This window comes from Python bivittatus, unplaced genomic scaffold, assembly GCF_059951505.1.
Source record: "Python bivittatus isolate LINGU-HERP-01145 unplaced genomic scaffold, Pbiv_v1 ctg000580_np1212, whole genome shotgun sequence".
Taxonomy (NCBI): Eukaryota; Metazoa; Chordata; class Lepidosauria; order Squamata; family Pythonidae; genus Python; species Python bivittatus.
The window spans coordinates 31,930,492-32,202,500 of NW_028277087.1; the positions used below are offsets into that span (position 1 = coordinate 31,930,492).

General features: G+C 38.3%; 2 protein-coding genes and 1 long non-coding RNA gene across 8 annotated transcripts; 2 read left to right on the forward strand and 1 right to left on the reverse strand.

Moving 5' to 3' along the window:
* The first annotated feature begins 30,482 nt into the window (after nucleotides 1-30,482).
* On the forward strand, nucleotides 30,483-109,615 carry CLMN (calmin). Its single transcript, XM_007422402.3, has 13 exons — nucleotides 30,483-32,162; nucleotides 74,314-74,375; nucleotides 75,414-75,509; nucleotides 77,971-78,054; nucleotides 88,717-88,809; nucleotides 93,710-93,900; nucleotides 95,871-96,064; nucleotides 96,589-96,671; nucleotides 97,644-98,909; nucleotides 102,165-102,352; nucleotides 104,214-104,274; nucleotides 106,304-106,368; nucleotides 109,262-109,615. Exons 1-13 carry the CDS (start codon nucleotides 32,081-32,083, stop codon nucleotides 109,422-109,424), a joined length of 2,628 nt encoding a protein of 875 aa, XP_007422464.1. The 5' UTR covers nucleotides 30,483-32,080; the 3' UTR covers nucleotides 109,425-109,615.
* LOC148214709 (uncharacterized) lies at nucleotides 77,972-122,125 on the reverse strand. 2 transcript variants are annotated; one of them, XR_015797696.1, is made up of 9 exons: nucleotides 122,010-122,125; nucleotides 109,164-109,509; nucleotides 104,854-104,919; nucleotides 96,371-96,424; nucleotides 90,848-90,920; nucleotides 89,002-89,141; nucleotides 86,170-86,267; nucleotides 81,990-82,171; nucleotides 77,972-78,976 (listed from the first exon to the last, which is right to left on the reverse strand). It is a non-coding gene; the product is annotated as an uncharacterized LOC148214709 (long non-coding RNA). The 2 variants fall into 2 exon arrangements; XR_015797697.1 differs by lacking the exons at nucleotides 86,170-86,267; nucleotides 89,002-89,141.
* A 102-nt stretch (nucleotides 122,126-122,227) lies between these two features.
* DICER1 (dicer 1, ribonuclease III) lies at nucleotides 122,228-177,020 on the forward strand. 5 transcript variants are annotated; one of them, XM_088149881.1, is made up of 29 exons: nucleotides 122,321-122,621; nucleotides 122,768-123,005; nucleotides 133,692-133,787; nucleotides 137,860-138,049; nucleotides 140,366-140,528; nucleotides 140,840-140,970; nucleotides 142,201-142,335; nucleotides 143,653-143,813; nucleotides 144,095-144,263; nucleotides 145,106-145,578; nucleotides 147,166-147,298; nucleotides 150,203-150,445; nucleotides 151,635-151,789; nucleotides 152,918-153,050; nucleotides 154,016-154,091; nucleotides 155,639-155,778; nucleotides 158,313-158,492; nucleotides 159,857-160,070; nucleotides 160,553-160,706; nucleotides 161,755-161,937; nucleotides 162,737-162,842; nucleotides 162,943-163,118; nucleotides 163,722-164,499; nucleotides 166,191-166,346; nucleotides 170,630-171,512; nucleotides 171,644-171,912; nucleotides 172,524-172,686; nucleotides 172,774-172,849; nucleotides 174,723-177,020. In XM_088149881.1, the coding sequence occupies exons 4-29, from the start codon at nucleotides 137,936-137,938 to the stop codon at nucleotides 174,886-174,888; spliced, it is 5,730 nt and encodes a 1,909-aa protein (XP_088006007.1). In that variant the 5' UTR covers nucleotides 122,321-122,621; nucleotides 122,768-123,005; nucleotides 133,692-133,787; nucleotides 137,860-137,935; the 3' UTR covers nucleotides 174,889-177,020. The 5 variants fall into 5 exon arrangements, with proteins under 5 accessions (XP_025033437.1, XP_088006007.1, XP_007422466.2 ...); XM_025177669.2 differs by lacking the exons at nucleotides 122,321-122,621; nucleotides 122,768-123,005 and adding an exon at nucleotides 122,228-122,296; XM_007422404.4 differs by lacking the exon at nucleotides 122,768-123,005.
* The last annotated feature ends 94,989 nt before the right edge of the window (nucleotides 177,021-272,009 follow it).

The following is a 272,009-nucleotide window of genomic DNA, read 5'->3' on the forward strand; positions in this document are numbered from 1 at the left end:
AATACACCAAACAGATGGTATCAGCTGGACTGCGCTCTCTCGGCTACAGACCTCTTCATACAGCTCCCTGAGTGGAAGCTTTGCTCATAAATTGTTCTAATGGGCTGCTTAATTTTTTTTTCCCAAGTGTGTGCATGTACTTCATCAGAACAATGTGGGAGAGATGTGGTTAACAGTGTCTATAAATACGTATTATTCCCATCTGCTGTGCATTACAACTGCAACTAAGCATTTCATGCCTCATTTTTTTTTCCTTTACTGTACAAGCAAATAAAAGAAATAAAAGGAGAACTAATCTTTTAGCTGAATGTTTCCTGATTGGCAGTTTTAATGCATAAATAATACAAGAGTACGGCTGCATATTTTTTTTGTTTTTCAGCAGATCCCCTAAAGGCTCTTAGTTGAACCAAAGAAAGTCTCCGTGAACTTTTAAAGTTATTTTCTCCCCTTCCTTCCCTTCAACTATTGATGATATATTTGAAAAATAGAAAACAGAAGATGATGGATGATCTGTTCAACCTGTGGGGACTTCCTGGCTTCCTAAGAGATAACACAGTGAAGTGAAAATGGAGACAGGCAGCAGATCCTGGCTGGGGAGCATTTGCCATCTGGGGAACATTTGGAATACCTGGGAGCTACCTAATGGCGTGACACCTTCTCCTCAGCAATTTTATTACTGTTGACTTCGAGATACTTTATCAGGATGGAAGAGCTTAAGTACTGCAAACACAGATTGTGACAAGCAGTTCTTATTTTCCAGATTTCAGAGGTTCTTAACATCCATAGTTAAGTATAGCCATTGTAAATCACATAAAAGATGCATTCTTTAGAGCCTGTAACCTGAACACCTAGTTAATTTGGTGACCTACACAATACATTTTGGGATGTCAAAAAACTAAGCCATTGATCATTTGCAAATGTCAAAAGTCATGTATCTTCTGGCTACTTCTCAAGATACAACTAAAATAATTGGTGAAATTATAACTGGCATCAGTATGGAAGCTCCCTGTAACTAGGCATATATTTAAGCTACAATTCCATGGGAGAACAAAACACCTGTAGGACATGTACATAGCATAAATTTTACTATTTTTTTCATCTCCTTTTACCTTGTTTCTTGTCTCTATTGAAAAACAGGCTTTTTAAGTCTGTGGCCAGTTGTTGAAAGCTCATAAACCAAAAAATAAGCTGAATATGTATGTCGATAGCCAGTGGCTCTTCAAACCTCCTTGCCCTTTTCCAGGGGTGTCTGCAGGATTTGATAAAAAATAGTCAAGATGGCAGCAACAGTGATGCGACCAAAACTCCACCCATTTTAAATGCATGTTGCCTTTTCCTGTGATTAAATTTTACAAAACAGTTTAACATATGGATTAATTTATAAAAATAATCAGTCCTGCAAATTATGCCTCAGTGTGGCATAATTTCTGAATACAGGCAGATACCAAAGGGGGAAAAGACATTTGTCTCTACCTCCATTTTCCAGTTTTACAAGATTCTGCAGGACTAAGAGCAAAATGGTTGCAATGCAAAACCTAAAAGATGCAGACAAAAATGAGACAGGAGAAAACAAAGTTCCAAAGCTAGGAAGATGGTCCATGTGACCTGAAAACTGAAGAAAACTGAATCCACAGTCAAGTGAAGTCTATTTTTTTAAAAAAACAAAAAACAAAAACAAATCCCTCAAACCTCTCTCACAAATTCAAAGGGGGAAATCTAGAAAAATCTGCCATGACCCTTCAGCAACACCACTGAAATTTCAAATAATTGCCCACTTCAGATGCAGGCAGATGGACAGACTATTGCTAAGCTTGAATTCAAAATGTATTTTCACTTCGTTGATTCATCATTATAGCATTAGATTGCCTGATAACAAAAATTGTCTGGGTGGATTGCAAGATTAAAAAATAAATGCATGAGGTTCAGCCATAATAGTAATACCCACGTGATTGCAATTGTGCGTCATGGGTGGTTTAGTCTTACTTTCCAAGGGGATGGCTGCTGGTGACCTACATCAAAGCTCTAGTACAAGACGGGTTGCTTGATAGGAACACTTTGCCCTCTCTTTTTTGAAAGGCATTGTTGGGCATATTGTCAACCACTGATTGTTCATTAGGGGTAAACATCAGCATTCTTCACATCTGTGTCATAAAACATCCAGACTGATGAATGTGTAATGTGTGAACAAAATCAAATTACATGTGCTTTCAGACTTCTCTTGTCTAAATCTGAGCTTCCCAAACTATTCTCACAGAAACCTCCTTTGATGTCTGCCAGACTTTTTGCCCCATCTGATTTTTTATGGTTTTTAAAAATTATTTTAGTTTTAAAAAGTGCTGGCCTCCAATTGACTTTATTTCCAAAACTCCTTCTTCTAGGGGTCCATAAACTTTCTTAGAATTTTTTTACAAAGTGGTTGCAGTCCAGTAATTTGTTAGAAATGAGTCTACCTGCCTAGAAACAAGATGCAGATAGATAGCACAAGTTGGAGCAAGTATTTTGGAGGAAGAGGAGAGGCTAAAGGTGGGGAGGCACATAGCATTCTGATCCATGTCTGTTTTGTTACTAGTTATGTCACCCATAGCAGCTATTTTAGGCTGAGCAAGACACCATAGCATCTATTATGTTACCGCATCCCAGTACGTCCACCAGTCCCTAAAAATGGAAAACTTCTGAAGAAACCCAGGCACTCAGGCTTCAGATACTACCTGAACCTAGCTTCATGGCCAATCATATGTATCTTTACTGAGTGTAAGCAGGTCCCATGAAAATGAAACCACACCCGATCAGGCATGGATCAGTCTGCTGGGAGAATTTATAGTTGCTATAGGCATTTTGTAAGGAAAAGGACAGTTATTTTCCTCATTCATTTATTTATTCATTCATTCATTTATTCAGCCAAATTCTAGGTTGTCTCAATCACTTATAATTCATTCTTCATAGGTCAACTTCAGAGAAGAAAAATCTTGTTGTGCTAGTACCTATCCTCAAATCAAGAGTCTCCACAATTACAGTGGTACCTCGGGTTACGAACGCCTCTGTTAACGAACTTTTCGGGTTACAACCAGCTCCGGCCGCAAAAATTTACCTCAGTTTGCGAACTCCGCCTAGGGGTACGAACCGGATCCGCAGCCATTTTCCCTCCCGTGACACGGTCTGCGGCCATTTTTCCACCCCTGACACGTGGTCCGCAGCCATTTTCCGCCCCTGACACGTGGTCCGTGGCCATTTTTCTGTCCCTGACACATGGTCCATGGCCATTTTTCCACCCCTGACACGTGGTCCGCGGGCATTTTTCCTCCCCTGACACGTGCTCGTAGGGAGGGGGACTCTCCCTCCAAGCAATAGCCGCCTCCCTGTCTTCCACGCTAGAACGGATTAACGGTAATTACATTGAACCTTATGGGGAAATTTCCTTCAGGTTGTGACCAATTCGGGATGCGACCAGAGTCACGGAATGAATTAAGTTCGTAAACCGAGGCTCCACTGTATCTTGGATTGCCAGGAATGCAAATTAGGGTTGACTAAACCAAATATTGCTTCAGTGCACAAGTACTCATGAGTATGGAAATATGTGTTCCCTATTCAATTTAAATATAATCTTGTTTAACTTTCATCCTGCTCCTGCTCTCTTCCCCACTCTCCCACTTCTTGCTTGTGGCCCTACTTTTCCAATATTACCTTTAGCACATCACTCAAAAGTCAAATATAGCCCCAGTATGAACAAGTCGGATACCCCTAAGATAGGGTTGGCACCTTTTAAATAGTTCTGCTCCTGCACTTAAACCACAGATTAAGACCCCCCAAATCCCCTGTTATAATGACAACATATTTCAGGAACCTTGGGGTTCCTCACTGAAGTTAAATACTTATCCATTAAACAGTCACAAGGAAGAGTTGATACCTGGAGAATGAAAAGTTCAGGGCAGGAAATATATCGGTGTCATGGGGCTTCACGTGCTACTTTTTCAAATTCAGAAATATTAAATGATGAGTCATATACTAGTTTAGGAGAACTATCATGCAGCGTGCAAGTGAACCTGGCAGTGCCTGATCTGCTGTCACTGATAATACCCACATGAGATTAGAGTTATGGGTTCTCCCCCCCCCCTTTTATATTATTGTACAAATGAAGTGCAGCATGTATGGAATCTCTCTAGGCCATCTGTGGCAGTAATTCATTTAGCTGCAGCTTACAGAACAGATATTTCCCAACACAATTAGAATTGAAGGGGAACAGAGAAAGGGGGGAGCAGAATATAATGTGGAGAGAAGATCTGTGACCCATGTACTATTTATACACACATACACACGAGTGTGTGTGCATCTGACTTGATCCATCAGAACTGACTACTGACTGTGTGTGTGTCTGTTGTCATTTTTGATGGATCAAGTGCCTGACATGCAAGAGGGAAAAGCATAGCAACTAGATAAATATATTTTATAAACATTTAACTTTGATACATTGGAGCAAGCTGTAACAGGAGAAATGGGGGGGAAGTGGGGTCTGGCCAAGATTGAAATGAAACAGGCGTTCCGGCTCCTCTGAAATTGTTTAACTTGGAGGAAATGTTCCTGGAGATAACTTGGAAGCACAAGAGGAAGTTTCTCTTCATACCCAACAAAGCACTTCTGATGATGCTCACAATTCCCTTTCTTCATCATCTGTTCCCCTCTAAGTGCCAGATCAAGTTAAGAGCTGATTTGCATTAGATCAGACAAGCCTTCCAGCCAAGTCAACAGCAGACACTTGGCTTTAGGCTTTCAAATGAAATAAACACACCCGAGTTTACGACCTTAAAAGAAGCATGTTCAAATGTGGGCTTTGGATGTTTTGTTTTATTCTTTAAAACAAACACTCTTCGTCTTGCTTCAGATCATGCACAGTCAATATTTATGCAACATTTGGCCATGATGGGAGGACTGGTTACTAGTCAGATAGTTAAACTAGAATGCAAAGAGAATAGATGAATATTACAGCAGCTGGCTAAACTCCACAGCTACCTGCTCGTGGGCCTATAGAGTGACATCTGAAAAGAGGTTTTATGGTAGTTTGCAGTAAACATTTTCATTAGAACAATCAACATTACAGAGATTTATAGATTCCCTGTCAGCCATCCTTCTAGAGCCTTTCAGAAAATGTAAGATCAGAGTAATTTAAACCCATGGCACCAAATAAAAGCACTTCAAACTTCAAACTGGAAGAATACTGTGATCTTGCTTGAAAAATTACGAGTTGGGTACAAGATAAGCTTCCCTACCTGGAGAATTTCACAAAGCACCAGCACTGAGAAAATGCTTCCCTTGGTCTCCATCTGCCATGATGGACACATTCAGAAGAGTACAGTGGTACCTCTAGTTACAAACTTAATCCGTTCCGTGACTCTGGTTGCAACTCGAGTTGGTCTCAAGTCGAGGTAAAGTTTCCCATAAATGTAAATACGGTTCAATGTAAATACGGTTAATCTGTTCCGCCCTCCGAATTTGGTCGCACCCCGAGGTAAATTTCCCCCATAACGTTCAATGTAAATACAGCTAAACAGTTCTGAAACATATGCATTTTATTTTTAAACCTCAAAAACATGAAAAAAAGTACAGTACAGCACAGTATGAAGAGGGAGAATGGGGTGGGGAGGCAGTTATTGTTTGGAGGGAGAGTCCCCCTCCAAAGGGACATCGGGGAGATCTCCTTCAGGGGTTTCCTCTCTTCTTTGCCTCTTAGCTGCAGGCTCAGTTCTGGGGAAAAACCTGTCTAAAGTCACTTGCCAGCCTGCTCTGCATTTTCTTTGGAGCCATGCTGACAAGCACACCAAAAACCTTCCAAACGCCACAAAACACACCACAAGCCTCACCGAACGTCTCCTTGCTACCGCGATCTCGCCCACAGGAAGCCGCGACCGCGTGGCAGCAGGGCAAATGGCCGCGGATCCAGTTCGTAACTCGAGGCGGAGTTCACAAGTAGAGGTAAATTTTTGGGGCCGGAGCTGGTCGTATCTCGAAAAATTCGTAAGGAGGGGCGTTCGTAACTAGAGGTACCACTGTACCTCCAAAGAGGACATAATGTTGGATCACCCTTAAAGAATGCAAAGGGAACAATAAATAAAATATGTAAAAAGCAGGGACCACTCATAATGCAACCCTAATTTAGCAATTCGATAGTCATTCTCTGTGTAACAACCAAGGGAAGCCAAGTAAGTTTGTTTGTTTGTTTGAATAGGCTTTCTTGCTATAAAAAGTCTGCTCTGTATAATGTACATAGAAGCCTCTTCTGATCGGGTCTGTTTAAAACATTTGTCTTGCTGCTTTAGATTTTGTCACCCTCCTTTACTTCTGAACCCGGTGAAGTTTGTTAAATTATTGAGTCATTGGATTCAGGCTGCCTATCCAAATAAGCTCTGTTTATACAGGGCATGGGCAGGATGATTTATACGTAGGCCTTTTTTTCTTTTTCTTTTTGCACAAGTTAACCAATACAGGTAAAAAACGAATGCCACAGACACAAGCTGTGACTCCATAGGCTTGGCCTATCTACCGCTCAGCCTTAAGGGGAAACTTTTGGCATGGACTGGGACACCTAGTGCTTTGGTTCTCTGGGTACGTTTGCCCAGGGAAGAGAAACTTTGGGAGGTATCCTGAAGAGGACTTGAAAGGACTCAAATTGGGGTCACTGCTGGCTGGATGATTCATTTGGTTCCAGAAGATGGAATCTTATGGGACCATCCTCTGAAATGAAGCTGGAAACCAGCCCACTGGCTCCCAGACTTGCACCCTGGGACTGGCACCTGGGCCTTCTAGCCAGTTCATCTTACACAAGGGCTGGGGTTGACAGTGTGCGTGTGAGGGAGTTATTACAAGACTTCCTCCCATGGGCTCCCAAGTGCTTAGGACAGCTGCAGCCCAAATTAAGGTTGGTGGGCTGCTGCGAGGGCCTGGAGTGAGTACAACTGTTGTGTGTTTAGTTGCAGGTTTATGGTGAGTTTGGTGGATGGTTGGGTTTTGTGTGTTTGATTGGGAGAGTCAGATGGATGCCTTGGCCTGAGAGGGGACTTTGAGGGGTGTGAGGGACAAGGGATGATGTAGGGTGGCAGGCTCTGCCCTGCAGATAATCGGGTGTGAGGCTCTCTGGTTTAAGTTGCATTCTAGGGAATAGATGGAACTGTTGCTGTTCTACTGCCCTCCCTGCTGCACAGCATCTTTCCAGCCTGAGCTGTTGGACTCTGTTGCTAGGCTGATAGTTGAGACCCTGAGGCTTCTTGGGGATTTCAATCTATTGCCCAGCAATGTTGAGTCCGTGATGGCTCAGGAGTTTATGGCCTCTGTAACAACCATGAACCTGTCCCAAGTCATTGTGAGTCGACCCAAACAAGGGAGTCACACATTAGACCTGGTTTTTTGTTTTTTGGTCTCAGGGCAGTTATATTGTTCTAGAGGGCATTGCCATAAGTCGGTTGCCATGGTCGCATTACTGTACTTTCTGATTGCTTTTCAGCTTGTTGGTGTCACTCCCCCTCCGCAGGGGATAGACTCTGTTAGATCAGCCCACCCTAAGTGACTGATGGATCTATCTGGCTTCCAGAGGGAGCTTGCAGTCTTCTCCAAGAGTCTGGTGGGAAGTTTGGCCGAGGTCCTAACCACAGCCTGAAATGGGCATGTGGTAGGGGCCTTAGATTGGATTGCTCCTATGAGGTACCACTCCCTGCACCAATCCTGGGGCGTACCTTGGCTTTCTGAGGAGCTCCAGGAAATGAAGCACAGGAAGAGACACCTGGAGTGCTGTTGGAGGAAGATGAAAAGTGAATCTCACTCATATTAGGGATTACATTGTGGTAATTAGGGTAGCGAAACATTTTCATTTCTCCACCGTTATTGGGTTTACTGATAGCCACTCAGTGGTCCTGTTTAAGGCAACCCAGTTCCTGCTGGGGAATGATGGACTCATCTCTAGGGCCACTGTGAGGAATGTTCTTCCTATCTGGCACATAAAGTCTACTCAGAGTTGGATTTTGAGTGGACAGGTCCAGCTGAGGTGCCTGAGAGGGTTATCTGGAATGAATTTAATTCTGTGACTTCTGAAGAAGTGGACAAGGTTCTCCAGTCCACAAGCTTGGCCACCTGCTTTTTAGATCCAGGTCCCTCCTAAAGCCACCCACATGACCTATAGTTGTATCCAAGTGGTCATGTTGGTTTCTTTGAGTGAGGAAGTGGTTTCCTCAGCCTCAGGGTCTGTGGTGTGCTGTCTCCTCAAGAAGTTATCACTAGATCCAGCAGTCCTTGACAATTACCATCCCATCTCCAACCTTTCCTTTTTAGTGAAGGTGATAGGGTGGTTGGGCTTCAGCTCCACGGGAAGCAAATAATTTAGGCCTATTTCAACAGGTATAGAGAGTAAGGAAGTTGATCTTGATGGAGATAGGCAAGCTCCATTACCAAATCAATGAGGGGAGAAACATATATTAAGTCCACAACAGACAGAAAATATGTGGAAGAGGCTCAGATAGACACCTCCCTAATTCACAGGAGTATAAGAAGGGGAGGAGGTAGAGCATAGTCAGACTTGCAAGATTTTGTTATTATAGCCACTCTCATTAAAAGTAATTTTAGCCTTCCTGTGAAGTCTGATTTACCCAGTGGGGCTGACGTTGAGTTTCAGGCTGCAATTTGGTATGGAGATGGAATTGGTCATACTTGTTGAAGATCAGTGGCAGAACCAGGATGGGGTAGTGAGGCCATCCTAGTGCTCCTTGATCTTTCAATATCTTTCAATACTGTTGACCTTGGTATAGGTGTATGTCTGGATGAGGGGCTCTGGTCACTTAACATTAGACTACTGTAATGCACTGCATATGTGGCTGCCTTTAAAGACCATCCTGTCAGGCCTAGCCCAAGGAACTCCAAGAGACAGTGCAAATTCAGTCCAGTTATGTTTATTAGCTACAACCTCTACCAAGAATCTTCCCAAACTGAAACCCCAGATCCCAAAGCCAGCCAGCCACAACAGTGTGAATTCCTCAGGGAGGTGCCAGTCTCATCCTCTTGATCCTCCCACGCGGTTCTGGCGAGCTAAGAAAATGTTTGTCTCCCTGAGCTTGGCCTTCATAATTCCATTCCATCACACATCCAGAAGCTATAGCTTGTCCAGAAAGCAGCAGCATGAGCAGTGATGGGGGTGCCACATTACACACACATGACCCCACTGCTTGGTGAGATGCAGTGGTTGGCTTCCAGGTGCGACTCAACATGCTGGTTATCACCTTTGAAGCCTTCATGACTTCTGGCCTGGCAATCTGAGAGACTGCCCATCTCCAGCTGTTTCTGTTTACCAGAGGAGCTCCCTTCTATTATGGGTAATTTATAATTGGTGTTCTGCCCCTCCAGTTGGTTGTATATTTTCTTATATGTCTTTGTATTATTACTATCTGTAAGCTGCCCAGGGTCATCAAGTAGTTGGGCAGCCTCGAAATTTGATGAAATGGGAATTATTTATTGTGCAATAAGTACATTCACTCTGTGGAAGTAACAGCCAAAGGGACTTTGCAATCTGTGTATGGGGATGAAGAATGGAATAGGGTTTCAGCTCCTGTTTTTCTAGGTTTATGGCCTTAGGTTCTTCAGGATCTATATCTGTTCCCAAATGAAATCCTCAGCAATAGTATTCAGTATCTGTTGGCTGGGGTTCGGCTCCGTTGATGGTAGATGGTAGGAATGTTATCATCTAGATTCTACTAGCAAAGTTTTCTCCTCAAAGCAGAACAACACCTTCCGCGTAAAAAGGAGCAATGCTGGCAGACTTGAGGAAAACAGTGTTTTTCAGAAATACCAAAAAAAAAAAAGTTTATGGAAAAAATGAGAGGGCATAAACCCCTCAAAATCCTTTCTTGTTGCTGACACCTGAATTTGGCCAGGGGCACAAGAGGAAGAAGAAATTGTAACCATCACCTCTGCCTCCTAAACTGTTTTCCTGTAATGTTATAAAAGCACTCCACTACAAAAAGGTGGTGGAGAAAATGCAACGTGCCTTGTGCCCAAATATACAAAGGAAAAATATTAATATGGTAATGAGAAAGCTTAATCCAGAGCAGATGCACATCAACTTTTGCTGCACATAAGACATCAGGAAGAGCAAGAACTTCACCAAGTGAGAAAATTTCAACATAAGAGCTAAATTGTTAAGGTTAAAACATCACTCGCATATGGTTAATCCAAAGGGCTGTGTGTGAAAAATGAAATGACAGCTTTCTAGCAAAACGAAAGAAACAGAAGTAAAAGCAGATGGAAACTCTACAGCAGAACAAAAGTGGAACAAACAAAGAATAATCCAGGAAGTGGTGGGAGTCAAACCAGACAGAAGGGCTTAACAATTATCAAAGCAAGGCAACGGTGCAGGGGGAGAGCGATGCAAAGGTAATGGAATAAGCTAAGGGTGAGTCTAAGGCTAGGGCTGAATTTCAGGGCCATTAGAAAGTGTCAATTTGAGAAACATTTGTGCTTATGCACGTAATAAGTGCTAGAGCATGGAGTATTTCTGTTCTGGCTCTTAACTATTCCAGTCCGGTCTGCATGCTCAATGGCCTCCTTTTTCTCCTTTCCAACCCCCAGCGATGTACTAAGTATCTTCAGACCGGACGGGCCCTTCCAGCTTTTTGCTCTGCTTGTTTTTGTTCTGGCTCCGTGTTTCGGGGGAGGAGGTTAAAAGGTGCATGTTTGTGACAGTCCCTACTAAATTTGGTTATTTGGTTTCTCTGTTAATGTTTATGGGAAGATTTTTCTTCCAACCTTGGGGTTATTTTTAAAATAGCTTGTCAATATAAAACAGCTATCTAAACAGTAAGTATATTATTTCAGAACTCTCTGAATATCTATTCACTTCTCCTTTTACCATCTCTATTAAACCTCAGCTCTTCCACTTGCCGACTGGCCTGTTCTTATCACTTGCCATTGTTGTTATGAGACCTCGAGGAATATTTTCTTTTCTTACTTTTCTTAAATACCTTTTTTTTAAAAAAAAGAATAAATAGATAAACCTTGTCTGTAATCCTTGGAGTAACCCTGCCCCTGATGATATCTGTCCTGTAATTGATTTACTTATTAGATTTACTGTATATCCCAACTGTCTTTCAACAGCTCAAGGCAGCATACGTAGCATTCCCTATTTTTTCTCACCATGACAACCCAGTGAGGTAGATTTGGCTGACATAGAATACCGGGCCCAAGCTACTCAGTGAACTTCTATAGCGGAGGGTGGTTTTGAACCTATGTCTCTCTAGCACCAGTCCAGCATCTTGACCACTACACCACAGTTGCTCTCCAAATTCTCCTCTCAGTTGAGATCAGCTGCTGAGGACTTTATGTCCAAGTCTATGAGCTTTCTTGGGAACACTACAGAGGTAGCTCGTTACAACTTTTTTCCAAGATGTTTCTTGACTTCAAAGTCTAGCTCAAGGATTTCCAAGTGTCCCAGCCAAGTACTAACCAGATTTGATTAACTTTACCAGTTTGGCTCCAGCCTTACAAAAAGAGGAACATTCAGATCAGCATTAGAAGAAATGTTCTACTTCCCAGGGAGCAGTTATTTAATGAGCGCACCTGATACCTTACCTTATTTCCCCTGAATCCAAACAGTGAGAAATCACATAAAAGCAAATTTTACAAGTGTTTTACTTTTCTGAGCAATGCTGTTTAAAATGTTAGGGTTTAAAATTTAGTTCTTCCCAGGTAAACTTAATCCCACACAGCAAGGGATATGTGTTTGTGTGGCATTATTTTCTAAAAGGGCCATAGCCCAGAATTACACATCCTTGACAGAAAATAAAATGCTGCATTGCGGTAGCAGTGGAGGAATCCAGAAAGGTAATAATTAGTAAAACCCATACAAGTTCAAATGAGCATCCTAAACTGACTGCCTCCTTGACTCTTCTCCCTCAAAATCCTAAAATGAAAGTCCTTCTTCAAACAACAAGCACAGGTAGTTGTGGCTCCCCAGGATGAGACAGCCATGGCTGCATCAAGGATGGAGGAAGAACTCTGTCACTGGCTGCAGGGAAACCAGGTTCAAGAGTAACCAATACCAAGTCCTTGAATGACATGCAACCCTAAGAATTCCAGATGGAAGAATTCATGGGATATCAGGTACCTTCTGGAGAAAATGGGTTGGGTTCCAGTATCTCCAAAATGGTTACCCACTTAGTGTGATGCTGTGCTGCCAGAACCATCAGTAAGAAAATTTGACTGAGGTAACTGTACTGTGATATACAGTATTTCTCACTCCTAAAAGAGAAATAAGCAGTATGGTTGCTGTCGTAATGCTGGAATATTAGTTTGAAAAGAAAAGTTTACCCTTCCATAGTCAGGAATGCTTTCTTCCGAAAGAAGTTGGAATAATCTGCTATTGATTAGCTTGTGGGGTTGTGAGGAAGGAAGTAGGCAAGAAGGGGAGCGTATCCCTGATAGCACTACCAAAAAATCTCTTCATTTCCATCCTCAGTGCTGATAACAGCTGGTAAATATTTTTCAAGGATTTCTTAATCAATCTAGTTCAATTTTCTGGTTTTAAATCCAGTGAAATATAGTCGCTGTGAATTGGAGATCTCTGGTGTAGTTCTAGGCTAGAAAGATCTGTGTGTACATATTTGCTGTGCGAATGTAGTTGTATGATCTGTTGGGTAAATATTAATTTTGTATTAGTATGGAAATACAGCAGGGCTTGTTGCAAGGTGCTCAAACAGGGACAGACAACCAGCACCCCGGAGCCACATATGGCTCCCCCAGTTAAAGGCCCAGGAGCCTCCACTGAAAAATGTGTTGGCAACCCTGATCCTCTCTGGCTTTTCAACACACGTCATGTGAGGCAGGTCCCTATACTGAGCGCCTTCTGGGAAATTATATAACACATCTTTTTGACAGGATTCAGAGTGGGAAAAGCAAATGGAGAGGTGATCCATGCTTCTATGTCTTTCCTTGCATACAGTTCTTAGAACCAGCAAGGCACTTCCTGTACAACGTCTTTGCTCCATCGCCCACTGATGTCTATTCCAGGCACCTACTTAAGTTGCCAATGTGAGTTGAGCTGTCAAGTAAATGATTCATTTGGACTGTGAGAGTTTGCTACTGTGCCAACAAGGAACAAGGAAAAACAAGAACTCATATGAAAGTATATTAAAAAGTTCATTTTCCCATGGGGACCCTGACAATACCATTTTTAATAGAATGTTCCTCTGGGAGGGAGTAATATTTAGAACACTGAGTCCCTGCCAGCTGTTCTGAACAGCCATTCTGCTGCCAATTTCCTTGTGTGACATGTCCTCCTTGCTCCTGCTGCTAGAAAAGCTCCAGAAGAAGCCATCCCAAGAGGTGGGATAAAAAAGAAAGGAATCTGCAAGTATAGTTCATGTCATTGCCCCAATAGGATGCACGTCCCTTAGTATCTCTTGCCAACAGGAAAGGATCATTGGGAGATTGCTGAAGTCAGTCTACACTAGGCAGCAAGGAAGCCAAGGGGGTGGGGGAGCAGCTTGTAACCTGTTGCCATTTAACCACTTAAGAAAGCAATTTTTCCTGATCAGCCCAGCCAGCAGAAGGCAGAACTCCAGAGAGACAATGGAGGAACACTGTGAGCTGTAAAAAAACCCAAAAAACTATTATTATGTTTTATTTTAAAGTCAAATTACAATTTTGTGTACCAACATTCCTTAGCACTTGGAAGAGGGCCCATGCAAAGCCTACTAGTATTGCTGTATAGGGAACTTTCTCTCAGAAGCAGTTTGTTGGAGGCTGCAGACCAGCATTAGGTCACAGCCTATAGGTAAGTGGCAATCCCTTCTTGTGTAAGTGTTTATGCTAAGTCATGGTTTGCTAAATAATGATTGAAAGCACAGAATATGGTAAACTAAAACCTGACAAACAACATCATAGCCAAGCACACTGTGTAAACCCAGCCCCTGTGTCTCCAATCTCTTTCTCCTTCTTTTCCTTTGTCTTCTCCTTGCTCAGAGGACTGGTCAGGGCTGCAAAAAATTAGGCCAAGGATTGAATGCACCCTTAGGGATTTGAATTGCCCACAACTGATTTAATCTGGAATTCTATTATATTAGCAACTTTTCTTGGTAAGGTTTTCTGTGTACACTCATGGAGGGGAATCAGGGCTGGCCCTGGTGCAAAATGAGGTAATTATGAAGTTGGATAAATGGCAGTTTCAGGGTGCTGCTCCACATTGGAGAAGGGCATTTGAACTCCACGTCAGGCAGCAAACATGTCCTGAGATAGCTCTAAATTAGTTTTCAATTCTGCTGTTGGTTTTATAAATATGTGAGCTATTTCTATGATTGCAATAATTTATCCCATGTCCACTCATTTAGTGTCTTGTACATTTTGTAAAGTCAAAACCTAAATGTGCAGAGATTTAATTGAAATAAACAAGAGTTACAAAAAAAGGGGTTCATTTCATTCAACTCAGTAGAGATAGTACAAAATAACTTTTTGTTAGATTGGGTCTCTTGTGTTAACTCTGTTTGAATCTGCTCTGGGTCTTTAAGGATCCCTTCCTCAGATAGCTGCCTCATCTTGCCTCAGATGACAGCCATTTGTGTAGATACAGAAAAGTGTATCTGTCTTTTTCAGAGGGATTTTCATCCACAGAGAACCAGGCCAGCATTCATAAAATTCAAGGACGTGCTGATTAAATGGGACCCAATGGATAGCTTTAGATGCATGGCCAAACAATCTAAACTGAGGAGAACTTCTCTTTCCTGATTTTCACCACTAGCCATCATCCTTATTGCAGCTTCTCTATATATAGCCTAATACAGTGGGTGGCAGCACGTAGCTGACCTTGGCTAAACTTAAAAAAAAAAAGCTAAGAAGGGTTAGACTTGATCACGTCTTAGGTGGAAGACTTCCAGGAAATCTTGGGTGGGAGACCTTTATATATTCTAAGATCTAGTTCTGTCACTTTGCTATGGCTTTGCCTCTCATATTCCTTCCTATGTTCTTTACTATGACATTTCCCACATATTGTTATTTGAAGTCACATACAGGGGAAGCAAATTGGTGCTCCCCATAGATTTTGGATTACAGTTCTCATAAGATCCATTCAGTGTAGTCAGTGATCCAAGTTTATGGACTTGTACTCCAAGACATCTGGAGGGCACAAAGCTATTTCTGCTATAGCTCATTATGTGAAAGCAAACATAGCAACACAGTATTGTATAATGTTCATAAACAAATAGCACAATACAAGCTATAATGGATTAGCAGGCCCAGTTGGCCCAATTCAATGTCTTTGTTTCCTGCATGTTCAGTTCCAAAAAATGGGACTCAATAATTAGGGGAGGTAAGCTTCCACGAACACATTATTGCCTTTTTTTCTTGTCCACAACTTTGAGATTTGTCCTTCTCTGACTCTCTTTTGAAACGAGAAGAAAAGAAAAGCATAACTCTGTTTTTAAGTTTTATAAGACATAGGTTTGTTTGTGCTACAAGATGAAATGGAAAGACTCAGGGAAAAACAGTTCAGTTCAATAGAAGATGGATTTTTTAAAAAAAATCAAGAGGTACCTCAGACAACAAAACCACATTGGAAACCTTTGCTGGTGCTCAGAAAGAAAACCAGACTGCTATTGAAAGAGGTGCTTAACATTTCAGCAGATGCACAGATTCAATAAACACAAGTAAAGAAAATAACTAATGATAGGCCTAATATACGTTTTAGAACAAATAGCCAGAAGGGCCTGTAGATGTGACCTCTCCTGTAATAAAAGTGCAAGTCATAAGGGAAATGCTAAGGGGAAAAATAAGTCTGTACCCTGCAAAATCAAACAAAAGTTCCATCTCATAATCCCTGGAGACACAACTGTGGATGCTATAAAACTACTACATTTGGTGAGAACAAGTATGAAAAACAAGTAACAAAAGTGCATACAAAGAAATCCCAGATCCATATAAATGAAAGTAGGACTTCTGCACAAACTGTTGTAAAAAACAGGTGAAAAAAGAGAATAACAATTGCTCGGAGTTCACCAGAAATGCATGTGTAAATGGTCTATGGGAAACCATATTAGCTCAGTGAACTCTGACTATACTTGAGACACAAAAGATAACCAAGCTAAAGTTGCACATAACCCAAAGAAATTTAGCTAGCTACTTATGTTCTTTTCATTTCAAAAATATTTTGGCACAATTAATTGGGAGTACCTCTGTTTGCACTAGTTCTCTCTTACATTCCAAACTCAATTTACAATACTAGGACTGACTTACAGGGACTTTTATTTAAAACTTACAAAGAGGAACACATTATAATAATTCGTATCAGAGATTGCCAGAACATGAATTATGGTGTCTGGCTATTACTGTCCAGGAAAAGTCATGGTTACTGCACTACAGGTAGGCCACAATTAGTGCAAGTTTGAATAATGCGGTATTCAATATAGTATGAATTATAAATTGATACCAGGTCGCGTTTAGTGCAACTTGAAATTCAGTTATTGTGAGGTGCGCAGTTGCGGTTGAGGTTTTAGACACTGCTAATCTTTTGTGTGCAAAATGGAGAAAAGGAAAATTCTATCAGAGGAAAACAGTACAAGTTTTAAAAAGAAGAGGTTCATTATTACATTAGAGCAAAAATGTGATGTATTTGAATGACATGAAGGTGGTCATAGCAACACGAAAATAGGAAGAGAGGCTGGAATGCCTGAATCTATGGCAGAATGTTTTTGTTTTTATGTTGCTTTCTGTAACTACTCTGTGACTTTGCTAACCATAAATTAAAATGATAAAAATATTCTTTTTATCCTTTATTGTAATATTTCATTAGTATACATAGAAAAATTCAGGTTTAAAAATATTGATTGCCTATTTCCATTGAGCCAAATAACATATTTTTCATGGAAATATCGCTTTGGATAGCGTGAATTTGAATAATGCAACCATTTTGTGGGATTCATTAATTGCACTAATCCAGACCTCCCTGCAGTTAAAGCTGGAAAAGGATGCTCCATTCCACTAGACACTCGAGCATCCATTGATAAAACTGGGTCAAGAAATGCTCCAAGATTATGGACTCACAACAACAGACTGTCTGGAACAGCTTAGCTAGAATTTTTGACTAAATTCCCAGAGCCAAGAACCACCAGGCAAAGGGCTACTTCTACACTTATTTGTTCTTATCCAATCTAATATTGCTTCTAAGCTTTGACTGAGTAATGCAAAGTCTCATTTGATTCAGAGGATGATGAAAAATCGATGTTATCAGCACACTAGTGGCACATGCCCCAGATTCTGTACTGATCTTTTCCAGGAGTTCATATAGATTTTAAAACATATGAGAGGCCTGATGGAACCCTATGAAATCCATAGCACAGTATCTTATTATAGAAATGATCCAGAAATTAGGACTGAAAACTTGGATTCCCTATATACCCAGTTTCCATCTTGTAGAGTTGACCCATTAAGACACCATATTCAGTCATGAAGTCCAGAACCAATGGAACCCATTCATTCTATTCTCTCCTAGCAAAGATAGTCCACCAAAATGGTTAAAACTTTTCAAAATCTGAGTCGGTAGCCAAACTAAAATGGGTAGCACTATTCAACTTCTTCCAAGTGTTCTTGAAGATACTTAGCACTTTGGTTCATAGTTTCAGATATTTGCTTTGTCAGTTTCCAAATTGTATTAGGGTTTTACTTGTGTCCAAATAAACTGATGGGGCAGGGCATGCAGGGTTGTTGAGAACAAGCCCACATCCTGGATCAATGCCCCTCACACATTTGTATTTCATTTAATTGAACTGATCATATGGGCAAAAGCATAACCATTTTTCTTTTCCAAAACGTAGTGCCTAAATCACAAAAGAACAGTTTTATCAAATGTTTCTTGCAGGCACCAGTATCTATTCCATTATGATTATACAGTAGGCCTTTAAACACTTGGAAGAAGCCTGGTGTTTATTTTAACCTCCTTTTGAACATTATTTTAAAACATATTTTTGATTAATAAATTCAGTGATAACAAACCATGTCTGAAATAGTATGACTGAACATGAAAGAAAGGAAAAATGATTTCCAGGTACCCATCACTTGTTTAGTTAGATTAAGACTTTTTTCAATTCTCAATTTTACCACGCATATCTATATATAAAGACCTTCCAAAATAAATATTGTTACTGTAGTGGAGCATGGCAATCTTTTTTTGTAGCCACAAGAATGAATAAACATGTCATTTTAGTTTAATGTGATCATTATTCAGATTATATGGGTTAACCTTCTGTGACTAGTCCGAAGTACTCATCTTCTTGGAACCTACTAATCTTTCTTTTTCTATAAGTACAATGCCATGCTATACTTAGCACCTCATGGTTAGGCTGATGCTAATGATACCAATAAGGCTGTAGAATTGCCAATGGCTATAAATGGGTCAGACTACTTAATGAATAACATAAGTATATTACGTGATTGTTAAGTGTTGTATTTAAACATATTTATATAATGAACTATAAAAGCATGTTTAATTTATCTAGCCATTTATTTAATATAGTTGTATACCACTTCCTATGCATAATACCAGTTCATGTGAACCCAGGTTATCATTCCTTCCCTTCGGAGGGTGATGGGCCCCTCCATTCTCCACCTGCAGGTGACATTCTTTGTATATGTCCAATCCCAAGGAGATCCTGACTTTCCACCCTGAGCTTCAGGCAGACTGGGCGTTCTTGTGGAGTGTTAGGTAAAAACGTTAGCTGCATGTGACAGTGTTTCACTAAAAATGAAATGAGCATTTATCTATTGTTTCTTTCAGCCTAGGAGAGAGTAGTGGGACTCATAATGGTCTCTTGAAAGGTATGGGAGCATGTATCCGACCTCTAGATATGCTCAGCTACGATTCCCACCATAATAAGTCAAAGCTGCTTCACCTCTATTGCTTGCTTTTTTCTAGCGCAAAAAAGAGAAAGAGGTTCTAGGAAACAAACGATGGAGAGATAGGCCACATGAAGGGGAAAGTTGAAGATTTCTTGTTGATGGGTGCCTTTTGTTCTCAAATTTTGACCTCCATTTCTTTTCCTATCAGGATTGATTCAGTTTAAACAACTGGTCTTGCCCTCCTGATATGCAATTTTGTCACCCTGGAGTAGGAATAGCCTGCCAAGTTCTCAGAGATCTTCCATATCACCTGCTTTCTGATCCTTGCTGATGGCAATAGCAAACAAACACCAGCTCAGAACCAAAAGTGGCAGTGGCAGGGAGAGACTTCTTTTGGCTGGGGGGGGGAGGGGAGCAAGTGAGTAAGTGGTTGATTGGGATGGTCCTTGCTGATTTTCTCATTTCAGATGATCTTATTCATACGCAAATGCATCCAAACCTCAGCAGCAGTACTTTGCATATATGCTTGGGGTAAGTGCCATGCACACAGTGAGTCAACATTTCACCAGGCTCCTCCTTCCATGAAGTGGCACATGCCAGGAGGCATTTCTTCCAGCTGCAGGACAGGGAAAGGGAGGCAGCAGCAGAGATACAAGGGGTGCTTCCAGGCAACACTTTTATTGTGTCGTTATTGTCCGCAAACTGAAAAAAAATGTATGGTTGGTGAGTTCACCAACACCGTATTTCCTTTGCATCTTTCCCGTGGTTTCTCGTTATTGCTTCTATCTCTTTCTTTACAAGAGAAAATCAGAAAAGGAAGTAAGAAGACTGTAAAATATTTTTGATTGTTAGAATGTGGAGTTGTCACCGTTGTGAGGAAGCCAGAATTTTTGGTTTCTCCTGCCCTTGAATGCTCCCTTTCTATTCCAGTTTGTCATGATAAAGGTATGATACCCAAATTCACATTCATACTTTTCCTCTTCCTTCTTCATTCCTGTTCCTTTTGGGTTACTTTTTTTAGATTGTAAGCCAGAGAGCAAGATTGTCTCATTTTTATTCCTTCTGTGTTGCTCTGGAAAACATTTTTGGTCAATGACTGGGATAAAAATGTTATAAATAAATAAATAGCTTATCAAATGCTGCAGCAGGTAGACTACAGCCAGGTCCTGACACTGAATACCAGACATCCAATGGAGTTTTTCCTTAATGTTTGGAAGAAGATTGGAAATCAGAAATAAATTATGAATTAAGTGAAACAGTTTTTAGAATGAAGTAAATGATTCTTGGTGTGTTTAATTATATTGATCATAGAGGCTTGGTTTCAAATATTTATGTAGGCTGCCAGGCAACAAAGTACATCTTGATCTTAAAACACACACACACACACATACAATGGCTTCTCACAGAAATTACTTTTTATTTTAACTGGCTGTTGGTGGCCACAATCAGTATTCAATGGTGGTTTTGTATGTAGAAATGCACGCTGAAAAAATGTGCTTCATAGCATGCATAGTTAGCAGCTCTCCAACCTCTCTTGAGTGAGGGGGCGAGGAGTGGGAAGACAATCAAGTGCTAGAGAGTGAATATCAGATTTTGAATAAAGCTGCAGTTAATACTGCAAGAACTGATGGAGTTTAATCAGGTTTTGAATTATATGATAAATATTTTCTCCCATAACTGATGCATGCTAAATAGAAGCCGTTTAACATGATAACCTTATCTATTTTTTATTTAATCTTGTTGAGGTGGTGAAGAAGAGATTTAAGATGCCCATAATGCATTAGTTCAGCTGTAAAGCACCCAACGGTTCTCTTCTCCCTATTCTTTATTCTCACTGTTATTCCATCCTCTACGATTGTTTCTACATTTCTGGTAGAGTTTGCAATCTAGCCAACAAACCCTGGGCTTTCTAGTAATCTCCTGCCCAATCACTAAACCAAGTCCAACCCTACTTAGCTTTTTGAGGTTAGCTAAGGAGGGGTAGGTGCCTTCACGTAGCTGGAGTTCTCAGTCACAAATAAGGTGAAGACATCTACAAGCCAGGCTGAATTCCTGGTGTCTATATGAACCAACCATCCACCTTCCTTCCCAACAGCATGAAAGAGTTTTGTCATTGTCTTCTTTTGGGATGTTTTGCAACTTCTCAATCTAGCCTATTGTCATGGTAACCTCACATCAAAGTATTAACCAAGCCTAAACCTGATCAGCCAGGTGCTGCCACTGCTGAGGCCCCTAAATCCTACCTTCCTCATAATGACAGAGGTGGACGTACCACACCAGTAGAAACTTTAAAAGAAGATGGAAGGATGAGGCAGAGAGCAAGATCAGCTGCAATGCGTCATGCCTATGCCAACCCGGGGGCTGATGCTGGGCCTGATGACTGTTGTATTTAGGAGATTATTTGGGTCTCCCAGCCCCACTGGCAATGAAAACAGTAAGCAGAGCATCAGACAAGGCTCTCTGATTTCAATAAGATGTACTCTCCTATTATGTATTCCCAGGATTGCAGTTTAAAACAATTGCACAGAAATTGGCTCCTTCTGCAAAATAACTTCCCATAACTTTAAGGCTGAAGGAATACACTGGTGAAAATTCTTGAGTAGCTCCCCCGGATATAGTTTTTTTAAATGGCAAACGCCACCATGCCAGAGAAGGATGTGTAGGTTGGTAGCTGAGTCAGACTGGGACAATGGGAAAGAAAGATTTAAACCTTCCCATTATGCTATTTTTCTGAGTGAATATTGCTCTGCTGAAGCAATATTTATTCTACCAGGCAAAATATTCTAGAACCCAGGAGAAAAACTCTGGGAGAAAAGAAAGATCTTTTAAAGCCAATTTTCAAAGGATTTAAGTGTAGCTATCTGCCAGGCTTCCTTATATAGAGAATTCCATAAATATGAGGCAAATACAGAAAAAGCTCATCTAGTCATCAGTCTCCCCTCTGAAGGCTATGGCATCAAAAGATAAAGTATTATTTTATGGAACTTGGTTGATATACTAAATTGCATAAAATGTAAATACACTTGGGTGTAGTGCATAATTTTGCTGTTTGTCACACCCAAAGAAGAAAGATGAAAGGTTCACGAATCAAATAATATTTTATGTACACTGGAAGATTGATAAGAAACATGACATTGTTTTGCCACATAGGAAATCTAACAAGGAAAAGGTAAAAAAAAAGCTTCTGATTGAGCAGTCAGCTATCAGAACGAGTAATTTTACAGCAAAGTGTTGACCTCAGTAGCTGCCTGCATAGTCTTAAGGTCTGTTCTGAATTGCAGCCACAGAACACTTGGAAGAAGAGATCATTTTAATATGAAGGAATAATAAATATGTTCTCTTGAGATTGCTGGGTGGCTGGCAGAGTACAGAAAATAGGATAAATTCCAGAACATCTTCCTGTTTGTTTTGTCTCTTAATATCTTAACGTTCTTGAATAGTACAATAAAAAATTGGGGCAAAACTGTGTACTGGACCCTGGTGGAAGTATGCTTGATTTCCTGTTCAATTACACCAGGAAATCACATCATGAAATATACCAGACCTCTCTCTTCCTTCCATAATGCCTCATGTTCAAGGACATCTTTAGACATTAAAAAAAAAAAACTTAGCGTAACGAAATCTGAACTCCTTGCCTTCCTTCCAATACTTTCCTGAACCAGTGTACACACTGCAATATTATCTTGTAGGTAAATGTGACTCTTTATGTTGTAGGTTGGGAAACATGTGACATTCCAGCTGTTGCTGAACTACAACTCCCATCATCCTTTCCCACTGACTATAATTGTTTGGAGCTGCTGGGAGTTGTTGTTCAATAACATCTGAGGGCTATAGGGTTCCCTGAGAAGAAAACAAGTATCTTAACCTGGAGACACTGGAAGCAGATATTGATGTATTCTATTTCTCATGTGATAGCAAGTTACACAAACAGTCACACTTTTAACAATCCCACACAGTCTAGTTAAAGTAAAGTAAAGTAAAGTAAAGTAAAGGGTCAGGATTTGCTTTTGCAACACTGGCTCAATTTGGACAAAATATATTTCCCTCTTATAAATGAAATTTGCATGAGCCTTAAATCTATGCACTCATCCTTGTCCATTTTTGGTCTTTCACAATGGAAAACATGCTGAGATAAGTAACCAGATTTTCCTGTTACGTATTGTAAACAGGAAAATAGTATTGTAAATAAGAAACCATAGTTTTTAGACTTTGACAAACCAGAAACTAAAATGTACTTCAAACCATGGTTTGCTTTTAACTTGTTAACCATTATTTCACCTAGTTCAGATATAACACAGTGAAAGTTTCAAATCATAGCACTTCAGGTTGGGAACATGAAAAGACATGTTAACAATATATCACATTAAACTATGTCCCAAGGCATTTTTCCATGCAAGAATGAATAGCATTTCATTATTTTACATATGGGATGTTAAGGGATACATTTAGGACATATCTGGTGATCCTATTACCTCTGTTCTTCTTTTCCTGCCCCACTACTCAGTTCTATTTCATGACCATGATGGAGTTTGACAGAAGATGAGGAAATACACCTAATGTTCAAATACTAGTCACTGTGCATGTTTATGGCCCAAATACAGACAATTACAATAACATCTGTTTAAATGTGGTCACTGAATGTTGCATACTGGCTTAATTATTACTCTCTTCACGTCAGGAAACTCAACATTCAGGTCATATGGCTGACTCATATTGTGGTTAACCATCATTACAACTATCACAAACTAATGACAATTTGGTGTAATTGACTAAACTTGTCATAGTCTGGTGACAGCTTCCTCATAAGCTTTCAAGAAGACTGCCATAAACAACAAATGCTGTCAAGTCAAGTACATTAGACCCTTGAGGCAATTTAATGGCTAACATTAGGTTTCTCAGATGGAAGGAGCAACTACAGAACCTAATCTTTGCTATACTGAAATATAAATTTGCTAACTACAGAAGGGAGGGCCAGTTTGGTGTTGTGGTTAAGGTACCCCGCTAGAAACCAGGAGACTGTGAGAGTTCTAGTCCTGCTTTAGGCACAGAGCCAGCTGGGCCAGTCACTATCTCTCAGCCCTAGGAAGGAGGCAAAGGCAAACCACTTCTGAAATCTTGCCAAGAAATCTGTAGGGACCTGTCCAGGCAGTCTCCAGGAGTCAAAACTGACTCAAAGGCACCACCACCACCACCACCAACAGCAACGACCAAAAAATAGATCCTGTCAAGAAAATGACCCCTGAATACTGGCAATGGGAATTTTGAAGAGGGGGAGAATGGTAAAGCTTTTAAATATTATAGGACTTCACAATGATTGTTCATTCTCCCTCATCCAGCCTTCTCACTGTAAAAGCATGTCAAACATCCTTACCTCCAGCATAAAACAATTGCAAAGTATGACTCAGATATGCCAGACCAATCTCCCGTATTAAACAGGCCTTGCTTGGACACAAGTGAGCCTTCTAGACATCAAAATATTGGCAAGACACATCCAATGCATGTAATTTTACAACTGCGTGAAGGGCATTCCAGTCCATTTTTAAAGGGCATATGGTTGTTTAGGTATGTCATTAGCCTTATCTATTTATTTTGACATGGCTTTAATACAGTAAATTGCTTATTTCATGTCAATGCCTTAAACTTTCAGTTTCAGAATTTCTTTGCCTCGGAGTCATTGCTCCACATCCAGACATTGTTAGAAATCTAAACAGTTGCTTTGTTCTGAATCAGACACCAGAATCATCTATCCATTATTATTGCTACTGACAGCAGCTGTCCAGGATTTCCGGATTACAGCTTTAGCTGGAAATCACACAAAATCTTTGGTATGCAACATGGGTGTTCCATCACTGATAATCTTCTACATGTCAAAGAGATGACATCAATAAGAGCTGAAAGAAAGTACTCAGTTTGGAAAGGGCACCAGTCTACATTATTGTAGTTGCATCTGCACTTTACAAAGAAGGAGTTCTGTTAGGAGGTGTCTGTTTGAAGGTCTGTGCAGTCCAATGTTAGTTTAAAGTCTCTCTTTGGAAGAGAGACTCACTGTTATCTAGTCTATCAGCAGTTTGCATCTGACTGTCACATTCTCTAGCCTTAATTTATCCTCCAGTTAAGAGGGTGATTCAGATGATGAGAAGATATCATCTTTGAAATCACTGCTCCTTATTCCAGGATCTTATGAATAAAGAACAGTCTATACATTGCCAATGCCATGGAAGCCAGCAACTGCAGAATTGGCTCAGAGAAGCCAGTTTAAAAGCAAGCCCCTAATGGCTCATAAAACAGGATTACCCAACCTTTTTAAGATGATGGACACATCTGGAATGTTGAGAGAATATTGTGGGAGCTTATATAAAATTATTGCCCTAGATCAGTGTTGTCCAAACTTGGCCACTTTAAGATGAGTGGACTTCAACTCCCAGAATTCCCCAGCCAGCATGGGAATTCTGGGAGTTGAAGTCCACTCATCTTAAAGTGGCCAAGTTTGGACAACACTGCCCTAGATGGTCTGGGCCAGTCACAAATGATTTTCAGTCAGAAGCCCATCTACCAGAAAATAAATTTGTAAGTATGCTGCCGTCACCCTATCTTAGTCTCCAAAGATGCTTCCTAATTCTATCCCCATTTTGCCCTTTTCTGGGCAGATGAGAGCATTTTTAAATTGAATACCAAAATGCAGGGATTTGCCATTTCTCTAAAAATGCATATACATTCCAAATGGAACCCAGATGCTTTCTTGCTTTGCTATATGCTAGCTTTCCATTTATATTTTAATTAAAATATGTCTTGTAAAAAGTTACATGGGGCACAGAGCCTAGGGGTACCATAGTGCTTACAGGCATAGTGGTGCTCATGGGCACCATGTTGGGGACTGCAGTAATAAAAATGTCAGGCTTTGTCTGCATGTTGCCAAGACGTGTATATTATATTCTGACAATATATAAGGATAGCTTTGGCAATTTGTTTGTTTGGCTTACATGCTGCTCCAATCTCTGATGACTGTGAGCAATGGATGCATCCAAGAACTATACATTTATTTATTTATTACCCTGCCACAATTCAAAGTTTCTCAGAGACTTACATAAGTCAATCAGGTTAAAAAAATAACAAAATGAAAATCAAAGTACATCTGCATTATATAAATAAGGGAATATCAGTTAAATTAGACAAATATTTCAAAACCAGAAGAAACAGCATCCAAACATCTCAGCACCAAAACCTGCTGGAACGAGTTTAAATGGTCTTCTTAAAAACCAGAAGCCATTTGGATTTTGAGGAATGCTGTTCTGTATTGAGAAGCAATCCAGAACTTTTGCTTCTTTGATGACATTCCTTGAGAGAAGCATATGGAGAGAGCCCATGGTACCAGATCTTATTGGACAGGCAAATACATTTGTGCTCTTAAGATACTGCAGTTTGGGGAAACATTTTTATTTCACTCATCTCATCCTTTTATTCATAATGAACTACTTCTAATTTTAACTAGGCACTCTCCAAATGCCAAGATCATGCTGGCTGAGAATTTTGTGATGTGCAGTCTCAAGATATTGGGATTGGTGCAAGTTAGGGAAGGCTGATTTATACTATAGCATTTTGATCCAAAGGCAGTTTCATATATACAGTACCATAGCAAATACCATTCATCTTGAGTTCACTACTTCAACAACATTAATGAAAGAAAGAGAATGAAGGAATATTATTCTAAAAAAGAACAATGATCCAAGGAATCATTTCCCCATTGATTTCTCTGCTGAGGAACCCTTTGCTCACCATCACAGAACCCCAGCTTTTTGCAAAGAGTTTGAAGGTATATTGGTTGTTATGTCATTTTAATGTTATCTTTGTAATAGCTTTGGTTAATTTTATTCTGAGGTGCCTAGATTCTTAGGACAAGGAAGTATATACATTTATGTAATAAATAACTATTGTTGGGTACCTTTCAGTTTTTGTGGGATGTCTTAGGTACAACAAGTGCTATACAACCAAGAAAGTATGGGTATTTCCAAAGGAAAATTTGGGGAATTTTTTACCTACACCATTCGGTAAGAGGAGTGAGCCACAGCCCCTTATTGTAACGGCATAGCCAAAGCAGTGTTATTTTAGCCTGTATAATTTTCTTATTTTTTCAAGGCACTGCTTTTGCTCAGAGTATTGTCACATGTGCCTGAAAAAGTAGATTAATCATCAGTGGCTGATAATAGCTATGGAGAGTGCAGTGCAACATGCAGTCTGAGTTTCACTGAAGCTACTGAGATAAGGAATAAAAAGTGAGAGGTTGATGACCAAACCAGTTCAAAACCTTCTGGAATCTAAAGGGATGGCTAAGATGGCAGCCTCCATGCCCATGTTCTACGCTGCTGTAGGTGATAGCAGAAGTTGATGCAACCGACCAGTGATTCTTATGGACCAGGTTTTTTCACCATGTATGAGGGTAGCAGACTACCCTAGAGCATAGCTCAGGCTATTCTGTACTGATTCTGCTCCCATCCAAGAAGGGTTGGCCAGGAGATGCCACTTTACCCAAATCTGCCCACCTGGTACAGTCATCCTGAAAGGTCCTGCTTAGTATTCCCTCTCTATACAAGGTTCGTGGAACCTGGACTTGGAGGCAGGCCTTCTTTGTAATGGATTCCATACTTGGGATGTGCTTCCCTCAGATATGTAGCCTCCATCTTCCATGCATGCTGTAAAACAGCCAAAACATTCCATTGGGTCTTTACGCTTTGTGACTATAGGTGCTCCTCTTTATATAAATCACACGATATATAATCTCTGCTCTGCTTTATGCATTGATTTCAGTTATCCTTGTCTTTATACCTTGTTATACACTGCTCAGATGACTGGGGCAGTTTGCCAAGAATGAGAAAGAAAAGAGAAGAGAAGAGGGGAGAGGAAAAGGAAAAGGAAAAGGAAAAGGAAAAGGAAAAGGAAAAGGAAAAGGAAAAGGAAAAGGAAAAGGAAAAGGAAAAGGAAAGAAGGGTGACCCACCATTGTACCACCATACCCTCCCAGCACCAAGGAAACTTTCCTCACTCAAATGCTAGCAACTGCATCAAGCTTCATGACATGTCTTAACATGGTTTAAGGCTCTCTTAAGAGGTGAAGATTGGCTATCCAATTCACAGAGTGGGTGTGAAAGGAAATGTTATTTTATTTTTATCTAGTTCATTATTTTTATGGATTTTTAATCTGCCTTTCAGGATAATTTATCCTTTCAATACAGTTCACAAGTCATCAGATTAAACTGCTTTGTGCCCTTGTTACTCAGAGGAACAACTGAACAAACATCAACAGTTATGAGCTGGAAATCTGTAGGCTGGCTCCTAACTTGTCAAGTTGACTTACATTCTCTTTTTCCAAGTCCTGAAAGAAAACTTGGAAATAAGTTCCCACTAATTTCTATAAATTCTTGTTCAACTTTAGGGGATGTACTAGGATTACATCAAAACATCTAATTGTTTATTTACACAAAGAAAAAAAATGAAAGCTTGAGGTGTAATACATATGTTATAAGACTTTCAGAGGGACTTCAGTGTATATAGGATTTGGCCCCAGTCTTTTAAGGTCCAGGAAGATTTTTGCTGTTCTTGTCAGATACATCTTCTCTCTTGGAATGCAGTCCAGATCTTTTACAGATTCCTGCAGAATCCCTCTTTAAATAGTTCTGCATTTTTTTTCCTAATGCCTAGGATAATTTCTAGGTTACTCAAATAAACTACATACAATCAAGTACACAAAGTACACATTATGTCAAATGAGATGTAAATTCATCATATTTGTCAGAATGGACAAGTTATCTCTGTGTTTGAGCATGTCATGAGCATTTTAATCATTTACTCATCAATTCATTCTAAGGGTGTTTATGACACATTTCACGATTTCCCCTCAAAAATCATGTTGGCTGCGAACTCGAGAAATTTTAGTGTCAACATATTGGATATATCTGTTTGGGAAAAGCTGCTGTTCAGATCTTGGTAGCTGGTCCTGACAATCCATTGTATGAGCAACAACTATCCATTTCTTGTGCCAGACAAACTATATTATGGCTTAGTGTGATACAGGAAGAGGTCAATATTTCTCATTCCTAATACTCTTATCTGATTACTCCTTTGGGGCTGCATTTATATGGTAGTAGTGAATAACTCCTACCTAGAATAATATGGCTGCTCTATTATGCACACTAAACATAGGCCACATTCATCTTGGAAGATTTTAGGTCACAGATTTTTACTGCATTGGACCATGCATTAAGTACACTCACAAGACAGAAGAGTTACAAACTGCGCAATTAAATATTTATTTCAATCATTAATGTGCATTATTTATTGAATAGTGTTCAGGAAAATCTTTTTTTGTTCCTTACATCATATCCTCCTCCACATTTGCTAAACAAGTATTTTGGCTGAAAATAGCTGGGGAATAATGTTCCTTCCTCTACCTCATGATTAAAAAGGCTTTTATATACTCAGCACTTGACTTTTCCCTCTGTTTCAACCATTATGTTGGGTTGATTGTATTTATGACAAATAAATAAATCAGAACATACTGTTATAAGGATCTTTGCCATCTTCTTCTGCTGCATGAAACTGGAGAGAAATGTTAAAGGAGTAAATGAATTGGAACCTTTGTAGAAAGATTAGCAGGTTGCCTGAATGATCAGACACTTGGATCCAAACTTAATACACTAAATATAGGAAACAATTTATTCAATCAAAATATCTGTATAGCCTATTCCCTGTTAATTTCAGCAGAAAATAACATTCTACATATATGAGATAAGCAGAAGAGGAACTTGATGGTTGAATGCTCACAATGCAGGAAACCATCATGTTTTTGTTTCTTGTTTAATTTTGGCTTAATGGGTGGAATGAATCCAGCCTTTGTCATTTGTGAACCATGGTTTATTTATTATCTATGGCTTAGTGAAACTTGTGTTTATTCACTAAGCCATAGTCAAATGAACCATATACTGAAACCGACCATTGGACCTTCTAACTCAGTATCATCTGCACTGATTGGCACCTGAAGATGCTGAGGACTGAATTCTGGAGCTACTGTCCCCATTATCTTCTCCTTTCCTGTGCACCTGTATGCATACTTTAATCAAAGATATATGTTTTAAGCTTCCACTTTCCACTAATTTTGCTCCTTCCCAAGGAAGGAAGAGTAAATGTAATAATTTCAGGTCAAATACAGAATTTACTTCCTCTAACCAACCTAAGAGGAATGTCTCACTGTGTCCAGTGATTTACACATACTTTTGGGTCAGTGCCCATGATGAATTCAGGTTATTTTGCTTTGTAATACAAATAGCAATGGTAATGTTAAGTTTGGAACATTTGCATACTAACAAAATGTTACTTTTTGGATTCTAGGAAATAGGTATTATTTCTACTTTTGTTATCTGAAGCAAAAGAATGTGAATGCCCTGTAATCAATGCACTGAATTATAAAGAAGCTGCATAGACCACAGAGTTAAAATCTCTGCTCACTGCATAAATGAAATACACTACTTCCATAAGAGATAGAGGACAGGTTATGGACTTCTTGAAGTAATATAGAATGGCGCATTATTTATTTATTTATTTATTTATTTATTTTGATAACAAAACTATGATCTGGAAAGGTCTCCAAATTAAGGTAGGGCTACCAATCTGAGCTACAGCAATCTGAACGATTAGACAAAGAGTTTTTGCTGCCATCTAAAGGTCATCCAGATTTCTGTACTCCAGATCTGGTAGCCCTTGGAGGGGAATTCTTTGAGCCCTAAAGCACCTGACGTCCAAAAAGCATTTGGCTCAAACCTTGCCAAGAATATGGATTATGTTAGGCAGCAAAGATCCAGGCTGTGTTTGTAGGGCATACTTAACCCTTCACTAGTTAGCCATGTTTTAGTCTGTCATCTTGTGCAAACCCATCCATTTGGTAAACTTACACTCAGTGTTTCATATTAATCCAGAAAATTGTATTAATTTAGTAAACCATGATGTTGTTATCCATAAATGTGTCCTGTGATCATCACTCACAACTGTCTCCAGAGCCAATCAAGTGATAAATTAAAATGGCATAAAATGTGAAAATGGTTGGGACAAAATAAGACCCAGTGTGTGTGAGTGAGAGAGAGAGAGAAAGAGAGAGAGAGAAATATTATTTTCCACTGTTGCGTGTTAAACCCGGGGGTAGGATCAGAAAAAAATCCCATTTTTATCCGCTTCCGGGCATAATGCTTCTGCCCAAGTCCTGGATGCTTGCAGAATCTGCCGTTTAGAGATGTATAAATGTTTTTCCTCCGCCTCCACACTTTTTCTTCCGCCTCCCTCTTTCGCAGCTTGGGTGGTTTTAATCTCCTGCTAGCGCTGCTTTTCCTTTTCTCCGCCACCACACACGGCTTGAAGCCCCCAAGCCAGAAAGCAAAGCTGCATTTTATTTTTCCTTCTTTGAATGGACGTCGCGGCCGCCGCTGCTCCCCACAGAACGAGGCTCCTGCCGGGCACCGGAATCTCCGTTTGCCTTTCCAGAGTTTTGAACCTCTTCTCCCCTCCTCCTTTGCATCGTCCCACCCACTCACCAATTGGCGATTGAAAAATGATTAATCAGGTTCATTTTTTTCGGCCTGCGGAAAAGGGGCGGGAACGCGGCGAGGCGAGGCGCGGCTTGGACTGGAGCGAGGCGCGTGAATGGGCGCCTGGAGTGAGCTTTACGCGTCCTGCTTTCCAGTAAACATTAACCTGAAGCTGCGGGCGTGCTCCTCAGCCCTACTCTAGCCAAACTTGCGGCTGCGTCACGTCAGTGAGAAACATCCCAGGATGCAGCTTAGAAACCTCAGGAGTTGCCATCGCCGCCCTTTAAAAACTTGAGTCCACCGGGGGGTGAGGGGCCTCTGGATCTGCTTTCAGCGCTTACCTTTCACCTGCGCACTCCGCTCTCCCTCCCCCCTTTCGTGTTCGCGTCTGTGAAGTCTGGGACCGGGGGCGCTCTGACCCACCTCCCGGGCGACCGGTGGCTCTGCTCGGCCCCCCCGTCTCCGTCCAGCTCTTCTCCCTTCCCCGCTTCCCTTCTTGGTAAGCAGTTCCTCCCCTTCCCCGCTGGCTCTTTCCTTCTTTTTCTTTCTCATTTTCTCCTCCTCTCTCCTTTCGAGTGTCAGTTTTTGTCTGGGGGGAGGGAAGCGCATTGGAAGGTTCCCCCTTTTTGGAGCCGCGGTGATACCATCCCCACGTCTGCCTGCTCCTTCATGGCTGGGAGCGAATGGGACTGGTTTCAGCGGGAGGAGCTGATCGGACAGATTAGCGACATCAGAGTCCAAAATCTGCAAGGTAAAAATATTTTCCCCTTTCCTCCCCGTGTATGTATGTATGTGTGCGCGCGCATACGTCTGTACCCTGGAGTTGGCTTCCAGATGGATTCGATTTGGAGACTTTAAAAACTAGGAGCCCTTCCTTTCCCTGCCCCCACCCCCGCCCCCCGTCTTGTTCTTCATTCCGTCTGGGCATTTGAGCGCTGTTTCCTATTCACGTGCTACTTTGATCTGCTCTGCTTGGAAGTCCAAAAAAAAAAAAAAAAGAAAAGAAAAAGTCATGGTACAGCATTTGTGTAGTGACTTCAGGATAAAATAGCTTTTGCTGGAGCTGCAGGGGAAATCGGGGTGTGTGGAGGCCAAAGGTTTATTTGGGGGGACTTAATTTTTGTGGTATCTGAGCTGTCTTTTTTTTTTTTAAGTTAGAAAACTTAGGTTAATCAGTAATGCAGCCGGTGAAATTTCTGTGAAATGCATCATGGCAGCTGAAGTTCAAAATATCTGTTGAGTTTAATAGAAAATAAATCATAGTTCACTAGTGCAATTAACCATTGGCCAATTCTGGGTGGTCATCTAAAGATAGCTGATTGGTGGGATTCCTGCCAAGCAACCTGGATTGGATAAACTTTGTAAGATGCAACACTATTATGTAATGAGGATTTATATGGTGCACATTCTTTTCTCCAGTTTTCTTTTATCTCTGTCCCTTCCTAAAATATCACAAACGTGCTATTATTTTCATTGGATTCAAAAAATGGAAAAAGAATATGCCAGGCAGATATGGCAATGGAAAATGTAGGTAAAGTTGTAATACATTGTTGCAAACATATGTAGCTTTTTCCTCCATATCATGCTGCTGAAAAAGTAATTTCACTTTCTTCTCTTGGGACAAGTGGAAAAGTCTACTAGAAGTGTATCTGCTAGCATCTAAAGCCAGTAAAAGTTTCTGTACTGCCTATCTCTACAAAGAATTCCTAGATAAAAGCGTAGCTTTTCAAGGGATAACATCAGGTGAAATAACAGGTAATGTTATGTGGGCTTTTCAGAGAAGCTTTTGGGGGATGATTAACTAAGAAAGGGGAACTATTAGAAACAACCTTACAGTTTGCCCTGTAGAAATGTAGTTTCTGAGAGCTAAGGATTACTGGAGCTATTTTATAGTATAAAGACACAAATATTCATGCCTATGCTGTTTTCTGGAATATTTTTACACCTATATTGTGAGTCAGTAATGTTTTTATTTTTAAAAATAGGGAGGGAGGTTGAATATATATTGAACACAGTATGTTCAGTGATGCCTAACTCTTCTTTGTTGACCTTGACTCCCCTAGCCATATTTTATTAAGGGGATGTGTTAGGGATGGAAATGTCCCAAGTCCTATATTAATGATTCAACATCTGTAGTGAAACATAAAATAAGGTTTGTTCATATAATCCAAGGTTCAGATCTCTCTGTAGGAAGAATGTTCTGCATTATGTGAGATGAAGAATAGACATGAGAGCCTTTCTTAACCTTCTGCAATCTAGAATATATTGAATTCTGCAATTCCCACAATTCCAGGCCACCATCTAGGCCTTGTAAGTCATGTAAATCTGCATCATTGTGTTATGATTTGCTTTGTAGAATATCTTTCATTTTTCAGTCCTCAGAACATTTGTACCTGAATAAGTCTGATAGGACTCATTAGGATCTAACTGCTTAGGATGAGATCATAAAGCAACACTTTATATGCTTTCTGGATGCAAATGGGAAGAACCATTCTTCAAGAAACAGTTCATGTTCTACCTATAGAAGGTTATGTTCAGCCCTTAGCATCTCCAGACAGGGCTACAGATGTGAATGATGAACAGAAGACTCCTCTCTCAAACTATGGAACCAGTGGCAACTGCAGCAAAACACAGTGATGTCAAAATGACAACAAATGCATGATGCATCTGTGGTCAGGATAATCACTCCTAACAAGCGATGCAAGGATGTAAGTAATGACATTTGTGGGATAGGTCATCACATATGTTTTGCCATCTCCCACCTTCCTTGCCTCCTCCCACTTGCCCATGTCTATAACTGTTGCCAGCCATTAAAGACAATATTGGGCTAAGTGACCAGTGGTCTGATAAAATAAAACAATAGGCCCCTTTTCTTGTCCTATGTCCATGGAAACTAGAAAGACCTGGCTGCTAATAGGAGATACTTACATATGATCTCAAGGGAATTTCAGAGGCTGCTGCTTGACCTAGATGTCCTACGTGGGTTAATCTGACCTAAATGCTTCTCCTAAAAAAACCTTCCTCTGTTCTAATTGTCTGGAAGTGCTATATGAGTAAGGGATTTTAAGAAGTTTTCCTACCTGTTTTCTAACCATCTGTCTCCTTCATGTCAATCCCCCCCATTTTTAAAAAAAAATTTTTCCCAGTGAATATTTGATATTGGACAGATCAATAAAGAAAGAAATAATATATACAGGGTAGTGCTTAGATTGTTTTTGGTGGTATTTTTTTTTTCACATTGGCACATATTCTGAAGCAAAAGTGAAGCAAGCTGAGAGCCAGTGATCTCTGCAGAATTTCTTGACTCCATTTGAAAGTATAAACAAAATGAAGTTTAGCTGAATAAATAATCACTCCAAGATTAAAGTGGACCCCAAATGTATTTTATTGCAGTCATAAGGAAGCTATAATTTCTTGATCTGATGTCTCCTTTATTCCATGGATCTATCCTAGAAGGTCAGAATTAGCATAAATGTTTTTAGATTCACTGTTCCTTGTGAATTTAGCAAGCTGTGTGTTCCAACTTCAGATTTTACTTTCTCACTCCCTTACTGTATTCCTCAAAGCACAGGTTTACATAAATGTATATTTACAGTCAATGAGTATAATACACATGTCAGACTGATGTTGTGGTTATTAGCATTATACTAGAACTGGTGAAAACCAGCTACAAAGCTCTCAAGGTGACTTTAGGAAACCTCTTTCTCTTCTGCTAACGTACTTCACAGGGTGGTTATGAAGATCAAATGTGAAGGAAGAACTTTATATACCATGTTAAACTGTGGAAGAAAAGTATGTGATATAAATGTAATAAATATGTTGATGAATTTACGGCACACATTTCAGCCTGAAATGTAAACACTTGAACATACACTCTACTGGATTTAGTGGGACTTTTTTTCCCCCAGTGACCATCCATGGGGTTTTAAGGCAGGATAAGGCTTTTCTTTAATAGTACTCAATTGGCTTTTTATCCATTTACTCCATTGTATTTGGATTTGTGTATCAAATGGTCTGCTAGCATTGGCTGAAAGATAAGATAAAAAGGAGAGCCAGAGCTTGTACCTGATGGCATCTCTAGACTCTACCAGAGCAAAAGAAGGTTGCATGTTTTCTGCACTATTATTTTTCCTTTATCTCACTTTTCTCCTTTGCAGGAAAGCACTCAAAACATTTGCAAGATCTAGCAGAATTAAAATAATAATAATCTGCATCATTAAAATCATAAAATAGGTAAGATAACAAGAATAAAAACAACATAAAAATACAACTCACAAAGCTAGCCTATAAATAATTCATAAGAATTTAAACAGCAACAGAGTTTAAAGCTTGCTGAAAAAGAAAAGTCCTTTGGTGTTGGCAGAATATCAGTAAAGATGAGGGTAATCTGATTCTTGCATAAGGGTTGATGGTTTAGGATAACTGCAAAAAAACATTAGGTATGAACTGGGGTGCATCTCATAGACTGCATTTAACAATAAAACCTCCTCTGAAGTTCCCTCCAACATTGCAAACAAAATTAAGTGGTGCCAAAAATCAGTGGTAGACTTTCCTGCTGTTCTGAAGTGTGAAATGCTTAAAAACTAGAGCTGTGCAGTGTTTTGGATTTGAACTTGATGCCTATCTGCTGCTCTTTAAAGTAGACACACCCTTTTCGGGCATTGTGTGGCTATTCTGCAACTGCCATGCAGTTTGGGAAATACACGACTGCTTTGAAGCATTGCAAGCAGGTGCTATGTCCCATAGCTCTGCACAATCTTAATCAAAGGTGCTGTGTAGTCTCTAGAAGCCAAGACTGACTTGATGACACAGAACAAGAAAAAGAAAAACAAAAATCCTGATTCTACTCATCTGTGTGATGTGGCCCAGCGTGCCTCCCCTTATTACCCCACTGATGGGGCTCTTGCATTAAGTAAGCCCTTACCTAAAAAGGGCTTACTTAAAGTAAAGTAAAGTATGAACTGGGGTGCATCTCATAGACTGCATTTAACAATACTTACTTAAAAAGATTTTCAAAGCTCATATTAATTCAGAGAATCCAGATTTTGCTCAGAGCTGCTACTGCTTGGAATATAATACCTGGAAACATGAAACTGCAGCACATAAATGGTAAGAACCAACCAGTGACATAGGAATCACTTGGACAGCTTGCTCCCTTACTTGTTTAGAAATATGTCCCGCAGATTTTATAGGACTTATAAAAGTATGCATAGAATTACACTTAAAAGATAAGTTGTTAGACTTTGGCCCCCTTTCTAACAGGACAGCCCATTTTGGGAGAGGTTGCAGTCCTAAAGAGGGTTGAAACACATTCCCAAAGTGAAAATCTAGGTTTCAGCAGTTTATCCAAGCAGAATTTGGCCGATAGTCTGATGGGACAGGTGCCCTACCTGCTGTTCCTGTGAGGTCATTAGAATGGGCAAGGTCAGAACCAGACATGTTTGTTGCAATAACAAAGCACCGATGTCAGCTGCCCCATAGAAAAATAATTGGCTTATCGAAGCTCTTCTCAAAAAGGCATTAAAGAAGCGTTTCAGTGAATACTTAACCAAATTTAATCAGCATCTCAGTTAAGCATAATGTGGTTTGTTTAGATCCAGCTTAGCAAGTGTTCAAATCTTGCCTTTGAGAGTTATAAACCATAGTATACGGCTAAGTACAATATGTCAGTTCTGCCACTGAGGCTTACTAAAAATGGCAGTTAAAGCAAACAATGGCTTAATGTGATGTGTAACACAACCCCAGTGAGATATAGTCAACAGAGCATTAGATTAGAACCGTGGAGTGTCTTTGGGTCAGTCATGATCAATGATCACAATTGCATTAATCCATAATGTGGCCGTTTGTGGGTATCTTAGCTTGTTGCCTGAACTGCCAGTAGGGGTTTATATAGTAAATAAGCAAATCTTAAGCAAAGTGTGGCACAGAGCAATGTGTGACGATGGCTGTTATCTCTCAGGTTGTGTTCACAAAATGTAATGTGTATCTATTTCACTTTTAGCATTAGCTAAAATCCTTTTAGCTGACCTGAAGGGCACCAGGCTAATTTTGAAACAAACTTTCTATCATTATGATTATGATTATTTTTCTGTTTCTGTTAAATAGTTCTCATTACAATTTACTAACATTTCTTCAGCTTTCCATAAGATATCTTAGCATTTTTACTGGCCTGATGAATTGTAATATTAGCTAGTTTGCATATTATCCTTTATATGTTTATCTTCCTTTGTATGCATTTTTTTTGTCTTCATCATTTGGCAGTTTCTAATTTGCTCCACTAGTATTAATGCTCTGTTACTGAGCATCTTTTATTCCAGAAATAACCTTTAAAACATTATTTCACTGAAGATTACACTGTCTCCAAAGGTTACAAATTAAACATCCTTAACATGGCATTACCAGCATTTTCCTGTACTGGATTATAACATTTAATAACATGTACTGAACATAATATGCTTTCTATTGCACTGAAACATTTATAAAGTTCACTTTAGTTATCATTATAATAGAATCATTATTTCATACACGCTGATGGACTTCTACAGTGTAGTCGGAAAAGTTTCTTTATAGCTCTTTGCTATCACCAGGCGGATCCTGTATAGGATATTTGTTACTATGTTTAATACAAAGGTTTGCTTATTACTTTAAAGGGCATTTTTTCAAAGATCTCTGGTAGAATGCAGAATATTGCTTATCTTTGTGTGCATGGGAACCACACAAGGTGATGAATGCGCAGAAATTTGCAGAAATTGCCATGCCCCCAAAGGATCCAATGAATTGGCTCCCATTTCCAAAAGTGACAGATAACACTGTGCCAGCTGCGGAGGTACATATGATAAGTAAATTCCAGTATGGGGTATAAAAACAGGGCATAAAAATAGTGTGTCCAGCTTCTGGGAAAATATATCCATATGAGTATGTGTTGCAATTTTTAAAGCAAACAGAATTATATATATCATCATGTAAATAAATTCTTATGCAATATCTGTCCAACATATCATGAAATATTAATTTATGTAAATGTATGATGTAAGACTTGCTACGTCTGTTGTCTTTGTGAAGCGCTCTCCACTTTAAACTGGTTTGTCAGCTTTTTAGAACTGACCAATTCATATTTTGAATGCATTTGTACAATATATAATCCTTTTTTAAATGGAAACATAGTTTATTAAACCTGATTGCCAGGGTTCTCAAAACTAAGCCATAGGTTTGCACAACACACATTGAGCCACAAATTAGATAAACACATTTTAACTTAGCATGTTGTGCAAATTCAGCCAATTCATTTGTGGTTGGTTTCTATCCCCAAAGAAAAAAACAAGAGGATTTCTGTCTGTTCGACATGGCCAATGTGAACTTTGAACTGTATCCCACAGTATCCCACTGTACTAGCGAGCAGTGAAGTTTCTGATAGGGATTGATTGTGAAACTCCAGTGTCATGACTGACATCTGACCATCTTAATATGTAGCTTGTTTGGTTTTGGCTTAGCAGGTTGTACAAATCCAGTCTTTTATGATTTGTTCAGTAATCTTGGTAAAAAAAATCAGGTCATAGAATATTGAGGAAATTAGAAATACAATATGCCGTGCCAAAATTGTGATGTAACATATATGCTACAGCAGTCCTCCAGTTAAGGGTCCACTTTCTTCATGCATCCAATACAATGGGCATTCTCAATGCAACAGAAGATTGCATGGAGTGCTTTGGCTTGAAATATGGAGAGACTTTTCCTATCTCTCTGTCTATCTAGCTATCTATCATTGAATGATAGGGTAGGGTAGGGGTTGAAAACTCCATTTATTGTGGTGCCAAAGGCAACTTCACCTTCCAAAGGCTGTTCCAGACCACAGCTGTTAAGGTATAAAATCTAGGAATGGTAACACATGTCTCTTAAAAAGAAAATCTTGCAAGAGGATATCTCAAACCTAGGAATTATTTTTCCCCAAGATAAAAAAAGAAAAAAGAAAGAAATAGTGATATGTCTTGATCCTTCCCAAATATAATATAAGAAAAGTTTATTTGGTTGGAGTAGAATTTGGATCTAAATTAATGGTTGAGATCCATGCGTGCTTATAATTGTTGGATCACCACAATTCTATTTTGAAAGCTATCTACTTTAAGAAGCTATAAAATTCATATTCTGCAGTATATCAAATTTTCCATAGTTTGAGATTTGTAGAAACTGCATCTGAGTGAAAGAGCAGGAGAAATCTGCATGCTCTGCATAGAGCCTGATGGGGATCAGAATTCTGTCTGGGGACTGTTTGAAATGTGGAGTCCTTGGGGTTCTCTGAGCTTGGTTCTTTTCTTGCAAACGTTTCATTACCTGGCTAGGTAACATCTTCAGTGCTAGAATGGGATGGGGTTTGCTCTCTGTTTATATACAGAACCATATGAACACTGTTTGAAATCTTTAGTCAGAGATGCCAAGACATTGTAGATAGCAACACTGTAGACAGAAAGTTAAACTCTACTGACTTGACAGTACAAAGATAATGCTCTGAATAGCTCTAAATTCCTCTCTGTGCCTGGAAATTTGCATCCATTTATAAAAAATACTGGATGAATTGGCATCTGTTCATGTGGCAAGTGCAATAAATGTGAAATCTACGCCTGGTGCAAATCATGACATCCTTCCTAATGGTGGGCTTGGCTCTTTTTTGGATTGATTTGATACAGTATTTTACAGCATCTGTGTGGTTGCTAAGAGTTGACACCAACTTGATGGCACATAATCAATCAAACTTACCGCAATGTAGTTGACCTTTAGAATAAAAAAATTGATTATCAGTTTTTGACACGAGCTCTCTATCACTAATTTCACATGGGTTTCTCTTGCATAATAGGGACTTTAGAGACATGCGAAAGAAAAGGTGCCTAATGTGTAAGGAATATTTGACTCATGATGAGATAAAGTATTATGGGATTTGCAGATTACTACAATGTGGTTTTGTTTGGTTTTGACAGTGCAGTGTGTGGTTTCACCCATTCTGGCCTCTTCAGCACCATGATTTAAAGGTTTTTAAGACAGTCCATAGCTTTCTTTGTCTCTTATGCCAAAGAATTTCATAAATTAATTCTGAACTACATGAACACATCTTGTTGATTTCTCAAGGTGAGACTTAGGCAGACAGTTCCTTATTCCCAGGTAGATGTGTTTTGTTGAAATTGGGTCTCTTCTACATTAGCATACTCTGATTAAGTAGCATCTTTAGTTAAAGTCACTTGCCTTAATGAAACACCTGCTAGCCTAGTGACTGAAATGGGTGTGTGTGTGTTATAATGTAATGGTGTATTCCTTAGTACACAACTGAATTGCATCTCCTAGCTAGAATTTGCAATTTTAAAACTACTGTCTCCACTTTTAATTAAGCATCTTTTTGCAAATCAACCGACTGTCTGCTGAACAAGCACTCAAAAAAATATACCTCTACAAACAGGATTTGCTGCTCAAAGGCTGAAAAAAATGCACTTTTCCAAAACCTCCTTAAACATTTTTCATTCTTGGCATCATCACAGTTGCCATGGTGCTAGGAAAGACACAGTTAAAAATACCACATCCCAAATAATTAGGTAGCAATACCATTCTAATTTTACTGCTGCAGAGATTTCCCATTGAATTCGCCATTCCCAATCTGGCACCCTCCAGATACATTAAACTACAACATCCATCTTCCTTAGCTGAAGCAGCCAATGGTCTGTGGCATAGAGAGGATGAGCGCTGCCCTGTATTGATGAAGGCAGCAAACTGGTGGGGGTCAATATATAAAAAGATTCCTCTTCTGTTATCTACTTGGTGTGTAAGAAGTCCAGAGTCTTTTGGAATGGGCAGCCATAATAAATTTAAAGAATAATAATAATAACATACTAAAGGTTCTTGAAAAATTTGTCTCTTGAAAAATTGGAGTACTTTATATATGTTAAGTTTTAGCACATTTAACATCTTTGTAGCAATCTTGATTTGAATAATAATAATAATAATAATAATAATTTTATCCCAGCTTTTTTTATTTTTATACATATATGTGGGTGTGGGTGTGTGTGAGAAAGAAAGAAAAAAGAGAAAAGAAAAGAAAATAAAAGAAAAAAGAAAAGAAATTAGGAAAGGGAAGGAAGGAAGGGAAGGGAAGGAAGGGAAGGGAAGGAAGGAAGGAAGGAAGGAAGGAAGGAAGGAAGGAAGGAAGGAAGGAAGGAAGGAAGGAAGGAAGGAAGGAAGGAAGGAAGGAAGGAAGGAAGTCAAGGTGGCAAACATACCTAATACTCCTGCCTCCTATTTTCAATATTCAGTATTCAAGTATTTGGATCATGGCTATCATGTTTTAAGTTCTTAGCTTAGTAGCTGTCATTTTTATAAACACTATCATTTGGCAGTTTATACTGGTGGGAACATTTTTTAAAAAATGTCCTTATATAATAGGCAGTTAAGGGCACCTCCCAGTTTGCCGAGTTAACTCCATGACTGTGAGAACTGCACTGGTTCCCAGTTGGCTTCCAGGTGCAATTCAATGTGCTGATTAGCATCTTTAAAGACTTATATGGCTCAGGATCTGAATTTCTGTAGAACTGTCTGTTCCAAGCAATTTAGGCCCATCCAATTAAATCTAGCATGGAATTTGAGGCACAAAGGACCAGGTTCAAATTATGCTACTTTGGACATGTTATGGGAAGACCCAGCTCTCTGGAGAAGTCTCTGATGCTGGGAAAGGTGGAAGGAAAGAGAAGAAAAAGAAGATGACCAGCAGCAAGGTGGATGGACTCAGTTACAGTTGTGATGAGTGCACCATTGGGAGCCCTGAAAGAACAGGTTAGGGATAGATTATCATGGATCTATATGGTTGCTAGGAGTTGAAAACAACTTGATGGCACATAATCAATCAGTTAAACAAAATGAATCTATTTGGTTTGAACTGCTGATACTACTAAGCATGTGATGTACAGTGTATGGCATTTATTAGTAAACCAGTGACTGTTGATAAATTATTATATGTAATAATGCTTTTTTAAAATTTGTTTTGCTTGATTTTTTTAATCCTCCCCCCCCCCCCCCAATCTTTGGAGTCCTTGGTGTTCTCTGAGCTTGGTTGTTTGCTTGCAGACGTTTCATTACCCAACTAGGTAACATCATCAGTGCTAGTGAGTGTGGGGTTTGCTCCCTGTTTATATGCAGTAGCTTGCCCTGCCAGTGTTGGTGGGGGTGTGGTTTTCTCCTGGGTAGTTCCTTGATTAGAGTATTGTTTTCTGTTTGATCTTTTCATCTTTATTATTTTTCCTTTAAATTTACAGATTGATTCATTTAAGAGTGTGCGTTTTTAGTATTCAGGTGTTTGGTCTTTTTTTTTTTTTTTTGGTAATTTGTATTCTGAAAAGTTTTAAAAAAATGGTATGTGATGTATCAAGTCTGCTTGCACCAAGAATCCAATAGGCTTTCCCAGATTTTCTGTAATACAGCTTTGTCCAATCTGCTCTCTTCCAAATACGCTGGATGATGATTCTCATCATTTCCAGCAATTGTGACCATTATGCTGGGTGGCGATGGGAGTTGTTCTAGTACATCTGAGGATGGGCAGTCTGGGCAAGGCTGCATGCTGCTTGCATGCTGTGAGTCAAAAGCTAACAAGGGTGCTAAGCTGTATTGATTGTACAGTGCAATGAACCCTAAAGTTGGAAAATCATTACAACTAATATCCTGTCCAAAATAAGAGGACTTTTTTCACCATGCAATCAAATATCAATGGAAGGGGTTTGTTGGCAGCAGGAGAATAGAGAAGTGGCACTTGAAAAAAAGATAAATACAGGCAGTGATAATTACTTTACTAACAATAGCAGTCACAACATAATTTTTTCACTAATAATGCACATATTCTTGTATTAGTGAGCAGGGTAATACATGTAATTGGGTAAAAGAAAAAGAATGTTTCTGCTGATGCTACAGAAGGTTCAATGAATTGTAGCTCAGCTGTTTTGTCTGTTGAATCATACAAGTTCCTTTGCTCCAGGCTAGCTATTTTATTATATGCAGTGACATCGTCCTAAGCAGTGTTTCTCAACCTTGGCAGCTTGAAGATGTGTGGACTTCAACTCCTGGAATTCCCCAGCCAGCATGTTCCAGTTGCCAAGGTTGAGAAACACTGTCCTAGAGAATAAATTATTCCTTAAATAGTTTTTACTATTGCATTGCCATTCCTTTTGGGGTCTATTTATTTTTACATAAACAGTATCTTATTTGTCTTGTGCCGAACACAGAAAGATATTATCAACAATCACATTGGGTACATCATGCTAATCTATGGTTGGCCTTAACAGTGGTTTACTGAACAAGCTGGAAACAAATGAGTCTTGCAGGCAAGCAGAATAATCAGAGCACGTGTGGTCAGTTCCTGTATGATGTAACTTCCCTTTTAGCTCTCTAAGTTTGCGTTAGGTATAAAACCAAACACAGAATAAGGGAGGAAACCACAAAGAAACTAAGCATCCTGTCTGCATACCACATGAAGCCACAGATAATAGTAGTTTCTTATTGTGGTTTGCAGTCCTAAAACAAACTGTGATTTTTAACTGGCTCCATCTGCATATCATATTAAGCCCCTAACTAACTACATGTGCCTTATGCCTTATTGTGATTTGCGACCCAATCCACTTGAAGATGAACAGGTGTAGGGACCATTTATGCTGTTGATGGATGACATTATTAAATCCTGTAGTAGTACAGTCAGAATAGACAGAAGGAGCAAAATAGAATCTCTGTTTTGTTCTTGTTTTGGGAGCATGTGGCTTATTATCTGCTCTGATCATTTTATTGTCAACTAAGGAGCTATAAAAATTTTCTCAGCTGCTCTTATCAAAATATTCTGATGTATTTATATGAACTCTCTTGTAAGGATGGAGAATTTAGCTGAAATAAAATGCTGGCTGGGCATTCTGGGAGCTATGGTCCAGACATATCTGGAGTGTAGAGGTTTGGAGTAGACTCCTTTAGACAGACCCAAAGACATAAAAAGTGACTCCCTGTGGGATGCATCGTAACCAGATCCTGTACGGCAGTGGCCAGTATCCTGTAAGCCAGCCACTCAGATAGAAATGGGGGCCACTAAAGTATACATAAGGGTCCCTGCAGGCCACATATTGACTTAGAAAACCACACATTTGTATATTTTTTATTAATACATCAGCACATTAAAATCAGATAGGAACTAGATATAACTAATATATAAAAAAGAAACATATATGATTATGATTATGATTATGAATTTGACTGTATTTGTTTTCAACATTTATATGTGTGCGCGTATATATATATTTCCCCACCACCCCACTCTGAGCTTCCTCCCAGCCTACTGCTAAATTATCGCATAAACCACCGCCTACTCCCACTTATCACTTCCCTGAAATGTTGCTTCTAGTTTCTGATGTCCCATGTGTGGGAAAAAATGTATTCTGCAGCTTTTCCCAAACCAAGTACAAATTTGTGTGCCACAGTACGAGAATATGAGTAAATTGCAAATACATGTAATAGTGACATGTAAAATATTTACATATTTCTTAGTTAAGGTATAGAAACTAGAAAGTATAATAGTATGTCACAAGCACGTTTAAAAGTTGTGCCTTCAAGTCATTTTGGACTCCTGGCAACTGCCCCCTGTGCTTTTCTTGGCAGCACGTTTCAGAAGCGACCTGGCAGTTCTTTCTTCCTAGAGACCTGGCCCAAGGTCACCCAGGTGCCTTCGTGCCCAATGGAGGACTGGCACTCACTGTCTCCTGGTTTTTGGTCTGACACCTTAAACACTATGCCAAACTGGCTCCCCACATATATACTTACAGATTATAATATAAACTCAATTGTCACTAATAATAGTTGATGTGGGTCTTCCGGGCTGTGTGGCCGTTTTCTGGAGGTTTTGTTCCCTAACGTTTCGCCAGCATCTGTGACCGGCATCTTCAGAGGTCAGGAGCACAGACAGGAGCGGTCCTCTCTGTGCCCAGAACTGCTCCTGTCTGTGCTCCTGTCCTCTGAAGACGCTGGTCACAGATGCTGGTGAAACGTTAGGAACCAAAACTTCCAGAACACGGCCACACAGCCCGGAAGACCCACATCAGCCATCGTATTCCGGCCGTGAAAGCCTTCGACAATACAATACTAATAACTTCAATCAATATTTTAGAAGCATTTAAATTCTTTCTTCCCTCCCTCCTCCTCTCTCTCTCTCTCCCCCCCCCCTTGGAATTTGATGTCGTAATGAAAGAAAAAAATTAGAAAAAAGAAAGAAAAGCATTACAGTATTTAAAATTTAATTATTATTCATTTAAAAATGGAAATGTTTATGATCTTAACAATGATTATGGACCTTGTGCAGCCTGAAATTAAACAGGTATTAATTAAACCTGTTTTGGAGAGAGGAGGGAAATTAAACCTGTTTTGGAGGGAGGAGTGAAATGAATTCAGCCTGTTTTGAAGACAGGATAGAAATTAATTCATCCATTTTGAAGGGAGGAGGGAAATAAATTCAACCTGTTTTGAAGGAAGGAGAGAAGTTAAAACTCTCTTGGAGGAAGGAGGTAAATTCCAATTTTGGGAGGGGGGAAGAGAAATTAATTCAAATTAACTCCCTTTTTTGGAGGGAGGTGCTGCTTCAGGCACTGGAGGCTTTGGGGTCCAGAGCAGGTAAGCTCTCAGTGCAAGGCAGCCTACCTGCTGTCCCAGGGAAAGGCACAAACTCTCTGCCCCAGCTTAATTGTAGCAGCGAAGTTGCTTGGCCCTGCTGCAGCACAGACTGAGAGGTAAGTCCAGTCACGTGGTGCTCCTGCTCAGTCCACCCTGCTGCAGTAAAGTCAAGATGGCGAGCTGGTGCAAGACTTCTCACAAATCATAGTCCTGGAGTTTTATGGTGGTTGGTGACTAAATTTATTACTATTTAGTTTTAAAATGGAATATTTTCTATGTTTTATTGTACTGTGGAGTCCTTGCTGTCCTCTGAGCTTTGAATACCAAGCTTCCAGGAATTCCCTCACAGTTTTGGATTTCTCTTGGTCTAAGATGCTGACAGTTTCCCAGCTGAAACTATGGTTGAGTCTGTCCATGTGTTGTGAGATTAAGGAGTTTTCATCATGTCTTCAGACTGCTAGTTGGTGCTCGTGGATATGCTCTGCTAGTCTTCTGCCTGTGTGTCCTACATAGTGGTTGTTACAGTCCTTACACTGTATGTGGTAGATGACTCCTGTTTTTTCTTCTTGGGCTACTGGGTCTTTTGGTTTACGTAAGATATTTTGGAGGGCATTAGTTGGTTTGTGTGCTATGGAGATGCCTTGTGGTTGTAATAGTCTCTTGGTTGTTTCTGAGATGTTTCTGATGTATGGCAGTGTTATCCTTTTCATAGCTTGTGTTGGTTGTGCTGTAGTGGGTTGAGTGGTCAGGTGCTTTTTGATAAAGTTGTGTGGCTCTCCATTTTGTTGGAAGATGTTGTATAGGTGGTCTGTTTCCTTTTTCTGGTGTTCTGGGTTGCTGCAGTGCATTTGTGTTTGTCTGAATAATGTTCTTACACAGCTCCTCTTGTGGGGGGTTGGGTTGTTACTTTGGTAACAGAACACTTGGTTAGTGTGGGTTGTTTTTCGATAGAGTTGTGTTTCTAATTTGCTGTCATTTCCTCTGCTTATGTGGATATCCAGGAAGGGTAGTGTGTTGTTGTCTATCAAACGCACTACGTCTACAAGAAAACAACCAAGCTCAGAGGACACCAAGGACTCCACAATTCAACCCTGAGCCACATATACTCTTTTCTATTTTATTGTATTTTTATTTCATTTTGTTAAATATTTCCCAGTTGCATTCTAAACTAGTTCGGGTTGCGCTCAGGAGTGTTGTGGGCCGCATGTGGCCTGCAGGCCATGTGTTTGACACCTCAGCTGTAAACAATGGAAGAATTATGAGGGAGTTTCCTTTTTTAGTTCTTTTAAGTAATCCAGCTAATTATGGTTATTAGTCATGACAGTAATTAAACTACCATGACACCAATTAACATTATTGAGAACCTAATATTTTTAGATTTCATTTCTGAACTATTTCAAGAATTTAGGGCAAATGGCAATTTGTTAATTCCAGCTAAGTTGTGGGAGTTCCAGAGAGGAGGCATATCTTGCTATTGTCAGAACTGTGAACTCTGACTGAAACTATGGAGAAAGTATACCACCATCTGGGGAGAAAACAGGGCTGTCCAAGAACATTGACAATGTTAAAGTGCCTTCTCCATCTGGTACCCTCCAGGTATCTTGTATTACCACTTCCGTTATGCTCAACTATGGTCAGGATAATGGGAAGTGGCAATCCAGCATACTTGAACACATACATTTCAGGAAGGCTGGATTAAATTGTTAAAGTAGCCACATAACGATATGCTTGTTTTTACATAATTTCAATCTTTGCTCCATGTTGTACTACTCCTCTTATGTTTGTGTCCCTGTTTCATGGTACACAAACAGCTTATGAACAGATATTACTGCGGCTTTTCTCTGCCCGTGGAAGACTGGCAAAAGTCCAAATGGAATACTTTAGGATTTCTTAGCCACTCATTTATGCATTTTGTTTACCATCCTGAATTGCCTTTGCAAGAAGAATGTACAGAGGTGTGACAGATGCATTTGCATACCTAGGCATAGCTTTCCAAAATAGTAGGCTGTGTGGTTTGTCTGGCAATCAGTAATACCTGAAGTCCAGCATTCACCTTTGTGGAACATCTTCAGGGTCTCTAGCAGACATACAGAACAATTGCTGCTTTTTCCCTTTATAATTATTAAAGAGCCTTTGTGTTGTTCTGAGAGTTGTGTGTACTATTAGAAATATGAGCTGTAGCGAATATGAAGTGTTTTTTAAGTAATGGTGCATGCAAGATATGCACCGTGATGGACTTTGCTGTCTTATTAAGGTTATAGATGCATGCCACACTTTAGGTCTTGATTGCTAAACCTGGAAGCATGTTACACATATGAACATATATGCTCACTGCTTAAGTGTAATTTAATTAAGTGGTTAATACACAAATAAGATCTCAAGGTTAATCAGAACAGTTTGGATTGTAACTACTAGCTAGTGAGCCTGAAAGATTTGTAGTGATAGTAAGGTAGCCACCTGGAAGACTTTCCCCCTACTTCTGGTTCACCTGCAGAAAATCTTGGTCCTCCAGATGTTGCTGAGTTACAGTTCCTAGGGTCCCTCACTATTGGCCATAGTGACTGGGGTGGTGAGAGTTTTGTTTAGCAAAATGGTAATTTTTCAGTCGAGAGCTCAGTCAGCAATACTGCACATGTTTTTCAGGCAGGTGGTCCAATTTTTGCCCTCTCCAAGGATGGAGATTATGTGCCAAGGTTAGGGAAGATCCCTGTTTGAGATTCTAGAGAGCTGCAGCCAATCTGATTTTATAGCATTATCTATTATGTAGTACAGCCTGAATCAGCAGGCTATTTGATTCAGTGCAAGTCAGCCTCATGTATATAGTTTATAAAGAGAAACTATCTTTTAATAGAACTGAATGCTTCTGTTAAGCAGAATCTGGAACTTCAGCTTGCATTCATTCCCCAAGAGAAATTATAATAGATGTGTAATAATTTATTTAACTTTTGTGGGATAGCGTGCACGCATTGTTATAAAAGTGTGTCTTTTTAGAGGTAGGATTAGGAAGACTTGTGTCTACTAGGAGTGGGGCCAGGAACAAGTAGCACATGAATAGTTTGGAGCGCAGATCTGCCTCTGGCTCCTGCTCTGGACAGAAGACTCTTGTGTGTTGCTCCAATAACAGCCTGAGGCAATAGGAGAGAAATTATGTTTCAGCTGTAAATCAAAATAGGCCAGATGGAGACTGCCAAGAAGAATCCAATGTTTAGTCATTCTGGTTTCTATAAGAAATAAATTTTCTCCAACAACATAATAATTCTTTACTACTTGGAGTTCATCTGACACATCTGGAATCTGTTGGTCTGGAATGGGTTTCAAAGGTTATCTAGCATAGGGGAAGAAAATTGATGGGCCTATGATATTAGCCCATGTAAAGAAAACAATATAAATAGAATATTACTGTACATTTAAATGAGAGCCAATTTGTTCTAGTAGTTAAGGATCCAAGCCAGAAACTAGGAGACTGTGAGTTCTAGGCCCCCCATTTGGCATGAAAGCTGGTTGGGTGACGTTGGGCCAGTTAATCTCTCTTAGCCCACAACATTAGGCTTGGGTGATAAGCTGGTTGCAACCAACATTTGGTTGATCCAAAAAAAAAAAAAAGCAGACCCTGCACCTGTGGGAAAAAAGCTAGGAAGAAAAAAAAATTACAGTGCATTTAAAAATAAAAGCAGACCATCAGGGAGTATGAATGGAAAGCTGTGAAAATCTAGTGTGAAGAAATTGTTGTGTTACTGTTCAACAAACTTGAAGTTACAGTAAGAGAGTTAGATTCAGACTGAATACATTTTTACTGAAATAAATGGGATTAAGTCCAGATAACTCCTGGCCCAGCATTTTGGTTTAGGTATCTGGTTAACTTAAAAGAGCCCCTTTATTTGTTGTAACTTGCTTGCAGGTGTTTATTTCTTGTTATCTTTTACTCTCACTTCTATTTCTCTTTCTTCCTTGCTTGAAACCACACACATACACTCATGAATGTATGAATGACTGAATCAAGGTTTCTTTCCTTGATTCTTATACTTGGAAAACTTGCAACTCTTATGGAAGCAGATTGCTGAATCATTGGGTGTTTCTTTCCCCTTCTAAAATGTTAATTTCTGTCAGTCTGGACCTTTCCACTTTTTAACAACTTTATTAATAATACATAGTTATGAGTATTTTTCCATCTGACATGAACCTCAAACATTCATAATGAAAAACAAATTGCTAGACTGAGACCTCACAGTAAAAATAGAACTTTGGTAGAGATCATGTGAGAACAGGGGTGGATTTAAAAAAGGGATAGGAAGAAGGTTGCAGTTTGAAGTAGTGGGTTTTTGCCCATGTACAGTACTTTCCTCCATGTACAAGGACACTCACATTTGTTCTTTTCCAGTTGTTTACCACATTCTTCTGCTTTTCTTCCACTGGAGTTCCAAGCAGAAAAAAGAAAAAGAAAAGCACGTAGTATGGAAATGCAGAGGAAATGAAATTGCCACACATAACTTTTGGCCTTTCACAAGGGCATTCTCTTCCTCCTTCTCTACTTTCTGATTCTCATAGACTCAAATATTGCTGATTGAGAGGCTGAACCAAACTGAGAGAACACTAAGGCTCTTGACTGATTGAAGATTCTGTTGGGAGGGGTATTAGGTTATCTTAACATAAATTCTGAACTATTTATATGATAAGGTTGGTATGCCTTACTATTCTTCCTCCAGTTCTAAATTGAATTTTATAAATGGATACTTATGTCTTTTGTACAATCAAATTATGCTTGTGGTCATGGTTGGTTGTTGGATTCTAAATTCCTCATTGCAATCACTGTTCAAAGTCATCTCATAGAAGAAAAATGTGGGTTCTATTTGCAAGACACAAGTACAGGGATGTGGTACTAAATAAAACATAATAGAAGCTAACTTTAATTTGGATTGTTATTAGTGCACTTCTTCTGAATCATTACATTTTTAGTTCGGTTGAGATAATTAGCATATGAAGATGGTAGGTTTGGATCCTGATTTGACTTCAGTGAGTTTACTATAAGTTTGATTAACTCAAGATCCAAACCTGCATTCTCTCATTTAATTTTATTTTTCTTGCTGTCTGTGCTTTCATCACTAAGATGGGTAGTCAAGAGTTTTCTTCAGAAAAACTTTTAATGTGGGTAAATGATTTAAAAGCAGTCTCTTTCTAATATGCTCCAAATATCCAATCCACAATGTCCATTGCCCAGCCAGCACTAAGGTGGGAAAAGATTATCCAAAGGGAAACATCCTAGATTAAATTGCTTACCAACTAGGAACTATATGGTCTTTGAAACCTCACTTAAAATAAAGGATGCCCAAGTATTAGTGGGCCAAGGTAGAGGCAAATGGGGTTTGTCAAAAGGACATTGTACATGGCCAAGTAAAGCTATATGAATAACTTAGCATGTTTTTTAACAAAATGAGAAAACAAACAACATGCAAAACTATGCAGTTAGACTCAGAATCTGTTTGACCTCACCCACCCATAGAAAGGTTATTATATCAAATTACAAAAAAGAAGAAACATTTTTTAAAAAATCTGATTCATTACAAAACTAATGTAAACTAGTAAGAGGTCCATGGTCCTGAATCCTTTTATTTCTGATTGGTAACCATTTATTGATTTAACTTTCACCGTTACCTCTTATTCATTCTTATGTTAGCTTATTCTTTAAATTCATGATACTTCAAACAGGGAAAGGAGAATCCTAGAGGAGAAAACATGAGAATAGGGAGGATGGAATTCGGGAAATGTTAATTCTTTGTTTTGAATTGGAAAAATAATAAAAATCATCATATTGCAAGCCTAAAGTTATATTTGTTGTCTCTTACTTAACCTATTTAAAGTCAGTGTTTAAATCTCAATCAAAAACAATGCACTGGAGGATTTGGGGGAGGCTGTTGAAACCAAACTGTACGCTTGGCATGCACTTAGCAGCAAGCCACCCTGAGTGCCTGCTTGTGTGTGTTTTTTCTCCCGTGCTGCTAGTATTCTTAAGAATTACAACTACACGAGGTGTGCCATTGTGTAAATCATTTCTGTAAGTTCTACTTCATGCAAATGAGTCCTTGAGTTTATAAGCCTGCATTCTCCTGAGGTACATGAATTAGGGCCAGGGCTGAATGTGACCTCCTTGCAGAAAAAGAATGAGTCATCCTAAATCTTTGATGTCACCTCAGTAGACAGCAAACACACACAAAATCTAATTCCATGTGGTTAGACTACAACTGGATGTAATCCAGCTCCCCTTGATACCCCAAAGGAAACTCAAGCCTGCCAAACATGGGTTCAGATTCTGTCCTCCTGGACAGAATCTTTTTATTCTTCTAGGCACTCTGCAAACACAGATGATTTCTGATATAAACTAGCTTGCAATATAGCAGTGGCATATTCAACAACTTAATTTTTTTCTGTGTTTAATTCATACCGTCTGCTCCAAATGAAAAGTCTCAACAAAGAAGGACTCACGATAGGTCAGGCTATCAGTTTGCTAGCAGTCACTTGCTCAACTTGGGGTCTGCTGTGGGTAGGATGTCTCTGCACGTACCAACTTTTTCATATGGAACTCAGAAGGAACAAAAGCCAGGACCAGATTGATCTGGGCAGGTCTACTTTCAAGTTGAGAAAGGTTGTCAGGCTAGATTACAGGGACGCTCAGGAAGTATTCCAGTACAGTAATCAGAGTTGCATTTGGGGACTGGCTGTGTTTAGTTAATCTGCTCAGAACAGTGAAAAATGTGAAAAATGCATGGCTTTTAGCAAACAGTTAATTTCACTTGTTTAGAACTTAACTTGATTGATGCATTCAGTCTCACTAAACCATAGTTGTGAATAATGATGAAGCTCTATTCCAAGAGCTATTTTTCACAAACTTTTAGTTTTCTTAGAATTTCAGGTGAATCCAGCCATTGGGATTTGTTAACTATAATTTGCGTTAGGTAATGTGTAAATCCAAATGATTGCGATGTATTCAGTGATGCATGGTCTAAGAAACCATGCCTTAGCATGACATGTGAACCATGAGATGTGACTTTGATGCTGGAATGGCCACACACAAGTGTCTGGAATTAACGGTGATGATGAAGAAATTGCGATTTCTGCGGTGACATCATGACACAAACCTCACCTTTGGGTAGTGCTTCTCAATGTCAGACACAAGTATGTAAACCACTGCTTTGCATTGCAATGACCCAACACACATTTTGTCACCTGTTCCTCCCCCGCCCCCCAGATGTGTAAGTGGCCAAGCCTTTTTTCTTTTTTACTTATTTAACACCAAGATTGTGTTTGATTGTTTTATGGGTCATGGCACAGCCCTGCTCCAATAAGTATTTTGTGACTGTTATGGATTCTTAGGACCATTTCACCCATTATACAGATGCAAGCTTAGGTTCTTCATCCATTGCACATTCAGCAGTTAGCTAGTTATGGCTTTCAGAGTATGCCAAAAAGACATGAAGCTTTACCTCAGGCATATTTTACATTTCTGTTTGTACATTTCAAAAATCTCTTTATATATGTGATGGAATGGAATTATGAAGGCCAAGCTCAGGCAGATAAACATTTTCTTAGCTCTCCAGAACTGTGTGAGAGGAACAAGAGGATGAGACTGGCACCTCCCTGAGGAATTCACACTGTTCTGGCTGGAGGACTTTGGGAACTGGGGTTTTAGTCTGGGAAGATTGATGTCAGGCCTAGCCCAAGGAACTCCAAGAGACAATGCCAATTCAATCCAGCTATGTTTATTAGCTACAACCTCTAGCAAGAATCTTCCCAGACTAAAACCCCAGTTCCCAAAGTCCTCCAGCCACAACAGTGTGAATTCCTCAGGGAGGTGCCAGTGTCATCCTCTTGTTCCTCCCACGTGGTTCTGGCGAGCTAAGAAAATGTTTATCTGCCTGAGCTTGGCCTTCATAATTCCATTCCATCACAATATATATGTGTATGTGTGTATATATATGTACATACATACACATACAGTACTGTGCAAAAGTTTTAGGGAGGTGTGAAAAAATGCTGTAAAGTAAGAATGCTTTCAAAAATTTATATTGTAATTGTTTATGTTTATCAATCTACAATATGCAAAGTGAGTGAACAAAAGAAAAACCCAAATCAAATCAATATTTGGTGTGACCACCTTTTGCCTTCAAAACAGCATCAATTCTTCTAGGTAAACTTCCACACAGTTTTTGAAGGAACTTGGCAAGTAGGTTGTTCCAAACGTCTTGGAGAACTAATCACAGATCTCCTGTGGATGTAGGCTGCCTCAAATCCTTCTCTCTTCATGTAATCCAGACAGACTCGATGATGTTGCGATCAGGGCTCTGTGGGGGCCAAACCATCACTTCCAGGACTCCTAGTTCTTCTTTACACTGAAGATAGTTCTTAATGACATTGGCTGTATGTTTGGGGTTGTCCTGCTGCAGAATAAATTTGGAGCCAATCACACGTCTCCCTGATGGTATGGCATGATGGATAAGTATCTGCCTGTATTTCTCAGCATTGAGGACACCATTGATCCTGACCAAATCTCCAACTCCATTTGCAGAAATGCAGCCCCAAACTTGAAAGGAACCTCCACCATGCTTCACTGTTGCCTGCAGACCCTCATTATTGTACTGCTCTCCAGCCCTTCGGCGAACAAACCACCTCCTGCTACAGGCAAATTTCAAATTTTGACTCATCAGTCCAGAGCACCTGCTGCCATTTTTCTGCACTCCAGTTCCTATGTTTTCATGCATTGTTGAGTCGCTTAGCCTTGTTTCCACATTGGAGGTATGGCGTTTTGGCTGCAATTCTTCCATGAAGACCACTTCTGGCCAGCCTTCTCCAGACAGTAGATGGGTGTACCTGGGTCCCACTGGTTTCTGCCAGTTCTGTGCTGATGGCACTGCTGGACATCTTCCAATGTCAAAGGGAAGTAAGCATGATGTGTCTTCCATCTGCTGCATTAAATTTCCTTAGCCGACCACTGCGTCTACGGTCCTCAACGTTGCCCGTTTCTTTGTGCTTCTTTAAAAGAGCTTGAACAGCACATCTTGAAACCCCAGTCTGCTTTGAAATTTTTGCTTGGGAGAGACCTTGCTGATGCAGTATAACTGCCTTGTGTCTTGTTGCTGTGCTCAGTCTTGCCATGTTGTACGACCTGTCACATGAAACTGTCTTTCACAACCTCACCTTAGTAGCAGAGTTTGGCTGTTCCTCACCCAGTTTTAAGCCTCCTACACAGTTGTTTCTGTTTCATATATACATATGAAATTGATGATCATTAGCACCTGCTTGGTATAATTGGTTAATCATATACCCAACTCTAATCCTACAAGATCCCTGACTTTGTGCAAGTGTACAAAGTGTGCAAGTGTAAGAATTGATGCTGGTTTGAAGGCAAAGGGTAGTCACACCAAATATTGATTTGATTTAGATTTTTCCTCTGTTCGCTCACTTTGCATTTTGTTAATTGATAAACATAAACAATTACAATATATATTTTTGAAAGCATTCTTACTTTACAGCATTTTTTCACACCTGCCTAAAACTTTTGCACAGTACTGTATATCCTATATGCAACTGTCTTGACAGTTCTGCACCTTGCAAAGTGTACATTTAAGAAATCCAGGATCTGCAGAAAAAAATAGAGAATACTTTTTAATCCTGAAGTGCTAACATAAACTTAAAAGGTATTTGTCTAGGCCCACGCATTATATCTCTATCTCCAGTCATCGGATGATGCCATATGACCAAGGTAATTGTACATATTCCAAATGTTCCTATAATCATTTGTATGGATGGTTTTTTGGATATTCATCAAAAGTGCTTCTCAAACTTTAAGATTCTTAATTGCCATTTGGGTCTGTTAGGGCTGTGTGATGGTGATTCAGAAGTGCTTTGAACCTTATATTAAGTGGGGGCATAGTACTTCTGTGCTATTTATTAAAGTATTCCAATGTTTTCAGTCTTCTACAGAAGCCAGAAAAAGAATGTGATTGCTTCAAGGAATCTACTCATTAAAAATAATGTTTAAAGCAGTGGCACTTTTCTTCAGATCTCCATACTGCTATGTGTTGAGAATTTTGAGGTATCTTTCCTGTCTTCTGCCTTCTCCATTATATGTAGTCATGTTCCTAATGCCCTACACTTCTCTATCTGAATCAATACTTTCATCTTCCTCTCCATTCTGATTTATTCATAGCACTCTTGATAAAATTTGCAAGGTTCTTGCCAAACATTTTTTCCTGCCCATGTGAAATTCAGGTCATGCCTGCATAAGAATCCTTTATTTTGGTCTAGGAATTTCTTGACAGGAACATCTTCTTAGTCATTTCTTCATTTCCAGGATACTGCTTTACCTTCTTGTCACTTACCCATCAATGAGGAAGGTACATAAAGACACTACTGATGCTTTCAGCCATTTCACCTCCCTACCCAGGACTTTTTTTAGTTGTGTGTAATCCCCTGAAGAATTGGTCCTTTTGTGGCAATTTCATTTGTCCCTGTATGTATGTATGTATGAATATGTAGAGATCATTCTGCTTGATCAACCTTGGTCTCTCTACCACATCCTGGATTCATGTCCCAGGAAGGTGGCACACTTCTTAAGATAGCTTGTCTAGTGCACACAGATGCAACTCTCCCTCACAATCATGAGCCTCTCCATCGCTCTTTGCTTTTCTACTCAGTGGATAGCTTTGATTTCCTTGATCTCTGTGGAGTTAAGGATCCTTTCCTTAGTTCTGGAGATGTTGGGATGACAAAACTATCTCAAGTGATTGGAAGTCATTTTTCATCTCCAGAATATCAAATCCATTGATGAGCTCCAATGGCATGGACCTTCTCTTGGTTGTTCACCCTTTCTTGCCATATGCCTCAAGAAAGAGTGATTAAATCAAGATGTAGTCCATGACACTGGAGTTGACCAATTGATCTAAAGTTGCCTAGTGCTCACTACATCCACTGGGGTGCTTTCTTCCTCTTTGGGGCCTTTCTCCTCTCTCCTCTATTTCTGGACAATTTTGAATGCCTTGCTTTCCTTGGATATCTCATTTTGTGGTCTTTCATAGAGAGCTCACTGTGCTATATTTCTCTGGTGAGTCTTGAAGAAGGGCTGTCCTCCAGTCCTTTCCTCTCAGGAAGGAGAGAAGCTTGCACTTGCAACAGATGTAATTAATATACTCTTTTGATTACAAGACAAACATAGCACACATTTAGCAAGTCATAATTGCTGCTCTCTCGGTGTCTGGTCTTTCAGCAGAACCAGTGCACGTCATTGTTCCTTTCCTGCCAAAGTCCATTACAAAACTCTTCTGTTCCTGTGTACTGTCCTGGGTTGCTCATTGCGGCTGTGAGCAACCAAATGCTTCTCCTGTTTTTGAAGTATGCTGTCTGAGATTCATTTGTGACATATATACTTGGATATTTACTAACAGCCCCAGCAATAGCTGATACATTTTACCATCAGGTAATCAATGCTTGTGATTATGAGCCAATCTGTTATCCTAGAAAGTCTTAGAAACCTGAAGGACAGGTTGTATGTGGCCTCTTAACATTTGCTCTCTTCACATTGACCCTTGGGAGCATGAATATTTTTAGAAGGAGCCTCTCATTTACTGTGTAAAATGTATTGTATTAAACTGACTTCATTGAATCTTGAAACTAAACAATACAAACTGTTTGTGCTGTTGCATAGGACCTATTTGATCAGAACCCCCTTTCATACATCATTTTTAATGAGTGTATGTTCAGGGATCCAAATCTCATTATTAGCAATTTAGTGCACATGTTGATCAACTGCTGCCTGGCAACATGATTGCTGAGCACGTCATGGGAATTTTATGTTCCAATTACTATTGCAGATGGAAGAGTTTGGACATTTCATAATGGCTGCTCTGATGCACCAGATAGGCACTGGAAATAGGCAACTACAATCTTTTGTGAAAGTGTTCTAGTTTTCTGAGGAAGATAATATTTTTTAATGCTTTCCATGGGGCGGGGGGGAGTTAAAAGAAAGGGGAATGTGGTAAAATTAAGAGTGTGGATGAGATAATGGAGACGGTGAAACACTGAAAACCAGGTCCTATAAGCAATGAATTTTTAAAAATGTGCATATTTAGCATGTAGGGAAGAATGTTAAGGGGAGAAACAATAGTGGTCACCAAATATCTCCAAAATAAAGGGCAGGTAAAAAAGATTTTTACTGAACATTAGGAGGAGTAGCCACTTAATAGTGAGAAGTATTTAAACCTACACCGGCTGGTCCTTTATCATATTGCTGCATAGAACAGAGGTTGGACTAGGTGATCTTCATGGTCTGACTTTATGATTCTGTAATTATTACTGTTACATGGTTTTGTTTACATGGAATATTTTGTAGAGGCCAGATGCACATGAAATCGTTCTACTTTGTGTTTAAGTTCAGCTCATAGTTGTTTGTCATTTCCTACGGAAAGTCTTCATCTGGGTAAATAAATTAGAAAGATGGGTCAGGAGCTGAGATGCAGCCTGTTTTGGGTGGGTCTCCACTTCTTCTAACGAATAAAATATGCATCACAAGGGTGATTTTGAATCCAGCACTGTGGTCAGGTAGTGACTGTCAAAAGCACCATGGTACAGTTTCAGCTGATGTGATAACTATTTCCCTTTTTAGGGGATGTAAGGTCCGCTAGCCTGGATTCCATAATTTCCAGTGAGACTCCAGACAGAGGTTTTTCCAAAGAAAGTTCAGGTTTTATTGTTGGCCAAGAGAAAAGCAGGGTGGACCACTCTCTGGCTGGCTGGCAGAGAAAAGACAGAGAACGGCCACACCTAGAACAGTTTACAACAGCTTTTATACCTTTATGTCATCAGGAAGCATCTAGGAGGAGGGACACACACACACACACACACACACCCGTGTGCCCGCCTTCCAAGATTGTCAAAACATTAGCTTAAGCAGCATAAACCAATAGTTAAGTTTCTAGTTCTCATTTGCAGGGGTAAAGCATCTCTAAAGTGTTGGCTAAGAAAACTAACTTATTGCAGAGGATGTGGCTACATAATGTAGTTAGAAACAAGAGTAGGTGCAAAGGTTCATGCATGCTCAGGAAATGCATCCAGGAGTTCTGAAGCGAGACATTAGCTTAACCACATCTTTCCATTTCCTTTCGTACCTCTGCAAACTTGTTAAAAATGTCCCTTCACAATCAGCAGAAGCTTGAGTTACAGAAGCAAAATAGGCAGTTAGTCTAACCATTCCTTACAGGGACAAGGACCGGTTTCCAGTCATCCATATCTGAAACATCTATACAGTATAGATGAATATGTGAATTGTATAAGAGAGCATCTCTTGAAGGCTTTCTGGAAACTACAGGTAATGCAAAATATGCCATTAACATTATTTTGTGCTATACACTTCACGGACCATGTAATGCTAGCCATGATACAGTTTTACTGACTTCTTATGTGTTTCTTTTTTTATAGAAAATGATGTATAATTTTTATTGAGAGTTTTAACAATAATAAGAACTAAAGTAGAATGAGAAAGGAAAAAGAGTAAGGGAGAAACAAAAGAAAAAGCTAAAACTGCAAAAAAGAAAAAGAGGAAGGTAAAGAAGAAAAAGGATAGGAGAAAAGTAGAAAAAAGAGGATATAAAAAAAGGTATAAAGAAGTGGCTTCCAATCTTCTTCACAGTAGTTATAAGTACAGTTATGTTTTAACCTCTCTCTCTAAGGTCATATCATGACTCTCCTCTTTCTATAGTCTATCCTGTCTAATCATCAAAACCATAGATCACAAGTTCATTTTTTTTCTTTTTTATGCAAAAAGTCCCTAAGGGGTTTCCAATCACTGATAAGTGTAGATATTGTCTTTTCTATAATCAAACAAGTCAATTTAGCCATTTCAGCAAGTTCTGTCACTTTCGCCAACCAAGCCTCCATTGTAGGTACTGCCAAATCTTTCCATCATTGTGCATACAAAAATCTCTCTGCAGTTATCATATATGAAAACAGTGTTCCGTGGTTCATTTCTAACTGTTTATCCATCAATCTCAGGAGGAAAAGTTCTGGTTTCAACTGAACATTAATTTTTAAAATTAACTGTATGCCATCCAGAGTCACTTTGTGTGAGATGGGTGGCTATATAAATGTGACATATAAATAAATACTCTGAATCACTGTATGTATTTGAGCCCAACATTTTCTAGGTTTTTTATACATCCACCAAGCATGATAAAAGGATTCTTCTTGTTGTTCACATTTACAACATAAATTTGAAGTACTTTTATACATTCTAGACAATTTTTCTGGTGTCATATACCAATGGTACATCATTTTATAAAAATCTGCTTTAAGATTATAACATAATGTAAATTTCAGTCCTTTCAACCACATATTTTCCCATTGTTCCATCTATATATCATAACCAATGTTTTTAGCCCACTTTATCGTGCATTCTTTGGCCTGTTCTTCTTCTGTTTCAAATTTCAATAAAATTTATACATTTTAGCAATTACATATTCATCATTTGTACACAATTCCATTTCAAATTCTGTCTTACATTGTTTAATATCATGACTTCTTTTATCTAGCTTAAATCTTTCTGATAATTGTAAGACAATCATTGACAATTATGTCTGTCTACCATGCTTCCTATTTGTTTCTGAAAACAATTCAAAACAATTTCTGAGCAAGAAAATCCAGATGGCTCTGAGGCATTTGAAAGGTCGACTTATGTCATAAGAAATTGTCAGAAGTCTGTGTTTATCGTGTGTGTGGAGTTACCACAGTCCTGTAATTTCCTTTCTTAACATTTTCTGACAGGGTCATACTGGAAATCAGTCAAGATATTTAGCCCTGTTACATAATTCAGAATTTGGTCTTATTCTATAAAGATCCCACCTTTGGACCAGGGTGCTGAAATGACTGTCTTCTGCTATTTATGAACCTCTTTTGTTAACATCATCAGAATCTTGCTCAGTTGTCAGGGTTCCTTTGCCTTCAGAGGTTAGTTGTCTATTTACCTACAATTTGCCTGCATCTGGTGCTGTGATGATTAGAATTCTCTGCCAAGGGGGACAAAATCAGTGTCACATTGACATTACTAATGTTATCTTTTTTTGATTAAAATTATAACTTGTTTTATTCTCCCAGGATTTTTGTGGCTGCTTGTTTTTTGTTGTTGTTGTTGTTCTTTACTATTTAAAACATGAATTCCAATTTTAGTTTTATTGTTGCTATAGTTGCTGTCAGCTACCTTGAATACTTGGAAGTATTTTCAGGTGGAAGTTGTAGGTATTTAAAATTTAAGACAGTGAAAGCAAAATAAATTTTGATCCAGAAATCTTGACATCTGGTTACCTGCAGGAAATGAGAAGTGCTTTCAACAAGTAGTCAGAGCGCCTTTATAAAAGTTAAACCATTGTTCTTTAGTTTCCAGGTAAGTAGGGGAAATATGTAGGAATGTGATGTAGCAAAACTTTTTATGGGCTAATAATTTCTTTTGAAAGGATGTTTTGATCTTTCCTTCCCCATTCTCTGCACCCCTTTGTGGGCCAGTAGCAAAACTATAAAAACGTTCAGCTGCTGTTAGTAGTAAGATATATGCTTAAAAAAGGAGTCTTTATCTTGAAGTCCTTAGCTTGCATCTGGTAATGACCAACAGTATAATGAGTATGCAGTTGTAGCTACTATGGGTCTGCTGATGTCATGTAGCAGGTTTCTCTGTTATTGCTTGTTGTGGACCAGTGGTTTTGCTTCTATCAAGTTGAGTCTAAGTTTTGCTAGATCTTCTTCCACATGCTTCAGCCAAGTTTTCTTTGCAGTTGATCACTGTACTTTCCAACATGGGGCACAATTCCCAGAGCAGTTAATAAGGAAGTCAGCATGGGACCAAGTGGCAGATGTGTCCAAACCATCACATTCTACAGTTCTTAATTTCATCAGCTTCTAGAGGTTGCAGCATCATTCTTTAATTGTTTCATTTTGTATACTATCATAGATTGAAATTCCTAGTATTTTGCACAGGCAGATTCTGTATCACATAGCAGCATTGGTAGCATTCATGATTGATAAATATGCTTACTTATAAATAAACATATTTATACATTTTGGTAGCAATGCTTATGCTGCTTTTCTGCCAGAGTCTCCTTGTCAGTGCTCTGAAGGCTGAGGTAGCTGGTCAGTTTGATTGTTTTATATCAGCTGTGGCAGCTATTTTCAGTTTTTGGCTAGTTGAGCTGAAGTATTTAAATTGTTCAAGTTGCTCAAGCTGAGCTCTGTCAAGGTGGATAGTGTCCAGGAGCCGTCAGTTTTGAATACTGTGGTCTTGTCAGTATTGATGGTTAAATCGTATAGATAAGCAGTAGTTATTAGGTCAAGTAAGATGTCATAGGCTTCTCTTTCACTGTCTGCAAAAATCATGGTATCATCAGCAAACATTAGATCTGTGATGAATTCATCTTGTCCAGCTTTGACACCATGCTGATCAGCAAAGACTTTCCACATGACTGCATTGATCACAGTATTGGACAGCAAGAGAGATGCAATGCAGCCTTACCTCACATCAGTACATATGCCTCACTGGAGGTTTTCAAGAAAAGTTTGGACAGCCATCCAGAATAGTTTGAGGATTCCTTCCCTGGGCAGGGGGTTGGACTAGAAGACCTCCAAGGTCCCTTCCAACCCTATGATGCTATGATGTAGGGAAGTCTTTGGATATTTTGGCATTAACACAAAGACAGCTTTGTGATCCCTCATATACCTGCTGCAGGTGGTTATTATTTTAGCTGACATGCCTTCTGCAGTGAATGGCTTCCATAGCATCGGCCAATGGATATTGTCAGATGCTGCTATAAATTAACAGCCTATTGCCACACCTGATGCATTCCTTGAGGAATTATTGTAGTCACATATTTTGTCACAGTATTCTGTTCTAGGAAAAAAACTGCCTGTTCCTTTTGGACTAGTTGTTCCTGTCTGTTATGACTCTTTTGTTGGATTTTTTTTTCTTTGATCCCTTTGAGTCAGTGTTGACTTCTGGCAACTGCCTGGAGTAGTGTCTGCAGTTTACCTTGCCTGCAGCAGTTTGCCCTTGCCTCCTTCCTAGGGCTGAGAGAGAGTGACTGTCCCAAGGTCACCCAGCTGCCTTTGTGCCTAAGTGGGACTAGAACTCGCAGTCTCCTGGTTTCTAGCTTGGTGCCTTAACCACTACATCAAACTGGCTCTCTTTGTTTGATTACTTTCATAAATCTCTTGCCTACAATTGACAACAAACTAATTCTACAGTAATTCTTGCATTCTTGATTGTCTTATTTTTGAAAATTCAAACTATTATTGCCTGTTTCCACAAATTTGGTATTTCTTCAGACTGCTAGATCATTTGAAGGAGTGAGTGATGCAAACAAATTCACATATCACCATCAGCCTTTAGTGCTTCTGCAGTAATTTCATCAGCTCCAGCAGCTTTCCCGCTTTTTAATTGGTAGATAGCTTTAATTTCAGTGATTCTGGGCTCACATTTTTCAGTGGTTCCATGTGGCCCATCAAGTGTTGGTTCTACTGCAGTGTTTTTCTGGAACAGAGTGGTTGTAAAGGAGTTTGAAATACCGAAGCCAATAACTCAGTCATTTAATTCCAGAGCACACACAAGTTCCCTCTGCTTTTCTGGTATTGTCATTTATGCATTGAAATTTACTTCTGAGACAGCATAATGCGATGTAGAGGCTGCAGTCTTCTTGGCAATGTGCAGCTTCTTCAGGCTCTTTGTCAATGTTATTCCAAAAGCCATTCTGTTCTGCTTTGAGATGGATATGGACCTACTTATCAAGCTGTTTCACATCTTTGAATTTGTGTGGTTTTCATTTGCCTACCAGTACTCAGCTTTCATCCAAAAACCATGGTTGTGTTTGCTGTCTTTCTACAGGACAGATTTCTTTGACATATTCATTAATTATTTCAGAGAAATAACCTTAATTTAAAAATAGCTGATTTTTACGCACCTACCCAATTACTTTAACCTGTCTCTCTGTTGTGAAGTCCAAGGTGTTTGCAAGCAATTAAGAATAAATAGTACAGTGTTATAAAAATATGTTAAAGGAGCACTGTTGAAAATTGTCAGCGTGTTTCATATTATGTACCAGAGTATTGAAAACTGAGGAAGATAAGGGATATGAATGGTTCATTTATTCTATAGGTGGGGGATTTATTTTGAGGAAATTGCCATTCAAACACTACTTTAGAGTTTAGACATTGTTGATGGTAAATATTCGAAATATACATTTATTTTGTGAACTTAAAACATGTTGATCATATGGAAGAATTCTCATTAACTCTGCATGCTCAGCTGCCAGCAGAATGAAATAATTGGTACAGTTGTGCCCATACCAACATGGAAACCATGAATCCTCAACTTTTGGGGACCAGATGGCCCATTTGGAATTTTTAAAGCATATTGTGGGCACTCTCAATCAAATAGATGCTGGGGGGATGGGAGGTAGGAACATTTACAAAACAGCAGCTACATAGGACATGGCTAGATACTCAACACCAGTTTATAGAAAATTATTTTCTCTATGTCCTCAGCAGGTGATAGCAGCTAGCCTATCTTAGCTGACCTCAGTCCTGTTTAGTATTTGAATGGGGCATCACTAGGGACTTCCAGTACTATTAGCTACGTTGGAAGGTCAAAAAACATTCCAGAAGTTAGTGACAATCCATTTCCATAATTCTGCCAAGAAAACATCATGGATGCAGTTGCCAGAGAAGTTTGACTGGAGGTGCTTTACTTATTATACGGGTATGCTATCTGCTATTCTCTGTACTGCGGTGACAGAAAGTTTGTAAACTGTTTAAAATTATCCTATAATTCTTCAGTGCCAAGACTTACAATGTGATCAGAGCAATTAAAAAGTTAGGTAGGACAAGAAGCATGGTGGGCTCCAAGCAGAAGTGCCTGCGTACCATATTGGGGACCCCTAGTATATTCAATGAACATATGATGTGGTAGTGGGGATTATGTGTATGCTATACTTTAGGAACATTTATTAATTAGTTTATTCAGCTAAAGCCTAACCCATATAGTATAAACAGCTGCCCATATTACTGTATGATTTATCCATGTTCTCCATTCAAATTGAATATAGTGTAATATAATACAGTACAATGTAATATCAGCATAATATAAGTTTTATCTTTGCTATTATATTGTCATAATTGTAATATTATTTATGCTTGCTTTGGAGGAAGCTCCACTGAAAACAGGTGGCCACTTAATTATCATCAAAAAGAATGGGTATAAATCACTTGCCTAGTTTTACTTATAATGATCCTTGTTTGTTGAACTCAGGAGTCAGATAACTCTCTGATTACTGGGCAGGTGCTCTTCGTGATCATTTTGGCTTGGCTGAAGGAGAGACCAGACATCTCTTTCACAGAGACATCTGCCTGATCAGTGTGTTGCAAGTGCTTCTCATGTTTTACATGGGTTCCTTTTCTAAAATGAGTTTAGAACTGAAAGATTGCTAGACCTGTTGTTTAAACATGGGTTTCGTACTCTTTGAGAAAGTGGTACATGTAAAAAATAGGACTAGCTCTCTCTTGAGCTGTAATCCTGTCTTCTATAGAAGTTTGATTTAAGTCAGGAAAGACAGCCAGGTTCTGCCAGCTCTGTATTGCTGGTTCTGCCACCAGTGAATTCATTAGAGGTGTTTTGCTATATCTGCCAAGGAGACATTTTTCATGGCTGTATTTTTCACTCTTTTTATTAAAGGCAGTCCTCGGTTAATGACCATTTGTTCAGTGACCATTCAAAGTTACGACAGCACTGAACTAGGAAACTTACAGACATTCCTTGAAGTTGTGGCTGTTGCAGCATCCCCATGGTCATATGATCTTGATTCAGGTGCTTGGCAACCGGCTCGCAATTACGATGGTAGCAGTGTCCCGTGGTCACGTGGTTACCATTTGCCACCTTCACTACCGGCTTCTGACAAGCAGGGTCAATGGGGAAGTTGGCAGGAGGTCACAAATGGCAATCACATGACACTGTGCTTAACGACTATGTGGGATTCGCTTAACAACCGCAACTGGAACTGCCAGAACTGCTGTTGCAAGTCGACATGGTCATGTGACATCACACTTTATGACCGCCTTGCTTAGCAATGGAGTTCCTGGTCCCAATTACTGTTATTAACCAAGGATTACCTGTATTTTAGTGGGCAGGCAATGCCATTTTGCCTGTTCCACAGAGTACTTTCAATACTGCCTGCAATTCTTTTGCAAGTGAGAATGGAAATCAGTAATTATTGATTGTTCTTCCTGTGTCATCCTGTTCCCCCAACTCCTATTTGGTCATAGACACCAACTGGCTCTATGACCCACTTGACAGGTCACAGCCATGGAGTAGAGGCATGAGATAAAGTGGGAGCGCCCCCAATGTTACTCCTGTGACCTGTCAATGGGACTGTTTCTGAACATGGGTCTTGCACTCTTTTGAAAGAGTACTAAACCCCATCCAAAATAGTTTGGCTGACAGGTCACATGTGGAGGAGAAGCAGGGGGTGAAATAGCAGGGGGTGACTGGTGGTTAATTTTCCAAGCAGCAAGTGATACTTGGTGGGACTAGAAATGAAACCAGGGTGATTTCCCAACTTTACCCATATTAAAACTATAGAAACAATGCCACTCCCTCCCTGTTACTGAGGGAGAATAGGCTCAGCCATTAGAGCAGCAAATTTTATGTTGACATACTTTTCTGCTGTATGAAGAACTAGTGGATTGCATTTTAATGTGGCAATCTGGCCAAAATGAAACACACAGTTCCATTTTGTTTAAAAAGTACAGTCTCCTAAAAATTTTACAGTGATATGATTGTAATGGTGTCATCAAAAAAAACTTCATAAGGCACAGAGGATATGGGAGGTTTGACCTTCTCTGCAGATCCAGGACAGATGGCATTTCTAATCAAAAAGTAATAGCAACTCAATCTAGAAATTTATTTTATGAACAAAGATTGCTTTCCCTGGCAGGCAATCAGGGACGTGGCCTTTTGCATGACTCTTGGGACAAATGTAAATTTGCCTTGCCTTAATTGACAGAACATCTTGCTCCAGTTTTGGAATTTCTATAAATGTTGAAGCAAATTAAGATATTGAGAGTTAAAAAGTAACAAACCAGATTTCTGAGTTTTCATGTCATTGTTCTAAGGTGCAAAGTCAACCTACTTTACTAAAGTAGTGGATATATGCTCACAAGCAGATTCAACAGTTTGGCCATTCTCTGATTGCAGGCACCTTTCTCCTTTTCTTCCAGCAAGCCCCTTCTTCCAACCCTCATTACACATTATCCACTTTGCTGATGCCTGCCTAGCCCTAAATGTCTTCAGAGGATGGGAGACACGCCATCAGAGGATATACTGAAAGGTCCCATTCTCTCTCCCACAACCTTGACTGTCAGGTCAGTCTTTCCAAAATGGCTGATCAAAGGGGAAACCATCTCATACTCTATTCAAGGGAAACAAGGCCTTTAATGAGAGAGAAAAGCAACCCCTCTACAACAACCCTCATGGGGTGTATAAGGCAAGCACAAAGTGGCGCAGAGGGAGGGTCAAGAGGAAACACACCATAAATCAGGACTGGCAGATCTCCCCCGAAAAAGATTGCAGCAGACACCAGGGACCTCACCATTATTTATGCCAAGCATGCCAATAGCATTATTCGGAACATTGTTGTTGGGAATGGATGTGAAGATTTTTCCTTATCTGAGTCAGGGCTGGTGGTAAGTGCTTCCTGGAGGAAGGTCTACAGGGGTAGTAGTAGTTTGGTTAACCCCTGCATCCAATCAATTGTAGCAAATTGTATTCAACAGCTTCTAGGACTCTGGCAGTGCATTGTATAATGGAAAACCTGGTTCTTCCAACTGCTGTCTGGTCCCAACTTTTTTCTTAAAAAACTGAGCAGGCAGGGTGGTCAATGTCCCACTTTTGGCTGGGTTAGACTGCTCACATGAAATGGCTGTTTCATCACTCTAACCCAAAACAGTCCACTGACAGGGACATCTTGGGAACTTGGGGGGGGGGGGTGTAAAAAAATGTCAAGATAGTGGCTACAGCAACACAATCAAAGCCCCATCCTTTTTTACATGTGCAGTGTACATAAAAAAGGGGCAGGGCTTTGATTGCATGGTCATGGCCACCATCTTGAATTTTTTTTAACCCTCTCCCCACAGAGACCCCTACTCACTGGACTTAAGTGTTTTTGTGACATGCTAGTCCTGCCTACACCTCAGTTAAGTACATCCAGGGAACATAGCCAACCCTCTCTGTACTTCAATACATATTCATGATCAATGTGCAAATGTTGGCTAAGACATTTGGGGGACATGAAAAGTGTGTCAGAGCTCTGCCTTTGACGGCAGTTCCCCCCCTCATATTTTAGCCAACATTTGCATATTGAACATGAGCATCTCTGGAGGAGTACTTATAAATGTTCCCATAGCACACAAGTCTGGTAAAGAACTCCTGACAATGGGGAAACTTAAAAGCTGTTCAGAAAATTGTATATACAACAAGCCTTAGTGCTCAGCTAGTGAAAATCTACAGAATCCCCATAAACATTTTGTGGATTAGGCCTTTGTATCTACTCTCACCTTGAGTAGTAAGATCTAGAAGAACACTCTTAACTTTTGTAATACAGGTTGTGATAATTATCAGTTGTGTGGTATATTTCAGGATTCTGGGATGCGTTTAACTATAATTAACAAGAAAAAAGCCAATCTTGTTAAGAATTTTTATGTAACTCTTAACAGAGAAAATTATAGCAAACTGTGTAGGTTTCTTAAAGATAGGAAGAGATTTTTAAATATGTAGTATGCTGACAATTGCCAAAAATAAATCTGGAATGGAATGACATCTAGATTTTTAGAGTAAGTGGAAGCAAACAGGAGTGGTAGTCCCGGTTTGCTTGAAGAAAAAGTTATACATAGATCTTTCAGAGGAAGCATACAAATAAAGCAGTCTTTGGCAGTCTTACACATTCTAAATGCAGCAGATCAAAAAAAAATTATCATTCCTCGCTACCATAGACATGTTTCTTGGGGGGTAACAGGAACTGAAGTAATTACAGCTGAAGGATATCCCTTTTGGGAAAGTTGCTTTATGTGAAGGATGATAACCTCCTTGCTGGATCCTGCTCATAATCTCAGTCAATGGTCTGTGCGTTCTGGCCCCGTCTTCTAGTGGCTGCCGTTTATATTTCTGAAAAGTCTCTTGATGAACAGGGATTCTTTGAAAGGGATCCTGCTGTTGGAAGGAAAAACAGACAAGTCTTACATGCATAAAACCCCAACCTGCTCCTGAATTTTGTAGTGGTCTCACTGTAGTGGTTGGGACTACACCAAAAACAATCAATATGAAAAGTCAGAATTCCTTGCAAAAAGAGTCTGAAATGGACAGGCCATACTGTTTTTTAAATGGTAATTGCTACACTATTGCACAACTTCCTTAAGGGAAAAAAAAACAAAGAAAATTTATGGTGTTAGGTCTCTGTAGGTTGTATGCATGAGCAAATTAGAGCTTTTGTTTGTGGAGGAGGTGTGGATGTGTAGATTTGTCCACTCGCAGCCAGCAGATGATTCATACTAATGTACTGGCAGCATTCCTTTGTTTGTAGTAGAACAAGATTGTATAAGGTGTTTGTGTGAGCTGGATTTCCGCTATTGGCTTAGGCATGGCATGGCTTGATTTGTTCATTTTCTTCCCTGCTGTCTATTCCAACTCAGAATATAAGACCCCTTTTAGATGAGATGAATGCTTCTGGCACTAGAGTCTCTAATACAGTGTTTCTCAACCTTGGCAACTTGAAGATGTGTGGACTTCAAGTCCCAGAATTCCCCAGCCAGCTATGCTATGCTGGCTGGGGAATTCTGGGAGTTGAAGTCCACACATCTTCAAGTTGCCAAGGTTGAGAAACACTGTTCTAATATGATGCTTGCAGACATCCCCATTAGTGCCTTCCAGGTATTTTGCCCAACTTTACTCTTCTATTTTTAAAAAAAAAAATTCTTTTAAGTAAAAAATATAAAGCTGGTGTACTGCAAAGCAAAATACCAACTGCTAGCATTACTTTATTTCCAAAAATAACTCTAGACCCCAAATGACCTCATAACTTAAGGTCTTTTATCTAAGTGTCACCTTCCAGAAAGGGGCAAAGGTAAGTAGGGACAGCTGAGAGAGGATAACAGGTAGCGTTCTGGTCAATTGGGTGCTTTGTAACTGTTTACATACTTTGTTGCAGCTATGTTTTTATTTTATTCATTTATAAATCAAATTTATATGCCGCCCATCTCCCTATTGGTCACTCGAGGTGGCTCACAAGTAAAAAACATAAGAACTTTTAAAAACGACAAAGCACATTAAAAGACTACAGACAAAGTTAAAAGATGGAGAGAGCATCCTCAAGGCCCCAGCCACCCCCAATGTAGGGAGCCCCCACTGGATCCCCATTGTGAATAATAGGCTGCCCAGCAGCCATTTTGCAAGCCACCACGTGTTCTCAAATCTCCCAGGTGTCGACTTAACCAAAAAGGTTGGAGACCCTTGTTCTAAGTCAGTACTATCTAGCCCACCCAGCGAACTGTTTTCTACTTCTCTCCAAAATGTTCATATAGAATGCCAAAACTGAGGGCTGCTGGGAAGAATAGCGGTATGTTTGTGCTTTGTATGCTGTTAAAATAATAGGTAAGCAGCCCCATATCTTGTGCAGTGCAACCTTAACAGCTACTGAGAATAAGAATGAAGTTATTTTTCAATTAAATTAGGCTTTACTGTTCTAATCTCATTGGAATGAGAGAGGTTATTTTTAGTAAATAATATCATCTTATTAAGTGGCAACCAAAGGCAGTGCAAATCCAAAGGAGTGAAGAGGTTAATCTTCTTTATCAGCTCAGCTTGGATTGCCATGGAGAGGCAGACTCTAGAATGTCCATGAGCATTGTTGCTTGGTTGCACTCACTGGTCAAGGAATTCTGGAGCCCAAGGTGATCAAAAGACCCGGCACTGACTGGCCTCGATGACCTGCTTTAAATCTATTAGTAAGAATTAAAACTAGTTTTAAATAAGACTCAAAGGTAGGATGAATCAGCCATAATTAATATACTTGTTGTTAAGCTAGTAATCTTGAGTGGGTGACAAACCTGGTTATGTCCACCAGTCATACAGTGGCAGTGTTTGTACAACTTGCTTATTTGTGGGTAGCAACTAGAGTTTACTCAACCCAGTTTACTTAGTATGCACAGCATACTGCCCTATACAGCCAGTATGGTGTAGTGGTGAAAATGTTGGACTAGGAGAGGAGAGACCCAGGTTCTGGTCCACTTTTAACCATGGAAGCTCATGCAGGAGCTCTGGACCAATTTCATTCATTCATTCATTCATTCATTCATTCATTCACTCACTCACTCACTCACTCACTCACTAGTTCAGTGCTTCTCCACCTCAGCAACTTTAAAATATATGGATGTCAACTCCCAGAATTCCCTGGCATATAACAACAAAAAATGAACAATAAACCAAAAAACACATCATATTAAAACATATACAAAATATAAATACAAAATCTAAAAATGTTCTCTCAGCCCTGCCTACTCCACAGGCATCTTGTTTGTTTAAGGGAACAATAAGAAGGAGTGATAGCTGGGCTGCCTTGATATCCCTGAACTCATGAATGAAATTGGGCTTTCTTGAACTTCTGAATTAAATGCAGGATGTAATTCTAATAAAATATAAATATGAAGTAACTCCCCTGACTTGGTTCATACAATAGACTAAAGTGTGGTTGACTGTTTCGTGATTCATTGTATTGTATGAACACAGCCACCAAATTAAAATGTCTTGACAAATCTAGGACTTGCTTTGTAGTAGCTTTTGTTCTCTGGTAGCCTATGCACTTCAGAACAGATCCGAAAGACCCTGACATGGTCTCAGCAATACAAATAGGAGAATTCACTGTACTAGTCCCAGCCTGAATGAGAGCTTTTAAAAAGGTCTCTTAATCAATTTTTAACTTTAAAAACTCCTCTTGATCAATACAAACTGGAATCTGCATCTGCCCCTCATTGCCCAGTTAGGAACCAGCTACATGTTCTGTTTGCCATGTGAAAGGCAGATGTTTTCTTAGTTGAAATTTGACACTCCAAAAAAGCATGAAATTAGAAATTCCTCCATTCCTAAAAGCTCTGAATTCTGCTATTATTGTATTAATGCTGATTCTCATGAGAGCAGACTGTTTTATTTTAATGTATTTTTATGCTCTCTTTCATTTCACAGTTACTAGGAATTATTTTATTCTGTATAAATCTATCACCATTAGGAAGGTGACATATAAACAACCAATACAGTATACCACATTTTGAAACTCTAGCATTCTTTGAATTAGAGATGGGGATCCCCCCCCCCCCCAAATCCACATTCTCTTGTTGATAGCAACTCACACTGATGGAGTTAAAGCCCCAAAACCTGCTTCCTGCTTCTTGAATCATGGAGGCTGGTTAGTGCAATGCACATCCAGAAGCAGCAGACTCCAGCCCCTTGGGGAGAAGGGAAGGGCTTCCAAAGATTGTCCTTCCTCTTCTCATTCAGCTCTAAACTGATCACTTGCAGGGGACAACTTAAGTGAAGTGAGGGAATTATGCAATGAGACTGATAAATCGCTCATCCCTGCCTTAACCCATGCTGAACCCTACAACACCTTTTCGCTTGCATGCCTTAATTGCAAAAGAATGAAGTCTGGTGGAGGTTTCTTAACTTGAGTTCCATATATTTTTATGAAGCCCGAAACTCTTTAAAATTTAAATCCAAACCAGGCTATTTTCCTTTTCCTGCTTGTGTTATCGAATTCTAACAACTGTTACTTTTTTCTGGCATAGTGCCTAAAAGAACAGGCTTGGCTGTATGTTGTATGTAATTAAAATATTTATAATCTTGTTCCTGTTCTCTCAATGCCCTCAGATCCCTCAAGAGAGGCTGTAAACTATATACATGTGAGCAGCAATCTAAAAACTGGACTCATCTAATTTAATTTTAATTTTGGTTTCTTGCTGCACCTTTTCACAAGGGTAAATGCAAAGAAACACATTCTGTAGGATGTGTTGAAACCATGCAACATTTGTGGAGTGTGTACACGGTTTGCCAATTCAAGCAATTCATAGTGAGAGTTCCATAAAAGAGGGGGGACTGGCACAGAGAAAACAGTGATGGATGAAAACCATGATGGTATATTGAACTAGAACTGGCGAGACCCAGTTTCAAATCATTGCTCAGCTACCAAGGTCACTGGGCAACCTCCAAACATCTCTCAACTGAATCTATTTCAGATTTGTTTCAGGAATAAAATGGGATGAGGAGTCGCATGAGCCACCATAACCTTCTTGAAGGGTTTCCTTGAATCTAATCCTGTTTTAAGAACCTGGTTGTGACTGTTTTCATAAGTGTATTTTGCCAGTGCAGTTTTAAGGCTTGATTCAGCTTCTGTGTTTCAGAACTGTTACCATATCTTTTTAAAAAATGGTTTGGAAGCTGCCTTCTCTTGTCTAACTGAAAAAGTGGGTAGAAACATTTTAAAGAATGTGATAAAGAAATCTTAATCCCTCCTCTTTCTTTCAGTACCAGTCTTTATCCCTTCGCCACCTCTGCAAGCCTAAAGACCTTTTTAAACAAGAAAATATGTCCATGCATTTCTAGCATGATCAAGTTGATTCAAAGATGCTGATGTTTGGGATGTAATTGGATAGTTGTGATTTTACTTGTCTTATTATAGTTTGGTAGATTTTATAAATCAGATAGATAAGCTGTGACTCGTAGGCTGCATTGCGCCCTCCAACACTTTTTCTGCAGGCCCCAAAGCCCCTAAGATTGTCCCTATGAAATATAGTAGACAGAGTTCTTTTGTTCTAGAAAATAGTAAAATAGGTGTATTAAGTCTCCAGTAGATTTAACATACCCATTAAATGGGTATGTTAAAGGTATCTCCCCTGATGCCTCTCCAAAAAGGGTTCAAAAAGTATGGCCCTGTTTCCCCTGTGATGTTATTGCCATTCCCCCATGGTCCTCAGAGTCTGTTTTAAAAATGTGCCCCCAACCCCCAAAAACGTTGTCCATTTGTGGTATGAATGCATATTTTAATGAATATTTTAAATATGGAATTGTGCCTTTTTAATATAGGCAAATTATAGACACTTCCCCTTCATTAACTGATTTCTTTTCTCTCAAGTGGAGAGGGAAAATGTGCAGAAAAGGACTTTCACCCGGTGGATTAATTTACACTTGGAAAAGGTAAGCGTGCTAAACACATTCGTACTCTGTTATCTTCCCTGAAAAGTGAGGTTGACAGGCAGGAGAGTGTGTGAATCCGTAGGTTATTGATTTAGTATCCTAGCCACCCTTGGCCAATCTAGGAAGTCAAGCAGGGTCAGACCTGGCTAGTGCTTGAATGGGGAACCATTGGCTAGATTCAGAAGTCAAAATATATCCAGAAGAAGACAGTGGTAAATCACTGCCATACTGTTGCCAAGAAAACTCATGAATACTGTCCCAAAGAATCAAGTTTAGTTTGCTTGTGTTCTTAAATAATGATGAAGATGTTTTTAAATGCAGTGAAGACACAATAATGATGGCAAATATCAGCCTTTCCAAAGCTGAGGGCCTTCCAGCAAATCTGAGACATTTACTCTAGAGTAGGGTTTTTCAAAAACTAACTAGGAAATTCTGGGAGTTGACTTCCACACATCTTAAAGTTGCCAAGTTTGAGAAACACCACTCTAGCGCTTATTTATATAGGCAAAAGAATGGGTTCTATTTGGGCTGCAGAGATCCAAATGGTCACTAGATGGCAGCAAAGAAATATATATTAAAAAAAACTATTTGCTGCCCTAAATTGGTTGGTTGTATTTTTGCACCCCAAATATAGTATCCCTAAAAATAAACATAGAAATCCTTCACATCAGTAATTGCTGATGATTCAGTTATGTTAGAATTGCTGAGTAACTTAATATCTATAGAAAGTTAGCAAACAATTGTTTTTGTTCAAACTTAATTAACAGGATATAATTTCTTGCTAAGCTTCTATATGAAGTTCTTTTTGTTCAAAGATGCCTCCCCACCCCCGTGAGCAACTGCAAAATGCCCTAATAAACTGAAATATTACACCATTGTTTTCTGAACATCGGCAATACTATATCGGAGGTTTTCTTTGACTCGGTTTTTTCTTCAGGATGGGGGCTGACTGATTTGATTGATGTAGAAGGCATTGGAAGCAGCTGAGGATGCACACCCCAAAGCTATTATTAAATGATTTTCCTTTTTCCCCCACAGTGTAGCCCTCCTCTGGAAGTTAAAGATTTGCTGGTTGATATTAAAGATGGCAAAATTCTGATGGCATTATTGGAAGTGCTATCTGGACAGAATCTGGTATGTATGACATGTAAAAAGAAATTACTGAGGTGGTAATGTAGTCCCAAATTTATGATAAAATGAGACTTGATAGATTCCTCTTTCCAAAAGGATCTGAAATGTTTCCCAAGCCAGACGGGTACAATCAAGATGGCTCCTGGATTTCATGCAGTGAATGAAACTGCACAAACACAGCAAGTGCTGGGAACCACAATACAGCACCAACCTTATCTTACCTATGTATTGTTCCAAGTGGGTATGCTAGGATCAAATATGGTAGAATCTCACCTAACCAAAAGGATTAATTAAAGCATTTAAATCCATAACAAAATATTTTAATTGTAATAATTCATTCAAATGTTTAATTCTTAACTTGGGAGTTCAGTTCTGGAGGGTATAAGCCCGGGGAAGTTTCCTTTTCATTAGAGCTAGCAACCTTTTGGTCATCAGGGATCTCCACTTTGCTCCTGTTGCTTTTGGTGGGAAAGGCAATAGGGATGCTATGCTTGTTTCATTGCCTGAAACACTGGGATGCTACCATTCAAAACCATGCTTCTCAGGGTAGGCCTCCATGACATCACTGAGGTGAGTGGGGGGAGTCTTTGGGCCTTTTCTTCGGAGCATCTGTGGGGGAAGGGTGACAAAAGCAGTGTTGTGCTGATATTATGCACTTCATCCCTTTTTGCATGTGTGTCATGACACTGCACGCACATACAACGTGAGTACTGTTTGTGGCATGATGGCACAATACTGTTTTCATCATCCTGACGAAAGCTCTAGGTCAGGGGTCCTCAAACTTTTTAAACAAGGGGCCAGTTCACGGTCCCTCAGAATGTTGGGGGGCCGGACTATAGTTTGAGGAGAGGAGGAGAGCTGCCGGACCCGGCATACCTGTCATGTAGAATAGTCCGGCTCTGCGATCTCCCTCCTCGTGCATCGCCTGCAGCTCCCGACACAGCCCCGACACTTCCGCTTCTGACAGACAGCAGCGGCGGCCAATCAGGCGGGCGGGCCAAATAAATGACCCTGGTGGGCCGTATCCGGCTCGCGGGCCGTAGTTTGAGAACCCCTGCTCTAGGTGCTGCGGGTGCCTTTGCTTTTCACATGGGGGGACAAGGGTTGAACTTTTGAAAATGCCTAATGGCCTAAACATTCAGCCTATTGGAGAGCTTGGTGGCACATGCAATTTGCCTCTTTGATAAGTAAAAACATTTGATTATTTTATGCCCATTGACTATATAAATTCCACATAACTGTTATGGAACTGTGACCAGACCTTGTATAAATTGTTTATTTATTCTGCATTTAAATAAACTCCTCTGTAAATTGCACATAAGTTTTGAACTCAAGATTCTTTTTTGTGGTCTTTGTGTTATTGTATATGTGCACGTGTTACTCTGAAGCAGTGGTTCAATTTCTCCTGCCTTAAGAGCTACAATAGAGTTTTTGTGCTGTGTTGAGGCCATAATCCAAAAGTAGGCTGAACCAAAATCCTAAATTTGGGATGCGTGTATGTAAGTATGTATAGACAGATAGACAGACACACACACACGGATATAACTATACTGATATTGATATTGATATCAATATAGATATGAAAGAAACTATAAATAAGAGAGAAAGATATAAAAATATATAAGAAAACAAAAGATAAAAGACAGATAGTTATCCTTACTGAATTTTAAACTGAACATAGTTCATTAACACAGTACAAATCACTAACAGAACTATAAACAGTAAACAATAAATCAATACTGAAAACTATAGATCAGATATAAATAGGATTCTATGGAAAAGTAAACCCAGATTTTGGGTGTACACAAGCTGTATATACCATTATTATCCAAGAATGTTTTCCAATTAGAATTAAATTCTGCGTTAGATTTCTTTTTTATTTAGGAAGTTATTCTTGGCATCAAAGCAACTCCCACAATATCATTAGCCATTCTTCCAAGGAAGGAATTACAGACCTTTTCCAATATAAGTATATAATATCCTTGCAGCATTATCATATACAGTGCTGATTCAGTCAATTTGGAAAGAAAATATTGTTTGGTGATATTTAATACAAATATCTCAGGCTGAGATATGGAATGACAATCTTCAAAATCTGTTCCATTCTACTATGAATAATTTCCCAGTATTCTGAGGCTTTACGACATTGCTACCACATGTGAAAAAAAGAATCCAACCTGTTCATTACATTTCGAGCATTTTTTAGAGAAAGAATTATTCATTTTGGCAATCAAGGCTCGAGTAATATATCAATATTAAAATAAAATGGTGCTTTAACACTCTGTAAGGCATTCAGTACCCCAAACCCTTTGCCAAATTAAAAAAAGGGGCTGATTATGGCTCTCCCCACAGGTCAAATGATTTAGAAGTTTCTAAAATTTTAAAAGGCAGGAATTGATGTGAGTATATATCTGCATGAAGAACTACCATTCTTCCTTTTCAATCCATTCTGATTTTCTTTTAGCTGCACGAGTACAAGCCCTCGACCCATCGTATTTTTCGACTGAACAATATTGCAAAAGCCCTTAAGTTTTTGGAGGACAGCAATGTAAGTAATTTGTGAGATGGTGATTCATTCTTTTAGCAAAAATTATGCTAAATAAGGAACATACATGCTGCAAAAATATGTCTTAATGCCAGGTCTGCATATAATAGACATTAAAATCCACTTTAGATCATTTCTAAAATGATGTAAAGGTTTCAGTTGGATTAAATGATTAGAAGAAAGCAAAAAATGCTTTTAATTGGCAGGCTCTGAACAACTGAAATTGCTCTGATTTGAATTGCTTGATTTTTAAAAGTCTTTTCAGTTATGTTAAGTATTATACTTTTCTATTAAATAATACAGTTTTAAAATAATCCTGAAAATCTGGAACAGCTTTCTTCCAGATGTATTGGATTTCTATTCCCATAATCCCCAGCCAATGTGTGGTCTTTGTTGCTTGAGTACTATGGAAGTTGAAGTCCAAAGTTATTGGAGAATGTTAAGTTGGAGAAGACTTTCAGAATGTTATGACTTCTTGATTTCCACAATTGAATTCTAGAAATGTAGCTTGGGAACTAGGGAGTCACCACTTTGAGAAAAGCTGTTCTGTAGGAAATAATGTGTACACTGTGTACATGCAATATAAAATAACAGTAATCTTCATAAAACAAATACTTCAGAGAATAAAGATAGCACTCTTTCTTAAGTTTTGTGTAAGTATGCATTATTTAAAGAGTTCACATCTACCTATTTTGACTCAGCAGAATCATAGTCTGGACACTGGTTAACTATTGATAAAAATAAATAAAGAAAGAACAGGGTGCTTGTTGCTTTTCTGTATAGATTTTCCCAGAAAGCAGCAAGGAATGGGAAAAATAGTAGATTGGTATTCTGGTACAAGTCAGTTTTTCTTCCTAGAAAATTCCTCTGCATGCTCCCATGGAAATTAAGATTTACTTTTTTAAAATGGTCATCTCCCAGAGGTCTGCAAGAAATTAGAATTATAATGTGAGTTGATGCTTTAAATGTCACTCTCTTTTCTACTAACAGGTTTACTATATCTGAACTACAAAACCCTCTATACCCACTAGATAGCAGCAAAGATATGTGGCCCTCTAGTGATCACTTGGATTTTTGCAGCCCAGATATGGTAATATAGTAGCCCCAAACAACAGTGTTATTAAAATAAAGCTTTATTAACCAGGGTCATACACAACACTAAAGCAAAATGTTGTTAGTTGGTTGGTTTGTGACACAGATAGTGGGTGAACTGATTAACTGTAGTTTGTAAATCATGGTTTCTTTCCTGGGCAGCGTTTGTACATCATGTTGTATAAAAAACAAACATATTACATTACAGTATCTATCATTTAGCTCTCCTCTCAAAAGTGATACTACTGCTGTTCTTTCTCCTACTTAACTATTGCTTTATTCACTCAGCTATTTGCAGAGCTGATAACAACCTTTTTGTACACACAAATGTCAAGTTCCTACCTCTTTCATGCAAAAGTAAGCTGTATGTCCTTTAAAAGCATCTGGAAGGTACAACTGGTCCAGAACACAGCAGCTCATGCGGAACTGGGCACCCATTGGTTTGCCATGTTACATCATTGCTATGTGACCTGCACTGGCTCCCAGTTTCTTTCCATGTGCAATTCAAGGTGCTGGTTATCACCTAAACCCCTGGATGGCACAAGGCCAGATTATTTGTGGGTCCACCTCTCCCTGAGGGTATTTGTCCATTCCACCAGATTGGATAGAGTAGGCACAGTCCAGGTCCCTCCCCTTAAATGTTGGATCTAAGGAAGCATGCCTTTTCCTTAGCAGCCCCTGCCTTGTGGAACACTCACCCCCCTGAGATCCAAAAGACTCCTACCCTCTTAACCTTCTGGTAAGCTGTAAAGAGCTGGCTTTTCCCCTAGGTGTTGGGATGGTAAGGTTGGAACCCAGAGATTTTATAGATGAATAGACACAGATGTTGGATTAATTGTCTGGTTTTTCTTAGTTTTTGTTTTATTGTTTATGATTTTATTATTGTCATTAGCCACTAAGAGTTGTATTCCACAAGATGGGTGGCCATATAAACCTTTTAAGTAAATAAATCCTTCAAGGTGTGACCTTGACCCACAGTAGACATAGATCCTTACTATTAAACTGATCATCTGAACTGGCTGTCCCTGACCAATATTACTAGAGAATCTAAATTCCTTATATTCTGGATCTGGAAAGAGGCCATTGCTAGCCTTGGACAAATGAACATCTCAAATGGAAAAAGTCTGGCGAAGGTGTTGACTCAAAGAGTTTCAAAATGAAGCTTCAGCTGTGTGGACCCTGGGGGTTATTGATTTCCTGAATTATTTTTCTTATATCATTGAATTCTGCATGTGCTGTTACATCACACTTCACTTACACATACTTATCCGGTTGCTAAGGGGGTTAGTATGTCATAGTAAGGTGCTTCATCTTCAACATATAAGGTGAAGCTGCTCTTAGGCATATTGAACTTTTTAAAGGACAGATGGAGTGATTTGATCTGTGTGTCCAGCCCTTCCTGAGGGTGTCCCTAATACTTGTAAGTGACTGATATTGGGAGGATTTTGAAGAGTAAAAGTTATGATAGAGTAATCAGAGTATGTCCTAATCTAAGTGGAGCTCTTGAATCTTCAAGAGCTGTGAAGCTGTACACAGGAAACATCTCCCAGCATAACTCTCCATTCCCTAATGTTGTTTTGAAATCTCCTTCAGGTTATCCTCAACTCCTCATGACTTCATGGATATAGCTTAGCTGCATATAGCTCCATATAGCTTAGGCAACTTTTAATTCCATCATTTTTTTCATATTGTTTTAACATGGGCATAATAGTGATCCACTTCTGGTTGCAATGAAAGCCAATAAAACACTAAGGACTATGCAACTTTCAAATTCTAATAGATATTCTTCACTATGGATCTGTACCTAGCCTCAGTTTGACTCAGATTTTTGTGAATGAATTCTACATAGGTTCCCCAATCCTTCAGCTATGAAAGATGCAAAAGCTTCAAAAATAGCAAGTTTTTAAAGTACTATAATCAATATTATATGCAGTGGAGCTAATGGAAACATCAGAGTCTGCTTTATTTCTTAATGTATTAGTTGTCTGCAGGATTTTCCTAGAGTAACCGCTTTGCTTGTGAGAATATGTCAGTCAATAAGTCCAACTCTCTTAGTGACAGAGCTGAATGTTGTCATTGATTGCATTCTTCTATTTCTGGAAATTATATGTGGATTGTTGGATTTTGCATTTTGTGTGAACCTAGCCATGGTGGTTGATAAATTAATGCTTGATTTCTCAGTTTGATCCCCATGGATCCCAGTATGCTTGCCAATACCTCCCTTAGTGCCCGATAAATTCCCTGCTTCATGTTCTATTTTTTGTTAAGGTTAAACAAAAAAATTAAATGGGAACCTTGTATGCTATGAAGCAAAGCTTCAGCATCAGACATCACTTTTATTCTTAGAATGTGTTTGGACTCTCAGAGACCAAGGCAAAAGCGAGAATGATAGGAAAATACAGACCAGTGCATTCTTTTAGAAATTCGCCTGGTGGGGGAGGGAGGAGACAATGGTAAACTGAAGTGGTAGAGAGGGTGGTGGGGAGCAACCTAACCAGTTTGCCTTCTGGTAAATTGGTGGGTGTTGTAAGTGATGATACTCACTGTGGCAGCCACTTGGTGACAATGCCCATGCCATGCTCTTGAAGTTACAAATTTGCCCACTAGCCCAAAAACGTGAACTCATCTAATTGTGCTTCTTTACTAACAATGGTTACGCAACCCACAACTCAGTGCAATGGATGAAGTCAACCAGTGTCAAGCAAGGAGTGTTTCAAATGTTGGTTCGCACGGCATCATTCCTTGTGAATATCTGGGCCCAAGCCCCCCTCCTCTGGGGTCATTTTAAACAACAATGTTGCCAACTTAAACATTTAACATGTAATCAATCACGTGTCTGATCTCACCCCAGGGCAGCCTTCTGCAGCTTCGTGTACTCCAAATAAGTTGGCTTGCAGTTCCCACAATCATCATGTTGGCTGGAGCTGATGTGGTCCAGGTTGAATTAGGAAGGGTAGAAGAGTAGCGATGTCTTCTTAAGATTGTACATTCTTCTTGTAAGCCTCGGGAGACAGTTTAATTGAACTCCCTAAGGGAAAGGCAGATAGGAAAACATTTTCAAATTTCCTTGGCAATAAGGAAAGTTGCTAGTTTAAATATTAAACCACAAGAGAAAGAAGTGGAAAGGAACTTGCATGGTGTGCAATTATGCAGGATCTGAAAGGGTCATGGGAGAGTTCCAGTATTCTTACTATTCTTTAAGAAATACCGGAGGCATCATACTGGAATTTAACCCTGTCACTGGGAGCAGCAGAAATTCCCTTGTTTCCGTTTTTGCCCGCAGTGAGCGAGTATTATTTGAATGAGTAATGCATGCTGTTGTTTATCCTGTGAAATAAGCTTCAGTATGGGAACCCTGAATCCCGATATTGAAATCCTAACCTTGAGAAAATTGATCACACCCTAAAAAGCAGTGACTGTTTTAAAAGCCATGAAGTAAAAATGAATGGAGAAAGCAGATGCCTCCAAGATAACGGAGAGGTGTTTGAAGCCCCCATCTGCATTAGAGGCATGCTGTGTTCACATTTCCAAACACCCACAAGCTCATATGGCTGCTCAAATTAATAATGATTCCTGTTCTATTTATGCAGTTTGCTGGAAAGCATTTATCAAAAGTAACCTGATAAATATAACTTGAATAGAACAATGGATTTTGTAGCCTTATAAAATGGCCAGATTATGGAGTTACAAAACATAAATACTTAATTGCTTTAGCATAAAAAATTCAGGTAGCTAACTGAGGATCAAAGTAGTAATGGTGGTAATGCACAACAAAGACATATTTTAATCCTTCCTTTGAATCCACTAGTTGATGTATCTTGATATCATGTTGTTCTCTCTCTCTTTTTTATTTTCTGCATCATTGGCTGCTCTTGGCAATGGTGAGTTGGGAGGTAGGAGCAAGACAAAAGTCTGTGCCCTGACATCAATTCAGTCTGACCAGAATGGAGCAGGCTTCTGTCCAAATCCAACATCAGAAGATGTTTACCATGTTTGTACTTGAAATAATGAAAGTTGCTTTATATATTTTAATAACAGAATTTGTGTCAAAAGGGGCAGGGAGTGATGTTGTAAACCCCACGCTGTATGCTGCTTTCATGAACTAAGATTGAAATGTGGGTGTGGGTGTGGGTGTGTACACACACATACATACATTCAGAAAAAAAATGAGAACATTGAAGCAGGAGAAATCTAATGAAACCAATGAATTTGGCATGCCTCTAACCAGTAGAAATATAAATTGTCCAATTAACTGGCAAGTGGGCCATTGTTTTGTTTAATAAGGATTATAATCACAACAGTAAAGTTAATACAAACTAGAAAAAGAAGAGTAAAAAAAGAATAGAAGGTGCAGAAAAGAAAGAAAAAAGGAAAAAGAGAAATAGAAATAGAAATAGAAAAGAAAGAAAAAATAAGAATATTGCTAAGAAAAAGAAGAGAATTATATAAAGAAGTGACTTCCCACCTTCATCACGACAAATATAAACAATTTTAGGAACTTATCACCTTTTCTTAAAATATAGCAAATGATCTCTTCTTCCTATATCCCATCTATAGACAAATCCATAAAGCATTGTCATTTCCCAGTGTCAGCAAAAGTCCATTAAGGCTTACCAGAGATAACAACATATCTATTTTAACCTTCATCAAATAAACCAATCTTATACTCCTTCCTTTTACTTTTAATACTCTTAATATTTAGTCCATTCAAATAATACTGTAGAACTTGATTTCTTTTCATTTATTCTTTGTCCAGTCTCACAAGATTCTTCAAAACTTTAACAAGCCTCTTTTGTGAATCCAATATAGGAAAATTATCCAGGTCACTCTCTTGGTTTATAGTTTGTATATCCCTTTTAATTATTAAGACTGGTTTCTTTTGTATGTCCAGCTGGTTTCTTTTGTATGCCCAGTGTAGCATCTTTTTCGATGTCATTCTTGTAGCCTGTCATTTGTAAATCCACTTTCAGTTCAGACTCGATCTTGTCAGTTGGAATTTGTTCCTCTTCCATAACGTCTCTTAGACACACTCTCTCCATAGAGGCAGATGTCTCCACTGACACTAACTTCTAAGTCCATTGTTCAAAAATATCCTCCAATATTCCAGTGTTATATTTTGGTTCATTCTGTAACTGTAAGTTGAGTTTATGTGTTCTCCTTTAACTGTAATCTTTAGTTCCCTCTAGTTCCCTCTAGTGTACAATTTTTAAAATCTTATTATGTTTTGTTTTTTTTAATTAAAAACAAAAGCATTTTCCCATGGGAAGAATTCTTTATAATTAATTTCAAAATCTTATTTTAAATTTATCTGAACCCTTAGTCCATTTGTAACTTTCTAAAATCAAAGGTTTAATCACCCTTTTACTGTTTATTAAAAAAAAAATCAAATTGCTTAAACTTGTAGTTAAAACTTCTTTTGTTAAGGTTTATTTATTTATTTATTTATTTATTTATTTATATTTATAAATCAAATTTATATCACCGCCCAACTCCCCCACAAGAAGGGACTCTGGGCGGTTCACAACCAAACAGTTTAAAACCAATAAAAACATAAATAATACAGTATAAAATACAATTATTAAATATAATAAAATCCAAGCGATGGTATTATTTCAGCCTGTGACCAGATAATATTGGTCAAAGGTAAGACTAGGGAACCAGCCATCCCCAAAACTGACTATTCCCATCCCCACCCCATGCATAATGACAAAACCAGGTCTTCAGTTTTTTTTGTGAAGTCTAAAAGGGAGGGGGCCAATCTCACTTCTGGGGGAAGGATGTTCCAAAGGGCAGGGGTAGCTGCAGAGAAGGCTCGCCTCCTGGACCCTGTCAGATGAAATTCTCTTGCAGACGGGGTCCATACTATGCCCTCTTTGCATGACCGGGTGGGATGGGTTGATATAATGGGGATGAGATGGTCCTTTGGGTACCCTGGACCCATGCCATGTAGGGCTTTAAAGGTGATAACCAACACCTTGAATTGGACCCAGAAGCATATTGGCATCCAATGCAGCTCACGGAGCAAAGGTGTTACATGTGCTGATCTTGATGCACCTAAAATCGTCTGTGCAGCTGCATTCTGGACCAGTTGAAGCTTCTGGATACTCTTCAAGGGTAGCCCCATGTAGAGCACATTACAACAGTCTATATGGGAGATGTTTGAAGGTTTGAAGGAAACTCACCCAATGTGGTAAAATTTGTCGATCCAAAGGTTCCTAATAGCTGAAAAGCAGTTAACAAGCAATTTCTGAAAGTGATTAGAAAGGAAGTATGTGAACCCAGTGTGCTTTCAAAGGCATCAACCGTAGTTTGAGTAAGATAGCTATTCCTAGAGGTCTAAGCCCACTAGAGACCACTATCTTGAGTTCGCTTCACAAGGAGCAGCTGTCTGGAGCACTTGTGGGAGATCTCAAGTCCTCTCCGGGTCTGGAGAGGAATTATTGAAGAGCTGGTCTACTCGCCAGCTCTTCATTCCACTGTGGTTGTTAGCTCCACTTTTCCAAGCCATCTTCAGTCAGCCATTTCTTCCTCCAGAAGTCTGCAAGCAGGCTATTGTTAATTCCCTTCCCAAACTCTCCTTGATTGAATTTTGACAACTCTTCCTTGAATAGCCTTAATTATGAGTGAGTTATAGAGGAATGAAGAAAAAAAAACAAGTCGTGTCATGTTCTGGTGGCAGATATGCATTTGATGTAGTATTGCTTTTGTCTTACAATGTATTTGTTAATAAGGATGCTGAATCTAAGATATCTTGATTTTGATACTTGTTGGTAGTAAACTGCATAATCTGTGATCATGTAGTGGCATTTCATAAGTGAATTAGTAGTAGATTTTAGATAGGAGAATGTTGGAAAAATATTTAGAGGGCATATTTAGTTCTTTGGTGCAGTATAGTCATTTTTGGAGAACAGCTATGTTCATCTGTATCTGCAATCATCTTTTGACAGAGTAAAGGTAAATAAAAATAGTACAAAAAACATTTCACAGAGCAAGCCTGCATCATCACATAATGCTGTCATGGATTACCTTTATTGGGACTTGGATGGAGAAAGTGCATCCATCCTGGTCCTTTTGGATCTCTCAGCATCCTTAGTACCATCAATCATGATATCCTTCTGGACTGTCTGCAGCAAATGGGAAATGAGGACACTATATTGTGGTGGTTATGCTCCTTCCTTGATGGATGCTTCCACTTGTGGGGGGAGGGGCAGGAGAGATTGGCCGGAGACTGTAGGGTGATGCAAGGATTGGTTCTCTTACCCCTCCTATTTAACACTTACATGAAGTTGCTAGGAAAGACCATCCAAAGGTTTAGGGTTTGGTATTATCAATATGCTACCCCAAGCTAGACTGGACATCTCACTGAAGTCCTATTCCAGTGTCTAGAGGCTGTGTGGGTCTGTGTAGAAGGTAAGGAAAATGACTCTGATGGAGACATGCAGGCTCCATTTCCAAGATAATAAGGGCTAAAGCATTTCTTAAGCCCAGAATGTCCAGATAATGTTTGGAAATGGCTCAGACAACCACCTCCCTAATTCACTGAATTATAAAGAGGAAGTGGTACAGCAAAATCAGACTTGCAAGATTCTATTATTATAGCCAGTCTCAGTAAAAGTAGTTGTAGATATCCTGTGGAGTCAGTTTTATGGTCTGGTCTACCTAGTGGGCTGACAGTCTGGATGGGAGAGAATAGGCTTAAACTGAATCCTACTAACACAGAATTATTGTTTGTCCATTGGGGTTCTTTGTTTGTCCCAACAGTATCTCTTGCAGAGCGGCATTTTATCTGAAGGATCAGGCTTGTGACTTGAGGGTTCTTCTGGACTCATGGCTCCTGCTAGAAAAGCAGGTGGAGACTGTGGCCAAAGGGGGCTTTTCCTGGCTTTAGCTGGTACACCTGTTGCAACCCTACCTGGAGTGGATCTTGTCAGTGACTCATACCTTCATCAAAACTGCAAATGCTCTACATGAGGCTGCATTTGAAGATCACTCAGAGGCTTCAATTGGTTCAAAAAGTAGCAGCCCATGTGCTGACCAGTGTTCATCAGTAGGAACATATTACACCAATGGTATGGGCACTGCATTGGTTGCCAACAGGCTTCTGGGTACAATTTAAAGTGGTTGTACTAACCTATGAAGCCCTACATGATTTGGTGTCTAGTTATCTGCAGGACTGCATGCTCTGAAAGGAATTGGCTTGGCCAGTTTACCCAGAAAAACGATTAGTATTGTCTAACTTTAGGAACGTGAGGGAGGACGAAGCTCAATGACGCTGCTTTTCGGTGACTGGGCCAATTCTTTGGAAGGGCCTCCCAGTGGGCCTTTGGTTGGCTCCCTCCTTGCAGACTTTTGGAAGCTGCTCAAAACAGAGCTCTTCTGGAGGGCATTTGGATCTTGACACCATTATATATTGTTTCTGTGATGGAATGGAATTATGAAGGCCAGACTCAGGGAGAAAAACATTTTCTTTCATCTCCTGAGGCAAGAAGGAGAGATAAGAGGATGAGACTGGCACCTCCCTGAGGAATTCACAATGTTGTGGCTGGCATTACTTGGGAACTGGGGTTTCAGTCTGGGAAGATTCTTGCTAGAGGTTGTAGCTAATAAACATTGCTGGACTGAATTTACATGGTCTCTTGGAGTTCCTTGGGCTAGGCCTGACATTTCTTAGATATCTCATCTGTACAGCACTGAGAGTCCTTAGGGATTTAGCAATCTATAATAATACATCTATAGTTATGGCAGCAAGTATGGTAGTGGTGGATTGTGGAGGTCAGAAGAAAATAAAATGCAGAAGGTACTGGCAGTGATGTTTAGCCTGTAAACAGTGACTGACTCACAAAGCAGTTGTTAAGTGCAATATCAATAATACTGGCCTGGGTAAAACATCTTCCTGTCTCTCCCCTCTGGGGTCCAGGGATACTTGGGGATCTAAAGGTCAGCCACATGTGCAGCTTCATTCATTCAATATGGCCAAACTTTTCTTCTCATTGAAATAAAAATAGAGAGTGTCACTTGTTATCTTTGCTGCTGGCTGGTGTAGAGGAATAAGGAGAGGAAGGAATGCAAGAATCATTAAGTAAAGATCAACTTATCCCTGGAAGGAAGAAGAGGTGAGAGAGTAACTCAAGATAACCCTGACTTGATTCTGTTTGGTATAAGAGGGGCAGAGGGAAACTTTGACAAGTTTTCAAAATTCTGTGGTTATACCCTGTAATAGTAGAATTCCAATAGCCTGTTTCCTGGCCTGGCCTACCTCAAAGGGCTGACACCTGATAAAAGGAGGCAGCAAGAAGGGAAATTGCATGTCCTACAGGGGAGAAGACATATGGGTCTACATTACTGCATATTGGAAACTAGCACAGCTTATACAGAAGTGTGAATAGAAACTAGCCAATGGCTATTGCACAGTAAAAAAGCACAATGTGACCAAAAATTGCCTAGTCTTACTGAAAAATGTAGATGGTACATACATTCCATAGTTCCATAACTGAAAATCAATTATCTGATGAATTTATTGATTGATTTGAAAACATTATTTAAAAAAAAAACATGCAAACTGCTTTTCTTTAGGTAAAGCTGGTTAGCATTGATGCATCTGAAATAGCAGATGGGAACTCCTCCATGGTACTGGGCCTGATATGGAACATAATCCTGTTTTTTCAGGTAAAAAAAAAACTGATGCTGTAATTCACATGTTTTTCGCTTTCAACAGAAAACATATTGGTATGCATAAAAGGATACAAATTAAATAGATGCTTGCTGTCATCTGTATCTTTTTGTCTAACTCTTTGATTTGTGGGCATTAAAAACATTGCAAAGTTTGGGTCAGCGGCAGTGATCCCAACACCTTATTACCTCTTTCTTTCCTCCATTCCCCTTCCTCCTCTGGTCCTTTCCTTTGCCCTCACAAACGGTTTGCTTCATCAAATTACTTGAGTCTGGCCAAAATGCTTCTGGTTCTGATCCAAATCTTAGATCAGTCTCCCATTTTTGTGCTGAAAATGAATGATCATTGCATTCTTTATTTTAATAGTGTGCATCTTGCCAATTATGCTTTAAAACAGAGATGCAGAACTTGGGGCCCCAGTTAGGTTGCAATCAAACCCTCAATTCTCAGATGTAGGTCCCAGAAACCCTTAAAAAGTTGCCAACAAATTGTCATTTTTCTTTTGGTAGAAGGGGAAAAAATTAATACATGGGGATTATGTAGTACTATACATACATATCAATGTAATGCATTTTTACTTACATTTACATTAACGTTAAATCAAATTTAGGTGTTACTCTTGGCCCAATCCACATTATGCCCTGTCCTCATCTAATATTTGGAATGTGATTCCCCAACATGACACACAAAAGCCAAGTGCAAGACTCGGTCAAAAAATAAAAGTTGCGCACTCCTTTTTTAAACAGTTTTAGAAGTGTTTTGTTTCACTATATTAAGATTGAAATTAAACCTTGAAATGCCACACATTGATTTACCCATGTAGGTGACATGCTTCCAACTATTTAAAAACACCAGTCCAGTGGAGATCTGACTCATCTCATCTTAACCATATTTTATGCATTGGAAACCAGGTTTTGGGCCACAATACTCACCCATTCCTACCCTCTTCAAATGTTGCTGTTCCTCCCCCTCTCAAATAACTTTTAATGTGATTGAAAGTTCTATTTATGCCACTTCAATAGATTGAAAATGCTACCCAGATTAGCCAAATGTGGAAATCAGGACTTGAAAACCTTTCTAGGAAGGAGAACAGCAGGTACTTCAAACCTAATCAGTACACTGCGGGATCCACCTAAGCAGCTCATATGGCTCTTGAGAAAATTTGAGCCTTTTCCAGGAGGAGAGAATTGTCAGTTTTGTAGAAAATATTTAATCATAATAGCCTATTCAATCTATTGTCTTAGCCAGAAGCTGTAGCAATCAGCATTGAACAGCTCACATATACCAATAGCACAAATATCTGAAGTAGAATACTAACATAAAACCTTAATTAAAATTTTAAAATCCAATTTGTCTTGGACAAATCTTGCATGCATCTTAAAATTCTTCCTTTTTACAGACATTGTAAAAAAAATATTTATATCCTGCATAACTATGTCAAGCTTAATTCTAGATGTATTAAAATATATCTTTAGAAAACTGGTTGATGTTAGAGGTTGTATCCACTGATGGCTTTGAATTAAGTGGGAATTGTTTCTGTTCATTCTAATTTGGGCACCTGTGTTTTGCTGACACTCACAAGCCCCTCCAGCCAGTGAAAAGGTTTTGGTATATTCTCTAGATTTTACTTGTTTATTTTAATTTATTCAATTTATATAGCTGTCCATCTCACATACATGACTCTGGGCAGATCACACAGTTAAAAAACAAAACAAAAACAAAAACAAACAAAAAAATCCCCTGAAACAAAACAGATATAAATGAATAATCAAAGAATAAATAACAGTTACAAATAAATAACTAAACAATAACAACAAAAACACATTAAAACGATTAGATAAAACATTGTGGATTTAATGTAAGGAAGATTGGGGAAATTTAGAAGCGCTGATCTTCAGAAGAGTCATCTTTATGTATAGCCTTGTAGTTCTCTTAAAGGAAAATGTTCTTGCTATTGGTTATACTTGTTAAAATATTGTATGTATTTGAACTGGGGCTTTGCACTGCCTGAATTTGAAAGCACAAACATAGTACCTTTTTGAAACTTCTTAAATCAGCCACACCTTTACAGAATCAGGCAGCTGTCCTTTATAGCTGATAGGTGAGCCTACAAAAAGACATGTGTAGATTTAGGATGTGATGACATTGGTGCTCCTGCATGCTCCAAAGCACCTTTTTACCCTCAAATTCAAAGCACTGCACAGCCCTAACTATATATACACCATAATTACCCTGAAAGTAATGCATTATTAAGTGAGCTTATCTTTTAGAACAGCCACAAATGGTCATAGTTCTTTAATCTAGCCTTCTCTAACCTGGTGTCTTCCAAGTATAGCAGGGACTATTATGAAAGTGTAATCTCAGCATAACTGGAGGGTATCAAATTAGGGAAGTACTCCTCTGGAACTGAACCCCAGTTTGCTAGATCATCTTTTCTCTAATTTTAAGGAAGGCAGTGAAATCTGTAGGACATTTTAGGATTAAGTCTACATGAGAACTTGATAGCCAGCAGGAGAGCACATGAAAATGTGCCCTCTTGTACCTAACATAAATAATTTACATTTCTTTTTAAAAAATATCTATTGAAACCATATTTCTGCTCAATGGTCAATGATCAACCACGTTACTTAAAGTGAACATATTACTTTGCAGTGTTTGGAAGGAAAAAATACCTGTTGGTGACAAAGGGAGTCTGTTAAAATCACGAGTGTTGTTATTCTCATGAATGTGCTTCAAAAAGTATGAAGTGCAGCATTCAGCCTTGCAGATTTAGACTGAATATTTGCCTGGGCAGGATTGGTCAAATTATGATGGTGATGATGATGATGTGTTTTTATAGTGTTGTTAAAACCATTATAGCTACTAAATAAACATATTCAGTCAGCTAAAAAAAATCTAACTATTGTACAATGCTTAACATCTTTATTATTTTTCCTCAAAAAGGCCAAATCAAAATAAATATCCTTTGCTAGGGGAAGGGAAAAAACTGACAACATAATTTCCAACCAAGCACTTTCTGAGTATATATTCAGAATGGGCCAAACTTGATAGGATAATCATACAGTAGCTCTGTGAATCTGGTAAGGAGGAAAAAAGGTTACCAATTCCTTTCAACTATTTTACCATTTACAAGTTTCCTTCAGGCTGCCTCCATTCAGCTACTATTTCCTAAACATGATTCTTCCTTTAAAGGTGAGCCAAATTTTCAAATGGCAAAATGGAAACTAACAAGCCAGGAAACGAGAGGACATTCCCCCCTCCCTCGCCCCCATCTGTTAAAAAGTAAATATGTAAGGCCTTTGAAAGGCAAAGACAATTTTCCGTGCCTGGTGCTGCCTATTGCTATTGCTCATCAGAAAATCAGGTTGTTTAGCCTGCTCTGCTACAAAGTGACACTGGCATTGATCTTAACATTGTCTCATTGATATTATGTCATCCTGAAAATAAATTCTTCATAAAGTTTAACTAACATTGGACTCCAAACTGCGCCTGCTCCTTGCCACTTATTATCTGTTCCAAACTCTGGAGTAATTTTTTCTTTCATTCTACCATTTGGTAATTTTCCACTAAAAAAAGCAGTTTGCTGCATTCTAATGAATCATGTTATTGCAGTATATGAGGTAATCTATATTTAGTAGAAATCTTATTTTTCTTAACATGTTGGGGTCCGTCCCCCCCCCGAATGCTTATGGGGGAAAATGTGCTGCTCTGTTCTAGCACAAACAAGGGTTTGGAGCAGAGTTCATGGGAACTCTGCTATAGGAAGGCAGAGAGGTAGTTTATATTAATTCCCCTGAAAATCTTATGTTCGAGGATATAGGCCTTTCAGATAGCATGGCAGATACAGGGAGTCCCTGGGTTAAGAACACCTGGTTTAAGGATGACCCATAGTTAAGAATGGAGCCTATTGTAGCAAAATTTGAATTAAATACACAATGATTCAAGTTAAATACACAATGGTTTGAGTTAATTACCCAATGCTACTTATACAGTATTATAAAATAATATTGTTCCGGCTTACATACAAATTTGACTTAAGGACAGACCTTGGGAACGGAACCCGTTCTTAAACTGGGGACTACCTGTACATGAAGGCCTACAGAACTAAGGGAGATTTAGCAGAATCACTTCCCTCTCTTTAAGCAGGATTTTCTGCTGTAACACAATCCCTTTCATGAACAGAAAGAGTTCTGTTTATGGAAAGGTGACTCTGTCCAGTAGATAGAAAGATGGATAGATTTATTATTGAATAATAATAATAATAATAATAATAATAATAATAATAATAGGAAAAAGAAAAATACAAAAGCTTGCCTCTTTGATGTAGTGAGCAAAAGCAGTCCACATATATATTCCTGTCTTTGCTGTGGAATTAAATTATTAATGGCTAAGGCACTTTACTTAACAATAGCTGGATATATATACTCATTTGCCCCCATTGTAATATATGCAATCTACTTATTTCTGTAGCCTCTTAAAGCTGAACAAATATAGTAGAATATTGTCCACAGAATAAATGTGTTACTCTTTAAGTGAGCATGTTTGTGGACTGTGGACTTACAGTGACCATACTTTGCCTCAGAACTGGACCACGTTATTGCAAAAGATTGGATGTTGAAAGGTGTTGTGCATTTTTATTATAAATATTGGAGGGCCAGTTGCCAATGCTGAGTGGTGTAGGGCCTGGACAACTATTTTCAGATGCATCAAACTGGCCTCAACTGAACTCTGGGTCTTAGCACTGAACAAGCGAGGGTGAGCTGCCTTTTAGAGGTGCCTGCAAACAGTCACTTGCCTGAAGCAATGAAAAGGGCTGTTTGTCCGGAAGGCAGCATGATCAGATGATAGATGTTTGTTTTGTATTTCTGACCCTAACAATTGCCTTTTTCATGACAGATTAAGGAACTTACAGGCAACCTCAATAGGAATTCCTCCTCATCTAGCCTGTCATCAGGGCCCAGTGGCCCTGATTCGGACACGTCTCATCCCAGCACACCTAATGTTGAGAGAAACATGTCTGTTTCAGTGAAGGATCAGCGAAAAGCAATCAAGGCTCTTTTAACTTGGGTTCAAAGGAAAACTAGAAAGTAAGTTGATTCCCCTCCTCTCTTTTTAAAACATAAGTCAATTTCATTGCCGGTTAGCTGGAAGAAAACATTCCTTTGTTGATCTGTATAAAGCAATGTAAAGGGGAGCTAGTGCAAGAACAGAATGTAATTGAGCCTGTTATCAAGCAGGAGATCAGCTTTCATGACCCTTCCTGTTCTGTGATCTTTTGTGTTGATAATACTGTTCTGATTTTCCCTGCGATTAATGACGCTGTGCAAATCCACATTACCATACAAAGATTATGTGAAACCAGAGTAAATGTACCAGTTCTCTCAGCAGGTGTTCTTGGAGAAAGTGGGGAGAATCCTAATTTATCTATCAGGAAATTGAACTGGAATTCAGCTTTGTGATTCCATTCTCCTGCTTCTATCTATTAGTCCTGAAGAAGAAAAGGGGTATAGTAATCTGTTTATCTGGAGGGAAGCTCCATTCCTCCCCAGATTAATTTTCATCTCTGTTTATACAGCTCAGAGGCCAGTCTTTTGTGCCTGAGAATGGACAGTAGCTTCATTGCCAGTTAAGATGCTGTTCTAAAATGCTAGCAGCTTCCATCCACATTCCAAGTAATGCCTGCTTGCCTTTCCATGTCTTCTTTGTGTTATGACTTCTTATAGGACAGTTGTGATGTGGGTCAGTAGAATGACACTATTGTGCACATCATATTTCTGTACAAATGTATTCTAAGTGAGAACTGTCTACCCAGGTTTTTTTCCCCTTGGAAGAATATTACAGAAAGTTTATGGCAACATTTTCAAAAATCTTGTGCAGAGATAGATATTCACAGATTAAATCACTTGAACAAATTGTGCTTCCTTGCCCATTAGATTTCAGGAAATAGTTTATAATTCCTCCAAATTATTACAGAGAGCAACTCCTCCCAAACCCTTTCTGTGTTTCTGTCTCTATTTAAATCTTAGTCTGTCTGCCTTAAAAGTTACAAGCACCATTATCCATCCCACAGATGCACATTCCTGGATGTGGAGAATGATCCTGTTCTCATTTTCCTGGTCATGAAGGCCCATTAGCCTATTTTTAAATCTCAATGGATTGCCTAGGCCAAAGGCTACCGAGCAGGTTTTAGGCAGGCCTTTCTCTTATGACATTATCAGACATGTCTCAAGGCACAGGAAGCAAACTGAGTTAATCACTGATCAGTGGACGGTATCACTGGGAACTTTCTGTAACACCCAACCCCAGCTTGCTTTTGGTGCTGTGGATAGCATCCAGCAGGGCTGTCAACTGATCATAGGGTGGACTCAATTCACTTCCTAGGTGGATTCCAAGCTGAATTTTGTAATGCCCATAGAATGAAATACTACTCACTTGAAAGGGACCTCTAGGGATCAATCATTTCAACCCCTAATTTCATGATAGTATTTAAATACTTCATGTCTCACAGGTAACATTCTGTACTATGATACCACCAAAGGTGTTTGAGCATCATCAGCCTATTACATTCTCTGTTATATTTTTTTATGTTGATGGCATTTCCATGCATGTTAATTTATGATCATTGCCTATCTGGAGGAGAGGCATCTGTTAAGTAAAGGAAGTTTCTGGATGATGTATATTTTTATATACACATGAAAAGCTAATAAAGATATATATTTTAAAAAGCCCTAAGTTCAGTAAAAATAGGAAGCGTATTTAAGCTTTAAAGTGCATCAGAGTTAACCAGCATCATGTCACATATATGGATATGTTCTTATATTTTTCTTAAACATAAATATTGGCATGGAATAAATTTTGATGAAAAGCAATATTAAAACATACCAAAGAAATAAATATATGAAAAGACATCTGGAGATTTAATTGTGGGCTCATGATTATGAGGTATGATTCCTAAAGCTGATTAGTTATTTTATTGCAACTATTTTTCATGTTCCAAACGTTGTTAAGCTTTGTGTGTTTTGCATATGAATTTTCACAATACCTCTCTCTCTTTTAGATATGGTGTTGCAATTCAGGACTTTACCAGCAGTTGGAGAAGTGGCCTCGCCTTCTTAGCTGTAATCAAAGCAATAGATTCTAGCTTGGTAGATATGAAGCAAGCTTTGGAGAAATCTCCCAGGGAAAACTTAGAGGATGCATTCTGTACTGCACAAGACCATCTGGGTATTCCAAGGCTCCTGGAACCAGAAGGTAGCCTACTCATATTTGAAGGCTATCAGCATGCATATAAGATTCAACAGAAACAGATAAAGCATGCAGGGCAGATAAATCACAACATGCATTCCACCCTTAAGAGAGATGGTTCAAAACAAGATTTAGGACACTCATGGCATTTAATACAAAACAGAAATCATGGAACTATTCAGTCTGACAGACAACACTGTTTTGAATCTTCCTAGAACAAAAATCACTCTTACTGATATGAAGGTTGTGGAAAAAAGGATAAAACAATCAACAATATTTTTAATTTAGCAAACTCTTTATCAGGGAAGATACCAGCATTGGATGGATCTAGAATCATCTTCCAGGCCATGCTTGTTCTTTTTGTACCTGGAGAAAAATATTAAGGTACAAAGATATTAATTAAGAATAAAGTAAAGGTGCATTTTGAAAAAAGACAGCATATTGGAATGGTAATTTATCGTGCATTTTCATTCATAGATGCTTTTATAAAGGTTAATATTGAAATGATGTTTCCTGTGATTTCTTCCCAGACATTATGGTTGATTCACCTGATGAGCAGTCCATCATGACTTATGTGGCACAGTTTTTGGAGCATTTCCCAGAACTGGAAGGGGTATGTATTTTCCTTCCCTTCACTGTTTAACATTTCTTCTTTTTAAGATACTTACATCATCTCTCTCTTTGTGATTTTCTGATATATTGTCATGTTGAATAGATTAAATAAAGAATGCTTACTGATTTTCAGACTTTTACCCTTGCATCATTGTTGCCCACTTATGTCAGCTTTTGTCAGCTATTGGTATTAATGTTCCAGCATTATGATCATAGGCTGATTCAGCTATTATTTTAAATTTAAGTGTAATCCAATCTCATCTCCTACAATTATGTACCATATTGAGTTGGGCAAATATTGAGGACTTTGTTGCTCTGGAAAGGTAGCTTTGTAATGAGTTGCCCAAATTGAGTTGATGACTGACTGATAGGGCTATTTGAACCCTTTGGAACCTGATTCAGATTATAAAGGTCATCCAAATGGGTTGATATGTGGTGCAGAATATCAAGCTTCAGAGACTGGCTTGTTGAAGGCACTGGACCTTGGACACAGACCTTCCTACATGCAAATATACAGTATTCGGAATCTGGTTTTTAAAATACAGGAATCAGCATACTCTCTAATTCATGCATATAGTCATATGCCCCCACCCTCACTTTTCAGCATATAAGAATCAGACATATACTGTCCACTTTCATCCAGGACTCTGTCCATGCCCTCTCTTCAACTTTTAGTGGTAGAAGTTGTGTCCTATAGAGCTATCTGAGGTAGGAAATAAACAATATAGACTAAAAAAAGTAACTTTGACATCTATGCTGTAAGAGTTTAAAAAGCAGAGGTGTGGAATTCCCAGATTTCATTCCATTATTATCAGTTGTAATAGAGTTTGCATGGTGAGAACATTTTATTTATGTTGAAATAGAATAATTATTTTCCCAGTATTTTGGAAAATATAACAATTCAACTTTTTTCTGATTCTGTGGTTCTATGATTATGTATTAATTGTCATTATTTATATTTAATATCACATAGGAAGATTTTTCAGATCTGGACAAGGAATTTCCAATTGAATCTGCTTATGTCCATATCAAAGAGATACCAGGGGAGGAAAAACAAGAAAAAGTGTTACTCCTGAATGAAAATGGGGAACACATTTCTCACATAGTAGGAAGCCAATCACCATCCCCCCCAATCGATGCTCTTGCTTTGCCTCTTCATGAGGAGAATCAAAATTTCCATACAACAAGTGAAGAACCTAATGACAGCCTAGATGATCATATGGATTCTTCTACAGAACAACCTCAGAGGCCTAGCTCATTGCCAGTAACAGGTTTTCAGATGAGTCCGATTGCTAATAATCTTGCCAATAATGTAACCCAATCTGAAGGAAATCAACTGAATGTGTCTGATTCAGTAAAGAGCGATGACCTCCCATCAACTGTTCTTACTTACCGCAACGATTCTGTTGAGCCAGTTGACTCTGATGAATTTCACTCAGATATGCAGAAACCATCCAGTGAAACAAAAGAATCATCTGAGAGTAAGATTTGCTCCTTGCCTTGGACTCCCCATTCATCTAAAAATGTACCGGAAGATCTGACAAATGAACCTGAGTATGAAATTCCAGGTTTTGTAGAACAAGAGACTGCACAGAAATACATATTACAGATGTTGAACCAGGAAATATCTAAGCTTCCAGAAAACGATGAATCTGCAGAACAAGCATCTAACATCAAGGAAATCCCAGCTACTAATCAGGAAATTGATGAACATGACTTTAAAGATAATTCAGAGGGATCTTGTACATCTGAATATTTTTCTCAACCAATTAGTAATACTTCCAGAAACCTTAATATTGCTAGTGAAGAAGAACCAATGATGACACCAAATTCTTCTAAAATTTCCATAATTCCTCATGACCTTTTCTATTTTCCACATTATGATGTCCCCATATCAGCAGTGCTGGATGCCTTTGCTACCTCCACCTCCGATACAGATCTTTCCCTTTTAGAAAACAACAAAATCTGCTCAGAAATTCTAGTGAATTGTTTGACTGAAAATGAGTCCCTTAGCCTAAGCACTGAAGGGGATATTCCCAAGCTAGATCTACAGAGCAGTATGAAGGATGTGCCAAAAAAGATGGATGATAAAAGCCCGAGAAAGCAGAAAAGAAATTCCCATAGTCATACCAAATGTTCCTTTAACAAGGCTGCTGTGGTGGGGAAAAATACATCGCCCCAAAAGAGCAGCAATATGGCTACTACTCAGAATGATTCCGCACACCCAGATGTTCCTGTGGTAAAGTTTGTTTTTGCCATTATTTGTTTAGTTCAGCAAAATAGTTCTTATTTTAATTTGCACTATATGGTGTACACCTGGATTTAGGGAGTTATATACTGCTATTTGGTTTTGTTTTGTTTTTGTTCATACATGCTACTTTCAAATAACTTTAAAGAATGGCTATTTTAGTTTAGTTTTTTTTTAAATTTAATGCAGGATTAGGTGCTCTCCTGATGTTTTTTTACTGGCTCATAAGAAGACATCAGAACACTTATCCCTGTTTTAATAGTGAGTTTGGATTTAAATATTGGGACCAGGAACACCTCAGACAAAGATTGATTTCAGAACCATTGATACAAAGCATCCAACAATCATTGCCATATATATCAGGAGTGGATGATGGATGTCATGTGGCCACTAGCCTTTCATTTATGGCTCCTAGAGTACACCGAGATGATATTGCTAAAGTTGGGGGGCAAAATGACTAAATTTCAATGGTGTCGTTTTAGATTTTAAAATATTTTAAATTATTAAAATAAGGGTGGGAATGGGAACATGTTTACAGGTGTGAACAATTCCATTTCCATCTTTACAATAGAACAGAAAATATTTTTGGTTCTGTTCCCTCTAGTGAGGTTCATACGTCATTGGAAACTCTTCTGCAACCTGCCACCTGGTTAGTTATCTGCCTCTCAGCTCTATTCTCTTTTGGATTTTGACTTTCTACTAATCACTCTCAAAACTGTTGATAGGAGTTCCATTTGTTGGCTAGCCTTGAAACAGTGTCCTCAGCTGGCCTTCTGTAGTAGGCTTTCTTAATCTGTTGTCTCCCATTTTGGCCAGTAACAATACTGGGTAGGGTTGATAGAAGTTAAAGCACATGGAGAACTGGGTGGGGAAGACTGCTATGTATGTCAGAGTGTTTTCAATTTGGCAAGTGCTGACATTTTATTATGAGGTTTGTGAACATCCAAACCCTTGAAAATATCAATAAGTTAGGGACGCTTACAGTGAAAGTCAGCATTAACTGGTGTATGTCATCTAGGTGATGCTTATTTTCAATATCATTCACAAAATTTGAGATTTTCACCATTTATATATAAATACCAATTGTCATATTTCAGGCTTTCATTGAATTATTAATATAAATAATTCTTTGCTATGTAATATTTTTGTTGGAAGGTCACTTTCATGATGATGAGTTTTAGAAGAGGTAGATAATTGTAGTTTATTCAATCTTTGCATAATGGGAATCTCATAGTAATGGTGCAATATATGAGGAATAGCAATTCAGCTGGCATCTCTGTAGCCAAAATTAGTCACAGCCAGGTATATTCATTGTGATTCTCACATGTAACTATTGTTTGCTCTCATTGCATTTTACATAGTATGTATGGTTTAAAATTAGGGAATACAAAAGGTTCCATCAAGATGTTCCAACCTAAAACAAGCTATTCCAAAGCTGGGTCTAACCTAAGGTCAAGCTACTTCTGAAACATTCAGATAAGCCTGCTTAGAGTCAGAACAATCCATTCCAGGATCTAAGCATTCCATGACAGAATGTTTTGCATACCCTTATGTGAATTCTCTTTTGTGATTATTTTCTGTTTTGGGGTGGGCTTTGATCATTCTGAAATAGTGTCCATACCGGTTTTGTGACTCCTTAATCCTCCTTTGATGATTTAATGTTTAAATAGGGACTTTGGTATTTCCTCTATAGAGAAGTACATAAACTAGATGAAAATGTGGAACTGGTGGAATGATATAAATTTTTCTTTGAGTATGCTATAGGTTCAGAGCATCAAAAGTTGATATATGCTCTTATTGGGCACTTGATTCCAATAGAAAAAATGAAGGTTATAGCATGAAAAAAAGAATTTGGGGATCATACCTGTGACACTGCTCTAGCAGTGCACAGTTATTCCTACCATCCAGCATAAAAGAGATTCAACAGCCCCAAACTGATACTTAGTTTGAACATTATAATGCAAATAAATATGTCTAGCTGTGATTAGTTTAGGCAGTAGAGAAATGTCAGTCCAACTTCTATGAATGAAAATATTCAAATCCTCACAATCTGTATCTTTACAAAAGAGATTCCATTATGTAAGCATTTTTATTATATGAAATAATGCTCTTCCTCAGTGTATGTTATTGCAGAGCCAACCTCATAGCAATGAACAGGGCATGCAAGGTTACGGGATCTAAGGAGGCCTTTGTACATAGAGGACTGTATATGTAGGCTTCCCCATTTGAGAAATCTACAGTAAGTAACATGATTGCAGGGGCAGAGCTGGGAAAAGCCACTTTAATATGGGGACAAACGTCCTTCCTATGTGCCTTGTCCTCTTTGGGCAAGTAACACATATAGGAGGCAATAGTTTTTTGAAAGTGTATTGCATATTTTCCTCTATAGCTGGTGGATAATTACATTTTTGAGAGATTTGGTCAGAACCTTGTTTCCATTGTGGAACCACTTAAAGGAAACTTTAAACTCTTCAGGAACGACCCCATTATAAACATTTGCTGACATTTTAAGAATATTTAGCTGCAACTAGAGATAGAGGGCTTGTATGCTACAGAGGAAGTGAGTGAAAGCTAAAAATAGAAGAGAAGAAATGCCCAGGAACATGTGAAGATCTGTGGGACAGAAGTGAACTAGGAAGCCAGAGGCAGGGACTGATTTGGCCAAATGTGTTGGAAGAATGATTGAGAATAGTGAAATGAAATTTTAATTAAGTATTCACTTAGCACATGCTAAGCAGAATAGACAGTTGCTCCTCCTATAGCTGCTTTCACAGTAAGATAATTTCTCAGGTCTTATTCTTATGATTTCTGTTAGAAATGGAAGTTCTCCTGGAACAGAGTGCCAGGGAGTGTAGATTGCTGAAGGTTACACTGGAATCTTTTTGAATGGTGTAGTGCATTCACATGTTGAATGCTAGGCTTCCCCATCACATTCTCTTCAGATGTAGTTGCACTATTGCTGCCATTTATATTTTAGTATATTTTTTAAAAACATGTTATTGGTAAATGGTTTGGGCAGCACCCTTCTGCAAGGAAATATAGTAAGACTGACAAAAATATATGTAGTTGCTAAGAGTTGATGCTAACTTGATGACACAGAATCAGTTAAACCAACTGTGCAAGGAAGAAAATAGGACTGTGCAAGGATTAGAAAATAGAATAAACAATTACATGTAGTTTATCATTAAAGAAGATAATTTCATGGTGGAAGAATGTACCTCTTTGTGTTTAACACTGTTTTTATAGATCATGGCAAACCAATCTGATACTGCAGCTGAAGAAAGGAAACTGCCAGAAGAAAGAAGTAAAAGGAAAGAAAAAAGGAAGAACAAAGCAATCTTCCAAGGAGAAAGTACCCAGAGTTCAAAACCTGGCTTTACCCGGTTATTAGATAAGCTGGAAGAAGAATCTATAGACCATCAGGGTCTGTCAAGGTGCTTTCTGTTTGTTTTGTCTAGTCCCCACCCACAAAACCTGTCTGGCCACTTTCCTTGCCCATTTTCCAGATAAAGTGCAGTCACCTGCCACATCTCACATTTTACTGACCTTCCTGATAGGCCAGTCCTAAAAGCTGTAGCATGGAAAGTGAGTAGGGGATAGTAGGGGATAGATATACATCTAGATGCATTTTGGAAGGACATGATATGGCCAATGTTCAAGCACATCAGGGAAGATATCATTGAGTGCATGGTTTTCCAAGGAAATTAATGGTGTTTAAAAGTAACCATCTTTTTTTTCTTGCATTAAAAAACAAAGATGAACTTGAGACAATATCGTCTTTTTAAAATTTTTGTTTAGTCATTATATAATAAAAGCAAAATACTTTTCTTCCAACAACATCTGAGTAGTTCTTTCCCTTCTCCTTCTCAAATATTTCTTGGGAAGATATTTTTTAGACTGTCAATTGCATCTGTTTTTCACTGAATCATGTTAGTGGTGCTGTCGTTTTGGTTGTTCTTGTAGAATTTAATTTTTTTTAATTGCTTATGTTTTATGGCAGCTGATCACCTAGAAGAATAGGTAGGTCACTTTCCATTAGAAAGGGATCCATTCAACCATAGGATCAGCTGTACCCAAAATGGATATATTTGGAGCCTGATGGATATATTTTCACTGCTGCTTCATTATAGCTGCCTTGGATTGAGGTACTTGTTCTCTAACTGGAAGATCAATAATGCAACGTAAGCAGCAGACCAGAATCCCTTGTGATCTGCTAAGCTAAATGCAGGATTTTGTTATGAGAGCTACTCAGTAATCAGAGTTTTATTATTTTATTTATCCTGTCAGAATAACATCCATGACCAAGAGGCAGAGCAGGCTAGATCTATAAAGTGAATTCATTCTAATTTACAGTTTCAATTTGGGAAATCTACTTCAATAGCCTTTAGTGGTATATATTTTTTTAATGCTGTCAAGATGAGCTGAGGAGATCAAAAGAAGGAGGAGGAAGGAAAGGAGACTTTACCAAGCCTCTTGGGGGACTCACAACTGAGTTTTCTGATAGTGTTATCCTTAGTCCCTTATTCAGTGCACTGAACCAAACTGGCTAAATCTCGTTAGTACAATGGCTAGTAAACAAACATTATGCTTTCCAGTCTTGTAGTATCTAATCCCCTGCCATTGATTAACCCTTCCCCCAACTGCATTCTCACTCAGCAGTTTCCCTGGCTTTCAGTAGTCAGCCACCTCTTCATTTTCTCTCTTTCCTATTTTGTTGTGGGACTTGTGTTAAACCCTCCTCGCATCAGTTTATGGCTTTCCTTAAGTATACATTTCTCCTTAAGAACTACTTATGCTGCCATGTCAAGATAAGTAGAGAATGTAATGGAAAGTATCTACTGCACTTTTAGTGGATGGGCAAACTTGGGAGTTGGCTCACTTTCTTGCCAAGAGCAGTAACTGTTCCGGAACATCACTTATTAAGGTAGACTGAAACTATTAATAGATTGTAGTAAGTGGAAATGTTGCAGAGAGAGAACATGGACTACACTAGAGATACATTTATCTGAATAATTTGAGGATCTGAATAGCTGAAACTTGAGTTCGGAAATGTGCTGTGTCACTGGAGATCTCTTTCTTTTAGAGTAGTCTTCTGCAGCAATGCCTTCCAGATGAGCTGGACTGTAATTCCCTCACCCATATTATGGTCATTGTATTTTGCATTGGCCATATTGGATGGAAATAATGAAAGTTTTACTTCTATACCTGAAACCTTTCAGGCTGGGGAAGACTGCAACTGTATCTGGGCGTTCAAATCATGGCTCACTTATATATGGATTCATTTATACATTTCAGGATCAGCCACAGTGATCCCAATGTTGTTTTCCAAATAAATACTACTGATTCAGCAAGTAAGGTAAGCAGGTGGGCTTTTACTTCTATAATTAGCATATACCCCTAATATATATCCGTATGAAACTGTAATGGTATGTGAGAAAGACCTTGAGACATGGGATAAAGACCTGCTGCCTAGGGAATGGTCAGATAAGAGAAGGCATAGCCTATAGCTGCGCAGTGGGTGGAGTAAGGGGCTCAGAAGGGACCCTCCCTAGCTTCTTGGGCTGTAAAGGAGATGGCAGGAGATTTGTACAGGTAGTCCCCAGTTTAAGAATGAGTTCCATTCCCAAGGTCTGTCCTTAAGTCAAATTTGTACGTAAGCCAGAACAGTATTATTATATAATACTATATAAGTAGTGTTGTGTAAACTTGAACTATTGTGTATTTAACTCGAATTTTCCTACAATAGGCTCCATTCTTAACTACGTGTTGTCCTTAAACCAGGCATTCTTAACCTAGGGACTACCTGTACTTTCAGACTTGCAAGATTCTGTTAATGTAGCCTGACAATAAAGTAGAATTAGCTCATCTGGCTGTGTTTCCTGTCTGATCTACCTGGGAAGGCTGACAGAAATTGAAATAGCATAGTTTTAAGTACCTCTGGTAGAGTAAGCAATCCTATGTATCAACATCCTCCAAACTGATTTGAAATCCCTGGCTTATTCTAAAGATACCAGAAAAGAAACACAATTAGATGTATTATAATAATATTAGCTGTATTTAATTAATTGACTCTCATGTTAATTTAACATTCATATTGTCCAAACATATCTCTGGCCTTGAAAAAATTGTGTACCCTGTTTTAAATTCATCCTGTAACTATAGTATACCTCCTAAATCTGGTGTCCTTCAAAGGAGTTGAACTACAATTTACATCATATCTACCCACCATATCAACAGTCTGTTGTCTGAGGATGATGGGAGATACTGTTCAACAAATCTGAAGCATAGTAAGTTCAGGAAAGCTGATTCAATAGATAGCAAGAAAAATCAAAACATTTCCAGCAATTCGGGAATATAAGTTTTGCTGCTATAAAGGAATGTTTTACAGATAGTTCTTGTTTAGTGACTGTCTCATTTAGTGATCATTCATGGTTATGATGGTGAAAAAGTAACTTTACAAACAATCCTCGCATTTACAACTTAAAGCAAAAGAAAGCTGAAGTAAGATCATAAGCACAGTTGCTGTTTCACTTAGTGACTGCTTCACTTAACAACCAAGTTGCCAGTCCCAGTTGTGGTCGCTAAACAAGGACTACCTGTATTAAGAGTTGACTTCCAAGACAGTTGGCTTCTTAAGACCCATTTTGAAATCCATGCTATAAACAGACTGCAATGAAATTTATAAATATACTTATACAGTGGTACCTCGGGATACGAACTTAATGCATTCCGTGACTCTGGGTATATCCCGAGTTGGTCGTAACCCGACGCAAATTTCCCCATAGGGTTCAATGTAAATCCGGTTAATCCGTTCCGCCCTCCGAATTTGGTTGCACCCCGAAGCAAATTTTCCCATAAGGTTCAATGTAATTACCATTAATCCGTTCTGGCATCCGCGGACCACGCGTCAGGGGTGGGAGAACGGCCGGGGACCGTGCGGCACGGCGGGAAAAAGGCCGGGCGCTGTGCGGCAGGAGAACGGCCAGGCACGGCGTGGCGGGAGAACAGCTGGGCGTGGCACGGCGGAAAAACGGCCGGGTGCCGTGCGGCGCGGTGAGAAAACAGCTGCGGACCATGTGTCGGGCGGAAAAAAGGCCGCGGACCACGTGTCAGGGCGGAAAAATGACCGTACCCCGAGGCGGAGTTCGCACATCGAGGTAAATTTTTGCGGCCGGAGCTGGTTATAACCCGAAAAGTTCGTTAGTAGAGGCGTTCGTATCCCGAGGTACCACTGTATTAGCAAATACCCATGCTGTTCTGAGATTAGAGAGTAAATGATATAATTTGATGCACAAAAAAAAAAATCCGATTGCTATTATCACCTATGTTAAAGCTTAGCCTACATAGTTATAATATGGCTATACTTCTGAATTAATTATTTCTAGGAAAGTGGCAGCACTGATGTACAAAAGAGCACAATCATAAGTGAATACACAAGTCCTGCTATCAGGTGGGTACATTCTTTCATTTTTGTACATTGAGCCTTAAGGTAAAAACAAATATAACATCTGGCTGCCTGAAAAGTACCTTTAGCCATATAGGTGTTCCTCTCTAGAACAAAGCCCCTAACCAAAATTATAATACTATATAATATGATTATGATATAATTATATCACAGTAGACAACCCGTGACCCTTTGGGTCATCCTTTCAGAGATATTTCCTTACCTAAACAGAGAAACAGAATGACCACAGGCAGGCAAAAAAGCAGTGGGAGCAGGAGCAACTTCCAACTTCCTGCCAGCTTCTCCATTGACTTTGCTTGTGGGAAGCTGTCAGGGAGTGCCAGAAATCACTCCTCCTCCTCCTCCTTGGCTAACCTGCGGAACTGCCTGCCACTTTGCTGGGGGGATGGTGAACAAAGGGAAATGTGGGCCATGAGGAAAACTGCACCCCTGCTCCCCATCCTGGCGTGTCCCCATAGGCCCCCTCGTTCCAGGGAGGAAGAGGGCTCAGCCATAAACTGCCGGCATCCCCCAGCCAACCCTACCTTACCAGGAGGCATCTGAGTTGTTCCCTCATTCTTCCCTTGCCACCCCCCGCTATTAAGAGATTTCAAATTTCAGCCTCAGTTCCAAAGCAGCCAATCATTGCTTGTCCGTTGTGCCTTGCCGCCAGCTGACTGGGTGTAGCGGTGGGAGCAGGAGTGACTTCCAACTTCCTGCCAACTTCCCCATTGACTTTGCTTGTGAGAAGCTGGCGAGGAGTGTAGGAAATCACTCCTCCTCCTTGGCTGACCCACGGAACTGCCTGCCACTTTGCTGGGGGGAGGGAGCCATGGACCACAAGGAAAACTGCACCCCTGATCCCCATCCTGGCATGTCCCCAAGGGCCCCCTCCCTCCAGGGAGGAAAAGGGCTCACCCATCAACTGCTGATGCCCCCCAGCCAGCCATATCTCACCAGCAGGCATCCCAGTCAGTCCCTCATCCTTCCCTCACCACCAACTACTGTTAAGAGATTTCAGATTTCAGCCTTGGTTCCAAAGCAGCCAATTGCTGCTAGCTGATTGGGTGCAGGAGCCAGAAGGGGGTGGGGAAAGGGTGGGGATATGCCCCTCCCATCTTCCCTTGTGCCATGCAACCTACAGGTTTCTGGGAAGTGTAGCTGAAAGGTGCAGTGGCGCTGAAGTGGCCACAACTTTGCCAAATTTCAATCCACAGGAGTAATGAGTCCCGGATTTTGGATGCATTCTGTAAGTTAGCCCATTTGAGGTACCTTAGTTCAAAAATTGTTGCTCTATGATGCATCGATTTACCCAGTTGAAGGTTACAGACACAAGAGTTTTAGTAATATATAGCTAAAATATAATAAAACTGAGTACTTAGCCATTGTGACATTGACAACAAATCCTTGTTTTTGTTAAATGTGAACTTATCAATAGAAAAACTTAATTGTGGTGCTCTTCAAATAATAACGCTGAGAGACAGATTTGAAGGATGAGAGTAGTGAGGCTGATGGATGGCAGGCTCAGAAGTTTAACATGTTAAAATGTATATCTGGTAAGAGCATGAGCTGAAAGTCAGGCTCACATTGTGGGTGAAGAATCTATTGCAATGTTGCTTTAAATATTAGAGTTTTGTCACTAATCTGTTTTCCATTTTTGCACAGTTAGAAGCTTAATACTGAGGGAAATAAGTGATGCAGCAAACTGTAACCATAAGATTGTTTTTGTGTTTCCTGGTTCACTACTGCTGGACTTTCAATTTTTCAATTCTATTGGCAGTTGGTAGGTCCAGAAATGTGTGGCAGCATCCTTCCCCAGACTTGGTGCCCACAAATGTGTAGACTTCAGCTCCCTGAATTTTTACCATCAGCCATGCTGACTGCAAAATTCCAGGAGCTGAGGAGCACATCTCTGAAGGGCATCTAGGACTGTAAGAATAATGTACATTCTCTATCTCTACACATATTCACAGACTATGCTAAGTCATTGTTTGCTTAACCATGATTTAGTGAATAAAACACAATTCCTAAATAAGTTTTTTTAAGAACCTAGTTATATTTGCCTCCATAATCTGAACACTGGGTATAAATCTTAAAATATAAAGTTATTGTGTCAACATAGTTACTATCTCAATAATTACGATGCAGTTACAGTACTGTAATTAGGAAGTCATTATAATTTGCAGCTGTTTATGAAGTATATCTGCAGCCCCCTCTTTGGTTATTTTGTGATGTGTGGAATTCTCATCATTGTTGAAAAGCCCTTGAACAGAATTTCTTCAGGTCCCTGACAGGCCACAGCAATCTTTACCAATTTCCTCCTCCCTCTGCAGTCTCTAGAATTGTCAGTCTGAACTCAACCTGGGTGAAAGGATGGCTTGTAGTCTTTCCTTCCTTTCCTCTTTCCCCCTGCCCACTCATCAGCCTGCCTCAGTAGTAACATGCTCTATCCAGAAAGCACAACTGCATTTGTTCACACAATCTAAAGCGTAATACAGAAGCAGAGAATAAGTGGATGCGTAGGTAAACAGACGAAGAAATAAGCTGTAGAAATGAGAAGTTGTGCCTTGGATGTTATATAATTATTCTTGCCTCTCTTAACTACTTTAGTGTACCTGTGTATTAGAGAAGCAAATCAAGTGGCATGATAAATTAAATTAGACCACTAGAATTAACAATCAAAAGACCAAATTTGGAGTATAAAGTTCTTTCCTTAGAATTTAATGGATAATAGTTGAAGTGCCTGGCAGATATTTGGGGTGGGGAGGTGGGGATTCAAAGCCCTTATCTTAAATACTCACCCATCTAACATCTGTAGACAAGGACGCTTGGAAAAGGGCTACCACTGATCATCTCAGCTCACGTGTATTCATAATTTATTCTTCTGTGCTCTTTCTAGGAAGAGGAAAGACCTTGAAGAGGAAGACGTTCCAGAGAAGGAGGCTCTATATAACAGCTCTTCACGGACGGACCAACCTGAGCTGTTTTACTTCATTATTTTCCTCTGGGTACTGGTTTATTGCTTATTACTCCTTCCACAGCTTGTTAGCAGCCCCCTCTGATCTCTGTGAATGCATCAGAGTAATAAAAGCAGCTCAAAGTTTATGTTTATGTGCCCATAATCCTTTCTTCAGGATGTAGTAATGCCTGCCAAAATAACAGACCATGATAAGAAAGAAAGAAAGAAAGAAAGAAAGAAAGAAAGAAAGAAAGAAAGAAAGAAAGAAAGAAAGAAAGAAAGAAAGAAAGAAAGCCCATCTGTGCAGCATTCTGTTCCTGCAAAGGCCAACCAGAAGCCCATTAGCAGAATAATAAGGCAATAGCATCCTCTTGCTCATATTGTCCTAGCAACGGATACTCACATACATATTCCCTGTGATCATTTATACCCATTTTGACTAGTAGACACTGATAGACTTAGCCTCCATGAATTGATCTAATCCTCCTTTAACATTGCCCAAGTTGGGGACATTACTACATATTGTGGGAGCAAATTTCATAGAATTGCTGAAGGAAATATGTTTGTTTAATCTGTCCTGATCATCTATCATTCACCTGCATTGGAACCATAGTTCTAGTATAATGAAAGAAAAGATACTCTGTCCATTTTGTCATGTTGCGTAACTTTACATTGGCCTGTCCTTATTCACCTTTTTCTAAGTCAATAAGCTCCAGATCTTGTAATATTTTCTTATTGGGCTCAGAGCTGGTTCCATGGGTATTCTTAACTGTTTTACTGTTGCATTATAAGACTTTTGTGTACATAATATATATTTGTATAGAGAGATCTACACAGAATGAAGGCATTGGGTTAATGGATTAATTCAGGATTTTTGTACATCTATGCCTTGCTTTATAGGATGCAAAATAAAATGAATAATCTTGTAGGGATATCTGTATTTAGAGCGTTCTGGTCTTCAAAACGTATTCCTATATTTATAGTTCATTTGCACAGCCATGAAATCTAATACATACATGCACACAAAGAACCAGTGTGGGATAGTGGTTGAGATGATGGACTAGGATTGGGGAGACCCAGGTTCTAATCCTCCCTTGGGCACAGAAGTCATCTGGGTAACTTTGGGCCAGTCATTCTCTCTCAGTCCTATACTGAGAATTTGAAAAACAATTATCTACCAACCCACACTGGACAAATGTGGTAGATTATGGCCCATAACCTTCAATACAGAGGCCTTGATACTGCAGTGGATTGATTTGGGCTGATAATATATGTACACACATATACACACATTTTGAACTGGCTCCAAGATTTGTTTCAGAAACATATGATATTGTTTAGGATTGACCCATCTGTGTATTAAAGTATATATGAAAAATCAGTGCAGGTGATGCTTTAGATATAAAGGAAGGAATCCCATTCTCTTTCAATGGAAATAAGGGGTTGGGGATACATGAATTCCAGCAAATTAATAATTTACCTTCTGAAACCAATGTATTCCTAAAGTACATTAAAGACTTACTTTTAATCGGACTTGGGTCATTTCACCAATAACAAAGGAACTTGTTGGTTGTTGACATAACAGTCTCCTAATCTTTTATCAGTCTGACTGACAGCCATTACATCAAATAAGAACAACATTCACCAACCTTATTAAGTGGCAGAATAGGAATGGGGATGCCAGCATATTTTCCTGCCATCTCAAGGAGGCAGATAGCACTTTCACTCAGCTGTGAGGAAGAGCTCTGTGGCTTCCATATTTTATTTTTATTTTATTTTTATTTATTTAATTTGTCCCCGCCCGTCTCCCCACAATGGGGGACTCTGGGCGGCTTACAACATACTAAAAAACATGAATACAGTTAAAAGTTATAAAACCAAACATTAAAAAGATAAAAAGCTAAGAAATCCAAGAGGCCGCTGGGGCCACAGCATACCACTAAGGGGCCAGCCAACCCCAATTCTGATTTCTTCCCTCCCTGCCCCAGGCCAGATAGCAGAGCCATGTCTTTAAGTCCCTCCGAAAGGCCTGGAGTGAGGGGGCCTGTCTCACCCCCGGGGGCAAGATGTTCCAAAGGGCGGGGGCCACAGCAGAGAAGGCCCACCTTCTGGACCCCGCTAATCGGAGTTCTTTTACCACGGGGATCCGAAGCATGCCCTCTCTGTGAGATCGGGTGGGACGGGTAGAGATCGTGGGGGCGAGGCGGTCCTTCAGGTAGCCTGGCCCCATGCCATGTAGGGCTTTAAAGGTGATAACCAACACCTTGAATTGGACCCGGAAGCAAACTGGTACCCAATGCAGCTCACGGAGCAGAGGTGTTATATGGGTCCTTCTTCGGGCCCCAAAAATCGCCCGCGCGGCCGCATTCTGGACCAGCTGCAGCTTCCGGATATTCTTCAAGGGTAGCCCCATGTAGAGTGCATTGCAGTAGTCTATCTGGGAGATAACAAGGGCATGAGTGACCGTTCGCAAGGCATCCCGATCCAGGAAAGGGTGTAACTGGTGCACAACCCGAAGCTGTGCAAAAGCCCTCCTGGCCACGGCTGCCACCTGCTCTTTGAGCAGGAGTCGTGAGTCCAGGAGGACCCCCAAGTTACACACTGGGTCTGTCTGGGGCAGTGCTACCCCATCCAGAACCAATGATGACAACGTCCCAGATACAGAAGAGCCATTAACCCACAGCCACTCTGTCTTGCCAGGGTTCAGCTGGAGCCTGTTGTTCCCCATCCAGACCCTCACAGCCTTCAGGCACCGCGAGAGGGCGGAAACAGCATCACTTACCTCACCAGGGATGGAGATGTATAGTTGAGTATCATCAACATACTGATGATACCTCATCCCATGATGACGGATGATCTCACCCAGCGGCTTCATATAGATGTTGAAAAGGAGCGGAGAGAGAACGAACCCTGAGGCACCCCACAAAGGAGGGGCCGAGGATGGGACCTCTCGCTCCCTATCACCACCGACTGGGATCGGCCCCGGAGAAAGGAGGTGAACCAGCACAGAACTGTGCCACCCACCCCCATATCCCTGAGCCGTCCCAATAGGATACTGTGGTCGACGGTATCGAATGCCGCTGAGAGATCAAGGAGAGCAAGGATGGTCGCACTACCACCATACCGCTCCCGCCAGAGATCATAAGTGTGACCAATGCCGTTTCCGTTCCATAGCCGGGCCTGAAACCTGACTGATAAGGGTCCAGATAATCCGTTTCCTCCAGGACCCTTTGGAGCTGCGAAGCCACCACTTTCTCAACCACCTTCCCCAAGAATGGGAGGTGGGAGACTGTACGAAAATTGTCCAGTATAGTAGGAACCAGGGAAGGCTTCTTGAGGAGGGGGTGCACCAATGCCTCTTTAAAGGGTGCCGGAAACACTCCCTCCTGCAAGGATGCCTTAACCATCGCCTGGATCCAACTACATGTCCCCTCCCGAGCTTTCACCAGCCAGGAGGGGCATGGGTCCAGATGACAAGTAGTGGCCCTCACAGACCGAAGGATCCTGTCCACTTCCTCAGGAGCAACAGGATCAAACTGTTCCCAGTTAACTGGGCAAGAACGATCCCCTGGTATCTCCCCAGACCCTGCACCACACTCGGAGTCCAACTTGGAATGAATCTGAGCGATTTTATCCTGCAGGTGCTCTGCAAATTCCTACGTGAGGCCCTGCAAATGCACCACCACATCCCCCTTGCCCAGGAGGGACTTGGTGATGCCAAACAGGACCTCCAGGCGGCACTCTGCAGACGCAATAAGGGCGGAGAAGTATTGGCGCTTCGCTGCCCTTATCGCCACAATGTAGGCCTTAATAGCGGCTCTAACATGTGTTCGGTCAGATTCAGTCCGTGTCTTCCTCCAGCGGCGCTCTAGACGTCTCTTAACCCTCTTCAGCACCCTCAACTCCTCTGTAAACCACGAGGAGTGTCGGGGCCGGCGTGGCAAGAGAGGTCGCAAAGGCGTGATCCTGTCCAAGGCCCCGGCCGCTTCTCTATTCCAGGCAGCAGCCAGGGCCTCCGCTGGACCGTGCAGCAGGTCCACGGGAATATCCCCCAGCTCCCTCTGAAAAATATTAGAAAAAGTGGGGAAACAATCAGTCTGTGGTACTTTCAAGATAACTCGTGCATTATCCCTGCTCAAGCATGAAACTGTTTCTTGGGTCACTTCATGTAAAGGAACTGACTAGACAGAGGATTACAGATTGTTTATCATATGTGCCACTTAATACTCATTACATAAGTTACATTACATTGCACAAGTGTTTCTTGTATTGTAATTTCAGTAAACATTGGATAGATTTATACAATAGAGAAAATGCGTGGACAGAGGGAATGTAACTTAAGGATATAACTTTCATACTCTAGCAGTATTCTTGATGCTGGTGCTTGCATGAAAGAAAATAAAGATAAGCTTAATTCAGGAAATAACATACAGGTAGTGCTTGCTTACTGATCACTCACTCAGCAACTGTTTTAAGTTATGACGGCACTGAAAAAGGAGACTTATGTCCAGTCCTCAAAGTTGTGGCCATCGCAGCATCCCCACAATCACAATTTGGGTGCTGGCAACCAGCACACAGTTACAACAGTTGCAGCATCTCTGCAGTCACATAATCACCATTTGTGACCTTCACAGCCAGTTTCTGACAAGCAAAGTCAATGGTGAAGCCGACAGGAAGTTGCAAGTTGTGGTCATATGATGTCATGCTTAATGACCACAGGCAGAAGATCCCAGGGAAGGGACGGTGCATGAGAAGGGAAGAAAAGTAAACACGGACATTAGTTCTAGTATAAAATGTTTGTTTAATGACTGGCTGGTATGGAAGTAGCTCAAACAATCTAGGTGTTGCTGGGGGAAGGTACCACAAGAGCCATCTGCAGTTGGTATTTCAGCAGAATTGAAAAATAATCCCATCCCTCTTCTGTCCTTCTCCAAAGTCTCTACAAGTAGAAGATAAGAGCAAATTGCCAAGTAGGTACTCTCTCTCTCTGTTATTTTGTTTTTTAATTGCAGATTGTTTTTATGGTGGTGTGGGGGGGCAGCAGGAAAAAAGGTGCTACCCACTCAGAGTTTGAAATGGAATAACTGTGACTTTGCCATCTCATTCTTTCATCTGAATACTTTTCAGCCTCGGAGAAGCAATGGGAAAAATTCTGAAGTCAACTACCAAACCTACTATAGCGGCTATTATAGTGACTACATTCACTCATGTAGTCCAAATTTTAAATGATTCAAACACTGATTTTTATGTGTATGTCCATGAAGGAATTTGTAATATATCAGGGGTTAACTTACACTTTACTCAGTTGATAAGAAATTCCATTAAAAATCATACATTTGCCCACACCAAGACCTCCAGAAGTCAATTTTCTAATTTTCTTTCAGCACCATATTAACCCTGCAAGATGAGGTCCTTTTGCTATGATGCATTACTAGTTGGCAAGCATCCCAATCACCAAGAAATCCTTTGAATGCAATCCTCAACATTTTTGCCTAACGCTGGCTATGTAAACATGGTGTATGTTGAACAATTGAAGTCCTCCATAAAGAGCAGCACAAACCCTCAAAAACTGTATTTCTTTCTGGTGTTGACTGCCTTCCAGAACAACGCTTCTGCCAGAAGAAACAAGGATGACTGTATATTCCTTCCTCCCATTCTACCCCTGTGCTATCAAATAGCCATTAAAACACCAGAGTGCTTAGATTAAATGCAGCTGCAGCAGCAACATCTACAGCTACTGTCCCAAACATCAGAATTCTGATCAGATCAATCTTGCAAGTAAAAACTCAGGGTTTAGTCAGTCTTCTTTCTAGTCTGAATTAAGAATCAGAAATGGAAGAATAGTCTAATATGAGTGGCAACACATGGCATTAATCTTTGTCGCTCTCTGCCTCTCTCCTTTCCTTTAGTATGAACTGGGAAAAATTAATCAACACCAAGAAAGTACTTTTCTTCCCAGCAAATTCAGTACATTTGTAGCTTTGCCCTCCTGAACACTCTTATCAATGTGCAATCCTAACCATCAAGTTCCATTGTATTCTGTGAGGCTTACTCTCTGGTAACAGCATAGAACTGAAAGTAAGGCTGCATTTACAACTCCATGGAAAAAAGCTAGATTAGAAGAGCAATATCACATATATCCAAAGTATTTGACAAATGCCTCCCAAATGTTGTTATGCTGTGGAAGGGAAGGGGGCAAGGGTAGCACCTCTTCAACAATTTGTTTCTGAATTGCTTTTAAGATAAAATACTGTCGCAAAATATTTTCTTACAATTGTTTAGCTAACTACTTTAAAGCTTTACATTCTGTAGCAGCACAAATTGAACAAGCAGAAGCTTCTAGTGGAAAGTCCTGAAACACCATTAATTAAACACATTCTGTTACTGTACTTAGGATCGGTAAGAAAAAATTGAGAAGGTTCTTTTAAAAATCAGAGGACACCTATAGTTTTCTATCAGTCCTTACTTTTCTGCTCTGTCCTGTTATCATCTCTGCTACTGAACTGAGGAAAGCTATTGTCATGCATAGGTGTAATACTTTTTATCAGGACCAGGGAAATTGATATAACTGCTTTAGATCAGCAGGTGAAGGAGATATAAGTTCAAATTTCCACTTAGCAATAAACCTCAGTGAGTAATCTTTCAGCCTAATTTACCTCACAGGATTGTTATGATGATGATGGGAGGGGGCGCTTAATAATCAATATTGCTTTCCTTCCTTCCAAATTTTTTTGGCTGCCCAACTCCAGTGGACTCTGGGCAGCGTACAAAACTATTAGAAAATAACAGATTAAAATGTACTAGACAAACAGAAGAAAACTTTTTTTATATATTCAGTTGCACCTTAACCAATTCACTCACCAAGTTGTACAGTACAATACATTTATTTAGGCTCCAGTGCTATACATACTTCCATTGGGAATAAACTCTATTTGCCTCAAAAACTGCAGATATGATAGCATTTTTCCTGTGCAATGACAATCCGAAATAAGGTTTTAGCAAAGAATGTATTTTTAAAAAATAGAAATGTGAGCACCTTCTATACATTGCTTATTTTTTCTTGCTTCAACATATGAATGTTTGCAATTTTAAAGAGTAATTTTAAAAACTATTTCAGAGTAAATAAATATTGTATGCACAGCTGGAACAGCAAATGAGATGTCTGTTTGTTTGCAAAACAACTGATCTGTAGTCAACTTTTAAAAAAAGGATGCAATAATGAACAGCTTAAAACATTTTTATGCCCCAAATCTTCAAATAAAAAAGATGGATTTTCTATGCTAAATTGTTTTTATCTTCTCATTTTCTTCTGAGAGAAGCAGTATAATATTAAACATTTAAGTAGGTTGAACAGCCTTTTAAAGTTATATTCATGATAAACTGAATGTTTAGCTTTATATTAAGGAAGAGAAAAATCACATGAAACAGACTAGGAACAGAAGTAAAGAAGTAAAGAAAGAAGTAAATTTGAAGTACAGGAATATATCATGAAAGCCTCCACTCAATAATTACACTCCTTAAATCAAAACATATATATAATCTATTCTTCTCTTCCAGCATTTATACTCAAAGGTGCTGCTAGGACTTTGGTAAAACTCTCTGAAACATGCAAACAGAAAACAACTATGACATTTCACAATTAATTTCAGGGGATATGCCTGCAATCCTATTCATAGTTACTTGGAAGTCAGTTCCACAATACAAGATATTCATTTCTGATTGCATACCATTAATAAAGCCCACCAAGCACAAAAGAGCTTCAGCCAACTGAAATGCAACCTTTAGCTTTTAATCAGAAATGCTAATTTTCTGCAATGAAATGGCCTTTAAACCACTAGCAAAAGTATGTGGGCCATCAAAAAGAGAAGAAATATCTGGCTTCTTATTATTTTTTCATTCTCTGACTTATCCACCATCAACTGTAACAGATGTTGAAAGCCTCTTTATTACCCCATTCTCTTGCCAAGCTCTGAGGATCTGGCAATCCAATTGTTCCTGCTCTGAAGGAAGTCCTAGGGGCATGCTTTTCTTCCTTTTCAACCTCACTGGCTATTGAGCATGGCCCAATTATGTTTAAGTAACATATTTATCCCTATCTATCAGTGCCCACAGGTTTTTCCTCTTCCATTTTCTGTTGTCTCCAACTATTGAATTTTTCAGATTGAAAGTTCTTCTGGGCAATAACTGACCGTTTTCACTATGTAATGCACTGTGTGTATTGGTTATGCTCTATGATGACTGTAAGAGTAACTATATTGTTTGATTGACATAATTCAGTAGCTCTAGTTAGTAGCTTCATGTTTTCTATGAACTCATTATTTCAAATGTTAAAGTATTTAAAATCACAACAGCATGGCCTTTTAATTCAAGTTTTCACATAAAAGTTTGCATCCTTGAATGAATGGTTATATGGAATGCTCCTAATTGTTTCCTCCACATAGCAGAAAAATGGAACCCTGCAGAGACTATGAGCTCTGCCCTTACTTTTCATTTCTAGTCTGATGAATAGGTCTAAAATGACCTGCAGGCCAAATCTGGCTCAAATCAGCTACTACAGTAATTTTTACCCTGCTATTTAATATAGTAAAGATGTATTTAGAGGTCTGCCACCAAAAATCAGTCCAGCTATTTCAATTTTGTATGATGCAGATGCCTTCCCTCCCTACCTCAGTGCATCCTTTCTCACCAAAAATGCATCTCCTCTCTACTCATTTCTCATACAGCAACTGTGCTGTACTTGACATTCTATATCTTATTTTCCCCCGACCAGTAAACGTTATCTTTCTGTGACATCTCAGTAGCTCAGAAATGCCAGGTAGTTGCTCAGAATATCTTTGATTTTGAACCATCATCTATGTCTCCTACCTCAAAAGAAAAAAAAAAATCACACTGCACTGTCCATTCTGATCCAGTCCTGAGTCCAAGAAAACAAAATCTTTACTTCTTCTCCATCATCTGTAAGCACACTGAGCATGTAGGCTGACATGGATTTAAAAGAATGCAAGACAAATTCAGGCTGGATTGGGTTATGCCCAGCTGCTAGTCTTGATGACTGTATGAATACATAGGATCACAGCTTTATGGCACAATCATAATTTCTGGAAATCTATTGGGAGGGTCAGACAGAGACACACCATCACTGGATAAAAGATTTCTCAAGAGATACATGTTTTCTCTGCCTGCCCTGGTGTTGTAGACACAGATAGCTACAGTATGTGGAGATAAAGCTACTAGTGGCAGTTTTCAGATTGACAGTAGCAGTGTAAGGCCTGAAAAATGGGGTGTTGGGGATCTGCTGGATCCAAAGGCCCTTAAATTCCCTGATGAGCTCCAAGACTCTACCCTTGAGTCATATCAACTTACATATGATTTAGTGAAAGTGCGCTGATTTTCTCCTATACTCTGGTTTCCTTTTCTACGTTTTAGGGCACAGAAAAAGATTAGGATATTGTTCTTTCCTGATAAGAAAAAAGGGAAATTCATTTTACACATGTTAGTCATTTTTCAGCTAAGCAAGCTCTCAAAGCAACTTAAAGATGATGATGATCTTATTTCTCTTACTATTAACTAACATTAGTTGACATAATTATATTCAGTGGCCTCACTGCAGATGGTTGGGGGGAGGTCAGGAAGGCCATACCATCCTTTTCCTGCTGAACTTCAGATAGTGAAACAGACGGTGAATTGATCTTTCACCATTCCACTTTTCTCTGTGAATGTAAAATCTTACTGGCTTGCAGCATTAAAGATAAAAAGGAAGAAATGTTTTACAAGATATCTACATAAAGATGTATCTTGTAAAGCATTTCTTCCTTTTTGTCTTTACTTTCCTAAAAAGGATTTGGGGATTTGTCAGGAAATGCTTAGAAGATTTTATTAAGTCCCTCAAATGCTGCAGATCTACTTTACCACAGTTTGAACTAATTAACATTACTATTTAATAAGAGCAATGCAATAGGAATAGGCAGCATAATTTATACCTGCCTCTTCAGAATAAAGTCTGAGAATGTACTGTCAAATAGAAGTACATAATTACAGACTTAGTCTGAATATTTCCTTCATTCTAAGCCTTTTTGCTTAACATCTAGCCTGAAACATTCTGAGGAATAAAAAAGCTTGTTTATTGTCATGTTTTTGTTGTTTGTACTATTAATTTGGAATGGAAAGTGGATTTAAGAAAAGGGATCTGCAAGCTGCTTAGAAAAGAGTGAAATGAATTGTGTTACAGAATGCCACAAAAGTGTGTGGTATTACACTAATCCAAGGAAAGCTTTCTGGAATGATGGAGTGAACGTAGATGAGGGAAAAAAATCATATGATAACAAGTGTTGCAAAATGTATACAGAGAAAATAAATGTTGCAAATATGTAGTCAAAAAGAACAAGGAATAGTTAAAATTAAAAGAAGGAAAAGTGCAGGGCAATTTTGATAGAAATTAAAATTGTTTTGTTGGAGGAGGGCAGACTGAATGAAAAGGAATTTTTAAAGAAGTGATCAATTGATTTGGGATGAAACTAAAGTTAGAGAATGTAAGAAATAATATTTTTAGATATTTATTGGAATGACTATATCATAGGGCAGAATAGAAATAAATTCTATAAATGTTAGTGTTCAAGAATAAATTGCTTAAGAATAAGTTATAAAGTTCAAGTATTTATAAGATATCAATCAGAAACCATAAACAACTTACAACTTATAGCAAATTGAAAAAGTTAAGTGACACATGTAAAATACATGTTAAAATACACAAGTGGTTTGCTTATGGAGTAGCTCTGCAATCTGTTTAATGTGTTTGTGAAGATTGCATTTGTGCTTGATGATTGGATGAACGAATGCAAAAACTATAAAGATGGTCCTTGGGTTCTGACGGAAATTGGGACTGGAATCTCTGTCACTAAGTGATGTGGTTGTAAAGTGTGACATCACATGACCGCATCGTTTAGTGATGGCAATCCATTGTAACCCCAAGACCATGTTCATTAAGCAGGAAGAGGCAGAGGAACCAGGCAAGGAGCATGGGGGGGGGGGTGCAAGGGCGCTGTGGGAGTGGGGTAGGGGGTTCCACAGTCATGTGCCATGGAATGCAGGTGGGTTGGCAAGGGCTGTGGATGGGCCGGCAGGGGCTGCAGGTGGGCACTACAGAGCATAGACGGGCCAGTGGAAGCTGCGGGTGCACACAGTGGAGCCCGGGTGGGTAAGTGCTGTACGCAAGCGCATGCTACAGAGTGCAAGCAGACAAGGGGATCTTGTAGTCCATAGTAGGGCTCCTTGGGAGAAAAAGCGGCAGGAGCAACTTACAAGAGCGACTTGCAACCTTCCCTGCCAGATTCCCCATTGACTTTACTTGTGGGAAGCCGGCAGGGAAGGTTGCAAATGGTGATCACATGACCAGAGGATGCTGCAACCATCATGTGAGCCAGTTGCAAGCAGCCGAATTGCAATCATGTGACCATGGGACACCAGTCGTTAAGTATCACTCATTCGGTGCCATCATAACTTTAAATGGTCACTTAACGAATAGTCGTAATTCAAGGACTATCTGTAGATGGATCAGTTTGTTAAAATGTGCCTGAGAAGGCATTTGGCAGATTTTTGACTGAACAGGCACAAGAGGAAAGAATGAACAAAACCGGGGAGTATTTTATATCAGAGTGTGCAGAACAGAATTTTGCTCTTTACCAATTTAGAATGTTATGAACCTGAGAAAGTTTACTGTATGGTTTTTTATTTTGAACATGAAGAAGCAAAGATGCTTGAATTTTGGAATGCTTCATGTGAATATGGAATTGAGGGTTAGTTGCTGAATGCAGTAAGAGCAGTTTATGATAGAAGAAAGTTGTATGAAAATTAACTGCTTAGCAAATGGTTCAGCACTGAACATGGAGTAAGACATGGGTATGTGATCTCTCCTTGGTTATTTAAGTTATTTCTAGATAAACATATAAGGAATGCTTGTGGTGATGGTAGATGTGTGTTGGTTGGGAGCATGAACATGTGTGCAGATGATGCTATGTTGTTGGCTGAGAACCTGAATTATTTGCAGGTTACATAAATTGTCTGAAATAATAAGGCATATAGATCATAAAATGAATATATAGAAAAGCAGGGCTGTTGTATTTTATGGAAAATTAATGATTGCAAGTTTGCAAGTAAATGTAAAAGTTTGCAAGTAAACAATGAAAAACTAGAGCATGCACATGAATATGATAACATGTTTACTAAAGAAGTAAAACAGATGCAGAAATTTTAAGACATGCAAATACTAGTAGGATAGCAAATTGCAAAAAAGGAATGGTAACAGAGAAACTTATGGATGGATGTAGTTGATTAGATTCTAAAGAATAGAGATGATTTAAAGAAGCATGAAATACAGAGATGGTGGAAAGGATTGTCAAGATAGTAATGTATGAATAGGTACGATGACAGTGTAAACTAGATTCAAGTATTTTTCTTATCTCTTTAATTTCCTTGGGTTATTTATACTTCTTTTTCCGTGCTCTTTATAATGTTGCATATCCTGAAAGTATGAGTCCATACATACACTCTTAATTTTGTTAACGTCCAACAAATCCAACACGTCTACCTAAATTTTGCCGTCTACTCAGTCCTCTAAATGCACTAGCTTTTTTATAACTCTTTGTGATCACGCAGTGCTAGCTAAAAATATAAGAAGATTGCAGTTTCATACATTTGAAGAGCACCAGGCTGGAGAAGAGCAAGAAAGCACTTCAGGAACTAAGATTCAGCCATACACGCACGTGAATTTCTTCTCCAAACTCCTCCTTCCTCTCCCAGCAGCTTTCCAAAGTCTTGGCCGTCTCCGGCAATCCGATTGGCCGATCTCTCCACCTTTAACCTCTAACCCAGCTTTTCTCTCCAATCGCGCCCGTTCTTTTATTTATTGAGTAAACGGTGAGGAGGCGGACGGGGAGAAAGGGGCACGCGGTGAGAGGAAGAGATACGACGTGCTGTTAGGTGAGTGCGTCGCGCGCGCCGCAAGCTGGGACACGCTGGTGGAGAAGTAGGAGAGTTTGAATTCTCAGACTGTGTTTGCGCCAACGGCGTGGAGTTAGGCCTTCTCGACTAAAGCGAGGGTGGAGCTCTTTTTGCGTAGGCAGGGGCGGGGAGGAAGCTTGTCGTAGCTGGACCCAGGTAAATGGACGAACCTGACAGTTGAGAGGAGGCGGAGGAAGAGGAGGAGGAGGCGGAGACCAAGGTGAAATGGCGGCGGCAGTACCAATGGCGGCACAATGAGGCGACGCCTGTAACCGGGTAAACTCCGGACTGTCCCACCTGGCAGGTAGGAGGCGCCGTTGGCCCTTTTCTGTTGCTCCCCGCGTCTGTTTCGCTTTCTTGGGTCGAGCTGGAGCTTTCCAGGTTTTGCTCCCCAGCCTGAGGGCCGGGGGCCCAGCACCTGATGCTGGGCTCGCCTTTCTTTCCTTTCAGAGCAGCTGGGCGCCGCTTGGGAACACCGAGTCGAAGAACGTGGGGAAAAGGAAGCCTTTGTCTTTTCGCCCAAGCGGTGCGGTCGAGGCCTCCCTTTAAGTTACCCGCCGCCCTGCCTTCTTCCGGAGGTGGCGCGGTTTGGAAAGAGCTTCCGTGGTTTTCTTCTCTTCTCCCGACGGCCCCCCCTGTTTTTTACTCTTCCCCCCCAAATTTAAGAAATTAAAATCGGTTACTCCAGGTACATATGTCTTTGTGTGTAAGTAATAATTTGGCATTGGGTATTCTTTAAGGAAATAAGGGATAGGAGCTGATGAATTTTTCCAATAACATCTGCCAGTTGTACTTGTCTGTCACATCGATCTCACACAACTATAGCCACATTGCTGGGTGCGGTGAAATGGGGGTTGATACCGCAACAATACCGCCGTTTTATTTTAAGCTCGAGGCAGGCCTCTAGCCTTGTTATACTTGCACTTAGCCCTGAGTTCTGAAAAGCTGCATAAGGATCTTTTTGCAGTGCTAAGCTGTCCTTTTACTGTGGAGGGAGAAGAGGAATATTCGACATAGTATTTAGAGATATTCTTTCATACAAAAAGAGTGCTTAGCTGCCGTTTTTCAGATTACCTTCCTGCGGTGTCTGGGCCAGAGCATAGGAAAATTTTACCTTATCCTTGCTTTTTCTCTTTTCGGTTTCCTCTCCCTGTATTGTCCTTTGATGGTATTAAAGTGCAGTTTCCAAGAAATAGGAATGCCTCTGTATAATATGGGATTACAGGGATTTTATTAAAGTAATGCCCATCTATCTGTATCTAGATGGTTGAAATATGCATGACTATTAACCTCATTTAGTCCTATGCACATCACCCCACATTTTTTGTTGTTTAAAAAAAATCTGTCTAGGGCATTGTTATAAGAGTTGTTTCTTTCCCACTGCATTTCTTAAACTACCTTTCTTCTCTCAGAAGATATGGATCCATTCCTCTTTATCTTCTTTATCCTTCTCAGCTTGCCACTGAACTGTGGAACTGTTTGTTTCTGATTTCTAGTTGCCCTTCTGTGTGTTTGGCAGGTTGGAAACAAGACCATTAACAAAAAGGAAATAACAGTAATGCATTTTCTGTTGTAGGCTTTTAAAAAAGTATTTTGCTTTATCTCTTGAAATAATGTACTTAAATATATATTGAATTAATGCTTCAGATTCATTGTGTTTTAAAAATTTAAGCTGTTGTGGGAAGCCCTAAGAGATTGGATTTGATTATGAGGTTTTTAATGCATAAATCAAGCTTCAGGTAACGCTAACTCATATATTCTGAGTTTGGTTTGTAAAGAAAGTTCCTTAAGTGCTTTGTGGTGGTTTTATTTTGTTACAGATGAGGAATATTTTTATAGTTAAATTCAGTTGATGTTTAAGTAGTGTAGGAAGAATACTTTCTTAGGGAGGCTGCATTGATACAAAGGCAACAATTTATATGTTGTCTTAACTGCAGTTACTTTGGGCCTCAGTAGTGAGAAAAACCTAGCTTTCCCATTATATTAGGCTACAGGTTTGATAGACTTGGCATTGTTGTGACATGTTGTTCTAAACTATACACCATGGGATACAGACCAGGATGACCAGATCACACATTGTCCTAAGCCAGGAACTAATATTATAACTGAATGTGATACTCTGAATCCAGACATAGGCTACAGTAAAACTGATCATGCATTGGAGATGGACAAATTTCAGATACGAGGAATTGCTTTATTTTTTTCATTAGAACTTGAAAGCAAAGAAATTAAGTAATTGAAACTAGTGGCTTAGGAAAGCAGATACAGAATTGCAGAACAAGATGCTGTAGAGTATATGCTTAGCACAGGCATTTGTTTTCAGTATAAGAACTGGACCTGCTACACAGATTTGCAGAGAAATGGGTGTAAATGCTAGTCCTATTAAAGATGGAGATGGACAAAATATTAGGACTGGCTAATATCTAATAATATGAATGTATTCCCGTAAGATTAGATCCTTCTCAAACTGAAGCAGGTGTTTAATATATAGTGAAAATGTTCCACAGAATGGAAAAGAGTCTTAAGTAAGTCAAAAGGATATAATCAGTGCTAGGCAAGTGTGTGTCTGTTCATGCAACAAACTTCCCTCTTCATTCCATATCTGTATCCTCTGGAATGAGTTTCAGGGAGAAGGAGAAGTAAATCTACACCTTTTAATAAAACCTAAATTCTAAAAACATCACTTACCAGATATAATACTGCTTCAGTGTTGAATAAATAATTGCTGATGTAGCATCACAATCAGATACAGCCCTTTTGATCATCACTTAATTAGAAAATTAGGATGGCATTTATTTTTAAATTCTATATTCCATTGTCTAGGAGAAAGTGGAGGTAATGTGCAGCATAATGACAACTGCTGCTAAAATATAAAATATAAAAAATACAGCACAAGATTATTCAAAAAGGATATAGTACATTGTACTATCATTATATTCTGCTTTAGTGAAAAGACTAATTCTCATTCTTGATTAGTCCTATAGATTTTCCTCTGGTTCATCTTGAAATATTTTGGTTTTTTGAACAGAGAGACTAAAACTACTAAAAGACGGCTAAAGACTTGTCCCTGCTTTTTAATATCAAAGAGAATTCAAACACACTTTTCTGCATTTGATTTCTCTACCCTACTAGTTCTGATAGCTAAAGAGTAAAGATTGATATTACTTTACAGTATAATCTTAATTTTTTTCTACTCTTAATAAGGAGTAAATTTTAAACGCTTGCCTGAGCCATGAAAATGTTAGACTGATAATTGGAAATGCTATAACAAATTCTTGGTTTTACAATGAAATTTCATGTCAACTTCTAAGAGTAGAGATTAAAATTCTAGACAAGGTGAATAAAATGAGCAAGCTGACTATATCAGGATTCTGTCAATCCACTCTTTATTCAAAAGGTCCTGTTGTAATGTTGCCATTACCCTTAACAGCTGAAGGATATGTCCACAGGGTATACCAAAAGTTAATTTTCCACATGCATATGTTCCTGCTCAATTTATACAATGCCTTGAAAAATATGCAAAGCCTCTATGGGGCAAAAACATAACAGAAAGAATTTATCACAAGGAAATTAATCAATTATTAGTGATCCTAATTGGAATGCAGATTATCTCTTGTATATTCAAAAACAGTTTTATCCCTTTTAGAACAGCCATTTTTTAATGCAAGAAGTGTATTCAAAGAGTATGTTGCAGCCTTTTCAGGACTGCATTTTTATTTTATTTATTTTTTGTTTAGATTTTTTATTTCATCTTTATTATTGTTATAAATAACTCAAGGTGGCAAACATACCTAATACTTCTTCCTCCTCCTATTTTCCCCACAACAACCCTGTGAGGTGATTTGGGCTGAGAGACAGTGACTGACCCAAAGTCACCCAGCTGGCTTTCATGCCTAAGGTGGGACTAGAATTCAGAGTCTCCTGGTTTTTAGCCTGATGCCTTAACCACTAGACCAAAGATTAGCAAGCTATCTTAATAGCAGTGCAGCCTTCCAGTATTATTCACATAATATAACTGCTTTTAATTATTTAAATTATATTATACTCAGCAGTTCAAATCATTGCACCAGTAATGTTTCAGAGACTTTGTTTAGCAGGAGAACAGAACTGGAGTATTGATATACATTTTTGAGCACTGTTTTGCATGGTGGCAAAATTGTAGAAAATGTATAGCAGATACAATTTGGAAAACTGTTGAGGGCTCCGAGTCATTAATATATTTATCATTTCTAATTTTTATATTATTTGCTTTGAATAAAGTATTGGGAATCTAAATTGATCTCATTTGGATTTGCATAATATAATATCTCTATTCATAGCTTAGTGCAGGGATGGGAAACTGTTTTACCCCTAGATTTGCATAAAGTAGTCCAGCACCATGTCTATCTCTCTTTCTCCCTCTGTATATATACATACATAAACAGACATGCTTTGTTTCCAGGTCTTGAACACAATTGCAGGGAAGAAGCCTTGTCCTTCTTTGTAATACTTCTGTGGGTTATTTTTGGAACAGTGATCTGCAGAAGATCAGCTGGGAGATGGGGAATGAAATGTGCAATTACAGATGTCTGCCAAGTATGTTGTTGGAATATGTTGTTTTCCAGCACTGTTGAGTGCTTTTTCACAGTATCTTTGCCCATTCAGCAGACTGGAAGAATGTGGTAGCTCACCCTTACAACCCACCAAATAAAACTACAAAGGACTTTTGAGGGTTGTAGTACATGTTGCAAGATGTACACTGGCTGTATATTGTTAACATCTACCTTGATGGATGACAGAACGAGATTTCACTGTTGCCCTGTTTCTGCTTGTAATAATTGGTTAAGATGTGATTAAAATATTCTTCTTAACATAAGATGGTTGACTTTAAAGAAGTGAAGAAAAAGGAGTTGGGACACATTCTTCATCTAGAATGGACTTATCCAATACAAATATTGCAAGAAAACTTGATTTTAATCCCCAATTATTGGGATATGAGGGGAAAGGGTGGGAGCCAGAAGGAGATGCTTGTTTGTGATGGCCCCACATTATAGAACAGCTTCCCCAAGGAAATTGGACTAGCTACAACTTGTTAGCACTCTGGAAACAGGTTAAAACAGAACTATTGTGGAGGCCTTTTTAATTAGTTGGATAACTTCATTGGTATTTTATATAATTATGTATTGCTCAACTTTCATTTATTTCAGCTGAATTGTTTTAACTTGATATGTACTTATTACTGTTTTATGTGTACACTGCTGAGTGTTACAGCTGTGGCAATATACAAATCTAATAAATATTTCTTATCAGGATTTAGCAGTGGAGTGTTTTTCATAATGATCTGCATATACAATTGTCTCTGCTCTTTATTTCCCACCACCATCATTATGGTCCAATTATTAAAATATTAAGAATTGCTCAGATCAACTGGTTGAGATTATTAAACAAATTCTTCAAAATGCAAGCTTCTACACCCCCCCCTCTCCCTCTCTCTCTCCCCCCTCTCTCCCTCTCCCCCCCCCCCCACACATACGATTAAGCTGTCTTGGTATTTGCAGATTGTTTTGATGCTGGAAAAGTTTCAGTGAGAGTTGGAGGGGGAGTAATTTATTTCTGTAGGAAAAAAAAATACAAGTGCCAAAGGATTTAGCATGTTTAAAATAAATATCAGTGTTAATAATGGATTGATCATCCTCTAATTTGAAAGAGTATACTTAAAATAGATTTGTGATGATAGGTGTGTCATTATTCTTGTTTGCAAAAGGAGTTTCAAAGCAAAAGAAGAGAAAAATTTGTAGTTCCTTTAAATGGATTGGCATTTTGCCATCTTCATCTGAGCAGAGTCAAAAGGAGAAGTATATGATTTACATTTATGCAAATTCTTGCCTGAAATTCCCACATGAACCTATGCCAGCAGCTGTTGCTGCTGTTAACATTCCATGAAATCAAAACTCTAGGAGCTCTGAAAAGCTTTGTCTTCAACTTTCTTGAAGAAAGAAACATTTGCAAGACTTTTCAAGTAATTGGCTATGCAAGTCTTATTGCAAGAGTAAATTTCAATTTTAGTTATTTATTGTTTGGGTAAACTTAATACTAGGGATAATTATTGAAGTATATTTGTAGATAGTTTATCTGTAAGAGCAGCTCAGGCAGATTTTGTGTTTTAAAATTCTTCCATGATATGTGAATACAAATATTTCACAATATGTTGTATGTATGTGGCACTTCATTGTTTTGAATGTTAAAATTATAATTTGCTTATATTTAATTGTGTCAATAGAAGTAGTCATATTTAGGCAGCAGTTGAATTTATGAATGCTCATATTTTAATGAATCCATGCTATTTGGAAGAAGTTACATTTTTAGCATCTGCAGTATTCTTGAAGCTTAGGATTTATTATTGAATAGCAAGTTAATAATACTCTAACAACTACAAAATTTAAGATCTATTTAAATGGAATGCATTTTTTAACATGATTATAAGGTCTTTTCCCTTGGATTGTGCAAATTATGGAGTATTGCAAATAGACATATTTCATATTTTATAGATATTCTCCCATACGAAATTTAAAAGTGGACATGTTTCTGTAGTAAGACAAAGAATAGATTGCTTTTGCTATGAGGTTGTATTTGCTTGTAAATTGTGTCATTGGTCTGAGTGTTACCGCAGGCCTTTTATCCATAGGAAAATACCAAGACTATTGAGATGCTAATGCGATGTACATTAGGTCTGGACTAGAACTTGACTCATGTTTTGGTATCAGGACTATCTAATAGTACTTTAATTTAGAAACTGAGACATTGTATGTTTGAATTTTCTATTTTTACTTGAGAAAAGGCATAATTGTCAAAATAAAATGATTTTGCAATGGATTTATTTACTTTACTATTGTTTTGAAATAACAGATGTCATGCTAAGATAGGCAAAAAAAGAAGCATCAATGAGACTTCTGTTTTCAGAAACCAATAAAAGACAGTATTATACTTGTTGGTCTTTTATGATCGCTGCTAGCTGTTCCCCCAGCCTCCCCCATTAAGGGAAATTTTTATTAGACAAAAAATAGTAACCGTGTGTCCAAAAAGCAAGGAAGCACTTTATACAAATGTGTGCACAATAAACTTACCGTAACTTATTTGTGTAGCAGATGGAATTCATATTTGGGGAAGAATAGCATGTTTTACCATTTTTTCCTTACTTCATATGACACAGTGAATTATAAAGCAGATACTTGTTATAGTATCTGTGATATGATATGATATTACAGATACAAAAGAAGAATTTTATGTTTTCTGACTTTACCCTATTTATTATAGAAGTACTGGTATACTGATTTGGCTTTGCCGTGTTATAGATGACATCTGCTCCCTTCTTTTTTGTGATGGCACATTTTTCAAGATTTTCTGTCTGCTGATAATTTGGTAAAATTAATTCAAAATCAGCTTGCCTACCCTATGGTAGAAGGAGAATTGCAGTCTGTATTATCTCATGATATAATTGGGCTGTTCATGTCAACATTCGATGTAGCTTTATCCATTTTAGCAGAATAACCTTTTTTCTTATGTGGCCTCTGTTCTAGAACTGAACTGGAATACCATTGATATACTAGAATGAACAGGAGTGCCTAAATCCTATTTTGGGTATTCTCTCCTAGTCATACTCTGGAACATCCATATGTCATACCAGATTTTGACAAATTTTAGTTAGTAGGTTTTTTAACTCTTCTGGATGAAGTTTAGCTTGTTAACCAATAAACTGGTTTTGAGTAATACTTTTAATAGTATGGCTACAAAATGTATGGCCACAAAACTTTCAGCTGCGTTGAAAGTTTAAAAAATGAACTGAAAAACTTATTACATTCTATCTTAATAATTGTTCACTGGTTTGAAATGAGAATAGATTGAGTTATAGTACCATCTTATGCATAAAAATAGTAATGGCTGTCCCTGTTTGTTTCAGTAATTGCAATAATCCAAAGTACTTGCTTTGAAATTACTATAGAAAGGATACATTTCACTGTCTTGGATGTCAGTGAATATAAAGCTTCTTTATGATTTTATTTTTCATAATGAAAGAAAAAAGTGGAATCAACTATACATTTAAATGTTAATAACAATTACTTTAGTAGGTTAAAAAAGGAAATATGCAGATAATATTTTCTTCAGACATCCCATCATTCAGATACTCACTGTGTATATTCTTCATTACAAAGAAAATAGGTTGATTAGATTTAAAAGATCAGTGGGCCTTTACCCCAGAGTTAAATATTAAATGCAAGAAAACAAATTACTACATAATATTAAGTTTTAATAGAGTTCATTTTAAACTATCCTACTTTTATATTATTTTCTGGGAAATCTAGATTGAAACAAGTTGTAGGGTTGGAAATTCAGGGAAAGCTCAATATTTGGTGTCAAGGCAGAGAAATAGTCTAAAGCAATTTGGTGTTGCTGTTATTTCCTTTTAATTATTCTAAATATACTTTGACTTGAAAATGATTTATCTTCAGAATATTAATATTTTCCCTAGTTGATCATCATGTGGGGAAAATTCCATATTCATGTACTGTAATATTATTGTGACCTATATATTGTACTGTAACCTATTTTGAATTCTAAAAAAATGATTTTATAAGAAGGTTTTAAGATTTTTTTCTGTACATCTTAGTATTGTTGATAACTTTGCAGCTTTTCTAATCTTGACATGAGATCTTATAATACATAGAATAATGTGTTTGCTATTAAAACAAAGTCATTTAAACAGGCCTTTGAGAGGGAGATTATTTGAGAGGGATTCCTCTTATATGACAATGTATATTTGTATGGGATTATGATTCCTGAGTGTAGGAATATTTTATGTGTATTGTCTATCATTGACTATTTTTATTTTAATCTTGTTTATATATGGTAGGATTGTAAACTGCTCAGAGGCAGTTGATGATTAGAGCAGTATAGCTAAATATATAAGAAGTGCCAACATCTTATCTATTCTAAATATTAAAAAAAATATATCTAAGAGTCTGTATTAAAGTTCATTATTATTTTTATTTGTTTGAAATGGATAATATACTTATTATTTGTGGAGATCATACAGGGTAAAAATAATTGATTTTAAATTGAATTAAAACATAATTTTCAACTAATATCCATTGTCTCTCTTTGGAGACAAGGGGGCAGAAAAGATTATGTGGATAAAACAACACTAATAGTTATCAACGTTCTATTGAGGCTAAAATGATTTATTTGTTTAGAGTTATATGCATTGTTATGAAACATATTTATTTACTCCACTTGCACTGGAAATTGGTCTCCTACTTGGGGATGATATATAGTGTAATTCCTCCAAATTGCTAGATAAGAAATTTATTCTGTAGTTGGGCATTGTTGTGTGGGGAGGAGAAGACCATGCTTACTGCCTTTGCTCATTGAATCTAAATTTACTCGTGAAAGTATTATAACTAATCTAGAAAGGCAATCCTCAGGAAGATATCCAGTATAACCCTCTGTTTTCTCTTGGCAGGTGCTTTGTCAAGGAAAAAGTACAAACTGACTTTTTAAAGTGAAAGTTGCTTTTTTTGTAGGTGAGAGGCAAACATTTGCAGAGAAAACTGTTTCCCTGAAATTGGACTTTTTCAGTTACACGTTTTGTATAACAGAAATATATAACACTGCTGAACACAATTTGCAATCTATATATGTAATAAATTATATCATCTCCCTGGTAATATGCATATTCATCAAGATTGCTTATAAAACTTTGTATTTATTTATTAAACACATTTCTACCCCACTGCAATAAAAATGACTCTCAGAGGTTATATAGAATGTAAATAGAAATAATTTGAATTTAACACATAACATATAACAATAAAACCAACAATCAGCCAGAAAGCACATAAATAAAAATAATAAAAAGGAAAATGAAATATAGCATAAGCTCAGGGGAAAGCCATCTAAAACTATTCTTCTGCAACAGTTTCCAAAATGTTAGCAAGAGGAGGCTAACCTGATCTCTACTGGGAGGTTGTTCCATAGCATTGGCGCTTTAGCCTCCTGAAAATGTGGGATTTGTAGCAACTTCTTCTTAGATGTTCTAATCAGCCCAGCCAATAGTGGCTGGAGTAGGTGGTCCTGCATGTATCCAAGTGCCAAGGCACAAAGGGCTTTATAGGTCAAAACCAGTACCTTAAATTGTATCCAGAGACCAATCAGCAACCAGTGCAGAGTTTGCAAAAACGATGTTATATTCTGCTAAGACTAGGAGCCAAAAAATATGCAGGCTACTGTGTTTTTGATCAACTGTAGTTTCTGCATAGTCTTTAAGGGCAGCTCTAAGTAGAATGTATTATAGTAGTGTAACTGGGTAATAATGAGACTATGAGTTATTGTAGCCAGGTTCTGCTGCCTCCCCATAAGGTCGCAATTGGTGCAGTAGCTGAAGCTGTCGTAAGTCCCTCTGGACATAGCTTTCACCGGCTATTTAAAAAGGAGCTGTGAATCCAGAAAGACCCCCAAATCTGCTCTCTGATGGGTAGAGATAGCCCATCAATGATGATGACAGAGAAACCCCAGTATATCAACAGCAACTTTGTCTTTCTTGGGTTCTTTTCTCTCCCATCCAGACCCTGACAGCCTTCAGATACTGGGAAAGGATGTCAATAGCATCTCCTTCAGGCCCAGAGTAGTGATGTATAGTTGGATATCAGCAGCATATTGATGATTCCAAACTCCAGACTTCCAAATGACCTCTCCCAGAGGCTTCCAACAGATGCTAAAAAGCAGGGGAGAGAGGACTGACTTCTCTGGCACCCTTCATATTAAGAGCCACTGGGCCAACCTCTCTTCGTCCACCACAAGTGACCTGACTTTCCACCCTAAGGAAAGAATGAAACCATCATAAAACAATCAACTCCTACAGGCAGTTCAATAAGATACTCTGCTCGATGGTATCAGAAGCCATGAAGAGGCCCAGTAAGACAAGGAGGGACACGCTACCCCTGTTAATTGATGAACAAGAGAGGACTTGTAGTATTTGTTACTAAATTAGTTTACCTATTTCGAAGCTGGAGTTTATAATGCAGAATGTATTCTACTCACTTCGTTAATTTACTTCCCCTTTTGGGTTTTGTAAGATAGATACAAAATTATTTGGAAAAAGTAATTATATTTAAAGAGATAGTTGAATGCATCTAAATATACATGTAATCAACTCTTTTGATCCTTTATACCTTTTAAAATCAAGTTTTAGTATTAAATTAATATTTCATGTAACTTTAGTCTAATCAAAACTTGGTATAAGAAGAAATCAAAAGGATAATCTATTGCAGTTGAATTTTTTAGTTAGATTTTAAAATGTTCAGAGTCTTCTAACAAGAGTTTTCTTCTATTAATTGAGCAGGAGCTTGGCAGTGATGTGATTACCATACACGCAGATATAATGGTGTCAAAATGCAGTTCAGAAAACATATACGCAGAGGTCTCAGAAATTAATACAGTAAGTCGAAGATAGTTAACATGCTCAAAATTATTATCTGTTAATTATTACATTTTTAAAAATAATTTATTTGGAAAAATAGATCATAGAGAAAATTGTTATAAGAAATGAATGTATAAATTAATTAGTAGCTATTATTTCAAAATTGCCTACTTAAAGTGAAACATTTTGGGATGTTGAAAAGATTATTGTAATAACAGCTGTCTGTATTGTGTATGTTTTGAAATTTTATATGTCAGATGTTGGTATTAAATTATATTTTATTGTAAAAACATTCATTGGTAACTATGAATATTTACACACAATTAAAATAAAGCTATATTTTAATCTGAAATATAAAGGACTGTCAGGCAAACAAAATAAGAAAAATAATGAGGCAGAAACTTCATGCTTTTAGAAATCTCTATTGGAAATGTTGAACAAAAATGCTCAATAAATAAATGCAAGAAAGAACATGGTAAAGTACTAAGAATAAACTTTTGTATTTACAAGATGAATAGTTTTTCCTATGCATACCATGTACTTGCCAAAATGACGATACCTGTCCTGATGTGCAGGCTTTAGCAAAGGTGTTAACAGTTTGGGGTCAAATCATTTAAAACATTTACAGTAGAAATGATAGCAGAATTTTAATTCTAGTACTATCAAGGTTCAAAATGTGTGATCCTTACACTGACTCAATTGGCAGAGAAAAGCAAAAAAGCCACTGAAATTCAAATTAAGATTACTATAATGCCAGACATAACTTGAAATCACAACATAGAAGTTTGTGAAGTTAATATCCTCATGGAAATTATGCTCTGAAATCAGGAGCTGAGCTACTCAAGAGTAACATCTTATTTTCAAGTATAAATCTCTCCTAAAACATTTCTCGATATAACTGAATGCTTCCCTATCTTTCTCCCTTTTGGCTTGTGACATGGTGGCAACAGCACTCTTATGGGTTGGGCACTCAACTCCAAGTCAGGATCAAAATCTTGTCTTGAACAAGGGGCATAATTCTGCCTAGTCACTCATGCTTAATGCCCCCTCCTCTTTCTACCTCTGCTAAGGATTCATGTACCTATAACATGACAGTATTATAGGAAAGCTAAAATGTTGAATTCCAGCTGTTAGCAACTGAATCATATTCATTTTTCCACAACTATTTAGTCAAATATCAATTTTAATACAATTTAGTAATAGTGCAATTCCATTTATGTAAGTTAGTCCCATTTATGGAAGTAAGTCCCATTTAGTACAGTGGAGCCTCCTCTCAAATTATGTGTAAGACTGCAAAGTGAAAATGGTTTCATGGGCAGTAGGAAATAGCTTTTGATTATTTCAGTATGCACATAATAGTACAGAATTGTGAAATACATCTATATCTTTATTGGTTCATAGTTTTTCCAGCATGTAGACCTTTTTTTTGTACAAAAATAGGCATAATATGATTAAGTATTTACAGTATGTTTGCGTTGGACTCTACCCTCATTTTTAAAAATGAAAACCTAAAATTTATATATGGATATTCCATAAGAATTGAGTTGAGCCAAAGCATAGAAAGTTTGTAGTTGTTCATATAAAATAAATGCTGCTTTTGATGGTAATTAATATCTCTATAGGCAAGTGTCTGTGTGGCTTGTGTATTAAACATGGCTAGGAGATCAGATTGAGCTCTGCAATTGTATGCTTTCTCTTCTCAGTATTTGCTCTCTCAAGCATGAATCTCTTCCACATTTTTTCCCATGCCAGACCATGACTAAGGATTATTTTTCTATTTAAATATTATTAGTGCTGCACAGTATTCTGGTTTGTTTTTTTTTTGCTCCTGAATTAGATTAGTATTGGAAGGATGAACTGAATTTGGGTTCTGAAGAATAAGGTTTACATGGAAGATAAAAAGTAATGCAATGCCATCACAAGTTCTTATTATCCTCCAATTTCATGAAGATTCTTAGTGGTGATACATATTCATTTACAATCTGCTTTTCCCATTCAAATTAAATTTTCAGTGTTTAAGAATTTTTTTTAAAAAATAATTTTATTAAGAATTACAAATGAAAAGAATAAAACCAATACAGAAGACAAAAAATACAAAAGAAAAAAAGAGTGTAGAAAAGAAAAAAGTAACTTCCCCCCTTCATTCCAGCAAGTAAAGACAATTTTAATAGCTTATCACCATCTCTAAATACAACATAATCTCTCTTCCCCCCATAGCCCATCTCTTAAGTAAATAAACAAAATCCAAACGCTTCATCAATTGTTCTTTGTCAGCAAAGTCCAGTAAGGGCAACCAGGTATAACTATTTTCCTCTTTTAGCCCTGATCAGCAAGCCAACCTTGTATTCCTTCCCAGAGTTTTTAAAAATGTTCTTTAAGCCCTTCAGAGAGAATCACAGAGATAGTTTGCTGATCATCTGTGTTTCAAAGCAAAAATCTTTCAGAGCTTTAACAAGTTTCTTTCGTATATCCAATAAGTAGAGTTTATCCTTTTGCTTGTCACTTGTAATAAAGTCCTTCAAAACCTTAATAGAGCGCTTTTGTATATCCAGTAGGAAAAAGTTATCCAAATCAGTTTCCTGATTTGATATCTGTACATGTCCTTTAGGGAATAAGTCATCCATCAGACCCATTTGAATTACATTTAAGTCCCTCTTCCAAGTAATTTCTTAGACATCCATTGCAATTTGTTCCTGTTCTGTTCCCTAACCCTTTCACATCTGCCATTTCTTAACAACTTTTCGAAATAGTCTATCCATAGAAACAGACATCATTGCTGACATTGTGGCTGGTAATTTCTGACCCCATTCTTCAAAGATCTCCTGGAGTATTTTAGAAGTCATAACGTTTTGTGTCATTTTATAAATTCCAGTGCTAACAAAAAAAAAAAAAGGACAAATGTTCACTTTTTTTTCCTTTTCTGCCTGGAATCTTTAATCCCATCTAGTGTCCATTTTCTGAAATCATAAAGTCTCGAATTTCTGTTATGACTTAGGATAAATAAAACAATTTTGTTCCCATGAATGTGCTGTTTATATATATAATTGCTTCCAAAATCTTACAGCAAAAATCCTAATATTCCAAATTTGTCTGGTCTCTGAATTCATTTATTACTTTCTTGGCTCAGAGTCTCATTTAGCTTTTTGTCATTTATTTCCAATTCTTTAAATTCTTAAGCTTATAGTTAATTTTTCTTTTATTGAAGAATGAAGGTAAACTCACCAGGTGACTTTCAAACTTGTCATTTTGAAGATCTGCATTAGCCTTAAGATAGTTAAATAGGTAATTTTCAAAAGTATTTAGAAAGTGAGGTTAGCTAACCCAGTGTCCTTTAAAAGGCTCCACTGTGGTTGAGAGCATGATGGCTTTCCTTTGTGTCCTGGCACTCAAAACTGCAGGGGACCACTGTCCTGCAGTCTCCTTATGAGCAGCTGCCATCTGGAGCACATGCGGGCAATCTCCCATCCTCTCCGTAGCCAGAGAGTTTCTGTAGGACCGGTCTGCTTGCCGGTTCTTCGGTCTTTGCCACGGTCATCATCTCCACTCATTCTGAGATGTGCTAGTTCACCATTCCTCCCCCAGAAGTTGCTGAATTGTCAGTTTTAACCTGACAGATGAGAATTTGACTAATCCCAGTATATTTAGTCATACTTACTGTAATATAATTTAGTTTAAATCAGTTCAGGTTCATTTTTTGTCTGGGGCTTGCCTGTTTCTTTGTCCTGCCCTACACATTTTTTGTAGTATAGGCTTAGCATGCCACCCAAAAGCCTCTCTCCTCTCCTCTCCTCTCCTCTCCTCTCCTCTCCTCTCCTCTCCTCTCCCCTCCCCTCCCCTCCCCTCCCCTCCCCTCCCCTCCCCTCCCCTCTTTTTGCCTGAAAAAAGATTGTACACTTCTTTTTTAGGAATTGGAAGAATGCTGCCTAGCCATGGTGACAATGTAATGCTTTTCACCTTTTGTTTCTGGATTGTCTCTTGGGATTCTATGCTTGTGTCAGTTTTTACTTTTTAAACTTTTAAATATTTTCTGTATATATGCATAAATGATTAATAAGTAGTTTTAATGTTGTTGCAATCTCTTCCACACTAGTAAGCTGTGCAGGAAAAATGCTATGAAAGAAACACTGGATGAATGAATGAAAAGTCCTGCTTTATAATCCCTCAACATGGCAGGACTACAACTCATGACCCCAGCTTCCTCTCCAATGGGTCCTTTTTTTGGACTACCATGGCAACAAGAAGCAATTCATGATAACATTTACACACCAAGAAAATATCAGGTACTAATTATAGTGCTAATATTATTAATAATTAAAATATGTTTATGTCCTTAGAGTGCATTTCTGTTAGATTACCTGTTTATTACAGTTAGTGCTAATATTATTAATAATTAAAATATGTTTATGTCCTTAGAGTGCATTTCTGTTAGATTACCTGTTCATTACAGTTATTTTTTGTCTCCTCTTGTTAACACTAGAAGCAGAAAAGATATTGGCATCTGTGTGTTACCATTATCTGACCAGGAATTTTAAAGTTGAAATATTGTACTACAGAATCTAGAAAGTGATACAACATTTACGATTATATTAACTCATTTGCTTTAATCGAAACAACAATGCATGAAATATAATGTTCGTATTGGGTTTTCCCATTTCCCCCTTGGCACACCTGGGAGTCATAGTCCCTCCCTAATAGATTATCATTGTAATAAGAAATGGAGAAGAAAAGTAAAAGGAAATCAACAGTCTTTCTTCTTATCTAAGTGTGAAAATGTTTCCTTGACTTTTGTTTGATTTGCATAATTTAGGACACATTATTTATCTATCTACCATAAATCCTACTCCCTTTTTACTGTCAACATCTGTGGCCTGCTTGTACGCAGTCTTTGCCAAATCTAAGTGCATCTTTAAGAAGAGATGAGCAACCTGTTTCTTCTGCAGAAAGTCCAAGACGTGAGGAACTCCAGCGGATGCTAGAGTTCTGGAGGGCAAGAAGTGGAGATGGCAGCCATAGATTGCTTGAAAGGGAGACCTACCTATGGAGGAATGTATTGAGTTGTTACAGGCAAATTCTGCAGGAGGCAACAGTTCAGTCAGCTTGTCCTGCTGATAAGAGACATAGCAACTCAAGCACTGTTCTGATTATTGGTTCAGTCTCTCTGATTGCCCATTAGAGACCAGATGATCCAAGGATGGCAAATTAATCAGAAAGTCTAATAGCCAAAAGAGGGCCTTCCAAAACGTTGATGTAAACTGAGAGCTGAGATTACATGATTCACTAATGCACACACACATGCACTGGTATCTAAAAACATGGTCTAGAATGGTGTTTCTTGAAGTGTGTCCTAGGACCCCTGGAGGTCCCTCAAGATCCTCTCAGAGATCTGTGAAATCAAAATTATTTGCCAGCCTATGTCGAAAAATAATACAATGTTAAAATCCCATCAAACAACCATGAGAAGTGGTAGTGGCAGCGAATACATCAATTTTAATTTTTAATACAGTAAATATCGATAAACATAACCCATATAAATAAAAGTTCTTTTGGGATCCTCCGTAATTTTTAAGACTGAAGGGAGAGAGAAAAGTTTAAGAAACACTGGTCTAGAAAAAGCTGCACCATCTCCTGTGCCAGTGGAAGGCCTATGCAAGGAATAAAATGAGTAATCTTTGTAAACAAATTGACTACAACAAAAAAATGGTTGTGTAAGCCCTGTACCAGGGGAATACCTTTAGTAAAATCCATTGAAACAGAGTCCCATGGTGCTACTGATGAAGGGAGGGGCTGAAGCAAACCAGATGGCTTCCCAGGGACAGTCTTGGTTCAGTGACAAACGTGACATCTACTCTCACCCTGAACCACCAGAACTCTCAAAGTACCCAATGCAAAGTTTTAAACACTGCTCCATGTCCAGCTGTCTTATTATGATGGCAGAGTTGCATTGCCTGTTCCTTTAAAGGACAGGGAATGTATAAATAGCCTTTGTGAAGCAAATGTTCACCATTCATAGAGGAAGTCTGTGAGGTTCCCACTTGGGCTCTGAAATAGACATCCTATTGCAGTGTAATCTGATCTAGAAGATCTGTCATTGGCAGAAGCTGACTGGCAGCCAATGCAGCTCATATAGTAGTGGTGCTGCATGAATGAACCTAAATACTCCCATACTTGCTTGAACTGTTGTATGCTCAGCCAGCTGAAGTTTCCAAGTGGTCTTCAAGGACAGCTCTATGTATAACAAATTGCATTAGTCCCTCCACAAGGGGACAAAGCCATGCATGGCCAAGAGGAAAGCTTCCTGTCCCAGAAATGGCTGCAAATAGAGCACAAGGTATAATTATTGAAAGCCCTCCCAGTCACAGCCTACACCTGCTTTTCAAGCAGGAGCTGTGAGTCCAGAAAAATACCCATAATGTTGAGCTGTTATACTTCAAGTATCTATGACTTCAAAATGTTCTCTCAAAGCAAGAGACAATGTTTGATTTGGCTCTCCCTAACCAGTTAAGTGTTTTTGAAGATACTTGATTGATTAGTCTGAAATCTTACTTATATATAATTTAAGGATTTTAAAAATATATATATATTTATATTTGTTTTAGGTGGAACTCCTGGAAGCAGCTCTGGATCACAATACTATAGTCTGTTTGAACACTGGCTCAGGGAAGACTTTTATTGCAGTACTACTCATTAAAGAACTATCTTATCAGATCAGGGGAGACTTCAACAAAAATGGAAAAAGAACAGTATTTTTGGTCAACTCTGGTATGGATGTAATGTAATTTAATAAATAAGGAACAGATCATTTTTAATTTTACCATAAAATTAGGCTAGAGTTCTAAAACAAGAAAATGAAATAATGTTTTGTTAACAGGCAAGATGAAATTGAAGTTATATGGCTGTATATGTTAAGGATTTGAATACAATCACCGTGTGAAAAATAGCCAAACGTAACTGCAAAGTGTCTACTTTTTACAGACCTAATATGGATGAATCTAGTTGCATGTGGATTTGAGAATACATGTCAAAATGTTTATTTTGCTACCTCCAGTCTGTCTTTTTTTTTTTCCATAAAGCAAACCAAGTCGCTCAGCAAGTATCAACTGTTAAGACTCATTCAGATCTTAAAGTGGGAGAGTATTCAAGTTTAGAAATAACAGAAGCATGGACAAAAGAAAGATGGAACCAGGAATTTGCTAAGTACCAGGTAAGATATCATCATACCTTTCTATGCTATAAACTGACACCATGGTTAATTTTATCTGTTAAAAAAATGTGTGTTATTTCAGTAAAACATAAATGACATAAATGTACTGTGCAGTATTTTTAAGTTGATTATGGGCAGAATAGAATTAGGAAAGATATGAGGACTGGCAATATGGTATTAAATATAGCCTTACCCATTTAAATGGGATGTACAGCCAAAGTCTGTAGCTTACTCTATTACTTGTGTAATGTTATACGAGAAATTTGTTAATAGTGTCCTCTGAATAAAAATTGCTTTGATAAACATCCTAGTGGTTCTCTAGACCGCTCTTTCTGTATAAACAGAAGCAAGTCCCTGGAATGAAGTAGATTTGAAGGATGGTGGTTAAGAAGGCCTGAAGTCTATTAGAGAGCCAGTTTGGTGTAGTGGTTAAGGCACCAGGCTAGAAACCAGGAGACTTTAGTTGTAGTCCCACCTTAGGCTCAAAGCCAGCTGGATAACCTTGGGCCATCACTTTTTCTCAGCCTTAGGCAGGAGGCAGTAGCAAACCATTCTGCAAAGTCTTGCCAAGAAAACTGTAAGGACTAGTCCAGGCAGTCGCCAGGAGTCAAGACTGACTCGAAGACACCCCCCCCAAAAAAAATCTGTTAATCTTTCCTTTATCTCAGAACAGAGCTTGGTATACTAATCGCATTCTCAGGCTACTTGTGCTACATAGGGATGGGAAATGCAGAAAGCTGTGTTTCTTCTAAAGGAGAGGAAAGGTGGCTCGAATGTACAACTTTAAGGGATTTTTGCCCTTAGCTGGTATTTCTCTGAATCTGTGGCAATTAGATGTTATGCTAAAAATGTCTGCAGTTTTTTTTTAAATCTAAGTTTTAATTCTCTACATAATTAGAATTTTAAAATCATACAATGGCAGTTTCTTTTCTATTTTGTTCCCTTGGCTTTCTTTATTGGGAATGAGTATTATAGAACAGCTTTATAAATATTGTTGTCTAGTTTGATAAAAATGGGATATTATTATTCCGTTTGAGCAGCTTTTGAATAGGATTAAAATGCATTCAATTCATGTGGTCTGAAGTTTAAATGAAAGGCCAAATTCTGTTGCAGCCTGTCTTAATGTAGAAAGAAACAAGGATTCAATTTTTAATGTTGACTAACTTGAGTAACCATTAGTTCTTTCTACAGCAATAATGCTATTTTCGTCTTACATTTTTTTATATTCAGGTTCTGGTTATGACCTGTCGGGTCGCTTTGAATGTTTTAAAAAATGAACATTTAGCCCTCTCAAACATTAATCTCCTTATTTTTGATGAGTGCCATCTTGCAATCCAGGATCATCCTTATCGAGAAATTATGAAGGTACATCATTACTCAGCTATGTATCAAACACTTACTCTTCAATTTTCAGTTTACATCAATTAGGAAAAAGCATTTATTTTAAGATGTGCACTACAAGTAAGCTGAAAAGGTCCTTTGAAGCGGGCAGTGAGTACACTCTTGGTGTCTCCTTAGCTCAAATGTGTACTTTCCTGGGATCTTGCAGCTATTATGCAAGTCTTGGGAAAGTTGCAGCTTCTTTACAGAGGTAATGACAGGTGTTGCATGAGCACCTTTGTCTATGCTGAAGGACCTTTTTGACTTCAAATCTGAAGGGCTGCACACCCCTAACTTAGTTATATTTAAACATTCATATCCTTCTCTTCTAGTGTTTATGCACCACTCATGGTAGGATATACATTTCATTAAGTGATTGTTTCAGTTTTGGAAGAAGCACCCTTCCAGTGCAGAAATTGCAATGGCTAGAAAATATGGTTTAGTATCATCTTATACTATACTACTCTCTGGGTATTGATGTAATAATGATACATTGTTCATCCTTGTAATAGCTGCTTTTCCACTGAAGATGTTAACAGATTATTTCTCCTGTTAAGATTCACAGGTGAATAGAATACATGCATTTGCTCAGCAAATTCTGCTAAAGTGAATGAGAGAAGAATTGAATCTATTCAAGCAGAATGGCCAGTGGCGTTTTTTTTTTTTTTTTGCAAGTGTGCAAAGTTATTTTTGCATTAATTCACAGAGCAAAAATGCTTGGAAGTACTCTTTGCTCTAGGTTTTTGGGGGTAATATAAGGTGGAAAGGAGCCTGGCATAAACATATTCCTTTGTCAAGGAGGTCTATTTTGTTACTTATACTCAGTAACTGGTGTTTGCAAACTTTATTAAAATTATCCATTTGGAGATTTGGAGAATATGACCTCTCATTGCCAAATGTTAAATAAAAAGCTGTGGGGAATTTATTTAGGTAACCAAGTCACTGCAGAATTTGTAAATCTGAATCAATCTGTAGGACTTTAAAACTCCAGCACAATAAGAATTAGGCTGGGGTGGGCTGATCTGTCCTGTGGAATGGATTCAAAATCATTGCAAAATTCTAACTTCAGACTGATTGTGTATTACCAGAGTTACTGTGTTTTAATATCAGCACCGTATTAAAAATCAAACCTAGGTCTATGTATATACGGTAAATCAATTTCTTCTCTTTCTCTCATTCCTCTGAAATTATTTTCCATACTGAAAGAAGAGATGCAGAATTTCAGAATTTGTCATTGGATTCCTTCTTGCCTGTTACATGTATTTGAATGTACCCTTGAATTTTCTTCTGATTTATTTTCAGCTTTGTGAAAGTTGTCCATCCTGTCCTCGAATCTTGGGATTAACCGCTTCCATTTTAAATGGAAAATGTGATCCAGCAGAGTTAGAAGAGAAGATTCAGAAACTGGAGAAAATTTTAAAGAGCAGTGCTGAAACAGCAACTGATTTAGTGGTTTTGGACAGGTATATTGTCATATATTTGAATGAATGTTGAATCTCATTCAGGAACATTTATGTGGAAAGGATGAACTGAATCTGCATATTTGGAATGTCACCATTTTGGTTTAGTTTATTTTTTTTTAATTTTGGAGTTTTAAATCCATTTTGATAATGTCAATTTGAATATTGTGTCTTCATAATCCCATATAGTTTTTAAATACCATGCTGTTTCTTAATTATTAATGTCTTGTATTTATCAATTCTCAGCAGTTATGAGCAAAACCTCTTGTTTTTTCATGCTAAAGATATACTTCTCAGCCATGTGAGATTGTGGTGGATTGTGGACCATATTCTGACAAAAGTGGGCTCTATGAAAGACTGTTAACAGAGCTGGATGACGCACTTGGCTTTCTGAATGATTGCAACATATCTGTACATTATAGAGAGAGAGATTCTACCTTAATTTCTAAGCAGGTAGAGACCACGGTTTTTGTATCATTGTTATATTATTTAAGTGCTTTACATATTTTAGGTCATGTAATTTCATAGAAATTTTCACTTTTATACAGAAATGTTTTAAGTTTCTTCATTTATTCACCATCAATTTTGTATTAATAGCTAATCAGTTTGGGAAATTAATGTAAACTCTCAGTAAGTTCTAAGGATCAAACCTGATCATTTAAAAATGTATAAGAATTGTATTTAAGATTGACTAGAGGCAAGTTTCACTCCTAACATTTTATTAGGAATGGCCAAGAAACAATAACATAAAATGTGTAATTTTGGTGATAAAGTAAAGAACCATTTGGGACTCTCTCTCTTTTTTTTAATAGATGTGGTGTAACCTGTTCCTTTTTGGGCTAGTTTAAAGATTAATTTTAGAGGATGTAATTACATAAATGAGCTGTAACAACTGAGTTCTCTTAAACCTGCAGAGGACAAAAGAAGTTAATTTAAAGAAAGAACTGATTATCCATGAATCAGATTTGTATTCATACATTCCAGATCCAATCACTACCACAGTACTGTGATTTATTTTCCCTAATTTCTTTGTTTGCATATTCATAGTTTATTCTGGTATCTACACCAGGTTGAAAAAAATGAAGTTCTAAGTCTGATGTGAAACACATTGTGATTTATATTAATGATAATTTACTCAATTTGAACCTCATAGGAAATGAATACGTAGGCATATTCATTATTGATCTCATCCTTTTGAATTCCTGTGAAATTAATTACAGGCTAAACTAATAATAGAATATACACGCATGCACATGTGTGCTACACTGAACTGATAAATTTTTCTTTGGTTGCAGATACTGTCAGACTGTCGGGCAGTGTTGCTTGTTCTGGGACCGTGGTGTGCAGATAAAGTAGCTGGGATGATGGTGAGAGAGCTACAGAAGTACATTAAGCATGAGCAAGAGGAGCTGCACAGGAAATTTGTATTGTTTACAGATACTTTCCTAAGGAAAATTCATGCACTCTGTGAAGAGCACTTCTCGCCTTCCTCACTTGACCTGAAATTTGTAACCCCAAAAGTAATAAAACTGCTTGAAATCTTGCGCAAATATAAACCCTATGAACGGCAACAGTTTGAAAGTGTTGAATGGTATAATAATAGGAATCAGGATAACTATGTATCTTGGAGTGATTCTGAGGATGATGATGAGGATGAAGAAATAGAAGAGAAAGAGAAGACAGAAACTAACTTTCCTTCTCCCTTTACTAATATTTTATGTGGAATTATTTTTGTGGAACGAAGATACACTGCAGTTGTTTTAAACAGGTATATTTCTTTAATAAAATTAAAAATATTGTATGTAACAAATGGGCATTGGGAATAACTATTCAGCCATTCAGAGAAAGGAACGATACACATACTAACCAATTAGAAAAGGACATAGACCCACAGAAATCCTTTTTATTGTTTTAAAATCTCATTTAGTGATATGTATTACTATTTTCATATATTCATATATTGAAGAAACTAAAAATTTGATAAAATGAGAATTTATTTTTATCTGATTTGTGGCGTACAGTGTACAGTAAAAATACACATACACATTCCTACAGAAGTTCATAGGCATGTGCACGGTAACAAAAAGTTTCCCCAAATTAGATGATTTTTACTTAAAGTGAATCTTTAAAGTATGAATTGTTATGCTTTTTGCCTGAAATACAGATAATAATATTAAAATGGTTTCATGTAATTCACAATAACTGGGTTTAATCTGTTGAAATGAGGAGGGATATACATTTGTTTTGACCAAAATAACTCCAGGAAAACAAACAGAAAATTATGTAGGAATTTAAACAAAAATTGAATTAGACATTTGATAGCTAAAACTTTTTGTTGTTGTAAAATGATTCTCAAGTTAATGAGGGTTCTCTATGAACTATGTGACCTGGTGCAGAGTGTTGAGTGTGTAATACTCCCCATTCAGGATTCCAGTTATTCAGTCCATTCTTCCTTGTGTATCATTAGCATTCTTTCACTACTGAACATATGTAGCCTTAATTGGGTTCCCTTTAGGACTTTTTTTTTAAATACAAAACAGGTTTGTTGTCCTTGGAATTTCCCACCCTTCTGGTTGTCTCTTTTATGTGAAATAAATGGAATAATACATGTAACTAGAGATTAATTCTCTAGCATGTGAGAATATGCATGTTGACTAAGCCATAAAGGCTGACCATGTGGGGGAGATTAGTTGCTACCAGAAGAGAGAAATATGCAATATGGCAATTTATTTGATGTCTCAGCCAAAGAAATAACATCATGAACTTGAATATGAATCAGTACAATCCTTGGTAGGAATGTAGTACATAGCAGAGACCACCACAGCTATTTGTAAGGTGGTTGAAGCTGCTGGCCATTTCAGGTACAAGGCCATGCAGTTTTTTTGTGGGTAAAACTGCAAAATGGACAAAATGAGCCACAGAAAGCTGGCTATTGGAATTACTATGCTGAAGAGCAAATTATCAAGGAAGAATGGTTGTTTTCTGCCCTAGAGGGATTTTAAAAAAAGGAAACTGCTAGCTTGCCTTTTGAAAGCTGTCCGATTCATATTTCTGTCAGTTCCACATAAGTCGCTAAAAAATTACAACTTACTTCACTAGATTTTGGGAAGATTTAAACATATATGAACCATATTTTTTTGATGTTAACTTTCTTGTTTCACATGTAAGACTTTCTTTGTCTGTGTCAATTATACTCGAGTTTAAATAATTTTAAAAGAATGAATGCAACCTGTGTATATATCCTGGTAAGAAAGCCAATTATCATACCTCTGTTTTCAGTATTGTTGGATATCCCAAAAATTATCTTATATTTTTTCAACTTTATGCAACTTCCAAAATATTGTAATATGTTTAGGTTGATAAAAGAAGCTGGCAAACAAGACCCAGAGCTGGCTTACATCAGCAGCAATTTTATAACTGGACATGGCATTGGAAAGAATCAGCCCCGTAGCAAACAGATGGAAGTAGAATTCCGAAAGCAGGAAGAGGTAACTGTAATGAAAATAATTGTCTAAAAATGTGGTGTATTTTCTTGCATTTGAACCTTTCACTAAGAAATTCCCCTTCTTGAATGTTGTGAACAATCAGTATTTAAAAGGAATGTATTTAAAGCTGCTGAAACAAATTGTATATGAATTTTAAAACATAAATAGAAAAGCAAGGCTAAACATTAATATCTCTGATTTTCTTGAATGATAGCACTTATCTTAATATTTAAAAATTAAGATTGTTGTTGAAAATATTGTAGGGTAAAAATAAGTATTTTTAGCAGCAGTAGCTGCTCCTGCTCCTCCTCCTCCTCCTCCTCCTCCTGCTCCTCCTCTTTTGTTCTATAACCCAGTTTGCTGTCTCTGTGAAATCAATGTAAATACCCTCTTCCCACAATTTCTGGATTGTGCACCAATTCAGTTTGGTTCCTGATTTAGCCTCAGGGCAATTTGGAGCTACCTTCCCTTTCTGATTTCACCCTGGATTTGAACACATTGACTAAGATTAGGAATCATCATGACTATAATATATTTTTTCTTTCCATAAAATTAGATGACATTTTTAAATTGGATATGCAGTTACATGGGATGAAGTCCAATTATAAAAGAAACATAGATAGGTGTGTTTGTAGTATGCATGCCTCTTTTATCTCAATTTTCTTGTAATTCTTGACCGAACCAGCTGAAATTTGCAGCCAGAATTTTCACTTGGGATCAAATCTGACAATTTCAGTTATTGAGAGGAGGTTGTAATTTATGTTTTTTAAATAAATAATTTCATACCCGTGTGTTTTTAATGGGCAAGATGAGGTACAGCATAGAAAGCTGTAAAAATTTCAGGAGAGTCTTTCACATATGGGACTGATTTGTTTCCTTTTTTCCTTCACATCATAGACTCTTTTGAGGGGGTATAATATACATTTAAAATATTCTATTCTCCCTAGGCAAGCAACCTATAAAATCTTACCTAGGAAAATATTATGAATGAGAAATAGTAAGCCCTTCTTTTCTTTTCTTTTCTTTTTTTTTTCCAATTTGTACCAAAGTCTTAGAAAGGATTTGAGTTGATTATGGCTGTGGAGCTATTACAAAGAGACTTGAAAATCCAGCATTTTTCAAACAAACACCCAGTGCTACACTTCAAGGTCTTGTGAACTCCCCAGACTTTTTCTCATGATCCTGCTCCTGGGAAGGAGAGGAATCAGAATGAAAGCCAATGTGGTGTAGTAGTCATGGTACTAGACTAGAACTGGGGAGGACTAGGCACTGAAATGGTCTGGTGATATAATCAGTATTCTTCTCTGAAATGACAAGCCCAGTAAAACCATTCCCTGTGGTTAACAATGGGAGCTATACCCATAATCCCTCTCCTTCCCACCTCTCCTAGTGGTTTTGTTATTCAGAAAGGATAGATAGAAATCTGTCCTTTTTAAATACATTATCCTAGGTCTCTTTTTCCCAGTGCTAAATGAAGCATCAGAGAGGTTCAGATTCAACTCATTTTAGGGGAGTTCTGTTTTAGTTCAGGCATTTTCTATTTATCTAAATTAATTGATTCATTTAACTCCATTTTGTTCCTGTCATATATAATAAAATGTAGCTAGCAGACTGAGCTTTTTAGTCCAGAAAATGTAGCTAGCTTTAATTGTACAAGTTAGGCAAACACATCAGTCTGCTTTTATACCTGGATCTTGCTTTAAAACCAACCGGAATAGTGAAACTTGGTTGGTGCATTTTGTCTTGTAACTCTACCCATTCTCTGATTTTGGACTTTTAAGCATCTACTTTAAGGATTTTTAAACTATTAAGTTTGAGTGTTAAGTATCCATCTGAATCAGACCAATATACTATGTTATAAAATATAATAAGATGTGTTTAGAAAACTAAGCTCATTAGCCTTTTATTATTTTGGATGTTCTTAGTTGCTAGCTCACTGAATTGAGATTCAAGGACCTTAGAATTGCATTGACTGTACCACTTTCTGTGATTGTTTTACTGTTTCTGGCAGAATTATTTCTGATTAATGCAAAATGGAACTGATTAATATTTCAGAATTAAATAATATGAATTATTTCAAGTAATCATGTTTCTCTAACCAAACTTTGTTTAAAGATAATTAGTGTTCAGAATTTCCTTTATTAAAAATGTTGCTATTTATGGCAGTAACTTCCAGTGCAGCTCTTTAAATTAGCTTGTTTCAGTAAACTAGAAATGTATTTTAGTGCTTAGTATATTTTTTCAAATGAAGCAAATGATGGTGAGTAAGAGAACCAGTGGGTAATTCTCAGCTCACGGATGCAAATGTAGCACTAGTCTGAAATTTGTTAAAGCCACCAGGAAATCCCAGGAAAAGAGGCAGCTGGTACTCTGAAACACCTTTTTGGAATTACATCTGCACTTATATCAAACTGTAGGAATGCTTCCTCTGTCTTCAAAGTGACAAAATAAAATCTGGGGAGTCCTTTGCTTGCATTTTAGAATAGATTGAATTTTAGAAAAGTGACATAGTGTCAAATATGGGGTGGGTTTTATAAGAATGTTTTAAAGATAATGCAGCATAAATTAGGGAACAAAAAGTGGTATTAAGATGTGAACCAAATAATTTATATTTTTTTTTTCTAAAATTATTAACAATTCCCTAAAATTATAACATGTTATTTTTGTCTTTACTATAACTTTTATTCCTTTTTTTTAAAAAAAAAAAAGTATTGAAGTTTTTAATTTTATTGCAGAAAATGTAAACCTTTTTAATTTTATTGAAGCTATATTAAAAACTATAACTTTTTATTCCTAACCATTAGACTGTAAGTAGACTTCTGCAAGTACTGAAATATTAAACTTTTGTTTAGGTAATGGTTTTACAACAGATGGTCTTAGAAATATGTCTTCTTGGTTACTTTGTAGGTACTTAGAAAATTTCGAGCACATGAAACCAACTTGCTAATTGCAACTAGTATTGTAGAAGAGGGTGTTGACATACCAAAATGCAATTTGGTGGTTCGTTTTGATTTGCCCACAGAATATCGTTCCTATGTGCAATCCAAAGGAAGAGCCAGGGCACCAATCTCAAACTACATCATGTTAGCTGATTCAGACAAAATCAAATGTTTTGAAGAAGATCTTAAAACCTACAAAGCTATTGAGAAGGTATGTGACAAAGTCCAGGACACTGAAGTAGAAGGGAAATGGGGGGAGTATTTATTTATCTGTACAATGTTTATGCCACTCTACTTCCAGATACCCAGAATGGCTTACAGTATTAATATCAGATTAAAAACAAAAATCAATTAATACAGTTATAACAATCAGCCTGATGCAGGGTAGCATGATTTTACTCATCCCCAAATGCCTCTCAAAAAGAACCATGGTTTTATGACTCTGAAAATCATAGTAATTATAGTAAATCGTAGTAAATAGTGATTCAGTAGTTTAGTTATCAGACAATCAGTTATTCTTAAAGGTAGAAGAAATGCAGAGAAGCAGTGGGAATCCAGGTTTAATTGAGAAAGATGTCTTGATGGCTAGAGGAGCTAAGAGAATACACATAGAAGACTATTTGCCCAAAGGGGGCTCGGGGGACAAATAAGGGATCCACAGAAAGACTACTGAGTGCAGCAAGAAGTAGGCAGAGGATTTTCAAATGACTGAATAACTAGCTCATAGGCATCTCTCAGTAGACTGGCCACCTCTTTTATTTATATATTTATATTTTCATAAAATTATAAACATACATTTTTATTCACATGCATACACACACTGTAAATGCTTCAAAAGAAGTGATTTGAAAACAGCAAATTGTGCATGCACCCAATTGTAGAGAAAGCTGGGAGTAACTTCTGAAGCCGTTATGCTAGCCTTTATAAAGACACAGGTACTTTAACTGTTGGAAAATAGTGCTTCATATATATTCCTGCATGTTCCAAAGTACATCTTTTGAACGATTTGGACTGCCCTGATATGTATAAAAATACAGACATTTATATGCTAATATTCATAAATAGTATACAAAAAGACTCTGATCTATTATCCTTTTTCCGACAGAAGCCACGGAATCTGAACATTCAATTGTCTCTGAGTCAGTGTTGTTAGTTTCTTTTTCTTAGCTGGTATGTACTGTTAATGTTGGTGTGGCCTCTTCCATAATTGTGGATTGTGGTAACTAAGGGCTGGGAACTAATATGAACTTAGTAGAGATATTGCCCATAGAAAATACCATTCTACCTTAATTATTCTAGAACTGACTGTAATAGATATCTTTCACTCTTCCCGTTAATGTTTATCTAGTTGATATACATAGAATGTTCTTGTCATTCTCTATTAATTTAATTTTTTTAAGATCCTGAGGAACAAATGCTCGAAGTCTGTTGATATTAGTGAAACAGAAAATGAGCCCATTATAGATGATGATGACATCTTCCCACCATATGTGTTGAGGCCAGAAGATGGTGGTCCAAGAGTCACAATAAACACTGCTATTGGACACATTAATCGGTATGAGACTATTGTTGTTTCATTATTTAGCTCTGTATTTGATATGATATAAAGTAGCCTTTTAATTAAATGCTGACAACTGTGTCTATTTTAAGCATTTGTCTATTATGGTTACACTAAGGATTTTATTTCTTACAAGAAATAAGGCAACCAAATCCATTTCTGTCTAATAGTTATTACTTTTCCTGAAATATACCTATAAATGTTTAATATTGGGGTATGGGGAGGGAATAAAATGGGAGAGAGATATCAGTATAATATTCTTAAAATAAATAATAATTCTGCAATATATTGAACTCTTCCTGCTCTTAACTTTCCTGCTCATTTTTCCTGGTTTGCTGTAAGGAGGAATCCAACCAAGGGTAAACTACCCAGTTGCTTTGGGAGGCAGGGATTGAATGATATAGACGTTAGCACAAGATTTAGTGTCCTCGCCAGTTTGAAGGAATGTTTGGTATATCCTTAAATACCACTTCCCTAAGGAAAAAGGCTTTTGGCACCTTCATTGCTAGATCTCTCAAAATTCATTCACTTTTATCAGTGCTGGGCAATCTTTTGGTAGCTAAAAATCATGCTTTTTTAGGAGAGAATGAATGCTGCCGTGTGTGGTGCAGTCATGAAACTAGGTGGGGCCATTTTATATACTCAGAAGGATGAGTTTTTTCTATTTACTTGATTTTTTTGTTTTTAATGAAGAATCCTTCCCACTATGTTAATGGTTCTTAAACTGTTTGGCCCAATTATCCCCTTTCCCAGGCTTGAATAATGTCACTACCTACATGAAAAAACAGACTCTTGTTTTACACAGACATCTTGGCAGTGGCAGTCCCAAACTAGATCCTAGGTTAACAAATAAGCAATTAACAAATTTCTCCATATCCCCAGGACAAGCCCAAATTGCCCCCTTGGAGGTAATTACCCTCTGTTTGGGAGAGTTGTGCAATATGTTTAAATTAAGGCTTGTAACTCTGGATAGAAATCTTACAAATAACTGCAAACTGTTGACTTACCCTTTTGCCTGTTGAATTCTATTAACTTGTGAATATGTTAGCCATAAGATATCATTTGCTTTTTAAAATGATGTATTTATGTTTCTTTTTTTTAAAAAAAACCACTTGTGTCAAATAGGTATTGTGCTAGATTACCTAGTGATCCGTTTACCCATCTGGCTCCTAAGTGTAAAACTAGAGAACTCCTTGATAACACATTTTATGCAACACTTTATCTTCCTATCAATTCTCCTCTTCGAGCATCAATAGTTGTAAGTATTCTGTTTGCTTAGATTAAGTAAACTTTGAGTATGTACAGTGTTTTTCCTCTGGCTTTGACTTGCAACTTGGCTTTCCTGCAGTGTATATGTTATTGTTATATACAGGTTTACTCTGTTTTTGCTAAGTAGCTGGTCCCATGGATTTGATATGAGCTACAGTGTTCGAAGGCGTCTTTAACTAGATTTCAGGATAATCAATCAAATGAGAGGCCATTTGAAGCACTGAAAGACACACTGTTGTCTTTCAGTGTTGAAGCACTGAAAGACACACTTTCTTCTCTCCATTTGAATCAGACTAGCATATTAATGCTTGAATGAAAAAACTGTGTGCAAACGTTATAAGAAACTCTAGGGCTAAGTCTTAATGACATGTTTTTGTTAGCAACATGGAAGTATCTTAGCATAGAAAGAAAAAATTTATTTTCCTTTCATATTAAATGCTCAGTCTAAATAGTGATGTGGTTTGACATTTATAATAACCTGACGTATCTTTTTTGCAAAAGCAACTATTGGCTATGTTTGGAATACATAAATAACATCTGTTCTGTGCACAGCTGTATGGCCTTTTAAAATGTTCTTTTATGTTCTTAAACCTGTCTCTTGTACAACAATTAAATATTTTAGTGCATGACAGTACTTAGTTATTAGAGAGCCAGTGAGGCATACTAGTTGAGGTGATGACCCAGCTGTAAGTCCACCCCAGCCATGCATACTTATTGGATGACTTTGAGCCTGTTAGGCTAACCTACTTTTCAGGGTTGCTGTGGGGAAAAACTGGAAGAAAGAAATGCTGTGTATTTCACCATGAACTCCAGAAGGAAAGACAGGGCATTAATCTAGCAAATAATAACTAAAATATAAAATTGAGCCGCCTCCCCCCAAAATAAAAGCAATTAATTTCATTATTACATATTGATAGGAAGTTATAATATATTTGCTTCAAATTTTATTTCCAGGGTCCTCCAATGAGTTGTGTGAGATTAGCAGAAAGAGTTGTTGCTCTTATTTGTTGCGAAAAATTGCATAAAATTGGTAAGTATTTTTAGAAGCAATATCGTTTATTTAACAAAAGTTTGATATTATCTTGAATGTTTATTCTGATTTTTAAAAAATGGTACGAGGTACTGTAGCGGGAAAGAAATATCTGAAAAATGCCCTTCCAGGGTTTTTGGAACTGACAGCCTTAGTTCTTACTTTGGTCTTCTTTAAAGTCACTTTTACACTTTTCTATTAACCATAGTTTTGATATCCAGCCTTTGCACTTAGTATTTTTCTCTACTGGAAATCCATGTATGTAGTTATAGGAAGAGAACCTAGTATCATTTATGCTGGGTTTCTTGCATTCTTGATACTTAACATTCTTGGGTCTGGCGGCCAGTAGTAGCCAGCATCAACAAGATCTAGTGTTTTCTGTACTGACAGCACTAGTATTCTTTGTATTTTCCATATGGATTCTCCTTCCTCCCTATCAGTTGTTTAACTAATATGACTATGTAACTCCTCATTTATTTATTAATTTTCCCATTATTTGCGTCTTTCTTTTCATCCCACACAATACAAAAATTGTATTGAGTTAAATACTTGACATAAAAACTGAGGATAAAATTTCCATGTATAATTCTTTTAAAAAGTTGTTCCCCTTCAAATGTCTTCTGTTTGTTCAATTGAAATTACTTTGAAACACTTCAGTCCATTCTCAGCCACTGTAATTCTCTGAGAGAACAATAGACTGCTCTGCTTCCAGAATGAAAAGAGCTCTCCTTGACCCTCTGGTCTAAGAGGGTCTGAGAAACAAAATTTTTAAAATGAAACTTCCCCTTTTCCATGGAATTTAGTTGGTGCATAATTTAGCCTTTTAAAAAAATATATTTAATTTGTCCCTGAAACACTTGGTTAAAACATAATGCTGTGGTGCAGAGTTCCCTTAATCCATTTCCCAATTGCCTTCTCCTCCTGCATCCTCTATTTATGCTACTTGATGTATTAAGATCACACTGTGGAACTTAGTAATATCGTTATTGAGGGGCTCAGGCCTCTTTATTAGAAGAAGGAGTAAAGAATGCCCAGCTTTGCACACTGATTAGCATTCTCAAAATCTTAGAAAGGATATAATCCTGTGTATACATATTTCATAGTAACTTGTCCATTGAGTACTTCAGTGAGTTGTTTCAGAGTATGATTTTATATGAATAAAATCAATCCAAATGGACTTCAGACACTTAATACTACAGACTGATTTGTAAAGAATAACATCCCAATTGATGTACTAAGAATCTTGAAAAAAAATCCTCAGTAATTTAAACTCAGGCAGTTTCCTTTAATTGCTGCTGCAGTAACTTTAATTCTCTCCATTTTAATGAAGAGATTATTATTTTTTATTCTTTTATTTGTACTTCAGAATTGTACCATGCTTGTTGTAAAACAGGTGAGGAACTTTAGACCTTCAATGATACAGTCTCTCAGGATTTTATATATGCATTTTTCAAAAGGCTGGATAAAAGTTACTTTTTTGGATGAGCAAATTCTTTCTTTCTTATGGAATTACTTGATTTATAATTTGTTCATTATTTATATTTTAGGTGAACTGGATGATCATTTGATGCCTGTTGGAAAAGAAACAGTGAAGTATGAAGAGGAACTTGATTTGCATGATGAAGAAGAAACCAGCGTTCCAGGAAGGCCAGGTTCTACGAAACGACGGCAGTGCTATCCTAAAGCTGTAAGTATAGTTTTATGGTTTTGCTATGTTTAAGGTTTTTCTGACTTGAGTAGTAAAGATATACTGATTCTTTAACATCTGTGCAAATCAGGGGATCTTGTAGTAAGTGTTTATAACAAAAAAATTGTTTCCATTGAGGACTGGGCAAGCATGTGCATTTCTGCAACACAGAATAACAAGAGTAGAATAAGATTCCTTATATGTGCTAAGACAGTGGATTTTTTTCCAGTGAGACCAGAAGAAAACATGTGAAGGAGAAATGTAGGAAACAATGGAACTTCATTTTGGATAAAGTTTTTTGATTCTGGAAGCTTAATGTAGAATATTGAAAAAGTAATAAGTGCAAAATGTGTAAAAACTAAAGTGTACAAAATAGTTCAGGTTTTCAGGTGTTTCATCCCCAAACTAAAATGTGTGCTTGGTTTGGCTATGAAATGAAGCAGGGCAGTTTTGTTCTGTTTTGGATAAAGTTTGTTTGATTCTGGAAGCCTAATGTAGAATATTGAAAAAGTAATATGTGCAAAATATGCAAAATGCACATTGTTCCAGGCAAACGTTCCAGGCAAATGCAGTTGTTTAAGGCAAAAGATTTGAGGGCAGGGGGATGGGGGTGGGAGAGCAGAGGAGAAAGTCAAGAATGACAGTGGCACTGGGAAGATTGGATGGAAGGCAGGCCAGTTGAATATGCCATACTTCAACATTGGCAGTAGCAAGTGAGGGAAGGGAAGCGCAGCATAGGTGGGTCAGTGGGATATGCCATATTGTAAGGAAGGAGGGGATAACATCCACCAGCCTTCCTTTACTTAAATCACTCCAGGATCCACACAGATTTTGTTACAGCCAAAACCTTGAACAAGAAAAATGTTCCAGGTTTTTTTCTGCCAAAATGCATCCCATTTGGAATCTGTTTACAGATAGTCCTTGGGTTAAGAACACCTGGTTTAAGGGTGACCCATAGTTAAGAACAGAATCTATTGTAGCAAAAGTCAAGTTAAATACACAATAGTTTGAGTTAATTACACAATACTACTTATACAGTATTATACAATAATACTGTTCCGGCTTACATACAAATTTGACTTAAGGACAGACCTTGGGAACGGAACTCGTTCTCAAACTGGGGACTGCATGTATTTTGATTCACCATAAGACGTGCTTTTCCATTTCATGCACACTCCATGGTTTTCCTTTCATTATTTAATTTCTCATTTCCACATGTAAATTACAGTGCAGACACAATCGGTAAAGTGGTGGTTCAGTTTTTTTTCTAGTATGAGACAGAGCACTTTGATGCCACATGAGTACTGATGAATATGAAAGCTGTGTGTGCTATTTTTGAGTCTTTGGATGAAAAGTAGGATACAGAATCAGTATTTAATTTAATTATTCATCGATATAGCGAAGTCCAGTATCACAGCCACATGCATAGGTACAGGTTTGGATATGATGTGGTTAAGGAGAAATGAAAATTGTAGAATAGAGCATTGCAGCAATCTGTATTTGAACATGTAGCATCTGTTAGCAACTCTTTAAATCAAATGCATTTTTCTTTTAGGTTTAGGAAACAGTTTGGGAGGTCAGCCCCATGACCCAAGGAAAAGAGACATCATATTTAAACAGTTGTCAACTGCTGTTATCTGATCATCCCTTCACACTCCAGATCATTTGCCCCTTTGAATCTGGATTACTGCACAGTCCCTAGTACAGAATACAATTCAGGGAAAACATATTCAGGAAACATGACAAATTGTAGCATTCTAAAGGAATGAAAAGTACACAGTACAATCCAAGAGAGGAACCAATTAAAGTAAAGATGTATTTTGAAGTTTGAAGTGTTGCAAACAAATAGGAAATATCGCCTAATAACACTTCTTATTTGTAATATCACATTGCCACATCTGAAACTACTTTCAGTTAACAGGAAGTTATTTTGTAACAAGTTAGATCCTTGGTCCATCCAGCATTGTGGCACCAACAATGTAGATTCAAGGAAGAGGTCTTTCCTTAGCCTTACCTGGAGAAACCTGGGACTGAACCTATAAATTCTTGCATGAGAGCATGTGCTCTACAAAACTGCAGACCCGCTGCAGGCATTTTACATTTCAGGAATACGGTAATGAACACTGCTCTTGTAGTGGCTAATGAATGGCTTCATTACAAGAATTTAATTATAAGCTATCTTTTTGTCCAAAGCAGCTTAAATAGAATCCTTGCAAAGACTCATTAACTTACCGAAGCATTATTGTTTTCTAGACTAGAGCCTCTTTCATAAGATCCTTGCTTCATTCCGTTATGGTTCATTAGTTTTATTAGTTATACATTGTGGTAGAAACTGTGAAACCATGGAGCAGAAACTATGCATCAATTTTTTAGCTTCTAGTTATAAAGGTCAATAAATATTTGCCAACTTATTCCTGTATTCTATTTTTTAAAAAAAATATACAAAGATAATTTATTTAAAAACTCTATTGATTCTATGTGTGTCTAAAGACAACTTTTATTTTTAAAAAATACTTGTTACACTATGTCTATAGATTCCAGAATGTTTGAGGGACAGCTATCCCAAACCTGATCAACCCTGTTATCTTTATGTAATTGGTATGGTCTTAACTACCCCTCTACCTGATGAGCTCAACTTCAGAAGACGAAAGCTATATCCTCCCGAAGATACTACAAGATGTTTTGGAATACTGACAGCCAAACCTATACCTCAGGTAGCTAAATATATGCTTGTACTGCATTTCTCTTTCCTTCCTTTTAAATTTGCTTTGAGATGTTTAAGCCAATGTTTTGCAGTACCACTTCATGTTCATGGAACGTTCTTGCTTACTGTACCTTGCCATAGTTACCTAGTTAACTGTTTAAAAAAGACTAATAATACTTATGTTTTGAAATGTTTGAAATACTGAAATAATATAATGATCCAGATTAGTAGCTCAGCTGCTTGTTTCTTTTTCACCACTATGTTACAGTGTAACAGCTTTTGCAATTTATATAGGAATTTTGTGAAATAGAGAATATAGTTATATGTATTCCCTCTCTGTAAAGAAATTGCTCACAGGAAGAAAATACTTTTATGTATATGATTGACCTTCTAAATCCTTTCTTATTCTTCTATAATTAGTACATATGATTAAGCAACGCCTTCTATTGTAGAATGCATATACATGAATTAAACTAAATCAAGATTAATATTTTGAGCCAAGCTAATGTATCAGAGCATTATGTTCTTTCTGGCTCCTGTTATCTTCCAAAGCAAGCATATGTCTCAAGTACGGGCCTAACTTTGGAGACGGTTTAGAAGATACAGCTGATACAAAATGGGGTGGCAAGATTGCTGGTGGGCATTCCCACCAGACTGTAATAGGGAACTTTAGGGACTTCTCTTGCCCAAGAGGTTCACATGGCCCCAACATTTCTTTTATTTCAGGACCAACTTAAAGCAATACTATTCCAGCATGGTTTCAGCCCTTAGTTTATTTGGGCACCTATGATTATAAGATTTCTTTGGTTTTTACATTATTATCCTTGTGTTCCCTCCCAGAATAGGTTAGGATTGGAATGGGCTATAAATAATATTAATAAAAAAATATTTGTGCTTAACTTTGTGTAAATCACATATGCTCCTTAATCCTGGTTTGGATCAAGAAGTTCCTTTCTAAGATAGCATCTGATAAATAGTAAGAATATTGCACAAGAGAAGCAAAAATATAAAGATTATAGTTGTTGAGAAATTGTAGTGCATATTCTTACAAGAAAATTGTAAAAAAACTTCATAAACGTGTACGCAAGGCTTTGCACAAATATTTGGATTATATTAGCTGCTGTGTGGCCACCATTTGTGGTTCTTGGTTGAATCCATTACATTTTTCTGCCAATTTTCAGTTTGAACCTGACATTAACATGTTTTTTTGTGCGTGTGTTTCCAATCTAGAATTGAATGGCTGAAAATCTAAACACCATTATGCTGGTTTGAATATTAGTTGTACGTTAGTAGTTAACAAGAGACACAAATTTTAGCCAATACCTTCTTGTAACCATCTTATGTTTACTTTGATTGGTTTGTCTGTTTACCTAGATTCCTCATTTTCCTGTATATACCCGCTCAGGAGAAGTGACTATATCTATTGAGTTAAAGAAATCAAGTTTCACTTTGTCTTTACAAATGCTTGAGTTAATCACACGACTTCACCAATATATATTCTCTCACATTCTTCGACTTGAAAAACCTGCACTAGAATTCAGACCCACTGATGCTGATTCAGCCTATTGTGTTCTACCTCTTAATGTTGGTGAGAAGAGTGCTGTTTTATTTATTAGTTAAAGTTACATACAGTTGATGGGATTGATAAGTGTCCAGTTGCATACAAGTTCTTCCAGTTGTAGAGGGACTGCTTAACACCCCTCAGCAACCTTCTGTGTTAGAGCATTTTGCAGAAAAATTAAACAGAATTGAACAAATAGGCAGCCATAAACATTTAACAAATAAATGAGTTGTGTTCTTTTTAGCTGCTTTAAACTTTGCACATTTTCTTATAAAAGCAGAAGCTTGAGAACTACTATAGTATATAAACATTGATCTATAGAACAATATTTCAGGCTGCCTTCTGTCCATCTGAAGTATTGATTACCACCAAAAGCCCTGTGAAATTACCAAATTGATTTTGACAAAAATTCTTGGGGGTTATCTGCCATTTAAAAAATATATGCTAAGAACCTGAAAAAAATAAAGATTTTCAGTTTTGAAATTCAAATAAAATCTTTTCTTTTTAAGTTGATGGCTCCAGCACTTTGGACATTGATTTTAAATTTATGGAAAATATTGAGAAATCTGAAGCTCGTACTGGCATTCCCAGTACACAATATACAAAAGAAACACCTTTTATTTTTAAATTAGAGGATTATCAGGATGCAGTTATCATTCCAAGGTGAGTATTTTCTGAAAATTGAAACAGGCATCTGTATATATTTAAAAGTAGTATTTTTCCAACTATTAACAGTTTAAATGCAAACATTAGAAGATCCCATAGTGATTAAGTCTGGCTTAAAGGAGTTGGATTCTGGATTTCTTGAAAAGGTTACATGTCAAAGTAAAAAAAAAAAATGCATCCTAAATATCAAAGTATTACACAACTTTGGTTGATCCTAGTAATTGCCTAGTATGAAGAATTGCCCATCAGGAGTGGTATGCAAAAAGTTTCAAACTAAACTAGTTCATGTTTAAATTGGAAATATCTCGCTTCAAGCTTAAAACAGAGCTGTTTAAGATGAGAAACATTTCAAACTTGAAATAGGGTATTTTAATTTTGAGACAATTGAAAATGGAAATGCTTTGCATGCCACTACCCAGTAGGCTTCCTAATACAAGAGGTGGCTTCTCTAAAAGAGAAAAGGAAGTTGATCACAGATATAGGTAAGATGCAAAGTATTATTTAGAATTTTTGACATAACAGTAAAGAGATTGTTTTACAGCTGTGCTAGCATAGATGTGAAACTCTAGTGGAAGAAAAATAATAAAACACGGAATATTTTAAGCATAACTTGGAAAAAACAATGTGGAAGCTTCTGGGTTAAAAAAAGGAATAGTAATAAAAGCTAAAATATATTGTCTTACACTCATCCTCTTACACATAGAATGCTTCCCTTTTCCTTGGAAAATTTTCCCCCTTATTTCAGTAAACATGCAGTAGCCAAGATCAAAATAACTGTTCAGTTAATTTTCTTCTCCCAAAGAATGTGTTCACCTCCAATATTGAAAGGAGGGGATTTCAATAATATTTTGATATCTGGGCGGGTTTGCAGAAATTCCTACTGGGGCATGTAGCTCATTGTTTATTGATCAGCAACTGTTTTGAAAATGGAATTAAATTGTATTATTTTAGACTTGTTTGTAGTCAAGTCCAATGTAAGGATATGATAAAAAGTTTATTTGGCACAGTGTGTGACATTGGCAGCTAAATATCTGTTTCTATCTAGGTATCGAAATTTTGATCAGCCTCATCGGTTCTATGTTGCTGATGTCTACACAGATCTTACACCACTGAGCAAGTTTCCTTCACCAGAATATGAAACATTTGCTGAATATTATAAAACAAAATATAACCTTGATCTGACCAATCTCAACCAGCCATTGCTGGATGTGGACCACACATCTTCAAGGTAAAGTCAATTTAATAATTTAGTAATCTGTAGGACTCGACATATTTTTCCTTGTGGTGGTGATTTAAAAACATATAGTGTCAAGTTTCTAAATAGAAGGTGATTTTAGACACATTTAATGTTACTTCTTTAAAAATTTTGTTCAGGGGATAAACCTGGGCCAATGCAGTTTCTCAAGGATTTTTCAGATCTCTGTAAGTGAAGAGAGAGAGACATTTACTCTCTCAAAGACCTCTTAGCTGCATCAGTAAAGCAACATATTGGCACTCTGATACCAAACCTATTCTATCAGAGATTAAAAAATGAAGTTTGTTGGGGAAGTGGTCTAGATTTGGGGGGGGGGGCTGTCCTCCCCTTCCTTCATAGGTCCCTGAACAGGAAAAAGTTTATACTATCTTACTTTTGGGAGCAGAATAAGCAGAAAATACTAAAATAACAACTGGGAAAAGTCAAAGAAGAAAATAGAAAAAGTTGCCCTACTAAATAAGTTGGTTCCTCTACCTTACCTTCTCTCATCTCCCCCCTGAATAGAATTGCAGTGCAATATCTGTGTCTCAGAGAGAAAGTATTAATTAGCCACATGGTTAGATTTTTCCTACAGAAAAATCTCCAAGTTTTTCTGCTTATGATAAAGATGAACAAATTTCAAAAGAAGCAAAAATGTCTAGGAGGGGTTAAACACATCCCTACTTCTAACATCTTATAAATCAAGTTTGGGGTTTTTTTGTTTCCATTTTTCAAGATAGAATCTGAATTATTATAGTAAGCCTTCTAAAGAAGCCTGTTCATTTGATTTTAGACTTAATCTTTTGACTCCTCGACATTTAAATCAGAAGGGGAAAGCTCTTCCATTAAGCAGTGCAGAGAAACGGAAAGCTAAGTGGGAAAGTCTGCAAAATAAGCAGGTAATAGTATATGTTCTATTTTATAGTGCTCAGCAGCACCTTACTACTTTAAAATATGTAAGATTTTAAAATGAAGTTTTGTTTTTGTTTTTTATTAAAGATTCTGGTTCCAGAACTTTGTGCTATACATCCTATTCCAGCATCACTGTGGAGAAAAGCGGTTTGTCTCCCTAGCATCCTTTATCGTCTTCACTGCCTTTTGACAGCCGAGGAACTCAGATCTCAAACAGCTATTGACGCTGGTGTAGGAGTTAAATCACTTCCTATAGATTTCAGGTATTGAATATGTTGTAGTTTAACTATGTATGAACACTAGTCTAGAGTTAGGCCAATTTAACACATTCTCAGATAGTTTCTCAGTGGTTCCATAAATGCCCCATCGGAACTTTGTTTTCCGCTTATAGAAGGGAAGTTTTTACATTTTACTAGCATATTTTCCAAGAACTAAAATGAAATATAATGATTTACTTGCCCAAGTTAAATTGAACAAGAAAATAGTTAACTTTTCACAGCACTGTACAAACTATTAAAATTATATTTGTATAAATGTTGCAGAACAATGATAGAATCTACTTTGTTCATTACGTTTTTGAAATCAATCCATTTTGTTTTCAAGTTTATAGTTGCTGCTTAGTACTATGACCAACATCTAGAATTCAGTGATCAGCAGGGCTCCCATCTTTTAATTCTATTGTACAGTTGTTAATTCTTATAGTCAAGTTGTTCTGGATTTTGTGAGGCCTAAAAGCAGTTTGTAATGCAATATAGTTAGTGTCATTGGGGAGGGGCATATTGAAAATCAGGTATCAGCGTTATGGACCTAAGCCTTCTGTACATGTATCAATTAGAAGTTTTTAATTAGATAATTTGTTTTTTCAGATATCCTAACCTGGACTTTGGGTGGAAAAAATCTATTGACAGCAAATCCTTCATCTCTGCTCCTAATTCCTCTCTAGAAGAGAATGAAAATTATTGTAAGCACAGCACAATTGTAGTCCCTGAAAATGCTGCACATCAAGGTGCTATTAAAACCTCCTCTGCAGATAAGCATGACCAAATGTCTGTGAACTACAGAGCATTGATAGAGTCACCTAGCAAACTCCAAAAGGATGTCTCAGTAGAACTGGCAACAGCTAATGGTGTTTCTTACAGTAAAAACCTTGCCAACGGCAATTGTGACTTATCTAACAGAGACGTTTGCCAAGAAAATCAGCTAAATTACTGCAGGCAAGAAATACCTGTACAATCAACTACCTCGTATCCTATTCAAAATTTATACAACAGTGAGAACCAGCTCAAGCTCAGCAATGAATGTACTCTGAGTAATAAATATCTTGATGGAAATGCTAACAAATCTACCTCAGATGATTGTCCCAAAATGACAATGACCACCAGTGCTTCAGAAGCTTGCAAACTTTCAGAAGAAAGCATGGGTTCTGTAACAAGCCCTTCCAGCGGTTATTCCTCAAAAACCCTTGGTCCGAACCCTGGTCTCATTCTTCAGGCATTGACTCTCTCAAATGCTAGTGATGGATTTAATCTGGAACGGCTTGAGATGCTTGGTGATTCATTTTTAAAGCATGCCATCACTACATATTTGTTTTGCACTTATCCTGATGCTCATGAGGGACGCCTGTCATATATGAGAAGCAAAAAAGTGAGTAGTGTATCCATGATTTCTGACTCTGTGTGAGTTTGGTATGTGTACAAACCAACAAATCTAGTGACATGTTACAATGTTGTTGGAGTATGTTCAGGTAGTTCTCACTTACTGACTGCCTTGTTCAGCAACTGCTCAAAGTTACGACAGTGCTGAAAAAGTAGGTTTATGACCAGTCCTCGAACTTGCAGCCATCGCAGCATCCCTGTGGTCATGTGATTATGATTCAGTCACTTTGCGACCGCTGCGCATTTATGACAGTCGCAGCATCTCACGGTCATGTGATTGGCATTTGCGACCTTCACAGCCAGTTTCCAACAAGAAAAGTCAACGGAGAAGCTGGCAGGAAGTTGCAAGTCACAGTCACATGATGTAGTGCTTAATGACCCATAGTGATTTGCTTAACTACCACAGCGGGCCTGAGGTAAGTCCAACGTGGTCATGTGAAGTTTCACTTAATGACCACATTGCTTAGTGATGGAGTTGCCAGTCCCACTTGTGGTTGGTAAGTGAGGATTACCAGTATTAATTTTTGTCCATACTCTGAGTGTGTATGTCCTTCCATAAGGAACTGGATAAGTGAAGAGCAGCTTTGTTTGCCTTTTTGTCATTTGAGAAACAATGGTATTACAGTTTATAGGTAGTCCTTGCTTAACAACCATTCTTTTAGTGACCATTAGAACTTACGATGAAATTATGGTGGCGCTGAATGAATGGTAGTTACGACCGGTCCTCAAAGTTACAGCCATTGCAGCACCCCGTGGTCCCATGATCAAAATTTGGATGCTTGGCAGTCTGCCCGCATTTACAACCACAGAATGCAGTTCAACTCCTCCCACCCACCTATCTCTTCCCCATCTCTGCGCTTTTGGCTGTCCTGCACTCCGCCACACCTGCTGCCCTGCATCCCTGCCACCCCCAGCTGACCTTCACTGTGTTCTTCCCCCCACTCCTAATGAGGTTCACGCAGCCGAGGCAGCTGCTGACCCTTTGCGCTGCCTCTGAGGTGTTGCAGAGGTCTCACAGAGGAGTTGCAGAGGGGTCAGGCCTTGTGGATTGTTGCAGGGGCATGAGGCATTGTGGAGGCATCATGAAGAGCCAGCAGCTGTCTTGGCTGGGTGCACCTCATCAGCAGTGGGAGGAAGAAGACAGCGAAGGTCAATGGGGGGTGGCAGGAGTGGGTGGCAGCGGGGGAGTACAGGGAGGCCAAAAGGGCAGAGATGGGAGGGACATAGGCACGTGGGGGGAGTTGAAGTGGAGGTGAGCATGGTTGGGTGGCGGAGCCTCGTCTGCTGAAGGGAGCTTGCCAGACCCAGCTGGGGAGTAGGCAGTGGGACGGAGCCAGCAGTTTGCACAAGGCAGGAGAAGCATGAGGTCCTCACCTAATGACAGTGCAGTCCTCACCTAACAACTGCAGCTGGGACTACCAGAACTCCTATTGCTAAGCGGGGTGGTCACGTGATGTTTCACCTAATGACCATTTCACTTAGCAATGGAAATTCTAGTCCCAATTATGGGTGTTAAGCGAGGACTACCTGTATATTTATATTGAGTTTATCTGATGGATTACAGCTCTGTTTCAAAAACTTACAAATTTAGTAGAGGCAGATTTGGCAATCCAAAGCCTGTTGTAATTACATGTTTTGAATTTTTAAATATTTCGATTATGATAAACTTTTTTTTAAAAGGTCAGCAATTGTAACTTGTATCGTCTTGGAAAAAAGAAAGGGCTTCCTAGTCGCATGGTGGTGTCTATATTTGATCCTCCTGTGAACTGGCTTCCTCCTGGTTACATAGTAAACCAAGACAAGAGTAATGCAGACAAATGGGAAAAAGATGAAATGGTAAGACTTTTGAAATATTAAATGTTTCAGTTACAAACATGTTGCTGCAAGCAAAACAAGAAAATGAGGTGCTTACATATCAGTCTTCAACAAAATATTGCCTACTACATCTTTTTTATTTCTCTTAAAACATCTCTGTAATAAAAGTAGGCTGAAAGGTAATATTGGAAGACTTATGAAGGAAAATTTATTAAATAATAAAATGGAACTAAGCAAAAATATTGGAAATATTGGGGAAAAAATCCCTTTGCCCTCTGTTGTGAAAACAGTTCAGTGTTGAAGGTGTGTAGACTGCACCTTTGTAGTTTTTAGTGAAAATCGTGATGGGGTTCTCTTTTTGAAGAGTTGAGTCATATAGTCTCTAACGCAAAATAGCAGTTAGGAGTCTCCTCTTCTTATGACCACTAATTCCTGTATGATGTTATATAAAAATGCAAATGTTCTCTGTAAAAAGAAGAACTCAACTTGAATGCACATTAGTATTTTCATATATCTGCTTTATGCAAGAGTTATAGTAGTGTATAATAAGATAATGCTCCCCTTAGGAAAAACCCAGTGTATAAACAAGACAGTGCCTAAGTTCCTCACCTTTTTAACTTAAGATTGCCAATTGTAGCTGAAACCAATCCTGAATTTTTTCTCCTCCCCACCCCCCTATCCTATGTTATAGATAACCTATGATACGTGTAGTGTTTGTATAAGCTCAAAGAACATTATGAAAAAAAAAAATTTACATCCCCAGCTCCCAACTATTAGTCAAAGAGTTATCGGGTGCACTTTAGAGATTTTTGTTTCTTTCTTTCTGTGTTGAAATAGAAACTTCCTTGAGGACATATCCTCTTTTTGGAGTCCTAGATGAATAAAAGTATCTATTTATTCAAAGAAATGCTGCAGGCTAGAACAAAGTGGTATCAAAATATTACAGAGCTATTGTGCTTTAGAATGGCACAATATTCACACAACCAAATTGTTGACACATTGCTTTATCAGTGCTTGAAAGAAAAAACACACAGGTCTATCTGAACTATATGCAAATTAGAAGAATCTGAGCATTTCAGATAGCTTAAATGTGTTCAGCATAAGCCGCCCTTTTATTTTCTTCCTTAATCTGGAATATTTAATTGTTCATATAAAACATTTCAGAGATATTTATGGGTAGATAACCTACGGTAATATCATCTTATCTTCTGAATTACGTCAGACTTCTTAATCATTCATTTTTGTGTGTTTTCATTCATTCATTTCTGAGATGCATTTGTACAGATAAAAATCATACACTCAATACCAGTACAGTCTTACATAACAATTTCTCTGTCTATCAGTCTGCCTATATAAGAATGTAAGAAGGAATTTATGACTCTAACACTCCTTATTTTATCATATTTCCTGGCTCTTCAGTTTTACTGATAAGGTACCAAAAGATTCCAGGGTCAGAGTTAGCGTAAGAAATACAGGTTGGCTTTTATCACACTAACTCTTAGCTCGCTCTTCTCAGGATCTTTTTGTTTTGTTTTGTGACAGACTGCTTTTTCTTGGAGATATATTTGATTCCCTACTACATTCATTCAAATTTTGTATGTGGTATTTCCTATACATCCAAATGCATAGGAAGGAAAATTAATAGGTTTGATGATATTGGAATCAGCTGTCCTTTTAGCCCTAGAGTTCTTTAATATCCAGTCTTCAGTTTTCTGAGTTTATACCTGAAGCCGTAATTTAAGATTTCACTTCACTTTATTTCACTGTTATTATAATAAGGGTTCTATTTATACTATTTCAGGATGGATTATCTTGATTAAGCTTTGTAATAGTTTGCTATGTAACTACAGGTTGTTATATTGCCCTTCAGAATCAGAACTTCTGAAATTACAAGTTTGAATTTAATATTTGCCCTGCTTTGTCAGAATGTTTGGTACAAAGATAAATATAATGGAATCTTGAAATGCTTATTTGTAGTTCTCTTTGATGCAAATTATTTTAGACCACTTTCTGAATTCTTGTATTATTATGAATTGCTATAATTCATATTAATTATGATAAAGAATATTGTTTGCCAAAATGCTTTATTGCTGGGCTTCTATTATTTTGTGGGTGGAATAAAAAGTCATAAGATTGATTAGAAAGAATTAATATTTTTTGTGCTTATCCATTTTCTGAAATTCATAATTTGACTACAAAACCACCAGAGGGCACACCAAAAATATTACAAAGGAATATTATCGTACAGTAAAACATTTTAAGTATTGCATAAATATATAGAAAAAGAGGGATAATTAAAAAATAAAGTTGCTAGCAGCACTATGCACTAGCCTGAAAGTATAAATGGATAATTACACTAATAAAGTTTGGAAGCAGCAGAATGCCCCAAAAATCTGTATCATGACCAATTTTTAAAAAATGTATTAATATCAGGTGAGGTTAAAACACAAAGTTAGTTGCTTATACCCAATTATTTAAGATGACTAAAAAGTGTAGAAGTCCAGATCTCTTTAAACTGAGCAAATACCTTAATGTCACCAATGTAAACTTGTGGGAAATTATGCAGATAAAGATTTCTGGTAATAATTTTGGAAGGAGTAGAAAATCACTACTGATACTTCAATACTTCTAGTCAATCTCTGTTGTGTTCCACACTTGTGAACAGTTCTGGTTACCACACCACAACATTGATATGGTACAGTTAAAAAAGGTGAATAAAGACAATCAAAATTATTAATCATTTCTTCTGTGAGGTGAAATTGTATTCAGGGTTTTTAGTTAAAATTTTTAAAAAACCTCCCTTTTATTAGACTGGAATCCATGAGCTTCCAGTTAAGTTGAATTATGGAGATTTGCAGTTGTTCAAAGGAAATGCTTCCTCATAATATAAAGCTATGCACATCTTTAAAAGAGAATTAGACAAATCAGTGACTATTTATTGAGGGATATGAAATCCAAAATCACAGATTCACAGTGGTAACTAGCTGAAGTTTTATGACAGTTGTAAGCTTTCATCTTTCTCAGAAGTTTTCATTAGATAAAATGGTTATGGTAGGAAGTGAGGTGGTTGGAAAATGACAGTGGAGCACTGTAGGTACAGAGCTGTATTTGTAGATGCAGTGATGGAGCCTCCAGCTGAGCAGATAAGGTCTTACCTGGTACAGGGTAGTACTGAATTGCAAGCTAAGTCTTTTCAAAGTTAGTTAGGAAGAGGACAAGAAAAATGTATATCTTCTATTTGAGTCCCATGTTTTTTGTTTTTAATCTTGGATTATATACAGAGTTCCCTTGATTGTGGTGGGGAATACAGAAAAAAAATCAACAGGGCAGTATTCATATTTACAGTGGGAAGTAATTTCAGTTTTTATTAGGCATCAGTCATAGAACAGAAAATAAAGTCCCAGCAAAAATAAACTGAAGTCTTCCTTCTCCCGTGTGTATCTCACTGTGAAGCAGTCTCTACATTCAGCAATGTCCAAGCCACATAAAAAAAACCCTGATGCTAATTATGAATAAAAAATCCAAAATCACAGATGTGCAAATTGTTGCTATTGCTCTCATACCCTGTTTTTCAGCCTACCTTAGGTATGTGGTTAGACAGGACCATGGGCTAGATAAGCTTTCACTCTGCCCTGTATGTGTCTCTAGACATTAAAGCATACTTAAAACTACTTAATTAACCCTTAAAACTCTTGAATGACCAAAGTCTGGTGAAACCTAAGTGTTTTCACATGAGATAATGGAAATCTCAAACATTTTTGGCCATTTTTATTTACTTATTTTATGCCCACATGTCCTTCTGAGATCTTGGTGTCTAAAAGGGTTCCCAACTTAGAATTTAGGGAGTATAAATAACTTGTAAGAGTCTAGTTCAATAATCAGATCTTTTGATATATAGTACTTTTGTGTGAATTAGTCTTGTCTTCATCTCCATCCTTATGTCACCAGTTTAGAATTTTTATTTCCTCCCTAAAGTTTGACATTAGAAATGAGACAAAAATAAATGTTGTCTGTATCCTAATTATTTCCAAATCAAAATATCCATCAGTGGTTTTATTTAGAAGTTAAATAAAAGCATGGATGAAATTATGAGACTTAACAGCAAACCATGCATCAAAGACTATGTGGGAGAAATGTTTACTCCAAGTTCTACCTTCTAAGAAGAATCAGAGCCACTGTAGAAGAATATTTCCTACTGATTGACAACATTAATGCATTTAAATTGTATCTATAGCTATTTTATATGAAATTACAAAATTACTGCAAAATTTTCAACATGAAGTTTTAATTTTTTCTACTTTTAGACAAAAGAGGGCTTATTGTCTAATGGAAAACATGATTATGATGATGATGATGATGATGACGATGACTTAATGTGGCGGGTACCCAAGGAGGAAGCTGACTTTGAAGAAGACTTTTTGGAATATGATCAAGAGCATATCAAATTTATTGACAATATGTTAATGGGTTCCGGAGCATTTGTGAAGAAAATATCACTGTCCCCATTTTCACCTGCTGATAGCAGTTATGAATGGAAAGCACCCAAAAAATCATCTTTAACTAATGTTCAATTTTCATCAGATTTTGATGATTTTGACTACAGTTCATGGGATGCAATGTGCTACTTAGATCCTAGCAAAGCTGTTGAAGAAGATGATTTTGTTGTAGGTTTCTGGAATCCATCAGAGGAAAACTGTGGTATTGATGCTGGAAAACAATCTATCTCATATGATTTACATACAGAACAATGCATTGCTGACAAAAGCATTGCAGACTGTGTAGAAGCCCTTTTGGGATGTTATCTGACCAGCTGTGGGGAAAGAGCTGCCCAGCTTTTCCTCTGTTCATTGGGTCTGAAAGTGCTTCCAGTTATTAAAAAAACTGATTGGGACAGTGTTCTGTACTCATACAGAGATCGTTTTAACAGCCAACAGAAGCATTCTTCAGCAAACTGCATTTCTGCCTCTTTAGCTAATCAAGAATCTTCTCTCTATAAAGATTTGGTATATGGCTGTTTAAAGATTCCTCCAAGATGTATGTTTGATCATCCAGATGCTGAGAGAACCTTAAATCACCTTATATCAGGCTTTGAAAACTTTGAGAAGAAGATTAACTACAGTTTTAAGAACAAGGCTTATCTACTTCAGGCATTTACTCATGCCTCGTATCATTACAACACCATTACTGGTGAGTCACATAAAATATCTCCTTTTCTCTAAGCTTGTGTACTTGAAAGAATGGAAATCATTTGAAATATATGTTAATTGTATTGTATCATTATATATTTCTCTCCAATCCCTCAATCCTTATTTATTAAGATTGTTACCAGCGGTTAGAATTTCTGGGAGATGCAATTTTGGACTACCTCATAACTAAGCACCTTTACGAAGACCCACGACAGCACTCTCCAGGAGTTCTAACAGACCTGCGATCGGCTCTTGTTAACAATACCATCTTTGCCTCATTGGCTGTAAAATATGACTACCACAAATATTTCAAAGCTGTCTCTCCTGAGCTGTTTCATGTTATTGATGATTTTGTACAGTTCCAGATGGAAAAGAATGAAATGCAAGGAATGGATTCTGAGGTTAGTGGCAAAAAATGCCAATAATTTTGATGTTATGATTTTTAAAAAAAACATAGCATAGGACATGAAGAATAGCAAGATTGGAGTAGGCAACCTTCTGTAATTCAAGGTTGTGTCATTCGCAGTATTTATTTACAAAGTACATGAGTATGTATTCAAATAAGATTATACATACACAAACTCTTCCACAAATCAAAAAAACAGATGATCTCTCACATGCATGCAAATACCCCTTCCCTTGTAAAAAAAACAAAACAAATCAGAATTTTACTTCCAAAGGCAAAAGAAAATTGAACTACTCTTTTATTAGGAGGAGAGAGCAACTCTGAGGCTTGGATTCTGCCCATGAGAAGAAGGCAAATTTGCTAAAATTTCGCTTACCTTCCTCACTGCTGTTGCTTCCTGTCTATCCTGTTCCATCTAGCAGCCTTCTCAGTAGTGATGTTGATAGTGCCACTGCCATAACTCTCCTTCCTCCAGAACTCTCTAGATCCAACTGGTCACCTAACCAGTCCTATCATTGTTAGACAAACTTGGATACAGTCCAGTTGTATTTTTAATATAAACTTTGCAACAGCTTTTATTGAGGAACTGTTTTTGGTGATTTTTAGCTCCGAAGATCTGAAGAAGATGAAGAAAAAGAAGAAGACATAGAAGTACCAAAGGCTATGGGAGATATATTTGAGTCCCTTGCTGGTGCAATTTACATGGATAGTGGAATGTCTCTGGAAATGGTTTGGCAAGTGTACTATCCAATGATGAGGCCATTAATAGGTAATGTAATTGTTCTCAGAAAAAGGGTTCTGTAGTTTATTATTTTGATCAGGGGGGATTACAGATTTCTATATATATTTATCATAGAAAAATTCTCTGCAAATGTGCCCCGTTCACCAGTAAGAGAGCTGTTGGAGATGGAGCCAGAGACAGCTAAATTTAGGTAAGAATTCATGCCTTCCATATTTATATAAACCTATATAATAACTTTATGTTGACTTTTGTCATAATTTTAATGGCACAAATGTCTAAGGGGAAAGTCTTCAGAAGATAATATGGAGAAGATTGTAAGTGATGAGGAAAGTATGCTCATCAAATTTACAGATGACACAAAGTTGGGGAAGGGGTTGTTAACACCTCAGAAGACAGGCTCAAGGTTCAAAAGGATCTTAATAGGTTTGAACATTGGGACCTGTCCAACAAAATGCTGTTCATTGGTGAGAAATGTGAGGTTCTGCCCTTAGATGGGAAAAACTGGATGCATTGGTACAACATATGGGTGGTACCTGGCTCAGCATTACTTGTGAGAAGGATCTGGGTGTCCTGGTAGACTGCAGATTAAGGATGGCCAGCAGTGTTGCTGCAGCTGCCAAAACAGCCAGTGCAATCTTTGCTTGCCCTCACAGAAGTATAATGTCAAGTGTGGGGGTGCACTGTGAGTGGTGCTTCAGGGGTCAGTGCTCTCTCTGCTCCTGGAGTAATGGGTGCTCCATCACTGGAGGTTTTCAAGCAAAGGTTGGACAGCTATTTGTTCAGGATGGTCTTGAGAATTCCTGCCCTGGGCAGGGGGTTGGACTATTTGACCTCTAAGATCCCTTTCAACCCTCTGGTTCTATGATTCTAAGTATAAATTGATACCATTCAAAAGTAGGTAAACATGGTATCATATGTTAACATGATACCATAGGTAAACATGATATCAGTTTATATGTACAACTTAACTACATACATACACAAACAAGAATTTTTTTTCATGACTTTCCAATGAACAACTCTTCTCAGTATTAATTGGTAATATTTATTAAAAAGGAAATTAAGGTTACAACACAAGAATTCCACTGAGAATTTAGGTAATTTAAGGAGGCTTTTTTGGTCCTTTTTCCATGTTAAGGGAAGGAGGCTTGTCTTAGTTGTGAAGATGGGATAGGCTGTACCTCTTGATTATTTTTAACGTGACCACTAGATTTCTTATCAATGTGAGAACTAGCTCTCATGCCAGCAACTTTATCTCTACCACCCACGAACATCACAATAGTAAAAATGCACTGCTCTCGCTACTGATTCTTCCTGTGTGTTTGATAATATGACCGCACAGTTTGGCAAATAAAGCAATATAACTTTCTCAGTTAGTAACATGAAAGGTCAACAGCATTGGAATGCTATCTATTAATGCATATGCACAGTGCACATTTTTACATTTTACATTAACCAGCCTGAAAAGGAAAGTAGAACATGAAGAAGAGCACAGTAACTACCTACGAAAGTTAACTTCTTGTAGAAAAAAAATAATCTGCATACAATGTAGACAGCAGTCTTTTTCTTATATCCATAGTGATTCTTCTCTAAGTGCTTAACTTCTTTCCTCGTCCCTGCATGTTTTCCTTCAACATTGTTTCATTGGCTAGTGCACTCTCCAAGTATCCATCACTGGATTTTTTTTTAAAAAAAAGCTAATAATGGAATCTTGGAACATTTAAAGTAATGTGGAATGAAGTGAGATGTTTAGACTTGAGCTCAAGACAAATTTCAGAACACAGGTATGAAATACTCAAAATAGTAACTCTGACATTGTGTTTCTTCTGCTCAAGTTTTCAGTAAATTACTCTTTAAGGTCCATGGGTTTACTTGGTTATCATATTGTTGCCAAGAAGTCTACATGAACGTATCTATGTATTTACCAGGAGTTGAGCTCAACTCAAGGGAATATTTAACAGTACTGTGCGGTTAAATACTGTTACTCTTTGGAATTAATTTCATTTTTGCTATTTTCATTGTAATTTGATTTTTTTTTCTCGTTCCTCCTACAATTCATGTAGTCCTGCCGAAAGAACTTACGATGGAAAGGTCAGAGTAACAGTGGAAGTTGTAGGGAAGGGAAAGTTCAAAGGTGTTGGAAGAAGCTATCGGATTGCCAAATCAGCAGCAGCAAGAAGAGCTCTACGAAGCCTCAAAGCAAATCAACCTCAGGTTCCGAATAGCTGAGACACCTTCTTAAAAAAACAAAAACAAATATACCATAAAGAGAAATTTAAAAAATATATGTTGAGAGGAACAAACTGAAGACAGCAATTAAAGTTTGGTAATAAAGTAGTTAACAACATAAACATGTATACATAATTTTGGAACTAATTGTAGTTATAGGTTTTTTTGCGCAAACACAATCTTGTCTTCTTTCCTCACTTCTGCTTTGTTTAATCACAAGAGTGCTTTAATGATATTTAGCAAGTGTTCAAAACAATTGTCAGGTTCTTTGGTTTACTTTTTCACTACAGTACAGCTTTGCTTTGCTTAAAGGCCAGGGAGCTTATGTCTCTTGTGAGATAAATATCTGTATCTCTACTTCTATCTAGATATATGGATATATCTTGAAATTCCTTTAATCTGTGCACTAGTGCCAGTCACAAAGCAGTTATAAACTGTGCTGGATAATATGGTGTAAGAATAAGTGTGCCAGTATTGTCCTTGTTCTTTCCATGTCATCTTTGCATTAAGATGGCATTCCCAATCATTATTGCACTTATTTGTTAGGGACAGGTTTTTAATTGAAATGTCTTGCATCCAATAGAATTTTAATTGATGCCACATAGTCTTGCATTAAAGGTTCTTGCCTTAAAAGTACATATGCCCTCAAAATTAAAAACATTCATTTTTTTATCTCTTTGGAACAAACTGTATTATATTCCCTCCACTTTTAGAATGCATTTTGCAATGATAAATCTCTGTATTTACAGTACTTGTTAGTTTAGCTGTGACTTAACTTATTACGCAACTGTAATAGAATTGTATTCATATATACGTAGTGAGGTTATTTTTAACATTTCAAAGGAAATTATTAGTACAGAGTTTATTTGATATTGCAAAGAAAATGTTTCTTCTTAATTTCCATTGTTAAGAAACCAAGAGTCTAGACTGAGCAGTGTCCATTACTCTTGTGGAACTTCCTTTCACTTCAAGGGGCTTGTGCAGGAGATTTTCTTGGTGGATTACTGCCATAGTTTACTGGAATTTAGTAATGATAATTGCACAGTGTGAACTGTTGCTTTTTTAAAAAAGAAAAAAAAGAACCTTTGACATATCGCACCTAAAATATGCTGCAGTTTTTTTTATTGGATACCTATTTAACAAATGGAGCACCTTTACACCTTTAAAAGCAATTTCCACATAATTCTTACTGTACTTTTCAGAGTTGCATGCATATTTCACCTACCAAAGCTGTGCTGTTAAAATGCCATGGAAGTTGTCGTGTGAGAGAAACTGCCATACTTTTGATACATCTGTGACTTAGGTTCTTTAATGTAGAGTAACTAGCTCATTATTGTTGTTTAAGTTGATATGAAATCGTAAATTGTTAGGCTATGCCTCAATTTCTTTATACATATGTAGGCACCCTTCACTTAAATACCTCAGTTCTTTGTTCTTTTTATGTCTTTTTTCTCCTTTTTGCATGCATTGTTTTTTGTTTGTTTGTTTTTGGTGCTATGTGTATGTATTATGCTTGAAATTTTAATTTTTGCACTGTAACTATAATACCTCTTAATTTACCTTTATAAGAAGCTGTGGGTCATCTTGCACTCCCACCAATATCAATAGAGGTTTGCTGCAATTTTACCCCTGTTAATTATGCTTGAAGTTTGAGAGAACTGAGCAGAGTTTTTAATGTTTTCCAGCACAGTGGTTTACTCTTGACGCTATTTTAAGTGCTAAATTGCAGATAATCCTGTTTTCTGCTTTTAAAGACCCCCTCCTTCCCACACAAGCATATTCATTCAAACTGTAAAGAGGAGAAACATCTGGCTTATCCTTGTAAAGAATAGAACCATAACTTAGTGACAAAAAAGTTAAATTTCAGGATTTAATTTTGAATGACAGATACCTTGTTTAAATTCATAATAATGAATCAAAATAGTATTTGTGTGGGGCTTAATTCAATGAGAGAATAAAATGCCTGGAATTGCACATGCAACTCAATTTTGTGTGTGTGTCCAGCACAACCATTTCAAATGAATGAAGAAGTAATTTTCCCTTTCAGCTTTAAAATAGTCTGTTCTTCATTTCAGCATGAGTGGTTACCATTAATTTTTTTTAAAAATTAAAAAAAAAACCTGCAACATACATAGTGCTCTCTCCATAGACATAGACATAGACAGCGTGTGTGTTTTGGATTGCGGATATTTGTTACAGTGTTGAAGCAAGACTTTAATCCCCCTCAGCCACTGACTCTTTAGTTGGTTGCATCCATATTTCAGAAGTGGGGCATATAAGCCCGCTTTATGGAACAATAAGACTGTAAAGGTAACTTCAGAATAAATATTGTTAAATTCACGGTTGTGGCTCAAAGTAAACATCTTGTAATGCTAGTAAATAATTGTTACTAAAATTATTTTTTTTTCTCTGCTGATAGCCAGATTAGCCTTTAAAAATATTCATACAGTTTTTTAAAAAGAGTATGTATTATCCCAATCACATACATAAAGTTCTGTGATTTTATAATATACCATACCTAAAATAAGATCCAAATATATTCAGTAAACACATTTCATATTTGAATAATTTCAAAAAAGTAAGATATCACAGGATGGCAGTTGAAGAGTCTGATAATTAGATTCCCTAATCTAAAGTATTCAGTGCCTCCACAATGCATCAAGCCATGTAATTAAAAATACTGAGTAGGGATCAACTATAAATCTAGGTCCTGCTGCTGTGCACCTCTGTGTATAATATCACATTGTCTTTGTTCTATCATTTAGTTCAAATATTTCATAAAGCAATTAGAATCCACAAATATAACACAAAATCCACCCATAAAATTTTGATCTTGCACAACCGTTTTTCCTTTTCTAGAAAATACAATTGGGTATTTTGGGGTATTTTTGAAACCTAAATTTGAAAATTAGGGCCTAAATCTTTTGATACACCACAAGCATGAAACAAAAGGGACTGTTGCAAACCTGTCTTCAAATTGTATAACACAGATTCCTCATGTAGACAACCGAGGGGTTAATGGCATAAACCTATTTTCAAATGTTTGTCTGTGTATTAAACTGTCCTGCTTACAGTCCTCCTAACTATGCTGCATTTTTAATTTTTATTATGGCTTTGTTTTGTGCTATTCTGTTCATGTAGCACAAAGAATCATTGCACTTGGTACCATGCTTTACCTCATTTCAAGGAGAAATACCCTTAAACGAGAAAATATGGTTCGGGGCTTGCTGCTGCTTTGGTTTACTGAATTTGAATAAGACCACTAGAGTGTTTGCAGTATGTCAGTTAACTTGCACAAATGAAACAGGCCATTTGCTGTTGTTTTCCTATGGCATGTTACTATATTTGTTTCATTTAAATGACTGATTATTGAAGAATTTCCAGGGAAATTTCCAGTATCTTGTATGATTAAAAGATACTTCCTCAAGTATGTGCTCCTCCATTTTATGAGTTTTCTTTAGTTTTTGGAAGAGTTTCTCAACTCCACAGGAATATATATTTCAGTGGATACAGGAGGCTGCAACAGGAAGGAGTTGAGAGGAGTGTCATTGTGCGAGCAGAAACTTCCTAAGTGCTTCCCTCAATCTTCCCACTTATCTTTTTCTTTCTTATACAACATTTTTATTTTTGATAAAACGGTTTAAATGTTAAACTTAACTTTGATTTCCTCCCCTTGATGTAAATTCACTTGTCTACATGATGGTCACTTACATTTTTCCTTCATTTTGGATGTGAAGGGATCTGATTTTTATAAAAGTTCTTGTCAGTGTAATGATAGGCTCTGTTCCGCTCTGAACAGGTCTACTTCTAAGTGGTATAAATTAATAGTCAAGGCCTTTTCAAATTGGAAGTTATTTGATCATACTAGAGCCGTGCGTTCTTCTATATTCTTCAGTGAATGTAGTAGAATTAGTTGTATGTGACTAATGAACACAAGGTTGAATCAAGGATGGTATTAGGGTATTGATGGCAAATTTCATATTCAGTAAGGAAAGATGTGATAATATTTATATAATGTTTCTTTAAACCTTTATAATTTACAGCTATAAAACATAACTTAAACCTAACAGCATTCACCAGCAGAAGTCTGATAACAGATCTCCATGGGGTCAGTATAGAATACAAAACAGTAGCCACAATGTCTTTGAAGAATAATTCTACATATATCTGTTTGTCTCTAAGTCTGCTTACAGGTTCCCTCTACTTGTTTGTATTTTATAATTTGAATAACCATAGACTGTTTAAACTGATGTCATTTATATAACTGGTTTATTACAAAAGGAAGTTATCTGGAGAAACAGAAGTTGAAAAAAGTTGAAAATTGCAGGCTTTTTAATTGTAAATAGTTTGACTTTAAAGATGGTTAAAATCAAGTAGAATGAATAACATAATTTTATGGACAATAAAAGATTCCCATCACATGCTGCAGCTGTCTTAAGGGACATAAAATGTAATCCATTCATACTGTAATCATGCTGCAGAAATTTGCAGTCTGCACCTTATGGATCACAGTTACCTTTAATACTTTTTTTTTTTTTTTGTAAAATTGTAGCTGAATCTATCCCCAATAAAGTTCTGTTCTGTTCATTCTTGTGTTTTGTTTTCTGTATTTAACATAGCAATGCACGTGTTGCATGAATATATCAGATTGGATTATTGTTGATTATACATAGTATCCTTGTTTCAGGAGCCTAGTATACACAATTTTTTGGAAACTTCTGATTTCAAACATACGTTTGTACAATAAATAATGTATGAAATCTTTATCTCTGTTCAGGCACTGTTGAGTCTCCTTCCTAAATTATAGACTATAGACTACTTCACACAGGTAGTTCAGTGAGTCTTCTCAAGAGACACTTTCATCTACATTATCTTGAGTGGTAGGAGAGGAAAGCACTAATTCCCTTGGAATCCTCAAGAACTGAGATTTTAGGAATAGAATTCTAGGAATAAAGCTAAACTAATATGCAATCCTGGACTAGATAAGTCTTTGGCTTGAGCCACCAAAGCTCTAAGCCCTAATTTTACCCCAGAATTTTTCTGCTAATGAGTAGTCTGATTTGGAAGCAAGGTAATTGAGCTGATAACTCTTGGTAAACTTTTCTGTCTAAATAGCAGTGAAAGACTGTTTGGTCTCCAAAAATTATCACTTGCCACTAAAGATATAAAATGTGGCAGATGAGCTGTCATGCTAAGTTGAAAATCCTGAGTGTCCAATACCTTAATCATTATATGACAGTACCCCTTTTCCGCAGCAGCAGCAGCAATTTGTCCTGTATCGAGCCATCTCAACTCACAAAGCATTTTTGTAAAAGATACGTCTACTTACTATAATAATCAGAATTTGTCCTCACTTAGGAATGAGAATGCAAAGTTTCAGAGACATTTCTTGATCTATCTTATCCTGTCTTTCCTATCAGCAGTTACTGGAGTTCTTTAATTAGCTATGCCAGAGCTTTTGTATGCAGTTAAGCTGTACTGCCAGCCCTGGGTCTGCTTCAGTATGAATAAATAGCTCTTGTTTGAATTCTCTGGCACTCCAAGTGGCTTGAAACAGGACATAAAACTCTATTCATGTATTTTATATACAGGAGAAAGAGAGTACACACTTTTGTAGAAAGATGCACAGCTTTTTAAAAATGCAATTCCATCATAGATAATACTGTATTCTGAATATAATTGTGACTTCAATGCAATACCACAGAGCTTGGTTATGACATATGTTTATGACTTTCCTTTGTGATTCTTTTTTATACAAAATACAGTCTTACAACTGCTTACAGGAAGAAGTGATGTTGGATTTATACCCTTGATTCAATGTTCAAATGTTTTCACTGATATTTTCTCAATGATATATAATGATCCTTAATGAATTAGAAGGTTGAAATAATGGCAGGCCTTATTACATACCCTTTTACACACAAATGTGTATGTGTACCAACTATGATTAATTTTATAATTGCTATTGTAAAGCAATACAGATCTATGAACAAAAGCTAAAATTCTGATCACCAAATATTCTTATAAATTGGGTGCATTTCTAGGGTATAGACACATAGCCATACAGGTAGTCCTTACTTGACGATCATTCGTTCAATGACCATTTGAAGTTATGACAGCAATGAACAAATGATAGTTACAACTGGTCCTCAAAGTTATGGCTGTTGCAGTCCCCCTGCAGTCACATGATCAAAATTTGGGCATTTGGCAACGAGCCCACATTTACAACTGCAGTGTGTGCTTCAACTTCCCCCACTCACCTATCTCCCCTGCCATCTTTGCCCTTTTGGCTATCCTGCAGTCCACTGCCACCTCCAGCTGGCCTTTGCCATTTTCTTCCCCTTGCTGGCCCGGGATCCAGGTGCTGGGTGAGGGTATGGCCTGCGATGCACGTGGCAGGATGGTGGAGCCTCGTCTGCCGAAGGGATGTCACCAGGCCTGTCCAGGGATGAGGCAGCAGGACGGCAGTGTGGGTGGCAGCTCCCTGGGTGAAAATGGTGGCTGTTAGCGCTGTGCAAGGCCTTCATCTGGGGATACACCACCCACACCGCCACCCTGACCCATTTGCTGGCTCTGTCCTGCCTTCTCCCAGGCCAGGCCCGGCCCGGCATGCTCCCTTTGGCAGACAAGGCTCCGCCACTTTGCTGAACTCGTGTGCATCCCAGGGCTTTGCTTTGCCCACCACTTGGATCTTGGGCCAGCAGCAGAAGGAAGATGGCAAAGGCCAGGTGGGGGTAGATGGGGGTGGTGGTGGTAGGCGGCAGCACAGTGCAGGGCAGCCAAGGGCAGAGATGGGGAGATTGGCAGGGGAGGGGAGTTGAAGGGGAGGCTAGCGTGGCAGGGCAGCGGAGCCTCGTCTGCTGAAGGAAGCTCGCTGGACCCGGTTGGGGAAGAGGCAGCGGGACAGAACTGGCAGTTTGCACAGGGCAGGAGAAGTGAGGTCCTCGCCTAATAACTGCAACTGGGACTACTGGAACTGCTGTTGCCAAGTGGTGCAGTCACATTATGTTTTGCCTAATTACCTTAGGCCAGTATTGCCCAAACTTGGCCACTTTAAGATGAGTGGACTTCAACTCCCAGAATTTCCTAGTTAGTTTTTGAAATGCTGGCTGGGGAATTCTGGGAGTTGAAGTCCACTCAAAGTGGCCAAGTTTGGACAACACTGCCTTAGTGACAGAAATTCCGGTCTCAATTAGGGTCAAGTGAGGACTACCTGTAGATTGTCTTCCCAACTTCACTGTTCCTAACCAAAGAATGTTTTTTCATGACCCATGTCCTTTGCTAGAAAGCAACTTCAATGGATCAGAGGGATACTTGTCTGGTCAGGGGAGGCAGAGTCAGTGACCTATCTGTTGCTACAATGTTCTTAATGTTCTGACAAAAAACAAAACAAAAACCATCCACTAACTGATCAATTGAGCTAAATTAGGATGTGTACCCTCTGAATTTAACAAAAATTAATGTAGCTTTCTGGTCTATGTAATTTTTTAAAGAATATGGTATTTGTTTTATTTTCTCCTTTCACAAAAAGATGCATCCCTTTCTGAATCACTCCCAAGCTCTCACTTCTCTAAGCACTAAGGAACTGCAGTAATTCTCTCATCTTCAATCACTTCCCCTTCCCATTGCTTGTATTTGTCTGGAAGGAAACACAACTGAGCGTAAGAACTAGAATGTTTGTAAAGTTTTGTAAAGTTTACACAGAGTGTAACATGCATACTCTGAGACCCTAAATCTCTAGCACACTTGAGAGCAGTTTCTAGTACCTAGTATGGCCCCCAAAAGTTTTGGGTGCAACACTTAGAACTTCCACAATGGTTATCACCCAATTGTAATTTTTCACGTAATAGAAACATTGTTAAATATATGGGACTCACTGAATTCCAATCAAATTTAGTTTTTCTCCTGTCTCTTCATTTTTGGAGTATAGCCCACAGTACACGATTCAATACATAAGTGTAGCTTTTAGCCTGAATGAAGTTATACTGTGTGCATCCCAGCTGTATGGATGTTCTCCCACAGAGGCATCCAGCTGGCAACTGCACACTGGTAATTGGGTAGCCACAAAAAAAAAAAGTCTGCTTTGTCTCTCCTTCCTACCTTGAAAAGTGTCAATGACTCGAGGATTTTGAAAGTCCAAAGTTAGCTTTGAGTGGAGTGGCCTTTTATCTTGAAATTATAAGTAAGGACAATATGTAAGATCTGGGGCTGCAAGCTCGCCCCCAAATTCTTTACTCTTCCAAGGACTCGATATATCTTACTTTTAGCAGTCCTAACAATAGTAATACAAGGTAGGTCAGGATTAATATCTCCACATTGTAGGCAAGAATGGGAGACTCAAGCTGAGAAAGAAAACTGATCAAAATCACTTCGTGGTTTCATGGCTGAAATAACATTTGAGCAGCCAAATTATTCCTGGTCATTTCCAGTTGTACCATTGCTTTGCACTCAACTGGAGAGAAAATATTAAATGTAAATCCCACCTTTTCACCAAAAATGCTGCTCAAGGAGACTAATTTTGTCTGCCATTCTTACAGAATACTGCACAGAATAGAGATGTCTAGCCTCTCTATTCTTAGAAACTTCTTGATTTTCTAGGAGTTCAGAAATGTGTTTTGCCTCCTTTAATATCTTACACACAGGCAATTAGGCTAATAATAAAATTACCCTATCGTTTTGGCTATTAATAAAATTAACTTCATGTAGCATGGTAATCTGCACTGAAAAAACAATCACAGCATTGGTCTATGAGAATAGCCATTTATTTAGATCAATCATTTCAGACATAATGTACAGATGGTGGTACCAAATCAGTGAATGGAAAATATTTTATTTTGCAACAAGCATATTTTCCTCTTATGTGTGAGCTGGGGAAAATGATCTTGCAATTACTGTCTAAAATCTGTTAAGGAAGTTAGACACAAAATGAATTTCCTTAAAAGATGCTTTGTGTATGAACACAAAATGGAGCAGGTTTATTTGGGAAACAAGCTTATTGATGAGCAAGTGGATCACAGGTAGACTTCTTTTCTGTAGACTTCTTTTCTGTAGACTATTGTGTGCTAGTTTACACATGCAAGCAATGGAGCTAAATGTTGAAGTTGGACTAACAAGCCCTGCTTATTTTCTCATAAGCTCCCTGCTTCATACATATATGCAAAGGGGATCAGGAATGGTAGAACATTATAGGTACTATTTTTTTATTTCTTCTCCTTCAAGGAAGAATTGAATTACAGTAGTTGCTTTTCTATGAAAGTACTCAATGTCTTATTAATGTATGAGACAAAGTCATAAATAGCATATAGACAGTATAAACATTAAAAACAATACAAATTCAATAAAAAATAACAGCAACAACACAAATACATATAAACACTGATTTAAAAATACAGTTTTTCATTTGTAAAAGAAGCCAGCATTGTCTTTTCCATGTTCGCTAGACAATGTGTTTCACAAGCTAGGTTATGCCAAAATAAAATCACTGGTCTGATGTCCTGCTGATCTCAAATGGCAAAGTTGTATGCAGCAGCCTAACTGTTGAATATGTTAGCCTCACATCATCTTCAGCCAGCATAGCTTTTACTAAACATCAGACAGTGAAAAGTTGGTCTACAGTATAACACCCATAAGCACGTGGGCATATGCTTACGTGATTATCTGGACTTCTTTCAGCTGGAATTCAGGCCAAGACACAGAACCAAAACAGTTTTTGTCATGTTTGTCAATGACCTGTAATGGGTTTGGAGTGGTGGGGGTGCATGTATCCTGGTCCTCCTTGATCTCTCAGTGGCTTTTGATACCATCAACCATGGTATCCTGGACCAACTTAAGGGGTTGGGAGTGGGAGGTATTGTGATGCAATGGTCTCCTTCTTCCCCCAAGGCCAGTTCCAGTCACTTTCAGAGGTGGGAAGTGGCCTAGCCCTAAGCCCCTGCTTTGTGGGGTGCCTCAGGGCTCTACTGTCTCCTTACTTCTTTATAATATTTATATAAAACCACTAGGGGAGTTTATCTCTTGGCGTGGTATCGTTAATACACTGATCATAGTGAATTGTATATCTCTGCCCCTGGCTGAACAAGTGAAGTTGTCAAGGTTCTATCTCAGTGTCTGGAAACTGTGAGGGTCTAGATGGGGAAGAACAGGCTTTGGCTCAATCCTACCAAAACTGAATGGCTGTGGGTTTTGGGGCCTCCAGATCCCGGAACTGGAAACTTTCCATCTTTGGTTCTGGAGGGCTCAGACCTAGTGTGCAATCTGAGGATCCTCCTGGATTCACAGCTCTTACTCAATGAGCAGGTGGCAGCTGTGGCCAGGAGGGCTTTTGCACAAGTTTGCCTAGATCCCCTTCCTGGATCTGGAGGCCCTACTCATTGTCACTCATGCCCTGGTCATCTCTTGACTGCACTACTGCAAAGCACTCTATATGGGGCTGCCCTTGAAGACCGTCTGGAAGCTACAGTTGGTCCAGAATGCAGCAGCACATATATTTATGGGCATACCTCAGTTTGCCCAAGTAACATCACCACTTTGTGAGCTGCACTGGCTTCCTGTCAGTTTCCAGGTGTCATTCAAGGTGCTGGTTATCACTTATAAAACCCTTCATGGCACAGGATTCGGTTATTTGCAGGACTGCCTCTCCCCAAAGACATCTGCCCACCCCACTTGCTCTAAGATGAGCACACTCTGGGTCCCTTCCTTGAATCGGGCCCATCTGATGGGGCCCAGGAGGCATGCCTTTTCTGTATCAGTGCCTGCTCTTTGGAATGAGCTCCCCACCACCACTGATGTTTGATTGGTTCCGTCCCTGCTAGTCTTTAGAAAGTCTTCAAAGGCTTGGCTACTGCCCAGGCACTGGGTCCAGGATGAGTGGAGTCCTACTGGGAGAGTGTACAAATGTGAGCCGGGTCACCTATTATTGACTTTTATTGATTGTAAGAAAAAGCAACCCAAGATAAAACAAACTTCCCAGAGTCACATTGAGTTGAATTGCCATATAAACTCTTCAAATAAATAAAAATGATGACTTTATCTTTCATAGGAGCCTCTGAGAAATTGAAGATACTGTACATTTAACATGATGTGTATATACTCCAAGAAGCAGGGAGGGAGGGGCAAAGCAGGGATACCAGGGGCAGATATTAAAAAATAGGATTGTCCCCAGTAAGTAAAAAGAATTGCATCAGCTGAATGTCCCATTTATTAAGGTAAATACAGCCACTTTATGGACTGCCCAGCTCTGTCAAAAAGACATAGTTTCCTGAGTTTTCTGTTCTGGACATGGAGATACTCGTTTTGAAGTGTTAATAATCTATTAAAAGTTTTCTTTAACCCAAAGTCAGGAAAACCTGCATTCCTCCAAATGTTGATGAACAATTCCCAGCAGCTCCAGCCAGAATGGTGAGGGATGCTGTGAGGTGTAATTCAGCAGTTTCTGGAGAACTACAGGCTTCCACATCCTTGACCTTAAAAAAAAAAATAAAACAGCTTTTAAATCAGTGGTGGAAAGATCAATGCACAATAAATCACATCACAAAGGTGGTTGAAATAGAGCCTTCATCATAGGTTTGTGCATGGGGATGGTGGAGAGTTAGCCAATGATCCTCATTATGAGAATAAAGGCATTGTCAGTATGTGTCTATTTTCATCTCCAAAATATAGAATACTAGTGATAGAAAAACAGGTCAAAGGGACTAGACCTCAAGAATTATAGGAAGGAAGACTACAGGAGCAAGAGATATCTAGACAATATGCTTTATAAGTTGGCAGGCATGGACACAACAAATTGTGAATTCCTCCCCTCTTCTGGCTTGATAGATCATGAAAGGATCCAGAAGAATACAATGCTTGTTTTAAAAAGTTGTAAACATTCATGAAAAAGAAAGCAGGAGAAAAGTTCATTTAAGTCCTTGACTAAAAGAAGCTGCTTCTGCCATTGTAAAAAGGCACTTAAACTGCTCCAGTGTAATTACAAACCCAGAGAAGCACAAGAGAAATTTATTTTAGTTAATAATGCTTGATTGTCACCAAGCAACCTGTCCTGCCATTTGGCAATGTTTGTTAAGACACCTTGAGTCTGAGGTTTTTAATTTTCAGCTAAGTATTTGTATAACACACACGCACACGCACACACGCGCACACACGGAATGAAGTTTACTCAAAGCCAGAGAATGACATGAAAAGTTTTAACTTAAGCAGCAAAATAGAAAGGCTAATCTTATTTAAAAGTAATATGTGTTTCTTGATTGAGTGCCCAGATACACTCAACTGGGACATTTTAGTGGAATCGGTTCTAAGCTGTTATACTGAGCTATAGAGAGTAAGGTTTCCTGTGTTCGCATTGCCAGACCTGAAATACTCTTGTGGCTGTATTTAATAAAGAAACGAAAGTCTCGGGGTAAGGGGATATGATTTTTTATGACAGAAGGAATGCAAATAACTTTTAGTCTGCTTGCCTAGACCAGGTTTGGTCTGATTTGATGGAGTTTAATAATGACTTATAACCTGTGCTGACAATACGCAGGCCCCCGCAACGTCATTTAACTCATTTATTCTGCTTGCTGTAAAAACAAAGAGATGGCAAATAAATATATGGAAAGTTCATTGTTTGTCAGAGGGCCCAAGCCAAAAGTTTTCAGTGACCTTTTAAAATATGGTCCCTCGCTAGTACTAAAATGTCTGTCACTCAACGCACACACACGCATGGCTTGGCCTTTTAACCCCTGCATCTTGTTTTTCTCTCTTTCAACTGGCTGTATGAATTTCAAATCAGCTGCAGCCCTTTCAGTCCTCCCACCCTCTCTCTCTTTGCATCGGAGGATTACTGTAAATTGCAGCCTGACAATTACAATGTACAGCGCACTGGAGAGTTATTAATGGATAGGCCTACTGATGGCCTTTCAGCACAAGATCGGGCCTGGTATTCCTCACTTGTAATTGGATCCAGGGCTTGAGCCCGGGCTGGATGAGGCAGGAGAGGCGGCTGGCGGGGAGGAAGGGGAGGTGGGCTGCAGGGCCCCGTTTTATCAGAGGAAGGTATCAATTGATCATAGATAGCTCCTATTGGCAACGTCAAGAGCTCTAATTCACCCTTTTCTTCCTAATGACTTGTATGGGCTTAAGCGGCTCCGCTGCTTGACAGCCCTCAGCTCCACTGACAAAGCCTGGCAGGTGGTTTTAATAGAAGATTTCGATGGGGAGCGATTGTAGGAAAGGCCAAGAGGCAGGCAGAGACACAGCAAAGCCGGGGAAAAGGAGAAGGAAGAGGCTGTCTGCTTTCGGTACTACCAGAGAAGGCTAATGCGACGGGAACTGAAGTTAGCCACCACTTCCATTTACTTGGCACCTGCGGGGGGCTAGTTGAAAGACAAAAATCCAACCAGGTTTCAAATTCTGCCCGGAATTTTTCTCTTGGGGTTGGTCTATATTTTAGGCAGGGTATAAATTATGGCTGACACATGTAAATGGAGTGGGGTAGTGGCACAGATAGAAACCCACTCAGAGCCATCCTGGAGTCGAGCAGCAGAGAAATGCCAGGAATAAATGAACAAGCTCTTTATCTCCCCCACCTTTTTTTTTTTTTTTAAACAAGAAAGCTTTTTTCCTCCATGTAAAGACCAGTATGTGTGTGTTGGGGGGAGGGGTTAATCTCCCCAATAAATAAATTATTTATTCAAAGATGGAGAAGACGTCCCCTGTAAGTATGCACTCCGAATCTAGAATTAGGCACATTTAAGGATGCTTTAGCATTTTGTTCAGTCTGCAGTTTTAATCCTGCCAGTTTGAGCCACATTTCGTGGACGAACATTAGCACTCAGGGTGCTAGCATAGATTAGCACTCAGTCGTTTTTCAGACTATGCAGTTTGCTGAATTTTTCATTCAGCTCTCAGTTTAAAAAAACACACACAGAATGCAAATAAAATGATGCATTTGGGAGAATGAGCACGAAAATATTTATTTTGGGTAGTATGAATACAAAAGAAGTGTTTTAGAATAAAACGCATGCAAAATCTATATTTATGTAAATATTTATATTCATTTAAAAGAAAAGAATTGCAGACTGATGCGGATAGTTCCATACTGGCCGGGAATTATGGCAGCCATAGTCACACCAATATTACTTGTTCGTGCATTTGTATATCTGTATAAACCTTCCAGTACAATTACAACTCCAAAACAGGTTACAATCAAACTGATTACAATCAAACAATAACTGCAGAATGATACTATTTCAAACTCAGCACACCCAGCAGGACTCCTTCTGATTATCTTAGCAGTCCACTAGGTCTTTAATGGCAAACCCAGTCTGTCAGAGTAGCCCCAAGTTGTTTAGAGCCTTATATCTTAAAAGCATAACCTTGAATCTGGCTCTCTGTGGCTGACTGGCAGCAGGTGGAGTTCCTGCAGCAAAACTAGGTACCACTCTGCAATTTCAGTGCCCCATTCTGGAAATGGCAGCTTCCAGACCAAGTTCAAGGGTAGCCCATACAGGCCACATTTCAGTAATCTAAATCATGAGGTTACCAATGTGAGAACAGCTGAACCAATTACGCAGAGAAGTTTATCCTTAGATTTTAATGTATTCATTAGATGTATATCTTATCTTTCTTCTAAGGGTTCAAGGCAGCATACAAAGTCACCCCAACAGGTTCCTACCACTGAGAACAGACACAAAGGTGGGTCTCCCTTGTCTTAATCTAACACTTTAACCATTAGATTGACCCCTTCCACTCACCTACCTTTCAGATAGACCTCAAATTAAATAAATATAAAAATAAACTGAAATGGTATTTGAAATAAAGCCCGTAAACATTTGGCCACTTAATTGCCTGTTCTCCCCAAAACAAACAGATCTTAGGATTTAAAACAGAGCAGCAGTTACATTTGATGTTAAGCAAATCCAAGCAAAATAGACCTGCCGGAGTAGGAAACTATAACCTTGTGTTAATGGTTGTGTAATGAATAAATACATCTGCAAGGTGTGGATGGAATAAGAGAATTATGTTGAGGAACTTATTTTTATAGGGGTTGGCAGTTGCTGCTGAGTAACAGTACATGGTGGCATTATTCAGGGGAGATGAGCTTTTGGATACCACATAATTGCTTAATCTCTATCTGCGTAAACCTTGTGATGGAGAGCTGATACTGGTGAGGAAAAACACCAGCCTCCTCTCTGTCAATTGCCATAAGAATACTTTAAGGGTTAAGGAACACTTTTGCCCTTGTGGAGCAGTCCCTCAAGACCCCATCCAAAGCCAAAAATGTAATCCATGTACAGTAATGGTAGTGATGATAGTTGGTGTCTGCCACCTGAATTAAAACCAAAAGGATGAAAATCATGTGTGTAATCCCCTGAGCTCTAACAGGGAGCACAAAACCTGAGAAGAGAAACTAAAACTGTTAGCAGGATGTGTCCAAATTGTTTGTCAATCTCATGAGGTTTTCAATTATGCTGTTTAAAGTTGTCTGGGTGATGTTTGTTTTTGTTTTCTTTTGATGGTCGATGTAATTTTTCATCTGGAGGTAAGTCACCTGGAATTGTTGGGAAGCGAAGGGCAGCAGACCATAGATGGCATTAGTAAATAAATCACTGTCCTGAAAAAGGCAGAGTTCCCAAAATGGAAGAGAATTGGTAGTGTTTCTTCTGTAATTTTTTTTTAAATTGGTTTATGCAGGTGCTTTTAGACTTGGGGTGGGGGAGGGACAGTGCAAGACAGCTTGGCTTCTTTTAAAACTTCTAAAACTGAACAGAAACACTACAAATCAATTGCAGAATTATTCAGGTATGATGTAAGTCTGCACTCCTCATTGATGTCACAGTTACTTAATCCAATAGATGTTCACACCACTTGCATAATCACATCATTGCACATAGTGCATGCATTAATAATGGTGACACAACATTGACATACACTCACATGAAGCCGGCGCAGCAAAATATTGTGGTTTGAGTGTTGGAAAAAAATATTTTTGCAACAAAAAGCCCAGTGTTTGGAGGAACATATATAGGTCTACTGTGCTAAATGAGCAGTGATTAAATAATTTGTTATAAACTGATTAGAGAATGTGGAAAAACCACTGCCTTTTGATAACTGAAACTAATGTGGATTATGAATTGGCTATTCACTTCACTGTAAGCTACTACTGTACCTTGTTTTGTGTTTACATATTTTACTCATCCTGAATTGAATGTTTCATCATCTTGCAGATTCAGCAATTCTGTGGTCTATGAAAGTACCCCAAAGTATTCTTGCTGTAACAGTGTTTCTCAAGCTTGGCAACTTTAAGATGTGTGTACTTCAATTCCCAGAATTCCCCAGCCAGACCACACATCTTAAAGTTGCCAAGTTTGCGAAACACTGCTGTAGAATGTAAAAATCCTTTGTAATTCTGAGACCGGTCTGCTCATAAAACTGTGCTCAGTTGTAAAAATCTTTAAACAAAAACCATTTTTAAGCTAATGCATCATCTGCAAATGTTATAAACATTTTCTTCAATATGTACATTTTCATCAGCAAAGTTTTTTCTCTAGGTCATGGGAAAGGCCTTAAGGCAAAAGGATTCTATCTTGATTTGAAAATCACTCTGAATGTCTCTAATCCCACAGTGTCATCAGTGCTGGAGAGCTGAACTGATTTATTTCCAGCTCAGCTAGTATGTAGTTGAAACTATAGCAAACCTTTTTGAAATGCTACACCTTCCCAGAACTTGTGGAAACTCTTGTCTCACTCACTGCCCAGTTCTTGTTCTTATCTTCCTTAGAAGGCCTTTCATATGGAATGGTGGTTTGATGGCTCTGCAGTTCACTCAAATGTATTTTTCATACCGCCAAATGCCTACAGCATGAAGTTAGATTATGAAGAGGAAGAAGGATGCTAGCAATTTTATTTCTTTCTTCTACAAAGAACATATGAGGAGCTCTTGGTGGTTTGTTTTGTTTCTGTTTTACTCTAGAACCTGCAGAAGGTGAGGCCACAGCAACAATTGTTTGATAGTCTTTGTTCCTTGTTCCCAGCATTGTGTGCTTGCAATAATGAGGACAATTGCAAGTCTACTTGAAACTTGTTCTGAGGGTTTGGGCATGAAAACAGTGGTAGGGGGAATCCTGTTGACAGAAAAGATGCCCTATATGTAAAAGTTCCCAGCTTTAATGCCCAGTAGCTCTATTTAAAAGAATCCGTGGGTGATAGGAATGACACAGAAACACTAGTGCTGTGCAGAATAGAAAACAGTGGATGAGCTGGAAAAATATTTATTTCTTGCATGTATTTATAAGCTTCTTTTCTTGCTAAGTCCTTATAAAGTAATTTGCAACCAATTAATAAAACTTAACAAACTATAAGAATGACTGCAAAATAACCACAAAACAGAGCAATGGTGCTCCAATCTGTGGCAGTAAACACAAGAAAGTGGTTCACAAATATAGAGCTAAAATCACAACTAAAATGTAACTCAGAACAGCTAAGTAAGGCTATCATATCTGGATTGCAAATTCCAGAGGACCACTAGATGGCAGCAAATAGTTAGAGTTTCTGTAAGTCTTTGCTGTCCTCTAGTGATCATCTTGATTTTTGCAGCCCTGGTCTCCTAGTCCTAGAAGACTATATTGCACTGTGTAATAGAGGCATAACATGCAAAAACACTACCTGAAAGTACCATTTATGGCTCAACTGCAATCGCATGATATGGACCAGATTTCTGTGGGGTTCAAGTCCTCTTGTATCATGAGACCAGAATCTCAATCACCATTAATAGCAGATGTTAGCATACTGACAGATTGGATTTCAGAATAACATTCATTGCAGATGATAGCTTCTGAGCCTCCTAAGAGCTCTTACTAATAGGTGGTTTAGAATAGGTGTAAGAAGAGCACATTGTATGCAATTGCTCAGCCCTGACTTGAGTCCCCCCCCCCCCCATCCATCCATCCATCCATCCATCCATCCATCCATTTATCATCTATCACCACACCCAAAAAAACAATTCTGGCTGTACAGTATATTGTTGCTAGAGGGCAATCATTTGTCTGTCTGCTTTGCCCTCTTGAAAGAGTGGCGTGTGAGAAACATGACAAATAGGTCCCCGTGGCAAGGCTTTGGCAAGAAAGCAATGCTGTTGGTTCTTAGAGCATGAGCAAAAGGTACAAAACAAGTCAAACTCTCCAGGGACTAGTAGACTTTGGGGCAAGATAAAGCACCTGAGAAATACTGAGTTAGGATTAATGTCCCTCAAAAACTCTGTCTTGTCAGAAATAATAAAGTCCATGTCAACAAAGGATATGGAGAGAAAACAGGCCCATTTTCTGACAGTGAATATCCACACTATTTCATAGATGAATGGAATTCTGCTAAACCAAGTTACCTGACAATGAGTTTGGTTCATTTTGAAACATTTCATTTACCAGTACTTGATCGTTCTTTGAATGACCATAAATTCTAGCATTTTCATAGGGAGAAAGACTTGTTCCTATTAAATCACACTGGGTCTCTAATCAGTTTTATGTGTGTAGAGACTATAAGGTGAATCCCCACATGTGTGTTCATAATCAAAACTTGCTGATTTTGTTTCTTACATCTCTTGAAATGAGAATGAGAAATTCTATGGATGACTTACCCATTCATAGCACTGACTATGGCCAATAATTTGCAACTGGCCCTTATTTTGTCCAATTTCCCTTCAAGTGATCAGATCTCATTGACTGATTTATATACATCAGTGAATCAACACTACTAAACAGGTAATAAGGAGAAATGAAATAAAACCTAATAAATAGGCTACGACTCTAAATAAAGTCTGAGGTGGGGGGGGGAATATTTTGCCCGTGTTCAACAGCTCCACACCATGAGGAAAAGTCTTCCCAAGCCGGCATTTTCCATATACATTGAACTAATTCTCTCATCACCATGACCAAGAATTATAACATTTCAGGTGGGCACCATTTGGGGAAGAATAAAAAAGATTATTTATAGTACAAACCATCACATTGTACTCAGTGAAGCTTGCTTTCAGATAAATTGGTATAGGATTGCAGACTAAAATTGCCCTCTCAACATTTACTTGAAAGCTTGCCTGATGGAACAAAATGAAACTTAGTTTTCAATAAATAAGTATAACTCTGCAGTATAAGTCATATAGACCTCAAACCTACTGAGATACTAGTTTATAAAGATGTGATATTATTCCTATTTCTGTTCTTATTGTTGTGATGATGGCTTGGATATATTGAAATAATCCTACAAACCCATCTGTCTCATGCTGTTACTACTTTCTGTAAATAGTGGTTACCATATGAGATAGAGAAATGTTTACAGAACAAAGAAATAAAAACAAGTTGATTTACTGTTTTGTAGACAACGGAAATGGGGGCCAAAAGCTCTTTTGGAACACATTTTGTACTCAAAAACCTTTGGCTCATGAAAATTATCAGTTCAACATGACTGAAGCAAACATACCCGCCTCTTTTCTCTTTCAAAGAAAATATAAAATCATGTAGCCTTAACATTCCAAAATGAGACGTCATTATGAAAAAGTATGGGATCTACAAACTGGTCTAAATTTTGCAAGGATGATTTTTTTTTTTTAGAGAGAGAGTGAAAGAGAGAGCATCTCATTCCCTCAGAAGTAATAAAAGCCACTGTGGTTTAGTGTGTTAGCCACTGTGATTAGCCACAGTGTTAGCCATGGTGATTAGGTCCAGGAAAACCAAAGATTCAAATTCAGCTTCAGCTATAAAAGCTCAATAGGTGATTCTGAACTACTCAATTATGCTTTGACAGCCAAATCTTTCCCACAGGGTTGTTACGGGAAAACTGGAGGACAGTCAGATAAGGTCACCACGTGGTAAGTTCTTCACTGAAGTCTTCTGAGGCTGGAAGGCCATCTATTGGGGATCCTGCACTGAACAGGGGGTTGGACTAGTTCATCTATAAGAACTCTATGATTCTATATATGTTACTCTGAGAATCTGGAAGAAAAGCAGGATATAAACCTAACAAATAAATGAATAATATTTTAGGAAGTATATACATATAGTAAGGCTAGAACCAAATACTGCTTCCCTTTCTTTCTCTCTCTTTTGGCCCTCCTTCTCTCTCACAGAAGGTTGCTAGCATAGACCCTGATCACTCTTGCCATTCAATGGGTCTAAAATTGCCTATCAGTAGCCAGCAGCTTTGTAGCTGATGGAGTAGGCAGACAGGCATGCCAGTCTGCTGGCCATTGTCTTCCTTATTGTGGTAAGGAAGCACAATGTAGCAATAGGCATTAATGTACCGTATTTTTCCGACTATAAACGATACTTTTTTCCAAAATCCTTACGCTAAAAATTGAAGGGCGTCTTATTCAAGGAAGTAAGCCGAGGAGAGAACCGCGCCTGCAAACAGGCTTGCTCCTATTGGTAGCCTCCAATCACGAGTGAAATAGCTTGACTCTGCAAACAGGCTTCCTCCAATCACGAGCCTCCAATCACGAGTGAAACTGCCCATACTGTCTCTGCAATCAGACTTCCTCCAATCACGAGCCTTATGTAACTGATGTCAGCTGATGCTGAACAAACCAATTAGAGGAAGTCTGTTTGCAGAGACAAGCTATCGGCAGTTTCACTCGTGATTGAATGTAATCAGTTATGCAAAAGAGCATGGAAATAGAGCTGCAGAGAGACGGTTTGGACCTCCTCCCACTGAGTGTATCAGGTAAATGTTACCTAATTACTAAATAAAAGTGTGTTCTGCACTATCTTTAAAATATTGATTTCTTAATTTTGGGTTGGAAAAGTGGGGGTTGTCTTGTACATGGGGGCGTCTTATTGACGGAAAAATACGGTATATTTTAAGAAAAATAAATGTTATATATATACCTTTTCTCTTTTTGTTGCTCCTTTTCATCTCTTGGGTGATGACTAAACAGCCATTGTAAGCATGGGGCATTTGGAGATGTTTTTCATTATTTAGAGGGTTTTAGGAATGAGGTGGAAGCAGTATACCTTCTATTTCGATTTCTATCCTTAAACCCCCATGGAAAACCATGAGCTCTAGCCCTTCTGATGATATCAGGATGTCACCAAATAGCCTCCTGTAGCCTTCTGGGAGGACAAGAGGCTGAGTTGTACTAAACCCTGCTCAACCCTACCTTAAGAATTACTCCCCATTGCACTGTAACCATCACCTGAGGTTTTGTCCCATGTTCCCTTCTGACCGAAGATAAACAGGAGCAAGAATCAGGATCTTGTCCAATACTGTCACAAATAGCACATTAAAAATACAAGCACACTCTTCTTTTCCTGGAAGTGAGGTGGAGGGGGTGGCAAGGCCGAGAGGCGTTGTTTCTCCTCTGGAATGGCCTTCCCAAAGGTGAGAGTGGCTATATCAGTAACAGCCTTCTAGGAGTTAGTTCAAATCAAATTTTGGGGGTTTTTGAGTGTTTTGGGGTTTTGAGTGTTAATGTGACATTGTTATGTATTTTTAATTACTTGACTGATTAATTTATTTATATTTTACTGTGGATGTTTTCATTGTAATGCTTTATCATTTTCGTTAACCATCAGGAGTTGCAAAATGGGACAATGTAGCAAACCAATCAACCAACCAACCAGAAGAGCCGCTGTGAATTGTTTAAACTTCTCTCCAGTTTTCTGTTCTGACAGTGGTAAACCAAATGCCAATGGGAAGTCTAGAAATGGAAAAATCTTTTTCTGTTCATATTGCCCAGCAACAAATAAGAAGCAACATATTTTTCCCAGTGATGGAAGAGCCAATACTGTATGCATCCATCATGACTGGAAGCCACTAACAGCTTTTTGTCTCTCATTTATTAGAATGTAGATCCTTATAATGCAATGGTGGGGGGCAAGTGGCCTATAACTTTCTTTTTTTATGCCTCCAGGACCTGTTCTGGGAAAAATGAAGAAAATCTGTGGCATAGTTTTCCATCATTTTCAGATAGGAAATATAGCAAAACAGCAAGAAACACCTTAAAGTAGTCTTAACAAGGTTTATATTTTACACACACACACACACACTGTATATATTTCCTATTTTGTCCACACACCATCTAAGCCCAAAACTACTTCACCCACCCTACCAAAAAAGAGAAAAAGAAAAAAAATCCTGTCCTCATTCCTTTGCATCATTGCTCTGTCCATGCAGTGTTTGTCTTCCCCAAACAACTGTTTGAGAAGTTCTAGAGAATGGTGATGCACCAAAGAGTTAGAGGAGGGCAAAAGGGCAAGTCTTGTCCCTATCTTCAGAAAGGGGAAAAAGGCTGTCCATATGTCCATGGCGCTGTAGATCAATTAGTCTGATATTAATACCCGAGATGATTCTAGAGCAAATCATAAGTCAATTGATTTATAAATACTTTTAATACTGTGGGGAACTCAATTGTTTTTCCCAAAGGAGAATGGGGGTGCCTGGAATACCTACAAACATCTGTTCCCTGAGACCCAGATTTGACTGCCTTGTGTCTTTCCTATTGCAGAATTGATGAAGGGTGAAGGGGGGAGCCTCACTTAAAGTTACCTGAGATTGATGGTCCGGGTTGGTGGGCTGAATTATATGCTCAGGCCAATTGCTCCCTGATACTGATGAGTCCTCTAAAATTTTATATCTATCTATCTATCTATCTATCTATCTATCTATCTATCTATCTATCTATCTATCTATCTATCTATCATCTCTCTCTCTCTCTCTCATTTGTATGCTGCCTGACTCCCAATGACTCTGGGCAACTAAAGGTAGCAGCTAGCAAATAGAACAGAGCATGGAAATTTAGTAGAACTAGAACTCCAAGAATAAAAAGCTATGAAATTTCAGTCTTCTATGCTATTTCCAGATAAAATAGTAACCTTGAAGTGAGCTGTGTGAAAGCCCGAGCTGCTTCAGAGGCGCATATTCCCAGCCTTTGCTAGGCCACATGCTTGTAGTACTTCACACCTTATTCCATTTCAACTTCCTTAATAACTGTGATTCTTCTGCTGACCTTTCTGGGTTGCTTAAAAAATGATTTATGTGTAATGAATACTTGCCAAATTGATTTTTGGCATCTTAGCCATGTGGGTGGATGCATTAAGCAGCATATGACATGATGACTTGCAAATTATAGAGAAGCCAATAGATGTGTCAAATTATTCCTGGTTCCATCTGAATAAACAGGTATTGGTTAGTGCTAGCATATCTGGGCTGCAGAAATCCAGATAACCACTAGATAGGAGCAAAGAGAGCTTTGCTCTATTGGTCATTCAGATTTTTGCAGCTCAGAAATAGCGGTCCTTGTAAAGGCTGTGTTTACTGCTTCACCAGAAAACAGAACAGCTTCAAAATTTGAAACGTAAGCAGCAGAATTGTGTTCTTTTGAAAAGAAGCCACAGCATTGCATGCTTATATTTATATAACAAGGACATTCTTTGGATTGGGTTGTAATAGGAAATATTTCCAGAGCATTTTGGTTGGGAGGAAAATCAGTAATAACGGTTCTTTTTTACTCTTAATCATGCTGACAATTTCAATCCACACATTTTTACTTCCAGCTTGCAGATTAGAAGTGAATTCTTTTTGGAATATAGCAGTAGTCTGAAGCAGGAAGATAATAGGAATGTGAAATTCTAGTGTAATTCAAGGTGTTTATATTTTTTTAAGTTATAGGAAGTTGTCTTATACTGGATTATATTTATATACTTAACTGAATACTATCTATTCTCCAGGGTATCACCTGATACTTGATCATTTTACTTTGAGATGTCAGGACTTGAACTTGTAGCCTTTTGCATGCAAAGCATGGCTCCACCTTTGAACCTTTGTCAAATTACTTTTTTTTTTTTTTTTAATTACTGCTGCTAAACTGTTGCTGTTTTTCTAATTTTTGGAGTTCAGTTGTAATCACAGGTTTTCATTCAGCCCTCCCCCTCAATTCAGAATACAGCCCAGTTTAACTCCAGCTCATCTTAGCCCTTGGATCCAAACTGAGATTTAAAAACCAAAAATAAATATCTCCTAGTGACTGGCATGAAAAAACAAAATCCTTGTACTACTACTATTACTATTTCCCTTCCTCTTCCTCCTCAACAGAATAGGATTATCTATTCAGAAATGAATGAAAACAATGTTGTATGTGAACCGTATGTATAAAGAGGAAATTGTGATTTTATTCCATGCTAGTTACTAGGAGTGCTTTAGGAAATAGTTTTTAAATATAGAATAAAAAGTTGTGTTGACCTGAATGTTTACTCCAATGTGCTGGCATTGCCTGACCACCCTATTTATCTGCAGTGAATTCAATTTTCCAAAAATCAATTGTATTACAAACAACTATACAGAACCAGAGTGTATCAGCAAGCTTGGAGCAAAAGCAAGGGTTGCATAATTTAAAAAAATTAAATGAAATCCAAATAAAGGCTGAATGGGGCACAGAGTTGGAAATGGAACCCCATCAGTGGTTTTGCTACAATCAGCATCAAAGCACCAGCTATTTCCAAACTGGCATCTGCATTAAATTTGTTTTTTCAGTATTGAAACTGATTCCATCATACATCTCTTCAGCTACCCAAGAGCAGGTACCTCTCTTTTTTCCATTGTCTACAAAGGCAAAGTTGAAGTCCAAGAAGATGAGGGGAAAAACCAGAGGCTCTTGAAGAGCATGCCAACATCTACAATCTCAGGGCAGTCAGGGGACTCTGCTCTTACAGCTGCACCTATTTCAAGTGCTGATCTTGGTATCTTCAATTCCACCTATGTGTATCTCTCCAACACTGGAGGTCCAGCTGCAATCATTACAGCCAAAATGAGTGAGCTTTATTTCAAAAGGGGAGATTGAGGAGTGATCTGTAACTCTTTTGTTTGAATTGGAATTGAGGGGGAAATATTGGAATCTGGAATGCTATTGTTGGTTTTATCCCTGATTAGATACAGATTGCAATATTTTTCTTCTCCTTATGATGTTTTCTTGCCATGCTCCCATCAATATCATTCTGTTTTTACTACTCCCTTTACAATTTTGAGGCCTCCCAATGTTGCTATTTATGTGGCCACGCAAAAGCTCATATTCTTACCTTCCAGTCTGGTGCATTTGGGGTTGCTAATCATCTCTGCTTAGGATCAATTCTTATGGATCTCCTCCCCATCCAGTCTACCCCAATAGTTCTATCTACTACTGATTTCTATCTCTACCTCTATTGGGACAAGTCCTGTTATCTTCTACAGTGGACTGTCATTTGCCCACCATTCTGGAGCATTCCTCAGCTTTAACTGCTGCTTACTCTTCTGCCTCAAGGTTTTGCTCCTGGTTTGACCACTCACCTTCCTTGGATCTGGATTATTATGAATCTGATTCACCATCAAACTCCTTGATACAGCCACTAATCCTCTTGTTGGACCTGATGATAGGATGCCCAACTCCCTTTATTCCTACTGAATATATTGATTGATTGATTGATTGATTGATTGATTGAACTTCTGTGGCCATACAGTAATCCTAGACAGCTCACAGCAAAACCAGTAAAAACAGCAACAACATACACATCTGTATGGGGCAGAGCAACTAGTCTGAATATATTCAGCATTGAATTTGAAAATAAAGCAAACTCTTCCTCCTATTGAAGATCTGATGTTTAAATTGATTCAGTAATGGCTCACTGTTACCAGTGGTGATCTTTATATCATCATTCCTGCTACATGTAACTGAAGAAAAATGGGGGTGCCCATCCTCTATTTCTCCTACTTCTAAAAGGCTGGAGAATCTGTTCCATATCCAAGAATAAAACTGTAATTTTCTTTTCAAACATCATAGGAGCTGCACAAAGTAAGTTTTGAACTAAATCGCTGTCTGTCCCAACTGATAAAGAAGATTGGTGGTTTGGGTTGCTGTTTTTACTCAAGAGCAGCCCAAGATTTTTGAATTGCCAATTATCAAGTGTATATAGCTAGTTAGTAACCTTTTTTTCTTTTTGTCTCTGGGAAAAATAACCTGTCTTTTTGAGCATATTCCAGAGGACAAATAGTTGCTCACACAAGGATTCCAGACTGAGGCTAATGGTTTGTCCATACAGCAATCGGTACTTGGGGACATCATGTGTGTTGTGCTGCAGGTTATGGCATCAGCTATTGTGTTGTAATAGCATGCAAGATTAAGGTAATTGAGTCTTTCTGCAGAAGTTCACACCCTGAAAGAGAAACTTCCCTTCTAAAGTAAAAATTATTTAGTTAACTGACTGGAACATATGAGCCTCTCTACCTTGACTCCCCAATGCCATTTCTTTCTATCACTGTTGAATATGGGATAAACGAACGTTTTCTAAGCAACAGTATCTTTTTTAGTCCCAGATACTGCAGAGCAAGGCTCTAGAAGTTCCTTTCTACCAAAAAGAGATAATCTTTTTCACTAGGGGATCTCCTTGACAAATCTACTAATATTTTTGATTATACTTTTCATGCCTTTTTGTACTGATTGGCACAATAATATTTAGAGACTTTTTTTTTTTCTGGAGGCCTGGTAAGTAGATGACATCAGACCTGTGGGTCCTTACTATTGCCACAGGGTGCCATAGATTTTTATGGTTTTCCTCTTCATAGGAATGGTGTCTCATTCCATTCTTTCCCAGCCTTTTCAAGGGCATAGACAAGTCTTTGTTCAAAGGAACTATATATGTATCCTGAGATACAAGCAGAACTTCTGATGCCATACTTTACAGTCCTGAAGAAGGGCAATACTTGATATTTAATTACCCTCAAGAATTTTCAAATGGTCCCAACAGCAAGATCCATTCCTACCATGAAAGAACTTTAGTTGCAACACTTGATTTGAAAAGGATCCCTGCTGCTTTGTTTGGTTCTCCATAAGCTCCCAGTTTTACCTGTATAAGTTATACCAATCTTGCTACATCCCATGGTATACATAAATTGACTTTAAAAAATCATATATAAAAGAGTTGCTTCAATCTACAAAATTCAGGGATTCTTGTGTTCTCTGTCTTCTTGTGAACTCAGGTACTGGGTGAATTGAGAGTTTTTCTGTTTTTGTTTGGCTGTAGCATCTTATATTAAGATCTGTCTCAGTTCTAGGTTACCTGTTTAGCAGTTTAGCGAAAGCAGCACTAGATGTCACCACAACATTTTCATACTTTAATATTTTATTTAATATCTATTTATTTAATAATTATTTAATATTTATTTAATATTTAAAGTTAATATTGTCAAGCTGTGATGCAATTCTACCATATTTTACATCAAGAAACAAAGAAGAATATGCTGGAGAACTTTACTACAACCCACCTCAATAATATGTTTTGGTGCATCTTTCTGATAGTTCATGATAAAAGCAATGTCTTGCTGATGATGCTGAACCACAAGGTTTTAATTGAATACCAGCACTCTATCATTCTAAAGGATATCCACGAAAAGGCCCTAAGTAGATCTTTTGCAGACTACTTCATCTATGAGTATCCTTAATATTGCACTAGGCCAGCAAAAGATACCTATTTTCTAGGAGATACATTCCTATATAGATGGATAGGCTCTCTGTTTTACACGTTTCCCCCAATATCTTTACTTATTAGAATTATAGGTAAATACATGGGGACAGGATGACTTGCTGGGATAGTCACAGTTCCCCAATTTGTTAAAGTGAGCCAAGCATTGGCTTTTCTGCCTTCCTCTCTCTTTCAGGATCAAAACCAGCTGTATCATCCAGACCTGAAAACCATGAGGAATGGACAATTAAAACTATTAGATGACACCTCCCCCTCAAGTTCTGCTATGGTGCCTCACTGTGGCAATGGGGGGAGGGGGTTGTTCCTGGGATGGATGGATGGATGGATGGATGGATGAGGAACTCTGGGATATTATGCCAAGAGTATGTAATCCCAGCAGGATCACCTAAGGTACGAATGTCATCCCAGCTGCCCAAGTAAAGCAAATAGACACCTATATACAACACAGGAAGATGTGGAGGCAGATAATCATTTTAGTGACAAATGCAAAGCCATCATTTCATAGTGCATGAAAGAAGGCAATGGTAAACCGCTCTTGTGTTTTACCAAGAAAACCACATAGATAGAAAATATCAAATGATAGAAAATATAGCGCTGGATGATGGGCCTCTCCGGTCAGATGGCACTCAACATGCTACTGAGGAAGAGCTGAGGAACTTTTGGAACATGGTGTTTATGATGTAGCTAGGTTATTATGTGGCTTTTGGGATATCTAGTTGCTGATGTTGCCATGCAGGAAAAGAAAATCCAAAGCTGCAAATAAAGAATTTAAGTGAGAACATGGAACTTAAGAAGCATGAACACAGGAAAGCTCAACACAAGAAAGATGATATGAATCAACTACACGTTGACATCTTAGGCATTAGCAAATTGAAATGGACTACAACTGGACACTTTCAATCAAAAGATTGTTTGCTATTGAGGGCATGAAAAACAAAGAAAGAACAGCATTGCTTTCATAATCAAGAAGGATACAGCAAGGACAGTGCTTGGATGCAAAGCAATCAATGACTGAGTTATATCAGTTGGACTTTGCAGAAACTTAATATGACACTTATGCAAGTTTATGTTCCAACCAGTTATGCAGAAGAGGAGATTGATGAGTTTTATGGTCAAGTTCAATCTGAAATTAACAGAACATGCAAGCAAGTTGTGCTGCTTGTGACTGGAGACTGGAATGCCAACGTTGGAAATATTAAGGAGCAAAATGTTGCCAAAGTGTCTTAGTCCAGACAAGATTTTCTTAAGCCAGTTTAGAGTCAAGCTTGCATGAGCACAGGATAAGAGCAGTTTAAATGTTAAGCGTGGATATGCCCTATGATGAAGAGTTTGCATCTTCCAGTCCAGCATTAGAGTTATTCCAAAAGGAAACACTTGGAGGAAATTAAAGGGAGAGAGAATGAAAAAAAAAATGCATAAAGCCTTAGCAAAGTGTTGATTTCATAGTGAAATTACCAAAGAAATATTGAAATGTAAGAATCATATACCAATAATTCTTTTTCATGTTTTGCATTTACAGGCTTGTTTTTCTGTTCTGTGCAGCTTTCTGCCCTTAAGCCTTACAACAAATATTTTATTAAGTTTAAAGGAAACAGATTCAGAAGCTGAACCAAGAATATTTTCTTTCTCCTGTCAAGAAGTTATGGTTTATGCTGAAGGAAGCTTTAGGAATGTTTTATATGCTCTTTTTAAAAAGCTGTGTAACGTGAAGGAGGAATGGAAACATAAAAATCACCTGCTGGGGACTCATTCATAAACTTAGACCTAAACTCTAAAAAGGAGCATTTCTTCCTATAATGCAGTCCAATCTTCTGTTTTTCAGCTCCCAATGAATGAAGCTGTAAGCTGTATATGAAGGGCACTGAATTGGAGAAAGCTATTTCTAAGCAAATGCAATGATTACAAATATCCAAGGTTATCACTAGGAGTGAAAAACCTCCAAATCCTTATGACCAACTAAAATGTTGCTTTGGCGATTTGTCAGTTGTTTTGGGTTAATCTTGTTAACTCCATTATCAGTTAGCAGAACCCAGTTGGCAATGGATGGTGATAAACTTAAACAAACAAACAAACAAACAAAGGATTTCACATAGTTATGATGGCTGCTGGTTTGTACGGCTTTTAAAAGGGATTAGACTAGCCTTTCCCAACTTGGTGCTGTCTAGACATATTAGGATTACAACTCCCAAAATTCATTGTCAGTATGACTGTTGCAACTAAGAATTCTGGGAATTGTAGATATAACACATCTAGAAAGATAGCAGATTGCCAAAAACTGGTTACATAAATTCAGGGAATAGGAGAGGGCAATGCATCGTACGATCACCTGAATCAGAGACACAATGTCACAAATTGCAGCAACTGCAGTTGCAGTGGAGATATCTTGACTCCACGCATAGTTCTTGTGCTTCCTGAGACCCTCTGCCTGGATGCTGTGGGAAGCATGCCATTGCACTACATCAGTCTTCCCCATTAACTGTGCTGATTGGGGATTATGGAGTTACAATCCAGCACTTCGGGACTGTTGGGGAAGGGTGGACTAGAGGGATAGAGAAGGACTGGGTAGCCTTAGCTTTAAAGTCTCTGGATCAGTGTTGTCCAAACTTGGCCACTTTAAGATGAGTGGACTTCAACTCCCAGAATTCCCCAGCCAGCCATGCTGGCTGGGGAATTCTGGGAGTTGAAGTCCACTCATCTTAAAGTGGCCAAGTTTGGACAACACTGCTCTGGATGGTCTGTCACCCATCCTGACCTATTTTAAAGGGTGGTTCCGATGATAAAAGGAGAATGGAAGTAGAGAATTGTGTATATTACCTTGGAGGAAAGTGGTAATAAATATGTAATGAAATAAATGAAACAACTCAGCTGAAAGATTTTGGAGAAAAAAATTCCCACTCCAAAAAATTATTTTAATGGCTATTATTATTATTATTCATAGGCATAGATATTCTGGCAATTTAAAAGCTAAGTATAGATTCTTGCAGCTTCAATGTGTGTGGTGTGTGTGTGTGTATTGCACAAATTGAGAAAATAACATGGTGTGTGTAATTTCATCAAACCGGCAAGATCAGTATAAGATTCACATTTGAAGATTAAATGATGCAATTACTGTGGCAGAGCATCTTTCTGGAATCTCTTCAGTCAGAAGACCAGGCAACCATAATTGAGGATTCTAGTGGAATATAGATGTAACAAAAATATTCTCAACCACTGAGATTACATCATCTGTATTTCAAAAGATCCCATGTTGTTCACTCCCAAAGCCAGAGAAACCACAGCTTGCTTTTTATGTCATAGAGATCAGTGACATTGTGCAGATGAAGAAAAACACAAACAAAACACAATTAGGGCTTATAAGGATTAGTGTATATATACATATGTGCTTACTTGCACACCCAGAAGGAAAAGGAAAAGGCTTAGTGGTTTGAACTTTAGTTTAGACTTTCAAGCGCCACTAATTTAAGTATCCATGGAGGAGGATTCAGCCACTCTTTCTTCGAAGAAAAGCAAACTATAGATGCCTGTTGTGGCAGGAGCAATGACATAATTCATAGTACTTGTAACTCAGGACATCACATTTTCTGTGGATGTTAGCATGGCTGAAAATTAATAGAATCCCCAAATTTATCTTGCAGTTTCTTAAAATTTTTCTTCCTCTGTCAGGGTGCTTCCAAATTTATTTCTAATTTCTCTTAGTGGTATTTTTGGGCTTGTATTACAATTAAGAGTGGCAGAATGTGCTGCTGGTGGTGTTCAAGAGTGATGTAAAGATGCATAACAGAAAACATGGGTAGTCCTTGGCTACCCATATTCCTTAATTAGAATATTAAGTTAGAAACTTAATATTCTAATTAAGGAATTATTATTAATTATTCATTTTCTAATTAAGAAAATGAATAATTAATTACGTTAGAAACGCTGCAGATCATTGGAGACATGATTGTAAAATGAAGAACAGGATAATTCACACATGCCCCCTTGACCATCTCATAATTAAATAAATGTAAGAACATCATGAACCACTCATGAGAATGTCATTTTCTTCTCCTTGGAATTTTGGATGCAACTTCTCATTCATCTAATTGAATAACTGGTAGGGGGGGGGGAAAGCAGGATAATTTTCTGCCTACCACTAATGACAATATACTGCATCCAAGTTGTAAAGGCCTGATTCAGATATAACACAATCAGTAACAGAATAGGAACCAACTCTGACATCTTTCCCATTCTTTCTTCACTCAAGTCAAAATATAAAAGAGGAAATAAAGTGAGCTGGGCAAGAAAGAATTGGACAGGGCTTTCTGAAGTAGCCATTCCATGAGCAAAGGAGGAAGGGTAGTTGTTCCTTCCTTCTCTTCCTATCCTGATCTGGCCAATCCAGGCAGTGCCAGCCTTGAGCCTTACCACAGAATCCTTTTCCTGTTCCCCTATTCTGATTTCAGATTGGATTGAGGTAAATTCTTCCATTAATAAGAGTCCTAGAGATCTTGTGGAATTATGAAGAGATCTTCTGGAATTATAAAGTATTTTGGTCTAAACTACATGTTACACACAACATGGATATAATGGTAGTTCTTAAAGAAGTTGTTTAAGCCAGTTTGGAGGTGGCTAGTTGAGCACTGGAGAAACAGTGAATTTGGAGGGTGCTTAATACTTTTCCTGATGAAAAGTACAGATAAATACCTTTTCCCCCTAAGATTTCATTTTTTTAATATAAATTTTATTGAGAGTTTTAACAACAATAAGAAGAAGTAATACAAACTAAAATAAAACAAAAAAGAAGGAGGAGAAAGGGTGAAATAAAAGAAAAAGCTAAACGTGCAAAAAGAAAAAAATAGAAGAAAAGTAAGAAAAAAGATATAAAGAAAGATATAAAGAAGTAGCTTCCAATCTTCTTCACAGTCGTTATAAGTACAATTATATTTTAACATCTCTCACTAAGGTTACATCATGACTCTCTTCTTAGTCTATCCTGTCTAATTATCAAAACCATAAATCACAAGTTCATTTTTTTCTTTTTTTATGCAAAAAGTCCCTAAGGGGTTCCCCATGAGATTTCAAACTAGAGATGAACTGGATGCGTGAAACAATTTGGTTGCTTTTCATAGCTGCTTCTTTAGCATCACGCAGTTGGGCCAATGTAATATGTGCAGCAAATCAGGGCTCATGTTGCTAATGAATCATCATGCATATGATATTTGAACATTATTCATACTTATATAGCTACCCATCTCATTTGTGTGATTCGGACAGCTTACGAATTAAAACAGCAAAAAGCAAACTTTTATAAATAAAATAAAAAGCAATTAAAACAGTAAATTAACAAAAAATGTAAGAGAGCGTCAACCACAGCTCACAAAAAATACAGCCATCTTGCAGGGTCCCCACATCCTTGGGACCCCCAGGCCTGATGGCACAGCCACATCTTCAGGGACTTCCTAAAGGTCAGAAAGGTTGGGACCAATCTAACCTCAGAAAAGGCTCTCCTTCTGGGTCCCATCATAGGGAATTCCTTTGCAGACAGGACCCAGAACATGATCCTTCTGCCAGATCTGATGGGACAGTTAGATGTAACCAGGGAGAGGTGGTCCCTCAATAAACCCAGCCCCATGCCATGTAGGGCTTTATAGGCCATAACCAATCACACAGGTTGCATTGCAAATGAATTTTAATGAAGAGAAAAATCTATGTATTAGCTAATATATCTTTACAGTGACACTACTGATGGATCTCAGAAGAGAACTGCATACAGTACTGAAGAGGACTTTCAGTAGAACCTGGCAGGTCTGTGTCAAGTTCCCTTGCCTTTTTTGTTACATCCAGACACTTTTTTTCTTTGATGGCATCATTACAGTTTATGGCTCCCTATCCTATTAAAGCAGCAGAAAACAGTACAGAACAAGAATTGGAAAACATACAATAAAATCACTTTGACATACTGATTAAATTGTCTGAAATATGTAGATGGAAGTCACATATACTGTATCAGGTGCTTTTGTATGCAGCCCCACGTTCATTGAACTGAGCATTGCCACCCTAAATGCAATACCATATGCAAAGATAGAATGTTAGATTCCATGTTGATTTGATTATAAATGTTCTGGACTATCATTCCTATACTTTTTACACTGTTCCTTATTTTGTTCTGTCCAGCAACAAACTGGGGGACAGTATGTCAGGGGCTTTCTAATCAAAACGAAGCCACTGAAAATAAGAGAAAGATAGTTTAGCATACTCAGGGGAATGCTGCGGTTTGCAAAAGTACAAAGTAACTGAAAAAAAAGAGAAGACAATAACCTCTTGCTCAGAACTGAGAATGCTGAGCAAACCATCTTTCCTACTGGAAAGAGCAGTTTGATGGTGGTGCCAATGATTTAAGGAGATGGCTAGGTCTCATTCTTTGGGTGACTTCACCCAAAGGCTAGGTAGACATTTGTCAGGATGCTTTAATTTGGAAACGGTACTGAGGTGGGGGTTGGACTTGATGGCGTAAATCAGTGTTTTTCAAACTTGGCAACCGTAAGATTGGCTGGCTGGGGAATTCTGGGAGTTGAAGTCCACACATCTTAAAGTTGCCAAGTTTGAAAAACACTAGTGTAAATGATCCCTTCCAGTGTTGCAAGTCTATGAATCAGTTGGAAAAGAAAAAGAGGAAAGGGAAGGCGGAGAAGAGACTTACAATGGCTTGCTGAAAAAAGGCATGGTTGGCTGGCTGGAACCCCCTAACAGTAGTACTCCTATGACAATGCAACATTTTGATGTTAATCCTGCTTATAAGTGTTAAATAATAATTTCTATTTTAGTCCTACAGTTTTTGGGCTGTGTTGTATTTCTTACCCAGAAATGAAAATAGAAATTAAAGGGAGGGATAGGTTGTGTAAATACACTTAATCCATGCCTTTCCTCTACTCCTCATCTCCTTCTTCCAGTTGCCAGGCTTCTATTGAACTTTTCACTGAATTGAGAATGAAATGTATATCCTGTTTCATAGTCATAATAGAATGACATGAAGTGCCGTATCTGGTGCCGGGCCTCATCCATGTCTAATCCATGCTGGTGTGAAAGTATTGCGGCCATTATATTGCCAAACTTTTTAATGCTGCTAGTGATCACCTTTCTAATTTCTCCCATACCTTTGAAGCTAATAGCTTTAAAACCGTGCAAGTTGTAAAAACAATCATAGCCATAATATTAAGAACAACAAGCAGAAGAGAACCTTCAAAAGAATGCGAACTTTAGCACTTTGACGGCAAGAGAAGGGCCCCATAATGCAGTCACTTGAAGGCCAACTCTGAGAAAACGCAGAAGTATCCTGCGAATTTGTTGATGCCAGCTCAGACAGACTGTTTATTTTCATGATTTCATGGAAGAATTTTAATTTAATGAGTGTTTTATACACGAATGCAAAGCATAGTTTCAGCCCTATAATTATTGTGTCAAAATATTTCTGCTTAAGCGGCAGCAGCTGACTGCAGAAATGTGATTTACATCTGAATTGTATCAGGGGGACGCTGCTAAAAGTAATCAGCATGTGCTTCTTAATTGAATAAAAAAATTAACAAAGAATAGCTTTGCCTCTCTGGGCCTCCCTCCTCCCTTAGCCTCCAGTACCTTTCGATGAAACTTTACACTTATTTAGTACAGAACCCTTAGGACTAAAACTTTCAAAAGGTTTCAGGCAGTCACAAGTGTGTGCCAATTTGCTGCCTGTGATTATTGTGCTGGACCAATTGTGTGAGCAAATAACTCATTGTAACTGCAAGTCTGCTGAACTTTTTAAAAATCTAACCATTATGTTAATTGTTCTTTTTCTTCTGTTTATCTGCCTTTCTTCCCCTCCTCCTTCTCATTGAAATCACACTAAGAAACTCACAATACTGTCCAGCCAGGATCGCCATGTAGAGATGGATGGTTGAACCAAACTGGAAACCTCTGGAGATGATTGAGTTATTGACCTAATGGAAGCCTCTTTCTGTAGCACTGTGATGATTTCAGTATATAATTCTCCTATGCTACACATGGAATTTAAGGGCACATGAAGGACAGGACAGGACAGGACAGAAGTGAATATGTAATTTCACTTCCACTGAAATGAGATATGATAAAAATCCTTCCTTCCATGTGATGTCTACTTTCCACTGTAACCAAATGATCTGTAAAGGAGGCATAGAAACATAGAATCAGAGGCTTGGAAGTCCCGCTACGATGCCTCCCACATTACTTGAGATTAGGTCAGAAAGAGCCCTAATAACGTTAGACAATTAAACAAATTTAGAGAAAGGATAATGCTTAGTGAGAGAAAAAACCTTGCATATCCAAATGGAACTGGGAAATATTTATAAGAAATCCTGAAGAATCCTTGCTAGCCAGTGTTAGAATAATGAATTAGGTAGACCAATAGTCTAACCTTATGAGCCAGTCTCAGTTTCATCGGCAAAGAGGTTGGTCTCTGAGGCAGGATAAATAGGATGGTCCACAATACAGTTGAACTAGTTTATTACATTTTACATCCAAATTACTATCAAAAGAGCAATATCCTGTAAGATTATTTAGTCCAGAAACTGCACTGAAAGTTCAAACCATTAAGTCCCAAGTCTAAAATTACTTAACTACATCTTTGGTTGGAAGAGATACAAACTCTATTAAATTCCAATTATACAGCCTTGTTGGATGTCAGCACAAATCTCAGTTCCTCACAGAAATGCTTTGACATTTGATTGCTTGGGAAGCAGTATAGAAATATATTAAAATAAATAGTAATTTTCAATAGTAAATAGTAATCCACTGCCTTCCTCAGAAAATATGTATGCCTGTGCATCCTTCTCGCATCCTGTGTTAGAATTGCCTTTCGTGTATAGTAACAGACAAAAACATATTTCTTAGAGCACACTCTTCAAATATCACGTTAATGTTAGGTTCATGCTTGATTGTTCCAAACTCTGTGTCTCAACCATGTGATCCTACTCTCACCTTTTATGTTTCTTCGGTCTCTTTTTATGTTGACAACCATTAGGCAATATGTTACCTCGCACTAGAATCAACTCTACCGTTAAGCAAAGTGAGGAATGACGTAACTGATTTGGTGTGTTATATAAAGTCAGCAAATGTCTGGTTATATTAATAATAATGACAATAATAATAACAATAATAATAATAATACCCAATAATGTGGCCCATTAAACAGGATTGCTGTTGTGCAGAAAAAAAAAGAGGGAGAGGGAGCATTATGTATGCCAACTTGAACTCTTGAATAAAAGGCAGGATATAAGTCTAACAAGTAGTAGCTAAATCGACTTTTTAAACTGACTAGTGCTTCCTATTTTAAAACATGAGAATTATTTGCTTAATGCAGAACCTGACGGACAGTCAAAGTGTGGTGGAAGGTGTTCCATAAAGGCAGAACATTTGAACGTCACCATCAGAGCATAACATGGCAAAAGACTCCGAGCAGAATGGTTCACTATTCCACTCCCCTTCTCATTTTTAGAGGTACGTTCTTAGAACAGGCACCTTTAAGTCCAGTCTCAGAGCGTAACTCGAAATTTAGAAGCAGAGATTTTTGTGAAATGTCCAATGCCTACTGAAATCATACAGATGTCACACTTCTCATTTAAAACCTTATCCAGTATATGATGTCCTTTACTTCTTCATCTTATCTTTTTCTTCTAATAAAATGATATATTTACTATTTGGCATATTATAGATTATATTATATTATGGATCATTTTGAGGCCATCACTTGGTATAAATTTCCTAATATATTAGCAATAATAAAATTGCAGTAACAAGCAATCACAAGCAGAAGCACCGAAATAGAAGCTGTAAATCCAGCAGAACTGGGTTTCATAAAATTAAAATAAGTTATAAAATCTGCTGAAATGCTTAAGCAAATAAAAATGTCTTTTGTCTGGTTCTGAAAGTGATAACAAGTTTGCCAGATGAGCTTCCTTGGTCAGAATATTCAATATATAGATTGCCACTTTAAAAAAAAAATAAAACCTTTTTTTCAATTTCCACTACTACAGTTTAGATGTTGGGTAGGGGGAAGGGGAAACCCAGAAAAAGTCTTCAAGTAAAGAAAAGAGGGTGGAATAAGGTCTGTATGAAGCAAAATGTAGTTTCCACAAGTTGGAATTTTATTGGAGAATATCCACAGTTGAGCCAACTTCATGAAAACATGAAGTAGTCATGATCTGCTATTAATCCACAGCTAATACTACTTAATATGTAACCCACATATAGCCGTTACTCTGGGTGCAACTATTACAGTGGTCTCATAGTATAAAAAAGACAGAGCTGGCCAATGTCTTTCACTGAAATGCCTCTGCAACCTTTTGAACAACTATTCCTCCCCTATGGATTATTGCTGGATAATGTCCCACCTTACTGAATGTTGCTGCTGTGTGTGTGTGTGTGTGTGTGTGTGTGTTTAACTTTTAATGGAAATGTATGACTCCATGGAACCAATATAAACTCTTTTATTCTGAGATTCCACTAAAATTTCCTATGGATTTATTTTCAAAAGAAGAAGAAAAAAAGAAATAAGGAGCAGCAAAGATTGCTCTCTGTATAGTTTAGTTGCTTTTTAAACTCAATTACATTTTGACAATTCAGTATGAAACTTTGGAGTATGTCTTTGTTTAAGCTGTATACTTTCCTTAGGAACAGTTAGTTAAATGGGAATGGCTAGTGTCAGCCATAACTAGCTCTGACAAGGGCATTTAGTGGCTGTAATTCAAATCTAATTCAGAACATCTTAGCACTGGACCTGTCAAATGGTTGAAATGCACTGGTGCTGCAAAACCAAAGGGTTTGAACCCTGTCTTGTTCTGTGTGGCATCAAGCTGGCGTGTCAACAACAGGAGAAACAATTACAGGGTCTTTCAAGCATACTAAACTCATTTACAGTACTCGTAAAAATGTGGGGGAAAGCAGCTGCATATTGGAAGGGGGCTTCTTGGTTTCAAATGCATCACAAATAAAAGAGCAATCCCACTAAGGACCCAATTATTACCCAATTTCATTATTTGGTTTGAAGATTCCTTGGGTGACGTTGGTGTAGATACTACCCAGGATTTAATTTTAAACTGGTGATCACAAAATCTCAACCCCAGAACTTGTTTCAATCCCAGGGATGAGTTCTATAATATGTGATAAGTAGGGAGTTGTTTGAAAATATGCAGGATACACTTCCTCCACCGCAGAATAACCACAGCTCTTTGGGGCATTAGCAGGAAAGATGACTGAGTGTGAGTATTTCCAATACAGGGACATTGGGGTTTACATTTTTCTAAACACCGAGTGCATGACCAGAGTGTGGCCTCAGAACCCACTCCAACCACAATTCCCCCAAATTACTGCACGGTTTATCATTATTTTGAGGTGGGAAAGGAAAAAAGTGTACTCTATGCCCTAAACTAGGCTTAACATAGTTGAAAGCATAGTTGAAAACAACTCTAAATTCCCCAGTTCCAAGACAAAGGCAAAAAACCTGTGTATTGTTGCTCTGTAGCCATCCCCTATCCATACTAAGAATGCTTACCCCTGTTATAAGATCTCATCTTAAGTCTGGTTGGCATCAATAGGACAACATTCTCATCATTTTTTTAATTCCCAGAGAGCAATCTCACCCACTGTGGATCTTCTTCATAGAGACTCCATGATTTATTCTTTAGAAAATTTGGAAGATACATGTGATTTAAAAGATGTCTCCTGACAATGCTAGGCCACTTAAAATCACATTATACCATTGTTTTAGGATCTGTACTGTTTCTTTGTTAACTTCTTAGCACAATTTGGACTGCTGGTTGTTGCCTAAAATATCCTTAGAGAGTACAGCTCAGTCAAGGGGCAAATCTAATCACCTTCAGAAACATGAGAATCCTTCTTTTTGAAGTTAGTGATTAACACCTGGAGCAAATGCCAGTACAGAGTAACTTTGTTTTAAAATGGGATTTGCAATAATAAGTGTTACAGAATGGACTGCTCTAGCTGAATGCTCCAATCAGTTGAACATACCTTTCTTCATGAAATGTTATTTTATCTGCTTTTTGTTTCAAACTTACCAATAACTATTTAATAACAAATGGTCAGTATGTATGCTTAGTCCTCACTGGACTAATGTTTAGATTTGTCTTCCTATCCACAAAGCCCAAAACTAGCTTTTCCCCTCCTGTTGTATGCATGGGCGTGCATAGACCTGTGTTGGTTAATTCTCAAAGTGTCAACACTTATACTTGAACATCAGAAAGGATTATTTAAATAAGTAATACCTTTTATAATTAGATAATGTATTAATGGGATCATGTAGGTGCATTGCACCATGTCTTCCTCCTATGCTATGAAGCTTATTAAATCAACTAACAATCATGGAAGCCTTCTGAGCAAGAGAAAAGAGCTGCTAAATAGTTTAGCCCAAGCCTCTAATAAGTTTGCTCCATTTTAGTTTGAATTCTGGTCTTCCTATGGCCAAGGGAAAGCATAAGCTATGCCTCAATACAATCTTTGGAGCATTAGTCTATAACTCAGTGGAACTGATATATTATTTGTGTATGGGTTTGGTTTTTATTCTATTTTTATTGTATTTTATATTGTTTTTATTGTATTTTAATATTTATTGCTGTTTTATTGTGAACCGCCCAGAGTAACTTTTTGTGAGATGGGTGGTATCTAAATTTGAATTATAAATAAATAAAATAAACTATACAAAAGGACACAGGATCAATTCCAGACACCTCAGGTGTGAGAATTATCTTTCATATGGATAAAAGGAATAACAGCTTTCAAAGACTGAGCAGAGGGAGACTGCCCTGCCTTCACAAAATGAAGCAAGCCTCTTCCCCTCTTCAGTGAAAAAACATGAGAAAATGAACAAAGCTTTGCCACCTTAGATTGCCTGTTTTCTGTGGGTTTCTCATTTGGGAGTAGAATACTAGTTTAGATTTTTTTTTTTTCCTGCTGTAAATGTAACCTTTCTTAATCGGACTTAGGTTCTTGTTCCGAGGATTAGGGGCAGATCTGCACTTTCTGCTTGGTCCATTCCAGTATAGACCATTCACCACTTCCTCATTCTTCCACTCCCAGCTCATTGCAAAAGTGCCCCTCCTTGTGTTTTACAGCTTTGGTTCAAAACTGCTGTTTTCTGACCCAGCTGTCTTCAGCCCTTCAGAGCAGATGGTCTCCAGCACTTTGTTCCATTTTAGTAGCAGCCCCAGCCCTGATTGCCTGGCACACCTCCTCCCTCCAATTGTTGGCCACTGCCTGGTGTAGCTGATCAACAGCTATATTGTCTGCTGATGAACAGCAGCTAGTCTTTTTATAATCCTGGAGGTGAACCAACAATAGCTCATTAAATCAATGAACTGTCCTCAACTCTAGAGGCTAGTGGTCCATTCAACCTTTACATTTCTCAGTGGGTACCCCTTCCATTTCTGCCCAGAATGGGTAAAACATGCTCCTGCGCCCTAACCACAGTACTGCAAAGCTTTCCTCCCTTTTCTTTATTTTTAAAACACCTTTAAGTTGCAACATAGGAACATTGCAATCGTGTTTCCATGAAGCTGAACTATCAGTTCTTCCTTGCTACTATCAAGTTTTCATGAACTTACAGAGGAATGTAGGAATGAAAGAACAAGGGAAGGGAAGATTCCTATTTTGATTATTGATTGTACCACTGAAATTGTGATGGTACCATGAAGAAAAAAAAAAATAGGAAAGACATAATGTGGGAAAGCTGGAGTGGGGTGAAGGCATCCACGTGTGCAAACAGGGAAAGCAAAGGAAAAACATGGGGACTAGTGAGGAGGGGACAGTCCAAAGGGGAAAAGACAGGCATTGGTAGACCAGCCCATACAGGAGTCTCCCCTGCAGAGGTGGAAAGGGAAGGAAACAGGCAAAGAACCAGGCAGGTTCTGGACCAAGCACTAGCCCAGTCCTATTGCCAATCGACTGCAATCTGGACTGGAGTGTCTCAAGTCAGCTTATGAAGCAGATGGGAACAGGATGGCAGCTGAAGCTGCAGTGTTTTTGCCTTGTTTCCAGTCCAGACTGCAAGGACAGCCAGTTAAAAGCACTAGTAACAAGCATTCATTACAGGCATATAAGCAAATGGTTTCTCCCAATTAAAGACACTTTCATGCATTCTGGGTGTGCTCCTCAACTGACAGTATTAATTCCCCCATACTTGCTACTGGTTGTAACTACCACTTTTAAATATACCCTGGTTCAAGGAGCTTTCATTTTAAAAGCATTTGCTAATTCCCAAATGTTTGCCTTTTATCCTCTGTCCATGGTGATTGGTTAACTTCCCTTTATATAATCAGCAGTTTTTGGATTAACTGAAAAATGCTTACAGGTTGAAGCATTTGTGTATATTTAAGAATGATCTTTTGAACAGGCTTCTAACTGAGAGATGTCTTCCCAAGGAATGACTCCTAAAGAGGAAAAGACAGAATTATTAGAGCCAGCATGTAATTTTAACTCCAAGATACATGATGAAGATTTGATCTAAAAAAATGCACTAGCGATTTAAGACAGCTGCATGTATTTAAAAAGTGTTACTCTATTGTATATGTAATAGGCTAATGGAAGCTTTTATCAAATAAATTAATAAATGCTGTGTTTAAAAAAAATGCACTTTTTAGGGACAACAATATAGACCCTTGCCCCCTTACTCCAAGGATTCATAAATGTGAATTTTATTTTCCAGATTACAAAGCTAGTAAATTATCTGGAAATGAGTCATTCATTTCCAAAGTACATCCAATGTGATGTGTTAACCATCAGGAAATGTTATACCTACTAGAATTATAAATACTAGAGAATCGTCTTTTTAGCTAAGTCCATTTGCTAAGCCTCCAGGTGATATTTAATTTATATGAGAAAAGCCTAGGCAAGCTGATTTTTTTTTTACAAGTCTTTTCTTTTAGTATTTGTAAACGTTCTTTATTTTCTTTTCCAAGAACGTGCTCCTTGATAGTAGTTGTTAATCTGCTTTCCAAGGAAGCTTGTCAAACATTCTTCAAGGTACGTATCAGTAACGCCAGCAGAACTTCCTTGAAAAAGAACTTGAAACAACGGAAAGTTCTCTCCGAATAGTTGTTGCCTATTAAAAGGCTATCTGTATGGCTAATGGGGAATCTGCAGTGAACCAGGCCCCCTTAATTGGCTCCACTTGCGCAAAGTCTAGCATCTGTTTCTCCTTCTTTCTGCCTATTCTCTCAGCACAGTGGTGTGATAGCACTTGTGTTTAGACCAAGCAGCTAGCCTATTAAATTCTCTCCAGTACCTGAAGGACAGCCTTCTCCCATTTGAATATGCCACTTCTTCACACTTCCGGCTATAGTAACCATGATGCAAAAATCCAGAACACCACTAGATGGCAGCAAAAGGATACAAAAACGGTAACTCTTTGCTTTCATTTGTTTGTTGAGATTGTTGGATACTTTAGGAATCAGATGATTACATGACATTCTGTTGAGGCATGAGACCACAAAGAAATGGAGTAACAATGAAAGGGACATTGCTAAAGATGGGCTTGGCTATAAACTAATGACTGAATCATGTCTCTTAGAATCAATGGATGTCCATTTTGCATATGTATGCACCTCCTGTCAATGCAATTGTGGAAAACATGGAGAGTTCTATGGCAAACTGCCAGAGGTCCTAAATATACAACAGGCTACAATATTTCTAATGGATCATTGGAATGCAAAAGCTGAAGAAATAAAGGAATCTAGAATCATAGGAAGATTTGGATTAGGTAAATGCAAGAATGCAGTTTAATAGACAGTTTGGAATTTAACAACAATTTGGAATGCAATTTAACAGTTTGGCGAGAAGGCTTTGCTTGTGGTCAATAGCTGCTTCAAGTAATATAAAGAGAGATTCTACACATAGATATCAGTGGATGCACAATATTGCAATCAAACTGAATACCTAATAGGAAACAAGAGATGAAAAAGAGCAGTCCAGTCAGCAAGAATGTTTTCAGGTGCAGATTGTGAGACAGGCCATGAGTCATTAGCATCAAGTACGGTGTATGGATTAAAGACTGGAAGTCTGCTGGCAAGAATTCTGACCAACTCAAAATATACAGTCAGTGTAAGGAACAGATTCACTACCCTTAGTTATGTGAAAACAAATTGTGCAAGGAGACCAGAACTATACTTTATTGAGATAGGCTTAATAAATATCTCAGTAATGATAATAATGAGCCTATCTCAATAATAAACTATTGAGATAACAGAATCTTGCAAATCTGATTGTGCTGTTACTCCCCTGTGCCCCCCGCCCTGACTTCTTCTTATACTTCAATGAATCAGGGAGGTGTTTGCCTGAATCACTTTCAAATATTATTTTGCTTCCCAGGGCTTAAACCGGTTTCATTTCCAGCCGGTCTACGCACAGAAGACCAGTAGCTGAGGAATGCAGGCAGAAGAACCCTGTGAAAGACCATGTGTGAGCTTGGAGTCATCACCCTTCCTATCTTTCTTTCTCCTGTTAAAAATATAAACTTCCATAAATGATGTTCTAGAATATCACATTGGGCAGCTCTCCATCCAGTCTGATATTGTCTGCTCTGACAGGAAGCAATTCTCCAATAACTCTGGCAAGAATCTTTTTCCGTCTCTGTTATCTGCTACTTAACAATCTTTTAAAAGTGCCAAAAAAAATGGATCTGTGGCCTGCAGGGAAAGCAACAGCTCTACCACCTTGTGATGGCTCTTTATCTTAGCACAACAGAAGGTTGGCCCATTTTAGATTTTAAATTCTCCAATTCCCTCTGATCTGGAAGTTTAAGAATTAATATAATGTAATAAAATATGTTTTCTGTGTGAGATCAACATTTAAATGTTAATATGAATTCACAAATGTTAATAAATGGATGTGAAATATAGGCATCATGTATATTCATCTATATTCAGAATTTGAATATTTATGTATATTCAGAATTTGATATGAATTTGAGATAGGTACACTTTGTTTCTTCTAACAGTCTCAAAATTTCATTTCTATTCCTGCTTGAGGCCAAAGGAACATGCTCAGTTCCATCATTATCTGTCAGACTTACTAGTAGACCAGATAAGCTAATTCTATTTCATTGTAAGGCTACATTAACAGAATCCTGCAAGTCTGAAAGTACAAATCTCCTACCGTCTCCTTTACAGCCCGAGAAACTAGGGAGGGTCCCTTCTGAGCCTCTTGCCCCACCCACTTTCCAGCTGCAGGCTATGCTGTCTCTTATCTGACCATTCCCTAGGTAGCATCTCTTTGCCTTGTCTTCCAAGGTCTTTCCCACATACCATTACATTATCACATGCTTTATTTTGATTTACAGGTAGTCCTCGCTTAACAACTCATCCAGTGACCATCTGAAGTTATGACAGCACTGAAGGAGGAGACTTACACCCAGTCCTTGTAGTTGCAGCTGTTGCAGCATCCCTGTGGTCATATGATCACAATGTGGGTGCTTGACAATGGCTCGCAATTATGACATTCTCAGTGTCCCAAGATCGCCATTTGCAACCTTCACTGCTGGCTTCTGAGAAGCAAAGTCAATGGGAAAGCTGGCAGGAGGTCACAAATGGTGATCACGTGACGTCGCACCTAACGACCACATGGGATTTGCCTAATGACCACAAGTGGAACTGCCAGAACTGCCGTCGTAAGTTGGCGCAGTCCTGTGATGCCACGCTTTAAAACCATGTCATTTAGCAACAGAGTTGCCAGTCCCAGCTACCATCATTAAGCGAGGATTACCTGTACTTCCAATGCACGTGGAAGTGCTGCTATTGGAGGCAGCATTTGTTAAGGCAGTGTTGTCCAAACTTGGCCACTTTAAGATGAGTGGACTTCAACTCCCAGAATTCCCCAGGGTTAGGGTTAGGGTTAGGGTTAGGGAATTCTGGGAGTTGAAGTCCACTCATCTTAAAGTGGCCAAGTTTGGACAACACTGTGTTAAGGAGTGGAAAATTCAGTTACAGATGCTTCAGGGCAGGCTTCCCAAAATAGCATTCTTCAAGTGTGTTTGGATTGAAGCTTCCAGGGAACAGCAGTTGCACCGCTGTCTTTTCTTTCGGTGTTAGTGGCTTGTATCTTTCCCACCATTCTTTTTCCTCCATTACAGTGCACTTTGGGGGCATAATCCCTTACCACCAGAAAAAGTGCAAGTGGGAACATGTTGCATATACAGTACCTGTATCTCTATCACCTGCCCTGGAAATTGTTTTGTTGAAATAACAACATCCTATTTAAGATATGTCAGGTACTAAACTAGGGATGTCTGCAATGGATGTCAGAAAAGTCACGTAATGCCTAGGCATTGAAGCCCTGCCCACTTTTTACATGCATTATGTGTGCAGTGTGCATTAAAATACAGCAACAACAAACTTTTTAAAAGGGGTGGGGGCATTGATTCATGAGGGTGCCATCTTGACTTTTTGATATCCCCTGCAGTTCCCATTGCATTGAACCAAAACTGTTTATGTGCAAAATATGCAGCCCTCATCTCCGTTTTTATGACCTGAATCCATCCAAGATTGTAACAATAGAATTCAATGGCACAATGCTGAAAAAGAATGTGCTTCTTGGCCTCAAGAATAATGCAATATGCTTGTCACATCTTTATCCACTCCCACTCAGAATGAGTGCAACTTCCCTGCTCATGGCAGTACATGCCACTGAATACCAGGTGCTTGGGAACAAATGTGGCCAGAAGCTATTGCCATCTGCTGATGGGCTACCATGAAAAGCAAGCTGCTGGGCTAGATGGGCTTTTGGCTTGAACTACTAGGGTTGACTTACATTCCTGTCCATGGGATTCCACAACTGCAATGGGATATGGGTGGCATTTAAGGATGATGCATTTTTAAAGCCAGATCTAAATATATTCAGAGGTTTAGATATTAGTATTATTTACGATATAAATCAAGGCAATATTTCCCTTTTTAAGCTGACACACATGCCAGGAATCTGACCCAGGATTTGAACCACAACTTTGAGAAATTAAGGAAATGTAAAGGCCCATTCTCATTCTCATCATATTCCCTTTTGTGAGGATATGCTCTTTTGTTATTAAGCAGACCCTATCAAAACAAAAGGGATACTGTTTCTTTTATGAGTAATGCACTCTCACAAAAAAAGAAGTGGGTAGGCAGAAAGTTCATGCAGGATGTATGAATTTGGACAGCATAAGATTTATTACAATGGCTGCAGAAATTATTCCTCTTAACAGCACTTAAACTGTCTAATTATTCCCAGCTGTCTCTAGTGTGTTTTGGACCGTTAATTACAGGGCAAGATCCTCTTCCTCTGATCTGATGGACCAACTCAGGAATAGGCAAAAAATGTCTTCATTTCAATTTATGGAGAAAGGAAAATTATATTTGTACTTGCCATCTCCCACCCATGGAGCTGAGAACATTTGGATGTGTACCATTTCTACTTACTTGAAGAATTAGTTGAAGCTATCAGCCTGAGGAGGAAAAGTGACATTTATTCCATCAGCCTTTTTTTTTTTTTTGAAAAATAGAATAAACCATTTAATTCAGGATTTAGCACCTGTTAATCTTAATTAATCCCTTAATTAATGGGATGAGCGAGGGAGTCTTTGCTACAGTTTAGCACTCTAGAGAAGGCAATAGGCCTGACATTTCCAAAGACAAAGGACAGGCACCTTCAAATGATTTTAGAGAACCTTGAAGGCTTAAAAGATTTCACAAAAAGTGTTGCTATCTGAAGAACAAACTGATGTAGGGAAAATGGTTCTTAATAAGGGAGATTGCTGATCTGTGTGTAAATATTTGTGATGCATAAAGTTTATAAACATAACTTATGATCACAAGTGCTGATGGAGAAGCAGTTGGCTGTCATTTTCTTTTCTTGTCTTTGCATATCCTTTAGAGGAATATATTAATGATCACATCTAATGGAAGAATAAAATAACATGAGTGATAGGCAACAGATGATCACTGTCAGTCCAAGTCAGTGTAACCAATACAGGTAGTCCTCACTTAATGACCACAATTGGGACTGGCAACTCTGTTGCTAAGCAACACAGTTGTTAAGCAAAACATCACATGACCATGCTGGATTTATGATGTGAGTTCCACTGTGGTTGTTAAGTGTATCACCCATGGTTGTTAAGTGTGGCATCATGTAACTGTGACTTGCGACTTACTGTTGGTTTCTCCATTGACTTTTCTTGTTGGAAGCCAGCTCTGAAACTCACAAATGGTGATCAAGTGACTGTGGGGATGCTGCAAGGGTTGTAAATTTGAAGGCCAGTCATAAAGTTACTTTTCAGTGCTGTCATAAGTTTGAATGGTCGCTAAACAGGGCAGTTGTTAACCGAGGACTACCTGTATGTTAAATATATAAATTGTACAAAAGCTTTTTCTTCTCTTTAAGTAAGAATGCATAGCCCTGATCTGACTGGGGTGACCATAGGTGGGAATAGAGCTAAAAACCTTTTCTCCAGTTGATTGCTTCCCAAAGATTTCTCACATCTTGCTTAAGAATATAAATGAGAAAAAAAATCCTTTGCGCTACTTGATCCTTTTTTTTCTTTTTTTCTAATCTATCTTTAGAGATACAGCAGTAATTCTGGAAACAAAAGATGGGGAAAAGATTGCGTTACCGCTGTTTGTGTGATCTTAATTTGGATTGGACCGCATTGGGCCCAACTCTAAAATAGAGTAAAAAAGAAAATGGGGGAGTCTGTTGCATGCTATCAAATAGTTTTATTCTAAGAAAGAGATGATCTATCCATCTCATGGATAATGTTTGGCATGGCTAACAATATTTAGCACCTTGAGATAGGAGATCGTCCAGAAGAAAAGGTAGAATTTATGTTAATCTGGGGAATCCCCTGCTATAAAATGTGATGGCTGCTACCAAATTAAATAGCTTTAAAGGGCAATCATCATGAAGTTCAAAGCTATGGTTTTCCCAGTAGTAATGTATGGCTGGGAGAGGTGGACCATAAAGAAGGCTGAGCGTCGAAGAATTGATGCCTTTGAGCTGTGGTGCTGGAGAAGACTCTTAAGAGTCCCCTGGACTGCTAGGAGGTCAGACCAGTGAATCTTAAAGGAAATCAACCCTGACTGCTCATTGGAAGGATTGATAATGAAGCTCAAGCTCAGATACTTTGGTCACCTAATATGAAGAGAGGACTCTTTGGAAAAGACCCTGATGCTGGGAAAGTTTGAAGGCAAAAGGAGAAGAGGACGGCAGAGGATGAGATGGTTAGATAACATCACTGAAGCAATGAGCATGAAACTGAGCAAACTCAGGGAGCCAGTGAAGGACAGGAAGGCCTGGCGTGATATGGTTCATGGGGTCACGAAGAGTCGGACACGACTTAACGACTGAACAACAACAACATCATGAAGTTGCAAGAGTCCTCAGAGGTTAGTCCAACTTTCTACCTTATGCAGGATTTGCTACGCATTTCAGACAAATGTCTATCCACCCTGTCTGAAGATCTCCAGTGAATGGAATATACCACTTAGGAGGCAATTTATTCCATTTGTTGACAGCTCTTCCTATTTCCCTATAGTTTAAACATGTTGGCTTTGGCCCTGCCCTCTGGGTTGACAGGAAACAAGTCCATTCCCTCCTCTATATGAAACCCCTCTGGAATACCTGAAAATTGCTATCCTATCTCCCCTTGGTCTTCTCTTCTGAAGACTAAATATACCCTGTTCCTATAGCTGTTCTTCATAGGACTTGCTTTCCAGATTTCTTACCATCTCTACAGCCCTCTTCGAAACTTGCTCCAATTTGTTGTTGTCCTTTTTAGATGGTGGTGCCCAGAACTGAATACAGTATTCCAAGTGTGGTCTGATGAAGGCAGAATACTATGAGACAATTACTTCCCAAGATCTAGACCTTCTGCTCCTGTCACTGGCATCCATGGAAATGGGGATGGTACTGGTAAAAGCATAAGATGGTGGAGACAGCACTGTAATGCAAGTCTTGCCCCTTTTGTATGTGTATGTGATATAGGCCTCTTAATTACCAGTTTCTAGGGATAGAACAGGGTATTTTTCTCAGGGATGTTGGATTAAGCAGGATTCTTGTCTAGTTCAGCATAGCTCTTCTGCTGTTAGTAGAGGTAAGAGTAGAGCAATCATACATGGTATATTGTTCATGCCTTTAATAGTGGAGGAGACATAAAATTAAGCACTTACTGCTTATAGCTTAAAAAAGTTAACTGTTGAAATCTCTCTTTAACTCTGTTGTTAAAGGTTTGGAGATCTGTCTTGTTTTGATTAATATGCCTTACTGGTGTTAACAGAAGTATTGGTATAATATCTCTAGAGAACTGGTTGGTTACTTTTACTATTCTCTTTTCACTAATACAATATGGGTATCAGCAATCAAGCAAAAGCTCTCTCATGCAGCTATATACTCATAGCTACAGACAATTCATCACCTCCAACTGGCCATTTAAAAAAAAAAAATTAAAACATTTTTACCCTGGCTTTTTAAAAATGGCTCAAAAAGTGACTTATAAAGACAGTCCTTGCTCTCAGAATACAAGCTAAGTGATAAGGAACAGGGATGGGGTGGGTAGAAGAAAAAGGCAAGAATAATCTTACAGTCAATTTTTTATTATAACCATCTGGGATTAAAAAAAAGAGAACATTCTGATAGCAATGACAGAATGGCCAAGTGAAAGGTTGGGAGTGAAACAGCCCTTTTTCTGTGTTGTGTAGCCTCCTGGACTAGGCATGGCTTGTGAAGTCGGCCAAACCTTTTCTAAAGATTTATTTCTTTATTTCTTTATTTTATTTCTCTTAATTTATTTCTAAATTAATAGAAAGCAAGTGAGGAAGGATATGAGTGTCAGAGGCAAACAACCACACCTGTAATAAGTGAAGGATTCCTTAGTGATTTTAAACAACTATGAAGCTGTACAAACATTGCATGCTACAAGCACACCATGTGATGTAGAGGCAACAGACAAAAGGTTGGACAAATGGTGGCCATCATTTTATTTTATTGTATAGATTTTATGTCACCTTTTGACCTTAATAGGTCCAGACAAAGCAATTCAGGCAAACAATATCAATATTTTTTAATTAAAAAATTGTAACCAATGTCACTGTACAGCCATATCAATGAATGTTGTTATTATAAAGTGTACTATTGAGATTATTAATGTAAATATAACTCTATATGTAACCCCAATACTCTTAATAAATAAGATTATATCACACTATATCCAATCTTATCTTTGTGAGGAAGATTATAGAGACAGTGGTTGTGGGGCAATTACAGAGAACACTGGAAGAAGCAGATTATCTGGACCTTTGGCAGTCAGGATTCAGGCCTCGGCATGGGACTGAAACTGCATTGGTTACTACCATGGATGACTTGGTATGGGAACTGGATGGAGGAAATATGACCATCTTTGTCCTGGTGGAGCTCTTAGCAGCTTTTGAACTGTTAACCACAGTATCCTTTTGGCCTGCCTACGGGGGCCTGGGGTTAAAAGCATTGTTTTTCAGTGGTTCCATCCTTTCTGAGTGGGTAGGTCCAGTCAGTTCTTGCAGAGGAGGAGAAGCCTGGCTCATGCTCTAATATGCTGCACCCCAGGATTTGGCCCCTTTCCCTCTTCCATTTAGCATCTATATGAAACTGCTAGGAGAGGTCATCTGCTGGATTAGGGGGAGGTACCATAAATATGCAGATGATATCCAGCTGCATATCTTCATCCTGGGCTGAATGAGGAATGCAGTAGAAGTCTTGAACCAGTGTCTAGATTCTGTCAGAGTCTGAATAGAAAGAAATAGACTCAGATTCAACTCAACCAAGGTGGAATGGCTGTTCATTCAGAAACTTTCTGATTCTTGGGTTAAAACATCTTTGGCTCTCAGCAAGGTTGTGCTCCTCTGTGTAGAGATGGCTCAAAATTTAGATGTCTTCCAGTACTCACAGCTCCTTCTGAAAAAGCAGATGAAGTCTGTAGCCAAGACACCCTTGCCTGGGTTCAGCTGGTTCACCAACTGTGGCATTACCTAGAACAGTCTTTCTCAACCTTGGCAACTTTAAGATGTGTGGAATTTAACTCCCAGAATTCCTCAGCCAGCACTGGCCGGGGAATTCTGAGAGCTGAAGTCCACACATCTTAAAGTTGCCAAGGTTGAGGAAACTGACCAAGAACAAGAGGCCTTGAAGATGGACACTCATGCTCTTGTCATATGCTGTATGAATTATTGTAATTTGATTTATATGGGGCTACTCTACTTTATATGAGACTAGGGAAAACTGCAGCAGCCTGTATATTTATAGGACAATCTCATTACTGCCATGTAACATCTTTGCTATGGAATTACACTGGCTTGTTTCCAAATGCAATTCAAGCTGCTGATTATCGCCTGTAAAGCCCTAAGTAGATACAAGACTACTTTACTGAGCCAAATTCTGCCTGTCTACCATGAGTGAAGAGAATTGCCTAAGGAAGTTCCCCACCTACTTTTGAAGCCCCATAGGGTTGTTCTGTTTGGGAGTCTCCCCCTTAGGAATTGCTTTCCCCCCAAAACAACAATGGCTCCCACCTTCATGACCTTTTGGAAACTTGCAAAAGCCTAACTGTTCTGGAAGCATAAGAGGCAGGGAGTTATCAGCGCTAAAGGTATAAAGTTAATTATGGTATAAAAGAATATGGTCTAATATTTGCTTATTGTATTTTATGTCTTCTATTGTTTACTGCATCTTGTTGAGGCTGTTGCCATTTGGGTGTCACTTAAAGTCTTTTCTTATTAAGAATTTTAATTACAGTAGTAAAAACTAATACAAACTGAACTTAGAGAAAGAGAAGAGAATGGAAAGAAAGAATAAAAAGTGCAGGGAAAAAGAAAAAGAAAGAAAGAAAGAAGGAAAAGAAAAGAAAGAATATAATAAAGAAAAAGAAAAGAAATATATAAAGAAGTGTCTTCCAACCTTCATCATAACAAGTATAAAGAAATTTAATAACTCACCCCTATAAGGTTAAACAGATATCTCTTCATCCTATATCCCATCCCTTATCTATAAGCAAATCCATAAAACATCAACTTTTCAATCTGGGTGTCACCAAAAGTCCATAAAAGGTTGCCAGAACTTTTTTTTTTTTTTTAAAGTCTTATTTTAACCTTGATCAAATAAACCAACTTTATATTCCTTCCTTTTACTTCTAACAGCCTTAATCTTTAATTCAGTCAAATATTTTTATAGGACTTGATCTCTCTTCAATTCTTCTTTATCCCATCACACAGATTTCTTCAAGGTTTTAACAAGCCTCTTTTGTAGATCCTATAAGAAAACATTTTCCAGGTCATTCTCTTGGGTTATCATTTGTATTTCCCTTTTAATTTGTAAAACTTCAGCCAGTTTCTTTTGTATATCAGTAAAGCATCCTTTTCCAAATCATTCTCTTGGTCTGTAATTTGTAGTTCCACTTTTGGTACTTTCTCTGTCTTATCAGATAAAATTTGTTCCACATTTGTTATTCCTTCATTAACATCTTTTAGACATAGTCTATCCATAGAAGCAGACATCATTACTGACAATGTTGATATTGTAGTTACTGTACTAATTTCTGGCTCCATTCTTCAAAGATCTCCTTTAATATTTCCAATGTTATAATGTTTTGTGTCATTTTGTAAATCCTGGTATTAACTGACATCAAGAACAGGCTTTTATTTTTTTTTTCTCTTGCTTAAAATCTTTAGTTCCCTGTAGTGTCCAGTTTCTAAATAATCACTTATCTCTTGTTATCACTTGCAATAGCTAGGATACCCAAAATAAGTTTGTTTCCCATGAGGTTTGTTTTTTATAGTTAATTCCAAAATCTTATAGTAAAAGTCAATATTCCATTATCTGGATCCTTAATCCATTTGTAACTTTCTTAGATCAAAATCTTATTTAGCTTTTTGCTGTTTATTTCAAATTCTTTAAATTCTTAAGCTTATAATTATTTTTTCTTTTGTTCAGTTGAAGATAAACTCATCCAATGAAGGCTTTTCAAACTTGTCATTCTGAAGGTCTGTAATAGCTTTAAGATGACTAATAAGCAATTTCTAAAAGTAATTAGAAAGTGAGGGTTGTAAACTTAGTGTCCTTTAAAAGCCTGTGCTGCGGTTGCAAGCAAGCTGGCTGATCACATCATCTCTTGGCACTCAGACCCACAGAAAACCTCCTTATCTACCCTGTCCTGTGTTCTTCTTATGAGAAGCAGCTGTCCTGAGCACATGTGAATGATCTCCTGTCCTCTCCTTATCCAGAGAGGTTCAAGGAACTGATCTACTGACTGGTTTCTTGGTCTTTACCATGGTCATAAGCTCCGCTTTTGCAGAGCCATCTTCAGTTTGCCATACCTCCCCAAAGTCCCACTTAAACTCTTTTCAAGAGTGAAACAGCTTCATACATTTCATTAAAAAATGGCCAGAAAAATCTCAAAGAAACACAATTTATATTTCAGTAGATCCCAGATTTGCCCCTCCCTGGTAATTAAACTTTTTTTTTTTTTTTGCTCTACATTTGAACGCTAAGGAATCTTACTTTCAGAAAGAATTCCACAATCTTAGTAAGATCACTATAAGTCTCTGTCTTGTGTTTTTTCACCCCTTAATTCTATTGTTGGATGTACATGGGACAGGACCTCCAGAGATAGTCACAGTGTCCTGTAAATTCATGTGGAAGAAGGAAATTATCTAAGGGGGTTCCTTTCTTCAAAGTTCCACTAGAATCAATCAAACTTTTTTATTTCTGACTTCTCATCCCTGTTTGGTAAGTGCTAGAAAAGTGTCAATTCAAATATTATATAAGGCAAATTCAGTCACAACTATAATTAAATATGGATGCTGATACACTTATCTACTTACATTTAGGTGAGCCTTTCTGGTTCTATAGCCACATTTTTATAAATTGAGGGATGCCTTATTGGGATATTATACTCCTACCCTCAAGACCCTGAACTCTTGTCAGTTCATTCATCGAATGGGTCCTTCTAGATAAGTGTTTTTCAAACTTGACAACTTTAAGATGTGTGGGCTTCAACTCCCAGAATTCCCCAGTCAGCATGCTGGCTGGGGAATTCTGGGAGTTGAAGTCCACACATCTTAAAGTTGCCAAGTTTGAAAAACACTGTTCTATATAATATGTCCTGGGGATCAGAGATCCTGATTCTAGAGTATCAGAGATGCCCTTAGAAAAGTACATGCTGATCTCTTGAATTGAGGGGAAGATGATTAATGTTCATATTTACCGGGAATAGACAGAGAGTGGGGCATTTTAATACCCATGAAGTTGAATACTCTGAAAATATAGTTTCTGGTCTAAAAATCTAAGTAATGCTGCTAGAAACTCTTTCAATATGGCACTATCTTACTTTTAGCCACAGTAGTATTCTGAAATGGGCAACAGCCTCTTGGATATGTCTGATTCCAATTTGCATGCCTATGATTACAGTTTCCAGCAAATTCAACACTGTTGGAAAAACTTCAGATAAAATTCAGACCAATATAATATTTATGGTTGATATGAATCATCCCATGTTTTGCTAAAACTTATCTTACTTTGCAACAGCTCACTGTGACACCAATCAGAAAGAAATATCTATGAAACTATAATAGCTGGTGAACTGGGATTAATATTTAGCTATTTTTTTTAAAGAAAGGATTATGATAATTCTTGTGGAAGCCAGGAAGAAAGGTGAGGAAGAATTTCTAATACTTTCTAAGCATTGTCCAAAATATGTAAGATTAAATCAGGAGCAACAAGTGATAGTCTGTTAAGAGAGTATGTTAGCAAAAGAGTGGGTCTGTTAATTGGATTAACTGCATTATTTAATTACAAAATGATTAAGTAGCAGATCATTTAAGAATATTAAGGGCATAAGTCTAAGAACCAGTCATATATGCTTACAGGACATTGCAGTAAGCACCACTGGGACTGGCTTAGGAATAGACATGTAAAAGATTGCATTGTCAATTTCTGGCTTCTACTGATCCATTTATTTACACAAGCATTTTTATTGAATCTTCCTTTGTATACTACTAGGTGCATATATTGCAGATTCCTTCAGATAAGTCAAGCACGTCGCTGAGGACATTCATATATACCACAAAAATATAGTACATATGGGGAGGAAGGTAGAGTGGGAAGAAATATTGAACAAGGAAGAAAACAATTGCAGTTTTTTTGCCCATCCCACCTCTCCATTAGAAAATAATAACAATAACAACAATAACAATAACATAGGTTCTAGATTCTATGTTAGCTACAGTATGTGAGAGGCTTCAGATGCTATTACATTTTTGTAAAGGACTGTTGCTTAGTGGGAGGGTCAATGCTTTGCACATTGAAAGGCCAAAGATGTATCTCCAGAATCCTCTCTGGTAGGGCTGTAATAGACAACTGGTCTCAAATGTCTGGAAGCCATTGGCTGTCCATGTTGACTATGTTGCTCTAGACAGCTGTCCCGGTGATTTAACACAGTGTTTTTCAACCTCAGCAACTTTAAGATGTGTGGACTTCAATTCCCCACCATGCTGACATTGAGAACCACTGATCTAACATGATATAAAACAGCTTTTTTTGTTGGCTATAAAACAGGATTCCCCAAAGTGGTCAGTATCGATTCCCAAGGGTCAATGGGTTGATCCAAGCGGTTGATGATGTTGTTATTGTTATTATTATTATTCATAGTACTATTAGTTAAAGTAGCATTTATTACATTATTTTCATATAATAAATGTTTGGAGGTCAATGAACAATCTGAAAATTCATGAAGGGGTCAGTGAGCTGAAGGGTTTGGGGACCCCTGCTATAAAGTCACTGGCTTCCATCTCACCATTCACCATTTCATTTTGTTTGAGGCTTATTCTTTACTCATTGCCAGTTTTGTTCCCTTTGCAAATAGAAGAGAAAAACAGTTTCTTTTCACAACCAATCCATAGCTATACAAATAACTGTATAAAAAATCTTGGCTACACCGTTCGAGTTCCTAATTAAAAAGTAGGGAATAAGCAAATATAAATAAATGGGGAAAAAGCTGACCTGAGGGAAGCGAATAGTGTTTTAACATGTCTGCTGTTCAACAAACTTCTGTCACTGTGGATTTTAAGATATGAGCAGAGGCAAGATGTTATTAGTCTAAGGAAAGCAGGATGCTGGCATTAGAGAAGGCTCCTGAGAATACCGTGGACCACCAAGAAAACAAACCAATGGATCATTGAATAAATCAACCCAGAGTTCTCACTTAAGACACAAAAGACCAGGCTCAATTATCCTACTTCAGACACATTATGTCAGTGTTGTCCAAACGTGGCCACTTTAAGATGAGTGGACTTCAACTCCCAGAATTCCCCAGCCAGCCATGCTGGCTGGGGAATTCTGGGAGTTGAAGTCCATTCATCTTAAAGTGGCCAAGTTTGGACAACACTGCATTATGTGAAGACCTGTCTCTCTAGAGAAGACCCTAATTCTGGGAAAGGTAGAAGGAAAGAGAAGAGGAGGACCAGCAGCAAAGTGGATGGACTCAGTTGCAGTGATGATGGGTACACTGTTGGAAGATCTGAAGGACCAGGTGGGAGACAGATTATTATGGAAAAAAATCTATCTGTGTGGTCACTAAGACCACACGGACTTGATGGGACATAATCAGTCAAACAATCCTCAAAGAGCAGAATGCAAATAGAAGAAAGTAATGCAAAGAGCAATTTCATTGCATTTAAGGAAACGTAGATACATATTTTTCCAATCTTAACTATACTTCAACAGACTGAAAATGAGTATATTATTTAATAAGTGAACAAGTTCATCCATTTTGTAACAATATTTTTATAGTGGCAGAAGAAATTCCAAATATTCTCCTGGCTGTCAACAGTCTTGCTTGCTCAGTCAGGAATCCTGTGTCTGGAGGATATTTAATAGCTATAGCTACTGATGTAAGTGTTATGACTAACTAGAACTAGGTTATTATATACAATCAAGAGGATTATATTGGGCCCTATTTGTCAAGCTGATTAGAAAAACCTATTATAGATGGGCTATGGAAAGCAAAAACAAAACAAAACAAAAACAAAAAAACAAAAAAACAAAAAAACAAAAAAACAAAAAAACAAAAACAAAAACAAAAAACCCCCAGTCAACATCTGTGGTTCAAAATAGTTTTTACTTTCATTATATTTTGAATATTTGCTGAGAGGGACAATGTGAGATTTTATCAAACAATGGTTAATATTACGAAACATGCTCAGAAGGGTACCATAACACAGATCCAATGTGTAAATCTTAAGGATGGGTGTTGTTGACGTTTTTCTTTTCCATTCCTGTGCCCATTTCAATGCATATTTTTTACATTAGCAGTTCTGAGCTGATAATTTCATTGCTGTATTTTAATTCTGTTTCTATATATTACTTTAAGATGATTATATGGGAAGCTGCGCAAAAACAGTAAATAAACATGCAAAATTACTCTTCAAGTGGGTTACACTGGAAATCTAATGACACACCAACATAAATCAAACAATAATGAATATTCATGTGATAGTGCTTAAGGCACCAGGCTAGAAACCGGGAGACCGTGAGAGTTCTAGTCCTGCTTTAGGCACAGAGCCAGCTGGGTGACCTGGGCCAGTTACTCTCTCTCTCAGCCCTAGGAAGGAGGCCAGGGCAAACCACCTCTGAAATCTTGCCAAGAAAACTGCAGAGATTAGTCCAGGCAGTCACCAGGAGTCAACACTGACTTGAAGGCATAAAAAACCTTCCAAACCAAACCAAACCAAACCAAACCAAACCAAACCAAACCAAACCAAACCAAACCACCAAATTAATACAATCAGGTAATCAATAACCATAAGTGGGGAGATAAAGACTTCTGGAGCTAGTCACAATCTTATTATGTAGGGTACAAAATATATCATATAAAAGCCTGAGAAAAAGGTGGTTATAAATGCATTTATATTTTACCCTCTCTCTCTCAGGTTACATCATAATTTCCTTCTTTCCATAAATTACCCTTTCTAATCTTCAAATCCATAAATCACAAATTCATTTTTCTCTTTTTTCAGCAAAAAGTCCATAAGGGGTTTCCAGGCATTAATAAATGTAGTTATTGTTACTGATCTTTCTCTAATCAAATTACAAGTTAATTTGCCATCTCTGGTAGTTCTGTCTCTTCATCAACCATTGCTCCATTTTGGGTATTTCAGAGTCTTTCCATTTTTGTCCATATAATAGTCTTGCAGCAGTAATCATATATAAAAATAATCTTCCATGGCTCTTTTATAATTGACAGTCCATTAATCCCAGCAAGAAAAATTCTGGTTTCAGTTGAATGTTGATCTTTAAAATTCTTTGTATCATTATATGCATTTGAACCAAGAAATGTCTGGCTTTTTTGCAAGTCCACCAGGCATGATAAAATGACCCTTCATGTTGTCCACATTCTACACAATTTTTCTGGAGTCATATACCAAGAATACAATCGTTTTATAAAAATTCTCTTTTAAGTTATAACATAATGTAAATTTCAATCCTTTTAACCACATAGATCTGGCTATGTGATCAGGCCTGGGGGTCTAACAACTCTTGATCAGTTAACCATTTTTCTTTACCTATTGTTTCTTTCCTGTAAAATGCTTCTTGCGCTGAGACCCATAAAGGCATTTTCAGGCACAGTCTGGGTTTATATCTGTTCCATATTCTCAATATGGCACTTCTAATATAATGATTCTTAAAATGTGGAGTCCTTGGGGTTCTCTGAGCTTGGTTCTTTTCTTGCAAAGGTTTCATTACCTGCCTAGGTAACATCTTCAGTACTAAAATGGGTTGGGGTTTGCTCTCTATTTGTGTGCTTTGGCATACTTTGCCAGTGCTGGTGGGGGTGGGGGTTTTGTTTTGCTCCTCTGGTAGTTCCTTGATTAGCATCTGTTTACTGCTTGATTGTGTGCCTGGTGGCAACCTTTGCTTATCTGGGTGATGATTGCTAGTGAGGCAATCTTCTGATCTTTTGTCTCTTTTAAATAGTATGTAGATGCTGTTTATGTGTCTGTAAATTGCTGCCTTGTCTGAATACCAAGCTTCCAAAAATTCTCTTGCATTTTTGGATTTAGTTTGGTCTAAAATGCTGACAGTTTCCCAGTTAAAACTATGGTTGAGTCTGTCCATGTGTTGTGAGATTAAGGAGTTTTCATCATGTCAAGCTAGTTGGTGCTTGTGGATGCGCTCTGCCAGTCTTCTGCCTGTCTGTCCTACATAGTGGTTGTTACAGTCTTCACACTGTAATTTGTAGATGACTCCTGTTTTTTCTTCTTGTGCTACTGGGTCTTTTGGTTTACTTAAGATATTTTGGAGTGATTTTGTTGGTTTGTGTCCTACAGAGATGCCATGTGGTTTTAATAGTCTGTTGGTGGTTTCTGAGATGTTTCTGATGTATGGCAGTGTGATCCTTTTCATAGCTTGTGTTGGTTGTGTTGTAGTAGGTTGAGTGGTCAGGCACAGATTCTTAAAATCTACATTAACCTTAACTTTATCATACCATAGAAAACCGTACCTTCAAACCTCAGATTGTGCTCTTCTAATTCTAAAATTCTCTTGTTTCTCAGCAGAACTCACTCTTTCATCCAGACTAAGCAGCAGGCTGCAAAATACAATTTCAAATCAGGCAGTCCCAATCCTCCTTGTTCCTTTGCATCTTGAAGTATTTTGTATTTAACTCTTGGTTTAGGATGGTATTCTTGAAGTTTAGTTATGATATGACCAAGGTGTGTGTGCACTGTCTTGTATTTTTAATTGTACAATCTGCTCTCTTTGGTAATCTGCAACCTCCCTGGCTTCCCATACTTTTGTTCAATTTGAAAGGGAAGTATCATCACAGAACTCTATATGTAGGGCTTTTGCAATGGCATTACTGTCTTTGAGAAATTGCTGGAGAACTTGTCCTTCCTTTGAAGAAAGTATCAAGAAGCTTAGAATCATTGGGTCAGAATGTACCTTAGAGGCCATCTAGTCCACCCTCTGGTCAGTGCAGGATCCACTACAGCATCTCTGACTGATGACCATGCAGCCTCAATGTGAACATCTAGGGACTGAGAACTCATCATTTCATGTGGCAGCCTGTTCATTTGAGAAATTCCTCTTGATGTCTAGCCTGATTCTCCTCCCTACCCATTGGTTTTGGTCCTATCTTCTTGGGCAACAAAGAGTAAGTCCCCCCCCCCTTTCCACATGACAACCCTTCAGATATTTGGAGACTATTATCATACTTCCCCTTGCTCATCTTTTCTGTAGGCTAAACATACCCAGAACTGTTTGTCATAGGACTTGGTCTCCAGATCTTTTTGGTAGCCTTCCTTGGAACATGCAACAAATTACTTTCTGAACTGAAGTGCCCACAACTGGACACAGTATTCCAAGTGGACTATAAACAGAGCAGAGTAGAATGGAATAATCATTTCCTGTAATCTGGACTCTATGCTCCTGTTAGTGTACCCCAGGATAGCACTTACCTTTTTAGCAGCTGCAACACATGACTAGCTCAAGTTTATCCTGTGGTTCACAAGGATACCCAAATCCCTTTCAGAGGTCCAGTGGTACCTCGGGCCACGAACTTAATTCGTTCCGCGACTCTGGTCGCGACCCGAATTGGTCGCGACCCAAATCAAATTTTTCCATAAGGTTCAATGTAAATACAGTTAATCCGTTCTGAACCATATGTATTTTTTTTTAAAACCACAAAAATATGACACAAAGTACAGTACAGTACACTATGAAGAGAGAGAACGCTAACCTTGCTTGAGGCGTGGAGGACAGGAAGGCAGGTGGGGAGGCGGTTATTGTTTGGAGGGAGAGTTCCCCTCCCTACAGGAAGCCACGACCACATGTCACAGCAGGGAAAATGGCCGTGGATCCTGTCCGTCACCTGATGCGGAGTTCGCGAACTGAAGCAAAATTTTGCGAACGGTGCTGTTCGTGACCCGAATTGGTCGTGAACAGAAGCATTTGTGACCTGAGGTACTACTGTACTCCTGCCAAGCCTGGTGTCCCCCATCTTATATGTATGCAATACATTTTGCAGGATGTTGTTCCTATTAAATGCCATCTTATTCAGTTTAGCCCACCACAATTCAGGCCACCTGTCTAGATCTTTTTGAATCTTCTCTCTTTTATCTAAATTATTAGCCATACTTCCCAGCTTTGTGTCATCTGCAGATTTTGTAAGTGTCTCCTTCGCTTAGAAGGAGGGAAGGATTAAGAAGGAGCACCTGTTACCGTTCATAAATCTGGGAAAGAATCATTGTCATATATACTTCTCCCATGCTTTTCACCTTTGTATGTGCATGTGCTTTTAAGTCAGTGTTAATTCCTGGTGACTGCCTGGAGTAGTCCCTGCAATTTTCTTGACAAGATTTTCATGGCCTCCTTCCTAGGGCTGAGAGAGAGGGACTGGCCCAAGGTCACCCAGCTGGCTTCATGCCTAAGGCAGGACTAGAACTCACAGTGTCCCAGTTTCTAGCTGATGCCTTAACCACTACACCAAACTGACTGTCTTTCACCTAGCTTAGTAGCTCTCAATTTAGCAATCAGCACAGCACAAAAAACTCTAGATATATTGCATTTCAATTGCCATAAATTGGATGATTATTGGAGGGAGCTGAATTCCAGGGTATCAAGAAGGTACCAGGTTGGGGAAGGCTGATTTTCAGCATGAGTTTGGCTTTGCCAAAATGAAGCAATCACTAGAGAAAGCAGAAGAACGAACCATGGCTTCAGCAATAGCAAAAATCAGAATTGTAATTAATAATATTAATGTGTTCATTACTCTAGAACTAACGTATGCTCAAACTGCATCTCACAATGTTTACATTTACATTTTTGTGAAGTATAATTGCTTTCTTCATTAAAAAAAAAACTATTATATGTTAAGTGATGCATCAAATATTGAATAATGTGGGTACTAGGAGTATCACCTTGTTTAAAGTAAAAGTATTTATCCTGATTGTCTAAACATTTCCTATATGAAGTATCATTTCCTTTAACAAAGTTTTCCAAAAAGCCCTTTCTAGTTGTTTCTTCTCCCTGCCCCTCCCGCCAATTCTGCTCCTCACTGGCATCCATATGTATACGTTGTCTCTTGACAACTCCTGAAATCAAGTGCATTTTTTCCTAGGATCAAACTGCAGTTATGGAGGGCAACTGCATAATCCCAGGAACAGATACAGCTCTTTGGAGGTGCTACACAATGCTGTGAAGTACCTTTTCCTCTCTGAATATGAAGTGCTATGCAGCTCTTATAACTACAGTATAATTAATGTTCAGATGTTTTGTCCATCAAAACCTCTTGAGATGTTTCAGTAATGCAGTTAGTATTGCATAATCTATTAATAAAAGAGCACAGATGACTGGAATGTAGAGTTATTATCATTTAATGATATCTTCTAACAAAAGTTTTGTCCAGTTGAAGCACTTCTGGGTGGCCACAATATTACCAGTAGAATAAAATGGGGCTGGGTCAGAGATAAATGTTCCAGTTGCTTAGGGAGTAGAGACTATTGTTCTCTGAGGCACCTCAATATTGAACCTCTTACAATTTGAGAAATGGAAAAAATGTTACACAAACAGGGTCCTAAGTTTATTTCCTCTGATTCCTGCTGGCTTCACAGTCTTATTTAGCCTGTAACAATTTCCCTTTATCTTTTTTGCAATCTGCAGTAGTTGAAACAAGCCTCAAGAATTTCCTTTCCCTTTGCTGGCCCTTCCAGAGCCAGACTGCCCTCTGAAGGACAGGGGGACGCCTTGCAGAAGAAAGTCTATATGGCCCAGAGTTCAAAGCTAGCAGCTGGATTTTATTTAGAATACAATAAAAAATCCAGGTCTACTTAACATTTGCCGCAGTTCAAATCTCCTATCCAGAGGAAGAAACACATAAAAATGTAGACTGAAAAAAAGCCAATCTGTTTGTCTGAAGCTAGACTACTGCTAAACCACTGCAGCTTTTCCCCCACAGTAGAGCTCGAAACACTAGCCGGAAATTGAACCACTGATTCGCCAAACAGTTCAGATTTCTCCAAGGGCAAAAGCCAACCAAGAGACCAGATCCATGAGGTAATTGCAAAATGAGATAATTATCTGAACCTCCTTCGGAACATGCGTTTTGTTTCTGGTATGTGCATTTAATTCCATCATTGACTCTACCATTGATCTTTAAATTTGCTAACTTACCAAGTGTGACCATTGAAAAAAGAAGCAAAAAACTGAACTTTTTGCCAAGTTTGGTTATTACCATTCTCCCAGATCAAAAAGAGAAAGGGGGAAAGAGAATCGGAGAAGCGTAGACTAAGCCAGCAGCTACTCTTAGAAATTCCTAGGTTCGTACGCTGCAAAGCTTGGAAGCATGATTATCAAGCCAAGGTTTGATTTATAGAGCACTGCACTGGAATTTTAGCTCTATTAGTAACAAATGTTGGCTTTCGGCATTATGTTTATCTCTTAGCAAATTAAGTGCTTCTTTTGTGGATAATGAACACCAAATTCCTGTGAATTGTAGAAGTCTTTTTTGGTGTATTATTTGCCCTGTTTTCTATCTAAAATATAATTTGAGGTTCTGCTAAAGGTGTAAAGTAAATTATCACTGATTATCACAGAATTACTTTGGCTGGGGTATGTGTACATATATGCATGCATGCATGCATACAGACACATTGTAGCCATACAGTATTGTAGGCAGAGTCCATTGGAGTTGGGCGGCAAAATAAATAAATAAAATAAAATAAATCATACACACACACACCAGGCCTGTGCATGTTTTGAAAATGATGAAGAAGGGTTGGGACCTCATGCAGGCATAAACACAGCACTTCTCTGGTGTTGATAAATGCAGCATAACGTGTTTCAGGCTTCCTCACTAGCCTGAGAAATGATGTCCCTGCTTTAAGAAGTCCACTCATTAAAGGATCCAGTACATTTGCATAAGGTCCAAAACACTTCTTCCTAATCATTTCCAAAGCACACACAACCTGAATGCACCTCTCATTGTCATATTATCACTCATGGATAGACCAATATTTAGAAGTTGTTGCTGGTGCAAAATGTAGCAGTTACGTGGTTATCTAGTACAAGTTATAAGGATCATACGATGCCTATTAAGAAGTAGCTCTACTGGTTGCCAGTTGCTTGCCAGGCACAATTTCATGGATTGGTATTCACCTTTAAAACCCTAATCAGCTTAAAGCCTGCCAGAAAAGGTCTTCTACATTGACTACAGGTTATGAAATGCATTTCCTCAGGAGGAATGCATTTGGTCCCCACCATCTTAGTCTTTAAAAAACAACAGTAGAGATATATTTCTCTTTACCAAGCTGTTAACAGCTACTTGACTGTAGTAATAAAAGTATTATCCACTTTTAGTGATTGCCAAAGTGGAACATTGGTAAGAATAATAAAATAAAATAAAATAAAATAAAATAAAATAAAATAAAATAAACCAAGGCACTACCTTTCTCAGAGGTTTCCACAATATTAATTATTGCATTTCTTATTTTCCATTTAGCTAGAGGAAGTTCAAATGCTTTAACATCCATTTATTTAATATGGTAATCAACTCAGATAAATTACATGTTAAGCGTGTGCTTTTTTTTCAGTTAAGAGGGAAAAAGAATCTGAAGTTATCTTAAAACAAGCCACCATTCCATTTGTGTCCAAAAGCACAACTTTAAACCAGGAATTTAACATATTTGCCATTATAAATGCAGAAAACATGTTGAGCTTGAGAACTACAATTTTGGAAGAAATCTCAGAACTGATGTACTTTGTATGCCACAATTAGTTCAAGGGGATAATTTCTTTGGAAACTGACAGTATAGTAGTGCTGAAGTAACATCAGAACTGGGGTCTGCAGCAAGGAGGACTAAACTGGAGAAACAGAATCTCTGTGTACCTTTGATCCATCCTTATCTTTTTAACGGCACACTGAAATATTGTATCTCGATTTATGGGAATTCTTTCCATGTTCACAACTTATAAAGTATTAATAGCTGGTCCAAGTTGGAAAATAATACACCATTCCTAACTCTATTAAGGACATAAAATCTGGCTTTGGTTAAAATAAGATTCCCTTTAGCAATGGCCAATATACAGTACGTATTATGAGTGTATAAAAAACCCAGACCTCTTCTTATCTGACATACAGCAACATTAAGATTACTGCCTGAGGCTCAGCAAACTTCAAACTTAGAAAGTAAGATTGAGGGAGAGTGAAAGGGTGCAGGCAATCATTGGAAAGTAATTACTGGTAACCCGAGCAGTCACTTTCAAGTAGATTTCATCTAATAAGGGCTATACACAAATGTAATTTTATGTTGATAGACTGACGTATGACAGGCACGCAACAGTACAGATGCATGGGACAAAGCTATGCTATACTGTTGTACAATTCACTGCAGAAAGCTCCTCAGTTTATAAGCCCTAGCATCATTTGCTGCTGTGCCAGTGAACAGTCCTGAGATATTGGTATCTGCCACACAACTGCTTAAATCACACCGAAGTAGGTTCAGAGTCAAGTTACAAGCTGAGAGAAGGACTATAGCCCATATGAAACCAAATCGTATTCCTGAAGTGCCAAAATATACACCCACATTTACATCAAAGCAAGTCCCGCTGTATTCATTGGGACTTGAGTATATAGATTTGCATCTTAAAGCTAAATTTTTACCGTATGCTTTGGACATATTGCAAGAAGATTTAGTACTGTTGACCCAATGGTTGGAATTGATGCTTTTCTCAGTAAAAAGTACACAAACAATGAGCCATTCCATAATACTCTGCCAAAATCTGTATTGCAATTTCTCAAAAGTTTCATTCCCCTTTGAAATAAGCCTCTGTTTTTCTCCTTATTTCTTTCACACTTCTCTCGGGGATGCTTTTGAGCTCAAAAACATTTTATTGTTGGAGTTGGAGGAGAATGCTACAGCTGGTAATGTTATTTTCAGCTGCACAACTTGCTATCACTCTAAAACTTCCCTGGCAGCCCACAGTGCCAAATCTGAAATGAGCCAAGGAGGGAGGTCCCCTTGTGCATGTGAACCTGCAGGCTTTGTCAAAGCTCCACTCTTTACATATTTGTGTGTGACACTGCGGGACAAGTATAAATGGTGTGGAGTTTCACTGTTAGCCTCCCTTTGCCATCCCGCCATCTATGCTCATAAACATAAGTGTCGAAAGGATGAAACATGCTTCATGGCTCACAGTGCAAGCTACATGCCTTATGTACTTGCAGGTGACATCATGACACAAGTACAGAAGGGCCAGACTTTGTGTTGCAACATACATTTTGGCATTCCCCTCTTCACTGCAAGCTACAATCCAGGCCTTCATGATGTAACTGAAATGTAAGGAATCTGCAGATCACTGCAGAGATAATTGTGCAGTGAAAGACAGAACATTCATACACACACATACACACACCACCTTGCCCAACTTGTATGTAAATAATTACAAGAACATCACAGCTCCTTCATTAAACTGAATGAAAAATAGTAGGGAAAAAAATGAAGGAGATTTTTTCTGAAACACACTAATGAGCATTTCCCTGATGGGAGGGAAAACCTTCTTTAGCAGAATAGCTCATGAGGATGATCAGTTGATGGGCATATGTCTTGTACTATTATTACTATTATTATTGTAATTGTCATAATTGTCATCATTTAGGTTTTCATGGCTGCTACTTGTTCATGAATTGATTTTTGGGTAATGCTGTGTGAGACAATACAAATGTGTGAAATATCAGCATATATTCATTGTCTCACACAGCATTACCTGGAAGTCATTACAATCATCACCATCATCACCATCATATTTTGACCTAAGTGTTCCTGTATGTTCATATACAGTGCTGATGTAGCTATCTTTACTACTGTTGCTTCTTTTTTTAAAAACAATTTTATTTCCATACAAAAGTTGTTAAGAAGGAAAATATGTATAGCTGCACAACTATGTTTAGAATGATAGTGCTAGAAACTATCCCCACAAAGATGGCCTTCCAGAAAGCATTAAAGATTATGTTGTTTCAGAGGGCCTTTGGGGGTTGAAGGTTAGCTGTTGGCAATCATTGTTGGAGGTTCAGACCTTATTATGTGATTATGGGGAGACTGTTACAGTTATTGATTTTAATTATGTTATTTAGATTTGTTGGTTGGTTTTTACTTAGAGTTTATTGGGGATATTTTTATGTTATGGATATATTATTCTTTTACTAACTGTGGACACTGTTCACACTGATGCTATACCATGGAAGATTTAGTTTTTGTTTTTAATCTGCCAGGAGTCTGAATGGAGTTGGCAACATATACTTTCCATTATTATTACTGTTGTCATAATTATTATTTACCTTTCAACCTGAAAAGTCTAAAACATGTTTTCTTTTTAAAAATGAAATTGTCCTAAATAATTTTGACATCTTTCAGTAGGATGCTTCACAATGCACTGAAGAGCCTTTGCTACCCTTCCCAAATCTTTGGAATTCTTGATATCTCTGAGATCTGCTAGACCTCCACTTTGCAGGACTTTTAGGAAAAATCGGAAGCCTCATCAGTTATCTTTGACATTCTCATGAACCCCTATTACTATTGTCCTTATTAGTTAGAGAGGTGTGTGTTGATTTTTGTTGTTTTATTTTTGTAAACCAATGGAAGCAGAGAGAGAGAGAAGAGAGAGAGTGTTTGGGACAAATTTGTGCATGCCTAGTATTTATAAGGAAGCCTCTTTAGCAGTGTTTCTCAACCTCAGCAACTTTACAGTGTCTGGACTTCAACTCCCAGAATTCCATAGCCAGCATATGCATACAGACTTGGGATCTAGGTATCTTCCTTAATTGTCTGGGGAATTCTGGGAATAGAACTGCACACATCTTAAAGTTGCTGAGGTTGACAAACACTGCTCTTTAGGCTCTGTACAAGCTCTGCACCCAGGCAAGTGCCTATAGAATTACAACCTCAAAGCTTAGATCTTTATTTGTGTTGGAGGCACAGGTGTGTATGTGTGTGTGTGTAGATGCTCATGTGCTGAAGAGAAGAATAAAAGATGGCCTACATATACCTGTGAATTTGCTGTTACTAAAACAAAACCTCACCACATTGTTTTGCCTGCTACCCTTGTGCTTGTCTACGCCTGAGCACTCCATAAAACTCAGGGCAAGTGCTCAGACCAGGCCAGTTTTCTGCCCATTACTGTCATTTTGGAGGTAAATCAGAGCTGCCAGTATGGTAGCAGCTTGATTAAAGTTTGGGGGTTTAATAGATCATTTAACCCCCCCCCCCAATTATTCCCACTCCCCTGTCGATCCACCTGGACCCTTGCCCTAGGTGCATGGCAGTTTTCAACCAGCACCAGAGCAGCCACGTCTGGGCCCGAGGTTCCTGCTTATTCCCCCAGGATGCCTTGCTGCAGGCCTAGACCAACATTCTCAGCTGCATTTAATCTGCTCTGAGACAAGCTGGCTATGAGAAAATACAAAAGGGGGTGGGGGGAGGCACATAAGCAAAAGACACAGAAAAAATTTGGACAGTTGGCCTGCTTTGTTCACTTGGTAAACTGGAGGGAGGCCAGCAACGGCGGAGCTCCCATGGCAATACAAGTCTGTTCCAATTAATCGTGTTTAACCATTCTAATCACACTTTAGCACATTAATCCTATTTTCAATCCAAAACACATCTGAAAGAGCGGCATGTGGGCCTTTTTATAGCAACCGCAAATCAGATGTAATGGAGAGACAGAGGGCCCTAGTTTACTCTGCACTTTCACTGAACTTAGACTTAATAAAATATGTGACTGAGTTGTGGTTGGATTTACTGCATGATGTTGATGCTTCCACATATAAATAGACCTCCTAAGTAACTTAAAAACCTGTCAGAAAGAGCAGTGAAAATTTGATTATAAGGTATCCAGTGCACGGATTGTGTAATAATGACACTGCTCATCACTTTGGGCAGGGAAAGAGAATACAGAACCAACACAATTTTGATTTTTTAGAAGTTTGAAAAACAGGGCTGTCCTCCATCATTTAGTAACCTTACAGAGTCAGGTAAAATGAAATAGCTTCTAACAGTCCTAAATTATGGCCATCTTCTTCAATATTTATTTCTTTATTTATTAAGCTGTTTTCAATTCACCCATGCAAGCATTCAAGGCAGCTTGTAGATTCATTGGGTTGGATCCAGACATCTTCTGCTTGTTAAAAGGTCTCCTATCCAACAGGGACTCCCACAGGAGGAACAGCAGAAACAGCTAGGGATTTAAACAATTCTGCCACAGATTTCTGTGGAAGCAAATTTCATGTAGCAGTTTTGCTTCTTGGACTTTGCAAGGAAGTGAAAGCCAGTATCTATATTTTTAAAAAAGGCCACTAGCATTTAATTGTTCACCTCAAAGATCTGTTACCCACCCCCCTCCCCCACCAGCTTTGCATCTTTAAAAGGAAGTTCTGTAATGAAAGTTGTGTGAAAACTAGTAAATAGTCATATTTAAAAAGAAACCTCACGTGGGGAGAGGGAGGATTTGTGCTTTAAAAGACTTTTTAGCTTCTTACACTTCCCTAGAATAGGCCATGTTAGATTATTTTGTGGCCTCTTGTACTGCATCCCATGCTGTTCCAGACGATTCTGGATCCTCTGAAGCAGCTTCTGGGGGGGCCAAAAGAATTAAGAATTTAAAAATTGCCTTCCTACATTCCTTCAGCAAATTATCTTGTGAACAGAAATCTGTTCATGTATACTATGGATCCAATCCATTAAAAAAAATGAAGGTGATAGCATTAAGGCTATTGTATTGATTTTTAAAAATGGATATTATTCAGCCATATGACAACTTAACAGTCTCAGAATCCTGGTGTCTGGGGAAGTTATTACTTTTTATGTTGAGGGATGAAACTGGACCACAAGGGGACCCAGAATACAGTAACTGCTTTTCAATTGCTTTGCTGGCTAGTCCGCTTTTGCTTTTACATTTTATTGGGGGCAAAACCACTTTTCTCTCTCCTTGTCTGTTGCCACTGTCTCTTTTTCTCCTTTATCTATAGAGGTGACCCTCTCCTTTTTTCCCTGCTGGGCAGGATGGCAGAATCAGGATGTCAGGCAGTCAGGCCAACTTGCCAGGCTGTTGGCTATTGCATGCCAATTCATGCACCATAGTACATCCCCAATAGATTTCAAAGTTATAGCTGCATGCCACTTTAATTTATCTCCCCACCCAAGTAAGAGTGATAGCTACCTCAGCCAATCAGTTTCCAATGTTTGAATGCCTGGCCAAAGAGGCTATAGAGCAGCAATATGTTGCACAGGGACTAATTCTACCCTAGTTATTGCTCTGATGCTTTCATTGGTTAAAGTTGAACTGTACTTCTTGTTCTGAGAAAAATGTTTCCACTAAAACAAGCTGGGTTATTGTCTTGGCTGATGGTCGAGTTTGTCTTGCTAGCAACAAATCAGGAGGAGTCTACTGTAGTAGCACCTTTTCAGACTAATACATTTCATGCTTATGCCTTTTAATAAAATGTGTTAATCTGCAAAGGTGCTACCAGACTCCTGATTCTTGGTTAGCATAAACTAACATGGTTCTCCTGCTTCTAGGGCTGGATCACTGGATTTGTGTCAGCTTCACATATACTGTATCGCTTTTTTAAAGAAAAAAAATCAGCAGAGGTGCCAAATTCTGGGTAACAGGCAAGATGTAAAAACCTGGAGAGAAGTAATGCAGGGCAGGATAAAGTGCCAAGCATGGAAAATGAAGGAATAGAAATGGAAGAAATAGAGCATGCAAGAATGTGTGCATCTGTCCATATCTCAACCTCTACTTCCTTGGAAATTCTTACAAGTTATAAATATATTTACATGCACAGTAAATAATACATTTGTTCATATTTAAGATGCTACAAGACTCTACATTGTAGAATCAACAGGACACAATAACAAGGGACCTTGAATAATACAAGTTAAGGGAAGCAAGGAAGCTGTTAATGAAATCCATTGTTCTGGACCTCTGATTCTTCCCAGGTATACCCTGGAACCCACTGTGGACTGAGGCCCTCTCACAAAAGATCCCTTTCTCAGGCCGTCCTGTGATTCCAGCAATGGATATAGAAGTAAGAGATGTGGGTTCCAATTGCAAGATTGGCGGCTTTAATTTTACTTCACTATAAAGAAGTTGGAGGTAAGTATCATCTCTGAATCTCACCCCAGTCCATGCACCATGCACTGTGTAGTTGCCCAGCTTTACAGAGGACAGGGCTACTATGTCCAGGCGGCAAAAATCCAGATGGCTACTAGACAACAACCAAGAGAGAGATGATAGCCCCAACAGATCTTACTTTGGAAAGGCTAAGTCCAGTTTAAAGACCAAAGAATTATCAAAAAGGCAATTGAGGACAACCTGAAATTTCTCATCTAAACAAAAATTAACTAGTCACAATCTTCTCCACGATTGGAGAGTTATTGGATTTCTATTTCTAGTATCTTCAAATGTATTGTTTATACATTTCCATCTGTACATAAAATAAACATATACCAACCTGCATACTTTTTGCTTTTTAGGTGGAGTGACACATTTCCTCTTTTTAGCCAGCCTTTAGATGTTTCACAATATGGAGGTAATGATTCTGGCCTTAGGCATTACTGAGAACTTAAAAGTGGTTATTGCATTTGTAATTCCTATTTTTTGCATCAACATCAAAGAGTCTTCTGGCATCTTAGAAGACTAACAAAATGATTATAATATAAGTATGAAAAAAGTATAAACAGTCCCATCCTTATTAAAATAACTATTAAAATGTAATTGCCAAGTCAAGTGTATTAAATTGAAAATATATGCATCAGAAGTATTCAGATGATACTCTCCCTCAATTGTAAGATTGCTGGCTTTAACTTTACCTCACCATAAAGAAGTTGAAGGTAAGTATCATCAACTCAGGGAGAGTTCTACTGGGTGATTACATGGATACATTCTTGTTTTCTCATCAATAATATGAAGTCATAATTGCTTTTTTGCTTTGCTCATCATTAATATGAAATCATCATGGCTGGCTAGGGAATTCTGAGAGTTAAAGTCCACACATCTTAAGATGCCAAGTTTGAAAAACACTGAACCTATAGTCCTGGGATTCCTAGTGGACTCCCAACTAAGCACTGGCTAATTTTAATCCTGTTTAGTTTTTCCAAGGTCAATCAAGGTTGGCTAGGTGCTGCTACCCAGTGTGATGAAATGTACATTGACGGTTGACAAAATGATACACTAGTCATGCCTATTTTATAAATTACAGCCAGTGTTACTTTGAAGAAAACACAGCTATGGGACTCCCAGCTGCTACTGCTAGGTGTCTCCAATAACAAGCAGCTCCATGGGCAAAAAGCAGATTGGTGGAGGATTATCAGGAATGTAAATATGCTTTTTAAAAAACTGTGAATAACATTATATGCAGTTTGAATCTCACTTCTGTTATTGATTATGAATTACAATTTCTGTCTAGATCTAAGGGAATGGTAGGATAAGAATAGGAGGTACTTTGAATTTCTTGGCTATTGTAAGTATTTTGGAAGTTGATTGTAATGGTTCTGCAAGTCTCATAACCAGTGCACACAGGTTCTAGATTAATAACAAAATAAAAATTTTAAAGTTTGCTTCACTATTGTCTAGGTCCTTTGAAAGTTGAAGATTGCTGTAATGTTTCCTAGTCCTATCCTATGCATGTTTACTTGAAATAGAGCTAATATATATGGGCTGCAAACATCTATAGGACCATGGAATCCTTGGTGCTCTCTGAGCTTGGTTGTTTGATTGCAGATGTTTCATTACCCAACTAGGTAACATCATCAGTGCTAGTGAGTGTGGGGTTTGCTCCCTGTTTATATATAGTAGCTTGCTCTACCAGTGTTGGTGGGGGTGTGGTTTTCTCCTTGGTAGTTTCTTGATTAGAGTATTGTTTTCTGCTTGATTGTTTGTCTGATGTTAATCCCTGCTTAACTGGATGTAGACTGCTGGAAAGGATGTCTTTCTGTTTCCTTCTTAGCTTTCTTATTGTCTCTTTTGAATGGTGTGTAAATTTATCTCTATATGTCTATTGATGGCTGATGTATCTGAGTGCCAAGCTTCCAGGAATTCCCTAGCATTTTTGGATTTAGCTTGGTCTAGGATGCTCACAGTTTCCCACATGAAACTATGGTTGAGTCTGGCCATGTGTTGTGAGATTAAGGAGTTTTCATTATGTCTTCAGACTGCTAGTTGGTGTGCTCTGCTAGTCTTCTGCCTGTCTGTCCTACATAGTGGCTGTTACAGTCCTTACATTGTATATTGTAGATGTCTCCTATTTTTTCTTTTTGGGCTACTGGGTCTTTTGGTTTACTTAAGATGTTTTAGAGGGCTTTAGTTGGTTTGTGTGCTACGGTAATGCCATGTATTTGTAATAGTCTGTTGGTTGTTTCTGAGATGTTTCTGATGTATGGCAGTGTTATCCTTTCCATAGCTTGTGTTGGTTATGCTGTACTGGGTTGAGTGGTCAGGCATTTAAAGTTGCATGGGTATCCATTTTTTTAGAAGATGTTGTATAGGCAATCTGTTTCCTTTTTCTGGTGTTCTGGGTTGCTGCAGTGCATTTGTGCTTGTTTGAATAATGTTATTACACAGTTCCTCTTGTGGGAGGTTGGGTTGTTACTTTGGTAATGGAGCACTTGGTTAGTGTGGGTTGTTTTTCGATAGACTTATGCTTCTAATTTGCCGTCATTTCCTTTGCTGATGAGGATATCCAGGAAGGGTAGTGTGTTGTTGTTTCCTTCTTCCCTTATGAATTTTATTCCTTTGAAGATGTTGTTGATGTTTTATGTGTCTGCTCTGGTTGTTTCTTTTTTATTATGACAAAAGTTCCATCTACATACCGGATCCATACTTTTGGTTGTATGCGTGGGAGTGCTATAGTTTCTAGATGCAGCATTACAGTCTCTGCTATGAGTCCTGGTAGTGGTGATCCCATGGGTGCTCCTCTGATTTCTTGGTATATTTGTCCATCAAACTGAAAGTAGGTAGTGAGGCAGAGGTTGATGAGGTCCATGATTCTGCATACTTTGGTCTTGGTGTATTTGGTTAGGTCAGATGTGTTGTGTAGAACATCTGCCATGGATTCTTCTGCCAGTTCTGTGTCTATGAATGTAAAGAGTGCTGTAACATCAAATGAAACCATAATTTCATCTTCACCTATTTTTAGGTCTTTGATTTTCTGGGGGCATTGTAGTGGGAAGTCAATACGTAGTAGTGGTTAGGTCATTAAGGATTCTCTTGATCAGGTTGTCTAATTTCTATATTGGGTTGGTGTTTACTGGGATGTAGGTTTCTTTGTCCTCCAGTAATTCTTTGGCTTTTTGTATGTATTGTGATCTGTCCATGATAACCATGGTTTGGCCTTTGTCTGCTGGGAGGATGATGATGGTTTGGTCCTTCCTTAGGCTATTGAGGCCTGGTCTGTCCTCTGCTTTGAGTTGGTTCTGATTCTGTGTTCTTCTGGTCTGTGGTATGATTGTCTGCCTTATGTTTTCTTGGGTCTCTGTGGCAAGTCCTGTGGTTTTAAATGCTGCTTCTAAGGCTGCAAAGAATTCTAATTAGCATTGTCTATGTTATAGTTGAGGCCTTTCTGGAGGATATTGTGTTCCGTGGTGGATAGTGGGCAGCTGGACAAGTTGATTACCGATTCGGGTTCAGGTACCTCTTTGCTTCTGGGGTTTAGCTTGAGCAATTTAGTTTGGAGGTTTGTTTTTGTTTTTTCAGCCTGTCTTAGGGATGTAGTCTTGATGGTGGTTGTCAGCATTTTTGTGTACTCTGGGGTCATGGTTTGTTCCAGTTGCTCCTTGAAGTTATCCATGGTTTGCTGGTATTTGTTTATTCTGAGATGAGCATCCATGATCATTAGCCATATCATTTTTCAGCCACTTTGTTGAGCTATTTTCCATCCAGCTGTGCAGTTTACTGGAGGCTTGTATCCAACACTGGTGGGCAGGGCATGCTGTCGTAGGCATTTGTGTAGAAAGAATAGTTGTTCCTTGGTGGAGGTTTGCCTACATGCACATTTCTCCCATTTGCATGCTTCCTGAAGTGTTAGATGTCCATATGTGGTACCAATAGAAGAGAATATATGTAGCTCACTGTTGAAGGGTGGGGTCCTTGGTGCTGTCTGAGCTTGGTTGTTTGATTGCAGACATTTCATTACCCAACTAGGTAACATCATCAGCAAGCTCCTGTATATAAACAGGGAGCAAACCCCACACTCACTAGCACTGATGATGTTACCTGGTTGGGTAATGAAATGTCTGCAATCAGAGCACTAAGGACTCCACAGTTCAACCCTGAGCTACAGATAGTCTCTTCTATTGATATCTATAGGACCATTAGAGAATTACTGGATGCTATGCTATGCCATTTTGTACACCTATCAGAATGTAATGGTGTAAAGGAAACTCCACTTTCCCTGACTCCTGACCTCCTTGTAAGGTAGGTCACCACTTTTCTTTCTTCTTTAGCTGTGGAGTTGTCAGGTTCAGCCCAAGAACAGCAACGAGGCAATCTAGTACAGTTCAGTTCCTTTATTAGCTCGCACCTAATAGACAAAATCTCACCAGACTAAACCTATGCTAAAGCAACTAGTGGCTATAACCTGTGAGACTCTAGGGAGGGGCCAGCCTCATCCTCTTTGTCTTCCCACACTCTTGCTGCGGGCTGAGGAGGCGCTTGCCCTGGAATGTCTCTTCCCCCTCCTGACAACCCTGAAGTTCCATTCCAGAATCTTCCCTGCTCATGCCATCCATTACAGGAGTGGGAATACGCTAGAAATTTTACATATTTAGCTGTCCAGCAGTAAGAATAAAATTTTGCTTCTTCCAGACATTTCCCCTTTGGCACAGCTAAATAAACACTGTATAGTAAATGTTTCCAAGCTATTCAGGTACTGTACATAGAAGGATGAACCGTTAAAGGTGGAAAGAAATCTATATCAGTTACCCACTTCACCATGAATAAATCAGGGCCCCTGATTCAGGAACTTTTTATGTTGTTTTTTTTTTTTTATGCCTTCAAGTCTTGACTTCTGGTGACTGCACATCCTAGTCCCTGGTGACTGCATGTACTATTCCCTGCAGTTTTCTTGGCAAGGTTTTTCAGAAGTGGTTTGCCATTGACTCCTTCCTAGGGCTCAGGGAAAATGGCTGGCCTAAAGTCACCCAGCTACCTTTGTGCCTAAGGTGCGTTTAGAACTCACAGTCTCACAGATTCTAGCCTGATGCCTTAACCACTACAGGTAATCCTCACTTACTGACCACAATAGGGACTGGCAACTTGGTTGCTAAGTGGCACAGTTGTTAAGCATGATGTCACATGAACACGCTGACTTATGATGTCAGTTCCAGCTGTGGTCATTAAGCGAATTACCACAGGTCGTTAACCACAACATCACACAACCGTGACTTGTGACTTCTTGCTGGCTTCCCCATTGACTTTGCTTGTCAGAACCCGGCTTTGAAGGTTGCAAGTGGTGATCACGGGACACTGCGAGCATTGTAATTGCATTCCAGTTGTCGAGTGCCCAAATTGCAATCATGTGGCTATGAGCACACTGCAACAGCTGCAGTTTTGAGGACCAATCATAAGTCTCGTTTTTCAGTGCCATTGTAACTGCAAATGGTCACTGAATGAGTGGTTGGTAAGCAAGGACTACCTGTACACCAGACTGACTCTTCTTATGCATTGGTCTTAGTTAATTCAGTGAGTTAACCAAGGATTCCAAGAACAGACTGGAATAACCAGAACCATGGCCGAGAGCATATTAATAGTTTTACATTGTATAGTTGGGTGACTTTGATTGGTGGCCAGTGGACAGCAGTATACATAAGCCAAAGAAGAACCAGGGGTTTAAAGTTTGTGTAGGCAGATGAGGAGGAGGAAATGGCTACTGCCTGTCAGGAATTCTTATTTATTTGAAAAGGGATGTTGGCATGGATATGGGGGAAGGGCAAAATGGAGCAGGCAGCCCAGGGATTCATCACTGTCAGCCCTCCCAGGTAAACCAGTCAGGAAACATGACCAGATGAGTTACTTCTACTTTATTGGTAGACTATATTAACAGAATCTTGGAAGTTTGAAAGTACAAATCTTCTGCTGTCCCTATTTACTGCCTGATCAGTTATGGCAGGTCCTTTCTAAGTTTCTTTCTCTGTTGGGGGCTTGTCCCCCTTTTATCAGATTGTTCCCTAGGCAGCATCTCTTCCCCCTGTTTTCCAAGGTCATTCCCACATTCCATTACAATCACAGACCTGTTCTTTGTTTCTTTCCAAATTGACTGTTGCTATCAGACATTTGGATGGGAATAGGCTGGAGGAGACAGGTATTCAGGACCTAAGCAATGATTTCAATTGTGTCTGGAAACAAAATAATAACCAGTGCAGCCAAGTGGAGGGCATGTTGATATGAACTTGAAAATGAATGTTCGCCAATCTTCCTGGTTGCTACACTCTGGACCAAAGGCAATTTCTCGAGGCTCTTCTCATGTAGTCCAAATATGTACACAAAAAGCACATTTGTAAAAGCATTCCATCCTAAGTAAGTATTTCTATTTATTCCAAGGGATGCAATTTTAGAACATCTTACTATGTTTTTAGGTCAGTCCCTAGCTTCAGGGTGCACTATAATTTCCCACCATCCAAAAGGTGCTGTTATGATTTACCCTCTGATTCTTCTTACAGTTCTCCTTCGTACATCTACACCATGGCTTTAATAGTTAGAGTATTATAGCCTCAAATATATGCAAATATACATAGCCATATGATATTAACTTTGCTTTGAGTTGTTCCTTAACAATGTTAAGTATTTATTTAAGTTGTTCTTTCTTACTCAGAATTTTTTTCCAGGACAGATTTTTTGTTCCATATTTTGCTTCCTGTAGCTTTAAAGGAAAGCAATCGGGAAGAAAAAAGTATTTCATTACTTTTTAGTAGCTGATACATCACAGATTTCATTTTGGCAGTTCAAAAGAGGCATAATGAAATGTAAATTGTTCACCAAGATCAACTAAACCCATAAGTCTTTAATTTAGATCTGGAGCAGGGATGAAGCTATCAATTCATGCTAAATGAAATATGTAACGGTGCGTAATATGATAAAGTAATGTGTGGTGGTGGGTTTTTTTCTTTTTTGTAACTCTCTTTGCTAGATTACCCTAGCATATTTATTTTCTTAGCAAACACTTAATGCAACACATTTAAAAAAAGAATTTGGATAGATACATTAGGAGAACCTAAATTCAAAGTGGGCCTTAGCTTATCCAGCTAAGTAAGATTTTATTAAAGCATCTAATTCATTGCAGCACTATTCTGGAAGAATTGGAGGATATGGTTAATGTAGTGTATCAGATGGGAATGGCTTTCACAGAGCCACCTGCATTTAATATACAGTTGTCAGAATTCTCTGCTTGCTACCACTTAACCCTGAAAGAAATATGTAACAATTTGATTGGCCCAGAAATCTTCCATGTAAAAATGCATAGAATTATATTAGACATTCGTACAAGGACATGTCAAAATGCAAAGCATAGAAAGTTTGTGCTTCATGTATGCTGTTCTTTTCTATGTGTGTGTGTGTTTTTTTTAAAAACCAAATTATTATTATTACCTCTTCAAAGTTGGGAAAAATAAAAGATATTTGACATTGCTCACACTTTGATTCTGCCTTCATGGATTGAGGTCATTATTACCAATCTAAAGAGGAGCAAGTGGCTAATATAAATAGCTTTCTATATAACTTTTACCACCACTACATACACTTGGTAAACTAACTCTTTCATATGATCCCTTTTTCCATATATGCATATGCATATACGTATACGTCCCTGCTCCACAAAGTTGTGTATGAGAGTCAGATTGGCATAATTTTTGGGTGTACTACTTTTCCACAAAAAGTCTGAACCTGGGTTTTTCACACCATGTTAATTTTTAATAGGAAGGGAGTATAAGTCATTTCTCCCCTTGCAGGCTGAGATGTGAACTCTAATCATGTACTCTTCTCTGAACATTTGGAGGGGCTCCCAGGGGAAAAGGTTTGAAAATGGAACATGGGGCCATTTAAGCCCAAGTTGTTGTTGTTGATAATATTGTTATTTATTTGTTATTTAAACTTATATGCTGCCTGACCCCCAGCTATTGTAACAGGTCTTGCAAAAATGTGGTGATTTAATGTTCTTTTGTGAAAACAACTTCAAATTATTTACTGATATAAAATGATTTACATTCAATTTCTCACCCTGAAATAAGTGTTTGAACATCTCGCCCTTAACCCTGCCTTTCACCAATGTTTATTTCTGAAAGAAACCTTCTTTGTAGATTGATTAGGGCTGCCAGGTCTGGGCTGTATAAATCCTGATAGCTGTTAGATGGCAGCAAAAGTGATTCAGAAAATTTAGAAAAAATTTTGCAGGCCAGATCTCATCAACCTAAAATTGATACTGAGACTGAGAAACAATTTGCTTTCAGTAACTGACAACATAGTCTTATGGGCTACAGGAAAAATAATTTTGTATTTATTTAATGATTTATTTTTGAGGTTTATATCCTGTTTTTCCCACCAATTGGACTCAGAATAAACATTTTAAAAACAAGAGCAAAATTTAAAGTAGCCTATTTTATGAACCCAGACATTTCGGTTTATGGCCTAATAATTGATTCAATAAATTATGGCTAAATTGTGGTGTAGTGTGATGTGTGAACTTATTCATGAACACAGATGGGTTTTCCATAGTAGTGGGATGGCAGTCTTAAAACTTTGATACATTTGAGTGATAATGTGCTCAATGAAATCAGTGAGGATTTAAAGGTGCTTTCTTTAGTTAAATTCATCTATTGTAATGATCCTATGCTCTATTCTAAAACCCCAGATGGGAAGTCAGCGAAGTCAAATAGACACATAAAGAGGATACTATGGGATCAGGGAGGATAGGAGAGAGGCTAATCTAACTGTAAACTGTTGCTTGAAGAATCACAGTGCTTGAAGAGACTAGGTTAATTCAGGCAGGAGATCTTTGTATTCATGGGATAATCCACATTATTCTAATGTGATTAAAGAAGTTAAAATCTTGCCCTTAAAAGGAGAGAAAAAAAGAATTCTTGTAATCCAGAATTCAATTTAGGAAGATTCTGACTCACATTTCTCCTTGTAAATTAGAAGAGCCAGATGGATCTTCAGGGAAGCAAAGTCATGCAATTCCTTTTTGTGATAACAAGGAACGTTTGTGTTCAGTTAAAAGAATCTCTCATGCAAAACGACTCCTTGTACGTTTATCTTGTGGCAATAGGGGTGTGACTTGGATGTTGAATTTTACTTTAGTTTTACCATCAAAATTATTTTCCCTCAGTGTGTGAAAATTCCATAAATCAAGGGGTTAGTTTGGTTCTCTTTTGAGGAAAGATCACATTTGGGGTTTTTAGCTTAAAATGGATGAGTAAGAAGAGGCATGATAGAAAGCTATACAGTAAAGCCTGTATAGACAAAGGGGATAGGGAGAACTTTTCTGCCCATTTCATAATTATAATATGCAGCACAATTGAACAAAGCTGAGCAATCAGAGACTCAGGGCAAATAAAAAAGAAGTTTGTCATATCAGGATAGGAAAAGTATTGATGTTTTTGAACTTTGGTGTTGGAAAAGACTCCTGAGAACAACATGGACAGTCAAGAAAACAAATCAAAGGATCATCAAAAAAAATCAACTCAGAGTTCTCACTCAAGGCACAAGTGACCATGCTCAAATTGTCCTACTTTGAACACACTGTGCGAAGACCCAGCTCTCTAGGAAAGGCTCTAATGCTGGGAAAGATGGAAGGAAAGAAAAAGACAACCAGATGGATGGACTCAGTTACAGTGGCGATGGGTACACTGTTGGAAGACCTGAAAACCAGGTTAGGGACAGATCATCATGGAGAAAATCTATGTGGTCACTTGATGGCACAAAATCAGTCAATCAGTTCTTCACACAGTACAAGTAAAACTATGCAATTTGCATACATAAGACATAGTGATAACCCTTAACTTGGATGACTTCAAGAAAGGATTAGACCAGTTCATTGGAGGGTAAGTCTATATATTGCTGCTAAACATGATGGGAATAAATTGCTCCATTGTCAGAAGCAATATGCCTCTTAAAGAGGTCTCTGGAAGGATACTATTGCTGTGCTTGCTGGCTTCCTATAAACATTTTGATTGGCTGCTAGAGCAACAGAATGGTTAGGCTTTTGGCCTAATCCAGCATAGCTCCCTCTTATCTTGCACAACTACACCTTCTGCCAGGGCCAGCTCTAGGCATTTTGGAACCCAGGGCAAAGTCATATTATCATGTCCCCTAGGCAAAAAAGCGCCCTCTTGTTTCTTGTTTTCTTCAAGTTTTTGAGCTTTAGGCTCACAATTTTCAGTCCCAGACAACTTTTTTCTTTTCTTGGACATCTTCACTTACTTACTGTAAATAATTTTAATTATATCAGCACCCTTTGTTCTCATGTGGCAACAATTCTGTGAAATTATATTTAACCCTCGAGGAGGCGTGCTGGTGCATGGAGTATGCCATTACTGCTTTTCTGGTAAAATATCTGACAGAATGAGGATGATATACCTCAGTTCAAATGTGTACTTCATGACATTCTTCTCAACCCTTGTGTCCTCAAGTGCTATCTGAGACTGCTAAGAGTTGTAATCCAACACGTCTCCAGGAACGGAGTTGGAGAAGTCTGCTCTCTGATGTCCTGCATAGTATATAGCCTCTCTAGCCATGCATGGGTAAACTCTTCATTTTGGTTCTTAAAAGAATAATCAATATCACCTGTTCATGTTCTATGAAAAATGGAATATGCCTTTGCCCTTGCAGTTCTGTGGTATTCTTACTGAAGTGGGAACACATTGGTGATAGTTACTACTTATTAGATTACAGCTGTGGGCCATATGATTACGTTTTGTTGTACTAGCAGTTTTGGGTTTCATACATACATTGGACTCAACCTGGAAAACTTTTATGTGTCCTCATAAAACTTGCATTTTTGTTATAAATTAACTATTAAAACTCTCCTTAAAAAAAAAAAAAAGATGGTGATAACTAAATTGTAGGCCACAAGTCTTTTTTTCTTTCTTTTCTCTACTTTTGCTTGTGATAATTGAGTAGGGTATCATTTCTGTTTCTTAGACTGAAATCCCAAGCATAATAGCCCCATTCAATACTAGTCATAAAACTATGCTGTTAAGGGCTCATCTCATGTTCAACTAACTGTTGCATGAACATGCTCCAGTAACCAATTTTATATGTGAACTGCTTGATCCTGTGACTCCTAAGGAAGTGGACAGGATCCTGTCACCATTAGTCTTGTCACCTACTTATTAGATCCATGTCCCTCTTGATTAAGACCTCCCGGAAGGTGATGTGTAGTTGGATCCATGCTGTGGTAAATTCAACCTTGAGAGAAGAGGTGGTTCTGCCTGCACTGAAAGTGTATCTCCTCCTTAAGAAGTCGTTGCTGGACCTAACAGTTCTGAACAGTTTTCATCCAGTCTTCAACTTTCCCTTTTTGGAGAAGGTGGCTGAGAAAGTGGTTGGACTACAGTTCCAGAGGGCCCTGAAAGAAGCAGGTTACAGAGCCCATTTCAGTTTGGTTTCAGGTCAGTGCATAGTATGGAGGCAGCATTGAACACACTTGTTGATAAGCTTCGACAGAAGTAGAATAGGAATAGTGCAACTGTCCTGGTTCTTCTGAATCTCTCAGTGGCTTTTACTATTGATCATGATATTATTCTGGCCTGCCTACAGGGTTTGAGAGTAGGAAGCTCGGTGTTGCAGTGGTGTTCTTTCTTTCTTCATGGCCAGTTCCAATTATTCCAGTTCTAGCCAAAAGCCCCTACATGAAACTTCCAATCCCATCTGTCACATGGGATCAGGTATCATTAGTATTGTGATGATACTCAGGTGTATATTTCAATCCTGGTCAACCAAGCTGAAGTCTTGTCCCTTTGCCTGGAGGCAGTTCAAGTCTGGATGGAGAGGAACAGGCTTAAATCCAACCCTTGATAGGATAAGTGGGTATTAGTACATGGGTCTCCTGGTGCTGGAGATTCTCCTTCTTTGGTTCTGGATGGGTTGGTACTTCCTCAAACATAACTGCTGCACACTTTGAGGGTCCTCATGATCTCATTGCTCTTGCCCAGAGAGCAAGTGGCAGCTGCGGGCAGGAAGGCCTTCACACAGATTCATCTGGTATATCAACTGAGGCTTTTCCTGGACTAGAAGTGCCTTCTTATGGTCACTCATGCTTTGGTCACCTTACTTGAGATTTATTGCAATGCACTGTGCATGGGGCTGCTCTTGAAGACTACCCAGAAGACCTGGTTTTGTTATTATGCATGGGGTGGGGATGGGAATGGTCAGTTTTGGGGATGGCTGGTTCCCTAGTCCTACCTGACCAGTATTATTTGGTCCCAGGCTGCAACAATACCACCATCACTTGGTTTTTATCATAATTAATAATTGTATTTATGCTGTCCTATTTATGTTTTTACTGGTTTTAACTGGTTGTGAACCGCCCAGAGTCCCTCCTTGTGGGGGAGTTGGGTGGTGATATAAATTTGATTTATAAATAAATTTATAAATAAATAAATACCCAGAAGTTACAGCTAGTTCAGAATGCAGTGGTATGAACAATCATGGGTGCACCTCCATATTCCCATATAATATCTCTGCTACTGTATGTGAATTGTACTGGTTACCAGTGAACGTTTAGGTATAATTCAAGGTGTTGGTTATCTACTTCAAGGGTTGCTATGCTGTGCTTCATGACACAGGGCCTGGTTATCTGAGGGACTACCTGTCCCCCATCATTTCTGTCCACTCCACAAGATTTGACAAAACCTGTGTGCTTCATGTCCTTTCCCCTTTTAGCAAAACTCCAATATGTAAGAGACAGTTACTATTTATTTTAACATTGTCAAATAACAAATTAATTATCAAGAAAATACAAATACAATCAATATTACAAATGTTTACTAATTCCCAGCACTTCCTTTCTCACTCTTTGGAACTGCCTGGGTGAACTTAAAGCCTGTGTCCTCAGATTTGTTGTGATGTCAAAGATAGAGAAGCATCTATATGGGCAATGAGGCCCAGAACAGACTGGATTGCAATAAGGATTCCACAAACAATAGCAGGGGGTTTCAGTGAAACCACAAATAAGCCAAAAGAAATGTTCAGATGTCTTAGTTCAAAGCACAGTCTTCAAGGGTGTCCACAGAGGAAATCAAGCAAGTCAAAATGATGGCTGTGATGGCACAAAGCCCCACCCTTTTTAAAATGTGTGTTGCACGTGCAACACATATGAAAAACCAGTGGGGCATCAATTGTGCTATTGCATCCACCATCTTGACTTTTTTGACACTAGCTGTTCATACTCCTGGCAGCCTTCTCTTCTCCCACAGCCAACTATCGTTTCTTTAACATTCCACACAGGTTTCCCTCCAATCTCTGGACAAATGATCATGCACTATCTACTCACATCCCTTAGACAGGATTTGCCCCTCTTAGCTTTACACCTGGGTTTAGCACTCTCCCAAAAGAGTAATAGGAGGCAGTGGCCAGAAACAGTCTGACTGACAGTCCACAGGCACTGAGCACCTCCACACCTGTCACTTTAGGCAGCTTGACTATTGGCTAAACCTGCTGTTCAAAGCACCCACTTACACATGCCCTGCCCCACCACAGCACATACTAAAGAGAGTGAATGGTACTTATTTTCATGCTGGCAAGTGATGCTTGGTGGGAAGTGAAACAAAGCAAGAGCAAGGGGATTATGGTTACCCCAAGAACTGCCATAACATAGGGATGGGTCACTGGCGGAAGGATGAGTTTTTCTCTCTCCCACTTGCCAGTGGGAGAAGCACTGGTGTTCCCTGCCTGTCCTAGGCATTCCGGTGTCAGTAGGAGTGAACATGATAGCATATCTGACTTGAATTGCTCATTTGTTGGTTGGAATCCAGGGATCCTTTCCACATGAAAAGGCAATTACTTGGAGACTATCTTATTTCCTTAGCACTCAATTATATTGTGCAGAGCTTTCACTAGGGATTCACAAAGGAATTGAAACTAGATGGCTTCCAGGAGAAAAGCAGTTATCTTGCTTTGCACAACTTGCTAAGTCATGGTGTGAAAAGATTCATCCTTGAGAACCCTAACCATATACTAAATTAGGATTAAGGTGCTGTGCCTTAACTACAATTTATAAGCCCAGGCTTCTTGTAGTTAGTTGACAGGATAGCTGGGAGCATGTTATCAGAACCTGGACAAACAGCCAACATATTTAAATAGCCTCCAGAGAAGCAAGATAAAAAGGAGGAATGACCACAAAATGAACAAAGAGGCTGGAGGAAGGATCAGCCTTTTCCTCAACCCATGTGTAATCACCATCTGCTGCTTTTAATTCAGTTTAAAAAGAAAAAGAAAATAGCAATTGACCAGGTCCTACAAAGATTGCTGGTTTATGTGTAAAATGGAAGTCAGCTCTCAAAATATGGCTGTTTACTATGTTGTTTAGAAAACATTTGCTGGGTTACCCAAACGGTAAATACTAAACTTGACTTAATGTATCATGGAAGCATATGAGATTCAGTTTCCCATAGAGATTGTCAAGTTCATGCATTGGCTGGATTCATATGTCATTTAGCTTTGTTTAGAGCAGCTGACTGTACGAAGACTCACTATTATAATTTCTTTGCGATTTCATGAAATGATCTCTAATCCAGCAGTGGGAACCACAATAATGAGGTATGCAAATGTTAGTCAAATTCTAGACTAGCACCTTCCTCTAAACATCAGTAAAATTGGACTGCAAGTTGTTGGTCCTAGTCTCTAAGAGATTAGGACCAAGGTCAGAACCTAAGAGGTATGTGTTGGGTTGGTAAAAGAGTGTGTGCACACACAAACACACATATGTATGTATTCCAATAAACAATTCATTACATCTGGAATGATTTTCTCCTTAGTGACCCAGAGCTGCTCAAATAACCAAGCTTTTGTCATGGCTGAGTTAGACATTTCTTTTGTTATTTTTTTTTTTAAGCACTATTTTTGATAGAGCATGCATATCTTGTCTTTTCTCTTTCTTCCTTCCTTCCACCCTTAAAATCATGACAAAAGGAAAGTATTTATTACCAGGAAGGCCGTACCCTGAGGCCAAAACTAGTCATCTTTGATTTAACTTTTAGCTGGAGTTGCTGAATTAAATGTAGTTTTGTTTTTATCTATTTGCATGGAAGGGTTCCAGATAAAACAACAGCTCTAGTGACCTGGGAGCACTTGTGTCATGATAATTAGGTTTGAAAACTCATATATTGTTTTCATAAGACTATTACATTTTCCATAATTACATTAAGCAAAAAATAAGGATGCATGGCAATAATATTTATTATTAATACCAGACTCGAAAGGTTTACAACATGTGAAATTGAAGGTAAAGGGCCTTGAAGACAAGCTGAACTTCAAAACAATGTACCAGAGCCCAAGCTTTCAGCAAGTCATTACTGCAGGCATTTAAAGAGAGGCAACGATAGAGTGAAAAATAGCCAGACGGCTTCTCCTTCCATTTGGAATTCTGCACTCTGAAATGTTTTACTGCTTCTAATGCAACAACTGTTTTGTGCTCCCATCATTTTTAGAATTCTCTGTTACTGGAGATATGAAAGCCATACTTGTCTCAGGGATAAGAAGGTAATTGCTGAGGAGCCAGGAGGAACGGCAAAAATTCTCTAGTGCCCAAACCAGCCTCCCTCATTCTGGGCACCTTCATATATGTCGACTTCATTTCCTGGCCTTTCTCAGCCAACATGGCCATAGCTGAGAAATCTGGAAGCTGAAGTGCAGACATCTGGAGTCTCATTTCAATTTTTGGAATAAAGATGTGCACATGGCTTGTTATAGACATTTATATTTCCAAGCTTCCTTTGTTACCCCTTGGTGCCCTGTATGCTCAGAAATAGTTTCCCCAAACACTTGTGATTTCTTTGAAAATGCTTGTTTTCTATTGAATCTTTGGGCTTTTCTCCACTACTGAACTGAAGCACTCTCCACTTATACTTGAATTGACAGAAAACTATGCCGGCATGAAATGTGCTGTTCCCATTGCCAATTTCTATCCTATCTCTATTGCTTCTATTTTCACTGACAGTAATTACCCAATTTCCCATCAAAGTGTGGGGTGACAAAACTTACCAGACTTCATACATCTTGAGGCTGGAGACAAATATGGCTTTTATAGCTTCAATAATAGACAATTCTAAAATAAGTGCAAGTTTGCAATGTGTGTATTGCTCTTTTCCATTCCCAATGATCTTCTTTATATCACACGCTATGTCTCATTGTAATATGCATGACAATAGCAGCCTTCCTTCACCTGACATTCACCAGCTTGTTGGACTCTAATTCTGAGCATCTCCAGTCTTCTTGGAGCTGAGGCTATAGGCCAAGACATCTGGAAGGTGCCACATTTGGGAAATTATGCTACTGCTTCAAACCTGACTCAGAATGGCTGTTGAATCAAACAATTTCATGTTTATAGTCTGTGTTAGTTACCAGTAAAAAATATTTATTATCCATAATCACTGAAGCCAAGCTTGCCTCAAATTCAAGAGCGAAGTTGTTGCATCTCTCTCTGTCTCCCCCAGCTGACTAAGTAGAATATGCTGATCATAAATAGAATTTATGATTCAGTTGGTTAAGCAAATTAAATATAAGTCATTCTTAAACTCTTGGCTATATGCTGGTTAATACTGAGGAGACAAGGCAGTATTGAGAAGGACCGCAATGGGAATGGTCAGGGAGAAAAAAAGATGTTGGTGTGCTCTTAACGAATGCATTCTGTACTAAGACTTGTACATCAATCAACCAGAACTAATCTAACGGTAAACATATACCGTAAGAGCAAAAGGACTGCTCAATCCTCTTAGCTTTAATTAAATACCTTGAGAGATTTTTTTCCTCTAACCACTATATGGGATTAATTAATTTGTAGTTAAATTGTTTGCTCTTTGGGCTGTGCCTCTGTAATTCAAAGATTATCAAAAGCTGTGCAAGAGTCATAATACAACAACACTCTTTCTGAAGATATTCAGCACAAAAATGTATGTAAAATTGTAAGCATATGTCTAAAAGTAAAAGAACTTGATCCTGTGCTAGGGTTATACAGCTCAGTAAAAGAAGCTGTGATAATGCCAATTATGTGTTTATGTGTTGCAGGGAAGGTGGAGAGGTGGGAGGGCGGGAGCGAAGTTTAAATCTAGCTTTTATATCCCACTCAAATGGATGATTGGTAAAAGTGCAACTAATTTTACAGGCCTGGTTATATACAGGCTGATCTGCTGTCAGACTGAGAAATGTTGGGGGTTCAATTTCCCTATCCAACTAAAAATTGTTTGCTTCTGTGTGCACGTGTCCCTAGATGGATTTGGTAAAATAATCAAAAGGTGTCCTCTCTCTTTTCTATTAGAGTCGTCAATTGATGGGACAGAGGGAAGGGGCTTTTCAATAGTTCTTCCAGTTTTAGGGGCCTCCATGAGTTATATCCACAGACATCTCACCTGGTGAGATTTTAGAAACCAGACAACATTTTCTATGTAGGAAAACTTTTAATCCGATTTATTTGTAATTGATACTTAACTTTTAAAATTTTAGCAGCTCCCCTGACTCGTATTGAATATCATCTCTCTCTCTCTCTCTCTCTCTCTTTAAAAAAGTAGAATATCATTGATGAGGGTGATGCACATATATCTGCCAACATTTTTGTGTGGCTGCTGTACTACATTTCAGAATTATCCATTTGCTCATAAGCCTCGGAAAAATGTCTAAGCATGATCTAATCCATTATAGCAAAGTTTAGAAGCTTTTGCCTTTCTTAAATAAGCAAATGACTCATGTCAAAAAGATAGATTTATGAATGAGATTGTGAGGGGTTTATACAAGCTAAGCATAATGGAAAATTAACTATGAACACTTTGATCTAAATGGCCTGTATATATTTTGTTTCCTATAAAGAATTCTGGCTGTAGTCCTAAACAATGGATGTTTAATGGGGATAAGTTCCATTGAATACAATGGGACTTATCTGAATAAGCGCTCACATCATTGCACTGTAAGAATGTTGTTAATAAACAATTTCTAAGAGTACCAAGTAAATTAGTGTCTAGTTAGGAAGCTGGAAAATAGCAACAGACGATTTATTCAAAAATTCAGTTTCAGACTAATGTAAGTATAGGTTAGAAACAATATAAGGACACAATCCAGCCAAAATAATGCATTTTTAAAATTTCATTATTTTCAATGGGGCAGTGATACCAACACATATTTAACATTCCCTTTAAAAACAGGGTGTTAACAGCAATTTATTTTAGTAGTAAATAGTGACTTAAATACTGTTTCATTGTTGGACCTACAAAAACACTTGGAGAACATTTGAGGAAAACATTTAATATATCATAATTTTCTGTTTTTAGAGAACAAGATTACATACCATATGGCAACTGTATTTTACAAATCTTGTGGATTTCAATATATTACTCAACTTATCTAAAACTTTAACGGAGGAAGCAATTTCTAATCCATACCATGTGGGTAGTGTCATTATATAAATTAATCATCAGATGGCACTAGACTTATATAACCCTTGGGCTCATGCTATTTGACTGGCTAAGTAGCAATTCCTCTTCCCTTTCAGCATAACTTCAATATTATACTATTTATTTAACAGTGTCAAACAGAAAATAAACTAACAAGAAAATGCAAATAAAGTTAACGTTACAAATAACCTCAATACCCAACACTTCCGTTTCCATACACTGGGCAGATCTGAAGCCTGTGTCCTGTAGCCCTACTTGCTATAATACAAACTTTGGGAGTGGGTTGCAATCTGTATCTAGCAATGGGGTACAGAGCAGATTCCAGCTTCAAGTATTTGGACTGATGCTCAGTTGAATCACGATATCCACCATATATCCCAAGTCAACAAATAAATGAGGGTCCTCTGCCAAAATCAAAGTTCAGCAAAATGTAGTTTAGTGCAAGACACACCCTCCTTTTTCATCAGAGATAGCTGTCATTTTCTAACATTCCACATAAGGTGTCCTTACAATCATGCAAATGATGATGTACTATCTGTCCATCCAGTAGATGGGGCATGTTCTCTTGTCAGCATTATGCTTATATCTGGGTGGAGTCAGAAATTTCCTATATTGGATTGAGATTATAGCAATTTTATCTAGTTTTCTGGCTTGTACAGTATGTATAGAGAGACAGTTTGGTGTAGTGGTTAGGCACCAGGCTAGAAACTGGGAGATCATGAGAGTTCTAGTCCTGCTTTAGGCACAGAGCCAGCTGGGTGACCCGGGCCAGTCACTCTCTCTCTCAGCCCTAGGAAGGGGGCCAGGGCAGACCAGTTCCAAAATCCTGCCACGAAAACTGCAGGGACTAGTCCAGGCAGTCACCAGGAATCAACACTGACTCGAAGGCACAAAAACAAAACACAACAAAACAAAAAACAGAATGTGTTCCATGACACATATTTCACAGAACTGATTTGTCTCCCCAGATCTTTAGATCTTAAACCTTGATTCTGCTCTGAATCCTTGTGATTTAAGCTATCATTTCTTTTCTGCCACCTTTGAAATTCTTATTAAGGTGATAAAATGGGACTGGGGACTGGGGCTCAACTGTCTGAATTTTTCTTCAAACAACAAACATTTCCTCACATGGAAGAGCAACCATACTTTCTGTTCTGATAAAGAAGACATCAATCCTGTCTTCTGTTCTCATGTAACAGTTCCCAATAAAAATAAACCTTTGTTTTCCTCTTAGGAGGAACATCCGTTCATGAAAGGCCCCATCCAGAAAAATGTCTCCTTCCTCAGTGAACAAGCTGAAAAGAATCAGTCTGAAAAAACATGAAATAGGATAGGGATGATTTGAAAAGAAGAACAGCAATTTGCATAACCTTTGCATAAGCTAATATGAGAGAGTAAGAAAAACATAAAGTCTTAAACATAATTTGAATTGGAAATATAAGGTATCTCATTGCAGTGGGGAAGACAGTGATCAAGAAATCAGTATACTCAGTCTACTGAGGTAACAACTCTTGATGGGCAACAACAATGCCTGTGATTCTGCTTTCTGATGATTCAGTATCTTCAGACCAAACTTGGGTTAGTCAGTCCTTCAAATGAAAGATGGCTTGAAGTAGACAGCTGTCCTCTCTAAAATAGGTCACATGGTTAGCCTAGATAAGAGATGCAGTTTAAGAAATCCTAAAGCCTCTTTGAGGAATTTAGTAGAAATTACTACCCTACTTCAAATTGGCTTTGAGATTCCCAACATTATCCTTTATTTATAATAGCAGACTACACAAATTCTAATTAACTCTTACAGGAGGTTTAGAGACTGCTTGTTTGCTTCTTTTCTGCTACTCATAATGTGCAAATGGCCACCTAAGTGACAAGAGATTGTTTTCTGTTCTTCCAGTGCAAAACTCTTTTACACAGACAAAACCTGACACCTTCTCTGTCTTGTGCAATTAGTTTCCTGGCTTAATGAAGGCTACAACTGTTGCTGAGCTATACAGATATTTAAGTAAAAGAAAGCAACTTACAAAGGCTGAGAATTGGAAAGCTGAAAAGCTCTTGCAATCCCATTGCTATTCCGTGTAAATATTTGTCCCTCCTTTGTGATACAAAGTATTGCAAAAGGGGGGATAGGAAGAGACAGGTCATATACAGAAACCACCCCAGGTAGCATTTACAATGTTATACTTAGTTACAGAGGAAAAGCAAAAACTACCTAGGACATTTCACACACAATACAACAGCAAGCCTAGCTATGCTACTAGATTTGCAACCTGGAATGGAGTAACATTCTGGCTCTCTAACGTGTGTTGGATAATGGACATCGTTCAACTGAAGGTGGTTATAGTGATTTATGTGATCCAGACTTCTCACTGTAGAAGGATTCCTAATTACACAAAGTAGGGAATTCAGTCAGCTGAATGTATGTTTTCCATAGAGTTGTCATCAGAGAAGTTGAATAGAGAAAGCTACACTACAACTTATGTTTCTGCCCCCGCCCTCACCCCATATATCCTGAAAAGAATTATCCAAAAATTTAATATTCCTTTAAAACATGCTGTCATTAGAATTAAGACCAATAAGGGGTGGTAGGGATAAGATTTATAAGGAGTAGGTTCAGATGCTTAACTTATGCAAAAGAGAACCTGAAAATCTGTTGAGAAGAGAGAAGAGATATGAACATTGAAGCAGATATATATATTTTATATATATATATACACACATATCTGCTTCAGATATATATCTGCTTCAGATATATATATGGAATATATATATTTTGGGAATATATATATTCCCAAAATCCAACACAGGAAAGTTTTAAATAGGTTTCAGAATGAACTATTGCTGTAGCCAAATAAAGATGGGCAGTGAACATCTTGGGCAACAAATAGAATATGCAGCAGTCAAACCCAGCCTTCCACGTTAGAAGAATAGGACAAGGAAAAAATCTAAATCCAGAATTTCCACAAATAGAAGAAAATAACAAGTAAAAAAGAGTTTTCAGAATATCAGACAAATCATAAGCAAATCACAGCTAATATAGCAATACTTAAGAGTAATCACAGAAGATATCTAATAGAGACATATGCAGCTAAAGGAAGCTGGAAATACTATACTAAATGAGATTATAGAATTGTAGAAATTTGCAGAAAGTGAACATATTCCATCAGAAAGTGAGGTACAGTAGGCAATAGACCAGCTGTCAAACAGGAAATCACCAGGAACAGGTGAAATGCCCACTGAATTGTTTAAACCTGCTGGAGGAGGAGAAATTAAATTGCTAAGAGCCAACAAAATTGGAACAAAACTATATGGCCTAGAGATGGGGAAAAAATGATGCTAAACTAAATGATGATGCTGGATGACACTAAACTAAACTAAAAGAATGATGCTAAACTAAAGAACAGAAATACAAGAGAATGTGCAATTTCCCAAACCATTCCACTAATTGGAGGATGCAAGCTAAATAAACAAACAAACAAATAATAAATGAATAAATAAAAACAGTGCATATATGGAGAAAGCAATGCCAAATGAAAAGGTTCTTCCCCCCCACCAAAAAAAGAAGCTGACATAATATGGATAATTGGGAGAGCAGAGAATATTACCTTTAGTATATTAACTAAAAAAAAAAAAAGGCCAGATCATGCCAGAATATGGAATATACTAAGCCTAATGGGTGTGTCAGAAAATCTGATTATTCTTCTGAGAAATATCAAGTTACATTAAGAATTGTATTTAGAGAAACAATGTGGCTCAGAATGGGAAAGGGATGAGACAAGGATATATACTATATTCATATTTGATTAAAGTGTACAGTAAATATTTTATAAAAAGGATAGGATTGGAACAGATGGAAGCTGGAACCAAAACTGGTTTCTGAAATACAAACATTCTGACATATGCAGGTAGTTCCACACTGTAATCCCAAAGTACAGAAAACTTAGAAGGGCTCATTGGGAAGGTAAAAAGTAGAAAATGAAAAATCTGGATTAATGTTAAATTAGTTAAAGGCAACCTCAGCCAACATGATTGTGAATGTACAGTTAACGTGAAAACAGTGGATAGTTTTATTTTCTTGAGCTCAAATTTAATTGAGGAGAACAGTGTCCTGGAGAAATAAAATAGAGATTGTTGGTTTGAAAATTCTCCTTCAGTTTTATGCAGTCAGTAGATCTCTTTTTGTTGCCTGCCTTCCTTCCTTCCTTCCTTCCTTCCTTCCTTCCTTCCTTCCTTCCTTCCTTCCTTCCAAATATCTGTGAAAATAAAATAAAAAGACAATGACAGTGACAAGCTTAGACAAGGTCATGAACAACTTTGAATTAAAGATCCTGGGCCAAGTAAAAACTCTGCCTTTGTAGCCATGATCAACAAACAAAAATTCACATATTTTGGATATGGGATGCAAATGAATGATGGAGGAGAAGGAGACAGATTGTTAAGGTGGGCAGTGGATACCTTGGGCAAAAGAAATTACAAGACCGTACTTGAAAGAGCCAAAAATTATTAGGGCTGTGCAAACGTCAAGCATGCTTAGGAGGAATTGCTTCTAATCTTGCGTGAGTGTAGGGTCATTCTTTCATTAAAGCAGCCTGACTTTTTTCAGGCTTCTATGAAAGTCTATAAAAAGTTGTGCCTATTTTAAAAATCACAGTAAATGTAAATGAGCTACAATGTACACAGTCTTATGAGTTATTACTAGAGACATATCAGACTGATGAACTTTTGTCCATGGAAACCCCACAGATTTATTGAAGATGAATTGATTTGTCTATGCAATCACCCTGAATTGACTTAGTGGTGCCTTCTTAAAAACAAGTAACCTGTGAAACGCCTTCCAGGAGCTTCAACAGTGCCAAATTTGTGCTGTTGAGTGCACACAATTGCCTTTCATGCAGAACAATAAAGAACATTAGAGAAATACTTTAAAGCTCTATATTGTTGGAATTATTGGTTGGCATTGCAACAAAAATATTGGTTGTGCTTCTCAAATGGAATGCAGAATCCCACCAGTGTGCTGCAAGAGAAGCCAAAGGCAGGCCTTTAGCAACTATGGTGCCACGTAGTAGGTGAAGTGGATGGGAGGGGCCAGGGCAATCCAAGACATTTCATTGTCTTAAGCCAAGCACAAAACGATGCTTTGCATCTGTTTTTCAACACTGGCTATGGAGCAAAGGAGGACTGTACTGCACCCCAAAATAGCAAGGTATTGCGAGAAACTAGGGCAAGCAGCACGTCATACAACTAGCTATTCTAAAATCTGCTGTCACCTTCCAGTTTGTGCACTGCCTCCTTGTCCCTAATGGTAGTACTAACTCTGGAGTAGAAAAATTCCATCCACTTTCATGTTCCTCTATGGTAATATGTGGGCAATGATTCCCAGAGAGAGGATGGCTACACCAGATTCAGTGAGATAGGCTTTTCTGTAGTTCACAGGCAGGTCGAATCCTATCGCATCCTTCCATAGCTCAGAATGGGCAAGTATAGGATCACCCCTCATTCTGAAGGATTAGACAAAGATAATGGCACGATGACTCAAAGTAATATGAAGTGGAATAAACTACAACTGTAGGGGATTGCTTACCCACACTTCTAACAGCAGGATGAAACATTTGACTATACATGTTTACAGGATGAGGGGAGTCACATCAAAAGTGTGCTTTTCATTTTAATCCAGTGAGAATATAGTATTTTATTCTTCTTTTTGTCCTCCTTTGCCAGCATAACTTTGGTGTAGCCACAGGAGCAGTCACAAGGGTACAAAGTGCCAGAAACTCTTCCATGTCTCTGAGTGACTCAGAAGTTATTTACCTGGGGTGCAGAAAAAGGGAGGCATTTCTTTCTAGTGTGGCAGTATTAGCAGCACTGAGCTAAAGTTGTAGGCTTTACTTCAATCAACTCCCAGCCCCTAAATTATGTAAGAAAAGGAGCTTCCATGTGGTTCATTAATAGGGTCATCAGACTTCCCCTCTCCCCATCTCTTTATTATAAATATTGGGGCATTGCTCATAGTCACCTCTGCCTTAGTCATCTCCCATTTGGATTACTGCAATGGGCTGCCCTTGAAGACCATCTGGAAGTTACAACTGGTCCAGAATGCAGTGGCACATGCAATTTTGGGTGTCCCATGGTTCATCCAAATAACACCACTGCTGCGTGAGCTGCACTAGCTTCTGGTTGCTTTCTGGGTGCAATTCAAGGTGCTGATTATCACCCTTAAAGCCCTACATGGCACCAGGCCAGGTTACTTGTGGGACTGCCTTTTCCTGAGGGTATCTGCCAGTCCTACTAGGTTAGATATGGTGGGCACACTCCAGGTCCCCTCCCTTAGATGTGGCCATGTGATGGGACCTCAGAGATGCACCTTCCCAGTAGCTGCCCCAGTCCTTTGGAACAGCCTGCCACCTGAGAACAGAAGGATCCCTACCAGTTTAGTCTTCTAGAGGGCTGTGAACACCTTGCTCTTCCCCCAAGCATTGGGCTAGAACGGGGGTTGAGCTGCGAGGATACCTGGTGCTTAGGGGGAAGGGTACTTTTGTTTTTAACCATGTTGTATGAGATAGGCGGCCATCTAAATCCTGAAAATACATAAATAAAAATAATAATAAATTGACTTGGAGGAAGTACAGTAGGTGTGTGGCCCTTTTTGGCTGAGGAATAAAAGAGTTGCCCATGAGGAATCAGGTGAGAGAGTATGGCCACAGGGCTCCCCAGCCCAGCTTGAGGGGTCTGGTGGTTGAGGCTTCAACAGGGTGGTTGGGGAATCATACATGATCACACCAGAATGCAAGAAAATCCAACCACTCCCAGAAGTTTGCTTAGCAAGCAGGCTGGAAGGGCTATTTATAAAGTATGGTAAAGTATCTGGAGACATGATGCACAAACCTTCCAAGAAACTATAACCAGAAAAGGAGTTTCTCCATCAATCTAAACACATCAGACTGCTTCATTGTCTATCTTAAGAGTC

Excerpts from the sequence above, each read along its gene's own strand:
- DICER1 (XM_025177669.2), top strand. The coding sequence starts at position 137,936 with ATGGCAGGACTACAACTCATGACCCCAGCTTCCTCTCCAATGGGTCCT. Across the intron at positions 155,779-158,312 it reads GGCAGTGCTATCCTAAAGCT|ATTCCAGAATGTTTGAGGGA; the intron begins GTAAGTATAGTT and ends CTATGTCTATAG. Across the intron at positions 166,347-170,629 it reads AATGGGAAAAAGATGAAATG|ACAAAAGAGGGCTTATTGTC; the intron begins GTAAGACTTTTG and ends TTCTACTTTTAG.
- CLMN (XM_007422402.3), top strand. The coding sequence starts at position 32,081 with ATGGCTGGGAGCGAATGGGACTGGTTTCAGCGGGAGGAGCTGATCGGA. Across the intron at positions 88,810-93,709 it reads ACATAATCCTGTTTTTTCAG|ATTAAGGAACTTACAGGCAA; the intron begins GTAAAAAAAAAA and ends TTTTCATGACAG. Across the intron at positions 93,901-95,870 it reads GTTCAAAGGAAAACTAGAAA|ATATGGTGTTGCAATTCAGG; the intron begins GTAAGTTGATTC and ends TCTCTCTTTTAG.